Here is a 283825-nt window from a genome sequence, read left to right on the forward strand (position 1 = left end):
GTTGAGGTGGCGGAGGGATGGGACCCTTATATTGGTGGGTAAATAGCATCTAGAAGAAAGCCCTACGTCTTTCCAAGCCTGTGCCTTTCCTCTGGCGTAGACAATCGGGAGTCCAGTAAATTGCGAACCACCTACAGGACAAGTACCTTAGGCCCCTTCCCACTAGATGGCGGCCCCTAAATCCACACAGTAATTCTGAAACCTCCACTGTCTCCGTCTTCCAGGGTTCCGCTGCGGTCGAGGAATTGCAGGAGGCGAACCTCCCTCCCGTCCAAAGGGCCGCGGGCTCCTACCTCACCCCATCCGGGGGGTCGCGGGAAGTCCCCAGCCTGGAGGAGGGATGGGGAGGAGGCGGGGGTGGGCGGGGAGATGCGGCTCCCCAGGCTTCGGGCGCCCGGGGGAGGAGCTGGCGCGGAGCAGCCACTGCCGGGGCGCAGAGGCGGGGCGCTCCCGCACAGCCTGTGCCCACAGCGGAAGGGAAGGCCGGGACCTAGGGGCGCTGGAGCCGGCGGGGACCCCGAGGGCGGGGGCGGCGGCAGGTGCGCGGCGCGGACTACAAGTCCCAGCATGCCCAGCTGCTCTGACCCAGCCCCCGCTGCCACTTAAAGGCTCCGGGAGCCTCAGCCGTCGGGTCGCCGCGGCTTTCGCTTTGCCGCCGCGGCTGGGCGGGAGGGAGAGGCGGGCTCGGCGGCAGGCGGGCTTGCGTCCTGGCTCCGGCAGCGTCGAGGGGCGCTCCTCGGCCAGCCCTCCCGGCTAAGGGATTCCCTTCCGAGGCGCCCGCGCCCCCGGGCTCCCCGCCTCGGCCACCCCGCGGCCCCGATGCCGAGGCATGGATAGAGCGGCGCTGCGCGCGGCGGCGATGGGGGAGAAGAAGGAGGGCGGCGGCAGGGGGGACGCGGCGGCCCCAGATGGGGGCGCCGGGGCCGCGGCCAGCCGGGCGCTGCAGCAGTGCGGGCAGCTCCAGAAGCTCATCGACATCTCCATCGGTAGCCTGCGCGGGCTGCGCACGAAGTGCGCCGTGTCCAACGACCTCACCCAGCAGGAGATACGGACCCTGGAGGTAAGGGGCCGCGGCGCCGGAGAAACGGGGGCCCGCGCTGGGTTTGAGGAGGCAGGGGTCGGCAGCCCGGGAAGCGCCCCAGCGCCTCCCTCGCTGCTCTAGGTCACTCCTTCCTCAGTCGCATCCTTGAGCCCGGTCACCTCCTTTGCGTCGGCCGTAGGACCCGGGACCAGCCCCTCACCTTGGGCGGGATTTGGGGGGAGGGGCGTAGTGGGACCTGGGAGGGAGGCTGGAGGAGCCCGCGGGCGGGATGGGCGGCGCACGGACATCCCCTGCCGCCCCCCCTCCGCCCCCACCCCATTTCTAGCTCGCCCGGCCGCAGGACCCATTCTCCCACTGAGTCACGTGCTGGACCTTTCCGTGGGTGACTGAGCCCAGCAGCTGTGGGCTGGGGTGACTGGGCGGGAGGAGGTCCCCCTGAAGTGTGAGCGCAGGCCCGTCGTTCTCTGCCTTCCCCTCACGCCCCAGACTTTGTCTGTCTCTTCCTTTGCTCTTCTCCAGGTTCTTGTCTGCCGCTTATCAGTGTTTGATGAAACTGCATTTTTGCCTTTCAGACGTTGGGTGCTTCTCTTTCGCACTGCCACAGCATTTCACTGCTCTACCCACCGACACCCCCCGCCCCCCCACCCCCCCGCTATTGGACTTTGGTTTAGGAACAATTATGCTGAGGACCAAAGGCTTTGATGGGAAGATGACACTATTTAAGGGGTTTTCTGGTGGAGACAGCCTCCAGTGTGAAGAAGAAATAAGATGCAGGCCTTACTGTCTCAAATTATAGCTGGGAAGTGCAGTATTAAAAGGATTTGAAAGAATCAACCAAAAGGGTTGTTGGGTTCTCAGAAGGGGGAGTCTCCCCCTCCCGCATACATAATAGAGGGAAACTAGTGCATTCCCAACTTGCTTTTGTCCACAGGCTGGGAAGACTGTGAAATTCCAGGCACCACGTAGTAGCTGCTCTGCCTCTTTCCACCTTGCACTGACACATCTGGCCTGCTGCACATCTGGAGATGTTTTGTTTTATTAGAACCTGAACTCCTCATCCTACATCCTCCACACCCTCTTATTGCTGATTGCCTCTGCTAGCAATCATAGGGCCAGAGGGTGATTTGTGGCAGTCATTATAAGACCCAGTCCTCTGTGCACACCAGAAGCCTGAATCCCTGTTTGATCCAAAATGCTCGAGAGTGACTTCTTTTTTATTAATTAATTTATTTTTGGCTGTGTTGGGTCCTCATTGCTGCGCGCGGGCTTTCTCTAGTTGTGGCGAGCGGGGGCTACTCTTCGGGCTTCGCATTGCAGTAGCTTCTCTTGTTGGGGAGCACGGGCTCTAGGCGCACGGGCTTCAGTAGTTGTGACTTGTGGGCTCTAGAGCGTAGGCTCAGTAGTTCTGACACACGGGGTTTGTTACTCTGCCGGATGTGGGATCTTCCTGGACCAGGTCTCGAACCCATGTCCCCTGCATTGGCAGGTGGGTTCTTAGCCACTGCGCCATCAGGGAAGTCCCCTTGGGAGTGACTTCTGTCCTTCAGTTTTATTTTCTTAAAAGCTACAAAACCAGGGACATGGGAAGCATCTAATCAGCGCTGGTTATTATTATTTTTGTTACAGTCGCTATAGCCGTTTCGACCAGGGTTTTACTTAAAAAACAAACCAACCAGCAACCCCCCGTCCCCGCCCCCCCGCCCCAGTCCCTCCTGCATGCATGCTGCTGTTTTCCAAGCGGCGAGAGAAACTGGTTTCTTGAACATAGCCGGGTGTGTTTGCCCAGCTAAGTTCAGTTTTTAAACTGACACAATAGGGGGCCTGTGTGGCTTCGTTCTGGGAGGAGGGGTCGTTGTCCTGCAGCATGTGTCTTGTTGGATGCTATGTTGTTGGGATGAGAGGACGTTCTCTGTTGACCTCTCTTGGTTTGCAGATTGGACCCGGGAGAAAAAGTGCAGCTCTTTCTCTGGAAATGGTGCCTTGCCTTCTCTGTACCCTGCCTTCCAAAGTCTCTCATTTTTACCAAGGTGTGGCATCAGGACACTCCAGAGCATCCCCTTATTTAGGTCTCTGACCTGGTTTATTTGGTAGCCTCCCTTCTGAGTGTTTACTGGATGATCGGCTCTGGCCGCCAGAAACCCATCCAAAGGTCCAAAGGGGATTTGCAGGGGGAACTGGAACGAGTACCCAGCTCCCTGTCCTCTCCACTCTGCTGTAGGTTCAGGTCCACCCTACTCCCTGAAAAGGCAGGACCTGGGCTGTTTGGGGGAATGGGACTTTATACCCCAGGATCTAGTTCCCTAGGCCTCAGCCTCCTTATTTGAACAGGGGGGTTGGAGTGGGTCTCTGCGGGCTCTCGTGGCTCTAAACTCTGTGGTTTAGTGAAGGGGCCTCAGTTGGGTTGAATCAGATGTTTGTTATGCACGCCACTGTGTAAGAATATCCATGATTAAGAATTGTTCTAAAATCCAGATTTACCAGACTGATAAAATAGGGGGAAAGTTTATTACTCAAAGGATCCTGACCTTTGGGGCAGTGTGGCAGGCGGAAAGCCCATGGCTTGGAAATCTGGTCCTGGTTCTATCTGTCTGACCTTGGTCAAGTCCCATGACTTCTGAATCTCAGACTTTCTCATCTGTAAAATGGGCATGAGTCTACTTAAACCTGCAACCTTGTCGTGAGTCTGTAAGTCCGCATGCTTTCTACCAAGAGATTCTGCCCGTGAACTTTCCTCCTGAGGGTCCAATGCATTCATGCCACAGGCCACATTTAGGGGAAGGCACTTTGACACCTTGCTCTTATTTCCTAGAGGTGGGTAAGACAGGCCAGGAACCAATCCCAGCAGCCTGTGCTGAGGTCAGGCAGGGTAGTGGTGATGTCCATTCTGGCTTTGTTTCCTGTTCTGCAGGCTCCTCTCACATTCCAGGCCAGGGCCCCCAGAGACAGGACTTGCAACATTCAATTCCTGGCTTTTGAAGAAGGGGCTGACCAGAGGGCTTGGCTTACGCAAGCACGCCAGACTTACAGAATCTGAGGAACCCCAGCCCACCCTGGTCCTCATTGAGTAAGCACTCAGTGAGGTGCCTCGGGAAGTCCCAGACCTCCGGCCCCACTGCTGGTGCCTGATTGTAGGTCGGATGATGTCTGGGGGTCAGCGTGTCCGGCTGCCCCTCCCTCCTCCATGCAGTGGTCCAGCTTGCATCCAAAAGAGTGGAAGGAGCCAGGGTGTAATGTCTGCCTCCCACCTGCCGGTCAGTGTGCTGGACCCTTCTCAGTCTCCGAAGATTTTCTGGAAATCCACCAACCTTCACCACACGTGTATTTTTTTCTCTCGACATGAGAAGCGGAGGGGGATAAAATCTGAACCCAGGGTCTGAATCTGTAAACAGAAGTTGGGAGGCCACTGCATCCCAGCAGAACCTGCTGCCCTATCTCCATCAGGCCCTGAGAACTCCACCGAGGCACGGTGGAATGTTCTCGTTCCCCAGATGTGCTCACACAGGGAACCCGGCTGGCCTCACAGCTGGGCCTGGAGCCCCACGCCAGTTCATTCCCTCATTTGTGCATCCTCTTGGGGCCGAGTCTGTGCCGGGCAGTGGGGAGATAGTGGTGCCTCACGAAGATGCACGTTTTGTGGGCACTGTAACTTTGCCTTATCCTGCCAGCCTCCTGGTACTTTCCAGAGACAGGCCTTGGCACACCGAGTCTTCCCATCTGGTGCTCTTATGGAGAAAAGTCCCTCCTAAGCAAGCTGACCTAGAGAAAGGGGTCCCCAAAGGGCTTCGACCTTTGCTCAGCTCTGCTGTGGCAGAGGTCAGAGCCCTGTGGTGTGGAGGGCCTGAGCTCTCCCTGTGGTCCTCTCCCCTGCCCCTCGGAGCACCTGGATGGTGGAAGTGCTGGGAAAGGAGAGGGGTGCCATGGGTGCTCACAGAGCAAGTACTCGGGGCGTGTGTGGACGTGCATTCACTCAACAAACCTGCAGTTATTACTGATTTGCCTGATGAGCTGCTCACTGCCACCACCCTGGCAAGGATTCTGAGGTAGGTAGGATGCTTTCCTGGTGTTTGGGGATGCTTTCAGTCCAATGGGGGAGGCAGACAGGCAAACAGTAGTGACTCCAGTACCACGGCCTGCTGAGAGCGGTTTGGAATTGGGAATATGACCGGACGGTTGTCCAGTCCAACTCCTGCTTTTCTGGGAAATACTCCCAGAGTCTTGCTGGCGACTTGTCCCACGTCACACGCCCCTGGCAGAAATGAGAGTGGAGCCTGGGTTCCCTCTCCCCACCCAGCCCCTGCCTCAGAGTGGGGCTTTTCTCTGCTTTTGCTCTACCCCGTAGTTTTAACCTCCAGCTGAAGGCTTTCACTCCAGCTGTCCCCGGAGGGAGCCAGAGCTGGGGCACTGTTTCCCTTGGTGTCTGCTTTCGCCTTGGCGATTTTTTTCCTGGTGAAACTTGCCACCGGTGATCCTCGGAGGCAGTCTGGAGAGGGACCTGTAGTTCCCAAGACTGAGGAGGCCTGCGGGGCACTGGAGGGAGGCCTTATCAGATCTGCAGCCCAGGTTAGCCTGAGTGCCAGGAGGCCTCTGGTTTGCTGCCTGGGGACAGTGATGGGAATGCCTCCTTCCACGCCAGGTTAGCTCAAAATCCAGGAAAGCCGCATTCCCCACCGCAAGTATTCTGGACCTGCCTGGCCTCTGTGGTCCCGAGAGGGACGGCGAAGGCCCTGGTCCTTGGTGGCAGTGTCTGCAGTGGTTGTGCTGGTGGTGGGAAGTAACAATGCCTGTGACCAAGTCTCTCTCAGCTATGCTTTTTAAAAAGAACATCCTTTCAGAATAGGCTGATTGGAATCTTTTTCTACATTCAGTTCAAAGGGAAAGCTGAGTAGAGGTGCATTCGGGGTCATGGGAAGGCCCTTCGAGCATAGCGAGGGCAGACGTGGAACGAGGAACCGTCTTGGTCGCCTGTTCTGTGCTAGGCTTTTGGCATATGTTCCCCATTTAACCCTCACATGGACCCTGTGAGGTTTTCTCCCCATTCTGCGGTTAAGGACATTGCGGCTCAGAGGGATTGAGAGACTGAGTTAGTAGGTGGTGCAACCTGCATTGACTGGTCTTCGGTACTCATGTTCTGAACTTCGCAACAGCTTCTAGAGACCACAGTGGAGGGGACGGTTTCTGGTCAGGGTTGTGACGGCTGAGCCCAAGGAAGTGGCCGGTAACAAAAAGGGCTGGCCCAGGGCCACTTGGTGGCTCAGTTCCAGATGACCGGGCCTTCTGGTGGCCACGCCAGGCTGTGCAGCCTCTGAGCTCGGGCTGGGGGCCGCTTCCCTAAAGTGCAGGCCAGCACATCCTCAAAGATGGGTCCCTGTCGGCGAACTGTGATGCAATCGCTCTGTGTTGGTCTCATTCTGAGAAATGAGAAGCTGCCTAGAGATCATCTTACTCATAATTGTTTTAATGGATACCTGCCTTATCGTCTATGCGTAATTCCTCTGGTAAGCGCTACATTCTTTAACTTTCCAGTTGTATTAAAATATCTTAAAACACACATAATGATATGTGCTCACTATTAAAAAGAAAATTCAGTTGAATAAAAATAAAAACCACCCATAATGCCACCTCTCAGAGTTAATTCTTGTTAACATTTGGCTATATAAATTCTTCTAGTGTTTTTATCCTCTGCATTTGCATACAAATGTAGATGGATGGGGACTTCCCTGGTGGTCTAGTGGATAAGACTCCATGCTCCCAATGCAGGGGAACCAGGTTCCATCCCTGGTCAGGGAACTAGATCCCACATCTAGCTGCAGCTAAGACCTGGCACGGACAAATTAAAAAAAAAAAGTACATGAATGTATTCGTGGAGCTCACCGTGCTCATTGCCTTGTAAATGTCTTCTGTCTGCGCCAGTACCCACAGATATACACCATCGCCGGTCGTGGCTGCGTCGTGTGGTCATATCATAAATTCGTTGAACCTGTCCCCACTTGTCAGCCATTCAGGGTGTTTCCACGTCTTGCTGTTATAAACCGTGCTGCAGTTGAGTGCATGAGTGCATTCCTAGAAGTGGAATTTGCTGGGTCAAAGTGTATTAACACATTTAACAGCAGCCCTATTCTTTGAAGTCTTTAGGGCCTGATATGTTTCCCCTACCCCGCTCCCCAGCAGGAGTGCCAGGATTTTCAAAATGGCAGCCTTCATGCGTTTAGCCCTTTGCCACTGGATCTGTGTCCACCTCGAGGGCGAGGTGTGTGAACAGGAGACAGGACGTGGGCCCCGTGGCTGAGGTTCTGGGTTCTGGGTCAAGGATTATGGATTCTAGTTTTGTGGTTACCCGTAGCAAGAGGCGGGGTCGGGGGGGGCCTGGACTGACCATTTAGAAAAGGGATCTTTCCTTACTCCCATGCAGCAAAGCGGGGGCTGGATGTCAGGGCTCTGTGTCCAGGGACTGGTCACTTCTGGGCAGTGCACAGCCATATGGTGAAGTTTTCATCACCTGAGGCTCATGAAAGGCATCTCAGTGAACAGTAAGCTCGGTTTCATCACCGACCACAAATACTGATCAGAGCGCTATTTGGGGTGCCTTCGCTTTGGGGTTGATTTAATAGAGTCATGGGTTCCTAAGGTAAGTGGGCTACTAAGGTCTTGGAATTCTCATCTGGTCCAGCCCTCTCATCTGTAGGTGAGGAAACAGCGCCCAAAGGGGAAGTGACTTGCCAGGAACACATATTAGGTTATGAACCTGAACAAAACAAAGAGTGGAGGAGAGACAGGTGCTTATAAAGGAGCGCTGAGTGGGGAGTCAGACCTGAGAGCTCACGCCCTGGAGTGAGACATTATACCACCTTGACCAACGGCAAAACGGCAGGCTGCTATCCCACTCTCCTATGTTGGGGGCAGGGGGAGGGGGTCCTCAGCCTCAAGACGTTTCCTGCAGGAGGAAGCAAATGGGTTTGTTTTCCCAGCCCCATCTCAGTGTCTTAGGGACCCTGGGGACTGGAGAGATTCTTGGGGAGCAGGCTGGGGTGTCCAGTGGGTGGGGCCTTTTTTGAAAGCCAGCTTGCCCAGTGGGTGGTCTTTGAACCTGACCTGACTGTACTTACAAGGGCTTCTCATCCTTCCAGTGAAAGATCCTCTGGGACTTGGGTGGGTGAACATTTTCTCCTGTAAGGGTTGGGTTTATGTCCTAAATTTGTACAGATTTTACATTCGATACCATGATATTATACAGTGTTTACCATTTTGCTTCCAGAAGATACAGCCTTTTGATCCAATGTCTTTGTGTCCATATGACATTCTCCCGTGTTCCAGACCCCGGGTGGGGATGCAGAGCCATACCCTGGGGACAGATGTTGGGATCAAAAATGCTTTGTCATTTATTCCCAGTTAACGATTGTTTCTCATCTGCACTGAAGAAGTTTTAATTCAAACTGCCGCCACATACAAAACCTATATATTTATATATATCTGTATTTCTCTGTCATCCTGGCCTTGGTGGCCAACTGTGTGTTTTAACTGGGCGGGTTGCCTTTGAAAATAACGGAGCTGAAGTCATCCTGTTTGCTTGCCGTTTTTCTCCCCCCTTTCGTTTTTCCACCTTCAGAATAATTGCAAGAATGAATTAAGAGTTGTGCTTAAAATTTAAAACAGGGCCAAGGGAGAAAGCATAATGCATTATGTGGAATAGACCAGCCATGGTTAGGAAAAATAACTTTTCATACAGCATAAACTGTAGACATGACTGCAATGTATTGATCATGAGGGTTTTGCTTTCTGCAAAGCTGATGAGATAAGCTGCTTATAGAGTGGTGGAGCTTTTCTTTGACAAGGCACCTGGAGGTATTGAGTCCCAATTGAGCCAAATCATTTGGGTTGGGTTTTGTTATGGATTAGCAGAACCGGCTTCATTCATGGTATGCAGAGTTTTGCTGGCCAGAAAAAGAAAGTTACAGGTCTATTTAAAAAGTGACCTGAGTGTTCTCATGCATGGGGCACGATCCCCTCCTCCCAGTCTGGGACCCTTGAAAGGGCTTGCAGCCTTTCTTATACTGTATTCTGCAAGATGCTCTTGTGAAAGAAAGCTTCAAGTAGCTGCGTCAGCTATTTTCCTCCTGGTGATTCCTGAAGATGAAGATTAGTGTTTTAAAGGCTCTGAGAAGTCCTGCAGCAAGGATTCCCAAACTTACTTGTCCAGGGCATCTTCTCTCCTCTGAACACAGTTGGGAAAACATGAACGGGGAAGAGACAAGAAATGGTAGGTGTAGTTTCAACTACTGTTTTTTTTTTTTATTTATTTTTTTATTTTATTTTATTATTTTTTTATTTTTATTTTTTTTTCAACTACTGTTTTTTTTATGATACTGAGGTTCCATTTGAGGTTCCAGTTAAAATTGGGTAGGTTGAGGAGAGGCTAGTGACCCCATACACTTATCTAGCTGTGCAAAGTTGCCTTTTGTCAAGGGAGGTACTTTCCAAAGGGAGACAGATTGTGTTCTGGGTACCACACTACCCACTTCGAGACAGATTTCACTTAATCCTCCCAACAAGCTGAGGAAGACGTACCCAGAGAGGTTTATATGTCTGGAGTCCTCGAGTCCTACCTCTTCCTGGCCCCACTGGCCAGTTAGCCCGGTGCCAAGGGCACACTCACTCAGGGTCTGCCAGGAACCTCCTGACCCCAATGGTGGCAGCAAACAATCCAGGAGAAATGCAAATGTCTGTGGGTGTGTTTGAGCCTGGGGCTGTGGAGGGCAGGGGAAGGGCTGGGCTGCAGGCGAGGAATGCTTTTTGAAACAAAAAAGGAAATACTGGCTCAGAATGGAAAGGAAAGGAAGCAGCTTCCTGTTTCTGGTGCTGGCTTTTACAAGGAGGAGCTCTCTCTAGCTCCTTGGCCAGTGGAGGCCTGGGCTGGCTGGGACCACTCCGGGTACACTAGACAGACACACGGCTCCCACACTGCTGCCTGAGGGCTCAGAAATAGGGGCTGGGTCCACCCCTTTTCATTTTCCCCAGGTAACTGATCAAATGGATGTGTGGTTTTCAAAATGAATATTTATACATGTTATTAAATAGATGTGTCGCAATGCCTGGCATTTCCCGAGAGCTTACTCCATGCCTGGCCCCCTTCTTAGGAGTCTTATGTGACATTTACTCCTTGCAACGACCTTGTGAGGAAGGTTCTACTGTTATTCCCATTTTACAGATGAAGAAACTGAGGGTGCAGAGAGGTTGAGTGACTTGCCCAGAGTCATACAGCCAAGGAAAGACTAAGCTGTGACTTGAGCCCAGACCGTTTTAATTACCTGCTGGCATAGCCGGACTTGCATTTACAAACTCCTCATCCGCCTAGAAAATCTGTTTGCACAGAATAATTTTTTTTAAAGACCCGTGGCTTTTGTCTGGCTCCAGAGGGCAAGTCCCAAAGCCTGCGTCAGACCCTCGGTGATTCTTAGGTGAAATGCCTGGTCTGAGTTTACTCAGACTATGGAAACGTTCAAACATGTACATTGTTGAGCCACAACTACTAAGCCTGTGCTCTAGAACCCACGAGCCACGACTACTGAAGCCCGTGCACATAGAGCCCGTGCTCCGCAACAAGAGAAGCCACCGCAGTTAGAAGCCAGTGCACTGCAACGAAGAGTAGCCCCCGCTCGCCACAACTAGAGAGAAAGCCCGTGCGCAGCAACGAAGACTCAACGCAGACAAAAATAAATTAAAAAAATTAAAAACTAAAAAAATAAAATTTCCCCTGAAGCTTACTGGGGCGTCTGGCAGCCCACACATTACAGGAAGGTCATCTGGTTCTGTAAGCTGACACTCCTGCTGCACCGAAAGCTGTTCTCACGTGGCAGTCAGGGAATGTCCACGGCCTTGCTTATTCCCACAGCCCCGCCTGAGACCGACCCTACCGAGTCACATTGCGACAGGCCCGACTTCCAGGCCACTCTTCTCCATATTCTAGTATCTCCTCTTCTACTTTTCTTTCTTTTTTTTTTAATATAAATTTATTTATAATATTTGTTTATTTTTGGCTGCGTTGGGTCTTCGTTGCTGCGAGCAGGCCTTCTCTAGTTGTGGCGAACGGGAGCTACTCTTCGCTGTGGAGCACAGGCTCTAGGTGCGTGGGCTTCAGTAGTTGTGGCATGCAGGCTCAGTAGTTGTGGCTCATGGGCTCTAGAGCGCAGGCTCAGTAGTTGTGGCTCACTGGCTTAGTTGCTCCATGGCATGTGGGATTTTCCTGGACCAGGGCTTGAACCCATGTCCCCTGCATTGGCAGGCAGATTCTTAACCACTGCACCACCAGGGAAGCGCCTCCTCTTCTACTTTTCCTTGTTGCTTTATCCACACGTCATGAGATGAGTGTATTTCAGCTAACATTTACTGAGCACCATGGTGTGTGCGCCCTGGGAGGAGAGTTGGCGAGCACAGGCAGACCCTCTCTCCAAGGAGCTCCTGGCAAACCCTCATCTCTGCGATTCTGGCCTAAAAATGAGGTCCAGTACCCACGAAGGGGCTTCCTTGCCCTTCATGGTTCTTCTCATGGTTCTGTTCAGTCCTCCTGAAGCCTGGTCTTGCCCGCCACTCTTAACATTTCTTTCTTCTGTGGTCTCTTGCCCCCAGCAGACGTGGTTTTCTTTGTTGCTTTCTGTTTGTTTCATTTTGTTTTGTTTGGGCTGTATTCTCCCAAATGTTTCTCAGCGTGTTGCTTTTGGCCAGCTGCTTCAGATCTTTGAGTTCGGCCTCTCAAACACAGTCATGATGTCATTATGGGAAAGGATGGTCTTGGGCACTTAGTAGGACATTGAGGGCTGCATCAGGACTTCAGGGTGTGCCTGGGTTCTGGGGGGAGAAGGTCACAGTCACCTCCTGACTCCATTCCTTGCTAGCTCTGTGACCTGGGGCAAGTTCCGTAGCTCTCTGAACCTCAGTTTTCTTGTTCGTTTAAAGGGGATAAGAATAGGTGTATTTTAGACTCTTGTAGGAGTTACTGAGATACGGAAAGTGTGCTGCATGGTACTTAGAAGGGATTCAGTATTTTTTTTAACCTCCGCTCACTTACTATTATTCTAGAACACTTGTCCATGTTTCTCTGTTATCTTCCTTTTGGCCCTTTTAATCGCTGCATGATATCTCATCCAGTGGGTATGCTGTAATTTGCCAAAACATTTCCCCTGTTATCGGACATTTTGGTTGTTTCCAGATTTCTGCTGGTATAAACAACGTGACTGGAGTCATCTTTGTACAGGCACCTCTTTATTTTTGTTCCTATTCTGAATTCATTTCCTTGGGATAATTCCCAGGAATGGAATTACCGGGTCAGAGAGCATGGGTATTTTTTTGTGATGGGAGTTGCAAAACTGTCCTCCATTTTCTGTTTTTTTTTTTTTTTGCAGATGTTGGGGGTAGGAGTTAATTAATTAATTAATTAATGTTTGCTGTGTTGGGTCTTCATTTCTGTGCGAGGGCTTTCTCTAGTTGTGGCAAGCGGGGGCCACTCTTCATCCCGGTGCGCGGGCCTCTCGCTATCGCGGCCTCTCTTGTTGTGGAGCACGGGCTCCAGACGCGCAGGCTCAGTACTTGTGGCTCACGGGCCCAGCAGCTCCACGGCATGTGGGATCCTCCCAGACCAGGGCTCGAACCCGTGTCCCCTGCTTTAGCAGGCAGATTCTCAACCACTGCGCCAGCAGGGAAGCCCCATTTTCTGTTTTTTGAATGATAGCTCTCTTAAAATTTGTACTCCTGGTTGACTAGCTCATTTTTTTCTTTGTAATCCTTTTTGATCTCTGTGCCTTTCCTCTCCTACCTGGCCATTTTTGGGGGGCCTTGTTAAATCGTTTCCCATCTTCCTTTTTTTAAAAAACATCTTTATTGAGTTATAATTGCCAAATAAAATTGTAAGACATTTAATGTGTGCAAATCATTCTCCTTCTTGAATGTGCTATTTATTTCTATTTTCTGCCCATTCATTTATTGACTGTTTATTGAGCATGTACTGTGTGCCTGGTTTTAAGTACTGGGAAAAGAGCGGTGAAGAAGACCAAGCGGTTCCTTTAATGGAAAGAGAAAGATAAAAAAACAGCCAATAGATAGAGAAAAGTGGCCTGAGCAAAAGAACACTGCAAGTGGGTTAGTGCTGGGGTGGGGAGAAGGCTGCTGCTTTAGATTGGGTCGTCAGGAAAGCTTTCTTCCGAGAGAAGGTTTGAGCTGAGTCTTAAAAGATGAGAGGGCAGTAGTAGCCTTGTGAAAACCCGGGTGAAGAGTATTCCAGGCAGAGGCACCAGCATGTACAAGAGCCCTGAGGCAGAAATGAACTTGTTGAAAGGAGGCCAGTATGCCTGGAACACAGTGGGAAGTGGTGGTCCATGAAGGCTGTGGTCCTCCATGGCCTCAGGGAGGTTGCCTGGGGCTATGTCCCTCAAGTTGGGCCTCAAGAATTAACGCACTAATTCAACAGAGAGTTGTTGCACCCCCCAGTTATGTGCCAGGCACTGTTGTGGGATATGAGAGTGAATGAGAAAGTCAGCTCAGCGGGGGCGTTTGTAGATGAGTGAACTCATGGAAGGCGCCGGTGAGGTGTGAATGGAGGCCCACCGTGCCGCCCGGCCGGCTCAGCTCTGCATCCTGAGATGTGCGGGGACTCGGGAAATATTTCTTGATTTGAACCAAGCTGTGCTCTGCGCTGCTAGCCTTCACTGTGGCAACTGAAACTCAGTTGTCTGCTGTTAGGTCTGGCAGTCTCAGCCTGCCAGGGAAGGGGCCCCAAGGACTGAGGTTGCCAGCTCAGAAGTGGGGCTGCCGATATCAGGTATGAGTATCTAGGCACCCCTTATGGGAAATGAGCCTGCGAAGTAGACGTGGGAAAGCCCCTGTTTACCGTGCTGCCCTGCCCCGATCTTCCCTGAAGGGGGACTCTGATTTGTAACTCTCGTTGGAAATGTAGACTTGGGGACTTTGTGCTTGTCATCATTTTCTTCTCTTAGGGTGGGGCAAAGAGAGGGGTTCCCAAACTTTGGGACAGCCTATACACCTAGTGAGCTGTGACCATGTGGCAGTTCCAGGAAATGGACCTGGTGGAAGACGTTGGCTGCCATTTTGTTTGGAGGTGACTCATGAGGACAGGTCCTCTGATGCCATTGAATTGGGGCCAACTTTAACCAGGCTCAACCTGCTCCTTGGGCTCCTTGCATGTGAACTTGTGGCCAGATGGGGAGGGAAGGCTGGATCCTAGGAATATAATAACTCGGGCTCCCCACGCCCTCCTCTCCCAGTCACGGCGAATCTGAGATAGACTCGCCCAATGTTTACAGGAGATTTCTCAGTTGGCTGCTCGGTAACGGCAGCCTTATTCGCCCACTCCGGCTGGGGAAGTAAGGCCCGAGGTCACAGTAATCTGTGGAGCTGGGGTTCAGATCTAGACTCGTCTGATTTGACACTTGCGTTCATTTCATTGCATCCCCTCAGAAATCCGCTTGACCTTGAGTCTTGTCTGGAGCAGAGAGAGGTCAGCTTTGGTGACGCTCAGCATTTTGGAATAAATAACGCTATGTGGAAAAGGGTCTGAAAATCTCTCCATTTGCATGCCATTTGGACGGGATTACCTCAAAGTTGTAAAGAGGGCGAGATGACCACAGCATCAGCGTCCAGATTAGCAGGTGACCGTTTGCAGAGGTGGACGCTCCTGGTTGAGGAGGAAGATGGAGAGAAAAGCATCCTGGGTGGGGAGGAGGGGGAGGCAGGTTCAGAGCGAAGGCTCTTCCCCGATTCCATCTCAGAGAACTTGGCTTCCGTTTTGAAGCACTCTGGTTAGAAAGGATAACGTAGTTGTTAGCACTGGGCAGCACTGGGGCCTGAGGGACAGGACATGCAGGCACGGTTGTCTTTTAAATGTTGGCGAATCTTAGGAGAAAGAAGGTGATGAGTCCCCCGGGGAGATCCCCCCTGGTGGCCGTGACTCATCCTGGCCAGGGGGACTGAACAGAGCAAGGACGAATCCATCAGTGAATGGAAACTTGTCTTTTTAGGGGACTGGAAACCTTTTCTGTTGTGGTTGGCCTGGTGGTTTATGAGGAGAGGTGAGCATTTGAGACAGAGCGCTGGGCCACTCTTGCAGCTGCATCTTTGACAATTTGGAGAGTTTTAGGAAGTAGTTCTAAAAAAGAAAAAAGAAAAGAAAAGAAACCAAAAGCTAAAGACATCGTTACTTGCAATACCCGTGTGCAGACTGCCATGTGGGCTGTGAGTTGCCATGTGATTAATGGAAACTGGCTCATTGGCACAGTTCATTTGTACCCTCCCCCACCTTTTGTGGCCCCTGAGCTGGAGAGGGCTTCCGACTGTTCTCAGAAAAAGACTTAGGTGGCCTCAAATGACCAGACCTTGTCTTGGGCATCTAACAGCTAAAACTAAACTTCCCCTCTGGCCCTGTTTGGTTTAAGCAGTTTCCTGGCCTGGCAGGATTTGTTTTCTTAGCACCTGTCTCGTCAAAGTTCCCATCCCACTCGTCACAGCAGACCGACCCCTGCCATCCTGTGGCTGCCAGAGGAGGCAGTCAGACACGCTGTTCCCCTGGGGAAATGGAGCCAAAGTGGCCCACTGGGGTGCACTGTTTGGGCTCGCCGCTCCTGTCTTCTCTTCCCCATTTTGGTCACAGGATGCGTGCTTGGCCTTATTCTAGAAAGCTCCGCTGGTTCATGGGCTGCTTCTATTTGGAGGAAAGGCCAGGTGGGTGAGCTGCAGCCGGTAGTAGTAGGTAAGGGGACAGGTTCTGGTGCTTGATGACCTGGGTTCAAACTCTGCTTCCTTCCTGGCTAAGCTTGTGTGTCTTTGGGCAAATTGCTTACCCCGTCTGAGCAACAGTTTTCTCATCTGTAAAATGGAGATTATAATAGAATTGTTTCATAGTAAGTGAGATGAGCCATGTAAAGCACAATGCCTGGCACAGAGTAAACATCTTTTTATATATTATATTACTGGTTTTTTCTTTCAACAAGTATTTAATTAGCATCCACTCTGAGTTGGACACCCACTGTGGGGTGGCCACTCTTCTAAACGGGGAAGTAACTGAACGAGATTGACAAAAAGTTCAGCTCTGTGGAACTTGGGTTTTGGTGTTAGGAGGAGACGTTCAGACAATAAGTCAATGAGTGAAATATATTGTTTGTTAAATGGTGAATGTGCTATGGAAAAAAATGAAAGCAGGAAGAGGACCGAGGCGAGGAGTGGTTTAATTTTAAATGAGGGGTCAGGATGGCTTTGCAGAAAAGGTAATGTTTGAGTAAAGATCTCAGCAGGGTGAGAGGGACTCCCTGGGGATGCATTTGGGGAAGGGTTTTGGAAACTGAGGTCCAAAACGTGCAGAGGTGGAGGGAGTTGCCTGCGGTGCTGGGACCAGGTGAGGCCAAGAGGTGCCCCGGGTGAAACACCGAAGCGGTGCAGCCCTCAGGTGACCTTGAGCCAGGCATCTAGGAGCAACGGGGAAAGGGTGATGAGAACAGAAGGTTGTGAAAGGTACCAGGGCTACATGTGGGCTCCTCAACGGGCCCAGCCTCCGTCCAGTAGAATCCAAAGGGATTTTGAAACTCAACCCTCATTTCTTATTAAAAAATGGCATTCGGGGGTTGCTACTCACTCACCTGCTACCAAAAGCCCTGTCGCCGACTTACTGAAGGTGCACTGCTTCTGACCACATGGGCGGATGGCGGGGCCCTGGCTGGGGCCCCCTGGGGCCCTGCCACCCATTAAGGACATCATCACGCAGGCGAGCTGCTTTCATTCATTTCACAGCATTTGCTGAGCAGCCATGGTGGTGGATCACGCCCGTACGTCCTGGTATCACCTTGCTCATTTGTAACCCCAGGACGACAGCTACTCCTGGAGTCAGTCCATCCTTCAAGGGAGCTTTCTTAAGGCAATCATTCAGTAGAAGAGAACAGCAACATTTATGAGGGTATTTGCATTATCTGTAATACAGAAAAAAATGAAAATGAGGTAGATGTCCGGTGGCAAGGGGATGGTTAAACATACCGTGATGTACAGCACACGATGGGTTGTTTTACACACAGCCATTAATTATGAAGACTGGGTAGAAACATGACCATATTTATATTACGTTAAGTGAAAACATAAAGAGTGCAGAACTACAAATGCAGCCTTTGTAGTTATGTAAATATGTAAAACTATGTCTGCAGATGGAAAAAACTAGAAGAGAAAAGAGTTGTGTGTGTGTGGAACTGTTTTTGGAAAAATTCCATTATGATCGTTAATATTTTCTTTCTTTCTTTTTTTAAATATTTATTTATTTTATTTTATTTTTGGCCACATTGGGTCTTCGTTGCTGTGCGCGGGCTTCTCATTGTGGAGCACGGGCTCTAGGTGCGCAGGCTTCAGTAGTTGTGGCACACGGGCTTCAGTAGTTGTGGCTCGCAGGCTCTAGAGCGCAGGCTCAGTAGTTGTGGCTCACAGTCTTAGTCGCTCCGCGGCATGTGGGATTTTCCCGGACCAGGGCTCGAACCCATGTCCCCTGCATTGGCAGGCAGATTCTCAACCACGAGTGCCTGCCACACTGGAGGCACTGAGCTGCTGCTCAGATACTGGTGGACTTGACCAGAGACCCCTGTCCCCGAGGTCACAGTCTGATGGCTCGGCCCCCTCCCTTCTCAGTGGTCAGGATCAAAAGCTAGCCATGTGCTGTGATGCAAAACTCACACCTTCTGGAATAAAAATGAGACTCGGTCCTGCAGCTTCTCCCCCAGGGCCTTTGTACAGCTAGTGTTGGAGTTGGCTGAGAAGTAGAGAAGTTTCCAGAGCTGCCATGCCTCCTGAGGGAGGTGCTATTTCTAGCAAGCAGACCTTGTGGGAGCAGAGCCTGCCTGGTACCCGGAGGGCTCCTCACATCTTGGCTGCCTGACTTGATCCCAAGTCGAGATCCAGCCTTTGAGGGAGCACCCAGTCCTGGCCGCAAGGCCCTCTGGGTGAGGGGCCATCCCAGAAAGGAGAACCCCTGCTGTGGGCTTTACCTTCCGGGTGCCACACGCTCACAGCGCAAACACGGCACGTGATACTGCCCAGGAATCCGGTGGTTGGCTCAGAGAGACCCGGGTGGCAGTGCTGACAACCACTGACGACCTCACTGCCCGCACGCTGAGAAAAGTCCTCTGGGTGTCTGGAGGATCATGGTGGTGGTGAGGAGGACGTTTGTGACCGGAGCAAGCATTTACTGAGTGCTGTCCGTTCTGGGCTCTCGGACAGCACCGAGAATGCCGTATCCACCAGTCCTTGCAGGGCCCCCAGGGTTGGTGTAGGTCTCACCTCCGCTGCATGGGGGGGAACTGAGGCTCAGAGAGGTGGGTAGAGGTGGGTGAGCCTCCTGAGGTCACACCCATGGGTTCAGAGGTCTAGCTGGTTACAGAGCCCAGGCCTTGGCGTTTTCTGTGTCACCACACACTCATCCGGGGAGAAGTGCCAAATCTGACTACTCAGTGAAAAATGCCACCAGCGCAGTGGTTAAGAACCCGCCTGCCAGTGCAGAGGACACGGGTTCAGTCCCTGGTCCGGGAAGATCCCACATACCGCGGATCAGTTAAGCCTGTGTGCCGCAACTACTGAAGCCCGCGTGCCTAGAGCCCGTGCTCTGCAACAAGAGAAGCCACCGCAGTGAGAAGCCCGCGCACCGCAACGAAGAGTAGCCCGCGCTTGCCGCAACCAGAGAAAGCCCACGTGCAGCAACGAAGACCCAACGCAGCCAAAGATAAATAAATAAATAAATTTATATATAAAAAGACACCCCTCTGCCTCCCCCTCCCCCTCCCCACCCATCCCTCCTGGAAAGCCCTCGCCTCTCTGCTAGGCAGCCCCTCTGCTTGCCACACCAAATGCTCTGGGACAGCCTCCGGTTCTGCAAGAAGGGTGACTAGCGCGCTTTTGCTTTAAAGGAAGGATTTCCTGTCTCTTTAAGGACAAAGACTGCGTGACCTCTTTTTCCAGAAGCTTCGGGGCCTCACACAGTGCTTGGCACAGAGTAAGTGCTGAGGAATTAATGAGGGTGTATTGTGATCGGCGCTGCATTAACCTCACATTCCTAGAGAAATAATGTGAATCAATGGAAAAGGCCGTCTAGTGCAGGAGATGGGAATATGGCCTCTGGGGTCAGAGGCCCCAGGCCCTGGGTTTGAATCATGCCTGTGCCATGGACTGTTTCTAACTGTGGGCAAGTTATTTTGCTTTTCTGGGTGTCAGTGTCCCCACCCGTTCCGTGGGGAAAAGACCTGTGAGGGCTGCTGCGAGGATTAAATGGATCGTCACGTAAAGTGCATGGAACGGAGCTTTGCCCACAGTAAGCACTTGATAAAAGCGAGCGGTCGTTGTTGCCTGCTCTTATGTTATTGTCATGCATGAGAGTAAGGAGAGCCCCCCAGCTGGGTTCTTACCCTTCTCTGTGGCTTCAGGGTCCAGACTGAAGGCCACCAACCTCCCCGCCCTTCTCCACCCCGTCGTGGGGCTCTGCTGGTAGCGTGGATGGGGGTTATCTCTCCAGGGAGATTAGGTGCATGGGGGGGCGGGAGAATCTTGGGAGACCCAGATCCAAGTCCCGGCTGTGTTGTCACTCTGTGACCCTGGACGGGTCCCCTCACCTTCAGGGAGCCATTTCCTAATGTGGGAGATGAGAACGTAACGGAGTCATTCCCAGGGTGACAAGGAGAGTGAGATCAATGCCGTAAGACGCGGGGCACCGCAGGCGCTCAGCAGACGTCCCTCCCCCATCCTGCAGGGCAAGGGCCCCTCTCACACTGGCCTGAGTTCCCCAGAGCCTGGATCAGTGGGGACAGGATGAGTGGATGGCTGGTTTCTCTCTGCCCGGAGTGGAGCCGACCTCCACTCACCTCTCTCTGCTCTGTCTCCGCCCCTCCTGAGGCAGGTGTGGCGAGGTTGGAACAGGTCTCTCTGAGTGCAGGTGACAGAGATGGCTGCTCTGAGCCGCGCTGGTCCTCACCCGGCTTTCCCTGTTCAGACCCCCTCCTTTCCCTCACAAACACGCTGTCCTCAGGCTTCCCTTCAAACGGGGTTGCCCCAGGCCTCTGCTGGGGCTTCTCCTGCTGGGTTCCGCTCCGAAGGAGGAAGGACTTCAGGGGGATGTGAGCTGCAAGCCCAGGAGAGAATGGCAACCCTGGTTTCCGAGGCCTCTGCAAGCATAGGTGCGGTGAGAGCCCCGTGCAGTCGGGGTGTGAGGGTCACTGCCTGATGGAGGGGCAGCCGCACGGCGCAGCCAGCCGCCCGATGTGTGGGGTAACTGCCGGCGTTTGGGGTGAGCTGTGCCGCTGGGAGCATCAGGGTCCAGTGACTTCTCTATAGGACACTGGCCGTGCAGGCAGGCTTGGAGGGTGTTGTGGAGAGGCATCCAGAGACTGGGAGTCTCTTTGCCTTCCTTGGGCTGTGTGTGTGTGTGTGTGTGTGTGTGTATGCGTGTGTGCGTGCACACGTGTGCACCTGTGTGTGGGTAGGTCTCAACATAAATAAGACCTTGGTTGGAAGTTCAGGGAAAGATTTAATGATAAAAGATTCCTTTAAAAGATGTTTAAGTCAGCTCTTGTCAGCCCCCTGCTGAGAACCCTCCAGAGACTGTCTCATTCTACTTGGTGTAAAAGCCAAAGTCAAGGTCCTGGTTTCTATCCTTCTTCCCATCGCTCTCTCTGCCCCAGCCCTATTGGCCTCCCTTGTGTTCCTTGAGCACGCCAGGCACATCCAGCGTTGCCCTGCAGCCTTTGCTTCCCCCCGCACCACCCCCAGCCCGGGTGAGTGAGGTCTTCTCTGACCACCCTCCCATCTGTCTGTCCCCTGCCCAATTTCATTTTCCCCATCCACACACACTGTGTGGTTTTACCTGTTGATTGCTGCATCCCCTGTCTAGAACAGAAGTTCCAGAAGAGTAGGGATTTTAATCTGCTCTATTCACTGATGTATCTTAATACCTAAGTAAAGTAGCCTGGAATCATAGTATTCAAATGAATGAAAGAAAGAACAAACTAAGTTATAGAGAAAACTGCCAAGGCCTAGTGCAGTCTGGCCATCACAGCCCAGTAGGATCCCTTGAGTAATTTTCCAGTTTTGGAAAATTGGAGTCGTTGTACCACCAGTCAAGGACTCGAATCATCTCTTAGTGTGTGTGTGTTCTTCTGTGTCTTCCAGGTTAATGCTGGGTGTGCCCCAGGCTTCTGTGATTACATTTGTATTAATCCTCTGATGTTGATTTACAAAACAAAACAAGCTTTTTTTTTTTTTTTTTTAACAAAACAAGCTTTGAAACAGTTTTCATCACTTCTTTAGCTATTGTTGCGGACATTATATCTCTTGGCTTTTTTGTTTTGTTTTATTTTGGTCAAATATACCAGAGATATTGGACTGCATCCTTGACCAAAGTCCTGTAGAGTAGACACTCAGTTTTGTTTAAAATCCAAGTAGGTTTTTTCTTAAACTAGATATTTTCTTTTGAGGTCTTTAATGGAATTCTCACACATTTTGTGTTCAGTGTGCTGCTGTGAGTTACTTCTTGGACCACTGAGCTGGGAGGCTGGAGACCTGGGTCTGCCATTACTGGCTGTGTGATCTAGCATCCTTGAGACTCAGTTTCTTCATGTGTGCGACCGAGGGACTTGGTCTGGCTGATTTCCTCTGAGATCCCTCTCAACTCTAACGCTATGTCTTATGAACCAAACTAATAGAGATCATAACGTAAGTTCATAGCACATATGCAGCTTATGTTAGCCAATGAAAGCACGCTGCACTTGGTGTACATGATACTACTTATGTCCTGGGGCCCCTCCATCTTGGATCAGCCTCATGCTTTGCTGTCCACGTGGTTGGGGCCTCTGGAGCCACCATCCTCCTGCCTGGCTCCCTGGTAACCGGCAACATGATGTACTGAGGCCATGAGCATTTGCGAGGCTGGTGTATCCCATCCCACCCTAACTCACCCATGTGAGGGTTTACCTTCAGCCTCCCGTTTCAGCCAAACTGTAGATCGTATCGCCAAAGCTGATTTGGTTTGGATCCTGAGTGCTACCTGTGTGCATTGATTGAATTCCTTATGTTGCACCTCAGTTTTCTCATCTGTCAAATGGGGTCAGTAATTTCTCTCAGAATGGTTTTGAGGGTTCAACGTGACAATACAGGTCAACCGCGTAGTTGAAAGTGTAAATATTACTGATGCTGGTGATGATAAAGAAGAACTACTCTGATGTGGGGGTAAAGATTATCTCCAAAGGCTGAAAAGATAACAGAAGCTTGGGAACTCTGTAATCTACAAAACTAATTTTTTTGAGTCAGAACTGCGTTAATGCTACTTGGCTATAAAGCAGGTCAAAAGTCAGATGGGATGCCAAGGAAACCTGGGGAAAGCCAGGATTCATTTGCGTACGCAGGTGCCTCAGGGTACATGTGGGTAGCAGGCGGGGAGACACGGGCCTGGGGTGGTGTGGCCCCTCAGCCCCTCCTGGGTTTGCAGGAGCAGGTCCTGCTGCCATACACCAGCAAAGAGAAGGCCCATCTCTCTCTCTGGATGGCTGAGGCCGAGAGGGGGCCGGGCACTTCCTTCTGGGCTGGTTGCTCTAGGCTACAGGCACAAGGAGCCTGTTATTTAGGTTCCTCAGATGCAAGTTCAATAAAGTTCTGTGAGTGTAGGCACAGGGATTTGGGGTTAAGGACCAATGAGGACTTTAAAAGAATTTGGCCCCAAGGATGTTAATTGCAACATTATATATACTGATGAAGAACTGCAAATAACTTAAACGCCCATCATCCTAAACATACAACCTCGGGCTATTGTGTGAAACCAGAGTACATTTAGTTAGATCTGTTGGCCTTTAATAACACCGAAAACTTGCTGTGAGGAATTACTGCTTGAAAAAGCATTCACAATATACCGTTAACAGAAAAAAGCAGGTTACTAAACAATATGACTCAAATTAGTTATTAAGAATGAAATACGTGAAGGAAAGAGAAAGCTGTGCACGTGCTTGTTAATGGTGGGTGGCTTCCCTCCGAATAGTGGAATCATAATTAACCTAATTTCTTCCTGGTGCTTTTCTTTTCTTTCCCATTTTTTTTTTTTCCAGTAAACATGCATTTCTCATGTATGCGGGAGGGGAAGTCATGTTACAAATATAAAAATATTTTAGTTGGATTTTCATGTACTTTTAAATGTGACAAAGATTTCTCATGTTTTATTTTTTACGCCCACTGTAAAGTTTTAACCATTTGGTTACCCAGACCTTGTCCCCAACTTAATACAAATATCTGCTCAGATGATGTGGCTTGAGCCTACAGATCAAGAAATAGATTTTTTTTTTCAAATGTGTGAACTAGGAGCTTGAGAATGATGAGGGATAAATGGAAACGTTCACAGAGCAGCTCGTTGACGGGTTCTTTGAAGTGAAGCGATGGGTTCTTAAAAATAATCTAAAACCAGGAAAGAGAACGTTAGATCCTATCAGCTCACTTATGAGTGACATAAAAATAACAGACAGGTGCTTTTCCCCTGTGAGTTTACGTGTCATTTCATTCTGAAATCATTGGAATGATCTGGTTTAGGCGAAATTCTTCTTAAGGGAACCATTTTCGAAGGTTGAGATGCATCAGAAAGGCTGTGTTGCCCAAACCCCCCGCAGAGCTCACTCCCGCATCCCAGTGGTCATGAGTGATGGCTGCTGATGGCGTAGAGTCCAGTTCCTCCCCCAGGAATTGCCTTCAGCCGAAGGGAGCTTCCTCTCTCAAGGTACCGTCGCCCATCCAAAGATGGGCTACAGAGGCTGGCCCCTTGCCTCCATCTGGGACAATTCCGACGGTTCAGCTCCAGAGTTCCCGAGTTCCCCACGGGTCTGGCTGGGGCCTCTGTTGCGGCCGAGTCATGCAGAGCCCAACTGCCCCGGCCTGCTTCCCTGCAGGCAGACCAGAGTCTGCTTCTCGAGAAACCCTACCTCAGAGCCCCGATTTCACAGTGAGTAGGTCGTGGAGAAGGAAGTAGGATGGCCCTCCCAAGCACTCCTGGCCGGCATTGCCTCTCAGGACTGTAGTCTGGTATCTCCTTGCCCTCTTGTTTCGTTTAGAGCAAGTGGCTTAGATTCTCGGGGTCCCCAGTGAAAACTGAAGGCTGCAGACATGGGTGGGGGCCGGGGAATCTGCTCACCTCTCCCTGTGCGCCTCCCCTGACATCTACCTCCTGGGCCTGTGGACAGCGGCTGCTCCCAGAGGCTGGGACAAGCTGCCTGGCTCCCCCTCCAAGGGCTTGTGGGTCTGGACCTGAAGGGCGTCCACCTGTGCCCAGAGCAGATCTGTGCTTCTGCTGAGGCCAGAATCTTTGGCAGCTCCTTGCCTGGGGCTGTCCAAGCACCAACCTTTACTGCTGCATAGATCTCAAAAATGTTACCAAATCAAGTGGCCTTCTCTGGATAAGCAGACAGACAAAAGGAGGACTGTTGCTTCCTTAGCATTTGGTTGGGGGCCATGCCTCCTTCCTGCAGGACCCAGTTCCACCTCTTCAGCCTCTTGAGCCTCCTGTGTCCCCCCAGGAATCGTAGTGCACATTGACCTGGGATCTCCCTGAGTGCTTCACTGTTTCATGCCTTTCACCCTCTTCTCCCTGGAATGCCCGGAATTCCCCTTGTCTCTGACGGCCCCTCTCATCTGTTTCCTCTTTCCTGTCCTATCTTCCCCAACAGGGAATGTGCTGGGCCCTGAGCAGCTCCTTTTCGAGACTTGCCCTGTCTTTGTTGCTTCGTGGCCCCCTGCCCTAGGTCCGCTGGAAACTTCTCTCCTGCCCTTTTCTTGCTGTATTGGCATGGCCCATTTCCTGGCTGGATCTCTGGTCTCCAGACTTGCTCTGGCATACGGACCGGGAAAGAAATATTGATCATGGGTTCCCAACATAGGTATTTTCACGTACAAAGTATATACACATACTCTGTGCTATTATAGCATGTCTATTACAATAATACATCTACAAAAATAGACAATTGAAAGGATGAGATACAGAAGGTTCTATTTCCTTCATGCAGCCCCCTCTGGGGGCCTCTGGCCTGGAATTCTAGATTGAGAACTCCTTGGTTGGCGGAGGGAGGGTCAGGGATTGTGTCTCCCCTGCATCCTCCATGCCTGATACAGATGGGGCGCACTCTGCTTCACGGAGAGAAGGTAGTCTTTGGGTATGGGAAGGTGGGGAGCCACCGCCCCTTCCCCGCCCCTGAGGGTTCTAGCCTGTTCACAGATTCCAGAGGGTGATAATAGCAATACTGATACTTCTCATTTACTTGGTAAACATTTATTGAGCACCTAATGTACGCCAGACGGCGTAGTTGTTTCTCCTGCTCTGCTGGGAGTGGTTCCTCGCATGTGTAAACTATGTCTCGTGTTCTCAAGATTTTTCAAGAAGTTTATGTGACAAAGTCCCTTTAATAATACTCCCCTCCCTGTGGGATTTAGGGAGGGGACAGATGTGGAGACTTTGACAGATGTGGAGACATCCCAGCGAGGATAGAGAATTTCCCAAAGAGGGCTAGTGGCAGAGCCTAGATTAGAACCTGCTTTCCATGGCCAGCCCACTTTCCTAGCCCCATAGCACCGCCCCTGCCTGCTGGAAAGGCTGGCTTGGCCTCCACAGCAAGGTGAGTGGGGAGAGGGTCCACTGCTCCTGTGGGCCCTTGAGGAGCTGGCTCTCCATCAGTGGGGGTGAGTGTGCCGAGTCCCTTCTTATGTGAATCTTCCTGGCCCAGGCTGTCACCCTGGCTTGGTGTCAGCATGTGGGTCACCGGGGCCCTTGGTCTGGAGCTGAAGCAGAGAGGGAAACTTCTTGGGTGGATCCTGGGCCCTTGATTTATTTGAAGCTCCTGGGGAGATTCTCCCCCTTCTGAGGTGGAGAGGGAGCAGGAAGTAACAGGCCTGATTGCCCCCTTACAAGAAGAGGAGATTTAGAGGAAAAGCCCAGATACATACACCCCCATCCCTACCCCACCCCCACCTGCTCTAGGGGTCGCTCCTGTGGACAGGGCTGTGTCTCACTCAGTGCGTGGTGAATGGGCTTTGGAGCCTCCAGACCTCAGTTTGCCATTTGCTAGCTCTGAGACCTTGGACAAGTCACTCCCCACAAAGCCTTGAGTTCCTCCTCAGTAAAATGGGCTAACAACAGACTCTCCCACAGAACCTCTACGAGGGCTAAATGAGGTCCTGTGCGCCGAGAGTTAGCAGCCTGCCGGGTATGTACATTAAGCTATAGAGTAAACGTTCTCGGGTTGTTAGCTGTTCTAATCACCTTCCGTGCCCCCAGCATGCCTGGCTTGCAGTGGGGTGCTATTTGTAGAACAGAATATGTGAACTCAGGTTTCTTAGCGTTTGTTAAATAAGGAAGTATTAAAATTTGGTTGGAGTTGTTTCTGGCCTTCAGTAAGTGAGGCAGGCGTGGTGGATTTTAGGATCCAGTTTTCCTAACTCCCCCTGGCTCTGAGGTTTTATGATTCTTCTGCACAGCCCTTAAGATTTCCTGCAATGTAAACACACTGACAAGGGTGGTATTTTTACAACCGGTGTCTGGTTTGGCTCCTGGTGTCCACCGCTGGCTTGGGTCTGGGATCTAAGGCTGTTGAGCTGGTCGGTCTGGTGCCTGGTTGCTGGCGTGAAGACATCAGGGTAAGTGCTTTTTCCCCCCAGATGTGTTTATGACTGCAAAGTGGCCAGAATGTGGAACTCCCCCAGCGGGTTTGCTGGGGGCTGGTTTTCCAGGAGGTTAACTGCTGAAGACACAGGAGAGGCCATGCAACTCACAGTGCCTGGGGTGTCAGGACGGGAGATGGGAGCCTTGAAGCCCGCCCGTCCGTGTGCCCACAGGCTGCAGGCAGCGGCCTAGGGGACGCGGGGTCGGGAGGCTCCAGAGCTGGAGGCTCCAACCTTGACTGTGTCCATCACTCCCGTCCCGGGCCCCTCCCATGATTCTCCCTGCCCTGTATGTGACTGAGGTGGGGAAGGGGCTGCGGGAGGGTGTGACCAGGCCAGGCAGGTGGTCCTTGGGTTGGAGCAGCCTGGGAGCTCCAGGCTGAGAGAACAGGGGTGGAGAACACTGACCTGCACCTGGAGACTTGGCTTGGCTCCCTGAGTCTGCCACTCCCGTGGTGTGTGACCACGGCCCGGAGCTCTGAGCTTCTGAGGTGCAGCTTCTTCAGCTGTAAAATGGGGAAACTGGCCCCTTGGGTACTTTCCTGATCTGTGATGCTGAAACACCCTGGAGAATTGCCAGTGACTGGTATGGGTTTTTGTCTTTGTTTTTTTTGATAGGCAATTCGTGCATGTGGTAAAAGATACTGAAAAGTTATAAAAGGATAGAGAGTCAAAGTAAACCTCCCTTGTGCCCTACCCCACTGGCTCCCTCACCCCCAGTTTCCCTTCTCAGAGGCATTCACTTCGAAGTTTTTAGAGATTTTCTGTGCGTATGCACCCATAAGTGTACACACATGTTCCCACCTTTAAAATGTTTAGTTTTTAAACAGCGTACGTCGGAAAACATGTACACAACGTATGTACTGTCTCAAGAATGAACACCTGTGTACCCACCACTCAGGTTGAGAAATAGAGCACTCCCAGTGCCTTAGGTGGGAATCATTTACTGTGTTCCTCATCCCATTTACTCAAGTGAGCGTGCTATTTATTTTCTTCTGTACCTTTTTTTTACTTATTTTATCTGGGGTATTGCTGGACCACCAGGGAAGTCCCTATCTTCTTTTTAGTAGCTGTATAACATTCCTTCTCTATGGATGCGCCAGTATTTTATTTTATTTGTTCAACAATCCCTCTTGATGGATATTCAGGGTGTTTCCAATCTTTTGCCACTGCCAACAGTGCTGCAATAATTCTTCCGGCTTCCAGGAACTGACATATCAAAATATGTTGCTGTAAGAGGTCCAGTTGCATCAGCCTCCCTGACCTGTCACTCGTTTACAAAACAACATGGAAATACTCAAAGCAGGGAAGCCCTGCATGGATGGCTCTGGTCCCCTCACACCTGGATGGCCTGTGCCCCTCTCCCTGCGCCTTCCAGGAGCCACGTTGCCTGTCCGCTGCCATGCTCTCCCGGAAGCCGCTCGGGGCCGGGTCTCTGGGGGAGCGCGGGATCCCCCGCTGGCGTCTGCCGCGGGCGCTGGAGAAGGGTGCTGCTGAGAACTCATCTGCAGGCTTTCTCTCTTCTTTCCCGTTCTTCTCTCCCTTTTTGCTCTTTTTCCTTTCTTCTGCACCCCCACACCTCCCCCCTTTGGACCAAAATTCCTGGTAAGTGAGCTCGTGCTGCCATGCACACGTGCAAACTTTCTGGCTCTTCTTTCCTTTCTCTCCCAGTTCTGAATGTGGACGGGCCACAGCGTAGAAATTGAGGGGTAGTAGATGCTAAGGTCAGAGGTCACTGAATTGTGGGTAGCAGGCCTTGGTGCCTTTCTGCCGCTTGTCTCTCCTGTTGAGCGGATCTTCTGCCCCTGGTCTCTTTACTTCCCCCTCCTTCAGGGTGTGCGGCCATGAAACGGGGAGGGCTCACCTGCCCAGGAGGAGGCCCCAAAGAGTCAGGAATATGGATGATGATGGCCTTTGGGTTTGAGGGGCGAGGGGCTGGGAGGTGGCGGTGTCCTCAGGGAGAAGAGGAGGTGCAGGCACCTTCTCAGTGACACCGTTCCCTGGGTTCACCAGCCTGGGCAGAAAGGTGACGACCCAGAAGCTTCTCAAATAAAGTTGGTTCAAAGAGGCCAATAGGCCAAGTTCTGGAAGCACATTTGTATTTGTGGGTCCGTGTGCATCTGTGTGTTCAGTCCCCTCTCTGGAAGGTAGCAAAAGTGCTGATCAGGTGTGTGGATTCCAGAATCCGGTCACCTAGGTCTGTCCAGGCTCCACCTCTTGTCAGCACACTGGAGGGACCTTATAAAAATCTCTTCTACGCCTCAGTTTCCGCATCCATAAAATGGGGCTGTTGAAGCATCAAATGAGATTTTCCTTGTAAAGCATTCAGCACATAGTAAATGCTGCGTCCGTGTTAGCAATTAGGAATATCTTTTACGTGGTTTTCAAACGTTTCAGGCAAAGCAATCCTCCTTTCTTTCCCTAGTGAAATCTTCTGTGGAAAGCCAATTTATAAAGAAAATGGAACGGAGTGGTAGTGGTTGAACGGGTGGGATGGGGGTGGTGGAAGGTGGGCAGCAGAGGCCCCGGGGTCTTTCTTCTGGGTTCCTGAGCCTCTTTCCTGTGATCCAGGGAGCGGCTTGCAACTCTTGGACATAATCAAGTTGTGCAAATTGGTACTACCTTTTTGGATGGTACTTTGACAGGGCTTATTAAAACTGAAAATTCCTCAGGATTCAGCAATCCAAGCCCTGGGAATCTGACACCTATAGAAACCACGGCCTGTACACATACAGGTATATGCACAAGGCTGTTCAAAGTAGCACTGTGATTACAAGTAAAAGTTTAGAGACGCCGAAGTCTAGTAGTAAGGGAAACAGTGAATCAATTATGAAATCCTATATAACTGTAAAGTAGACTGTCTCGGAAAGAGTTTCATGACATATTAAGTAAAAAACGTCAGATGCAGAACGATATATCTGGTGTATTCCTATTTTTTAAAAGCATGTGTGTGTGTATTTATACCTCTAGCTGTAGATACACACAGGTGCACGAGAACCCCATCATTCACTGGTATAGGAACCAGCTGGGAAGGGTACCCACCGAACTGTGAACTTGACATTCAGGGGAGGAAGGGGAGGCTGGTATTTCTTACTTTATGGAGCTCTTCCCGGTCCCCCAGAAGACTAGTACTTTGGGTAAGTTTGCCTTGTAGTTGGTGTCTTCCTCAGAATTAAAAAGAGGTCACCTTGGAGGTAAGAAAACAGCTCCATGCTAGGTGGTGGGTTTGCCCAGCATCGCACAGGTCTTTGAAGGAGGAGCTGGGCTGCAGGTGCGGGCTCTGTTGCTAAGAAAGCTGGCCTGCTGAACGGGGGCCCCTGGCTCCTGCCTTGTTTTTCCCCTCGGCAGGTGGGCTCTGTGGGCTGCGTTCCTGATACACTCTGCTCGCCATCTGTTGAGGAAGCAGTTGTGAAGCTGCTGGCAGTGCCTCCCCACCATGTCTAATTTAACAAGCCACCCTTCTCTCAGTAGGCCTCACCCAAGCTAGGGGATCACCTTCAATTATTCCTAGGGGTCAGCCAACTGATGAAACTCCTTTGCTGGAGACAGATGGTACAGACAAGCAGATGCGTGGTAGTTGGGAGGAGAGGAGAGACTCCTTGCGTGCAACAGCAAGGAGGGGGTGGCCTCAGAAGAGAATTTCATGAAACATCTAGGAAGGTAATTTTAAACGCTGATAATCTTGAGGCCGTGGTTCAGAGGTGAACCAAGCTGAAGACAGCCGGCCCAGCACACGGCAGGCACGCTTTGCTTTCCCGTTAGTCTGAGGAGGGAGGGGTCAGTTTAGCTCACCTTTGCATTGCTCTGAGATCTGTTCAGAGCTACGCCTGCTTGTTTCTGGTGCCGGCTTACTCCCCTAGGAACCATCTGGCATCCATTGGCCAGCTCCTTCTCCAAAGTCACTGGACCTGAAGCCGAGCACTGGCCCTTCCTCTGACCCATCATGTAACCTTGGACAAGCCACTTCTCCTCCCTTGGGCTGAATTTCTAACACTCCTATGATCTCTCATAGCTCTAGAACATTCAGCGAGTTATGTGCTGTGCGTGTCGTTTGCAGGGAGAGTGTCATGAGCTGGACAAAAGGCCCTGAAGTTGAGGCACCGTGCTTTAGTGGATCTGCCAGGTGGATCCTGAGCGGCCACATCTGCACTGAGACTGGCCTGGAATCGGGAGGAGGTGGGACACGTTTTGAGCCTGAGTTCCCTACCTGAAAAATAGAACTAACAGTACTTGCCTTGCAGGATGATGAGGGTTTGTGAAAATACGGTTAAATTCCTGGCACGTGGTGGGTGCTCACTAAATGGTATTATACACTTAGTACTTGGCATTCTCAACCCTGCTTTTTCTCTTAGCTGGAAAATATATTCATTCCGTGGGGGGTGGGGGTGGGCATTGTCTTGCTTTATAGATGCCACTTTACAGAAAGCATTGGCCTCACTAACCTTTCCCAAAGCAATGTGTGTTCCTCCATCACGCTGATTATGGCTCACATTGGGCGTCTGCTGTGTACAATGCACATGACGACTCTGATCGCCTTTAATCTTCATGAAACCCTATGAAGTAATAGGGAATATTATCCCCATTTTATAAATAAACAAATCGACGCTCTGGGAAGTTAACTGATGCACCCAAGGTCACACAGTCAGTAAAATGGTGAGGCTGGGAATGCAGCCATATCGTTCAGATCTTAGAGTCCTCGTCCTTAACCATTACGTGTGCTTTTCAGAACAGGGCGTGCATTAGGGGATCAAGAAAAAGCTCTTGGACTGTCAGACGGGAAGTCATGCCGTTGAATCCCTTAAGGTGGTAGATTTTCTAATCACAGACACTTAAGATCAGCCCCACACAGTGCTCCTGGCTTGTCAGACCCTGAGGTGGTGGATCCCATGTCCCACATGGGCCAGATGATTCAGTTTTGTCTCGTTTATTTGCAAGTGACCTTGAATTCCCTAAACCCCAGAGAAATGTGTTCTTAATTTGCCCTGTTCTCAATGCTGACCTTTTCCCCCCTCGAACTCAGATTTAAATAACCCTTCTCCTTCTGTGTTGTCATGCACTTAAAAAGCAGCATCATAAAAAATCCCAACCCTCGGGCTTCCCTGGTGGCGCAGTGGTTGAGAGTCTGCCTGCCGAGGCAGGGGACACGGGTTCGTGCCCCAGTCCGGGAAGATCCCACATGCCGCGGAGCGGCTGGGCCCGTGAGCCATGGCCGCTGAGCCTGCGCTTCCGGAGCCTGTGCTCCGCAACGGGAGAGGCCACAGCGGTGAGAGGCCCGTGTACCGCCAAAAAAAAAAAATCGCAACCCTCAACTCTCTGTAATTATGGGGTACAGTGGTGAGGGAGGGGCACTGAATAGGAAATAATGGGATCTCCAGAGCATTGTAAGTTGCACTGGGTATATTCAGTAGCAGGGTTGAAGACTTTTGCCTGCTGCTGGGACAGTTAAAAAGCAAAGCTTCCCCTGCTTCAGCCAATATTGTTGCCTGTTGGATTTTCGCCCTTTAATTTGGGGCACCTGAGGGTCTCATTCTGGGTACCATGGACGGGGGCTCACATCGCCTCTTCCGCTGCCTGGCCAAGGCGAAACTTGGGGTTCTTGGGGAGGTTTGGTTTTGTCCCCACCATTCGAGGCGGCTGCCATCAGTCTCAGCCTTTGATGTCTGCCAGGGTTTGGAGCAGCGGCCCGGAAGCGCTCACGGGTCTCTGTGGAGTGGAAGCCACACTCCTTCTCCCCCTCCTCTGTCTGTGCGGTGGGGTACAAAGAGCTACCCCGAATAAGTAGGGATTTTTTTTTAAGGCCCCCAAACAAAGGCCTAAATTTTGAGAGTGAAATTGCCACGGGGGTTATGTGGGGAGTGTAGAGAATCATTCCTGAGGACGTGGGCTGGTGGGGATGAGGGATTTAGGAAGCACATTTGCCTGGCTGTCCAGGTACGTGGGCCTGTGGGAAGGGAGGAAGGGAAGGCACAGGCAGGTGGCAGTAGTTTGGACGCCTGCCTCTGAGTGAGGTTAACAGAATGCATCTATCCCAGGTGTTAAAAAAATGAGTGAAAGGGATGGGTTTCACTTGCCTGGGGTCGCTGTGCCTGGTCAGCAGCCTTAACTGGACCTGGGATTGCCACGTGTCCAGCCGGCCTCGACTCTACAGGGTTAATGTTTTCTTAGAGACCTGTTCAGGGATCAATAGATTAGATTCCAGAGTGCTTTTGATTTACATTTAAAAGCAATCAAGAGCGGGAAGGAGATTTCTGGCATTTGCGTGCTGTTTAAAAGCTGAATGGATGACAAATCCTGATGGAGCTGTTCCCTCTCGGAGTGGATGGCCTCGTTATGGAGACTGCTCTGTGAGCACCAGTGGGCGGTGTCCCTTCCAGGTTGTCCAGGAAGCCAGTTTTGGACTCTGACTGCTGACTCAGTGTGGCCTGCTGGGTGGCTCCCTGCTCCCGGGAGGCGGCCTTGGCAGTGTCCCTGGGCCCAGCCCATGAGCAGGTGCCCCAGGTGATCCTGCCCAGACACGGCAGCAGGAAGGACAGAGGGAAGGAGCTCCGGGCAGAGTGGACCGAGGAGGGCGCCACGGGTAAGTGGGTGGCCGGCGGGGAGTGAGCGGCGCAGTTGTGAGTTGTCTTCAAGTGGGGGAGGCCTGGTTGTTTCCTTTATCTGTGGGGCAGGGAAAGAAGTTGGAAAAGCTGAGCTTGGTTTTGGAGAAGGTGTGTGCTGGGAGCTTGGTCTCAGCAGAGCAGAAGTTTCTGGCCTTTTGAAAAGAATGCACAGCTTAGAGGCGGAGGGGATGGGGTGTAATCAGGAGCCGATCCTCTTACTTACCCCCGCCGACCTGCCCTCGCCCAGGTCTCTTACTCCCCTGGCCTTATCCAGTGTCTCGTTGGTAGAAAAACAGTCTGTATGTGTCTGTGTATCTGACTCAGGAGGCCAGGGAGCCCCTCACACAGAGTGGGTGAGGTGCAGCGGTCAGCCTGGACCAGGAGTTCGAGGACGTGGGGCTCCGTGTCTAGCCGGATGATGACTTAGGCCTGGTTCCTTGGTCTCCCTGGGACACAGCCCCCTTCTCTGCCCTCAAGGGTAGAGATAGGCAATGAGAGGGCGGCTTGGTGATTCTTTCTGTTTCGTTTTTTTATTAATAAATTTATTTAACGTTTGGCTGCGTTGGGTCTTCGTTGCTGCGCGCGGGCCTTCTCTAGTTGCAGAGGGTGGGGGCTACTCTTCGTCGCGGTGCACGGCTTCTCATTGTGGTGGCTTCTCTTGTTACGGAGCACCTGCTCTAGGTGTGCGAGCTTCAGTAGTTGTGGCTCGCGGGCTCTAGAGCGCAGGCTCACTCGTTGTGGTGCACGGGCTTAGTTGCTCCGCAGCATGTGGGATCTTTCGGGACCAGGGCTCGAACCCATGTCCCCTGCATTGGCAGGTGGATTCTTAACCACTGCGCCACCAGGGAAGTCCCTTGGTGATTATTTCTAACGACCCTTCTAGCTCTGAAATCCTATGAACAATGCTGTCTAGTTAGACTGCCTCCACCAGGTAACACGTGACTGCCAAGTGGGTATTTTAATCAGTGTGACTTCAGAATCACAGGGCCAGTTCTCGCGGAGGGTTCATTGCTTCGTCGATCGTGCAGTCCCCGTGGAACCTGAGTTGATGGCGGGGCTACAGTTGGTTCGGTTTTGTCTGACACTGATCAGGCACAGACATTCTCTTCAAAGCCTAGAAGCATCTTATTTATTTATTATACTTTTTTTGGCCGCCCCGCACGGCATGGGGGATCTTAGTTCCCCTACCAGGGACTGAATCGGCGCCCCTTGCATTGGAAACGTGGAGTCCTAACCACTGGACCGCCAGGGAAGTCCCTAGAATCATCTTATTTTTTCAGGTGGGCTTATATTTGCCCATTATGGTTGGTGAAATTTTGTTTCCCTGTGTTGCCCCTGGAAGCCCAGAGGGAAGGGTTTGGAAACATGTGTCCTTTTTGGAATGGGATACCGTTGCCTGTAAGGCTAATTTATGGCTGGGTCTTATGTGGGCAGATAGTGAATGTTTCTGGAACCTTCTGGGCTCTGCCCACTGTCCTGTGAGGAGCCCCAGGCTCTGGCTTATTGGGACCTCATGGGCCAGTGGTCAGGCTTTGCATTTTGCTCTCAGGATGGGCCTGTCTCTCCTTTAGGAACTGCAGCATGAAGAAGTCTTATTCTGAGCAACAGACTGAGGCGGAAGGGTGGTGTTTTAGGTTTGTCCGAGGGGATGCCTCATCTCTAACCACCCAGATATGACTGGAAAGAGACAGCCATGATGCTTCTGTTTGTCTCCAATTGTGTTTAATAAGATGTGGGGGGAGAAGGATACATATAAAAGATACTTCTGGTTAATGAAACCCCAATTTTTCCCCAAATAAGAAAACCTGATGCCTTCTTTCTCTGTTTTGTCGAGGCTTGTGGCTGATTCTGCTGGATTTAAATCTGTCACAGCCAGATTTCCTGGTTCTCCTTCCTTGTCCCCCTGGACGGAGGGGAGGGCCCCGGCATGGTTTGGGTGCTGCCCAGCTGGGCCTCTGTCTGACAGGGCCCGAGAGCAAGAATTCAGGTTGAGACCTTGTGGGTGCCATGGTAACCAGCACGCGAGGCTTGGGGGGCCTGAGATTAATGATTAAGCCCTTCATGCTATTTCAGATGAGTCAGTGGCCCTCAGCATTCCCAACCCCCAGCCAAACTTGTGTACCTTTTACCTTGAGAGCCTTTCCCACTGAGTGAAGATGAAAAATGTCTTAGAGGAATACTGAGGGGCTAGCAGGGTGGAGGTCGGGAGCGTGGCTGTCAATAGGGCAGGCGAGTGTGCTGGTGGCCGCAGGCACGCGGGGTCATCTTCTAAAGGCTGAGAACGCTGGACGTGGCCACCCAGGCCTGCCCTGAATTTCAGCTTCTGTTTAGAAAGTTTTTTTTTTTTTTTTTTTTTTTTTGCAGTACGCGGGCTTCTCACTGTTGTGGCCTCTCCCGTTGCGGAGCACAGGCTCCGGACGCGCAGGCTCAGCGGCCATGGCTCACGGGCCCAGCCGCTCCGCGGCATGTGGGGTCTTCCTGGACTGGGGCACGAACCCGTGTCCCCTGCATCGGCAGGCGGACTCTCAACCACTGTGCCACCAGGGAAGCCCCGTTTAGAAAGTTTTAAAAGCCCATGTGTGTTTTCATTTTTCTGTAAACGGGAAGCATCAGATTCTGACTGATCTGGTATTTTCTAGTGTGGCAGTAGTAAGTGGTCCTTTCTTCCCTCCCATTGGGAAAAGGGGATGAGCAGATACTTGGTCTTCTGCTCTTTTAGTCACACCTTTGTTTTGTTTTGGCCGTGCCGTGCGGTGTGCGGGATCCTAGTTTCCCAGCCAAGGATTGAACCCCGTACCCCCTGCAGTGGAAGCGTGGAGTCCTAACCACTAGACCGCCAGGGAATTCCCCGCACCTTTGTTTTATATGAGGACAGCAGACATTCATCCGGGACTTGCGGGGTGTGTTCCTGATAATTCCATTCCATCCCTTAATATCTCCATGGAGGCGAAGGACCAGCAGCCCCCTGCAAAACACTGAAGCAGGGAAAGGTTGAGTAACCAGTGTAGGGTTGGGCAGTGGGCAGCTCTGGCGTGTGGATGGGATTTGTCCTTTTGTCATTACAGGGCCAGCAATCCCAGTGCCTTTCAAGTCTCGGTATGGCTGTCCTTTCTAGAAAACTCAGCTAAGGACAAAGTGCAGGGTGGGCACCTCAGACGATTTCAGGGGATGCCCAGATGTGGCATTAACTACCTTAAATCCCATAACAAAGCAACTGTCTCCTTAGACCCCCCTTCCCGGCTTTCAGTGGGCTCCAGGCGAGGGTCTGAATGCCATCTCCGTTTTTAAAAAGCAAAGGGCCAGATCATGAGGAAACGGGCCTCTGGATCCCAGGCTTCCGCAGGCAACAGGGTCTGCTAGATTTAAGAATATTGTTTTGTTTCCATGAGACTTTTTTTGTGGAAATCTTCTCTGTCTGGCACAGATAATGGTGTCCCTTAATGATAATAATTTTTTAAAAAGTGAATAGATTTAATAAAAGAAAATCAAATAAATAATAGCACTGGTGGTATATGCCAGTAGTGAACAACATTTGAGAAAACCTGCTTGACTATAGCAGCATTTATGCCAGCGGGAAACTCAGTGACCGAGAGGGAAGTGCACCTTTCTGGAAAGTCAGGCACAGTCAACGCGTACATACACACAAGACTGTCAGGGTGACAGTTTCTCTCAGGGATGGGCAGACAAGTTTGTACAAGTTTTGCTGCAAGAAGAGGGGAGTGTGTGTGCATGTGTGTGTGCTGCTTTTTCATTCAGCAGTAGTATTACTTTGCCCTCAAAGATGCCTCCTGACCAGCAGGCTCTACTTACACGCAGCTTGGTGTGACAGTTCTGTCTGGGTGATTTTTAACCACAGGGAAGCAGCCCGGGAGTTTCCAAGGAAAAAGCCCAGTTGGCCAAACCCCATTTTTAAACTGTGTCTGATGTCCAATTTTCCAGACAGTCTGGTGGTTCTCAAATTTTAGTCATTACCAGTGTCACTTGGGGACCTTGGTGGGAGACAAAGGCTCCGGACCTGCCCTACCCACCCAGCGGGGCCTCTGTGTGCCCCAGGTGATCCCGATACACACCAGTGTCTGAGCTCGTGGTCCGCTCACAGGCTGCGGGTCCCAGCTCTGCCTGCCCGTGAGAGTCACCTGGAGAGCTCTTGAAGATTTGAGGCCTGGACCCCACCCCAGAGAAGCCCAACCAGAATCTGTGGGGCTGGGGCCTGGCATTAGGATTTTTTAAATGCTTCCTAGGTGCTTCTGCTGTGTGGACCGGTGGAGACCCACTGGCCTCGGTAGAGACTTTGGGGGCAACTTTTTTGTTTTTTATAATTAATTTATTTCTTTTTGGCTGCGTTGGGTCTTCGTTGCGGTGCGTGGGCTTCTCACTGCAGTGGCTTCTCTTACTGCGGAGCACGGGCTCTAGGCGCGTGGGCTTCAGCAGCTGTGGTGCGTGGGCTTCAGTAGTTGTGGCTCACGGGCTTAGTTGCTCCGCGGCATGTGGGATCTTCCTGGACCAGGGCTCGAACCCGTGTCCCCTGCATTGGCAGGCAGATTCTTAACTACTGTACCACCGGGGAAGTCCTGGGGGCCACTTTTTAACCACACCTGGGAATGCTCATGATGAGGAAGTAAAGGGCTGCATGAGGCCTTTACAGAAATTAGTGTGTCTGCAGAGAAAACCCACAGGTCTGAGTTCAGGGTTTGGAGGACTTCTGCGAAAAAATGGAGAAAGGAGGCCAGTAACCCAGGGTGAGAGGAAGCGCCATCAACCTGTTAGAACCGGGTCAGGGGGGCTAACAGCTTCAAAAAATGGGAAAGGCATCGAAAGAATTTGTTCAGAGCGAGAAGAGCAAGGGCATGGTAAGCCGCAGCTCGGCCAGAGCCCTGGGGGTGGAGGGGAGCAGGGCGGCGGCTCACGTGGCCTCTCTGTTCTGTTAGGTCCCTGGGCAGCAAGGGTGACCCAACCCGGAGTAAGAGAACTGAGGCAGAGAATGGAGTGGAGACGGCCAGAGAGCACCGGCTGCTTTCTTTTTCTTTTCTTTTGGCCACACCTTGCGGGCTGAGGGATCTTAATTCCTGGACCAGGGATCGAACTGTGAACCCGTGCCCCCTGCAGTGGAAGCCCAGAGTCCTAGCCGCTGGACAGCCAGGGGAGACACCCCTCTTTTTTTTTTCCCGGCTGATTTCAATGAGGCTACCCCGTCTCATCCTGGGCACTTGGGAACCTGGTCATCCATCACTGTTGGTCAATTTAAGGCGCTTTAAAGGGAGAGCCAGGCTTCTGAAGACTGGGCTGGGAGTTGGGGAGATTGTCCCTGCTTTTAAGAAGTTAGGAAAAAGTGAATTCTAGAAACCATAGTCCGGTGAGCTTGGGCTCCATTTCCAAGAAACTTCCCAAAAGCATGACTGAGCAGCTGTTTTGTGAGCAGGTTTGGAGCCCAGTCTGGGTCAAGGTGATGGCCACCTTTTTTTTTTTTTTCAGAACAAGTCATGCCAGGCTGGCCTTTCCTGTTCTGGTAGGTAGCTGGCTGCCAGGTTGGGGAGCGCCTGAGGCCTCTCGACAAAGCGTTTGGCCAAGCGCTGGTGATGTCTTCTTCGTGGGCTGCTGGAGTCTAACGCATCAGTGAAAATCCTCGTGGAGAGATGCGGAAATAGGAACTGGAGGGGATACAGCTGTATGTATCAGCCGCCCCTCAAAGCAGAGGGGGCCCCTGAAATTCGATGTAGAAGGGGTTTGGTGAGGCTTTCTCCTTGGAAGGGGGGGCAAGGGGGATTTGAGACTGTGACAAAGCATCCAGTTCATTTGAGTTACCTGTCATGTGAGGGGAGTCTGGGAGGGTTGGTGGAGGTGGAAGAGGCTGAAGTCATCTGTTGTGTCTGTACCACCTCTGCCCTCATCTTGCTGGTGGATCTGGGTCAGTCTGGAGGAAGGCACATCCTGCATCTTTGCAGCACTTGGATAAAGGCGTGATTCCTAAAGGCCCAAGGCGGGGAGCAATGAGCCAGCGTGGGTGACCATCCAGCTTTTAAGGAGAACAGTGGGCCCTCCGTAGATGTGGGTTCCATGTCGATGGATTCAACCAACCACAGATGGTGTACTGTGTTTTCCATCCCCGGTTGGTTGAATCCATGGATGGGGAGCCTGTGGATTCGGAGGGCTGAGTCTGGGACTTGAGCATCCATGGATTTTGGTACCCACAGTGGGCTCTGGAGCCAATCCCCCGTGGATACTGAGGGAGGACTGTATAGGGTCGGTAGGCTGACCTGCCTGAAGGAGGTTTCCCGTAGTGCTGTGGGTGTGAAGCTTTGCACTGTGTCAGAAGGCTCCTAGAAATGTTACCCTTGAAGCCTGCCCTTTAGCATGAGTCAGAAGTGGCCCTGGTGATCTTGGAGATGATGAAAGTTGAGGCTGGAGAGGTTAAGTGACATTCCCAAGGCCACCCAGCCAGTAAGTGACGGCTGTGCAAGTGCACATGGAACAGTCTAGGTTTGACTGTGTGAACAAGACGGATTTCAGCTGCCGTCGTGCTCCAGAGGCGAGGAGTGCCTGCCGGCCAGCAAAGCAAAGGTGGGGGCTTGGGCCACGCCCATCAAGGTTTGATGTTCAGACATCATCGAAGCTCCATCCACCTGGACCACCCAGGCCTCATCTGACATTCATGCTCTGTTTTGGGTACCACACTTTAACTTATTTGGTTCCAAGTTAGAAATTGTTTTTAAAAGAATATTGTGAAGTTCTAGTAGTAACATTGTAACAACTGAAAAGTTAGGAAAAATTGGGGGCTACATTTTGGAAGGATGTTGACAGACCGGATGATTAGGGTTATGGAGGTATGAGAAACGGGAAGAAAAGGTCTAGATTGTCCTTCTGCAAGGAGGAGGGGAAAGGGGGCTGCTGGGTCATGGTTCTGACCCTGCCAGGCCTTGGCACCAGCCTCTTCACGTGGCTTAACTCTGAATCCCTGACACAACCTTACTGAGAGATCACACTTAATGGACCTCCAGGATGCAGAATGCAAACCAGATCGCTGGCATTTCTTTGAGTCCTTCCTATGTGCCAGGCATTGTGCTAAGATTACAACTTGTGTGAGCTCCAAGCTGCAGAATTCAGACCAAAGGCTGCGCAAGTCTGTAATAATCACTGCTGTTGTTTGCAGAGCCATTCCTATTATGCTAAGCAACTCTTGTACGTTATCTCATTTAATCCTCATCGCAGCCCCACAAGACAGCATTTAGGTTTGTCCTGGTTGCTTCGGAGGCAGGGCATTGACCAAGGCTATAAAGTACATCACCGTCGTCATTGGGAGTTATTGTAATTTTCATGCAGTGATCACTGAGCGCTTTCTGTATGCCGGGCACTGCGAAACACTTTGCATCATTGTCATTAATCCGCATAACAACTCTGTGGAGATTAGGGGATTATTATCCCCATCTCGAAGCGGAGGAACTGAGGATCAGGTTGGCCCCTATGGCATATCCATGCTAATTTCATGCAGATTACTAAAAGGTGTCCCTCACGTGGACCAGGCCAGGGCGCCTGGTTTGGTGAGGATATGTGGGCTGGTTTCCTCCCACCGGCCTGCCTCCTGGTCTGGTGCCCTTAGCGCAGGGCTCAGACTGCACAGCTGTAGGCAAGGGCCCTGAGGATGAGCAAGGCTGAGGAGCTGGCTAAAGCCACATAGGAGGAAATGGCAGAGCTGGAATCCCAAGCCGGGTCTGCTGATTCTGGAGCTCGTGCTGCTAACCAGTGCCGAGGAGAGAGAACCTCGTGCTCATGAGAGACTTCCAGGTGGATGGGACCATCCTTGGGCTGGTCCTTGGAAGTGATCCCAAGAGAGACAACAGGTGGCCATCTGTCAGGATGGAGGATGGTGGCCTCAGTGACTACGAAGGGCCCCTCTGCCAATTCTGAGAGGCTGTGATCCAAGTAAGGCATTCGTGTCAGCTTAACGTCTTCAAATCTGCCATTTCTCCTCCATGTTCCCTTCTTTTCCTTTTGCTTAAAATCAACTCCATCCTCTCCTCCCCTCCGCCTCCCTCACCCCACCCTCCAGCCTGGGGTGAAAAGGCTACCTGACTCTCGTGGGGGCCGGGTTGGGGATGCTGGTGGGGGCGTGGTAGGTGGGGGGGTGGCTCGAGCTGTGTGCACCCTCACAGCTGGTCACTGTAGCCCACAGGTGACCGCGTCGCTGGCCGTAGCCCTTCTCCAGGAAGACCCTCATTTATCATCTCTCAGTGCTTGCCCACACTTGAGCGTCAGCACATTCTACCTACACCGTCTGGCATAATCATGACACAGATGTTGTTTGACTTCAGGCATTGGGGGCTGGAGTGCAAATGGCAGGAATTCTGCAGCAGCCTCCCAGCCTAGTCTTGGACTCCTGCCACCGGGGAGGCAGGAATGACCTTGGGCCGAGTGACTGAGTGACTCTCTGCTTTCTTGGGAAGAAATCTATGCCTGACCCTTCCCATGTCTTCTCTTGGGCGGTGACGCTGGCAGCAGCGCTTGGTGGTGACGGTAATACAGCGAGTCTCTTCTACTCGTAGGCAGCATTGCTGCCGGCTCACCCTTCCCATGTGCCAGGCCCCGTGCTGAGGGCTTCACGAGCACTTGCTGGTTTAATCCTCACAATGGGCCTTTGAGGTGAGTATAACGATTATCCCCAGCAATCAAGGAACCTGTCTCTTAAGTTAGTTCCGGGTAGTGTATCTTATGGGAAGAGGATGTCATTTTCTCTTGAAGAGAGAGAGAGTATGCTTCTTGTAAGTCTGAAGCAGAGGTTTTCAGCTGGGGGCCATCTGCCTCCTAGGGGACGTTTGGCAATATCTGGAGACATTTTTGGCTGTCAGTTTGGGAAAGGGTTTGGTATTGGCATCTCATGGGTAGAGGCCAGGGATGCTGCCAAGCACCCTTATAATGCACAGGACAGCCTCCCACGACAAAGAATTCTTCATCTCCAGTGTCACTAGTAGGAGGTTAAGAAATTCTGATCTAAAGAGAATAAGAGGGATTTCCCTGGCGGTCTAGTGGCTAAGACTCCATGCTTCCACTGCAGGAGGTGCGGGTTCCATCCCCGGTTGGGGAACTAAGATCCCACGTGCCATGTGGCGCGGCCAAAAAAAAAAGAAAAAAGAGAGTAAGAAACAGTATTCATGGTTTCAGCCAGTTTGTGATCATTAACTCCTGCTCAAACCCCAAACCCTGCTTGTGGTCATTGGTGCAGTTCCCCGCCTCTTTCTGGTTCTCCCACTGATCATGTGGGAGGGTTGCACTTTCCTACCATCTCTTAGGTGGAGATGCGACTTGCGTTGGCCAAAGAACTGTCAGCAGGAAATACGCTGGTACTTTGATGTTGAAACCTTCAAGAGCTCAGGTGCAGTTTGCCACATTTCTTTCCCCTTACGATGGCAACCATCAATGCTCCCAGCTTGTAGAGGCTCCATCAGCCTGTTTCCTGGAGTCGGGAGGCCCAGGGGAGAGCTCCTGGTCGACTCACATGGACGTGCAGGATGAATGAGAAACGATCTTTGTTATTTAAACCACTGAGATTTGGGGGTTGTTTTATTACCATGGCATAGCCTGTCTGATCCCGACTGATGTATTCTAAATAGAACCAAAATAAGGAGAAGTTAGGATTTGAATCAGGCAGGCGGTATGTGTTTTTGTTTCTATCTGGATACTGATGCTGGCTACTCAAGCATCAGGTGTTTATGGATTGCTTTACTCCAGTGAAGATACTGTGTTCAGCCCCGTGGGAGATTTAGAGATGCTGGCAGATTGATTGCTTCATAGAAGGGATGGAAGGGAGTTTAGAAGATCTGTGTGGCCCATCTAGACCTCTTTGATGTCTAAAGAGGTTAAGTGACTTACCCAATCATCTGAGTCTCCTACTGGAATCAGGAAACCCTACCCAGACTGCGGCTGTATGAAGCTGTGCTCACCTAACTCAGTGAGTGGTTTTCAATCAGTTACTGGTCTCTGAATGCTTGGAGGACAAAATCCATCTATACTTGCCTAGGGCCTCGTGAAGCATCTGGCACGGTGGTGTTTTTGAGTGAGTTGGGTCGGGTGGGGGGGGCGGTGGATAGGGTAGGACGTGAGCAGTGCCATGATGGGGCACAACTTGGAGGGCTCTGAGAGCTCTGGGGGAAGAGATGACCCGAAGTGGCCGGCAGGGACACAGAGCCTGCTTTCTGGGGCGGGTACCAAGTAGGATGGGGCCTGAGTAGAGAGGAGGGAAGAGCTGGGCGTTTCTCATTTTTCTCTGGGTTTCAGATATGCAGGAAGCACCCCAATCCTGGGGTCACCATGAAGAAGGAATACTTTAGGGTGGGGTGTCCTCCTCTAGCTGGTCCCGGAGAAGGCTTCTGGTCTCCCCGGCATTGCCTGGGCAGCTATCGCCTTACCTGCGCAGCACGTGTCCGGGGAGGGGGTGACACCTCCAGGAATTGCTCTGAAGGCTCAGGAGTTGTGCTCGTCTCCCTCAGAGGCTTGGGGAATGATCATTTAGTGCCAGGAGCCGGCTTACCCTGGCGCAGAGCCAGAGCCCTTCCCAGCAGCGCAAAACAAAGTCAGCTTGACTCCCGCTTCCAGGTACCTCAGCGTTCCCATCCACAAAAGGGGCATCGTCGGGAGAGCTCACCCGCTCTGCCTTTTGCGGAGGTTGTCACATTGGAGGGTTCTGCCCTGTCAAGCCGGTGAAGTGCCCTCACAGTGAGAAAGGGGGGAATTGCCACTCAATTCAGATCTTCCAGGCACTCGAGCCTGGAGGGGGATGGGACAGGAGCCTTGGGACAGCTCTGACAGCCCCTGCGGGCTGCGCTGACACTTGTCGGTGGGAGCGTCCATTTGTGGTTGCTCTGGGTGCTGGCCGGAGGGGTCTGGCGGCAGACCTAGCCTCTCCGCTCTGGGTGTTCCCGGCCTCACAGGTCGATCCTAACCCGTGTGGCTTCCACAGTGCAGCCCCCTTGCCTGGCAAGACTGCCTTTCTTACAGTACCTGCAGGCGCACGGGTGTGTTTCCTGTAAGTCTGTCCCCTCCCTCTTCCACTGCCCTCAGTAATCCAGGAGGGATTGGATCGTAATCTGTGAAGGTGCCAGCAGTCTCCACCTCAGCTGTGTGATTCACGCAGATTCAGGCAGCTAGGGGGTTATTATTATTGTTATAAGAGAGTCAGTACAGCATACAGGCTGAGAGTCCTGCTTGGAGCCAGACTGCCTGGGCTTGAATCCCAGCCTCGCCACTCCCTAGCTGTGCAGTCCCGAGCGAGTTATTAATCTCCCTGAGACTCAGCTGTCTTATCAGTATAACTGGGTGAGCACTGCACCTAGCTCAGCTGGGTTGTTGCGGGGTTCGGATGAGCAACTCTATTTAGTATATGTGCAAAATGCTCCCAACAGGGCCAGGACACCATAAACGTGCTAGCTGTTAATATTTTTGTGCCAGGTATTGGTGTCACCAAAGGGTTGCCATCAACCATGCCTCCACCCAGTTCTTTGATGTAAACCATTGTGTTTGCAGTCTTACTGGAAGCGCCATGCAAATGTGGTTCAAGCCTCAGCCCCACCTACCGCCGGGGTGTGGGACTTCAGAGCTGGGGGGGGGTGACCAGGACAGCCACCTGCATGGTTTTCTTGGTACTTCTCTCATTTTTTTCCCTCTTTCCCAGAAGATAGCTGCCTTTAAAAGAAAAAACGATGCATTGCACAAACAGCGTAATAATGTTAAAACACATAATTGCCTTACTGCCCCTGACCTAATTTGAACTGTTTGCGTATCTCCAGTTCTCCTCCTGTCCTTGTCTGTAGCAGATATGCATCTAGTGATAGTGAATGGACTTAAAGAGCAAAGACACTTTTTGATGATGTTACACCCCGCACCCCCCAAAATAAAACACTCCGGGAGGCAGTAGAATAGTAATACATTTGGGGCCTGGGGTCTGGTGGGCTTTGGCTAGTGTGGCCTTGGCCCTTGCTGACTGGGCCATCTCGGGCAAGTTAATTTGACTCTGGGGCGCCGTGCTCTCTCTGTCCTGTAGCAGGGGAGTAATTCTAACCCAGTGGACTTTGCCACAGTCACAGAAAGAAGCAGTATAGGTGAAAGTTCTAGCTTTGTGTGGTGGTTTAACAAACCATCCTTTTTGTTAGAAAAGCTGTGCATGTTTAGAGTTTTAATGGCTGCCTGACGTTTGGTTGTCTAGTTAGAGCCGAATTTGTCCCCTCTGGAGGCAGCAGTGTTGGGGGCTGGCAGCTGGGAGCCCCTGGAGTCAGACCTCCCCCTTTGTAGTCGGTAACTTGGTGTTTTTTTTTGTTTGTTTGTTTGTTTTTTTGCTGTACGTGGGCCTCTCACTGCTGTGGCCTCTCCCGTTGCGGAGCACAGGCTCCGGACACGCAGGCTCAGCGGCCATGGCTCACGGGCCCAGCCGCTCCGCGGCATGTGGGATCCTCCCGGACCAGGGCACGAACCCGCGTCCCCTGCATCGGCAGGCGGACTCTCAACCACTGCGCCACCAGGGAAGCCTGTTAACTTGGTGTTTGTTCAGCTAAGACACGGCCCAGAGCCCTGCTGAGGGTCAGCCTTTATCTGCTGTCTCCCCTCCACGCCCCCCAACCTCTAGGCTGGATCTTTCTCTTCTGTGGGTCTGGGTGTTGGTTCAGCTCCCTGGGGGATGGTGTTTTGGGTTCTGCAGGTGTCATGGAAACCCCCAAGCTCAGGAAGAAGGAGGGGAAAACTTTTTCATAGGCAGACAAACAGGTATTTCCTGTCAGCCCCCAGCTGAGAAATCAGCCCCCTCAGTAATTCAGAAAAAGGAGCCCCACCCAGGCCACTCCCCAGCCCTGAGGGCCTGCCACTCCCAGGATATAATGAAGGAGGACAGCTGCACTGTCCAGTAGAACTTTCTGCGATAATGGAAACGTTCATTCTGCTGCTTCCAATATGGCAGCCCTTAGCAACACATGACTGTTGAGCTCTAAAAATGGGGCTTAGTCCAAATTGGCATGTGTTCTAACTAAAAATACGTGGCAGACTTAGACGACAGCACACACAAAAGAACTGACAGCAGCTCATTCATTTTTAATATTGATTTTGTGCATGTTTATATTTTATGTGTTGAAGTGATGTGTTGGGTACGTTTGGTTAAATAAAATACTGTATCGTTAAAATTGATGCCGTCTTTCGCTTTTTTCATGTGGCTGCTAGAAAGTACAAGATTCCGTGGGAACTCGGGTTGTACTTCGGTTGGACAGTACCGTTCTAGAGTGTAGACTGGCAGCTGCCGTCCTGCCCGACGAAAGGCTGACTCGGCTTAGAGAGGGCAGAAGTGAAACCCACCTGGGCACCCACCTAGTCCCCCGTGTACCCAGTGCCTCCTGTTCCTGGACCTGCCAGGTGGGTGAGGAGGAGCAAGTACCCTGGGGCAGAGGGTCTACTGTGGCAGCCACCCTGGTAACGCCTCTGGGGTCTTGGGCGCAGGAAGTCAGGTCACTGAGGGAACTTCTCAGTGGGGCTGAGTGGCTGGCTTAGGGTGGACCTTGGGAGGTGTGGACGTGGGCTCCAGGGTGTCATACTGGACATGGCTTCATGAGCCCTGGTTGGAATCCTGGTTCTGGGCAGTTAGAATAATGGCTACCATTGACAGGTTACCTGTGATGTGCCAAGCCCTGTGCTGGGCACTCTACCATCCCACTGAATCCTCCCACCTGCTGGGAGGTGCCATGGTGCCCATTTTGCAGATGAGGATCACTGAGGGCCTAAGTAGTAACACCGGTCCAGAGTCCTGCTGTTTGCTAAGTGCCGGAGCTTACAGTGAAACCCCCATCTGACTCAGTGTCTTGCTCTTTGCCCCGCACCACTGCTCTCTGGACTCGGTCCCTCTGTTTCCTCTGACCCTCAGTTTCATGACGAAGACAGAGGGGCAGACGCTTCCTCACAGGAGGTGCAGGAAGGGCAGGGGTAGACTTTCAATTCAGGGTGCCCATCCTGGGAGAGGACACGTGTGCTTGTGTCCACTGGGCCCTTCTTTCCTGTGTTAACTGAGTTTGGGCCTGAACTTTGAACAGACCCGTCAGACAACCCAGGTTCCCAGAGGCTGGGCAGCCGGACCTGAGGCCCCAGCACATCTTCTTCAGAGCGAAGGGGGAAGGCCCAGGTTTCTGTGTTCCAGGCCCTTGAGTACAGCCCTGCTTCCTAGTTAAGTACCTTTTAAACACTGAATAAATATTGGTTTAAGAGGCCAGAGCCCTCTGTTAGGTGTGTGTTGGGGAGAAGGGGCAAACCCCAGCCTTGGCCTCCACCCCCTGGTCCAGGGGCTGAGAGTAGGGGTCATCATGTAATCTGAGCTTGGGGGCCTGAGGAGGCCAGCACCTCCCCCGTCTTCCTCCTGGCAGCCAGGGAATTGGGCAGTCTGTCTCCACAAAAGTCCACCTGGGCCACTTCCTCACTGCCTGCTCCACCCTGACCAGAGATAAGCTTTGTGGTTTTTCCTCTTTCCATGGGCTTACTGTCCTTCTGTCTGAGGGCCGTGAGTCGTGGCAGAACCAAAGGTCTGGGAAGACCACCCCTGAGTGCCCTGTGAAGGTGGCAGAGGCTGCCCACCTTGATCTCAGTGACCTTGTACAAATCACTTCACCTCCCTGAGCCTCACTTTCCTCATCTGTAAAATGGGAATGTTGGTGGCGATGAAACACACCCCAGAGAGTTGTAAGGATTAAGTGAGAACCTGTAAGAGGGCATGGTGAAGAATGCAAGAGCCATGTGAGGGGTCATTTTGTATAGTTTCATGGACATCTGCCAGACAAAATGGAATTGGAAAGAAAGAACATGGGAGCCTAGAGTAAATCTGAGCCCTAACACTGAATAGCTGAGTGGCCTTAGCTTAACATGACCTCCCCTCAGGCCTCAGTGTTCTGGTCTGTAATATGGGGTTGTTGAAGAGGGTTTGAATGTGACTCTGTGTGCCTGGCGTGTGCACGGTGGGTGCTCTGTAGCCTCTCCATTTTCCCAAATGCTTGAGCAGTGCTGTGATCTGCTTAGATGAAGGCTGTCGAGAGAATGCTTGCTTAGCTTCTTTTTATTTATTTATTTTTGGCTGTGATGGGTCTTCGTTTCTGTGTGAGGGCTTTCTCTAGTTGCGGCGAGCGGGCGCCACTCTTCATCGCTGTGCGCGGGCCCCTCACTATCGCGGCCTCTCTTGTTGCGGAGCACAGGCTCCAGACGCGCAGGCTCAGTAGTTGTGGCACACGGGCCCAGCCGCTCCGCGGCATGTGGGATCCTCCCGGACCGGGGCACGAACCCGTGTCCCCTGCATCGGCAGGTGGACTCCCAGCCACTGCGCCACCAGGGAAGCCCAGCTTCTTTTTAAAGTGTACAGATACTGTTTTCTGCCTGGCTCATTTCTTTGCAGCAGATGAGTTTTAATCCTTTGAGCATCCCGCAGCGCCTCCCCGGCACACTCCTGGACCAGTGTTACCTCTGTATTGACAGCTGTTCTGTGCCAGTAACAACATGGCATCTTCACGTCCCTGATCTTCACAGCTGTCCTGACAGTGGGCAGGACTGCCGTTGTCCCATCTTAGAAGACAGGGTCTCAGAAGGTGGGGGTGATCATACCCTGTGTACACACAGCCCTTGGAAGAACAATCTAGAAGCTCTTAAAAGAAACCAAAAACCTTGGGGCTTCCCTGGTGGCGCAGTGGTTGAGAGTCCGCCTGCCGATGCAGGGGACGCGGGTTCGTGCCCCGGTCCGGGAAGATCCCACATGCCGCGGAGCGGCTGGGCCCGTGTGCCATGGCCGCTGGGCCTGCGTGTCCGGAGCCTGTGCTCCGCAACGGGAGAGGCCACAACAGTGAGAGGCCTGTGAGAAAGGAGGGATAGAGATTTTAGTACATCTTGCCGGTGCAGAATGGTTGGCTGTGACGAGGTGGACAAGAAGCATGGTGCGGGGACGGCTGGCTGGGGCTGGAAACTTGTCATCAATAGACCACCTTTAGGGCAGGTACTTTAGGGCAGGTACTGTTGAGGGTACGTGCCGTCATGACGACTCAGCCCCAGGAAGGGTCTCTGCTTTTATTTCCCTCCCAGTCTGAGTGCTTTGAGGACTCTGGGGTGCTGACAGGTAAGCATGTGGGAGTGGCTTTGCTGCGGGAAGGGGGTGGGGTGCGGAGTGGGGGGTAGTGGAGGGTGTGTGGGGGACTGCAGGCTGCCTGTACTCTGCTGGGAAGAAGCTTAACACCCATCAACGGGTAGAGGTGTCAGGACGCACTTGGAGACTAGAACTCAGGAAGGAAAGTCAACAGCCTGCCCCCTGGAGCTCTCAGAGTCCACTCATCAGGGGCCTGTGGAGAGCTGGGCAAAGTTTCCAGCAGGACCCCACAGTGGGGTGGGGAGTAGTCCCTGGGCCAGCAGGGCTTGGCTGTGGCTTGGTTGAGGTATCTCAGTAGAGAGAATGTGTGATTTAAAGATGGCTTGGTCATCCATGGAAGCTTAAGAAAGGGGAGGGGTCCTGAGTCAACCTTGGCAGTGCCCAACAAAGTTGCCCAGGGGAGAGGGCACCCCGGCCTTTAGACTTCTGTGCGTTTCATCGCTGTGCTGCTTGGCTGCAAACATCCTTCACCCCCCCCCCCCCCACCCTTTTTTTTCCCCTCGATGCCACTAAATATGGCAGTTCTCAAGCTAGGTGCTAGGTAAGGACAATTCACCTAGGAGACATTCGCTTAAGTGTGTAAGCCTGCTCACCCAAGGGGAGAATACACTGATTTATGCAGACTTTCTAGGATAGTAGAACCCGAGGTGGTAATTTCTCACTATAAAACAATAAAGGGGCTCTATGCAGGGTATAACAATCTTGTGTGTATTCAGTTAGCTTGGGCCCCCTCTCAGGGCTGGGAGTGAGCCAGACCCTGGACCCCAGTCTCCTTGTTGAGGTGCCGACCATGGACTGGGCTCTAGCGTTTGATCTGATGACCCAGCCAAATGTCTATCTCCTCCTCCCACAGTGACTTTTCTAGTACTTCCTTGTTTAGATAGCCATCGCTAATCTGTGGAGTAAATATGTATCCCTAACTGTTTCCTTCCTCCAAGGAGCTTACGGTTTTGGTTTGGAGAGATAGAGATGAATATGCTGGAGACATCCAGGGAAGGATGAAATGCTGAATCTTTGTCACAGCACTGATATGGGCACCCCTCCGTCTCTGAAGGGAAGACTGGGTTTGTCGTCTAGACATCGTTCCTTTTCATTTATTTATTTATTTATTTTTTGCGGTACGCAGGCCTCTCACTGTTGTGGCCTCTCCCGTTGCGGAGCACAGGCTCCGGACGCGCAGGCCCAGCGGCCATGGCTCACGGGCCCAGCCGCTCCGCGGCATGTGGGATCTTCCCGGACCGGGGCACGAACCCGCGTCCCCTGCGTTGGCAGGCGGACTCTCACCCGCTGCGCCACCAGGGAAGCCCCCTTCTCGCTTTTTAAACTGTTTCTGTTGCACAGTATAACACAGATTCAGAAAAGTACACAAAACATAAACGCACAGCTCGATGAATTATCACGAGGGAACACCCTTGTAACCACTGTCCAAATCCTGAAAGGAAACCCTGGCAGTGTCCCAGAGGTCTCCTGACCCTAACCCCTTCCTTTACTACCAACTGTCACACTGGCCTGACTTTTTCTTTTTTCAAAACAAACAACATTTTATTGAAGTATAGTTGATTTACAACGTTGCATTAATTTTTACTGTACAGCAAAGTGATCCAGTTATACATATATATTCTTTTTCAGTTTCTTTTCCATTATAGATTATTACAAGATATTGAGTAGAGTTCCCTGTGCTATACAGTAGGTCCTTGTTGTTAATCTATTTTATATATAGTAGTGTGTAACTGTTAATCCCAAACTCCTAATTCATCCCCCCCGCCTTCCCCGTCGGTAACCGTAAGTTTGTTTTCTATGTCTGTGAGTCTATTTCTGTTTTGTAAATAACAATTTGTATCATATTTTAGACTCCACATGTAAGTGCGATCATATGATATTGGTCTTTCTCTGATTTAGTTCACTTAGTATGATAACCTCTAGGTCCATCCATGTTGCTGCAAATGGCATTTTTATTCTTTTTTATGGCTGAATAATATTCATATATATATATATATATATGCCACATCTTCTTTATCCATTCATCTGTCTATGGACATTTAGGCTGCTTCTGTGTCTTGCCTATTGTAAATAGTGCTGCTATGAACACAGGGCTGCATGTATATATTTTTTTGTTGTTAAAAATTTATTGATTTGGCTGTGTTGGGTCTTAGTTTCAGCATGCAGGATCTTCTTTGCGGCATGCGGGCTCTTCGTTGTGGCACACAGGCTTCTTTCTAGTTGTGGTGTGCAGGCTCCAGAGTGCGGGCTCAGTAGTTGTGGTGCGTGGACTTAGTTGCCCTGTGTCATGTGGGATCTTACTTCCCCGACTAGGGATAGGACCCGCGTCCCCTACATTGGAAGGCAGATTCTTAACCACTGGACTGCAAGGGGAAGTCCCCTGCATGTATATTTTCGAATTAGAGTTTTCGTCTTTTCTGGATATATGCCCAGGAGTGGGATTGCTGGATCATATGGTAGCTCTATTTTTAGTGTTTTAAGGAACCTCCGTACTCTTCTCCATAGTGGCTGTATCAGTTCACATTCCCACCAACAGTGCAAGAGGGTTCCCTTTTCTCCACACCCTCTCCAGCATTTGTTATTTGTAGACTTTCAGATGATGGCCCTTCTGACTGGTGTGAGTGGTACCTCACTGTAGTTTTGATTTGCATTTCTCTAATGATTAGCGATGTTGAGCATCTTTTCATGGGCCTGACTTTTATAGTAGTCACTTTCTTGCTTCTTAACATAATGACCTCAGCACTAAAACATACCCCTAAGCGCTGTGATTTAGTTTTGCCTGTTTTTTGAACTTTCAATGGGGAGAATCGTTTTGCAGTCTTTGGTACCTGGCTTCTTTTGCCCAGCACTATATGTTTGTGAAATTCATGCATTTTTGCATGTAGCTGTCATTTATTCACGTCCATTGCTATGATTTGAACAATTTTTTGATTTGCACAATTTTTGTATCCATTTTATGGATGCACATTTGGCTCGTTTACCGTTTGGTAATGTCACCCAAAAATGCTTCTGTGGTCACTGTTGGACGTGTCTCTTGGTAAGCCTGTGTGTGCGCACGTGTGCGTACCTACATGCTTTCTGGTGGTGGGATCGCAGCATCTTGTTCTGTCCGCACATCGGCCTTGTCAGTGTATGGGGAGGGCTGGCTGAGCGCAGCAGTATGGGAAGCTTTGTTCACTGTCCTGCCTCTGTACCCCTTGGATTGCCTCTGGGCTTCTACTGGGGCCACGTCACCTTTCCAGGCCTTGTAGGATCAGGGCACTAAAGCTCGTGTATGCTGCATGTGGGTAACTCCACAGGTGGCCTGTGTGAGTGGCGTGTAGCAGCCTGGTCAGGGGGGCATGCGGGCAGTGTTGTGGGCACAGCCTGTCCATCTCAGTCCTCCAGGTGGACCTGAATACCCTGCCCTGTCAGCTTTGGTGTCTGCAGGCCACATTTCCTCCTGAGTGGCTTGGGCGCCCTTCCAGCGTATTGAGTGGAGGACGGTCAGGGAGGCTGAGGCCTCAGCCGAAGCTCCTGGCTGCTGCTTGCAGCGCAGCTAAGCTCTTAATGTTTTTTCATAACCAAAGCAGAAAGGTCCCATTGTGGCACTAACCCCTTTGCCATAAAGCACTTTTTGTTTCCTAACAAAATTCCAAGTTGCAAAAGCAAGTCAGCTTAGCAAAGACACAATACCAATTAATGGCCATTTGCCACTTGGAGCAGCTAGGCAAGCTCCTAGTAAGTAATGGTCAGCCAGCTTGTGTTTTACTGGGGCACCCCAATGACACAAAAACACTTTTTGGGCTTCTTGGAGGAACACAGTAAAGTATTAGGGGTCATATTATCAACCTGGGATTATAATCTGATATTAATGTGTCATTTAGGGTTCACTTGGCTCCATGTTTAGAAAATCTAAATAACACTGGGTTGAACAGGGAAGGGAATTATTTTTCTCATGACACAAGAAATCCAGAGGCAGGCAGTCCTAGGGCTCCATGTTGACTCCTTACATCTTTTTGCTCTATCATCCTCAGCACATGACATTTTCCCTCATTGCCTCAAAATGGCTGTTGTATCTCTAGGCGTCACATCTGCATTCCAGGCAGGAAGAAAGGGAGAGGGAAGCTGACTCTTACCCATTTTAATGAGGGAAACTAACTTCCTGGAAGTACCAAGCAATAGGCTTCCCCTTACATTTCATTGGCTAGAACTGGGTCTCGTGGCAACCGCTGGTTGCAAGGGTGTCTGGGAGCTGAGCACATTGTTACTCTGAACAAAATCAGGGATCCCCACAGTTCAGGAAGAACGGGGAGAATGGACAGGGGAAGGCAGCTAACAGCAGGTGCCACAATTTCATAGATGCTGTAGGAAACAAGTGTCACATAAAGTAAAACTTTGGTTACAAACATTCCTGTGAGCACCAAAGTGTGTTTTCATCATTTTAAATGGTTCAAGAAGGCACACACATTTTCTTCAAAACAGTCTAATGACATTTTTTCCCCGTGTGGCTGGGAGTCTAAGCCCCTCTGTTGAGGTGTGGTTTGACAGGCTGCTTTGCCCCTCATATAATGGTCCCAGAAAATTATGCTTTTTAAATCTTGGGTCTGCTTTGTAGATTTTTTCCATTTCTTCTGTTATTGCTATCATGTCTTGTGGTCTCTGTGCATTTACCTCTAGATACCATGGTTCTCACCTTTACATTTTCTGCTTTCTATATTCTATGAATACACACCTGGTTACACCAGGTAACCAAACATGATAGAAGTACCCAGGCATGAAGGGAGGCAGCTCTGGGTGAGAGCATGAGGGACTCTAGGTTAGGTAGGCTATGGAGTCTACTTTATCAGCTCAGAGGCATTTGATCTCTTCTGGCCTACCAGAGAAGATCATTAATTTTTATTTATTTTCTTTTTTTACTTTTTTTTTGGCTACGTCGGGTCGTAGTTGAAGCACGCAGGGTCCTCATTGAGGCATGCGGGATCATTCATTGCGGCGCGGGCTCTTCGTTGTGGTGCTTGGGCTTCTCTCTAGTTGTGGTGCGTGGGCTCCAGGGTACGTGGGCTCTGTAGTTTGCAGCACGCGGGCTCTAGTTGAGGTGTGCGAGCTCAGTAGTTGTGGCGCATGGGCTTAGTTGTCCCGCAGCATGTGGGATCTTAGTTCTCTGACCAGGGCTCGAACCCAAGTCCTCTGCATTGGAAGGCAGGTTCTTTACCATTGGACCACCAGGGAAGTCCTGAGAATTAATTCTTATACTTAAAAAAACAACAACAAGAAAGAAGCATTTCCAATCGTATCCTCCAATCAAGGTGATATTGGACAGTTGGTTTTATGTGGCTGACTTAATGCTAATTTTCCCATCACTACTCAGAGTAACTCCCTGCTTGCCTTACCTGTCCCTGGGAATGTAAAGCCCCATTTTACAAGCACAACATCTATAAAACCTGGTTTTATCTAACGAAGAGACCTGTCACATCCAGGCAGAAACCAAAGGAGAAAATCAAGGAAAGGTGGCTGTGTGACTTTGGGTAAGTTACCTAAACTCTCTGTGTCTATTTTCTCATCTGTAAAAGGAGGATAATAATAACTGCCTTGGAGTCATTGTACGAGTCAATTAGAATGAGTGAAAAAATGGACTAGTGCCTAACACACAGTAAATGCTCAATAAAAAGTAGTATTGTTAATATTGTCATCATCATCATAGCTGGGTTATGTTCAGTATGGGGTTGGGCCACCTGGGAAAGTGTTTGGAAGGACACCAGTCTGAGCCACATTTACCTGATGACAGAGATAATTCTATTGTTTGGACAACACGGGGAACAGACATCCTGATGTGTCTTTCTGTTGTTCCCTTTCCACGACAGTGCAGAGTAGAGTTTCTTTCTTTTTCTTCCTTCCTTCCTTCCAATAATTATTATTTATATCTGATTATAAAACTACTATGTGTTCATTGTGGAAAATTTGAGAAACATAAAAGAAAAATTTTAAATCACTCTTACACATTTATGTGTGGGTGTGCCCATGTGTGTGTGTAGACAGAGAGAGAGGGACATTTTAAAAAGGTGGGGGACTTCCATGGTGGTGCAGTGGTTAAGAATCCGCCTGCCAATGCAGGGGATACGGGTTCGAGCCCTGGTCTGGGAAGATCCCACATGCCGCGCGGCAACTAAGCCCGTGCGCCATAACTACTGAGCCTGTGCTCTAGAGCCCGCGAGCCGCAACTGCTGAGCCCGCGCGCCACAGCTACTGAACTCTGCATGCCTAGAGCCCGTGCTTTGCAACGAGAGAAGCCACTGCAGTGAGAAACCTGTGCACCTCAACGAAGAGTAGCCCCCGCTCGCCACAACTAGAGAAAGCCCGTGCGCAGCAAGGAAAACCCAACACAACCAAAGATAAATAAATAAATTTATTAAAAAGAAAAGAAGTAAACAAGACAGGGCCTGGGGCCCTCGAGGAACTTCCAGTCTCAGAGTCAGACTAGTCTCTGGGGGAAGACTTAGAAAATCAGTTGTTAGGGGTGCTCTCAAGGATGGGGAGGGGAGGAGGTTAGTCTCGCTTAGGGGTGGGAGAGTGGGCTGGATATGGAGCCACAGAGGCTATGTAGGGGGAGGGGCATTCCAGGTGAGGGAGCCTTGGGAGCCGGGCCCTGGTGGTGTGAAACAGCTTGGCTGGATTACGTTAGCAGCAAGATGAAGGAATAGCTACACCTTTTCCTTTCTCAAGCCATTTAATGCTGGGTGGGGAAGTTCCACTTGTGAAATTTGGCATGAACTTTAATATTCTTAAAGTGAAAAGAAAAGGCCGAAGGTACTTATTTTGAAAGCGCCTGAAGGTTTTCTTTGTGTACTTTCTCTGGGAAGCATCGATGTTCCCCCAGAGCATCAGAGAAGCCGTGTCTAGTAATTCTGGTGTTTGCAGTCCAACCGCGCACCCATCCATCCATCACCCAAGCGCCTGGTCTCTACTAGGCCTTGTGCTAGGCACCCAGAGCCTGCCCTTGTTGGGCCCCCACGGTGTGTGGAGAGAGATGGATGTCTAGGTGAATAGTTGACGTTCTGGGCTAAGTTCTGTGGGAGAGTGGAGGTGGGGCAAGAATTCTGTCATCAGGAGTGGGGCAAGCTTCAAGGTGTGATGCTCAAGGGGGAGAAAAAGTGTATTGGGACCTCCTTTCCCCCCCAAAAAGCATAGTCTTAGCAGTGCCGGGGAGTTTCCACATCCCTCAGCTGTGCAGCCCTTTGAGGGAGCTGCTGTTCCTTGGAACCAGCCCTGGCTGGGGACTGTGGTGAGACACATGTATCATTCACCCTTCATAGCATTTTAGAGCCAGGACGTTGGGGCTCAGCTGTGGGTGGTCTGTTCAGAGTCACGTTGCCTAGAAGTGGCGGGACTGGCATTTCCCCCAGGCTTACTTGACCGTCAAGCCTTGGGCTGCAGATCTCGCTTCTGGGGCCTGCAAGCTGCTGCTGGGGGTGGGGATGGGGGTGATGAGAGTAATGGCCGACTAGAGGCCTCCCCCCACCAATAGTAGCCTGTGATGGTCAGCAAGTGGAAACCGGCCGGGGTTCCGCTGCCGAGGGCAGTCCTGATGACTTGGGCATGAGGTTTTTGTTTAATCAAAATCATAACTTACCTGGACAGACCCCCACCCCTTAACAATCCCCAGTATCCCCCCACCCTTCAGTCGCGGGAATCTGGAGCCTCGGCCCTCCTCTGTGCCCTGCTTTCCCACTCTCCAAACGCGGGTCCAGGCCTGCCCTGTGGCTCAAACGTGAGGCAACGCTCGGGTTGAATTAACCACATCCTTAGAGCTCCCAGAAGCAGGAAGACAGGAAATCCCTTCAAGGTGGTTTCGTTTAGCCCCCGTCCTCCCCACGCCCATCTCACAGCCGAGGAAACTGAGGCTCTTTTAACCCCAAGCGTTCGGCGCCTCTGTGGTGTCAGCACGATTTCCTCTCTGACTTCCTGGCCCAGGCAGGTGTGATGCCAAGAATGAGTAACTGGGATGGTGATAGTCTGGGCCACACGGAAGGTCACAAGACTCCAGCTGTCCCCAGCGTGAGAGCTCCCTTCTCCACACAGCCCTGCTTTGGACACCTGACCCAGGCAGGGACTGAGGTTCCTGCCCTGTGGGTCCCGCAGTGGGAGCGGCCAGGTTGTGGGGGAATTTTTGACATGGTTCGAACCAAACCAAACTGAACAAAAAAGCAGGAGTGCTACTGAGCTTTAGGATGGTTTAAACCCTAGGCCTGGGTGGGGGATGAGGACAGAGGGGAGGGACTCAGCGCAAGGGCCCCAGGATACAGGCTTTGAATCTGGGCTCCACTGCCTCGGGAGAAGTTCTTTCTCCAGGGCAGCCTCAGTTTCCCTATCTGGAAATGGGGATAGTAACTCAGCTTCACAGGGCTGCCGTGAGATAAAGGGAATGAGGTCCAGTGATGATGGCGGTGGTGCTTTGCAGGTGGGAGAAGGGAAGAACCCTCAGCTGATGTAAGGCCCTTTGCCGGGCTTGTCATATGCAGTTAATCCGTTTCACCCTCACACCTCCTCTGAGGTCGGCGGCACTGTTCCCACCGTGCAGACACGGAAGCGAGGTTCCGAGAAGTTACGATACTTGCCCGAGTTCACACAGCAAATGGAGTTTGACTCCCCAGTCCTTTCCACCTTGCCACGACACAATTTCCATTCCTGCGGAAGATGGCCCTGCACTATGGCGGCAGGGGAATTTAGGTCCCACCCTGGGACGCAGTCCTGGATCCAAGTGGTATCTGTATCTCGTCACAGGCCAGGCAGTCGCAGAATGCAGGAGGTAAATATTATCCTTGGAAGGTTCGTGTACCTGTGGAGGAGGGAGAATTAGATTTTTTCCCCCTCCCCTGCACATTGCGTTTGGAAAGCTTGGACCTCTGAATCTGTGGCCAACAGTGTGATCAGAAACTAAATAGGTTGATATTTGGAAGGGCTTTGGGCTGTGCCTGGCACATACTAAGTGTTTGTTAGATAAAATTAAGGTAAATAAATAAATAAGTAAAATGCTAATGCCACCTCCGTTGGCCCCAAAGTCTCCCTGTCTCGGCTGGCTTTTCCATCAGAATGTGCACAATGAAGCTTTGTCCTTTTGCCCCTTTGTCTGAAAGCAGCCTCTCTGTGGCTGACTCACAGGCAGGAGGCTGTGCTGTGCTGGCCCAAGTTTCCCAGGCTCTGGGCTGTCTCCAGCTCCTCCTCTTTCCCACCAGGGGCTCCCTGAGGGGGAGGTGACCCCCTGTTCAGTGGACGGGAGGGGATGCCGCCCGTGCCCTGTGAAGGCGACCTGTTTCTCCTAACCCGCCCCCGGGAGGGGGCATCGTTAGCTGGCTGAGAGCAGGTAGAGAGAGGGAGAGCTTTGGAGACAGTGGATTCCCCATTTGCCTGTCTTCTTAACTGGACTCTTAGAGAATTCTGCCTTAAATCATTACATCCCTGTGAGAAGAGAACAGGCACTTAGGGGCCATGTGGCCTCTGTCTGCTCCCTGACTTGGGCAAGTTCTGGGTCATACTGTGAAATGGGATACCCAGCCCCCAAGCACCACCACCAGAACAGCGTTGACCACAGTGGTTCTTAATCCTGTCTGCACATTTGAATCACCTAGGATGCTTTTAAAACTTATGGATGTTGGGGGCACGACCCCAGACCAGTTGACTTAATATCTCTGGGGTGGGTCCTGGGCATCTATGCCTGTTTTTCCTTCTGGCGAGGGAACCCACAGAGAGGGTTGAGAGCTTCGGCTTAGAACATGAGAACTGAGCGGACTGTTCCGAGTCACTCATCACCCACAAGAAGGATGATGAGTTGGCAAAGACAGCTCCGGTTGAGGTAGATTGGGTTAGAACCAGGTCTTCTGTTGTGGAACTCAGGACTTTCCTCAAACACTGACTGCTCTGTGGTTATTCCTCATGTTCATGGTTATGGGAAAGGAAGGCAGTGGTTGGGATTATGATAACTGATAATAAAATATCTGCTCATCACCCAAGCTGGTTGGGAGACCAAGCTTAACGTCACCCCTTCCAGGAGGGCTTGCCAGAGTTTCCCAGCTTGCGTTTTATCTTCCCCTTCTCCGTACTTCTTTTATCCCACACACTGCAGTCAGCCCTCCTTGTCCAGGGGTTCAGCATCCAACTGAACCACATCGTTTTATTTAAGGGGCTTGAGCATCCTCGGATTTTGGTATCTGGCGGTGGAGGGTGTCCTGGAACCAATCCTCCACAGGTACCGAGAGACGACTGTATTTACTCTCGCCATCTTTTCACATAAGATCACAATTATTTATTTGCTGGGCTGTGAGCTTCCTGGGGCAGGCTCTGCGTGATAGCCATCATTCTAAACCAGTGAATGGATAGAACAGGTGCCCAGTTGGCATTTGTGGAGCGGGAGGGTGGATTCCCACCTAGGAGCCTTTTGTCGCCTTTCGTGAGCCCCTGGGTTAAGTGAGTCGAGGCAACTGCTTTCTGTGTTTGAGGCAAGTCCAGATAAAAAATGCACGGCCAGGCAGAGTTGGGAAAAACAAGACTGGGAAGGGGCAGGGGCTGTGTACTTGATCCTGACTTAGCTAAAAATAAACAGCCATGGCTCATGCTGTGCAGCCCCAGTTCTCCCTCCCCACCGGCCCTCCCGCCCAGGTCCCTTTCGCAGTGGGCAGATCCAGTGTGTTTGTCACAGCTGGAATCTGGCTTGTGTTTGGAAATAAATAAGTTGGCCCCTCTCTCTGCCTGGAACTTTCCTTTATCAGGAGATACAAGCCACCACCCCAGAGATGAGAGGTTTCCTTCCAGCAGCTGGAGAACTCTGGGGAAAGAGGGAGGGCTCAGAGTGGGCCAGACACCTCTAAATTCTTCTCTTCTGTCTTCATGTTGGTATTTGGGGAAGGCTTGAGCGAGTGGGCTTGATATGAAATGGTTTTAGCGGGGAGGTGGTTGTGGAGGACTCCCCCTACCCCAAATGCTGCAGGAGGGAAGATGTGGGGAGATGTGGAGATGTGATACAGGGAGAGTGATGTATGCACCCACTCCGAATGTTGGCCGCCCAGCTAGATCCTTTTTGCAGGGTGACCCATCCTCACATAGCAGCCAGGAAGCCTTTTGGGAGGAGGAGCTCAGGCTGAGGGTCTTCCCGTGTTTCTGCTGTAACTCACTGAGAGTGTTAGGACACAGGCAGGCGAGGGCGAGGGGGTGGGCTGGGGGGATCGTTATGAATGAGAATGGGAATGAAAGTGTTTCCTGCCACGGTCCTGTAAGGTAGGAATCAGTGGTTCAGGAATAAATATGGCATGGCTGGGGGGAAAGACCCCACTCTCACACAGGGCCAGGGGGAGCATGAATTGGTACAGCTACTCTCAAAAGAAAGTTGACTATGTGGTAAAGTTAAGGATGCCCATGTCCTACAACCAGAAACTTTACTTCTAGTGTCTGTATTAGAAAAACGATCACACAGGTGCTCAAGAAGAAAAAGATAGGGATGTATACTTTAGCATTTTTTATTATGAAGAGCTGGGAGCCTCCTCAAGGTCTATCAGGAGGGAAATATATCAACAAATAATGGTGTATTTACATAATGTATAGCAATTCATAGGTTAAATCTAACACGAGTCAGCCTGGTTACATTTAAGAGAAGGATTGGTGGAAAGTCAAGTTACAGAATACGTGTAGTCATCATAACCATTTCTGTAAGTTAAAAACAATCAAAACGATGTACCAAAACTATAAAATACTAAACAGGAAGAATACCCACCAGCTTCACCATGGTGGCTGCCTGTAAGGGCAGGAGAGGAAGTTAAAAGGCTCTAGGAGGGAGTGTAAGGGGAATTTTAACCTCATTTATAATGTTTCGTTTCTGACTAAAAACGTCTGAAGCAAATGTGGTAAAATGTTAACATTTGTTAAATCTGGTAGTGAGTGTATATTATGTTGCACTCTAGATTTTTGGGTGTCTGAAATTCTTTATTTAAAAAGTGAGAGACACGTTCCTGTCATTTAGTTGCTTATGATCTAGTGGGGAAAGTTGACAAATAAGCAAATATGAATGTTGACATTATTGACCGAGCCTGCTTTGGAGGGAATATTAGTTAAAATTAAGTTCAGCTTCATTCACAGCAACGTCAGCAAAGTAAAATAATAATGACTCGAGCAAGTTTTTCTTATACACAAAAGAAGTCTGGAGGTAGGTAGCCCAGGGTTGGTGTTGTGGATCCATAAAGTCGTAAGGAAGTCAGACTCCTTCCAGCCTACCCCTCTGCCACCCCTCGTCCTCCTGTTCCAAGATAGCTGCTGGAGCTCCAGCTGTCATGTCAACTTTCCAGACAGTAGATTGGACTGAAGGGCTGGAGGAAGGATGTGTTCTTCAAATATTCTTTTTGAAATTACCACATGACTCTTTCACTTACATGTCATTGGCCAGACATTAGTCATACACCTACGCCTAGCTGTGAAGGAGGATGCAAATGGGCCAACTAAACCTCAGCATTAAGTTAGGAAGAATGGAGAATGGGAAGTGAGAGGCAACTAGATGATGAAAGGCAAGAGGGAATGAGGTTGGCTCAGACCTGCTGAGTTTGAGGTGCCTATGGGCCATGCAGTCAGGCCGTCCATTTGGGAGTTGGATAGATGGGTCTGGAGCTTGTGAGAGGGGCAGGGTTCAGAGTTTCTGGTTCGGGAGGCATCAGTATGTAGGTGGCGGTGGGAATCCTGGGAAGGAGGCTGTTGAGCCATCAGAGGTAGAGGGACACCTGGGAAGCCAGAGGCAGGTGTCTGGGAAGAGGAAGGCCTCCCTGTGCCAGATGCCCTCGTGAGGTCGAGCAGGGTAAGCATGAAAATAAGAAGGCTGAGTCTGAGGGCTTCCGCAAGAGCAGTTTCAGTGCAGTGGGGACACCGAGCCAGATGGAGGGGTGAGAGAACGTTTCAAGGCCTTTGGGCCTGAAGGGAAGTGTTTTCTTAAGACCAGAAAGACTTCAATGAAGTTTGGGGGCTGAAGGACAACAAGACCCCCATCCCCAAACCCACAGCTGCCTTCTTCAGGGGGAAGGAGGTGACCATGGGAGGTGATGAGTTCCAAGGAGGAGGAGAAGCAGGTTGAGGGAGTTCAGGTCGGGGCCCTCCACTGTCTCTGCGCAGCGGCTTGTAGCACATGAAACAAGTGAGACCCAAAGAGCAAGCAATTAGGCAGGAGTAAGAACAGGAATTCTAAGCCATAGGAAGGAGGTGAAAACCCCAAACTCTAGGGGGCTTCCCTGGTGGCGCAGTGGTTGGGAGTCCGCCTGCCGATGCAGGGGACACGGGTTCGTGCCCCGGTCCGGGAAGATCCCACATGCCGCGGAGCGGCTGGGCCCGTGAGCCATGGCCATTGAGCCTGTGTGTCCGGAGCCTGTGCTCCGCAACGGGAGAGGCCACAGCAGTGAGAGGCCCATGTACCACCAAAAAAAAAAAAAAAAAAAATCAAACTTTGAACGGCCTCAACTCCTTTGCACGTTCAGTTTTCTTCAGTAGTAGCTGTAGAAGCAGAGGAAGATGAATTACCCAGGATAGGGAGGCAAAGCCTGGGTCTCAGGAAAAGGCAGGAGGCTGGAGGGTCCCTGGGCAGGGAGTAGGGGTGATAGTGTGGAGTTCACTTGAGGTTAAATTATATTTGGGGCACTCCATCCTAAACAGCGGAGAAGCATGGGACACATTGTAGGAATATTCCCATTAGCAAAGGTGAAAACGCTAAAAAGCCTTGGCCCGTAAAGTTGTAAATGTAGCATTTCCCCACCATTGCTGACGAGCCGATCATCCAAGACACACAGAATTGGGTGCTCTCAGTCACCCAGATCTGTGCTTCTGAATATCTCGTTTTGCATTGATTGGCAGGCCCTTTATTTAATATCAAACAATACCCACTTGTAACTTGGGAGCCAGGGGAGCTGGGTTCAAATCTCAGCTCTGCCTCTCACTAGCTGCATGACTTTTGATGGGGCAACACAGAGTCACGCAGGCTGTGCACTGCGCAAGAAGATGAGACGATGCTGAAACCCACACTGTCCCCATCTGCCGGGCATGTACCCGGTGCAGGGCTGTGCTGTATCTCTCCAGAGGATGGGGCACCCTCTTCCAACTTGCACAAAGGCCCTGTATGGGCTAGTTCTGGCCCTGACCTTGGGCGAGTTACTTAACCTCTGTATGCATGTCTCTTCTTCCGTTGTGAGGATAAATGAGTTACTGCACGTAAGGTGCTTGGAACTGTGCCTGGCACATGGTAACCTCTGTGTAAGGATTAGCTGCTGTGGTTATACCTGATTGGGAAGTGAGCTGAGCCTCCTGGGTTTCTTCCTCTGAAGGCGTATCTTGCTGAGTTTGCCAAAGCCTGGCATTTGGGAGGGGTTGGGCTTCTGGACTGTTTATAGTTTTGTCACTGAGCTTACATTTCTTTCCAAAGGATTCTTTCCAAACCTTAAGCTTTTCCAGGCAGCTGACCTTGGCATTCCGGTGCCTTCTTCATCTGAAAGAATTTGAGGTATTCGGGGCCAGGGATACCCCAAGTAGGCTGACAAGAGAATTTTGCCTAAATTCTCTCCTTCATCGTTCAACTGGAGGACTATAGACGGGTTCCAGAGAGAACGAGAGCGGTGCTCTCCAATCCAGAACTGTTTCTATGGAAGGTGGGGTCCTTACACCTGCTGCACACAGGTCTGCTTTGGAACTAGAATCTGACTTTCTTGTCCGTTTCCTCATTTTGGACACAAATCAGACCATTTAAGCAGCCTGAGAACAACATTAATGCTTTAGCTATGACCAAAGTCTTCATCCTGGTCATCACCATCTTTAGAAGAGAGAAATTTTCATATTTTCTTGATTTTAGGACAGATATTTTTTCATAGTTTACTGTTTCTGAAATTGGGATGCATTATACACTGGCTTTAATATAACACTTGTTTGTATTCCCCAAATGCTTTTATTACATAGATGGCGTATCTTATAAATGAGCATTCCTATCTCACCTGTGTGCATACAAAATGGATTTTGTTTCCTAGTTGATAGAAAGGGTTGTAAATTTATAAACTTCTGAGAGAGAGTTGATGGGGGCCCCTGGCCAGGGTATTAAGTAGGTGCTTTGTATAAGTTAACTCAGTTCATCTTGGGACTTCCCTGGATGTCCAGTGGTTAAGACTTCATGCTCCTGATGCAGGGGGTACCAGGTTCAATCCCTGGTTGGGGAACTAAGATTCTGCATGCCGCACAGCATGGCCCAAAAGAAAAACAAACGAACAACAACAAAAACGGTTAACTCAGTTCGTCTTTGAAGGAGACTGAAGCTCAGAGGGGGTTCAGAACTTTGTTGAAAGTCACACAACTAGAAAATAATGGATCCAGGATTTAAACCGAGCTCTACCTCTAAAGTTCAGCTATTTTCCCTCCACAGACAGACCCGTATTTCTTTACTTTTGACTTCTGCTATTTTCTAAGTCTGTGATGCCCCCTTCTCCTCCCACTGAAATCCCACCTAACATATAATGTTATTCTTTCGTTTGGAGTAACATTATAAAAATGTCACATGTTCTTTGTAGCAAATACAAAAGAGTAAAAACATCAGAGTAAGAGCCTATATTTCCAGTGTTAAAGTTTTGATATACTTATTTTGCTACAAAATATAAATTGACCTCAGTAAAGCTGAAAAAGCAACTTCCTTGGTGGTCCAGTGGTTAGGACTCTGTGCTTCCAAGGTAGGGGGCACGGGTTTGATCCGTGGTTGGGGAAGTTCCACGTGCTGCGGGGGTACAGCCAACCCCCCCGACCCGCCAAAAATGAAAAACAGTAAAGCTGAAAAAAGGTAAATAATGCTTTAAAATTAAAAAAAGATAAATTGGGGTGTGATACTGAAAATAGGTTTTCTTGAGTTGTTAACTTGCTATATCATGGCCATTGCCCATGTCATTAAATGTTCTTTGAAAATGGGATTTTTTTTTTTTAGTTGCTGCATAGTATTTTTGCTATCTAAACATATCAGAATTTAGTTTCCCACTTCCCCATGGTTGGCTCTTTTAAGTTACACTTCCCTGAATAGCCTTCTGCTCACGCTTAATTGTTTCTTTAGGATAAATTCCTAGAAGTGGCCTTGCTGGCTCCAAGCATGTATGCCTGTTTACAAAGCTGCTTCTGCAGTGTCGTATTTCTCCACCGCCCTCCAGGAAGGCTGTACCGCTCAGAGCTCCCACTGCAGCCCAGCCAGGGACCTTCGGGAGTCACTCTGCCGGCATCGCCAAAACCCTGTTTGTTTTCATTTTGTACTTCCTTGCTTATTATTAAGGTGGAGAGGTTTGTTATGATTGCCTGCATCTGTAACTTGCTTTTGAGATAAGCGTATATATTCCCTTGGCTTATCTTCCCGACCCTTTTCTGGACTCCCACTCATTCTCCAATATCCAATTCAAAGCCCACTTTGGCCATGAACCCTTGCCTGCTACCTGTCATTTCTCTGAAGCTCGGAATTACTTTTATTTTCTCACCCTCAAATTCTCACAGCAGCTCGTATCTTAGAACAACTTGTCAAATACGCCTTTGCGTTGTAACTTGGTATCTTTGGCCCCTATTAGAATCTAGTCTTTAGGGTGGGAAATGGGTCTTACTCATTTCTGCATTACCTGTAGGGCTTGTTGGCGTAGTGCTGGATAACCAGTGGGTACTCAGTATTCTTAAATGGATGGACGGATACACACTGTGTTTGTTTTTTTTTTTAATTCTTATTGGAGTATAGTTGACTTACAATGTTGTGTTAGTTTCAGGTGTACAGCAAAGTGAATCAGTTATACTGTACATATACATATATCCACTCTTTTTTTTTTAGATTCTTTTCCCATATAGGCCATTACAGAGTATTGAGTAGAGTTCCCCGTGCTATACAGCAGGTTCTTATTAGTTATCTATTTTATATAGAGTAATGTGTATATGTCAATCCCAATCTCCCAGTTTATCCCTCCCCCTGCCATGCCCTGGTGACCATAAGTTTGTTTTCTACGTTTGTGACTCTACTTCTGTTTTGTAAATAAGTTCATTTGTACCCTTTTTTTTTTAGATTCTACATACAAGTGATATCATATGATATATGTCTGTGTCTGACTTACTTCATTTAGTATGACAATCTCTAGGTCCATCCATGTTGCTGCACATGGCATTATTTTGTTCTTTTTTATGGTTGCGTAATATTCCATTGTATATATGTACACATCGTCTTTATCCATTCCTCTGTTGATGGACATTTCGGTTGCTTCCACGTCCTGCACACATTGTTCTTAAAAATTAAATTAGAAATTTCGGTGAAATGAATTTAATGCCATCTCATCCAATTGCTTTCTTCCCTTCCTCCCCTTTCCCTTTGGAATCAGTGAGCTTTTGCTCCATCTGAGACCCATCAGGGCAGGTGGAGTAACCAGCCATGCCAGCCTTTGTGGGAAGGCTGGGTGTGGCAGCCCTGAGCAGGGTTCTGTTTCGGGTAGGATATCAACATTGGCTACCTACCCAGACCTTTTCCTTTCGCTGGAAGAGAATCACCACCCGCCCCCTCCATTTTCCTCTTTTGACAATTTAAAATGTATTATTATTATCAATCGCCTTATAAAATCAGTACCTGGTCATTATAAAGAACATTTGGAAAACAGAAAAGTAGGAGAAAACGATTCCCTGCAACCTCCCCACTCACACTCAACACATTTGGTGGTTGACGTTTCTTTTAGATGCGTTTTCTAGGCAAAGATGTTTTGTTTGTATTTTTCCCCCTACATCTATCATGCAGTTCTTTTTGTCCTGCCTTTGTCACTCAACAGAATAACACAAAAAACTTCCTGTGTTTCTTGTAAACTTGTTCGATGGTTTTGTAATACTTTAAGTGGTTTTACCATAACCTACTCAGCCATGCTTCTGTTGTTAGGTCTTTGGGTTGTTCCCCTCGTGTCACTCTTGTGAACAGGGCTGGACAAGGTCAGCCACAGTGTCTCCTCGTGTTTCCTTAGGGCGCCCCCAGGCTCGCTGCCCTATACCAGCCCCTCCCCCTTAGTCTCCTCCCTTTGGGGCTAGTGCCCCGTTCGCCTCTTGGTTTGTTTCTCAGTATCCGTGTGTAGCAACCTAATTGAGAAATGGCTTCCTTTTTCAGGAAGAAAACTCAAGTGCTGGAGCCTCAGGGAGACCACATAAGAGTGCCGAGTCATGCCCAGTGGGGGTCAGGGCCGGGGCGCTGCACGGCAGCCCTTCCTCTCCTCCTAGGCCCGGGGGTGCAGAGGGTACAGGGGAGGGGGTGCTGAACCTTTCGAGGAGCCACTTGCCTCAGACCTGGCCAAGCTGCTATCCCTGACTGTTAAGTTCTGGTCCCCGCTCTCCAGGCCCCCTAGGAGTTTATAGTAAACAACTGGGTCCGTTCTCGGGCTGGTCCCAGATCTGCACCCTGCATTCCCTGGGCCAGTCCAGGGGGGCTGCCGGGATGGGAACAGTCTTGGAGTCATCTGTGGGGCCCTGCTCCTCTGAAGAGCAACTGTCCTAAAGCCAACTGTCCCTGCAAGGGGCCGCAGTCACAAAGGTAGCATGGGCCAACGGTCCGGGGAGTAACACTGCCCGGGTTCACATTCTGCCCCTGACAAAGTTACTTTATCTCTGTGTATTACTTTCATCCCCACGTGGGGATAGTAATAACATCTCCCTCCTCCCATGAGATGAATTAGCATGTATAAATTTCTTTAAATAGTCCCTGATTTGCTAAATAAAGATAGAGAACTGGAGGCCCAGCCAAGCTCGCTCATACAGCAGGTTGAACCTAGGCCTTCTATTGTCCAGTAGGCGGGAAGGAGCCCTGGACAGGAGCCCGGGGGCCTGGGTTCTGTCCTGGCGCTGCCTTCTAACTTTCTATGTGACTTTCACCAAGTCACTGCCTGTACCTAGACCTCATTTTTTGGTCAGGTATCCATCTGTGTGTGTGAGATGATCTTGAAGGGCCCTCCTCATCGTGGAACATTCTTGGATTTTGTGGTTTAAAAGGATTTGCAGTATCTCAAGAAGGGTCCGGTCCTGCCAGTAGCCCCTCCTGCTTGCTTCTCAGCCGGGGCTGCCACAAAGACTGGTGGGCAGAAGACCCAGAGCCCTTTAGCATTTTCCCAGATTTTTCTCTGTGCAGGTGAGCTCTGCTCCATCTGGACGGGGAATGAGAATATCTGGGTCACCTGGAAACGGGCCATGGGAGAACCAGCCTCCTCGGGAACGTGAGCCGTGTGCTGTCCTACCTGGCGCTGTGGCTGCCGCTGCCTCTGCTCTGTCGGGCTCCAGCACACCCTGGCCCTCAGGGCTCACCCCTTGCCCCCCAGCTCTGTGTGTGAACAAAATCGAGCCTTATGCAAGTCTGTGTGTATGTCTCTGCCTTGAGTGGTTACATCAGAAGGCCAGATGCTCAGAGCTCCTGCGATCAGGGACCCAGCAGTAGTCTCTTGCTCTGGTTCTTTCTGTGGACGGGTAGGAAGGAATAGGATGTGGTGGGCTGGGCCCCTGAGGAGGGAACTGTGTGCTGAGGAAGGGGGTTGAGGCTGTTGGATTCTCTCCTGGGTTCTTCTGGTTCCCCAGGCCCGCTGGCCAGGTGGCAGAGCCTCGCCTGGGTTTGTGTGCGCCGTGTGTGATGTGTCTCTTTGCACAGTGGGAAGGGTCCTTGTCTGAACTGTGGGTTTGGGCTGGGGTGTTCTACTGTAAAGTCAAGCCCAGCGTGGGGCATCGGGCCCCCCTCCCGGGTTTAAGTTGGCTCTGGCATGACCAGCTCGGTGTCTTTGGGTTGGCTCCCTGAGCATCTGGGTCCTTGTGTAAATGAGAATCCTCCCACCAGGATGGCCAGCATTGGCCTGGCTCACAGTAGGTGCCCCAAACACCTCAGTCACTCGTGGAGGTAACGTAGCCAGGGGGCAGAGTGTGGACTCAGTAGTTGAAGTACCTGGGTTCAAACCCTCGCTCTGCCACTTGCTAATTGTGTGACCTGGGACTTCTCCTTGTCCTCAGTTTACCTGCCTGTAAGATGGAGACAGTGTTAGGGCCTCTCTCATCAGTTATTTGTTGTTGTTAATGTATTGAAGTATAGTTGATTTACAGTGTTGTGTTAACGTCTGCTGTACAGCAAACTGATTCAGTTACACACGTATATATACCCTTTTTCACATTCTTTTCCATTCTGGTTTATCACAGGATATTGAATATAGTTCCCTGTGCTCTACAGTAGGACTTCGTTGTTCATCCATCCTATATCTCACCAATTTTTTAATGAGGATTAAGTGGCTTAATGTATGTGTAAAGCACTTAAAGCAATCCCTGGCACGTGATAAACACCTCGTCAGTGTTAGCTGTTATTATCTGATTTCTTCAATAAGTTGTGGTCAGTTGATTTCTTGGGCGGTTGGCAGCCCACCTGCTCTGTTTATTTTGAAACGGGGCCCCTCTTTGTTCAGCCATAGCTTGTCCAGGGTGGCAGGTATGCATGTGTGTGTGTCTTTGATCTGTGTCACCCCTGCCCCTGGCCTGGAGGACAGCTCCCGTGGCTGCCATGCCTGCCCCTTCCAGGTCCTCCTGGGCTTGCTTCCGCGGGTTGCATCTTAATAGTTGTCCTGGTTTGCTTGGTCTCCTCACTGGGGTTCCTGTCACACGGGCCCGCTTGTGTGTTACCTGCTCAGCCTCTGGGGTGAGTGTGTTCCAGCCTCACCTGACCTTGTCTGCATTTGCCCCTTTTTGGGGAACACATGAGTGTAGCTTGGGATTTGCCATGTAAATGGACTCACTCGGAAACAGGAGCAAGAATCTTAAAGGAATCAACAAGTCAGAATTTAACCACTTTCAAAGATAACAGGATACATTTTGTGATAAAAATGGCTGACCCCGAGTATTAACAATCCACCAGGCCTCGTGCCAAGCACTTTGCATCTCCCACCCATGAAGGTAGTACTGTTATCCCCCCATTTTACAGATAAGGAGACTAAAGCGTAGAGTGGCTGAGTAACTTAAGGCAACTGGACAGCAATAGATCTGGGATCTGAACCCAGGTCTGACCATCCCTCTCCCTACCGCCTCTGGCCAGCATTCCTGGGATAGCTCAACAGTGACGTTCTGCTCTCTGAGCCCTTTCTCACTCTCCACCAACGATAGTGTGGGTGATGTCAGCCCAGTTACAGCTGAGAGGACTGCACTGGGCTTAGGGGCAGAGATCCTGTATCTTTGAGCCTTGGTGCGCTGGAGAGGGTAGTCCCAGAGCTGCCGTCACCTCAACCCCACTGCAATTCCATTCCCGGCTTCCAGGTCTGATTTCTTTCTTATGTCATCTAAACCCCACATTTCCTTATCTTCCTCTGCCCAGATAAAATGGTCTCTTAAGAAGAGTGCTGGGAAGATTTTATAACAGAGAAGGCTGTGGGTAGTCGAATGGCCTTGGCAGATCCCTGGTAAAAAGAGGCATGAATGCCCTTGCCAAGCGCCTCCCAGCCTTCCTTTCCTGAGAGGCATCTGAGGGGTCCCAGCTAGGAGTGGCCCCAGTGGGACTCAGTGTTTCAGGAGTGCTTGGTTTTAATCTATTAACTTAAAACAATTTTGTCGCCTCTGGGGGGTTGGGGGAGGGGTGAGAGCACTGACAGTCGGACTCGAAAAGCCTGGGTGTGAGGCTGGTGCCTAGTACCCTGTGGCCTGAGGCATGTCCCTTCACCTCTGAGCCTTGCTTTCTCATCTCTGTAAATGGAGATGAGGATGGTCCTCATGGCTCTGTGGGGAGGGTCGGATGGGATGATGTCTGTAAACTGTGACGTGCCGTGACCAGGTGTGAGGCGTCCGCACAAGTACCCATAAGCTACCAGGTCATCTCACTGGTGCCCTTCAAGCTAGAACGGGCAGTCATGTCACTGGTGGGGCATCCTGGTCTCACCTGAAACTCAGCTTGGTAATTCGGTGTCAGAGGTGTTGCTCAGGCCTTGATAGTACAGAATGGATTGTAAAAGCGGGGGTAGTGCTGACCCGCCCTCTTGTTCAGAGCTGTTGGTTTCTACAGTCGGTTCTTAGCCCTGTTCCGTGGGAAGCCTGCAGACACATCAGCAGATCAGTAATCAACCCCTGCCTTTGGACACTCGCTTTTTGAGGTCTCCCCCAACCCCCTGTCCCGGGCTCCCTGTCAGCCGTCAAAGCCACGGCCTTACCCACGATTAAGGCCCCAGAGAAAGGAGATGGGAACAGATACCGGCTGGGTGCCTGCGGCAGGCCAGCTGCTGAGTATGTCTTATCGTTTTGTCTTGACAGTGATCTTTGGAGGCCAATCTTCCCCCTCATTTACAATAGAGGAAATAAAGGCTCAGAGATATTGTCAATGGCCCACAGTCCCTTAGCTGGTAGGAGGTGGGGGTGAGATTTGAACTTCAGTCTATCTGACTCTCCATCCCCATGATCTTTCCAAGGAAGATAGGGGAGAACTCGCTCTTTCTCTTGCAGGAACATCTGCTCTCCTTCAAGGGGTGGCAGCTTCCCGCTCTGCACGCGGGCCGGAGGGGGCCGGGTGGACAAGCTCCTCCAGGGCCTGGCCGCTCTGACTAGCGCTGCCTCTTTCTATCTGACCCCCTTCTGGGGGCTTTGGGAGGAGCTGGAGCTGGAGCAGCTGGGGCAGTGACTTTTGCTCCTGATGGGTGCAGGGCACCCCTCTGCCTGGGAGGTGGGGAAGGGGCAGAGCTCAAGCCGGGGGACACCTGGGCTGAGGTGCCTTTTCCAAGTCGGACCTTCGGGCCCGAAGGCTTCTGACAGGTAGCTGGCCCCTCCCCCACGAAGCACCGAGTTCTACTAAGTTAAACACACGTTGACTCATTTGCTGGAGAAACTCAGCTCTCAGGCTTCCTGCATTCCAGGGTGCTGGTATGCCAGAAATTCCCCCAGACAAGCCAGCAGGGAAGTCTTGTCTTTATAGTAAAAATGCTAATAAAACATCTCTAGAGTCTGCTCCTTCCTTTCCACCCACACTGCCACTGACTAAATTACCTTTTGTTCCCATTTGCTGAATTGCACTGGCTCCTTAATTGACTTTCCTGTCTCTGGTTTCTCCACACCCGCTTCAATCTGTCCTGTACATGGTTTCCAGAATGATCATTCAGAAACCCAAATCTGACTACGTTTCTTCCTTTGCATTCCTCCCCACGCCTGCAAGATTGATTGCTGGTGCCTTAGTGTGGCCTTCCAGGACCTTCCAGAATCTTCTGGGACCTGCATGAGCTGGCCCTGCCCCCTGGCTGACTTTGCCCTCCCACCCTTCCCCATCCCCTCTAGTCTCTAGCTAATTGCTGTATAGATCCGTTTTTTTTTTTTTTTGCGGTACGCGGGGCTCTCACCGTTGCGGCCTCTCCCGTTGCGGAGCACAGGCTCCGGACGCGCAGGCTCAGCGGCCACGGCTCACGGGCCCAGCCGCTCCGCGGCATGTGGGGTCCTCCCGGACCGGGGCACGAACCCGCGTCCCCTGCACCGGCCGGCGGACTCTCAACCGCTGCGCCACCAGGGAAGCCCAGATCCGTTTTTTACAAGGTTCTCTTGTGACTCTGGCCCTTGCTCATGCTATGTCCCCCACCTGGGTGCCATTCCTGCCCCTTACCCTCTGTCCGTGTGCCACACCCATGCTCCACCCTGACCTGTTGAACTCATCTCAAGGATTATTTCCTCTTTGATGCTGCCCCACCCCACCAACCCAGCCCCCTTGGGGTCCCACAAACTTCTGTGGCAGTACCCAGTGGCTGTCCTGGTCTGGAGGGCCTGAGGAAGCCCCGCCTGCACACCTGGACCTTGGTGAGGTTGGCTGGGCTCCGTCGGCACACCCTCCCTCTCCATGCGGGCTTGGGGCCTCTCCAGCCTCTCCACAGGGTCTCTCCATCAGAGTGGTCAGGGCTGCAGGAGACCCGTCCTCTGTTCTGTCTGTCAGAGCACCACAGTCCTGCCCAGATTCAAGGGGAGAGGACGCAGATCTTAGAGGGGAGGAACAGGAACTTCTTGGCCATCTTTAATCCACTGTGGTGGTCTGCACTTGCCTCCTGGCCTCAAGTGATCCTGTGCCTGTCAAACGGGGAGGAACAGCTCTCACCACGCCCTGCCAGGAGCAGGGCTCCTCCAGCCATTCTTTTTCTCTACAAATGCAAGACACTGCACATCCTGCTTCACCCCACCCCCACTGTGTGCACCCCTGGAATCTGGATCGTCTTGTATCTTCTAGGAGCGGGGGGTGCAGCTGGGGGATGTATTCCCAGGCACTCAGCATCCGCTACATCAGGCAGGTGACTAGAACAAGGATTCCTCATCTCTCTGCCTCTCCTGTCAGGTTAACTGTCCATCGTTACTCCGGGTCCTGTGTAATGGATGTGAAGTTACTATAAGGTATCACATCTGGGGGTATAGTACACTAGGTTCCTTTTTCAAGTGTATGTAACTGTCTAAGCCTCAGTTTTCTCATTTGTAAAATGAGGTTAATAGTAACAGAGGATTAAAGTGGCTATTAGATGAGACAGGACCCATGAGGTGCATGGCACAGTTCCTCACACATAGGAATATCCAGTTAAAAACACTGGTAGACAGTTGTGGTGAAAACGGTCCTGGAATACAAAAGTTACCTCAAAGTCGTTCATAGGCCTAAACCAAAAAAAAAAAAAAAAAAAAGAAAGGGTAAAACATAGAAGAACATCTTTGTGAAAGTGGGCTTGGCAAGGATTTTTTAGCTAGGAAGTAAAAAGTACAAACCAAAAAAGAAAAAAAATTGGACTTCAATAAATTGGACTTCATAAAAATGTAGCTGCTCTTTAAAATTTGGAAAGACTTTTTTTTGTAATTTTATAAATTTATTAATTTATTTTTATTTTTGGCTGCGTTAGGTCTTCGTTGCTGCGTGTGGGCTTTTCTCTAGTTGCGGCGAGTGGGGGCTGCTCTTCGTTGCGGTGTGTGGGCTTCTCACTGGGTGGCTTCACTTGTTGCAGAGCACGGGCTCTAGGCACGCGGGCTTCAGTAGTTGTAGCACGTGGGCTTCAGTAGTTGTGACTCGCGGGCTCTAGAGCGCAGGCTCAGTAGTTGTGGCACACGGGCTTAGTTGCTCCACGGCATGCGGGATCTTCCCGGACCAGGGCTTGAACCCGTGTCCCCTGCATTGGCAAGCGGATTCTTAACCGCTGCACCACCAGGGAAGCCCTGGAAAGACTTTTGGAGGAATGCTTTTGGATGGCACATGGTCCCAAGAAGAATGGCGAGATACCTTCTTTTTCTTTTTGTAGATTTTCCGGAAGCAGACAGGAAGCCTTAGAAGGTTTAGAAGGAGGTTTGAGACGGTGCAGCCTTAATAAACGTTAGCAGGAAGGACTGCTTTCGGTGGCAAGTAACAGAAGATGTGACTTCCACAAACAGGCCCTTATGTCTCTCCTACTATGAGAAGTTTGGAGTAAGGTGGCTCATGTGTTTATCAGCTGAACAGTGGTGTCTGTGTGGTTCTCTGGATAACTCTTGGCAGTTCTAATCTTCAAAGCAGGAAGGGGGGCTATGGGAAGCCCCGGAGACCGTCCCACTTGTGAGGAAAGCAAACACTTCCCCAGCATTTCCAGCAGACACGCCCTCGTGTCTCATTGACCAGAACTGTCATACATAGCTAATTTCAAAGGAAGCTGGAAGTGGGGCCCAGATCATCACAAGAGCCGTGCTGGGACCCCATCCTAGGTCGATTACATGGACGTAAAGTGAGGGTTGAGAACCGCTGACTCAGACCAGTTCATCACCGGGCACAGTGCTGCCCCAAACAGAGTGGGCATGGATATCAGATAGGTAATGAGCTGCAGCACCCATCATGCCAGGGGAGTTCGCCATCACGTTAGTCTACCCCTGGTATTCGAGGAGCTCACCTGTCCTCGCCCCTTACCCCCTGCGTAGTCCTCTATCCTTTTCCGTGATGGTCTCAGTTGCTAGGCAAACAGTCATGTTCCTGGAAAAGAAGACCTATCTCCCCAGTATATGGCACGACCTCCTACTCATAGCAGGTGCTTTCAGATCAGAGTTTGAAGTGTCTCACCTTGCCCCATCCCTCCCTTCTAGTGGCTTCCAGGCGCCAGGTCTTCAGGGTAGGTAAGGGAGTAGACCCATGGGCAGAAACCTACCTTTGTCGTTAGGTGCAGCCTCTGCCTTTTTTCCAGGCCTCTGCTTGATAATTCACACCCAGGCCCCCTACGGTGTGCGGTGTCAGGAATTCTCCGGGATTACGTCTTATCATTGAGGGGTTGAGAGTGAAGCCATGCGCTGTGGGCTGCTCAACTTCAGACAGGCACGTGGACTGTTTGAACTGGGACAAAGGCTGTGTCGATTAAGGGTCTAGTTTGTGGGGGACACCACCCCTGTGGCTCCTGACACCTGCTCTCCCCCCGGTTTCCCAGCAGACACACCGAGCGTTGGGACCATCAGGGATGCTCAGAGGGTGGGCATACTTGCTCCCCTTCGTTACCTCCCTCGGTCCGGTCAGATCTCTCTGTGGACACATCTATCACCCCCACTCGTGTGAGTTCCTCAAGCTTATGCACTAGGTTGCTTATGGCCACGTCACAGCGCCTCTCGTTGCCAGGCGACGGGAACAGCTTTCCCAAGGACTTGTTGAATGAGTGGATGACGCACTGAGGCTCTCCTTCCATCCCTCGTGCCATCGCTCCAGGCCCAGGGCAGTTAAGGGTTTAGAGCGGGTGTCTGGCTTTCTAGTGATTTAGTCCAGTTTGTCCCCGTGGCCCCTAAGGACCACTAGTTCTAAAAAACCCATGTGGGTACTGGGGGCTCATAGGGTTGAACTGAGGCAGGAAGCAAACCTGCAAAGGCAGCCCTGAGACGGTTCCTTTACTGACTTTTGAAAGCCAAGGTTGCTTTCTGAAGAGCACATTCATTTGGCCCACCCTTGGCTTCTCAGGTGGGAGCTGTCTTAGGATATTTAGGTCAGGGGAATGCCTTCCTCTTGAAAACCTTTCCCGCTGAGTCTCAAGACCTCAGTGGAGCATGAGACGGGATGGCAGGTGTTGCCGAGGAAACTCGGGGCCTTGGCTGTCCGCCCTGGCTGGGCTCAAGCTCCATCTTTCCCCAGAAGCCTGTTGAGTGCTTCAGGGCCACATCAGTCCCTCCTTTCCTGCCTACCCATAGTTAGCCCCAGAGCAATTGGAACGGGAGATGCTATCTAATGGGGATGCTAACTGCACAGAAGAAATTAACAAACTCATCAGTGCCTCTGGGCAGGGTCTCCCGCACCCACTGCCATGCTGGCCCCTGGTACTGACACCCACCAGTGAGGCCAAAGTCTGATTCTGTTTTGTCTCAGCCTGGGTTTGAAGCTCGCATCTACAGCTGGTTGTCAGGCTCCAGAGTCTGCAGCCCCAGTGGAGCCGACGAAGGGGGCGGGAGGCCCTGAGTTCCCAGCTGTGGCCGTCTCACCCCCGGCCTCCGTGGGAATGGCTCCACTTGTGGTCTGGGGCGGACTTGTTTGTTTGTGTTTGAAGTTCCCCAACTCTGAGTTTAACGTCAGGGCAGGGTTGCTGGGCGGGGAGATTGTCTCTGCACAGATGCACGCGTGTGGCGGCTTCCCTGGGAGGGCATGGGTGTGGGACAGAGGGCGTGAAGGATGGCTGGTTGCGAAATACCCGGCTTGGGAATTGTCACTTTCTCCTCTGCTCGCCCCACTTCCCCTGGCGTGCTCGCTCGCTCTGCCCCTTGCCCACTAATGGCAGCCCCACTGGGTACCCTCGAGACCTCTGCGAGGCTCGGCGGTGCCAGGGCCAAGGGCTGCCGCTGACACTCTTGGAGCTGAGTGCCTGGCCTGGCCTGTGCGGGGAGCCATGAGCTGCGTCATGACCTCCAGAGGCCTCCTTACAACCTCACAAATCATTTTGCAACATGTTGGCCGTGGCAGCCAGACCAGACTGCTTAGCTGGCTGGGTTGGCAGGAGGTCCCCAGAAGCTCACTGCAGCTTTGAGGAGGAGGTAAGAGAAGTAAGGGGAACAGCCCGAGGCCTGGGCAGAGCTGGCCGGTGCCAGGGAAGGAGCAGCGGCTTCAGGGACCGAACAGGGAAGGCTGGAGTAAGTCCCAAGAGCTTTGGCGACTTCCTGAAGTTTGGGATGGGTTAGACAGGGACCTGGCCCTAGCAAGGACTGCTGTGGACGTCCTCTTAAGAATATATAGTGTGGGGCTTCCCTGGTGGTGCAGTGGTTGAGAGTCCGCCTGCCGATGTAGGGGATGCGGGTTCATGCCCCGGTCCGGGAAGATCCCACATGCCGCGGAGTGGCTGGGCCCGTGAGCCATGGCCGCTGAGCCTGCGCGTCCGGAGCCTGTGCTCCACAGCGGGAGAGGCCACAACAGTGAGAGGCCCGCGTACCGCAAAAAAAAAAAAAAAAAAAAAGAATATATAGTGTGGCCCACCTGGAAAAGGGATCAGGTCCCATAGGTGTAGGTGAGCTGGAAGCTGGTCCAGAAACTGTGCCTGCTGCCTGGAGGGCTGAGTGAGCCGAGGGGAAGAGGGTGGACGTGTGGAGGCCCATCCAGGTGCATCTCCTCATTCTGCAAAGCATGCCAGGGTCTCCTCGAAAGGGGCAGCCCCTGATAGCAGTCAGGGCGGTGGCTAGTTTTAATGAATTTAGAGCTGGTTTGGAGCCAGGGATTGGGTGTAGCCCAAAGGGTGGATACTTGCACAACAGGACCGGATGTGGTGGCCCATGATGGCCGAATACCTTTGGAGAGCGTAGGGCAGTCTGTGACTTTTATTCAGAGGACTCATTGCCTGGAACAGTCGGGACGTGGCTGGATCTGGGGCTTGGGGCCACAGGAGAGGCAGACCCTGCCCACTGCCATCCTGCTTGTGCCTGTCAGGACAGCTTAGATGAGCAACGGGGCCAGGGAGTCGTTATTTGGGGAGATGGTGTGGAATATAGAAACAGGGCGTTGGGTTGAGGTCTGAGTCCCTTCATGATTCAGAACAGTTACAGAGTTCTCAGAGCCTCGGTTTCCGCACCTGTAAGATGGGAATAATAAAATACACCTTTAAGTCTCATGGGTTCATTAGCACGTGTGGTTTGACTATTGGTGAGTGACCCTGAGTGACAAGCTGCCCTTGTTATCGTGCTGAGGCTGGACTCAGAATTGCCTGCCGCTGTTTGTAGGCTGGGTGGGCGGGTGTCCCTCCGCCAGTGAGTGAGCCAGGCAGGTTGCCCAGCACCCACATCTCGACATAGTTCTTTTCTCCCATCAAGAGTCTGGAAAGATCTGTGACTTGTTTGGTAATACAAAACTATCTTGTGGGAAAAATGATATGCTTAGGAGCTTTGGGGTTGTGTGAAGGTTGGGACACCACTCTTGTACTGCAGTGCTTATGTCCTGGAATTTTCATTGAGAATCCAGGGAGAGGAGGGGATAAGGTATTACATAAATAGAAGAGATTATCATCACTACCAGGGTTGATAATGAAGTGTTGACATGGTTTCCATAATTGAGAGAGCCCACTGCTATACCTGGGAGTCTGGTGTCCATCTCCGCCTGTGCCTGGGATTCATTGCCCATTTATATTTCACCGTCTGCCACCTCTGACCTGCTTGCCCTGCTTGAGATGGGAAGTCCTGGAACCCTGAGAAGGCAGTGATCTGCTCAGGGTCCTGCAGCAGCCAGCAGGGTTAGGGTGACAACTGTCTTGGCATCTGGTCACTTGTATAGCCTGGATCACAGATCATCCAGAGAAGAGATCTCCCCCTCCCAGGCCCTGTGTTTTAGGGTATAGCTGACTTTGTTTGCAAAACCAGTTGTCTGGAAAGACGTGTTTTCTGCAAAGCTGCAAAACCCTGGGTGAGAAATCATCCAGGCACACAGCCGTTGCCTGAGGCCTCTCCTGTTCCTACGCCCTTACAGCTCTGGGAGCTGCTTCCTTTTCCCGGGGAAGTTTTTCTCTTTCAGTGGCATGTACTTCGGGAGATCTGACTGGTGTCTGCTCTTCAGGGGTGTCTGACTGGCCTCATCTCCATGGAAGGGATGCTTAGGGCAGCCTCCGTTTGGGAGGCCTGTTTGGGAGTCACGCCAGCGCAGCCAGGGCTGACAAAGGATATTTGAAGTTGATCAGGGTGCCAGGCTGGGGTGCAGGTGCTTGTCTGGGCAGGCAGCATCCCCAGAGTCGGCGCAGCTCCTCTCTGGCCACGTCATCTGGTGCTAATGGTGGAGGTGTGAGCGCTCCAAGGAGAAGGGGTGCTCAGGTTTCTTGGAGTCAACCTGGGAGCGGGGTCTTGGCCCTTAGACCTGAAAATAAACATCCCGGCTCTGTGAATATCACCAGCATTGTCCTGAAGGCCATCGCCAGCATCTGGGTCTTCTTTAGTCCCATCTCTGAAACCGGCATGACCTCACCTGCGTTCTCCCTGTTACCCAAGGAGGTTGTAAGAGAACCTGAAGACTTAGCTGGATGAGGACACCACCCACCCAGGCTTCCACTGAGCACATGTTTCCTTGTGCTGGGCATTTTCTGAACATTTTAAATCCATGTTTTCTCATGTAAGTCTTCACAATAGCCCTTGGTAGGGGATCATCCCCATTTTAGAGGTGGGGAAACTGAGGCTGACAGGTTAAATCTGTGTTCACCTGCTGAGGGAGGGTGGTGGTGGGGGGCTTTGAGGCCAGGTCCCTCTGTCCCGAGAGCTGGAGTTTTTCCTCAGAGCTACACTGAGTCTTGGATGTGCTTGGTGTAACCAAGGGTAATGTTCTGGGCCTGTATTTTTGTCAGTGTTGTTCCAAGCACTTTCATATATATTTGGACCCCAACTTCCATAAAATGTTACCCTTTTTATAGTGAGATTGAAGCTGAGCTAAGGGGGGATTTCCCCAAAAGCCTTGACCATAGGTGTCAGAGCTGGGACCAGAGCCTAGATCTTTCAGTCTTGGACACTTAGTGAGCGCCTGCTGTGTACCGTGTCTCGGTGATACCCACCGACTGTTTGCAGGCTGACATGATGCTCTTCTGCTCCTTCTTTAAATCAGGCTGAGTGTCAGGGCGGGGACGGGATGCACAGCCATGAAGCAAAAGGGTATCAGGGGTGGAGGAAGACTTTTATTCTACCCCAGGTCCTCGCCTGGGGCCAGGGTGCTGATGACTCTTTCCCACTTGCTGCTGGTCCCGTCGCTGAAACCCCCAGGTGCTCTTCTTTCTGAAGAATTTATATCTTGCGGTTTTGTGGTTAAGAGAAAATGACGCTACCCATGAAAAGCCCTCACGGAGGTCCCTGGTGCTGGGCCGGCAGGCCCTGCTACGGCTTGTCTGGGAAAGTAGCCCCTGGGTGTTTCTGCGACTGCAACCAACTTTCTAAAAAGTGAGAGCAGCTTTATTTTTGCTCAGGTGGGAGCTGCTCCATGCCGGGCACCTCCTTAAGCAGAACCCAGATCTGCAGGTGTTGTTTCTTCTTTACGATCTCTAGTACACCGGTCCCGTGTCGGGGTCGCAGTGCACCCCGACTCATCCCCTTTCCTGGTCCCCGCACAGGTGGCCAGGCTTATGGGTTGTCAACTGCGTGCAGTGAGGAATCCCTTTAAATTCTGCATGGTCCTACCTATGGGCCCCCTCTGGGCTGCCTAGTGGGGATCCCTAACAGCCTTTAAAAAAGAAACCGCTCGCTCTGCTTTGGGGGAACTCGCCCTGGATTTTGAGACTCTCGAGCTCCTGAGCCATCACTTGCCTGATTTGGCATTTGTTTTCCACTGGCATTTTAATAAACATGTGTGCCTGTCGGGGCTCCAGAACGTATTGTGTGTTCATTTGTCCATTCATTCAGCTAAGGTTTTACAGTAGCAGACCACACGCCAGGTGCTGTGCTGGCCCCTGGGGATCTAGTGGTGATCAGGTGATCAAGAACACAGACCAGGCCCCTGGCTTCAGGGAGTTTCCTGTCTAAAGAAGGAAGCAGACAAGTAAGATATTAGAACCGCGCTGAGTGATCTGATGGAGGAGAAGGGCTGGGGCTGTGAGGAACAGGGCTGAAGGGCTTGGTGAAGTCTTCCTGGAGGAATGGATATCTAAGCTGAGTTGTGGAGGCTGAGAGGTCGTTGGGATGAGCCTTCCTGGTAGAGTGCCAAGGGCTGCGGGCCTTGAGGCTGAAAAGGGCGGGACACGTTGGCGGGGCTGAATGCGATAAAGCCCCCAGATACTGGCTCGTTGTCAAGGCCAGGTTGGCTGATCTCGATGTTGACCTGTGATGGCCAAAGTCTTAGCAGAATGGATGGGTTATTAATTTGCTCCTAGGGGTGCAGCCCTTGAAACACTCGGGCTGGTGACGGTCCGCCCTCTTTGCTGCTGCTATTAGCGCCAGCAGCCTGAGCTCTTTGGTTCACGCAGAAAAGAATGGTTTTGACTTTGCACAGTTAATTGACTTATTTATTGCCTTGTCTTTGGTCAGCAATCTGGCACTGTGGTTTGAGAGCAGTTTGGAGTGGAAGGAAGCCCTGGCTGTGAGAAACCTTTCAATGTGGGGATAAGGCTCCTGTGTTTTCTTCCCTCCTTCCTTCCTCGGGCATATTTGAGCACATGTTATGTGCCGGATGCAGTAATAGGCGTGTGGGGACAGTCAAATGAGGTGGGCACGGTCCCTGCCCTGCTGTAAAATAATGGGGGACTAACCTAGTCTTTGGGGGTGGTTTCCATACTATAATTCAATCCTCCCAACCAACTGCAAGCTGGTATCATCCTTGCTGTTGTACAGATGACAGAACCAAGACTCAGAGATGTTAATGCACTTCCCCGAGGTCACACAGCTGTTAAATGGCAGAAGCTAGATTTGAACCCAGATTCTGTTCAACTCTGAAGCCTGTGCTGTGTCCACTGCCCTGGGAGCTCACATCTATTGGGGGAGACCTAGTCAGAAGCTCGAACATGAACTCCTCTGTGATAGGCGCTACCAGAGAGGTGTAGACAGTGCACCCGGAAGGGGAGATGAGGGATTCTGATTAGCCCGGGAGGTCTTGCCCAGGCCAAGGACATTGTGGCTGGAGGAGGGAAGGATTTCCTGCCAAAACAGTTTGAGCAGAGGCCTGGGAGTAGGGAAGTACAGAAGGTATTTGTGGAATCCCCGTAGCACCCAGGTTAGGTGGAGAGGAGATGAGCCTGGAAAAGAAAGTTGAAGCCCTGAACTTGGAATTGGCCTCTGGTCACAATTGGGAGAGATGGGTCAGAGTGGGACACGAGTGCCTCTACTTAGCCCCGTAGAATGAAAGCAGCACTTGTGTCCTCACATTCGTTAGCTTTATGCTCTAAAGATGCTCCCAGGGGCCTAGGTTCCATAATAGGACAGCACATAGTACACTTCTTGTGTGGCAACCCGGAGTTGCCCACCCCAGCAGAGAGCGTTCCATTAGCAATGTCTGCTCTGGGTACCTGAAGGGCATGTGCTGCAGGAATGCCATTGGGTTTGCCTTTGTCTAGGTTTCACTAAACATCAAAACTGTACAATGAATGGAATTATTTTTGTTCTGACTCAGTGTTTCCTCTCTAGCAATTGTCCCCACTTGCCGCTGAGCTCTCTAGATAGCAGGACTTAGCAGAGCTCAGGGCTGCAGGAGAGGGCCCGTGCCCCTGAGTGTAGCAGATTGTGAGCCTGGGACCAGATACATTTCTGGGGGAAACTTCGGAAAGACTGATGTAGAAGCAATGGTTTTGTTGTCATTATGGGTCTCATTTCACACCTCATATCCCTCTAGCCATAAGGGTTCTTTAACGGGTCTGTGGATAGAATTCAGGGGGTCCATGAATTTGGAGGGGAAAAGAATTGTACCTTCTTTTTTTTTCATTAACCTCATCTGAAATTTAGTATGTTGTTCAATTTGGATGGAGGCAACAAGGCACAGCCATCTGAGCAAATATGTGCGGCTCAGTCACCAGTAGAAATCACAGCTGTTTTCATATCACATGACAGTTGTGGGGCTATCTGAAAAAGCAGTTTGTACTTGTCACAACTTCAAAGGTATGAGACCCGTTGCTAGATATTGTTTGATGCTTTAATAAAGAAGCTTATAGTACTCTATAACAATTTTAAGTAATACTTGGATAAGTATATTTAAATATAATTGATTTCATTTGTAAACCTAATGTTCTGTTTTATGGATTTAAAAGCATTGTTCTTAGAAAGGGATCAGGGACCTCCCCAGACTGCCAAAGGGGTCCATGGTCCAAAAATGGTCAAGAGCTCCTGTTTGGAAATTGGGAGGCTTTCTAAGTATTTGAAATTTTAAATTATTAAATGTCAGTAATTATTTTTTAGCATTGCAACTGTGCTAACAAAAAGAATCCTTACTCTTTAGAGAAAATATACCGAGGTATTTACAGATGAAAGAAAAAGGAATGAATGAACAAGGGCAAAAACCCTGAAGGGGGCAGCAGGTCTTGGGAAGTGGCTCCAGTGGCGGGGTTCCTTTGTCCAAGACTTTGAAGGTGGTGCCTGCCTTTGGGGGAAGCTCTCAACGGATGCCTGGGTCGCTGGGTGTCAGCCGAGCCTGGTCCTCTTTGTGTTGTGCGCTCATTTCCATGTTTTCAAGTCCACTCCACCTTCTCAATCAGCCCCCGCTGCGCCCGCGCTGCAGGTCTTGCCCCTCTGCATCCGTCAGAACCCGGTTGGTCGGGGCCCAGCGTTTGTCAAAGAGAATACTTGTCTGACTTTAATTTACCCTTAGTTTTTTGAAGTTTTAGCCTTTTGAGAGTCTTTTGAAAGCTGTGGACACGCTTCCCTGGAAAGTGCACAGATTCACATGTCTGAAATTTGCATACATTTCAGGGATGGGTCTTGGTGGACCCAAGTCAGGGACCTTTGCCAGCCACGCCACAGCCCACAGGCCTGGCCAGCACTCACGGTGTGTGTGCTATGTGCCAGGCACACACTGAGTGCTTCATTTCTTCTCTGCCCCCCAGAGAGGGAGGTTCTATTATTACCCCCATTTTCTGGAGAAGGAAACTGAGACTTTCCTGGGGGCGGGGTGTTAAGTAGCGTGTCCAAGGTCACAGGGCTAGGGTGTGTCTGAGCCTTCGGATCCCAGCCCAATCTGATTCTAGGCTGGAAGCAGCCTAAGTGGAAGGCCACTCATCTTCCTCAAACCCCCCTGTCTTCCGCATCGTCAATCACTGATGCGCCCCTCCTCCCCTTCCCCCAAGCAGGAAGCCCTTCTTCCATTTAACCTGGTTCTGTCTTCTGCCCAGTCTTGACAGTTACTCTCCGAAGAGCGTGGTCCTGAGGGGGAGGCCGTGCCAGCCAGCCTTGGGTGGGGTAACGGGTGATGGGTGGTTCTCTAGGATTTCCTGCTTCACCCCGTTTGAATGGCAGCAGAGGGGGCACCTGGCAGGCCCCTGTCCTTATCACACGGCCCGTGTTTGCCAGAGCTCCCCATATCATGCTCGGGGCTGCCATGTACACGTGCCCGGAATGAACCCACTTTTCTTTCCTGGACTTCCCACAGGCAAAGCTGGTCCGGTACATCTGCAAGCAGCGGCAGTGCAAGCTGAGCGTGGCTCCCAGCGAGAGGACCCCGGAGCTCAACAGCTACCCTCGCTTCAGCGACTGGCTGTACACCTTTAACGTGAGGCCGGAGGTGGTACAGGTACGTGGGCCGGGCTGTGGGGATTGGGGTCTGGGGGTGGGGCATGGGGGGGTAGTCAAGCAAAGGGACCACGCACAAACCCGAGGACCAGCTCCACTGTGGCTAGTGCTCTATACTCAGGAAAGGAATGTGGGGGGATGGCAGCAACAGGAGGGACTCAGGGTACATGTGGCTCTAGTATGTGTCCTGGGTGCCATCGCTTTATGAGCCAGACAGCCTGACCACACCACTCATAGGTTCGCCGTGAGGACAGCAGCCGACGTTTCTGGAAACGTCGGCTGTGCAACAGACACTGTGTTAAACACTGTGCAGAGAATCTCACTTCATTCTCACAAAACCCTGTGAAGGAGTTACTGTCATTATTGCCATTTTATACTTGAGAAAATTAAAGCACAGAAGGGTCAAATAACTTGTTTAAAAGCATACAGCTAGTAAATGATAGCTTTGGAATTTGGAAGCAAGGGTCTGAGTTTAGTTTTCTCCTGTAACTGCAGTAATATATTATTTTCTTTCCTTTGTTCTCTCTTGTCATCCATCCAACCTACCCACCCACCTACCCACTAACTAATCAACCGGTTTGCATGGAGAGGGTCAGGGGTCCAGGACAGCTCTCACGGGGCATCAATAAATCAATGCTTGGCAGGTGTGATTCACCCAGCCAGGTCTTTTAAATCCTTTATTTCTCTTCTAAAATCAAAAAGATGGACTCTTGCTATTGTTTTAAAAGTAATATGAGTTCATTTTATACTTTATTCATTTACACTTTGGAAAACAGAAAAGGGAGGGGAAAAATCACATACATATTCCCACTACTCAGAGAAAAATCTGTGATCATTAAGATTCTGATTTTTCCTTCTAGTCTTTTTTTCTTTTTGCCCTAATAGTTAAGTCTTTAAAAAATCTCTAGTGGGTTAGACCTGTGCTGTCTAGTAAGGTAGCTAATATTGTGACTTGGAATGTGGCAAGTCCACACTGAGATGTGTTACGGTTTCAAAGATATAAATTCAAAGATGTGCTGAATCAAGACTTGATACAGAAAAAAGGAAAAGAAATATTAACAACTTTAAGATTTTAATCTGGTGAGGTGACACTTTTGGATATATTAAGCTAAATAAAATGTGATTCAAATTAACTTCATAGATATTTACTTTTTAAAATGTGGCTGCTCAAAAATTAAAATTTAAGTGCGTGGCTTGCATTATTTTTCTCTAGGGCAACACTGGTTTAAACCATCCTGAATAAGCAATTTTATATTTTGCGCTTATCATTTGACCTGCTAAGTAGCCTGTTTTCCCCGTATCTTCGCACTTGGTAACCCCCAGCCTTTTTTTAAGTGGATGCATGATGTTGAAGTGTATGTGCTGTGGTTTACTAGGCAGGGGTTAATTCCAGTTGTTGACTATTATATATAACATGGTGGTTAATATTATTTAGGAAGCTATTTGTGTATTTAAGAATTTTCCCTAGGAGAGATTCCAGCACAGGAGGTGACGTGAGCATTAAAGGTTTGGGGAAGGGGGTAGAAGAAGATGGGAATGAATGGGGGAGACCCACAGGGCTGCTCTCAGCACCTTACATGCTCCCGGCCCTGGCCCCGGCCCCATATTTGTGGCATATGCCAGCTTTTAAGAAACTGGCAGAGGGACTTCCCTGGTGGCGCAGTGGTTAAGAATCCGCCTGCCAATGCAGGAGACACGGGTTCAAGCCCTGATCTGGGAAGATCCCACATGCCGCAGAGCAACTAAGCCCGTGTGCCACAACTACTGAGCCTGTGCTCTAGAGCCCGCGAGCCACAACTACTGAGCCCACGTGCCACAACTGCTGAAGCCTGTGCACCTAGAGCCTGTGCTCCGCAGCAAGAGAAGCCACTGCAGTGAGGAGCCCACGCACCGCAAGGAAGGGTAGCCCCTGCTCGCCGCAACTAGAGAAAGCCCACTCGTGGCAACGAAGACCAGCGCAGCCAAAAATAAATGAATTAATTAATTAAAAAAAAAAAAGAAAGAAACTGGCAGAAAAGAGTTGTTCCATGTGAAGGTTGAGGGAAACTGTTTTGTGAGCTGGAGGTATCTTGGGCGTTATTAACAGTTCCGCGTACGTGTAACACATAATATGTATAATGTATACGTATAATAACACATAATACGTATAATGAACTTCACCTCTCTACATCTCTCCATCTGTCTCCCCACTCACCCATCCCCACCTGCCTAACAGTTTTCTGCCATACAGGAAGGATATCCAAACATATGATGGTTAATCCATGGTGACAGATTTAAAATCATGGGCTTGGAGACTAGGAAGAACTGAATGGTCCCTCCAGCTCCCCAGGCCAACCCCTAAAATTTCTCTAGGGGCTCCCCACCCCTCCTTAAAATCTCAGGATGAAGCCGTTTCCCCTCACACTCATGTCTGTAGCTTAAGTTGGAGATACTGGAGCTCCACGAGGGCAGTGACTTGCCCAGCATCTCATCAATGTTATCCCTACTTGGCCGTGAGAGTTCAGAGTGGCCGAGGGGCTCTTTGAGGGTCCCAGAGCTAGTAACAGGGACAGACTTGAGGTTCAGACCTGGGCCTGCTGGACTCCAAACTGTGCCTTCTAACTTCCTGTCTCGGGCCTGAGACATCGCTGGCAGATGGCTTTGCTCCTCAAGGGGTTTCCCTCAGATCTCCAGAGATGCGAAGTGCAGGAGACCCAGCCCCACCCATGTCAGTCTTTGAGACAGGAGCCAGCTGTGCCCAGGGCAGAAGCCAGTACCACGAAGGCCGGCTACAGAGGCTTGTTTGGCCTCTGGGGAGCACTCTGGTGGCAGCCGGTACAGGGGTCTCCCAGCCGGGCGCAGAGGTGAAGCAGATCCCGAGTCAGGTGATGTTTGAATCACAAAGTCATGCGTGATAGTCAGAGCTGGGTGGTAAATGAGGGACGAGCTCCTTTGTGCTCAGTGGTCAGACAGGCAGGAGAGCCCAAGAGCCAGGTGTATTTGGGAGCCAGGATGCTACCTGGCGTGGAGCAGTGGGGCAGAGTCTGAGCAGAGAGCTGTGTGGGGACGGCGGGCTCAGGGTGAGACAGCACGAGTGTTTCCAGTTGCTCAGTGACTCTTGCCCCAAGACGTACTGCAGACCCGCCCACCTCCCTCCATGTCTCCCTTCCCCCGCCACCATGGTCCAGGCCCCCATCCTCTCTCACCCAAACTCCTGCAGCAGCTCTGGAACTGTCTCCCTGCTTTATCATTCACCTGCTTCATTGCATTTTCCACACAGCAGCCAGAGTGCCCGTGAAGAAACATAAATTGGATCACATCACTTTCCATTGCTTCCCACTTCTTTCCGAATAAACACCAGATGCCTCACACACTTTGACCTCTGCCCGCCTCTCTCTGGCCTCATCTCGCTCACTCTCCCCTTCGCTCCCTCCGGTTTGACCTTTGCGCCCACTCTTCCGCTCTCTGGAGTGCTCTTTCCTAGGCTGATTCTGTGGGCATCATTCTAGTGTCAGGTCTATTGTCACTTCCTCCAGGCAGTCTTCCCTGATGACGTGACCTAAAGGTCACTCCTATCTTTCATTTTCTACCAATGCACCTTGGCTGATTTTCTCAAGGGCACCAGTCCCTTTCTGGAGTTTACGTAACTTATTTGTTGCTCGTGGTCTGTCTCCTCTCTCCCGCTGGAGTACAAGCTCCGGGAGACAGGGACCTGCCTGCTCTGGTTGTTGGTCACAGAATCCCCTTTGAGTATTGGGCCTGATGCGATGACTGTTTGAGAAGAGGGAGGAAGGGTGGATCTCATCATGACATGGCGGATGTCCCCTGAGTCAAGGGTTTGGTCCTGAGTGGGTGGTGACACAGGTTATTCCAGGGTCTGGCTTTCCAAGCCTGTAAGATAGGCCACCGTTGGGACTATAGCCCCAAAGATCCATCTTCCCAGTCATGCCCGGCTGCCCATGAGTCAGCCTCTGGAAAGACCCCTGGGAGAGTTGGTGCTCCCAGGGGAGGGGCCTTCTCCAGGAAGGCCGGAGCCCCAGGGAGCCCTTCTGACATAACGGACCACCTTTCATTTATTAAGGGGTTGTGCTTTCAAATGCCTGACCAGTCTCTTGCTGGGAGGCCTCTGTGTCTGATTATGAGTCTGGACCATGACTAAGGGGCTCCTGGGACCCCTGAGGGTCTCATTTTGCCTCAAAGCTGACATATAGAGAGCACACCTGGCGTGTAGTCCAAGTGCTGTGTATGCACTGAGTCCTCGCTCTCTGCCACGTCTCTCTCCTGCCTCTTAGAAATGCCTGGGTTCTTGGCCTGGCTCTGGGAACCTGACCAAACCCTTAACCTCCCTAAGCCTCAGTCTCCTTCTCTGTAAAATGGGGGAGTAACCCATGTGCCATGTGTTCGCTGAGGCAGTTGTGAGGGTCGAGCACTTCGAGGCACTGTGGTGTTTGCTGGGGTGGAAGAGGGAAAATTAAGGCGGTTTCCTCACCTCATCCTCAGCTGCCATTATTCCTGAGTGAGAGTCAGACCCAACAGAGGCTGTCGGAGGCTTGTACACCAGGCAGCTGTAAATAGCCATCAGGGGAGTGGATGGAAACAGGGGCTGGCTGGGGGGCGCTTTTCTGAATCAAGAGGCAGTGGGAGTTGGCTGAGGGCTTAAGACAGAAGGCAGCACATGGGACCAACTGGAGGCAGGCCCAGTGTCCGCCTCCCACGTGCTGCTGGTCCCAAGGGCCACACATGGTCATCCTTACCAGCATTGGCCTCCTCACCGCCATCGTCACCCTCACCGGTGGGCTGGAGGAAATGAGGCCAGAGTGGCTGGGGAACAGGAGGAGGGCAGGCTAGGCTGCCTGGGTTTTAAGAACCACAAGGAAACACTGGCCGGGTGTCACTCCATCTTCCCCCAGACTCCCCAGACCCTTCTTCTCAAGATTAGTCTTTTTCTTCACCCCCAGATCTCATGTCAGTTCGGGCCAGAGTGTCCTGAATGTTGGAAAGAAGGCTGTTTCCTTTAGAAATCCCAGCCCCTTCTGACCCGGGAGGAGCTGCCCTCACTCGCTGTGTTCCTTAGAGATTCTCCTTGCCATGGGGGGGCGGGGGCAGAGTTAGAGTAGCTCCGCACCTGGCTTCAAGGCCAGCCCTGGGGCGTTGGCCTGTCTTGTTCTGTTTCTTAACCCCGGCAGTTGTGTGGACTCTGTTTTTGTTTTTGTGTTTTTGCGGTACGCGGGCCTCTCACTGCTGTGGCCTCTCCCGTTGCGGAGCACAGGCTCCAGACGCGCAGGCTCAGTGGCCATGGCTCACGGGCCCAGCCGCTCCCGCGGCATGTGGGATCTTCCCGGACCGGGGCACGAACCCGTCTAGGGGACGTGGAAGTGGCCTCAGGGCAGTGTGGCACTTCTGGGTTTCTGGTGTGGACGAAGGGACTCTGCACTCTTCCTCCTTTTGCCACCGGGGACACATCTCAGCCCTCTGCGGCTTCAGAGCCTGCTGCAGGCACTCTGACCTGTGTGCCCACTGACTCCTCTTCTCCCTCCTCTGTGGGTGCTGGCGACGGGCAGCTCTGGAGATGCCTTCCTGTATTCACCCACCCGTCAGTCCTTTGTCCAGAGTGACACTGTGCAATAGGACTTTGTGATGCTAGAAACATTCTCTTCTGCCCTTTGCAGGGTGGTAGCCACCGGCCACATGTGGCCCGGCGGGGGACACTTGAAATGTGTGTAGTGCGACGGAGAAAGTGAAATTAACGTTTGTTTCCATCATACTGAATTTTAATTTAAATAGCCACTTGGCGGCTGCTGTGATGGGGCAGCACAGGTCTGGAGCCCGTGCCGGTGGGGCCGTGTGCTGAGAGCCGGGATGCTAAACACGCTCTCCCCGGTGCCAGGAGCTCTCAGGCTTGGGGGAGATGCATGATCAACAGCTGGCACCGAGTGCCCGGATGGAAGCCAGCCTGGGGTCCGGAAGCAAGCGGGCACACTCACCGTGGGTGCTGGCCGGGGGCTAGCCTGGCGGGAAGGGGAAGGACACGCTAGACGGAGGGAGGGAACAGTAACTGCAAAGACCCCGGGGTCTGGGTCTCAGACAGCTGGTGCCGTCCTCACAGGAAGTGCTTGCAGAGGGCTGGTCCGGGAGGAGATCGGTGAGGAAACAGGGTTGGTTCGTGGATCTCTCCATGAGTGGAGCGTAGGGGTTGGGGTTTTATCTGGGAGATCATGGAAGAGTGTGTGCATGAGAGAGGAAGACAGAAAACATTAGGATTGTTTGAAGGAAAGTAGAACTCCTCCTAGTGAGAAGGCTGGGCTCATCAGGGCTGGCAGGGTGGGGGGGCAGGGGTGGAAGGTGAGCCAGTGCCCCTGGCTGGTGAGGAGTGGGGAGCAGGTCTGGAGGGTTGGGGGGCCTTCGGGACGAGGGAGTGAGCAGGAGACTGAGTTAGAGGCAGGGCGCCTTCCCCGGGCATCTAGAGTCACACGCTGTGACTGTTTCCGCCCCCTTCCGCATCTATAGGTTAAAAACGAAAAGTCACAGCTTCATGTTCTGGCTGCAGCTGGGGAAATGATTTCAGAGCCTGCTGGCTTGGAGCCATTTTTGTTTCTTCAGCAATTTCCCTGTTGGTAGTTGTTAAAGGAAGTGGCAAGCGTTGGCTGGGATCAGTGCTAGCCGGGAGCGTGGATGATGCGGAGGCTGGATTCCATGGGCCACAGACTCCCCGAATAAGGTCTCGCTGGTGGCGTGGTTTTTTTTTTTTTTTTTTTTTTGTGGAACGTGGGCCTCTCACTGCTGTGGCCTCTCCCGTTGCGGAGCACAGGCTCCGGACGCGCAGGCTCAGCGGCCATGGCTCACGGGCCCAGCCGCTCCGCGGCATGTGGGATCTTCCCGGACCGGGGCACGAACCCGCGTCCCCTGCATCGGCAGGCGGACTCTCAACCACTGCGCCACCAGGAAAGCCCTGGTGGCATGTTTTGAACTGAAGATGCAGGCGGGTCCGGTAAGGGGTTTTTGTGGTGGCCCCGACTAGGCAGGTTTCTCTTTCCCCTTTCCTCTGTCCGTGCATTCCCATGTGTAAAGTCAGGCCTTCTCCTGGGGATGGGCAAGAAAGCTGCCTGACCTCTGCCACCATATTGGTTTCCCATTAGCTGGGAGTGGCTCTAGCTCTGTGGGCCCCGGGATGTAGCGGGAGACTGTGTAAGATTAGACCAGAAGAGTGAACAGGTATTTGGCTCCCGGGTTCAGCTTTAATAGACGTGAATCCTGCCACCCTCGCTCCTAGCATCTCCTCACATCCCTCTTCCCATCCCCACCCTCTCCCTTTGGGAGCCAGAGGCCCCGCCATCCTGACAGCCTTGCTCTTTGGCATCTGGGAGCCTCCTCGGAATGCAGCACACACCCTCACCCAGCCACGTGCAGGGATCCAGGCCAACAATCAGCCCCACCGGCCTGGGGCTGCCGCCATGCTGAGGAATTGAGATCTTGGGCGCTGACCTCAGTACCAGCCCAGAGCGGCTGGGAGGTGGAGGCCTGTGTGGTGGACTGGCATGTGGGCATCACCCAGCCAGTCGGAGGAAGACCTAAAGTTGGGATATGGGAGGAAGAGGGCAAACTACAAGGCAGCATTTTATAGATACCATCCTCTTTAATCCTGATACCTTGGGTGGGGGGTGGGGGCCGCGGGAGAAACACTATGATCCCCACTTTATAGCTGAGCAAACCAAGGCTCAGAGATGTTGAGCGACATGTTAGTGTCACACAGCGAGCCAACAGGCAGGTCAGGATTCAAACTCAAGTTCTTGTGACTCCAGATCCAGGCTTCCTTCCCCTGACAGATTTTGTTCTGACGTCTTACCCAGAATAGCTCAGCCTGGGGCTATTGTATGTAGCTGTGTAATTGAATTGAGCTTTATTTCTTTCAGTCTTCCTCCCTCTCCCCTCCCCCTCCCTCTCTCTCAATCTCTTTCTTTCTTTTCTTTTCTCCTGCCTTTCTCCCCTTCCCCATTTTTCCTTTCTCTTCCTCCCTCCCTCTATCCTTCCTCCTTTCCTCAGTCCCCTCCTTCTTTCTTTCCTTTCCATCCATTTATTCTACATCCAATGATCACTTACCTTGTGCCAGGTACCCAGATTAATTACCACAGGGGATTCATTGATGAGTGCAGTCTGCCCTGGAGAGCTTACAGGGTGGTGGGATGTACACAGCTCCAAATAACCACGGGGCAAAGCAGACTGACGGGTCCCCAGGGAAGACAGGATGAAACATGGGGGTGACGCAGAGCTGAGGGCGTGCTCACGTTTTCTCCTATTTGTCCAATCATGCGTTCGCCCAGTGAACGTGCACTTACCTCCTGTTGTGTGCCAGGTGCGTTCCTGTCCTCACAGGACTTGCAGACGTCACTCTTTCCCATTGATGAAGTGATTTATTTTTCTGATCATGAACCAAAGTGCCCTCTTTTAAGCTCTGAGTGAGGAGGTGCGCCTGATTCCTAGAAATCTGAAAAATCATGAGATGACTGCTCTGCTTAGCCCGTACTGGTTGGCATTTTTGAATGGTGAGCCCATCTCCTCAATCCTTTAGGTTTCTGGGCTGCCAAGCCCAGCGAAAACTGACGAGACCGAAAGTCCCATGTGGGCAGGGACCTGGCTGTCTTGTTCACTGCTCTATCGCCAGTGCCTGGCGTGTAATAGGTGTTCTTGTTGAATGACTGAATCTAAATAAGATTATCCAAAGAGTTTTGGTCTCTTAGGTCTCAGGAACTCTCTTATCTGAGCTAGTGAAGGTTGAATTGCAAGGGTCTCTGGGGAGGACTTTAGGGGCTGCCGATGGCCTGCTGTGGCCTAGGGCTCCTGAGCTGCCTCTGGTTTCCACTGGCAACGGGTTGGACTTGAGCAAGACTGTGTGCCTGTAGCCTCCTCTGGGGCCACTGGCTCCTGGGCTGTCAGCTGTCCACCTTCTCCAGGGACTGCCTCAAAGGCAAAATTGCTCTAGAACAGATCTGCCCAGCTAGATATTGGGAAATTCTTGTGTCAACACCACACTGTTTTAATTACCTTAAAGCAAAAAGTCTCTTCTCTCATTATTCTTTTTTTTTTTTTTTTAAATCAGCATATAAATTTCAGTGGTCCTTGCTTCCAGCTATATGTCTTTGGGCAGGCAGCAAGATTAGAAAGAAAGATCGCTTAAGAGCGTGACCTCTGGAATTAGCCCAGACCCTGCTGTTGGGAGGCGGACATAAGCTTAACTCTGCCACTTGCCAGTGGTGTGACCTTGAATAAGTCCCTTACCTCTCTGAGCCTGTTAACTCATCTGTCAGCTGCTCTAGCTAGAAACTGAGGAGTCATTTCTGATTCCTTCTGCTTCCTCCACCTCGACATTCAATTGACTAGCAAATCCCACCAGCTCTATTTCCAAATATATATCCCCAATCCATCTATGTTTCTTTTTCACCGCTGCCACCTCCCTAGTCCTAGCTACTGCATGGACTTGTGCAGTAGCACCTACATCCCTCTTTGTATCACTCTTGCCCTTCCCTCTGTTTCATTGTTCATGAGCCAAGAGTGATTCTTCTTAAAACCCCAGTCCAGCCACCTCACTTTCCTGAGTACAGTCCTTCGCTGGTGTCTTGTTGCGCTCAGCATACAATCCAGACTCCTCACCATTACCTTCAAGGCTCTGGAATATCCGGTATCTGCCTCCTTCTATTGGGCCTCCTGCCCCTCCTCACTCTTCCCCTCATGTTAGGACAGGTCAGGTTGTTTCCTGTCATAGCCCAGGGCCTTTGTGTGTTCTGTTTCCTCTGCCTGGAAATTTCTATACTCTCATGGCTAGCACCTTCTCGTCCTCTGACAGGAGCTTAACAGTCAGCTCTTCAGAGAAACCGTCCTGTCTAAAATTAGATGCCCCGCCCCGCCGCCACCCAGCCATACCCACCACTTTGTCTCAGTATGCTGTTTCCTTTTAGCACTTATTCACAAATCTCAATTACGTATTTTAGTTACTTTTGAATTTGCTTTTTATTGTTTCCTAATAGGATATAAGCTCCCTAAGGAAAGAGACTATATTTTTTGTTCACTGCTGTACCCCTTGTACTGAGTAAGGTGCCTGGCCCACCCTTGCTATTCAGTAGCTATCTATTGATTGGATGGATGGATGGATGGATGGATGGGTGGATAAATAGGTGGAGGATGACATGGTACCAGGGCACTTAGTAAGCACTTACTAAGTAAAAGCTATTATGTTCTCCTACTTCTAGTTAGAACTCTTCTGTAGCAAGTTCTAATATAAACCGGCTTAAAGAAAACAGGCTTTTATCAGCTTAGGTAATAAAAGTCCAGGGAAGTCTGGATGCAGGGGCTCAGATGATGCTATTAGAGCTCACTTCTTGGACAGGCCCACTCCACATGGCAGTCATGAAGGGCACAAGCAGCTAAGCTTCACTTTCTTTCAGCACAGTAGTGGTGTTTCCTATTGAGAGCTTCTTACCCTAGAACTGTAGCTGAAAAATCCCAGGGAAGGCTCTGATTGGCTTAGCTTTGGTCATGTGCTCATGTCAGAACCAGTCACAGAGCTAACAAGACAGAGAACTCCAGTTGGCCCAAACTAGGTCATAGGTTCAGCCCTTTGGCAGAAAGGTGGCGAGCCTGAAGGGTCAGGGCCACCTATACTTGGGAATTGGGTCTTGGAGGAAAGAGAGCCCCACTGACAGAAGAAGAATGCACAGACACACACTCTCACTCCCTTAGATAACAATAACTGTTGCTACTGTAGCTCCCCATCCCTCACCCTCACCAGGGGCTCTCCATGGGGATGGGTCACCTGGCTTTCCCCTGGGGGGGACCTTGCGGTGACTGTTGTGCCCGCCTTTCCCAACAGTGAGCAGAACTCCTCTGTCTGTGTAGGAGGCAAAGGGCCTCAGGCTCAGAGGTGGTTCGTCAAAGGCCCAGACCCTGGCAGGGGTTCTGCAGAGATCATGTTTCTGGGATATAATAGGTGAGTCTATTCTTCAGTTTTTGTTTTTAATAACACTTCTCATTTTCTTCACTAAGATAGTAATAAATATTTATTTTAGAAAGTATAGAAAAGCAAAGAAAATAGGTCATCTGTAGTCCTGCACAGAGGTAATGATTGCTTCTTGGCTTTTCAGGGTGTTTTTTTTTTTTCTTAATATCCAGTAACTTATGTGTATGTTCCTTTTCAAAATGTGAAAAGCGTAGAAATTAAAGAAAACAATACTGCTGTTTATTGATGGCTTACCTCATAATCTTACTACTAAGAGGAAATGATGGAAACATTGTGGTGCATTTCCTTCCAGTTGGCCTTTGTTGGTTGATTTTTCTTTTCTTTTTCTTCTTTATAAATGTCATTTATTCGTGGATTTATGCTGTGACTCTTTAGTGAGTGTTCCCAATGTGCCTGGGACTGAGCTGTGAGCTTTACATGGGGCATCTCGTTCAGTCCTCCTGATAACCTTCTGGGGAGATGTCTTACTCCAGTCCATTATGGCTGCTGTAACAGAAATACCGTAGAATGGGCTAGGTAGCTTAAAAACAACAGAAATTTATTTCTCACCGTTCTGGCAACTGAGAAAGAAGTCCAAGGTCAGGGTGCCAGCAGATTCAGTGTCTGGTGAAGATCCACGTCCTGGTTCATAGATGACCGTCTATCTGCTGTCTCTTCACATGGCGGAAGGGACCGGGCAGCCCTCTGGTGTCTCTCTTATAATCAGGGCACTGATCCCATCCTAAGGGCTCCACACTCATGACATCCCAAAGGCCCCACTAATATCATCACATTAGGATTAGGTTTCAATGTACAAATTTTGGGGAGAACACAAGTGTTTAGTCTGTAGCAGGAGGCAAAGCTTTTATCCCCAGTATAGGATAGAGATAGAGAAACTGACAGTGTCACTTACCCGAGGTCACCTAGATGGTAAGTGGGGGAGCCAGGATTCATACCCAGGAAGTCTGGCTCCAAAGTTGGGGTCACAACACACACACTTTAAATTCTCATGGATGAGACCATGTTGTATATTCCTTCTGTGATGCCTGAGCATCTTTTTAAAAATTTCACCGAAAGTAACATTTTCTAAAGCTAATTACAAGTGTTCATTGTAGGAAAATTTAAAAATATAAAAAAGCTCAAAAAAGAAAATAACCCCCCCAACAACCCCACCAGCCACTGCTAGCCAGCCATATCACTTTGTACATTTCTTTTTTCCAACTACACATAGTCAAGGTCACTGTTTTTGGTGTACAGTTCTATGAGTTTTTGTTTTTTAAGTATATATATTTTAATTAATTTATTTTATTTTTGGCTGCTCTCATTTTATCGTTGCTGTGCGCAGGCGTTCTCTAGTCACGGAGAGCGGGGGCTACTCTTTGTTGCGGTGCGCGGACCTCTCATTGCGGTGGCTTCTCTTGTTGCAGAGCACGGGCTCTAGGCACGCGGGCTCAGTAGTTGTGGCTCGCAGGCTTCAGCAGTTGTGGCTCGCGGGCTCAGTAGTTGTGGCTCGCGGGCTCTAGAGCTCAGGCTCAGTAGTTGTGGCACACGGGCTTAGTTGCTCCGCGTCATGTGGGATCTTCCCGGACCAGGGCATGAGCCCGTGTCCCCTGCGTTGGCAGACAGGTTTCCAACCACTGTGCAGCCAGTGAAGTCCCTTCTATGTGTTTTGATAGCTGGTAGTTTGTACGGCTCTTCCTTTGGGTGTCTAAACCAACCAGCCCCAAATCTGTGAGAGCAGCAGGGGCATTGGAAGCAATTGGAGTTCATGCGGGGGTGGCATTTCCCCAGATGATTCACCGGGAGGAGGGAGACGATCGTGCCCCTCGTTGACTCAGGCCAGACCCTTTGGAGGGGGGCAGTGCGGCAGGGAACACCTCTCTGTCTGCAGCCTGGTACCCCAGATACCCTGGGTGCCCGGCCCCCTGCAGCGAGACCCGCTGGAGCCTCTGTGTCTTACGCCCAGCACCTGCTCCGGGAGGTATGTGTTGACTCCCCAGCTCCCCAGCACAGACTATTTTTGGCTGCAGTGACTGTTCACTACAGTCATGAAAACAGAAACTCCTCTCCCTACCTCCTTCCCTGGGACACCACACCAGGGACCGGGGCAGCCAGGGACCCTGGGCTCGGGCCCCTTGTCATGCATTGCCTGTGGAGCTGGGTGATGGCCAAGGCTACAAGGAGCACAGGGACCCCACCACCCGTGGTGCTGTGCGAAGCACAAAGCCTGGACCAGCGCGGGCTGGAGGGTTGCGAGGTAGGCACTGGGGGCTGGGATCAGGTGGCCTTTGCGTGAGAGCCTGGAAGGAGTGTGTTTGGCTGGGCTCCGGGTCCTTGCTTTGCTGTCTATAGAACACATCTGGAGAAATCAGCATATTGGGGTAGCACATGCCTTCCACTTCATTATTTTATTCCCTTTCTTTTTGGCCGTTAGGTGGCTGGTGGGGACCCGTCGGAATCTTACTGAAATAGATCTTCCCCTTCTAGTGAATGGTTTGGGGCCCGTTCGTGCTTTTGGTTTGAACAGGGCACACACTTGTTGTGAGCCTACTTCTTCTGCCAGGAGCTTAAGAAACCAGCGTTGTATGGGCAGGCCCAGCCCTGTCTCAGTGCTTCTGGTCAACCAGATAAGGGGGGCCAAGCCCTATAGAGGCTGTGAGTGCTAGCTTTGGAGGTACCTGGACCAGGGTCCAATCTAGGCTCCATCACTCACTTGCTGTGTCTTAGGTGAGTAACCTAATCTCTCTGAATCTCACTTCCCTTAGCAATTAAGCAGTTGTGCCCAGGCCACTTCACAAATGGCTGTAGTACCAGGAGTTGTTAATTTATGATTAGATTGGTTGTGAAAAGAGGAAGCATGTCAGGAAGCTGAGTGAGAATCGATGTGCCACAGCCCCGGGCGGGTCTTAGCACTCAGCTCAGAACCTGCGTGTTTGGGTGTAGCTGGTGATGTGCGATTTGCTTCTTCTTTACAAAAAGAAGAAAGATGTGTCACTGAAGTGGGCATGGGTGGGGGTGGGCAGGAACATGGAGCTGAGGATTTCTGCCCACTCACCACCTTTTGAGTCACCAAGACATTAGGGACTTGCCAGGCTCCAGGTGAGGCCATGAGTCCAGAACCCCACTGCTTCCAGATTCCAGAGGGCTCTGGACCCATGAGGTGAACACATGGCATGGTGTCCCTTAGGCCAGCACCTTTGGCAAAGATCCTCAGGGCAGACCTCAGGGAAGTCTTCCTTTTGGCTCACCTCTTAGAGCAGCTCAGAAAACCTCTAAAGGAATGACACCTTTACATCTGGGTAAGGAATGCCCACCGTGGAAAATGGTGAGCTCTCCCAGGGGTCGGTACATCCTGGTGTTGGTCCCCGGTGTTGGTCAAGGTCACCAGGGCCTTGGTCCTGGTGCTGTTGTTCTGGGTGACCCAGGCAGGTCCCCTCCCCTCTCTGGGCCTCGGTTTCCTCCTTTGTAGAATGAGTGTTGGACTAGAATGTCTCTAAGGGTCCTTTGAATTCTGCCATTGACCTTGGCAGAGAAAGGATTTTGCTCCTTTCTTCACCAGCCTCATGAATACCCATTGGTCCCCTTCATGCCCTCAGCCCCTGGTGGCTCTGGCGGTGGCCTCCTTGGCTTGAGTCCTGGCTCCGTTGCTGCTATGGGGCAGGAGTTGTTTACAGGGTTTCTGGAAAACTACGGAGAGGGGCTGCCTCCCTCCAGGGTCTCCCGAGAGATCTCAGTCTCCCGCTTGGCCATTGTGGGACAGCTTTGAAACAATGGGCCCCTGTCCTCAGCCAAGTAGCCTCTGCCTCTCAGGTCTCCAGCTCTGGGCTCATGTCCCGCAGCCTGGCTCACCCCCCTCCCTGCCCTGGACAGACAGACTGATAAACAGCCCCAAAGGACAGACAGTGCGCTGAACACTGGGACGTGCCCCTCTGGTTGAGGGGTCTGTGATTTGTCTCCTGGCCCTGCGGGAGGGCCCACCAGACCAGCGCTGGGGCCAGGCGTGTGCCAGGGCCCCGAGTGAAGTCGCCGCGCCCTGAGGCCCGTTTGCCGGTCCGGGTGCCCTGCCGTGGGGCCGGGCGGGGGGCCTGGCTGGCTGCACTCAGAGCCCTCATGCTGCAGATGTCGAGGAGACAGAGTAGACTTTCTGGGAATCCTCATTTGACTGCTATGTTTGTCCAGGGGAGAACTGGAAGTGGGAGAGAGCGACAAAGCCGGCCGCAGACATGGTCACACCTGAGAGCCCCTGTTTATTTCTGTCGGTGCCTTTACCCCCAGGAGAGCTGGGGAGGTGCGTTTCAAACCAGGCCCTGCTCCCTGCACCCTCTGTGGAGGATCACTGGGCATATCCCAGTTCGCCAGGGCTGTCATCCTGGGCAGTTCCTCACAGTTCTCCCGCTTCCCGTCTCAAAAGTGTCCCTGTTGGGATGGTCCATTGCACGCTCACCACCCCCCTCCGGAGGCCCTCCTCTTCACCCAGCTGCCGGCCCACTGCCACCCTGCTCGTCCATCTGCTGTATCAACAAGGGACGCCACGAGGGCCTGTAGGTCTGGGGAAGCTGCTGCCCTGGAGCAGGGCTGACGTGGTGACAGGCCCCTGACCCCTCCAGCTTCCCCAGCTCTGGCCCCTCCACACTGCCCTCTCGTACAGGGAGGGACTCCCCACCTGCCTGTTTCCTAGAAGCCAAGTGTCACCCAAGGGCTAGTGTAGCTCTCTGGCTGCCGTCAAACCCTCCCCCTTCCTACCTGGACCCCAGTCTTCCGTTTGAGTGTTCTCTTGTTTGTTTGTCTTAGAGTATTCCATTTTGGGTTTGAGTTTTACTGTGGAGTCTAGTGGAGAGTCTAGTGGGTTCTTTCCCACAGAGAGCAAGCATCCTGGGGGTAGAGAACCCCCTGCTACAGAAGCCCACCCATCTCCTCTGTCCATTTTGGGAGTAGCGTGTATTGGGGGAAGCACACAGTCCCAAACCTAGGGGGCGGTGTCTGGTATGTATATGTTTCTCTAATCATGGTCATCTGGCCATTTTCAAACAGCATCCAGGAGGAGCAGTTTTGGAAATGTGTGTTGATGACACATAGAAAGGTGACAAAATGTAGGCTGCCGAGATGGCAGATGTGGGCCTGCCTTGCCTCTCCGTTGTGTTCCCCTTCTGCTGATTGTGTGCTGGGATTGGATGGGGAGAAGACACGTCAGCACAGGGAGAGGCAGGCAGGAAGGAGCAGTGAGACCCAGGGCCACCAGGGGATGGAGCCCAACATAGTTAACGTGTGTTTATTGAGTGGCTGAATGACCCACGAGGTCAGGGGTTGCTAAATTACAGCCTATGGGCCAAATCCAGCCCACCACTGGTTTTTACACAGCCTTTCGAACTAAAAAATGGTTTTCACATTTTCAACTGGTAGGAAAAACAAAACAAAGCAAAACAAGGCTCTTTCGTGACATGTGAAAATGATACGAAATTCAAGGTTCTGCGTGCACACTTAAGGTTTTATTGGCACATAGCCACGACCATTTGTTTCCATGTTGTCTGTGGTGGTTTTGGTGCCCTGATGGCAGAATTGAGTAGTTGTGACAGAGACCATATGGCCTGCAAAGCTGAAAATACTCACTCTCTGGCCTTGTTCAGAAAAAGTGTGCCAATTCCTGCACTAGGTAGCTCGGGATTTATGGGAGGAAGAATGGGACCTGGGAGGCAGCCACAAGACAGGCTTTCCCGGAGGGTGGGCTCAGCCCCCTGGGGTGATGGTGGTGGCTGTGGTGAGAGCAGATGCCGCCAGAAGCTGGAGACCTGGTCCCAGGCAGAGTTAGAGAGCACCCACCTCCTCCAGAGGACAGGAGGGGGTCTGAGGGGGCCTGGCAGGCCCGCTGAGGGGATTGAAAAGGAATGTAGAGAGAAGACCCACTGGGAGGCCTCCTGCAGCTGCTTTTAACCCCGCAGCTGGAGCGTACCCCCCAGCTGGGCATAGGAATAGGGCACAGCGTGGAGTCTGGAAAGCCAGATGTGACCTGTGATGCCAGGTAGACTCTGGCCTGGGAAAAAGATCTCACTTTATAGAGCAAAGAAGTGGGCATCAGTACAGGCAGAGCCAGCTGGCTGTGAAGAGGCAGAGGTGGCCCGTGCCTCAGCCTCATCTATCAGGCTGTGTGGCCTTGAGCAAGTTACCCACCGTCTCTGAGCCTTATCATCCATCTCAGGCTGTTATGAGGACTGCATGTGCTGACCTCTATAGTTCATCTAACAGAGTGCCTGGCACCCAGGAGATGAGTAATAAATGCTCATCACTCACCCTTTCTTGATCCCTTTCTCCTGCATCCCTCCGGCTCCACACCACTTTCTAAGGCTTTTAAGCCCAGACATACTAATGCGTAGGCCAGAGACAGCCACTCCCTGAAGGGTCCACCAGGCTTCCCGCTCTGTGAGCCCCTACCCTGCCTAGGAGGGAGGGAGGCAGCAGTGTACAGGAGAGCATATCTCCTGGGACATCTATGAGCTTGAGCTAGGCTAGGGTTGGGTTGAAGGAGTGTGGGCTCATGAGAGGACAGATCTGCCTTCTCAGACCCTTTCTGCCCTGGGCTACTTTAGCCAGACTTAAAGCCCTGCAGCCTTTGTGCCTGCATGGTCCTTACCCCCAGAAATTTTGATTTGATTGGTCTGAGGCGGGGCCTGGGCATCAGGATCTTTTTTTTTTTTTTTGCGGTACGCGGGCCTCTCACTGCTGTGGCCTCTCCTGTTGCAGAGCACAGGCTCCGGACGCGCAGGCTCAGCGGCCATGGCTCATGGGCCTAGCTGCTCCGCAGCATGTGGGATCTTCCCAGACCGGGTCACGAATCCGTGTCCCCTGCATCGGCAGGCGGACACTCAACCACTGCGCCACCAGGGAAGCCCCAGGATCATTTTTTAAAGCCTCCCAGGTAATTCCAGGGTGCCACCAGGGTCAAGAGCTACTGATCTGATCTATCCAAACCCACTCATTTTATAAATGATGAAACTGAAGCCCAGTGAAGGGGCAGGAACTGGCCCAAGGTCAAGAGGGTTCCAAGGACCAAGTCTGATCCTTCTTTTGCTGTACTGGTCAGCTAGCTGGGAGGTGGTAGAGAGAAGCCCTCCCGGAAGGGGCTGACTTCTCCCAGGAGGGGCTTTTTCTCATTTTCTAGGGCTGGGATAGTGACTAGGTCCAAGACTGGTCCACAGACAAAGCCAGTATCCCCAAGCTGTCCGCTGATCTCCATGGAAACCCCAGGAGGCGCCTGACCCAGGCCCCTACTGCCTTAGCCCCTCCTGTGCCTACCAGAATATCCAACTATTATTATCCAAGTTTCACCCCCTCTCCTTCAGCGCCAGCAGTGGTGAGAAGGCAGGAAGGAACCTCCGTCAGGCTCTCCCTTGCCAGCTGGAGGCATGGGGGCTCCCGGCCTGGGCTGCCATAGGAACCCCTAGCTCCTCTGCCTCTTCTGTCCTAGCCCTCCCACTGAGCCCTGGCCACAGAGGGGTGCCAAGGTCCCACGTCACCATCCACACGGTTCTGGGGTCCACCTCTGGTCTCTCTGGTGGGACCAGTTCCCAGGCAAGCATCTGTGGGGAAGGATCCTGGCCCTTGAGTTAAGCCCCAGCCAGGGAAGCTGGTGGACACCTCTGCTCATGCGCCAGAAATCCAGGTTCGGCCTATGGACCTTGCGCGCCTGCCGCACTGATTGAGACAGTTGCTGCCGTGACTGATCCATGCTGTGCTCTAGGACTAGACAGAATGCTAGACGGAGACACCAAGTATGGGCTTGCGTCTCTGTCTTCCTTCAGCCCAGGCCTTCACCCGAGTTCCGTCCTGAGCTGCCACAGGTTCTTGCGGCACGCGGTCCACACACAGGCTGTGAAGCCCATGGCATCTCCACGGCCCGCCTGACCGGCCACGGCTAGGGGGACGGCCTTCAGTGTCAGCCAGTACAGGTTGCTAAGTATAGACTCCAGGCAGCCCCGTGGCTGCTGGTAAGTCCTGGGACACCATTTGATACCCAGCCTGGCCTGGGACACCAGTTGCCGTCAGCAGCTGGGATGGGTGGGGAAGGGCGCAGCGTGTTTGGCCCAGCCCGTCCCCACCTTTTGCTGCAGAGAACAGAAGCAGCCGTTTCGTGATCACAGATTGGGAGTCATCTCCACGCTCCACTGGTCCTGCCCTCTAATTATTATCAGAAAGAGTAACATAATGTCACCTGCCGGAGACATAAGTCGTGGCTTGAGGGAACGGGCAGAGGCGGGGAGCCAGTGTGCCCTGTCCTGTGGCCCCTCTGCCCACCCCTGCGCTCACATGCTGACCCGAGGCTGGGTGGACCCAGAGCATCTCCCGTAGCAGGCTGGGAAGCCATGTCTTCCCTTCCTGGTTTCCAGTTCACATTTTCTTCTTTAGACAGAAGCTGTGGTGGGGTGGGCAGTAATTCTCCTTGAAGCAGTGTGGACACTCAGCCTTGGTCCCTTCTCCAGAATGCCAGGGTCTGGACGCCTGGCTTTGAGACAACTTGGCATCTTCGTGTGACTCCAGGCAGGCAGAGGCCCTCCACAGCCTCGGGGCCTCTCAGACCTGAGAGCATTTCAGGGCGCCTTTGCCTGCTGGGTTGTCAACAGGCCCGTGAGTTCACCGTCAGCAGGCGGTGAGGCTCATTCCCTAATTTGCTTTCTTTTCAAAAAAAAAAAATCTGTTTATTTGGCTGCGTCGGATCTTCCTTGCGGCATGTGGGATCTTTATTGCAGCACTCATTGGGGTGCATGGGCTTCTCTCTAGTGGCAGACAGGTTTTCTCTGCTCTAGGTGTGGCCCGTGGGCTCCAGGGCGCATGGGCTCTGTAGTTTGCGGCACCTGGGCTCTCTCGTCGAGGTGCTCGGGCTTAGTAGTTGTGGCGCGTGGGCTTAGTTGCCCCGAGGCATGTGGGATCTTAGTTCCTGACCAGGGATCGAACCCGCGTACCCTACATTGGAAGGTGGATTCTTTACCACTGGACTACCAGGGAAGTCCCCCTCACTTGCTTTCGGTTTAGAGATTATCCAGAACAATTGTACCTGAATTACTCTGGTCTGAAATAACTTCCTAACTGCGACTTGGCTGTGCCTGTGGCTGTGAGGGGGAGAATCGCATCCACGTGTGAGGTTTGGTGGAGTACACAGGAGGGAAGGGAAAGCAGCCCCTGCTGCCTTATCCCCATGGGGTGGACTGAGCCCTGAAGTCTCAGGGGAGTGAGAGAAACTTTCCAGCTCATTCGAAGCTGTAAGGAAATACCTTTTTTTCCCCTTTTTTAAAAAAGGGAATGGATTTGAACATATTTTCTCTCTTTGCTTGCTAAAGACAAAGGACTTCCAATTTACAGTATATGTATATGTATATATATTTTTTTTTCCAGAAAGCAGGTAGAAATTAATTCCTTTACTTTGAAAAAAATCATTTTCCCCAAGATAGCTGCTGCGTCCCAAGGCTTTGCCCGAGTTCACGAGTGACAGTGGGGAATGGTTGAAGGAGCTTTGGGACCCAGCACACTGGGGTTTCAGTTGTGGCCTCGCCATTTATTAAGTTGCACTGCGTGAGGTCACTGAACCTCAATAAAATGGGCTTAACAGCATCTCCTTGCTGCATTGTTTTGAGTGGAGACAGTATACAAAGCCCTGAACGTATTGTAAAGCACTAGCAAATAGTTTGTAATAATAAATGTAGTTATTATGCTTGAGAAACTGAAACTTGGTGTGGGCAGGGAGGAAAGGAATAATAAAAGAAAAAAAAAGCTGAATTTGCATTGTAGTTAGATTGGGGATTGGGTTCCTAGGCTTGTCTTTGTCGTCATCAATCCACCTCCATCCCCAAATCAAGCAGATACTGGAATCTCCACTTTCCGTAGAACTGCTGAGCCATCACAGCCTTGGGGAAACGCGCATGTGTGGGTGAGCACGGAGGGCACCCTGGGGAAAGGTGGAGGGTTGTCTTGTGCAGGTCAACATCACTTCCATTTGCTCTCCCCTGACAATATTGCCAAATAGCTTTTCACAGTGAAATGAGGGCAGAAGATGTCAAAATTGCATTTCAGTGAAGAGTGTTATTGAAGACAATAGAGGAAGACACATTGATTTAACAAAAGCTTCTGCCCTGGGACCATTATCTAATCAGCCTGCTCTGTGTGCTGTTCTTATCCACGGTTTCCCGTTCTCATTTTATCGTCTGGAAGGACTTCTGACAACCAGGGGTCTGTCCAAACCAATGATGCGCTTCGTGGTGCTTTGGGGTATCTGTTTATTTCTAATTTTTGGTGTGAGTCATTCTAAACAGCCATGAGATTCTTTCCCACAACCCTGGAGACTGAAGAATATACATACAGGACACAACGGTGGGGAGAGGGGACACGGCCAGACACCAGGGGCCACATGCCAGGCCTCAGATGTGGCCCCACCCCCCAGGCGTCACAGAGCCCCCAAACCATTGCCCTAATGACTCATAGCCGGTATCTTCATCAGGTTGTTTTGACACTTGAGTTTAAGATTTATAGCACCATGGATTGACTGACCATAACATTGCTCTCGTAAAATTAGGTACAGCTTGCTAATAAAATCAATGCAAATCAGCCTAGATCAAAAACTGCAAGCTTATATGAATCATTTGTTGTGGGATGTTGTGGGATGTTTGGCCTTCCCTGTTATAGAAAATCTGGAAACTCCAGAAAGGGGACAACACCCCCCGCAGCCCCCCAAGCTCACCACTGATCCCATAGCTCTTTGAGCTTTCCCTCTGCTGGGCCCTATCTTATTGCATTGCGATAACTTATTTTCACGTCAGTCACTCCACAAGCCACTTGAGGCCAGGGACGTGCCCCATTGTTCTGAGCTCCAGGCTCCGTATCACATGTGGCTCAAAGTAATCAGAGCCGGGGGGGTTTCCCCACTCCTTGATGAGAGGAAAGAGCATAAGCTTTGGAGTTAGGCCTTGATTCAAATACTCGCTCTCTGTACTCATTTTCTTTGCTGTGTAACAAATTACCACGAACTTAGCTGCTTAAACCATCCCTCATATGTTAGCTCACAGTCCTGCAGGAAGAAGACTGGATGGAGAGGTCCCCACGGGCTCGTCCAGCTTCCCTGCCCGGCCAAAGTCGGGGTGTCAGCCAGGCTGGCCTCTTACCTGGAAGCTTTGGGAAGAACTCACATCCAAGTGCGTTCAGGTCTTTGGCAGAATCCACTTCCTTGTGGCCTCGGGCCTGAGGTTCCCTTCTTGCTGGTCCGCCAGGGGCCACTCTGTTTCCTCGAGGCTACCTCGTTCCTTCTGTGTGGCCCCTGCATCCTCAAGGTCTGTACCAGTCTTTCCATCCTTCGGGCATCTCACTTATGTCCGCTACCTTGAAACCTTGGAAGGGTGCGACTGAGAATCAGATAAAGCCGGGTAGTAAGGACCTACACAGTGCTTGGCGAGGGTTAATTCTTTGTAATCCTTCTCTCCATAAGTCAATTTTATTTGAAACCTATTTTTGTCTGATTCAGAGACAGCAAAATTGTAAAGGGCTATCTTTATCTGAAGTACTTGTCATTCTAAAAAGTCGTGGTGGTTCATCATTCTCCTGTGTGGAAGGATAAATAAAAAGAGACGAGAAGGGAACACGCTCTTATCAGAACTTTTCTGGTATTTTCCTTCCTTTCCCCCCAACCCCAAGTTTTGGCATCTCTGCTTCAGCTGCTGTCTCAGAGCGCTGGGGGCGGGGGCCGGGGTTGACTGCTGGTGTCCTCAGACAAGTGGTGGCTCCGGGTCAGAGGCCAGCCCGCCAGCAGCTGGCCCCTGCCACTCAGCGGGAGGCTGGCCCCGGCTGGGAGGAGGGTGACCGCTCAGCCGGCTCTCCGCCTGTCCTGTGCCTCCTCAGGAGATCCTCTGCGAGCTCACGCTGGATGCCCTGCTGGACATGAACGAGGCTAAGGTGAAGGAGACGCTGCGGCGCTGCGGGGCCAGTGCCGAGGAGTGTGGCCGCCTGCAGTACGCCCTCACCTGCCTGCGGAAGGTGACAGGCCTGGGTAGGTAGGACCAGCCCCATCGTTTCCCTCTCCCTCTCCCTTGGCCTGGACACTGGACTTCTCTCCCAGGCTTGGCCTGGTTCCCTGGGCGCCAGGGCTTTTGCTGGGATGGATGATGGGGTGGGGCCAGTGTGATCAGGGTCTCTGGGCCAGCTTGGAACGGCCAGGGTCCACCCTCAGAAAGCGTGTGATGGACCTGACCCGAGGCAGAGGGCTCTCCCTGAGACAGAAGGTTCCCAGATCCCAACTGGGCTGGCCAGTATGAAGCTTGAGCCATTGTTAGGAGCCCCGGGCTGGTCTGCTGGGCAGGGCTGCGTGATTTGCTCCCTGTGGAGCACCTCTGTGGGGCTCTGTGACTCTTCTGTAGTTTCCTGCAGTCCAGCCCCCTCCCTCCCCTCTCCCTGCCCTCTCCCTCCCCTCCCCCTCCCCTCTCCATCCCCATCGCCAGGTGGCTGGGCTGTGTGCTCAGAAGAGCACACGCTGGTGTGGGCTCAGCCTGAACCAAGCCTGAGGAGAGAAACTGTACCTCGTTTCAGCTGTGAGTGTGGACATGGCTGCCTCAGGCGAAGTGTATAATCCTGGCATTATGAATAATGTTCCTCGGGAATTATTTGCAGGCTTTCTAAATCTTGCCCTGGAAACAGCTTCAAATGCCCTGACTTAACGCTCCCATGACCACCCAGATAAGCCTTTAAAATGAGCCTAATGAATGGGATTTGCTCCATTTTTTAATTCGCTGAGCCACTTGTCTTATCTCTGGCTGCCTGAAGCTTAAGGAAGGCTCTGAGGTTTATATTCTACTTGATTTTTTTTTTCCCAGAGGGGACTGTGCTTAATTTCTTCCCTGGCCCCATTGTACCAAGTCTTCCTCTGAACACGGAGCCCAGAGCTTCACTCAGTTCGGAAAACCTCAACACATCTGGCCTCTGGCAAGTGCCATGGAGTAAACAGGACAGGGACATGGTTAGCAGTCTTGTCCCCACATTTTACAGAGAAGGAGACTGAGCCCAGAGAGGGTAACCAAGGACACACAGCAGTGGGTGGCAGAACTGTGATTTGAGCCTCAGCCTTTGCCACCTGTGCACATTTCACTGTCTTTTTTCTTTATGTCAAGAGAAAAGATATTTCTGATGGATTAATTTAGCCATTGCTGTCAGTCACCTTCAGACAACAGTCAGGAAAAAAAAAAGAAAAAAAAGTACTTGCCACCCAAGCTGGGAATCTGGGGGACCTTGTCAGCCCTCCCGCTCTATGCCTGCATTATAAACAGTTGTAGAGGAGCCAGCCATTGGGTGGTGGTGACCCCCGTGTGTTAAGGCTGCTGTCTGTCCATCCTGGGTGCCAAGATAGGAAGATCACTAATTTACGAAGCACTTCTTATGTGCCAGGCACTTGACACACATGTGGCAACATCCTTTTTTTTTTTTTTTTTTTTTTTGCGGTACACGGGCGTCTCGCCGTTGTGGCCTCTCCCGTTGTGGAGCACAGGCTCCGGACGCACAGGCTCAGCGGCCATGGCTCACGGGCCCAGCCGCTCTGCTGCATGTGGGATCTTCCCGGACCGGGGCACGAACCCATGTCCCCTGCATCAGCAGGCGGACTCCCAACCACTGCGCCACCAGGGAAGCCCGGCAACATCCTTTTAAGAGGTGGTGGTGAGCTCCTTTTGTAGCTAAAGCATCCGAGCACTGGAGGCCCTGGATGAGTTGTCTTGGGTCCTGCACCTGACACGTGGCAGAGCTGGGCTTTGCACCCAGTTTTCTTCCTCAGAGGGTGCTTTTTCCACTATGTCCCCGAGGAGGTCCTGGGCAGAGAGTTTCTTCCAGGTGCTTCTTTCTCATTCCATCTCGGCTTGTGATACCCCTACATCCCCAAGAGGGACCTGCCGCACCCCAGTCCAGGACACGGGCAGGCAGACGGGTCTGCCCAGTAGTGGCTGCACTTCGAGTGTACCTGCTGGGGGCTGGGTGGGTAACTGTGATCACCCTGTCTCTCAGGTCATGCAGTCAGAGTCTTCATGGCACCAGACAGGGCCAGGTGAGAGCAGTCAGGCTGCAGTAAAGATAGACTGTGGAATTAGACTGCCTAGGCCTAGGACTCTGCTAAGCCACTTAGAACCCACGGGACCCTGGCCCGTTATTTAACCTCACTGTGCCTCATCTTCCTTATGAGTAAAATGGACACAACAACACTTCCTCTCATAGAACTGTTGTGAGGATTAAATGAGTTAAGGATAAGTACTTAGTCTAGAGCCTGGTGCATATTAGGTGCTCTTTTCAGTATTAGGCCTGTGGGGTCATGGAAAATGTGGATGTCTCTGGTCTTAAGAAACGTAATGAAGGATGTTTCTTTATGCCAGTGGCTGGTGAACAGGAGAAGATCATGCTTGCTGATACTCCCTGTCCTTCATCCATGGCAGACATCACTAATCAATCCCTGAGATCTTCTTACTTAGTGACTCCAGAGTCATTCTCAAGCAGCCACTGCCAGTTGACTGGTGTTGGCATGCACAACAAGAGCCATTTGCCATCCATGAGCTGGCTCAAAGCAGTGGTGATTAAATAGACAATTTGAAGAATTGAGGGCTTGTTTCCTTTGGTGGCAGACTTGCCCGTGGATCCGTGGAACTCATTCTTTCATCCCCTCAACAAGAGTGTGTTCAGTGCCTCCTATAGGCCAGTTTATAAATTAAAGTGTAGGTCTTGGCCACAGTTCTAAAGGAGCAAGCATAAAGGAATACACAGATGAATAACTCATTCTCCAAGTTGATCCGTGAATAGAAAGTCACCATGCAGTGAGGTAGGAGGAAGGGCGTTCGAGGAGGGGATGGGATGGACAAACCCTAAGAACTGTGAAGGATGATCCCTCCCCACCGTCTCTAATAGATGGCTCTGTGGGCTAGGCTTGACCACCGCTGATGGCAGAGAGCTCATTACCTCCGAAGGCTGTGCCGTTATAGGTAGTTCAGCATTGGTAGCCTTGGGGGAGGAGGCCCAGTGCTGTGGTTGAGATCGAGAGCTCAGTTCCCATCCCACTGCTTACTTAGTTGTGTGACCTTGGCAGTGTACACAGCCTCTCTGAATCTCAGCAACCTCACCATGCTGGGCGGATTTAGGAAGACAGGGTACAACTCGCAAAGTAGAAGGATTACCGGGTGAAAGTTCATTTTGCCTTGAGTCAAAATCTGCCCTCCTGTACTTTCCAGTCATCGATAAATACGAGGAGGAAGGTGTCTTCTTCCCCACAACAGAGTCTCTGTGGATGGGGGTCCTTTCTTCCTGCCCCTACCCCTTCACTATCTCCCCATTTCTGTAAGGTCAAACCTCAAGCCCTTGGCAAGACATCCAAGGCCCCTCCGGAGCTGGCCCCAGGTGGGCTGACCCTCCAACTTCATCTCTTGCCTCTCCCTGGTTTGTCCTGACCTCTCAAGTCATGTGGGACGCGGAGTCATTGCCCGAAAGTGCTGTGTGCTCCCTGCCTTTGCATGCACTGTTCTCTCTGCCTGGTACACCTTCTCCACTTCTTCCCCAGCTGGCCCAGCCCTGATGCCACCTCCGCTGGGAAGCCCCCTGACCCCCAAGCTGTTTAGGGTCCTCCTCCTCTGTACCCTCTCAGTCCCCATGCGTCTCTGCGTCAGCACACAGCACGCCATGTTAAGTGTGCGTCACTCTTATTGGACTCCTCAGGCACCACGAATGTGTGTTTTTTTTATGCCTTGACACCCGGCATATACTCGAATGAATGGACAGGCCGTGTCATTGAGTTGGAACCCCTGGAGCCTCAAGGCCTCAGGGGCCTCAGGCAGAGTCACCACGAGGACAGCCAAAAGTCACTCACAGGCTCCCCTCAAAAGGAAGTGGCTGTTGATCTCTTTCTAGCTGGATCTCTTTTCTAGTAAATTCCCAGGGCAATTTGCTGTCGGAAGGTCGGCGCAGCCTCTTTTCCCGATGATTGAGTTTTCTTGGAGGGGAATTATCCCTTCACACAGCCCAGCTTCCCTTCCCTAACTCTTAGAGGTCAGTCACTACTTCCCTCTCTGAGGTCTCCCACTTTGGGGGTGGGTTTCCTCGCCCGCTCCCCACAGACCTGCCAGCAGGAGCCCTGCGCATTCCCTCTCTGGTCCTCAATTTCCTCTCTGTAAATTGGGGACAGTGACATCTCTACGCTGGTGCCCCCGCAGTCAGCCCGATAGTGTATGTGCACCAGTGGCCTTAAACAGGTGAAGGCTGGCAGTTAGAGCCTCCGCTAAGGAACTGTGCTCCTGGGTCCTGGCCACCTCACCTGTGAATCCCTCCAGCCCCAAGCATCTGTGACTCGACCTCTTGGCCCGCAGGCGGAGACCACAAAGAAGACTCGGGCTGGAGTTCGTCGGATGCCCGACGGGAAAGTGGTTCCGGGCCTCCCGCGGACAGCCTCTCGTCAGCCAGCCTGCCCTGGCCCCCAGGAAGTTCCCAGCTGGGCAGAGTGGGCAGCGGTGCCCAGGGCCCACGCTCCGTCTCCGTGTCCGCTCTGCCCACCTCGGACTCCCCAAACCCCGGCCCCGGCGAGGGCCTCGCGGACCCCTGTATCTCCCTGCACACCAGCGGCCGGCTGACGCCCCGTGCGCTGCCCAGCTTCATCACTCCGCCGACCACGCCCCAGCTCCGCCGGCACACCAAGCTGAAACCGCCCAGAACGCCGCCCCCTCCCAGCCGCAAGGTCTTCCAGCTGCTGCCCAGCTTCCCCACGCTCACCCGGAGCAAGTCCCACGAGTCTCAGCTGGGGAACCGCATCGACGAGGTCTCCCCGATGAGGTAAGTGTTCCCGCCAGGCAGGTGCTGAGTTTGCCGTCTACTGAAAGTTCGGACTATGGTTTTCTCATTGTAAAGGTAACACAGGCTCGATTGAAAACGGACCAAATCAGCCAACATAGAAGCTGCAAAGTGAAAAGTGAAAGATGCTCCCATCTCTCAGTCCGTTCCCCAGACTACCTTATCAGTTTGGGCCAAATCCTACTAGATTTCTTTCTGAACACACACACACACACACACACACGCGCGCGCGAAATGATACCATGTGTCAGCCAGGTTAGATTGGGTTGTGCTGCGATAACAAATACCCCCGGATCTTTGGGTCTTAAAATAACAAAGATTTATCTCTTGGTCGTGCTACCTGTCCGTCACGGTCAGCCTCATTTCAGATTCCAGGCTGGAACATTGTCTAGAACATCCCACCGTGGCAGAGGAAAAAAGAACTTTAGATGTTACAACCGAGTAATTAAATGCTTTTTCCTGAAAGTTCCACTCACCATTTACGGCCCTACCCAAACAATGGAACCAAGGAATGTCATCCTCCCATGTGTGCAGAAGGGGGAATTAGAATATCGTGCTGAAACTACTAATGATTATCAATTACTATGTACTCTGTTCTATACCCTGTTTTTTTCAACCTACCTTTATTTCTGAGAACTTCATGTCAGTACCTCTTGAAGCACCTTACTCTCTTATTTATTTATAAAAAATTTTTAATCTGTTTATTTTATAGGTAGTAACAGTCACATAGTCCAGTGTCCAAAAGCTTTGTAGCTTGCGTAGAGCTTTGTAGAGTATAAAGTCACCCCCTACCATTTTTCCTTTTCCTTTCAGGAGCCAACCAGGTTATCAGTTTTGTATATATCTATAATTATTCAAACTACCTCATCTTTTTAACTTTTTTTTTTTTTTAACCTCTTTCCAGGGTATAGTTTAACTAATTCCTCCCCTCTTGATGGACATTTAGGTCCTTTTGCTATTACAAAAATCGCCCTTGTCAATATACCCTTGTGGACAGGGCAGAAGGGAAGGAGGGAGTTTTCTTTGGGTGCCTCTTACCTTCTTGTACTTCTGAGGGTTGGAGACCTGGCCCCTCTCCTGACATGGTCTTTTTTGGTCTCACGTGGGCTTGTTCCCCCATCCCAGTGCAGGCTATCTTGGGTCCCTTATGGGATGAACCCTGGACATCTCTGATGGTTTTGAGTGTGTGTCACCCAAGGAGAGAAATCTACCTGTGACCTACCTGCCACTCTCGATCAGGCTGTCCTGCTGGGGCCTGGATCCTCCCTCCTCCCCCCACCCCGCAAAAGGGCTGAGCCTTCCTCCCCCTCTGGATCGTCTCTCAGGAAGCACAGTGATAATGACCATGTGGAAACATGGACACGGGTCCATCAGAGGGCATCTCAGTGGGCAAAACCCAGTGCATCTCTTTCCTCATTTTTTTTCCTTAAAAGAGTTTTAGGAGGGCTCTGGTCTCATCCCCAGCTCTGGGTGGAGAACAGAGCCTCGGGCAGATGACACCACTTCCTCAGATCCCACCGTTGGTGAGCTGGGGCCTTGGGCCCTGAGACTCTGAGTCAGGTCCCCACAAAGCCACCAAAACTGGCACTGACATGGGTGCTCAGGCCACCCTGCTGCCCTCAATGACCCCTGATGGTGGACTGAGTGGCCTGGGTTCCTAGCTCTCTTCGTCCTTGGGACAGCGGCACCCCCGGGAGGCATCGCTCAGGGCACGTCCTGGCCTGGCCCTGCTTGGGGGCTGCCTCTCTGCTCTTACAATTGTCCTCCTCACCTCCTGCCCCAGCCACTTCCTCCCTGGCTGCCTGAGCCCCCCTCCTGCCTGGGCCGAGCACCTCTCCTCCCAGGGCTCTGGGCAGGGCTCCCACACCTACAGGCACATGACCTTGGGAGACTGTGAGCCTGTTTCCTCAGCTGTGAAATGGAGTGAACTCTAATTACCATGCAGGTGGCTGGCGAGGCTTAGAAAAGCTAATGTATTAAAGTGCAGGGTGTAGCTCCATTGTCCACTGGTGGGGGGCCAGGGGAGCTACCTCTGGCCCTTCTCATTGAGGAAACGTTCCCCGGTCACTCAGCCAGCCTGGCCCCATGCCCCAGGGGCTCAAAGTCCTCATCCGAGTACCCTGCCTGCTCCCACCCAAGGGCTGATGTTCTGGGAAACACCAGGCCAGTGCGGTGACATAATCCTACTTTCTGTCTTTTTTGTCTCCTGCAGGTTCGGTAAGAGTGATTCATTTTCATCCCCTCTGCCACCCAGGAGTCCTGTTTGTGTCGCTGTCCCCATCAAGGGTGGATTTCTTCGACCCTCTCTTAGTCTGCTGGCCTTTCCATGGTCCAGAAGCAGAGATGCTGGGCAGGAAAATAGCTCTAGGACAGGGAACCTTCAGATGACGAGGTGGTCCAGCCCAGCCAGCAGCCGCTCTGAGAAGCTGAGACCTTGACAGCGTCACAGTCCACGGACAGCCCTACGGGGGTGCCCCACTTGCACCTTGCTGCCCCCCCAGGTGACCTCTGGCAGGGAGTGTTTACCGGCTGGGCTGCCACGGTGACGCCTCGCTCCCGGGAGAGAGGCACTGTCTGTCCAGTGTAGGTGGACGGTAGCCATACGTAGAGCCTAGCTGACGTCTTGGGACCCCTCTGTTCAGGAGAGGAACTTCCCTGGAGGCAGGAACGTGGTCGGCTCTGAATGAGGCCCTGAGAGATCGGAGGGTGCGACTATCCCCTTGGGAGGGGATGAGGATGCCTAGGCAACCTCTGAGTCCCTTGTCTACCTCTGGGTCGAGAGCTGGTTCTTGCACGTGGCTGTGCTGTGGGGCATCCCTCTCCAGAGTCAAAGTAGAGGGAAGTGACCTCTGGGGGTCTGCTTTTGATGGTCTCAGTGGAAATGCAGAGACTTCTGGCTTTTGCGTGAGCAAAATAGCTTAATTTTGTACTGTCCCGAGCTGGCTAAGCAGAGTGATGAGGCTGTCAGCGGGGTCTTAGACATGCGGAGGGGCAGTGACTTTGCCAGAACGGATCTGACTGCAGGACCACCGGGGTGAGAGAGGAGGGAGGGGGCACTTCCTTGTCCCCAGGGCACAGGCAGAAACTCCCAGGGCCCTTCACAGAGGCTTGGAGGAGAATCCAGCACTTGCATGCCTAGGACAGCCTGGCCCTGCCATCTTCCCAGTTGCTATAGTAATTCAGGGACCATAGCAGTGAGGCTGCTTCCCCAGTTTTCCAGGAAGGCAGGACGAGGCCTTCAGGACCAGTGTTTCATCTCCGTCAGGGACAGCCTCATCTCACCTCCCTCCTATCTATCCCAGGCCTGTGGCAGACATTACAAATCAATCGTAGGTTGCATTCAGAGATAGATGGTTAAAATCTCATTTTCCCATAGTCTGTTTCTCCTAGACTGGCAACCTAACCCCTTTTAGACCCACGTGCTTTGATGGCTTTGGCTACTGACTGGGGTAGGGTGGCCCCCACCCCCAGGACGGAGTTGGGAAGAGGCAGCTCCATGGCAGACGTGCTGGCGAGATTGTGGGTTCAACTATCAGGGGGTGGCAGAGGGCTTTTGGTTCCAATCAGACTCCCCCCTTGGTGTAGGAGGAAAAGTCAGTACCTCCATCACTCCCTTCTGTGGCTGGGTGTGTGGTACTTGGCCTTGAGTGGACCATCACTTACTGAGCGCCAGCTGTGTGCCAGGCCAGCATGGGGTGGAAGGCTGACTCAGAGGGTATGAGTTGGCCACAGATCACTGGAGTGTTCCTGACCTTTCTGGGTCACAGATCTATTTGATAATTGGATAAAAGTGTAGACTCTCTTTCTAAGGGAAAGCACACATCATTCCGCTTACCAGTCCAGAGGGTTCCCAGAGCCCCTGAGGGTTCCCATCCGTGGGCTCAGTTAAGAACCCCTGCTCTAGGAGGAGATAGGCAGTGTTGAGTATGGGCAGAAGGGAGGGTGGGGGGAGGGGGGTGCCCTGGTGGAGGAGGGGAGATGGGGTTAGACATGTGGGCTGCTGGTGGATGGACAGATTGCTTTCAGCTGCTCCCCTACTGCTTGACCTATTATACCACGAACACCAGGGATGCCTGTTCTTATGAGGAAGCCAGGATTGGAGAGAGGGGCCAGGGTGCCCTCTAGGAAGGCAGGCAAAGCTCGTGGCCTGAGACTTCCCCAAAGGCTCAGACTGAGTGCCCGGCTGGGGCTGTACTACGTGGGAACAGGTAAAGCTTCACCTCGTCTTCCCTCTACCTCCTGGGCTCTGGCATTGGTGGCTCTCAGAGCAAAATTCCCAAGGTGCTTGTGACTGGAAAGCTAGGTATGCCACGTGGCCGACCAGCCTCAAGCCCTCTGCCAAGGGTCAGGCAGATTCTGCTCGCTTACCAAGAAGCAGCCAGAATTGGTGGCCTGTGGGTGCATCCACAAGGAAGTGCAAGAGACGGGGGGGGAGCGGAGCTGCTGTCCTCACCTTGGCTTTGCCTCCCGCCAATGCTAGAAACCTCACAGGGACCATTTCTGAACCGTCTGCGGAGGCTAAGTGGTACCATTTGTTTGCGGGGGGGCCCAAGCATGAGGGTGACCACACTGGCCCCCTTTGGTCTCGCCTGGCCGTCTCTGTCTTGATTAGATGCAGGTTCAGGGAACTGTCCCTCTGCCATATGGCAGTCCCTCCGTACCGCCCTAGCCTGTTATATCTGAGACAGAAGGTCACAAGCACACGCCGTCCCCAGCAGGGCCCCCTCAGCCTGCCTGACCTGGCCCTTTTCCCCACAGATCTCCTGCACGGATCCCCACAGATGGTACGAAGGGACATCGGGCTCTCGGTGACACACAGGTAGGCCCAGCTGGGCTGGGGCGGGGAGGGGGCACAGAGCTGGGCTGGGACCCATATAAGCCGAGCCTCTACCAGGGGGTCGCTCTTCAGCACATGGGGAGGGGCTGTCCTGACCCCCGTCTCTCAGGGCTCTTTGCCTCCGGTCTGTCTGTCCATGCCTCTGTGGACACGGCCCGACACCCACCTGGAGCCCCTGCCTGTCACCAGCAGCCTTTGGGACTTGCTGGGCCCTTTCCTGCCCCTCCTTGGGTCTCTTCCTCAGTCTGCTGGGGAAAAACAGGTTCCAGGAGAAACAGGGTCAAAGGCCCAGGGAGGAGGGGCCGAGAGCGTCCTCTGGGTCCAGCACGACATCAGTTACGTGGACATAACTGGCCACACATCAGAGCCCCGTGGAACGTGCTGAAACTCCAGACCCCATCCCTAAGGTTCTCGGGTTGCCAGTCTGGATTCCAGCAACTTCCGGTGACTCTGGCACTCGCGCAGCTGGCGTGGCTGATGTGGACCCATGACGTGGACAGCCCAGACCTCGGCCTCAGCGCTCGTGAGGCTGACGTGTGCTGCCAACAGCAGCTCCGGGCGGCGCCTCGTTCCGCCCCCCGCCGTCCCCCCCGCGCCGATGGCCAGCAGGATGGTCCCTTGGAATGCGTGGTGCTCTGGCTGCCCCATTAAAGGATGCTGTGAACACAGCAGGGCCCACTCATTCCCCCCCGGAGCGTGAGCTGTACTCCAGCCTGTGCGGGAGGCCAGCCTCGGATCCTCACCCAGCGGTGCAGACTCGGCTCGCGGGGCTTGAGTCATTTGCCCGAGGTCACGTGGCCACCGAGACGCTGCTTGAGCCCCGTGGCTGGTGCCCAGGCACCTCTGTTGAGAGCCTTGGCAGGGCCGGGATGCCTGTACCCCAGAGCCTCGGGGAGGAGAGTCTCCGGCACCAGGGGAAGCTGTCTGAGTGAAGGTCTGAGAGCCTCCCTCTCCACCCGGTGTCCAGTGCGATATTCCCAGCAGTGAGAGAGCAGGACCTCTCCTGTTCCCTCTCCGGTGGGGACCCCCCCATCGCCCGTCGGCAGGAATCCCTCCCAACCTCAGTTTCCCCCTCTGCGGTTGGGACTTGCTCTCAGTCCTGTCGTGAGGATAAAATGGGGTGAAGTGCATGTGAGGCTCACGCGTCCAGCCCTGGGGAGCGCTGGGTATTTAACCTCTACCTCTAGCCGGAGAGAGGCCGACTTATCCAAGGGACACCAGGATCAGTTTTGTTTCATTTTTGCCTTGGCTGCACCTGGTCGCACAGAGGATTTGCCAGCTGGACCCCGAGTGCTTCCCAGGCTGCCGCTCCCTTCCACCCGGGCAGCAGTACCCCTCTTGTCTGGCATGGCCAGGCCGCCCTGCCTGCCTGGGTTCCGGGCGTGGGTATGGGACATCACGGTCATACCCTCTTGGTTTTTCTAAATTCGTGATCTGGGCCTCTCTCGACAAGAAGCTCTGAAGGTTTTTGGTCCAATCGTGAGGGGAGAAAACTGTCCCATGACGCTCACCCCGCCCCTTCCACCTCCCTGGCACCTGCCTCTTCTCCGGCCGAGCCCCGACTCTCATTTCAACCTGCTTTCAGGACTTCCTGGTGGAGGTCATCTCACGTACCACCAAGCTGCTCCCCTTCCCCCCATGTTGACATGAGAGGAGACTAAAGACCAGAGAGAAGGAGAGTGTGATCCCAGGGTGGCCAGATCGGGGCTCCTTAAAAAGCGTTCCAAGGGGGTGGGCGTCTTTGTCCTTTTGCCCCACAAGCTCCCATCTTGGCTGAGTAGAAGCAGTGACGTCCACGCCCACAGTCCATGCTCTGCACATTTATACAGCACGCGAGCGATCCCCCCCAGATCCCTGTGAGGGGAGAGTGCTGGCCTCATTTGCAAAGGCTTTGACCCATCCCACAGCCAGTAGTTGGCAGGATTCAAAGCCAGTGTGGTCGGGCCCCAATGCCCACGCTTTTCCCCTCATTTTCTGGCCCAGGGGTCTCTTATAGAGCCGTGCTCTGGTTCAGAGACCTGGGGTCCCGGGTCACACAGGGACTGTGTGACCTCGGGAAAGTCACCTAACCTCTCTGAGCTGGTTTCCTTGCTTGTGTACTAAGAATCGCAGACCTGCCTAACTCCCAGGGGTGGTCGCTCCCAGGAGTAAGCTAATGTTCATGGATGCATCACAAACTGTTCCCCAAACACTGTTGCTGTTTGTTCTGTTGTTACTATGATATACAACGCTTAAAAAAATCTAGTCCTCCAAAAATGTGAGTTCTTTCTGCCCTCAGGCCTCCCCACCCTATGAATGGACCTTGGACCTTTTCTCTGGAAGATACCACCCACTCTATCCCCATCCTCCTTTCCAGTATATCTTTTGTGGTTTTTTTAAAACTTTATTTAGTTTGGATTGAAATACATTTATAATTCAAACCTCAAGAGGTCTGAAAGGGTATATATATGACAAAAGTCCTGCTGCTGCTGTCACCAGGCCCCAGTTCCCCCTATAGGCAGATCTTGGCTGTTTCTTGTGTGTCCTTCTGGAGATACTTTTATATAAGCAAAGACATATGTATATTCTTCCGCCTCCTTTTTTGTTTTCACACAAATATTGCATATATTATACACACTGTTCTATCCTTTGCTTTTTTTCTTGTTAAAATCGAGGCATAATTTATATAGAGCTAAGTACACAAATAAATTCTTACATATGTATACACCCACGTATACCACCCAGAGGAAGATTCAGAGCCTCCACATCCCAGAAAGTTTTCTTTGGCTCTTCTCAGTCCGTAGTGCTACCACCCAGAGGTACTTTTCACTTCTGTCATCATAGGTTAGTTTTTCCTGTACTTGAACTTCATATAAGTGGAGTTGTGTTGCACTGTACCTTGCTTTTTTCACCGACAGCATGATTTAATGGCCATTGCCTATTTGTGCAAAAAGAGCTTCCTTATTTTACTTTCCGGCTGCGTGGTATTTGGTGGTGTGCACGGATCATACTTTATGCAGTCAGTCACCTGTACACCTAAACGACACAGCTTGTTTCTCGTCTTTTCTGCCACAAACATGCTACAGTGAGTAACCTTTTCAGTGCATCGTTTGACACCCGTGGGAGCATCTGTTGGATGAATTCCTGGCACTGGAATCGCTCTGTGTGCGCACTTATGATTTTGATTGCTTTTGCCAAATTGCCTGCCAGAGAGCTGGCGTCGGTGACCACACCAGCTTTGGGACTCTGGCAATGAAGACTCTGTGACTAAGACATCTGAATGCCTGGGGGAAGCAGTGGCCTCTGGGTGTCCCTGCCCTGCATGCGAGAGGGTGCCCGGGGCTCTGGGATGGAACCAAGTCTCCTGGTCTCTCTGCCGCTTTGTGGACCCTTCTCCATCCTGGCCTCCCTGAGCATTTCTGTGTGTCCACCCCGTACAGGTTCTCCACCAAGTCCTGGCTGTCGCAGGTCTGCCACGTGTGCCAGAAGAGCATGATGTTCGGAGTGAAGTGCAAGCATTGCAGGTGATGGGCGGGGCGTGACAGGGGAGGCAGACTCCGTGCTTTTACTTTAGTAATAGTCTTGCTATCTGATTCTTGGCCTTAGGTCAAGTCGGAGTTCAAAGGAACTCCTTTGAGAGTTCCTAAACCTATTCATAATCTCAGCACACCAGGGAGTGATCAGCCCTCTCTAGGAAGATTAAGGGAGCATCAGGCACAGCACTCTTAGAAGAAGGGAATATTTGAGGTGGGCTCTGAAGGATGAATAGAAGTTTACCAGGTAGACTAAGGAGGAAAGAGAATTCCAGGCCAAGAGAGCGTCTTGTACAAAGGCAGAGAGGAATGGCAGGACTGTTCTGGAAACTGTAAGGAGTTCTGAAGTTTAGCCTTACGTGTTAGCACACAAGGAATGGGGAAATGGGGACAGGGAATGGTAGAAACAGAGAAGTGGCTTATGGTACTTCCAGAAGAGAGTGAGGGGAGAATGTAGATTCTATACAAATTCAACCGTTTTCCCTACTGTTGTGGTTTCTGGTAGGAAAGAAAGGCAAGGATAGTGAACAATGTAGGGTGAGCAGAGTCTGTGCCCTGCTGTCTGGCTGCCCTCACCTTATAAAGGATGGATGTGGAGTCTGCTCCCAGTCTACTTCGCCCCTGTGTTGCTGTGTGACCTGGGGCAAGGTGCTTGCCCTTTCTGGGCCTCATTTTTGTCAGGTGTACATTTGGGAAGATGATGCCAGGTCTCTCTGTCCATCAGGATTGCTCCAAGAATCTGAGCTAGTGTGTATAGTTAAAGCATTTGGGCTCCTGCCAGACCGTAGGTGATGGGTCTCATGTGTGTCAATTGGATAAACTGTGGTTAGGAAAGTCATCAGGAAAACGCAAAGGAGAAGCCAGACCTTTCTCACCAGTCTAGGTCTTTTGTGGCTCCTGGTCATTTGGCTTTAAATTGGGGACCTCCAGCTCCCTCTCAAGTAATACCTTTCATGCGGAGAGCACAGGATAACCTCTGAGCCCCAGGCTCTCCTGCAATTGCAGTGAAGTTGGTAGAGCCCCAGCCATCAGCCCGTTTGATCAACGAGAACCCCAAGAGGGGGTTCAGCCGGCAGAACCAAACCAAGAATCCAGCTCTTTCCACTTCTGCCATTCTGGTCCTCAGACCACGTAGCCTGTGTAGGAATGTAGCAGGAGGGGCTGCCCCTTGCTTCCCTGGGACCCTTTGGTAATGGAAACATTTTCCTTCTAATTCATCTCTTTTAAGTTCAGACTTGTCTCAAGCTTTCTGAACACGGATAGAGGGTCTCCTTTTGTTTAGAAGAGAGAAATCGCTGTGTGACCCACAGCAAGTTAAAGTGGGTGTGATCAAACGTGCTTTGACGTGAAGACTGGGCAGGTGATAGCAGGAACATGGTCGTACGCAACAGATAGTAGCTGCTAGTACTATTAACATCAGATGTTCTACACGCTTAAGCTAATGTTTGTTGAGACATTTGTGGGAGTTGAGGCAGTCATGGTTGAGTGTTGCACAAAACTTCCAGGCAGTGCTTCCGAGCCCCTGCGTGTGTCCCGGGGTCCCGTGTGGCTTTTCGTGCACTGACCCTGCCTTCGTTACCAGGTTGAAGTGTCATAACAAGTGCACAAAAGAAGCCCCCGCCTGTAGAATATCCTTCCTTCCACGTGAGTGTTCTACCCTTCCCCCTTCTGGCTTTGGGGTGCATCTTTCTTGAACCTGTTTCCTGCTGATGGTTACCACGCCCCTCTTTTTAAACAGTACCCAGGCTTCGGAGGACAGAATCTGTCCCCTCGGACATCAACAATCCGGTGGACAGAGCAGCCGAACCCCATTTCGGAACCCTCCCCAAAGCACTGACCAAAAAGGTATAATGTGAGGCGAACCCTCACCCAGGGTTCCTTTCTGTGAAGCACCCCCAATGTGGAGGTCCAGCAGGGGACAATGATACTGCAACCCGGGGTGTGTGGCCAGAGGGAGGCCTTTAGGGATCCCATATTTAGCCATTTCGTAGATTTCGCATTTGTGTCCAAATCTCAGTTATGTGCCCATACCCCCCCTCCTCTGTTTTGAGCCACCATTTCCTGAGTACTTACACTGAGTCGGGAACTTTTTCCACTGATCCTCGTTTGATCCCCACCGTAGTTCTAAAGGTCACGTGCTGGTATCACCTCCATTATTTTTCTTTCTTCGGCCGCGCCACACGGCTTATGGGATCTTAGTTCCCTGACCAGGGATTGAACCTGCGCCCTCGACGGTGAAAGCGCAGAGCCCTAACCACCGGACCGCCAGGGAATTTGGTATCACCTCCACTTTACAGATGAGGAAATTGAGCACGGGGTCCCCCGTGAATGAGAGGCAGGCCCAGGGTGCATGGGTGCTGTGGGGGGCAGGCCCGTGGGGTTGTGCTCCCGTCGGGCCCCTGATGCCTGCCTTGGTGGTTGGCACACAACAGGCAGCGAGGGAACGTGTGTACTGAATGCTGAGCGAATAACCGACCCCCTGAGGCAGCAGCTGATGCCCCTGCTGTGTAGACAGTGCGCCGTGTGGCTCAGAAGGGTGGGGTGATTCATCCAAGGTCATACAGCAGCTGAGTCGGGGCTGGGATTCAACCTGCCTCGAGCTAGCCCCCTGCCCTGGCTGGCCTGGCCTGACCGGGATGGAGGGTCTGGCCTTGACATGTGAGCGGACAGAGTGAGGGCCAGTGGTTGCAGCCCCCTCCCCCCTTTAGCTTGGCAATAGGCAGTGTGGGTGGCCGCTGGACAGCGAAGCCCACTGCATGGCTTTGGTGGATTCCAGAGTCTACCGTGCATCCCAGAGCCTTGAGGGCCTGTAGAGGAGAGACCGGTTGAGTGTAGCATTTAACCCAACTTGGCCCCAACTTTTTTGACCAGGAATCCCTCCCCAACCCCCCGAGGAATTGGCGTGTGGTCTGGGAAACACTGATCAGGCCCAGGGTCCCCCCTTGATGTAGACTCAGTCCCCCCAGTAGCCCTCCCTCAGGTGGCCCTCTGGCCTTGCTAGGGCCCACGCCACTGAATGTCCTAGCCGGCAGGTCCCCCTGCTGAGTGGAGGGAGCACTTATGAGGCACCCACTGTTACCACCCACTAAATAGCGGCTTGTCAGAGGCTGACTTTAATTCGTGAAAAGAGCCTACTCTGTAGCCAGAGCAGAGCCAGGCCCTGGGTGTATGACGAGCAGGTGTGGTCCTCGCTCTCGGGGGACACACACAGCGTGGTGGAGAGAGAGTCTTCAGAAAACCGCCCAAGACGCCTGCAGCTGACAAACCGTAGTTCAAGTGCCCTGATGGAGAGTGCTGGGAACCAGGGGGGATAAAGGGGAGGAGCACGCCCCGGCCAGGACTGGGGAAGGACTTCGGGGAGGAAAGGACGCTTGAGCTGAAATAGGAAAGATGAGAGGAGCCCTCCAGGGGATGAACGTTGAGGTGCGCGTCTCCCTATCCCGTTCTCCCCTCAAATATCAGACCCATAAAACGCCAGGACGCCCTGGCTGACCTCCGTTTTAGGCGGGGAGGGGTGGGGGGCAGGCGGGGCTGGGCGGTCCCTGCCACTGCCTGTGTCTCTGGTCCCGCAGGAGCATCCTCTGGCCATGAACCACCTGGACTCCAGCAGCAACCCGTCCTCCACCACGTCTTCCACGCCCTCCTCGCCAGCGCCCTTCCCGACGTCGTCCAACCCACCCAGTGCCACCACGCCCCCCAACCCCTCGCCCGGCCAGAGGGACGGCAGGTTCAACTTCCCAGGTACCACACCTCGGGGCTTTCTCGGGCCTCAGGGGTGGGGTTGCATGTCCCTTCTCTGCACACCCCGGCAGGCTCAAGGTCAGACACTGCCACCACTAAGAGCACTTGCTGGGAGCCAGGCTCTGTGCCGAGCCCAAGAGCATCCCCGTACTTAAACTTGCTGTGATTGCACCCATTTTACAGATGGGGACGCAGGTTCGGAGGGAGCAAGCAGCTTGCCCTGAGCTGTACAGCATACAAGCTGCAGAGGTGGGATCAAAGCCAAGTCTGATGGAAAGCCTGGGTTTTTTTCTTTTTTTAATATATTTAACCTATTTATTTTTGGCTGCGTTGGGTCTTCGTTGCTGCGCGCGGGTTTTCTCTAGTTGCGGCGCTACTCTTCGTTGCGGTGCGCCGGCTCCTCATTGCGGTGGCTTCTCTTGGTGCAGAGCACGGGCTCCAGGCGCGCCAGTTCAGTAGTTGTGGCTCATGGGCGGGCTCTAGAGCTCAGGCTCAGTAGTTGTGACGCACGGGCTTAGTTGCTCCGCGGCATGTGGGATCTTCCCGGACCAGGGATCAAACCCGTGACCCCTGCACTGGCAGGCGGATTCTTAACCACTGAGCCACCAGGGAAGCCCCAAGCCTGGGTCCTTGACCTGATCCCAATGCTGCCCTCCCATGCACGGGGTGGCTTCTCCTGGGCGTTGTTCGCTCACTCGGGGCTTCTGAGCTCCCAGGAAGCAGGACAAGCAGGACAGGGCTGGGGCGGGCTCAGAAGGCTGGGGCGAGGGAATCCGGGGCTCTGTGGCTTACCTGCTCTGTGGTCTGGACAAGCTGCTTAAAGGGGTGCTTTGGTTCCCTTTTCCATAAAACAAGAGACCGTGTGAGGCTGGAGTTAGGCTATCCCCTTGTATGGATGAGGCCACGGAGTCCACCGGGGAGTGCGTGCCAGAGCAGAGCTGACCTCTGACCATGGTCCCGGCTGCCCCGGCTCTATAGGGACAGGGACCCCGCCGCTCGGCCAGGCCTGGGGTGTCCCACCTCCCCCAGGAGCAGAGCAAAGCCCACTCATCCGTCCGGGATTGAACTCCGACCCTGGCCTCCCAGGAGGCCCCTTGCAGTTGGTCTTGGCCCTCGGTGTGTTTCAGGTGGCAGCTCAGGGGAGGAGGGTGGCTGGGATATTCTAGTTTGCTCCGGACCCAGCCAGGCCCACTGCCAGCTTCAGCCCATGGAGTGCCAGGCCAGGCCCCACCTGTCACTGGCCCCTGGGGCTCCAGGCTGGGGAGGACAGAGGCACAGCTCTCCCTGTGCCAGGGGAGCCCTGGCTGGGGTTGCTTGCAGCTGGCAGGAGGCCAGGCAGCCTCTCTGGGCCCATCTCCGCAGGGTCCCAGGGACTTCTTTTGGGGGATGGTGAGACTTTTAAGAATCCTTCTTCTTTTTTGCCTGCCCCTTCACCTTAACACGCATGTGGCTGGACATCTCCCGACATTAGTGTGTCGTCCCGAGCCCACCTCTCCCTCCCCAGAGACCCAGCGACGGCCCCGCGTGATCACCCTCCTCTCGTGTTCTGCTCTGTCATTGTTATGCTCTGAAACCCAGTCTTCTGCTGAACGTCCTAGTTTGGGTTTTTCTGAAAGGAAGGGCCTGTTTGAAAAACAACAGCCAGTGAAAAAGTCCTTTGTGTGATGTCTGCCAGAGCTTCTCAGCTTTCCCTGATGTCCCCAGGCTGGCCTCACATTGTCCCCTGCACAGAGCCCTCACTCTCCAGGATCTGCTCTCTCTCTGGTCACGGGCTGGGCTGGTCCGGCTGTTAAGGTGGGATGGGACCTCCTCCTACCGTCCACCCACTCTGTCGTGGGGAGCATTTCTGTGTATCTCCGAGGCTAACCCTGGAGCAAGGTTATTGTTTTGGATGGTGACTTCTAGTGACCGAAGCCTCAGCACTTGGCAGGTGTGAATGCGGGCCGGGGGATTTTTCCCTCCTGCACACAGCACTGTTCAGTGTTTCCAGAATCTCCCGTTGTATTTTGCCCTCCTGGGCTCATGCTCAGTTCACAGAGGAGAAGGGGGCCTGGGAGGTGGATGGAATCGGCCAGGGCTCTGCAGCAGGCTGTTCCCTGGGACTGGGTCTCCAAGCCCCAGCCCTCCGGTGCAAGTGCCTTTACTCCTGGGGGCTCCTGCTAATAACCGCTTCCTCCCAGCTCTTTTCCTCCTTCCTCCGTGGAAGCTGGGGCAGGGCAGGTGGGGAAGGGCTGCCCCAGCCCTATAAGCAGCCCCTCTCCCCCGAGCCCGTGCCTCCGTCCCCTCTCCTGCTGCTGCATTTGCTGTTGTGTGTGTGACTTACCTGCTCTTCTGTTTAAAGCTGCCTACTATATGCATCATAGACAGCAGTTTATCTTCCCGGGTGAGTCCTTTGCATGGTTCCACCAACTGCCCCTTGACGTGGCCCGCCTCTGTCCAGCCCTCTCCCTGGGCGCCTTGGAGGTACCTGAGTCTCACACCCACCTATTTTGAGAGCTGACTGTCTGTTGAGGCTGGGCAAGGGGCCAGAGGGAGTAGCCTTGAGGCTGGCCCTTCACAGGAGCAGTGCCTTCCTGGGAGGACCCTTGGCATCCATCCAGTCCTTCGTCTTGCACAGACACTTCAAGCAACTTGTCCAGGGTCACACAGCTAGGAGGTGGCAGAAACCCAGTCTGCAGAATAAGGGGAGAGGATCTCTTGCTGATGTCTTATGAGCATCTGACAAGATATCTTCCTCTATATAATGGCGGGGAAACTACTACCCGATCTTAAAGAAGGGGATGTCAGTTTGGGAAGGTCAGCAGCCTTCGCTTACTCGGCGGGCCTCACCTTCCAGAGCCTTGTCACACAGCGCCATCTGCTGGCAGTTGTTGGAAATGCCTCCAGTGCAGAAAGTTTATAAAGAAGAAAACTTTCAATAAGACATTCTCGTCGATTCCCTTCCACAGAAATTGTTTTGTACACCTTCTGTGTGCCAGCCTTTGCATTTGACCATATTCCTGCCCCTAAGGAGTTTATACAATTAGTACTTATTTCTCTAGCTGGAGGTGACAAGCGATAGTACACGTAATCTGCAACTTTAATTCTGAACTCGGCCATATGAAGGTTCTGTGTGTTTTAGACAAAGACTGTAGCTAATTTTGTTTTTCCTGGATTAAACAGGTCTGTCTTGAAGTCCTGGTATTTTGGTTATTCCAGGCTTTTCTGTTCCCCAGCCCAGCTCCATGAGGGGAGTGACTGGGAGCCCCTGTTAGTTCTTACAGGCCCACCCCAGTGGTTTTGCAGGCTGTGCAGGCTGGCTGGGCTCAGGGCCAGGCTCCCTGCGCTGCTCTGTGGCTTCACACCCATTTTTCCCGTGGTTCCCCTCCAAGAGCCTCCCTGGTTACTGCTCTAGGGTGACGTACAGGGGAGCACCCTTGAAAGCGTGGGGAAAACGTGCGGTTCTTCTTCCAGAAGGGTCCATCTTGCTCTGAAGATATGTCAGGGGGGAGAGAAGGGAAATATAGTTCTATTAAAACAAGTGTGGACATATCTGGAGCAGAATGCAAAATGCACTCTTAACGTTTAAGGAAAAGTATGAAGATTCAGAGACATTTTGCCTCCCCCACAACTTGGGGTGCGGTTTCTCCCCAGACCCCCACCTCCCCATGTCCCCCTGTCCCCGTGCATGTGTTTATCTTCTGTGGAAACATGTGAGCAGCGTTGGGTGGGTGGAAACACCAGGCCGCCCTTGACAGTCTGCAGACACAGTGTAGTGGTGTCTGGAAGAGCCTTAGAAGAGGCTTCCGGGTCTAGGATTCCCCAGAAATTGTACACAGATGTTGGGTACATGTGTGCATTTCCCTAATAAGAAGGCCCACGACCTCTATCAGACTCTCCAAGTATGATAGAGATGTTGAGAAAGCTACAGGGGTAGCCTTGGAGAAAGCCCAGAGGGAGGTTTGCTGGCTGATGGGGGCGCTATTTGTCCTAGAGGACAGGGAGAGGCCCTGATTAGCTCAAGCCACTGCCACCTCCAGTCTCTTCTTTTGCTGAAAAGGGGAGCAAGGGGCCCACCCAGGCCTGGGGCTGCCAGCCTTCCCGTGTGCGATTAGAAGGGACCAGAGAGGACAGAAAGAAGCCAGCGGCAGAAGCAGCCGTGGGGCATTTGGCCTGTAACGTGTTGGCCCCTCACTGCGGTGACCATCTGTCCTGTGTCCCCTGGATGTGGGGCTTTCAGTGCTGAAGCTGGGAAGGCCCCAGGCTCAGGGGTCAGTGCCAGCTGCCCAATCCTGGGGCCCCCGGCGTGTGGACCGTGCATTGCTCTCTGCCCAGAGGCTGCCCCACCAGCCACCCAAACCCTTAAGCTGAGGGGATGGGGCCCCTGGTCCCCACCAGCAGTCCCCGGCGGCTGTGCCAGGCACCACGTGACACTAGTGAGCCACCTGCGAGTCCGGCCTTGGGCCTCTGCTGGCCCGAGAGTCTCCCCACTCTCAAGGGGTGTGAAACCAGCCCCTGCCTCGGAGCCGTGGAGGGGGGTCTGGCCCACACACCCGGTAAAGAGCAGCCCTGTCGCTCTCGCCACTTGCTTGTCTGGGGCGGTTTGGCCACGGGGCGATGGTGGTGACTGAGAAGTCTCAGCCTCCTCCCCCACTGGAGTCCCTTCCCACGGCAGAGCTGTGTGGGCAAAACCGAGGGCTGTGGAGGCTGCGTCCGTGTTCTGTTTTAGGAAAAGCCCAGGGGAAGTGGCCCCGGAGCACGTGTGCGGCCCAGCGAGGGGCTGCTGGCGGAGCACGCTCGGCCCTGCGGGTGCTGGCTTTGCAAACACTGTCTCTTCCGGGGGAGTGGAAGGGGGTCTCACGCCTCATGTTTGTTTTCTGTTTCCTCCAGACATTTCGGCATTTCCTCAGGCAGTCCCATTCGCCGAAGCGGACAGTTCCCGGTAGGCAGCCCTGCGCTCTCTCCTCCTTGGGGACTTGTTAAAGCTGGACGCACATCCCTGACCGCCTCCCACCTCCACCTTTAAATCTCTGACCCTCCCATTCCAGACCTTGCCATGTACCTGGGCAGCCAGATGGGACACCGCTTGGGCTAGTTCACCCTGTGATCCAGTGAACTCAGCCATAGGGTTTCAGTTGCCTCCTGTTGGTGCAGTCAGCATTGGGTGGGGCAGTCGTCTGTGACCCAGGAAGGCCCGGCGAAGGGCACTCAGCGTTAGAGAAACCTAATTATATGGCTCCTGTTTATGGAGCCCTTTCTGTGTCAGGCCGTGCTGAGTACTTGTCTCACATTTTTTTGTATATTTCTCAGCCAGGTGTAAAGTAGGTGTCATCCTCAACATACAGACGAGGAAGCCAGCTCAGAGAGGTTAAGAAATTGCATCCAGTCGCACAGCTTAGGGAGCAACAGAGCCAGTTCTCAAGTAGAATTCCAAGTCCTGTGCATGTGCTCAGAGCCCCATACTGGTTGTCAGATTCGAAAGGGCCCTGATGGTCACTGCCCACCCGTCGGCCCCTACCACCCTCAGATTAAGTCTGGAGAAGGCCAAGGCCAGAGAAGGGAAACGGGGTCTGGTCCTCGGCCTCCTGTGTGTTTCCACAGCATCCTGACTGCCTTTCCCACGGCCAAGTGGGTCAAAGTAGGGATCCAGGCCTGGTGCCCCTTTCTCAGACCTCACATGGGGAGTCCCCTGCCCAGCTGGGAGCAGAATGGCCCGGCCTCGGGGTCTCTTGGACAAACGCTGTTTTACTCTTAGGCTTGAGAACCCGCCAAAAGCAGATGCGTCCGAGGATCACGAAGTGGAGGTGAGTGATGGCGACACGCAAGCCGTCGACGGTGCAGCTCTCTCCTCTCTCCCCGGCTCAGCACGTGCAGGGGTCTGGGAGCATATGGGCACCGGGCCCTGTCGAGGGCCATCTCAGGTGCCCACCGCCACCCGCCGCAGCAGACTCGAGCAGTGCACGTGGCAGGGAGAGCAACGAGGGATGCCACGAAGCAAGCTTCCTTCTGCTTTTCTGTTTTTTTGAGGCTAAAGTAAACTCTTCATTCCCATGGTTTTCACCCCCAGCCAGAAGGCCTGGGCCCCAGCCCAGAAGACTCTCCTTTGGTCTGTCCGGGGTGGGGCCGGGTGTGTGGACTTATCAAAGATCCCCAGGTGATTCTGACTGTAGCTGGGGCCAAGAATTGCTACCTTGACCCTTGAACCAGTGTCAGCCGAGCAGTGCGGTGGCTTAAAGATCTTGAGCAGATAGCAGACTTATTTATTCTTACACAGTGGAGAGTCAGAAACTGTGTGTTTAAACAAAAGCATAGCCAGAAAGGGCGAATGCGGTCCAGTTCTTCATGCCAGGGGATGTTAATGCTCTTCCCCAGCGATTAGATGTCACTCATAGGTGGGTCTTGGAACATTAGCGGGAAAAAGGGCCAAGTGCCGTAGTCTGTGGATTGGGACATTGAGGCTGTGTGGTGCGGTGACCTGCCTGCTGTCCACAGCAAGCCCCGCAGAGCTGCGACTAGAGCCCAGGCTTCCTGAACCCAGGCCCCTCTGCTCCCCGCCTGCCCCCAGGTCCCCTGCCCCCCTCTATCCCCTCCTCCTCTCCTTCCAGGCTGAGGAGCCCGAGGCCGGCAGGTCGGAGGTCGAAGACGACGAGGATGAGTTGGATGACCTGCCGAGCTCCCGCCGGCCCTGGCGAGGCCCCATCTCTCGCAAGGCCAGCCAGACCAGCGTGTACCTGCAGGAGTGGGACATCCCCTTCGAGCAGGTGGAGCTGGGCGAGCCCATCGGGCAGGGCCGCTGGGGCCGGGTGCACCGCGGCCGCTGGCACGGCGAGGTGGCCATCCGCCTGCTGGAGATGGACGGCCACAACCAGGACCACCTGAAGCTGTTCAAAAAGGAGGTGATGAACTACCGGCAGACGCGGCACGAGAACGTGGTGCTCTTCATGGGGGCCTGCATGAACCCACCGCACCTGGCCATCATCACCAGGTAACTCGGTCCCACTCTCCCTGGGGTGGCCGCCTCCTCTTCCCCTTTCCCTGGGGGCCCTGTTATTTGTGTGGACACCCCGGAGGGCATGGAAGATTTCATTTAGAGAGGTATGGAGAAGAAAACCAAAAATGAGGTGTAATTTCTCCATCATATAACCCCATTGACATTAAATAAATAAAACAGTACCTAAGGATAGAGAAAATTCAAATGTTCCAGAAAAGTATAAAGTGAAAACCAGTCTCTTCCCACCCCACCCGGGTGCTTCTCCCCAAAGGTGGATACTATAAACAGTTCCTTATCACGCCTTCCATTAAAATAAAAAAAATTTGTATACGCTCCTGTTTTTAAACTGTTTATCTATTTGGTTTGTAACTATTTATGTGTTTGTGAAAATACACACCGAAGAGCCTACTGGTTACTTTGCCTTCTTGGCTGGAGTGCAGGTCTGAGGTCTAATCTGAATACCTGTATAGTGTTCCCATCACGTCACGTAGCAGAACCTCCAGTGGTGTGCTGGTAAATGTTTAACAACCAGCTCTTGGGTGGTGGTGAGGGAAGCTCTAGTATTGATACATGGCATCTGTCAATTCCTGTGGTGTAAACACTCTCACCGCAGTTGATTTCAAGTTACCAATATGGTGTCACTGAAAGTGGAGTGGAATTGGGTCGAGTCCCACAGCTGGGCTCTGGGTTCTCTCTGGAACCCGATCGCTGGTCCTCCCCTAATTTATTTAACCAGCCCTCTTTGGCTGGACACTTTGTCGTCACGAGCATCTCTGTTTCTGTATCTTGGTGAACTTCTGGCAGTACGTGTGCGGGGCTGGGTCAGAGTGCACGTATGTCACGTTTTGATGTACGCTGTCCGTTTCTACTCCAGAAAGTGTCCACCAGTTTCCCCTCCCACCATCAGTGGATGAGTGCCCATTACCCCCCTGAGCACGAGAGGGGTGTGAAACTGAAACATTTTTGCCCATGGCATTGAAAAAGTTGTTATTGGGTCTTTACTTCTAAAATCAGGAAAAACAGTATGAGGTTAGTGACGAATCTTTGGAATAGACGTGGTGTCAAGAAAAAAACTAAAAACCACTTGAATCCCATCAGCCAAAAGAATAGTCTGATGACATTCTCTATAGTTGGACCCTGTGCTTCGAAAAAACACCTTCTCCTCAAACAAACCGTATTTGTTTACTAAGTAAAAAATGATTTCCATCTTGCTTGCATATCCGAGGTAAATACCCACTAGAACTCCCAAGCAGTGTGAGGTCATCAGGTCACCACGTGGACCTGGTGGGGTGGGGACCAAATTCCAGCCCAAGCATGACACCGTGACGCTTCAGGGAGCGTGTGGTTACCCCAGCTCAGCATCCCCCGGATCCCAGCCTCAGTGCCGTCCGTCATTCATCCTCCCATCTCTCCCTCATCCACCCAGTCCCATGAGAGGTCTGAGTTTCCTTAAAGGGAATACATATAGCAAAAGAATGAAAGGACATTAACCAAAAAAAGTTAACGTGTTTTAGAATCTGCTGAGGGGACTGGAACACAGAAAAGCAACCATCAGCCGATATTCCAGACCTTGAGGGTCCAAGAACCTTATCTCCTTGGAGATGATTCCTAAAAACTAGCCCCTTCCTCAGATGGCTTAAGTCAGCTTCTCCCTGGAGCAGGGGAATGAAGCTACACATTCTGTCTGGGTCCTTCCTCGCTCCGGGTTTTAGGAGTCGGTACAGGTGGGGACCACAACATACAAGCCCCTTATCTAATAATCACTCTGACATGCCTGACAGCCACCCCTCCCCTCCAGCACACGCCGCATTGTAATAAAATCCCTGTGATCAGAAAATAACACGATCATGAAAATCGTTATGGTGAGCCCAGAGCCCTGATGCTGCCTGGTTATGGCCCGAGAAGGCCAAAGATTCTTCCCTGGCTGCTGAGTTTGCCTGGGCGTGTTCCTGCCTCGAACTTCCACAAAGGTGGGCTGCTCTGAATTGCCAGGAGGCTTGGTGAACTGAGTTTCCTGTCCTATGGTGGGCAGGCCCTAGGCCTCGGGGAACCGGCGTTCTTGCCCACTCAGGCCAGGCCCCAGCAGGAATGGGCATCAGGCTGGTCAAGAACGAGGATTCAGGCACCCAGGGTCTAGGGGACAGAGAGAGCCCTCCCGAGGCCGGTGGGCACAGCTCTGCCCCTGCTTCTCCCCGGCTCCAGAGGGGCTCCCAGATCTCTGCCTGACCCACCACTCCTCACAGCTTCTGCAAGGGACGGACGTTGCACTCGTTTGTGAGGGACCCCAAGACATCTGTGGACATCAACAAGACCAGGCAGATCGCCCAGGAGATCATTAAGGTGAAGGGGCATCCAGCTGGTTCCAGAGTTCCTGGCTGTCCCCCAGTCTGTCTGACCATGTCAGGGTAGTGGTGGTGGCTGCTCTGTTTTTCCCTTTAGGTGGGGCACCTCAGGGGTGGGACCCCCATCTCCTTCCCTCTGTCCCTGTCTTGTCTGCTGGGAGCTGGACACCCTGGAGAAACTCAGTGGGTTTTAAAGACAGATGGCTTGAGTTTGAATCTTGGTCACACCAGCTGTGTGACTTCGGGCAGGTCGATTAGCCTCTCTGAGCCTTGGCTTCCTCCCCTGTGAAATGGAGATGCCAGTGTCGCCTCCCTCATTGGATTGGTGCAAAGGTAAACTGGGATAATCCATGGAGAGAGCGTTGGGTCCAGGGCCAGCGCTTGGTGAGAGTCTGTTAGAATTGATTAAGGTTCGGGACAGAGGTTCTGCCTTAAAGTTTCCAAATCCAAGTTTCATGAGGACAGGGCTTCAGGCTCAACTCAGGCAGCCTTTTTTAAAAAATAATTAAGTAATTAATTTTGGGCTACGTTGGGGCTTCCTTGCTGCGCACGGGCTTTCTCTAGTTGCGGTGAGCGGGGGCTACTCTTTGTTGCAGTGCGCGGGCTTCTCACTGCGGTGGCTTCTCTTGTTGCGGAGCACGGGCTCTAGGAGTGCGGGCTTCAGTAGTTGTGGCACGCAGGCTCAGTAGTTGTGGCTCACGGGCTCTAGAGTGCAGGCTCAGTAGTTGTGGTGCACAGGCTTAGTTGCTCCGCGGCATGTGGGATCTTCCCGGACCAGGGCTCGAACCTGTGTCCCCTGCACTGGCAGGTGGACTCTCAACCACTGTGCCACCAGGGAAGCCCCTCCTTTCATCTTTTTAAAGTAATTAAACAAAAATGAAAGTAAAGCTTATTTGTTGCTTTATTTAGCGACAGACAGGCCCAGAGAAAAACTAGATTAGTGCTGGATAGGGCTTCCTCTTTCCAGGTTCTCGTTTTTGTGGGAAAGCTTTCTCTTACCAGCTCCCACCAAGTTTTTGTCCCTTTCCTGTCGTTAGTTAGTCTTGCCTTCTGTTCTTTTTTCTCCCTCCCTCCTTGCATCCATTGTGTGTGTGTGTGTGTGCGCGCGTCGTTGGAAAGGAAAAGATAAAAATCTCAGTGACATTTATGAACACCAAGATTTCCACGTGACATTTCCACGTGGCTACACTAATGCATTAAACTTTTGCAGCCCCCAAACCCAAATATCACACTTACGCCTTCCTTTGTAGTCTGTCTCATTGCAGAGAAGTTGGAGGGACCTGCAGAGCGTCACACCTACTCTGTGATGGCCCCAAACCTGCTGGGCCCTGCTCCACACTCTGCCCGACTCAGCCCTCCTCCCCCAAACTGTTCTCCCTCCTTATCGTCAGGACACTGTGGGAGTCTGGTTGCTGAGTTAGGTTCAGTGAGCCATCTGGAAGATTCCAGGGCAGAAGAGAAAGGTTGTGCAAAGGTTTTAGAGCTGCAGAGCCAGAAGCTTCCTCTCTGCTGGCTGATTTATTTTCCCCATCCCCCTTCTTCTGAGAACTTCTAAGCCACTTCCTTTTGTACTCATCTCTGATATTTTGAGGCTCAAAATATAATGACGGGGGCTTGACCTTTGGTTAGAGGGCTTGGGGGCCACTCTAGAGGCATTGTGAAATTATGGGAAGGAAGGAGGGTTTGTGTTCCAGACCTGGGCACTTTCTGTCTACTCTCTGGCCATTTGAGGCTGTGACACCTATTTTATAAACAAGGCTCAGAGAGGTACAGGCACTTATCCTCAGTCACACAGCTGGTCCCTGTTCAACCCAAGATGGGGGTCTTGGCTCTCTTTGGTCACTGGGGAAGGCTTGTGCCTTGGTTTGGTTTGGGAAATGGGCAGATATTTTAAGGAGGATCGTTTTACATTCAGGATGGTGTTTTGGGAAAGAGCAAGTTACTCTTTCCTGGAACTCTCGGCTTCCGTGGCAGGATGACAGCTCTCAGCAGGCCTGAGGGAAGTGGCCGCAGTGCACCCCGAGCCCTCCCATCTCTTGCAGAAGAGCATCCGCCTTGTGTACATTCTTCTCTGACACGCTCCAGCCCCTCTCGGTCTGCGCTCTGCGCTCCGCTGAGTTCTGTCTGCTTCCGCCTCACAGCTCATTCTTCTGTTTCCTAAATGTGGCTTTTGCCGGTTTTACTTCTCCCCGTCTCACCCCAAGATACCTTTAAAGTCAGGCGGGGTTCTCACACGTGAAGCACCCTTGATGTGGGAGGTTGGGGGATGGGTTTACACGTGCCTCTTTCTGACCCAGCAGGGATGCCCATTTCAGTCATGCATCTCGTACAGCACCCCCTTCTCCCTCCCCGCTCCCCGTTCCCAAGAGCATCAGAGCAGCAGGGGACCTGGGAATCCTGGCTTTGGCCTTGGATGAGATCATGCCTGCGTCGGGTCTCCCATATCCCATGCACCTGGCAGTGTTCAGTCCCAATAGAGCGTTGGTTAGAAATCACCCAGCCCCGACCTTGTCACTTGGCAGGTTGAGGAAACTGAGGCTTAGAAGTCAAGTCCAAGGCCCCACAGTGAGTTAGAATCTGGGCTGGATTTCAGCTTTAGTCCAGGACTTCTACCACAGCACAGGCAGTGGGACCACTTGAGCTCAGGGGCTCCCTCTATGGGAATTCCTCTCTGTTCCCCAGCCCTAGCCCTTGCCCAGCCTGAGGGGAGAGGCCAGCGAAGCCTGAGAGAGACCCCAGATCACTCGGGTCTCTTAAAACTTGACACAGAGAGTAGCATCACGGTGAACCTTTATGTACTTCCTGACCCCCAGCCCCTCACCCCTCACCCTTTCCACGCCTCATCTGAGTAGAAGGCGGGTGTTGGGCAGCGCGCTGACACAGCAGGAGTGCCTACTGGCCTGGCGCCAGAGCTCAGCAATGCCCCTGAGCTGCAGTGTGGCCTGGGGCCGGTGACTTCCCATCTCTGAGGCTGGCTTTCCTCCCCTGTAAAAAGGAGACAGGGTGGTGAAGATTAAATGAGGGGGTGGGGTAGGGCGTCCCGTCCCGCCCAGGGCCCGGCCCAGAGTAGGAGCTAAGTCATTCGTCGTTCACCTTCCCTCCGCTCCTGACGTGAGGCTCGCTATCTTCCAGGGAATGGGATATCTCCATGCCAAGGGCATCGTGCACAAAGATCTCAAATCCAAGAATGTCTTCTACGACAACGGCAAAGTGGTCATCACAGACTTCGGGCTGTTCGGGATCTCAGGCGTGGTCCGAGAGGGACGGTCAGTTGGCCTTGGGCATCCGGACAGACTAGGGAGGAACTGGGCGGTGCTGGTGGGCCTGAGGTCCAGCCGAGGTCTGGGCACTCGCCGTCTGTCACTGAGGGGCAGCCCTCCCTGTAGGAGAGGCCAGGTCTGCTCTGGTCCTGCTCTTGTGTTTCTGGTCCAGAATCAGGTTTGGGTGACACTTAGGTCACTCGTAGTGCTTCATTCTCAGGCTGGCCCCCGTGGTGGTTGGGTCCCCTCACTCACATGTTCCCTGTACGCTCACCGACTTGGGCAGGGGACCAGGGTTCACGTCCCCATTATGAGGAAGAACGTCAGGTTCTAGTTCCGCAAGTCTTGAAGGGGGCGTGGGGATGGGGAGAAAGTCTCCTTCCCAAGCGTCTGGACCCCAGGAGGGAGGGCGGCAGCCGGGCTGGAGAGCCAGACCCAGGCCGGGTTGTAAGGCCCACAGGCAGATCTGATCCCCTGCTTGGAGATGCCCTTCACACTCCCAGGGTAGAGAATCGGCACCCTCCAGTGCAACTCCCTGCCGATGCCTGTTCTTGGCCTGCTTTCTAGAAAAGCCTGGTTATCACTCCTTGGTAACATTCCCCCAGAGCAAGTGCATGATGGGTGTGCTGCTTTTCTGGGCCATGGTGGGTGGTGCACCAGCCCTGGGGCGGGTGTTTGCCCTGCGGGCCTCTTTGCTGCTGACTGAAGGCCATGTCCTTGCCCTGACCTCTTGGCCTCCAGGCGTGAGAACCAGCTGAAGCTGTCACATGACTGGCTGTGCTACCTGGCCCCCGAGATCGTGAGGGAGATGACCCCTGGGAAGGACGAGGACCAGCTGCCCTTCTCCAAAGCGGCTGACGTCTATGCATTCGGGTGAGAAGGCCCCTGGCACCCCTCCGCCTGAGGCTCTGAGGCCAAGTGTGGCTCAAAGAGAGGGTCCTACTGGCCACGGGGGTGGGGCAGGGGGAGGTGTGCTTTGAGTCGGGATCAGCCACTTGTTTGGGCCAGTGACCACGTCCTTGACCTTCTGTTTCCCCACCTGTAAAATGGGAAGAATAAAGTACCTCCCTGGTAGAGCTGTTAAATGAGGACTAAATTAGCTGATTGTATAGAATCCTTAACTCTGGGTGTCATTCCCACCTGTTGCCCCATGAGGACGCTCACCAGAGCTCATCAAGGACTGTCCCTCTGGGAGAACAGGGAGTCCTGCCAGCTGTGCCCCACAAAGGGCTGGGGTGCTGACCGATAGAAACATAGAAACATAGAAACATAATTGAGCCAGATGTGTAGAGTTTTCTCTTCGCCACATTAAAAAAGAAAAAGAGGGAATTCCCTGGCAGTCCAGTGGTTAGGACTCCGCGCTTCCACTGCAGGGGGCGTGGTTAGATCCCTGGTCGGGGAACTAAGATTCTGCATGCAGTGTGGCACGGCCAAAAAAAAAAAGGAAACCGGTGAAATCCGTTTCAATAGATATTTAACTCAGTATAGCCAAAGTATTATCATTTCAGCATGTAATCAAAATAAGAAATTAAAATTCTACCCCACAAAGCTTTCAAAAACTGGTGTGTGTTTTACACCTCAGTTCCCCTCCCCACATTTCAGGTACTCAGTAGCCCCACGTGGCCCCCAGGTTGGACAGGGTGGGTCTAACGGAGAAGGCCCCATCCAGATAAGTCGAGAAGGGCAAGGGGACTGGGAGGGTCTGAGTGACGGCCTCAGCCCGTAATCTCTCGGGGGATCCTTCCCTCGCGGGTGGTCTCTTCCTGGCCTGACCTTTAACTATCATTTCCTGAGCACCTGCGTGTGCCAGGCCCAGGGCTGGGCATTCTTGTCACTCCTCAGACAACCTTGGCCCTGGGCAGCCACCCCACGGAGGTTGAACGGTTGTACCGGGATCTCTGTCCAGAGCCCGTGCTGTCTGAGTCTTCCTGCCACAGTGGGAGCGCAGGGCCCCGGGAGGGAGTCAAGGCATTCCCGGAAGCCTGGCGGGTGAGGAAGGTAGGAGGGGGATGCTGGGTCCTCCAGCCGGGCTCCTGGCGTCAGGGCAGCAGGCACCTCCGGGGTGTGAGCTGAGCTGAGCCGAGCCGTGCCGCCAGGGAGCTCAGGCCACGTGGGTGGCTGGTCTCCACAGGACCGTTTGGTATGAGCTGCAAGCCAGAGACTGGCCCTTGAAGAACCAAGCGGCGGAGGCCCTGATCTGGCAGATTGGAAGCGGAGAGGGAATGAAGCGAGTCCTGGCCTCCATCAGCCTGGGGAAGGAAGTCACCGTAAGTAGCCCCCCAGGCCCCTGCACTGGGAGAGGAAGGTGGGGTAGAGGGCAGGCGGCTGGCTGCCCTTCACTCACCTGAGACGTGGGACCCAGAGGCGGATGGGTGGCGGGCAGGCCTCTTTGCTGCCGGCTGGGAGGTCTGTGTCCTTCACCACCCCACTGCTAACCTTTAAAAAGAAAAATTATCTTTAAAAAAAAAGGACAGGAAGGAAATAAAGATAATGGTTTTGACTGAACTATGAGGTAAGACAATAAAGCCTGTATGTTACTTACTAGAAAGAGGATAATAACAAATTTCACTGTATAAAGTACAAACAGTGGGGTTGTTGCCGTGTCAGATCTTTTCTCAACGTTGTTCCCGACCGTTCGAGAACAATTCAAGGTTTCCACAGCAAATCTGTTTTCAAGATGCCAAATCATAATACGGTCGCTGCCCTCACATGACTGAATATCATTAATGGCGTCTCTGCATTGTAGTTTGTAAGTTCCCCCGCCTGGCACAGTGATACATGAACGAGCCCGGGGGGCGGTGTTCTCAGCGCCGTCAGGGTTTACCACGCGCTCATGAGTCAGATAGGCCCGGAGCAGACAGATGCCAGCCAGGATGTTGATAAGTAGCCCCAGTAGGTACCTGGGCAGCATAGCAATGGAAACGTCTGGGAGGACCACCCGGCACTCATCCAGGTGAAGCGCTAAGTAGGCTGTGAGTTTCCCGGCAGGGTCACCATCGGCCCTGTTGCACGAGCACCTTCTGCCTGGCCGTGCGTGCCGGCCTGTCTTCTCCCAGGGACTTCTTCTGAATCGAAAGGCCGAGGGGTGTGCTGTGTGCACACGTGGATCCGGAGAGTAGGCAGCAGAAGGCCAAAGAGAGAAGGGCTTTGTCCCGACTCGGGACTGTCGGGACAGCTGTTCTGTCGACTCTCACTGCTGCCCTGTACTCAGTCCTCTTGTCCCTGCCACCAGCCCTGCACACCTTCCGAGCAATCTTGTGTTTCACCTGTCAACACGCTGCCTTCCGCTTTCCATTCCGAACGTCCGTGACCCCATTTCTGATCTCTTTCCTATGACCTTTCATTCGTCTTTGTAGCTGTTATTCCAGGGAGGTCGAGGAAGGAAGGAGGGGAGGAAGGCCCGTGCCCTTCATTTTCACTGGAAGTGTGAGGGCTCTTCTCAAATTCAGTTATTTCACGGCCCTACTCCAGCCAGGGCCAGTCACCTCGGTGTCGGCAGGAGAGTGAGGCGACCACCAGCAGGGGGCGCTCGGGAACACGGAAGGGACCCTGGGCAGAGTGCCCCGGCCGCGACCCCCTCGCTCCCGGCCAGCTCTCACGTCCTCCAATGCCGGCTCGCTTTGCAGGAGATCCTGTCCGCCTGCTGGGCCTTCGACCTGCAGGAGAGGCCCAGCTTCCCCCTGCTGATGGACATGCTGGAGAAGCTGCCCAAGCTGAACCGGAGGCTCTCGCACCCCGGGCACTTCTGGAAGTCTGCCGAGTAAGTACCCCTCGGAGCCAAACCTGCAGCCAGGCGTCTTGAAGGGCGCTCTCTGCTCTGTCTGCCCGAGACTTTGATCTAGGGAACCCCCAGAGCTGGTTAGCCAGAGGTGACTAGTCCCCTCGCCCAAGGGATGTCGGGATTCCGCTCATCGCATTTATTTAGGAGACTCTTTCATAGGCCAGCGTCTCCCGTTCTCCTCTGTGGAAACCTCCACATCACTGTTATCAGCCCAGTGCTGACGCTGGGCCCAGGCTGGGCCCTGACAAGAAGGTTCTGCCTGCTCTCCAGCCCAGCGTTAGCCTGGGTTCATAACAGCTGATTCACTTTGCTGTACAGTAGAAACTAACACAACATTGTAAAGCAACTATACTCCAATAAAAATTAATTAAAAAAAAAAAAGAAATAAAATTTCTGGGTTAAAAGGTTAAAAAAAAGAAGGTTCTGCCTGAGAGGGGGCCAGACAGAGCTTTACCGAAACCAGCCGAGCAGCTGTTGCTTAAAATGGCACAGAGCTTTCTAGCCCCCAGATTAGCCACCTGTCACGGGGACCGCACCACCTGGGTTTATGTGCGGCTTTGACACTGGGAGCCCATCTGCTTTCTGTGTAATCACATGATCCTTTGCAGCCCTCCGTGCTGGGGTGGTCTCCACTCCTGTCTTCTGCCTCATTCCCTTTTTTCTTTGTCCCTCTGGCTCTGTCTTCCAGAACATTCAAAAACAGACCTCTGCCCTGCCTCTGCGGGAATCTGGGCAAGTCCTTCCTTGTTCCCAGCCCCAGCTTCCACAGCTTTATAGGAGCGGGAGGGTAGGCAAAATTGTCAAGGGCCACGTGGGAAATAGTTTAGCTTGGCAGGCCGAGAGGGAACCTCGAGTGATGGCTCCTTGTCACTGGGATTTGCAGGGTGCCCAGTGGCGTGCAGAGCGACGACACCACCACGTACAGTCTCTGTCACAATGACCCAGCTCTGCTATTTGGTTCAGGATCAGCCACAGACCCACAAACTTGTGGGCTGGCTGGTTCTAGTAAAACATTACTTACGGATGCTGAAACTTGAATTTCATGTAATTTTCACAGGTCATGAAATAGTCTTCTTTTGATTCCCACCCCCCACCCCCCGATCATTTAGAAAGGTAAAAAACATTCTTAGTTTGTGGATTGTACAGAAACAAGAAGCAGGTCACACGTGGCTGGCCTCCTGGACGAGATGCATGGCTTTGAACTTTAAGGGGTAATGCACTTTCTAGAAATGTCATCTCCCACAGGCCCAGGACATAGAACAGACAAAGTGGGGCTTCTCTTGGTGGGAGTCAGGCAGTGGCAGGGGGCGAGAGCCTGTCTAACCCCTACACCCAGCGTAGCCCCCGGAGCAGCTACACCCGGATCTCACACCTGCCCAAGTGTGTGGTGGCAGTGGCACTCCTCTTGTTCTAGAAAGAGCCAGATAGTAAGTATTTTAGGCTTGCAGGTCATGTGGTCTCTGTCACACGTTCTCTGTTTTGGTTTTTAATTTTTTTTGACAGCTCTAAAATGGTCATGACTTTTTTGTAGCCAGATTTGACTTACACCTAGTTTGCCAGCTCGTTTTGAAAGTAAACCAAACCAGGCTTCGAGCTGCAGGTGAGGAGAGGCCCAGGCTGGGTCAGCCCAGCAGAGGGTGCAAGGAGGAGAACTTGAAGAAACACAGCAAAGTTGGCAACTTAGGCCAGTTGGAGGGACAGTCTGAGGAATGACGATTTGGGGTGAGGGAATGCTGTACCTTAGAATGTGAGATTAGATTCAGTATTTTGCACTTAAGATGGGTCAGAGTCTAATACAAATAGGGGGTAACAGATGTTGCCATCAGAGGTGTGGGTTTTACCCAACCGTTGCTGACAGCTGTGCCACACCTGAGGCGACAGGCCAGGGCCGGGCCTCCACCCGCACGGAGTTGATAGTTTAATTAGGATAAAGACAAGCAGACGTACGCTGTAAGCCCTCGGAGCAGGACGCTGCCTTATCACCTCTGTATTCTCAGCTCTAAGCACACTCCCAGGATGTAGTAATTGCTCAATGAATATTTGATGGGTGATGGGGATGATGACAATGTGCTGAGTGCCGGGCAGAAACTCAGCTTCTGTGGGCACACTGCCCACCGGGGAGCTTGAGGAAGGGTGTCCAGAAGAGAGGGGTCATGGGAGCTGGGTTTTGGGTGGGAGCCTGGGCGTCTCCTGGACTCTCAAGAAGTACAAGGATCTGGTTTGTCAGACCTTGGGCAACTCGTTTAGCGCACCGGGCCCTGGTTTTCTCCTGCACAAAAGCGAAGGCTGCGCTGGGGACGGGGCGTGGAGTAGGGGCTGAGGAGTGGTACGGGTATTCAGGAGAAGGTGATTCCGGATTCCCGAAAGGCCACAGAGCCCCACCTTCCCATTCCACATGTGGGACACTGAGTCACAAATGGGGGTTGTTTCCTGCCCAAAGGGATCAGTTTTAGCCCCTTCTAGGAAGGAATGCCAGCATACCTCAGTGAGTCTGTATCAAAGCTTCCTGTTCATGATTTTTACTTCTACACACTCAAGCCTCTAATTCTCACTTTCTCTTTTCTTTTCCATCCGTCTTGTTGCTTTTCTTTTTTTATTTTCGGGGGGGCGGTGGCGGATCCGCTGGCCTGGCCTGTCATCTCCCGCTCTCCCGCCACCCTGATTCCTGTGGCCCTTCCTCCACCCGTCCACACTGGGTGCCCATCTCCATCACCTGCCGGACCACGCTCCTCCCACGCCTGGTAAAATGGTTGCGGGTGCTCCCAGGCGCTGGCGGAGCCGCTACTACGGGAAAGGACGTTACGGTCACCCTGACTTTAAGAACAACTGTCCAGTCCTGGAGGAATAGTGTGTTTTCTGCTGTTTCCGTGATTCTCTGCCTGTTTGCAGTTAACCCTTTGCACATCCTGCCTCCTGTTCTGTCTCTGCTTCCAGCTTCCCCTTCTTGGCATGTTGTATTCCCATAAACGAAAGTGACACTCTGGCAGCTCACATGGCCACCGGCAAGGGCCCTGCAAGCTCGTGTTTCTCTCGCTGGGCTGAGAGCAGACCGATGGCATGTGGCAGGGCCTCTGTCCACACGCTGGCAGACGATGGCTTATCCGTGGTGGGGAGAGAACTCAGATCACTGGTCTGAGTCCCCAGGATCCCCTCTGGCCAGACTCTAAAGAAGAGAATGCAGGGAGCAGAAATAGTAAAAACTCCGAGACGTTGATTTTGATGGTCAGGGGCTGAGGGACAGTGGGCCTGCTGGTCGACCTCTACAGAATTCTGTGGCCATGTCCTAGGCGCGAGCTTGGGGGAGGTTCTTTGTGCCAGGCTCCCTTCCAAGCTTGCTCTGCTGCCAAAGCCTGGAATGGAGTGGGGATGTCCCTTTCTTTGTCTGCAGGGAAAGAGGGGTCCCTGCCCCATGCCCTGGCCAGGCCTCGGCCGCTCCCCTGCCCGCTCCCCGAGGGCTTGGGTTCTGACGCTGCTCTCCCCTCTTCTCTTTCCTTCTGTAGGTTGTAGGCCTGGCTGCCTTGCATGTACCGGGGCTTTCTTCCTCCTAATCCACGCTCGGCACCGTGACTTCTACTCGAGCTCAAACAGCGATGCGGGCACTAACCCAGGGGATGCGATCGCCGCCACTCCGGCCTTCTCTGCTAAGACTTGTCTCTTGCTTTGTTTGTTAAAACTGGCCCTCGCCCCGCTCCGCGGCCTGCGTGTGCTTGAGTAACTGCTCTCCATGGAGGGTCCCCCTAACAGCACCCCCAGAACCGCCTTCCTGGACACAACTTCATCTCTCTCTAGCGCTTCTTCTGTGGGGTGGCCCTGTCTCCCTACTAACAGCTCAGCGAGAGAGATCCCCCGTCTCCCTGGTCCCCCAGCACACCGGCCCCCCGTGGGGTGTGTCCGCAGGACAGGGGTCGGGGTTTTGCTTGGCTTTTAACCCGCGGGGATCTTGTCCAACACGGAGTGGAATGGTTTCAGAGCTGCCGGGTGGTCCCCTCTGGAGGGCTAGGGTTGTGACACCACGGGTTCTGTTGCCGTGAAAGACACCAGCTCGGAAGAGCTGTGTCCTCGGCCACACACCGGGGAAAGCTGTCCTGAAGCAAGGGGGTGGGACCTGTCTCCAAACGGTTTCACTAGTGAAAACGTTTCTGCCCTCTCCCCCCCTGCAGCATTACTCCCCTTCCGTCTGCCCAGTGCAGACGGAAGGTACCAGACCCCGAGCCAGCATTCGGCAAGAGTGTGGCTGACAGGTCACCCACAGGTCCTCCACTGCTTACCAAACGCAGATGCCTGGGCCTCCCCAAGACCCGAATCCGGGTGTCTGGAGGCAGATGCTGAGAACCCGCATCTCAGCCTGCTTCCCAGATGGCCCTGACGCACCCCAGCATTTGGGGACTGTTTCTAGGAAGGAGCACGCAATGCCACTCTTAGTACCGGCGGCTGGGTTTCTCTTCCCTCCCAGTTCCACTCGGCGCGCTGGGGCTTCCAAGACGAACAGGCCCCTGCCCTCCAGGAGGGACTGCAGCTGAGGCTCAGCCCCCGGCCAAGTGGAACCAGGAACAGCTCTGCCAAGGCCGTTGGCCTGTATCATCATTCCCACTTCTTGGTGGGGCTGGGTCCTCTGCTGAGCTTCTGGAACTGGCCCACTCGTTAGCTAATGCTGCCCCAATTCTGATCAAGACCAGCGGGGCTATAACCCTTGTTTTTGTTCCTCTTTGCAGTATTAACAGCAGCAAAGTTGTATCCCGGTTTGAAAGGTTTGGCTTGGGCGTCCTGGAGTCCAGTAATCCAAAGATGTAGCCAGCTCTGCCGTTTTTCTGACATTGTATTTCTTTCTCAAATGGGTTTCTAAAACATCCAAACAACCGCCACGACAAAAAAACAACTCTTCAAAACGCCAGCCATCGTCCTAAGTGCTGCGGATCCGGAGCACGAGGCCTCGGTTTAGACTGTTCGTCCGTAAAGACACTGGGGTCCCGGAGATGGAGCCGCGCCTGCTGTGTCTTAAAATGACATCACCAACAAGCAGACCTGTCCCGACAGACAGCAAATGTTTACATGTATGTTTCTGCAGAGTTGGACTCGTTGTACAATAGGTGATAATAAAAACCGTCTGTGCAGAGGTCACTGGCACCGAGGGCAGAAGTGGCCGTCCCCTCTGGAGGAGCCTGTAGGCGTGAGGCACCCACACGGGTTCAGAGGAAGAGAAGCATCGTGTCTGTGGCTGCTCCCCAAGCGGGATGGTGGGGGGACCACAAGGTTTGACCCGGCCTCTGCGTTGGCCCTAAATCCCGTCTCCCCTCGTCCTACCGAAGGGCTGCTGTCCCTTCCTCCTCTTGCAGAGGACACCCTGACCAGGAGCCGAGCTGGATTATGAGGGTCGGGAGTTCACAGAGAGCTTGGGTTCACCTTTGACCCTTGTAATCCAGTCCATACCTGCTGGAAAAAGCAGAGACATAAAATCCAAATAACATCTGGACTGATCCGGTGGTTCCCAGCCAGGGTTTCCAGTGCCTGGGAAGATGCCTCTTCCATGAAGCCCGCGGGGGAGGCACCAAGAAGATGGGACTAAGGGCTTTGGCTGTTTAGATACATCCCAGTCCCTGACTGACATTTGACCCCAGAGCTAAGGCCTAGCCCAGCAGCTGCGTACACCATGAAGGCTTGATCCGTGAGAACAGGGACAGTAGGGGGAGGGAGGAGTGGCAAGCAGAGGGTCCCTGAGCCCACCCTCCTAGCCACAGGGTGCCCTGGCCCATCACCAGTCTTGCCGAGGTTCCGGAACTGCCCACCTCTTCCAGCCCTCAGTCCTGTTGGAACCCCTCAGCCCACTGCTGGCTCCTCCACTGCCCGTGTTCAGAGCTCTGAGCCGTGGTGGGGGCCACGTGTCCTTCCCCGCTTTCACTCGGACCCAGCTAGCAAGCCCCCGACCTTCAGAGTCTTCCCAAGCACCAAGTCAGGCCTCCTACTTGTGTCCCTTTGGACGAGAGGAGGGGCCGGGTTGGGAGAGTCCAGGATATGACAGTGTCCTGCCTGTCCTCGTTAGAAGCTGACACCTAAATAGAAAAGTTCCAAATGGCAAAGAAGCCCTTCGGTGAAGGTTACGTCATCGTATCAAGCTCCAAAACCAGAAATGATCAAGGGCGACGAAAGTGGAGAGGAGGTTGTCTTCAGACCCAGAACCCGCGTCCACGCTTAGAGCCGCCGAGACGGGGAGGCACGTGGCCCTCCTACCCTGTTTACGTAGACCCGTCGAGCCAGGCTCCCACCCTGGAGTCTGGCGAAACATCATAGGAGATGGGCCGCTTTGCCTGGAGGCTGCGGGGCTGCCTTCTTGGCTCTGGGCCAGGCAGCCGTACAGGGTACCCGGGCCTCCATGGCCATCAGCACCTCAACCCTTCCCGCTCGGGGTGTGGGAAGGAAGACGAAGGGGCTGTAAACCGACTGGACTCAGCTCTGTGGGTCTTTTCTCCTCTGTGGGACTCTTCGCGTCTCCCCATCATTCCTCTGGCCTCTGGGTCAGCCGCTCCTGTGATTTCCCCACCCAGAGCCACGTGGGATGTGACTCCGCCGCTGGTTGTCAGGCCCCTCCCCCCACCCCGACATCGGCGCCTTCCCGGAGGTCACAGTTCATGCCTCTCACCTTTCCCCTCTGAACCCTTGGACGGTGCAGTTGGGCCGAGGGGCTGGGACAGCAGCTAAGCAGGTCACGCTCACCTCACGGCCCACAGAAAGTCAGTCTGGGTTTTGTTTTTCTTCTTCGGGGCTCTCACACTCTTGGGTCAGTTTAGAAAGCTTTCATGGAGCACCTACTATGTGTAAGTGCAGGGGGCCAGGGATGGGGGCAGTCACAGTGCCTGCCCTAGGGGACTCAAGATCTGCCAGGAACCCTGAGGGTGGGACTGGGGCCACCCGCTTCCTCTCCAGGGCCCCGATGCCTTCCCACGCTCGGCCTGAGCCTCTGCACTGCCTGTCAGTTAAGAGAAGCACCTGAGGAACCCCCCCGGGTGGCCCCCCCCCGTCTCTACTTAATTGACTGTGAATTGAGGTTAGGAAGACATGCCGCCCTTCCGTGTGCTGCCCCCCATGCCCGTCAGCCTTGGAAACACATGAAGGACAGCAGATACTGTGAATTCAGCCCTCACAGCCAACTGTGAAAGGGATGGAGAAAGCCGGGAGGCCTCCTGGGCGAGAGCTCGGGGGCTGTGGAGGTCCCCGCGGGGTCTGAGAGTGGAGCCCAAGCTTCAACCCTTCAGCTCCCCCACCCGCCACTTCCCACCCTCACCTCCAAAACCCTGGGATCTGTCCCTGCTGCCTTTAAACACGAGAGCCACAACCCCTGCGTCTCCATGCAACTCGAGGTCCTGAACCCCAAGTGCCCCACCAGTTGTGAGTGGCGTGTAGCTGACCGCTCCATGTCACCAAATTGAAGATGTGTGCAGGGCCTGGAATCCCTCTGCCCTCTCATGGCATTTCTTTCTGTGATCGCCGAGGGGCGTGGCATGCCCTGTAAGCCCCTGGTGGTGGTGGCCTTTGTTGATCTGGGTGCCAGGTGGAGACATAAATGTGAAGCTGGTTTGAGAGCTTGTGCGACGCTGCCTGGTCAGCTAGGATTTCATCCGTGTGTGCAAACCCAGCATCTTCTGTGGCCACGAGGCACATACTTGCTTTTTTGAATGTGATGTAAAATTTGTACAGTAAAAGTTTTTATATTTTCTATCAACTGCATTTGTCTTCCAGAAATGCTATTAATTTAAATTAAAACGGTTAGTATTAACGGACGTGCGCTGTCAGTTTTTTTGCCACTGGCAGGAATGCTGTGCCAGGCCCAGCCTGGGTGTCTGGAGTCTACAAATAAAACTGTACCAAGGTGGGGCTTCCCTGGTGGCGCAGTGGTTAAGAATCCGCCTGCCCATCTAGGAGATACGGGTTCGAGCCCTGGTCCAGGAAGATCCCACATGCTGCGGAGCAACTAAGCCCGTGCGCCGCAACTACTGAGCCTGCACGCCTAGAGCCCACGAGCCACAACTCCTGAAGCCCACGCACCTAGAGCCCGTGCTCCGCAACAAGAGAAGCCACCGTGATGAGAAGCCCGCGCACCGCAACAAAGAGTAGCCCCCGCTCGCCGCAACCAGAGAAAAGCCCGCGTGCAGCGACAAAGACCCAACACGGCCAAAAATTAATTAATTAATTAAAAAAAAATACTTGTACCAAGGTATCTGGGGCTTGTGTCTGCTTGGGTCGGTTCCAGATGACCGTGTGGGGCGGGGTGTGTGTGGGGGGAACCGCTCAGATGGATGGCGTGGGAAAGCAGGAGGGGAGGGGGCAGGGTGTTTGACCCCCCTCTGGGAGCTCCTTGCAAGGAGAGAAGTTTTGCCTGCACCTCAAAGGCAGATACTTGTAAACAGATGGAGGAGCGGAGACAGAAGAGCATCAAAGCCTATGTCGCAAGGAGGAAGGTCATCCAGCCCCCAACAGTGACAGCCCACGAGCACACTCAGACCAGTCACTGTCTCCTCTGCTCGAAGGGCCTTTGCATTATGCAAGCCTTGGGGGGTGGGGAGTGGTCATTTATCTAAATCTTATTTCTAGGAGCCTCTCCTTGCCAGTTATAAAGAGAGACAGGTAAGCAGGAGGTCAGGGTAAGCAAAACAGATGGAGACAAAGGGGGACCGGCATCCTCTGAGCCAGAGAGGTGCTTTCTACACATCATCTGACCTTAATCCTGTCCTCACAGCAGCACCGTGGGGTAGGAACTGTTGTGACGTTTCAGCTGAGGAGGGTGAGGCACAGAAAAGTTAAGATATTTACCCAAGTTGACACAACTGGTGGGGGGCTAGTCCAGGGCTTGGGTCACGGCTTGACTCCAGAACTTCCTTCTCATAAGAAGTTGGGGAACTTATTGGCCAGACATTTATCGCGCACCTACTGTGTTCAAAAGATGGTGCAGTAAAGCAATTATACCCCAATAAAGATGTTTAAAAAAAAAAAAAGATGGTGCAAAGTGCTGGGGGACAGATAAAAAGTAGAGACCTTGCCTTCAGCCAGTGAGTGGCTCAAGGAAGGGGTCCCTCAGTCTGCCTGGCAGGCTTCACGGAGGAGGTGACCTTGGAGCTGACTTGAAGGGTAACATGCCTGGTGCATACAAGTAGGAGGAGACCATTTTACTTTGAGCAAAGGAGAGCGGAGACCTCCCAGGGCAACTTGGGAAGCCACGTGTTAGTGGATGGCAGCATCCCAGCAGTCTGGGTGTTTGCACGACTATGGAAGAGGCCACCTGCCACCTGCCATACCTGCCCGGGACTGGAATGTGAACAAGAAGAAAACGACTGGGGTTGAGCCACAGTACATTTTGGGGTCTGTTGTAGGTGGGTTACACTAAAATTATATTCTTTGGTAAAAGTAATTGCAAGCAAGTACTGAGACAATTCTGGACATTGTGCTCGTCATATGACATGTATCTGATTTAATCCTCATAATAACTCTAGGAGGTAGGTACTCTTATTAACCCATTTTATAGTTGAAGGGACAGGCCCATAGAGGTTATATCGCAAGCCCAAGTTAGTAAGTGGCAGAGGCAGGATTCAAACCCAGACTTACCTGATTAATACCTGGAATCTTAAAAACAAAGTGTATTTTTTAGATGTCTTTATATTAGAAAAGTCACTCAGACCCATTGCAATGTCAAACATTACTGAAATGACAGGAAAAGTGTTAAACCTTCATTCCCTACCACCTCCCGCCACCCCCCAACACCTCATTCTAATCCCTGTCCTGAGATGAGCCGTGTTAAACTTGGAGACTTTTCTTCCTCTCTGCTGCATATAAACATGGTTTGGGGTTTGTGGTGGTTTTATTAAACAATGACATCACATACATGATACATAGGACATATATGTATTGGGTTGGCCAAAAAGTTCCTTCGGTTTTTAAGTAAAAATAAACGACACATTTTTCATTTTCACCAAGAACTTTATTGAACAACATATTCACCCTTTTGTTCTACTACCTTCTGCCATTTTTCAGGCCACCTCATAATTCCATCTTCCCAAAACTTTTTATCTTTTTGAGCAAAGAACTATTCCAGGTGCCTTTTACAGTCTTCCAGGGAATTGAGATTTTTTTCCATTAAGGGAATTTTGTAAAGACCTAAATAAATGGAAATCCGAAGGTGCCGTGTCTGGTGAATACGGCGGATGAATCAGAACTTTCCAGCCAAGCTGTAATAGTTTTTGTCTGGTCATCAAAGAAACGTTTGGTCTCGCGTTATCCTGATGGAAGATTTTGTGTTTTCTGTTGACTGGTTCCGGCCACTTTTCGACGAGTGCCGCTTTCAGCTGGTCTAACTGGGAGCAGTACTTGTTGGAATTAATCGTTTGGTTTTCCAGAAGGAGCTCATAATACAGGACTCCCTTCCAATCCCACCATATATACAACATCACCTTCTTTGGATAAAGTCCAGGCTTTGGTGTGGTTGGTGGTATTTCATTTCACTCGCCCCACGATCTCTTCTGTTCCACATTATTGTACAGTATCCACTTTTCATCGCCCATCACAATTTGTTTTAAAAACAGAACGTTTTCATTACGTTTAAGTAGAGAATCGCATGCGGAAATACGGTCAACAAGGTTTTTTTTCGCTTAACTTACTTGGATCCCAAACATCAAAGCAATGAACATAACCAAGCTGGTGCAAATGATTTTCAGCACTTGATCTGGATATTCTGAGTATGTCGGCTGTCTCCCAAATGGTATCACATTGATTGTTCTCAATTAATGTCTCAGTTTGATCGCTATCAACTTCAACTGGCCTACCCAACTGTGGAGCATCGTCCAGCGAGAAATCTCCAGCACGAAACTTCGCAAACCACTTTTGACACGTTCTATCAGTCACAGCACCTTCTCCATACACTGCACAAATCTTTTTTGTGTGTTTCAGTTGCATTTTTACCTTTCTTGAAATAAAGCGTATGTGCCAAAAACGTTGCTTTTTTCCTTCCATCTTCAATATTAAAATGGCTACACAAAAATTCACCAGCTGTCCATGCAATCTAACAAAATTGTTTTGAAGGAAGTTAAGGACAACTAAGCGCTACTAGAGCCATCTTATGGAAAAAACTGAACGAACTCCTTGGCCAACGCAATACATAAATCTCATGTGATATACACTGTCACATAAATATATTTTTCCCTGAAACTTATTTGTGAATAGATCAGGGGCAGCCCTCCCAGTTCACGCATGTAGATCTACCTTAGTCTTTTAATAGCTGCATGATAGCCCACAGTACACATAGTCCATGGTTTATGTAACTAGTCCCCTCTGAGAACCACTTTTCATTGAGATCATCTACTTAACTGTTGTTCCCATCAACCTGGTGTCCTCCCCGTGCCTCTAGCCTGCCTTCTCTCTCTTTGGTACACATATAGCCAATATACCCAGGCCCAGGAAGGCTGAGGGCGGGCAATTGGAGGTTCCATCCTGGCTGCCCCACCTGGTTAGACTCTGCCCTCTGGCTTCATGAGGTTTCATCATAAAGTTTCTGGAGCCCAAGCATACCCTAGGTACAGTGGCTTCACAAATTTTAACTATTTCATGGACATTCTCAAGAGACCCAAACCTTGCCTGGGTTCCAAGGAGTCATCCCAGGAGGTAGGAGGGTTGAGGGACAGGAGACCCATGGGGGGCAGAAGCCCTGAGGCACAGAGGATATGGGGGGTGGCGGTGCTCCCGGAGGCCTTCCCTTCCCCCCTACCTAGAAAAGCTCCCTCCCCCCACACCCTCTCCCTCCCCTGCTCAGCAACCTGCCCAAAGTCTCTGGGAAACATGGCAAAGGGGACAGTGTCAACCAGCATTTACGTGGCACTTTGATGCACACTATTTCATCCTATCCATTCAAGAGCCCCATGACTTGAGAATTGTCCTCTGTTTCCAGATGAGAGGACTGAACTTGGAAGGTGTTAGGACATTTCAGCCTTCACTTCTCACAACTCAGAGGACTCCACCTGAAGGTGTATTTTGTTTGACCTGCAGAGCTTAAGAAATCTGGTTCTAAATCAGTCGCTAGCATTTAAAAACAGGAAACATTCACAGAAAAATCTGAAGTTCTGGCTTCTTTGGGCGATACTGGGCTGGTCTTCCCAGAGGCAGCATCAGCTGTGGCTGAGCACAGCTGCCCCCACGGGGCTGGACAGCCTCGGTCCGGCTGAGTCCCTGCCCCTGCCGATTGCTGGGGCCTGTGTTTCATTGCCTAGAGCAAAGAGGGCAGGGACATGTTTCCTATACCTATCAAAAGTGAGAAGGTGACATGCTAGACTGAGGGGCCCAGGCATTTCATCCAGCCCAGGTATACCCATTACTTCCCTGGTCCCTGTAGGCAAATGAGATATTCAAAATATGTAGACCCGGGGCTTCCCTGGTGGCACAGTGGTTGAGAGTCCGCCTGCCGATGCAGGGGACACGGGTTCGTGCCCCGGTCCGGGAAGATCCCACATGCCGTGGAGCGGCTGGGCCCGTGAGCCGTGGCCGCTGAGCCTGCGCGTACGGAGCCTGTGCTCCGCGACGGGAGAGGCCACAGCAGTGAGAGGCCCGCGTACCGCAAAAAAAAAAAAAAAAAAAAAAAAATTGTAGACACCCACCAGTCAGAGGCGACGCTGGTCGAAAATGACCAGGAAGTCCACAGGAAGTCCACCAGGAAGTCCACAGGTGCGAACTGGCAGAATAGCAGCCCTTTTCTGAAGGCCGGCGGTCCTCCAGGTGGGGTCTTAGGACCAGCAGCATAGCATCCCTTGGGAACTTGCTTGAAAGAGAAATTCTCTGCACTCAACCAGCTATACAGCATCAGGAACTTCGGGGGTGGAGCCCAGCGATGCGGGTGTTTTTTGGTTTTTTTTTTTTTTTTTTTGCGGTACGCGGACCTCTCACTGTTGCGGCCTCTCCCGTTGCGGAACACAGGCTCCGGACGCGCAGGCTCAGCGGCCACGGCTCACGGGACCCTGCCGCTCCGCGGCATGTGGGATCTTCCCGGACCGGGGCACGAATTCGTGTCCCCTGCATCGGCAGGCGGACTCTCAACCACTGCGCCACCAGGGAAGCCCCCTCAGCGATGCATTTTAAGCGTTTGTGACCCAGATCCTGGTCTGAGTGCAAGAGAGGGGTTTTGGTTGATTTTGTTTTGCTTTGTTCATTTTAATATAAACTTCTGTTAAGTCAGGCTGGAGATACACCTCCACCTTCTCTTTGTTCTTTTATACTCCCAGGGACACAGATGCTAAAATGGCAGGAGGGCAGGGGACAGACTTTGGTGTAGGGGAGGAATATCTTTACCCTTCTAGGCTCTTTTGGCTGGTCTAATAACTAAATCAATGTAAGACAAATTAACAGGAGAAAAGTTTAATCTCGTACGTATGGAAGCCTCACTTAGACACAAGAGGCTCAAAGACAGTTGGTCGGTTGGGGCTTATACGCGTCCTGAGGTGGGAGAAGTGGGTAGGGGTCTGGGGCATCAAAGGGAATGAATTCACTGGAAGATGGGAAGAATGTTTACCGTGCCTCGCAGAGACAATGGGATCCCACCCAGTTCCCCAGCTTCCCACACCCAGCCCATCCTCTGCAGTTCTCTCTGTTGAGGGCTCTCTTCGTGGACCGGGCTCTCTGTCTAAATTCTTTTAGGCAGTTAAGCAGGAGGTGAAAAGCTCTTCCTGAGTCTTTTTAGGTCTTGATTATCTTCAGCTCAAAATAATCCATATGCCAAAGTGGCTGCCTGCCCTGAACCCCGTCAGTACCTCTAGCAGCTTGGGGGGGAAACGCAGAGCTGGACACAAATAAGCTAGGTCAGGCCAGGACTGGGGCAGGAGGGCCAGCCAGATGCCATGGCCCCCATGACAGCCTTGAACCTGCTGGGTCATGCTCAGCCTGGGTCCTTGGATACTGTCTCCTTCTTTTTTCTTTTTTTTTTTTTCGGTCACACCATGCTGCTTGTGGGATCCTAGTTCCCCAACCAGGGATTGAACCCGGGCCCTCGGTAGTGAAAGCGCGGAGTCCCAAACACCGGGCTGCCAGGGAATTCCTGGATACCGTCTTCTTTTCAAGTAAATTTCTGAGTTATTTTATCCAAAATGCTACTTAAGGCCTGTTTTGGGGTAGAGCTGGGAGGTGTTAAGACCCTGACTCTCTTATGCAGAGCCATGAGCACAAAGGGGGAAGGGGAAGGTAATCCAGTGGTTACCATGGTTACCATGATTACCAAGAGCACAGCCAGTGTGGGAGAGGAGAGACACACTTGCTCTCCTGGCAGCAGTGGAGGGCTGTGTGGGGGAACAGGGAGAGATTTGTGAGAGGCAGAGGGGCTGGGAGGAAGGACAGAGGAGAGAGGGTGAGTGAGGCTGGGTTGGGTGGGGAGAAAGAGGCTACAGGGTAAAGGGCAAAGGCAAAGGACAGGGTCTAAGGCCTGGTCCCCTGCTTCCCCACCCCCACCCCCAGCCCAGTGAGGACTGCCCACCTTAAGCAGAGAGAGGATGCTGTGGTCAGCCTCCACGTGCCCGGCGATGCTCCGTGAGGCTGAACAAGCAGAAACATCAGAGTTTGGAACGGGAAAATGTTCATTGCGGGACCAAGCAAGGAGGACAGGTGGCTTGTGCTCAAAACCCCCAACCTCCGGGTGGCTTTTAAGGAAGAGTTTTTAAAGGCAACATTGGGGGTGAGGGCTGCAGGGGGCATGACTTTCTCCTGATTAGTTGGTGGTGAGGTAATGGTAGTGTGCCGGGAATCTCATTCATCAACCTTCTGGTTCCAGCCAGTCTGGGGTCTGAGCAGGTTACCATCCCCCTCCTGGGTAGGGGTCTTAATTCCTGCAGGACAGCTCAAAGATGGTACCAGATTGTTATGTCATCCCTTGGGGAGGAGCTAGAATGCTGTATTATTGCTGAACTGTTGCAGGAAGGGGGACCCCTTCCAGGGCCTAAGAGTGGGCTCTTGTCTAACACTTGGAAATGAATTTTCCGAGGAGACACGTGTGCTGACAGAGCAAGAGACTTTATTGGGAAGGGGAGCCCTGGCAGAGAGCAGCAGGGTGAGGGAAGCCAGGAGGATTGCTCTGCCACGTGGTTCGCAGTTTCGGGTTTTACGGTGATGGGATTAGTTTCCGGGTTGTCTCTGGCCCATCCTTCTGACTCAGGGCCCTTCCTGGTGGCGAGCGCATTGCTCAGTCAAGATGGATTCCAGGGAGGAGGATTCTGGGAGGTTGGTAGGGTCTATGGACTGGCGTCCGGTCTCCCCTTTTGACATTGCCCGAATTCTTCCTGTTGGTGGTGGCTTGTGAGTTCTGCATTCTTTATCAGGACTTCCTGTCTCAAGATAACTCACACGGATAGTTACTGGGGTGCCTGACCAGCGTGGGTGGTTTCAGTCAGTGGCTCCCCTAACAGGACTATTGTTTCTTTTGGCCGTGCCACGCAGCTTGCAGGATCTTAGTTCCCAGACTAGGGATCAAACCCATGCCCCTGCAATGGAAGTGCAGGGTCCTAACCGTTGGATTGCCAGGGAATTCCATGAACTATTGTTTTTTGATTGCTTTCCCTTTGTTTCTGCATTCCCTCACTTCCCTACTTAGTAACTGTTAAGTCTGCTCTTTGGAACCAAGGGAAAGCCTAGGAGACTAAAGTCTTTTTTTACAAACAAGAAACGGGATCAGTCTTTATGATGTAAATAAAATCAAGTGGTTGTTTAGAAAATAAAAAAAATTAAAAAAAAAAAAAGAAAGAAAGAAACAGGAGTCACAGAGGGGCTTTTGTAACCAGGAGGGCCCCACAGAGTCCTGAACAGTTTCAGCAGGAGGTACAGCCAGCTCAGGTGACACTGCCATGAGAAGCTGCCCCCAGGTAGAGCCAGAACGGCAGGTTTCCAAAGTTTTCACCGGTAACAAAGATGTGAAAGGCTTGTTATCAATTTATCTTTCAAATTTGTTAAAGGTTTCCACCTGCAAGATTTAGAATATCTCACAGGGAAGGAGTGGCTTATCTGGATGTGTTTGCTGCATTTCTCACTTGCCAGGTAGGAAGTGAAACTCAGGCCAGGGAAGCTGTCATCACCACCCAGGCAGGTGGAAAAGAAACTGGCCAGGAGGCGCAAACGTGAGGAAGAGGGGCATGTCCCCACCCCAGATGGAGCTGTATCGCTCAGCTGTGAAGGTCAGTGGCGGTCTGTGCCCCAGGGCCAGGATCATCTGCGTGCGGAGGCTAGTGAGTTGGTAAGCATTGCCTGGCTGCACACCTTCACGGTGTGTTTGCTCTAGAAATGAATGAGCGAGGCTGGGAACTAGGAAATGTAATCATCAACACCGGACACGCGAATCGCGCTTTGATTCCATTCTCACAGGACACATTCCTCCACGCGGATGAAGGCTGGATTTGGCAAACTGAACTCAGATGAGAAGCAAGTATTGCTGGATCTAATCATTTTGTGGGACTTAAAATGTTTAGGGGTTACTGTGGACAGATGTAGCGTTTGCCAAGATTTGTACGTTTTCCCTTAAGCTGCAGTGGGATGAACTAAGGTGAATCATTACCTTTTCACTGTAGTCTGTGCTTTCTGCTTCTGTGTCCGTGGTTTTGTGTCCTCCAGGTTCCCCAGTTGTGGGGACATGGGGTGGGGAGGCTTGTTTATAACTGTGACATTCAGGATATTTTCCCTAATGATTTTTTTTTTTTTTTTTTTTTGGTGGTACGCAGGCCTCTCACCGTTGTGGTCTCTCCTGTTGCGGAGCACAGGCTCCAGACGCGCAGGCTCAGCGGCCATGGCTCACGGGCCCAGCCGCTCCACGGCATGTGGGATCCTCCCGGACCGGGGCACGAACCCGTGTCCCCTGCATCGGCAGGTGGACTCTCAACCACTGCGCCACCAGGGAAGCCCTCCCTAACGATTTTTGATATGACATCTGGCTGCAGGACTTTTTTCCTTTCTTGATAGGCCATTTTTATCTTTTGAGGAAGTGCTAACCAGAGGCAATGGAAATCTGTTTACTCAGGGCCTGAGTGAAGCGGGGGGGGGGGGGGGGGGGGGGGGGGGGAGTGGAAGATTAACCAGGGCAAACAGAGATCCTGGTGGGAGTCTCTCTGTCCTCCTGCTCATCGCTCATGGAAGCTTCCACGCTGACTTGAAAGCAGGAGGGGGAAGGAGCATTTGGCAAACAATGGCTGTGTCTTCAGCCCACTGTTTCATATCTGAAATCTCCTAATTATCTCTGTGCCCTGATACCGCGTCTTTAAATGCTGCTCCATTCAAGCAGGTGCGTGGCCTCTGCAGGAGTAGATGGTTCCAGAGCTGGACACCAGAGAGAGGACTTCCCTGGGGTATCCTAGCAAGTGCTGGCAGGTGCTATAGGCTGGTTTACGGAGAAGAAGGGAGACAAGGAACCGTGAGCTGCCAAGATGAAAATGACAGCTGTTAGAAAACCGAAATCCCACTGAGTAAAATTGAAGATCTAATTGGCTTTATTCAATGATTCATGAATCAGGCAGCATCCTCTGTTGTAAATAGAAAGAAACCGATGGGTTGTTAAAATAAATAAATAAATAAAGGAAGGAAGGTTTTTATAGGCAGAAGGAGTGTGGGGCAAGGGAGCTATTAACAAAAGCTAAGAAAAGACTGTTTCACGCCCAGTCACCTTCTTTTGGGAGCAGGGCAAGGGTCACTCATGTGGACTGCTTCCTCCTCCCCGATGGAGAGGGCCCAGGAGACAGATTACCTCCTGGGTACTGACCAGAAAATTCCACACTGGCTGATTAAGACCACATTCCTGGGGAAGGTCAAAATTACAGGTAGGTCAGGTATTACATCTAGGTTTGGTATCATGGGCTTTGGCAAAAGTGATGCCATTTTGAGCCTGTAGTTTTCTCTTTAACTATTCACCACTTTTTTTTTAATTTTTTTTTTTTTTTTTTTTTGCGGTGCGTGGGCCTCTCACTGTTGTGGCCTCTCCCGTTGCAGAGCACAGGCTCCAGAAGTGCAGGCTCCGGACGCGCAGGCTCAGCGGCCGTGGCTCACGGGCCCAGCCGCTCCACGGCATGTGGGATCTTCCCGGACTGGGGCACGAACCCGTGTCCCCTGCATCGGCAGGCGGACTCTCAACCACTGCGCCACCAGGGAAGCCCTATTCACCACTTTTGAGCTAACTCTCAGCCTAACCAAGAGATGACATCAGAATTTAAGACATTATCATCACCCTCGGCTTCTGATCTATAGTCCCCACAGCTTCGTTGACCTGGGTGGTATCCAGAGGTCATGACGTTTTTGCTTAATTCTCACGACATTTGTAACTGAAGAGGACCCTATGGGGGTTTCTGGGGACAGCTGCAACCACCCCATGTCTGTAGCAAAACTTTAGCCTCCTAGGCCTTCCCCAAGTTCCAAGGAATAAATTTAATCAGAGAAATGAGAAAAGGCAGAAGCAAAGGAAAACAGTCAAGCAAGACAAAATAAAAATAGTTTAGCCACTAAACACAGTCAAGGACCTTTAATTCCTTCTCAAGGGCTAGAGATAATATTCTGAGCCACATCCTTTGAGCTGTTTTGCAGCTATTGAAACCTGCACGAGGTGGAAGAAGTTCACTGTCTGCTGTCCACAAGCACGTAGACGCCAGACTGGTTGGAACCACAAGGTTGATGGTGCTGACTCCCGATTACCTCGCCACCAGCCAATCAGAAGATGTCCGTGAGCTGATCACACACCCTCCAACCCTCTCCCTTATCCCGTCTTTAAAATCCTTTCCCTGAAAGCCATTGGGGAGTTCGGGTTTTTTAAGCACCCAGCTGCCTGGTCTCCGTGCTTGGTGCCCTGCAGTAAACACTTTCTTTCACCACAACCCGGTGTCAGTAGATGGGCTTTACTGCACGTAGACAAGCTCTTAGTGAAGGCAAATCCGATCTAGATAGTTATAGATAGATTGGAAACTTTGGTGATAAATTCAATTGAAAGATTACCTTCCTTAGCAGTGGCTTGGGGGATACAGATGAGGGCATTATCTTTCCAGGTCAATGCCAGAGGAAAGGAGAGGAAAAGAAGGAGAAAGGGTTTCATGTTTAGTTAAAGTATGAAGTCTTGATCGATCGTCTCGGGCAGAAGCTGTCTTCCTGAATGTCAGCGACTTCTCTTCCTCATCAGTTTGATTCGGAGGTCTCCAGCCCTTGTACAGGACCAGGTGTTAGGTGGGTCTTCTTCTGTTCTGAGAGGCATATCCAAGGTTCGAGTCCCTGGGGCTTGACTGCTATAAGCATAGTTGGGAGGACCTGGTACAGTCCCTTCCTAGGAGATTTAAGGGCAGTCTTTGCTCTTAGTGATTCCATATCAGATGGTGGAAGACCACTGGGAATGTTAATTTGTTGAGTCATAGCCAGATGTTTGAAGAAACTAGAAGAATTCAGGACCCAGTCCAGTTTACAGGTATATGACAAAACCTCAAAGACAGGTAACAGCACTAGAATCTAATGTCTACAAAGGTGCAAATAAAATTATTCCATGAATAATCCAGTTTTTCCCAGCGGTCCCAGCTTAGAAGTGGCTTCTGGAACACTCTTTCCCATTGTGCCCACTCACCTGGGTCCAGTACAAAGAGGCAGGGCCTGAGGTCTGTCACAAAGGAATTTGTCCTGCGTTGCCTGGGACCCAAAGTGGAGGAGAGCAGGTCATTGGAAAGACAGAATGATCTTTCTACATTCTCTGTAGAAAACATGTCAAATCCTCATCGCATGAAGAAGCAAAGAGTATGAGGGTATGTGGCCCAAAAGTCAGAAAGTATTATGGTGCCAGGATATTAATTAACAAAAATATTATTTTCCTGGATTTTGTGATATTTGGGGTATTTGTTGACTTCTACGTTTTGAATATGGTGTCCCCCACCAAATTCACATGACCACTGTCACCCATTTCGGCCACCAGTAGTTTTTATTTATGGAAGTGGTAATGGTTTTCATTTATGATCATAAGTTAAAGTTTGCTTTTTAAATAAATGCATATAAGTTTGTTTAAGGGAAATCGGGAAGTAAGGCTGGTCCCAGGCTAGTCACACAAACACTGAAGGCAAAAGCAGCTGTGTGTTTGGGCAATCAGCTGATACGACACTGATCCTTTGCCCGTCTGGTGCTACATGTTTGCTCACATGGCTTCCCCAAGGAGGAAGTGTGACCAAACGGTGACGTTGAGTGTGCTGCATTCCATGGGGCTGCAAGTTCTTCTATTCCTTACCCCTGCCACCCATGGAAGGGATACAACCGACCCTTCACAACCCCGCGCAAGAGCCACCTCCTCTCTGAATTCTCTCAGGGCCTCACCACATACAGGCCAGATACGCGAGGACACAGATGGAGTCTGTGGAGCGCTCACTGTGCGCCAGGCATGGACTAAGTGCCTCACAAGCCTTAGCTCATTCAATGCTCACAACAACCATGTAAAATAAGTTCTCTTATCAGCCGCACCTCACAGATGAGGAAACACTGAAGCTTAGAGAGCGCTGAGGAACAATATTTGCCACCCCAAATGTGTCATTTTGGCATGAGGATTCGTTTAGGCTGATTCTTTTTAAGAAACATAAGATGCGAAGTTTTTGTTACCACCCCTCAGCTGCCGCAAAGTTTGTAGAAAAAGGGCCTGTTCCAGGCAAAGAGCCGTGACCAGTGATATTTGCAGGAGAACATGGACTAGGTGTGGTGAGGGACACCCGGCAGGGCCTAGAGATCAGAGTCCGCTCTATGCCCAGCAAGCATTTATTTGCCAAACAATTACCCTCAACACCCTCTTCTGTCTTTAGCTGAAGGTGGTATTTAAGGTGAGGGCTTTGACCATTATGGTGAGTTAGCTCTCCTGGGTCTCTCCCATGTACACGTGTTGTTAAACTCTTGTTAGATTTTTCTCCTGTTAGTCTGTCTCATGGCAATTGAATTCTTAGACCAGCCAGAAGAACCTAGAAGGGTAGAGGAAAATTTCTTCCTTCCTCAACATCCATGTTGTAACCTGTTTCAGAATTCCCTTCCTCTTTAAGGCTCAATAATATTGCATTGTATGTAGAGATCACATACTCTTTACCTAGTCGTGGATCGATGGACACTTGGGTTGCTTCTATCTCTTGGCTATTTTAAATAATACCATGACCACGGGTGTACAAATATCTCTTCAAGTCCCTGCTTTCAATTCTTTAGGATATATACCCAGAAGTGGAATTGCTGGATCATACGGTAATTCTATGTTTAGTTTTTGAAGGAACCTCCATACTGTTTTGCGGTGTCAGTCTCAGCCGACGTAGTGATGCTGTTTGGGAACACCTGTGGGCACCCATGTGGGCCTTTACCTTTCATGGAAGCCCCACAGGCCTTTCCCCAGCTGGAGCCAATGCTGTGGCTGCACACGCCCTTCTGCTTCTTTTTTTTCTTTTTTTTTGTGGTACGCGGGCCTCTCGCTGCTGTGGCCTCTCCCATCGCGGAGCACAGGCTCCGGATGCGCAGGCTCAGCGGCCATGGCTCACGGGCCCAGCCACTCCGCGGCATGTGGGATCCTCCCGGACCAGGGCACGAACCCACGTCCCCTGCATCGGCAGGCGGACTCCCAACCGCTGCGCCACCAGGTAAGCCCCTGACATTGGATTTTATGTAATCAGAATGCTCCCAGCCTGTGCTCACTTGCGTCTGGCTCTGCTCAAATGTGAGGCACACTGATGACCTTGCCTGTGTCTGTGGCTCACTGATGACCTTGCCTGTGTCTGTGGCTCACTGATGACCTTGCCTGTGTCTGTGGCTCACTGATGACCTTGCCTGTGTCTGTGGCGCACTGATGACCTTGCCTGTGTCCCTTTGTATCGCCGAGGTCTTGTCCATTGTGGGCATATCACCATTCGTCTTTCCTTTCTCCTGCTGGTGAACAGTTGTGTTTCTTCCAGTGCGGGGTTATGATGGGTAAAGCTGCTGTGTACACGTGCACATATTCTCACATCTCTTGGGTAAATATCTAGGAGCAGAAAAGCTGGGACACAGGAGGGATAGATGTTTGACTTTACTATGTACGATCCACTGTTTCCAACGCTGTAGTATTTTACACTCCCACCTGCAATGAATGAGAGTTCCAGTTGCTCCCTATCCCAGTTAATGAGGAAACGGTCCCCATGTCCCTGGTGTCAAAGAGGATTGCAAAGAATTTCCCCTTCTTTTCCTCCTTTCTGCCCCAACTGTGCCATCTGTCCCTTAAATCTGGTCAAATTCCAGGCATCTAGTGGGGATGGAGGGTAGACGGAGGAGGCATGTGGCCTCAGTCTATGGGAACATCTCAAAGAAGTCAGTCTTTGCAAATTCTGGGGCACTCAGGCAAGCACAAGAAGGGAGAGAGGTGCAGACATGTGCACGGCCCCAGGGTACCTGCTACCCACGCGGTGCCTGTAGGACCCTTAGCTGATCATCCAGGCTTGACTGCGGGGCCCTGTCTCTAGCACATGTTGAGAACCTGCTTGACTTCAGCTAAGTATATTGTCACTATGTCTTTCCTCCCTGCGCCCCCCCCCCGACCCAGCTGATCCTGAGTCTCTGTTTCAGTCAATCATTTCCTTTAATAAGGTGCTGGAGCCAATTAAAGACAGTTTATTCAATATATTGCCCCCACCTCCAGGTCACTTGGAATGTTCTGTTACGTCCAAGACTTCTCCACTCCCCATTCTAAAGCCCAGAATCAAGGGAGAGAAGAGAAGGGGGAAATTCATAGAGAGGAGGGATCAGAAGCTCCCAGGGCATCATTATACACAAGGATAAGGTAACTCTGTTACGAAGTTTTCTGTTTGCAAAACATTTCTTTCTACGTGATTATGATTATTTTTTAAAGATTTATTTATTTATTTATTTGCTGCACTGTTTCTTAGTTGCGGTACACAGGATTTTTTAGTTGCAGCATGCAAACTCTTAGTTGTGGCATGCATGCAGGATCTAGTTCCCTGACCAGGGATTGAACCCAGGCCCCCTGCTTTAGGAGCATAGAGTCTTACCCACTGGACCGCCAGGGAAGTCCTGATTTTTTTTTTTTTTCTTTTTTTGCCGTGCCGGCGGCATGCAGGATCTTCATTCCCCAGCCAGGGATAGAACCCATGCCCCCTGCAGTGGAAGAGCAGAGTCCTAACCACTGGACCACCAGGGAAGTCCCTACGTGATTATGTTTTTATATGAGGAATAGAATTTTAAAGGGGAAGAATGCCTTTTTGAGAACCTAAGTAGCCTCATATGGCTCGGGATACCACTAGTGAGCTGTGTGACCTTGGGCATGACCCTCAAGACTCTCTGAGCCTCAGTTTCTCTGTCTGGAAAATGGGTATAACCAGGCTTTCCCAGCTCCACCACCAACCCGTGCACAGGCAGCACCGTTGTTCTCTGGACACTCGTGACACAGCCACACGTTCACAGATAGTGTCGTCTGGTAGCTCGCGGCAGTGTGAATGTGGTCAGGATCTCTGAGCCTACACGAACCTCTGTGGGAAAGGGCACGGGGTGAGGATCACCCACTTCCCTCTCCCAAGTATTATCCTCCACTCTCCTCCCTCGGCAACCTACCTTTCTCCCTTTCTCTAAACCCACTTCCTCTTGCTCCTGGCTCCTCCCCATTGAATAAGTGCCAAATTGCTTTGGTTTCTATTTCTTTGTTAAGTCCTCCCCAGTGCAGAGGACTGCCCTGTCAGTGTGCAAAGTGGCAGCGGCCACGGAGACGGTGGAGAGATGGCCTTCGGCGGCGCCCAGCCTCCCTACCTGAGCCCAGTGAGTTCCGGGGCCGTGGGTAGCCTCAGCCAGGGGGAAACAGCTGTGGGGCTCTGAGGAAGCAGCTCGTGCAGGTGGAAGTGGGTGGCATCCCAAAGAGAACACCACAAGGGCAGAAATGCCAGCTGGGGCAACCCTGACACAACTTCTGCTCCGCACCCGTCTCCCTGGTGCCGTTCAGGGCTGGAGGGGGTGAGCATCACCGGGATGTGTGCGTCCGACAAACGCTTACTGAGCTCTCTCCGGGTGCCTCTCCTGTTCTAGGTGTTCATTGGGGCAAAGAAGGGCCTAAGTAACAGCTAGAAAAGTGATGGCTTTTTTTGCATGAAGGGAGAAGTAAACAGGGCTTCTGGGGAGATTAACAACCCAGCACGGCAGTGAAGGGCATTTACTTTGAAGGTGGCCTCTCTGGGGTCAGCCATTTACTAGCTGGGTGACCTCAAGCAAGTTATTTTGCCTCTCTGAGCCTCCGTTTCTGCATCTGTATAATGGGGATAATCCTTAAGTCACTGCCCAGGGCTGAGGTAAGGATTAAGTGGGGCAGCACGTCGAGAGAGCTTGAATGGTGTCTGGCCCACTGTGGGTGCTCTGGAAGTGTTTAGAATTGTTACGAGTCTGGGGGCAGCAGGGAAGGCCTCCCAAGGAGGTGTCTGCTCCCTGAGGGGTGAGTGAACAAGGCAGGGCAGGTCAAGGGTGTCTGAGAGGGACCATCTCTGGAGTTAGGGGGGGAGCGGGGCTGCCCCTGCACTGTGGGGTGCAAAGGGCTGCTTCTCTGCCTTTTTGCTTTCTCTGGGGAGCCCCTGTAGCAGGCGGCCTTTTTAAACCCTCATCATCCCCGTGTCGCACATGGAAAACTGAGGCTCAGAGAGGCGGCGGCCATTTGTCAAATGTCCCCAGATGGTAAGTGGCCGAGGAGGGAAGTGTCTTGATTCCCCCACCACCCGCCCCGCCCCAGAGGAAGGAGGTGCCCCAGAGAGAGCACTGAGGGTTGACGTGGGCCTGCAGGAGGCAGCCGAGGCCCAGGAGGATTCTGTGGTCACTGTGTCCTGGGCCGGACCCTGCAGTAGGAGCCTCTCCCGGCCTCTGCTTCCCAAGAGGCCGGCAGGTGGGCTGACGGAGCCCTTCGTGGGGAGCGGGGGTGGGCGGAAATAGGTGCTGGGGAGCTGCTGGGGGGCAAACAGGCCAAGCCCGCCTCTGCAGGGGCCCCGGCGTGGCCTGTTTGCTCTGGGCAGTGTCCAAGTGCCACTCCGTCCATCTCGTGAGGGCTCCCAGGGTGGGGCTGGAGGAAGCTGGGCCACCCAGTAGGTGCCTCCACCATGGCCTCGGGGTCAGAACGTGTCACCTGGGCCTCTTGCTCCATCAGATGGGCAACCCGCAGTCCCTTCCAGGGCCTGACGTTTTATTATTCTGGTGACATGTTTTTACTTTCTAACCCTTGGACTCAAAAGCCAAAGGTTTTAAATCAGAAGGAAACTCCTTCTATGGGAGCAGAGAGTCAAAACAGGGCCTTGGAAGAGTCCAGGCCAGAAAGAGGCTGGGTGCAGGCCTCACAGGCACCCGGAGCACCGTCCAGCCCACGTAGCCACCCTCTCCCAGGCCAGCCATTGACCTGAGTACCTGGGACCTCACTTCCTCCAAAATACAGTGGGAAGGTCCTCTGCCCTGCCTGTCTGCTGAGGAGGGCATGCCCCCAGGACCTGCCTCTGGAGCCCCCCCCATTCCTCGCCCACGCCCTGCCGGCCTCATCTGGTCCAGCCCCCAGAGGGCCAGGAGGGCAGCTGGTGTCACAGTCAGGACAGGACTCGCTGTTTGGTCCAGGGGAACACTCGGTGAGCCAGGAGCGAGGATGTTCTGGGCTTCATCGTGAGAAGCAGACCGTGTGGTGGTTAAAAGCATGGGTTAAAAGCATGTGTGGCTTTGGGCAAGTTATGCAACCTTCCTGTGCCTATCTCTGCATCTGTAAATGTGGCACTAATAATGGCCAGGGTCGTTGTGAGGATAACAAGATAACACAGACGGGGAAGGTTGGCCACCAGAAGGGCGGCAGTCCCTTTGGCTAAAAGCTGCCCCCTCTGGGTGAGCCCCCTGTGTCAGCTGTGGTTGGGTGGCCTCTGTGACACTGGGCCTCCAGAAGGGGGCTGCCCACCCTCTGGCCTGTAGGGCCTGACTCTGCTTTCTGGACCGGATAGGAAGAGGAGGAAAAAATCCGCAGCCTCCAGGCACAGCCCAGAGCTGAGAGCAAGTTCTGACCCAGCAGAAAGATTAAGTCATCCTTATGCAGACAGCTGCTATTGTCAAGGCCTTCCAGCCAAGGGCTTTCCACTTAGCTTTTCACCTAATCCTCCTAAGCACACTGCCAGGCTGGCAATGCTATTGTCTCACTGTTCCGGAGAGGGAATTGGGGTGCAGGCAGGTCAAGTGACTTGTTCAACATCAGAGCTGCCAGCACAGGGAGCTGGAAGGTGAGCCCAAGCTGTGGGACCATAAATCCAGCATAAAAATCCATCCTCCTAAGTCATACAAAGCAAAAGCATGTGCTGCTGTTTCCTGCTGAGATCACACGCACACATACACACGCACACGCACATACACGCACATGTGCGCACACGCACACACACGCACACATACACACACACACACGCACACGCACACATACACGCACGGAGGGGTCCTTGGCCAGCCAGGCTTAAAACAATACCAATTTATTCTCTTACGGTTCTGGAGGTCAGAACTCTAAAATCCAAGTGTCAGCAAGGCTATTTCCTTTTGGAGGCTTCAGGGGAGAATGTTTCCTTTTTTTTTTTTTCTGCAACTGTTGAATCTCAAATGTTTTCATCCTTTTTTTTTTTAAGTGGTTGTTCCATTTTATTTTTAATTTTTTTGGCTGCATTGGGTCTTTGTTGCTGCGCGTGGGCTTTCTCTAGTTGCTGTGAGCCGGGGGCTACTTTTCGTTGCGGTGCGTAGGCTTCTGGGTGCACGGGCTTCTCACTGCGGTGGCTTCTCTTGTTGTGGAGCACGGGCCCTAGAGCACGCAGGCTTTAGTAGTTGTGGCATGTGGGCTCAGTAGTTGCGGCGCACGGGCTTAGTTGCTCCGCAGCATGTGGGATCTTCCCGGACCAGGGCTCAAACCCGTGTCCCCTGCATTGGCAGGCGGATTCTTAGCCACTGTGCCACCAGGGAAGTCCGAGAATGTTTCCTTGCCTTTTCCAGCTTCCAGAGGCTGCCTGCTTGCGTTGGCTTGTGGCCCCTTCCTCCTCCTTTAAAGCCAGCAGCTTCTTGCTTCTGTTGTCACATCTCCTACTACCAATTCTCCTCTTCTGCCTCCCTCTTTGGGGACCCTGTGACTACACTGGGCCCACCTGGATAATCCAGGATAACCTCTACATCTCAAGATCCTCAACCTAATTACATATGCAAAATCCCTTTTGCCGTGTAAAGCAACATATTCACAACTTCCAGGGATTAGAATGTAGACATTTTTGGTGGGACAGAGGGGAGGGTGGTAATCATTTAGTCTACCATACCCTCCTTGGAGCCAACCAATGTTAGCAGTTTCTTTGAATCCTTCCAGAAATGTTTTATTCATGATAAGTAAATATATGTATATAGCCTCCCCAACCCATTTTTTAAATAATACACGTGGCATCATTCTGTATCAGTTCTCAAAGTCCCCTTCTTCCTCTTCTCTTCATGTTCAGCCTCCATAGAATCCATTGTATGGAAATACCGTAATTAATTTCACCATTTTCTTCTTGGTGGACTTTTGGACTCTTTCCAATGTTTTGCAATTATAATGTGGCAGTGAATAATCTTGCCTTTAGGATTATACTCAATATGAAGTAATCTTGTGTTTCAGAATTTGAGGGCACCATTTAAGACAACAAAATCTCACAAAGATTTTCTTGGGGGAAATCCTTCCTTAAGATTAACCTGTACTGCCCGCCCCCATTATCCACACATGGCTTCCTCCATTCTGCCTCCTTCTGTGCTCTGATGACCCCATCCCAACACACTCTGCTTTCAGTTCTTCATACGTTAGTGTGAATATGCTTAAGGGAAGGGCCCACACTTGCCAGGAGTATGCATTTTAAGCCCTGTCATGATGGTGTGAAAGGCTCTTAAGAGAACTTCAGGCTTCAACAAACAAATGACGGGGTTCTTTTTCCAGGAAGTACGGCATGCTGGTCTATAACTGTGTCAGGCTGATTCTACTTCTTCAAAATCACTGGCATGGACAGAGACAACAGAAAGAACTCAGAGATGTGGAGAAGCCGTGATTTGCTTAAGGTCACCAAAGTATTTAATGGCAGAGTTCAGACCTAACCTGAGGTGCCACAAGAGACACCTTTCCCAAAGGTCCATGGAGAGCAGAGTCTGTCTGAATGGGATCCTGGTGTTACAGGTTATCTCCCAGGGCGAGCTGTGCACATGAGTTAGGAGGGGTTTCTCTGGATCCTGAGTGGTTGTACAACTCAAGGACATAGGCTAGGACTGAACTGGGCTGGTGGGTGTTTTTTGTTTGCCTGCACAGTGTTTATTTTAACTCATTGCTAAAGCAAATTTAGAGAGAATAGTATCATAAACAACACATACCCGTCATTCAGTTTCAACTCATGACCTATCTTGCTTCATCTCTACCCAACCCTACTTCCCTTTCCACTTCTGGATTATTTTGAAGCAAATCTAGATATATCATTTCACTGCAAATATTTCATTATATGTCTCTATAACAAAGGAACTCTTCTACAATCCTTTTTAAGGGATTTTCCCCCCAGAAATTAGAAAGTTTTACTGAAAAAAATTTCCAGATTTTGGTCTTCTCCTAAAGACTTGGAAGCTCTGCCAACACTGGACCTGGATGGTAATCACTGGTTACAGCTGAGTGGACACTGCCTCTTTAGATAAGGAACATGATGTCTACTTTGCCTCAGTCCCTACCACTCCCTATTGTACCCTACCTGGCCAGCTCACCTATATACCTCACCTGCCTGGCTCCTGTACTCATTTAATTTTTTTTAACATCTTTATTGGAGTATAATTACCTTACAATGGTGTGTTCGTTTCTGCTTTATAACAACGTGAATCAGTTATACATATGTCCCCATATCTCTTCCCACACATTTAATTTTTGTAAGGAATTCACTTAAAGGAGAAGGTAGAAAAGACTTGAACAACTTGAAAAATGTGAAAATTGACTAGGAGCTAGGACTGTGTTTAAGGCAGTTTGTAGAACCACATTAGGTAAAAGGCATTCAGGAAGGAAGCTTTGAAACTTGAGACATAAACAATTTAGGAATTTTGATTAGAGAGACCAAGGTGGAAGGAAGCAGAGGGGCAGTATAGAGATAACCTACTATGTACCAGTCTCTTCCACAGGCTTTTTGTCACTCAATCATCAATCTCACTCAGAAGGTGGGATTCATCTCTATTTCACAGATGAGGAAATTGAGGCAAAGAGAAGTTAAATAAACTTCCCAAGGCCGCTAAGTTAACAAGGAGCTAAATTAGGGTTTAAATCTGGAGTATGCCTGGCTCTAAAACGAGGCATCCCTCACAGTAACCATGGATCCTTTATAGAGGCTCAGGAAAGAGGATGTGACAAAGTCACAGGGCCTAGGAGGGGTGGAGATGTCACATTAGGATTCTGGAGGATGCCAAGGGCCTGGGGGAAGGAATGGGAGCCCGGGAGCAGGAACAGAAGAGGGGGCTGCCCCGTGGTTGCAGAGAGCACCCGGGAAGAGGCACTTTCTGAGGAGGTGGAGGGCAAAGGTCACGGTCACCACTGTTCTCAGGGTGGGATGGGCAGGAGAGGGGAGGATGCCTTCTTCTTGGCCTGCTCAGGTGAGCAAAAGGTTTATCCTCGGGAACAGGTTGGTGGGTCTCTTTGGTCCCTTGGGCCCCCTGAGTCCCCAGCCAGGGGACTTTGCTAGGAACCTGGCCTGGGGTCCAGCAGCTCCCTCCTCACTCCCCTGGTTCCTTCCCATCTAAGGGCTGTGCACATGCCACTTCTTCCTCTTAGCAGCCGTCACACTGTCCCTGTCACATCCTCTCAGAGCCGGAGGGATCTCCTTCTCACAACCTCAGAACGTCTGTGTGACTTCCTCGGTGCAGGCCTGGAAGGTCCGTGGAGCAGAGCCTCAATCTGTCCTGCTCACAGCTGCACCTGGCCCCTAGCCCAGGGCCCGACACCCAGGCCAGCCCCCAGCAAGTGCTGAAGGGGATGGAGAGAAGCAGGCCGGCCCGCTGACCACTGTCTCCTCCCGCAGGTCATCCCCTTCACTGGGGTAATCCAAGGGGGTCTCCAGGACGGACTTCAGATCACCATCAATGGGACCGTTATATATTCCAACGGAAACAGGTACCTGGAATTGTTGTTTCTCGCAGCCTTGCCCCTGAGCGAACCAAGGCGCTCTCAGCTCAGGTTGGTCCACCCAGCATCCTCTGAGCTGCCCGCACCTGGCTCAAGGGCTGAGCAGGGCCCGGCCCCTGCCAACAGTGCACGGCACTCCTGCCATCTGCCAGTAGCGCCCAGGGCACCATTAACCAGACTCCCCAAAGACGGGGGAGGGGCCAATGAGAGCTCCCAGTCTAAGGAGGGAAGCAGGCCAGCCCAGAGGCAGAAGTTCTAGGACTGAGCATTGTATGCTATGACCCAGAGTTGCAAAAACAACACCTTCCTTCATTTCCTATAGCTGCCCTCATCTACTTCGGAACCCTCACTTGGTCTGACGTGGAAATAGTTAAACTTGCCATCAAAGTTGTGATTTGGTCTCTTTCAGTTTCAAGCTCTTTTCTGGAAAATGCTAAGTCAATTCAAAAAATAAATATCTTAGCGCTGTTTCCAGCGCTCCTCCTAGCTCCCAAGGGGGCTTCCCAAGAGAAGAGCTTGCACGTATTCTCAGAGGCAGGAGGGTCCTCGGATGCTCACGGAGCCCTGGCTGACCTCTGCTGAGGTCCGGGTGGCTCGGGGGCCTGGGGACCTCCTGGATCCTTTCAGGCCCCTCCCAGGCCCAGCCCTACCCCTGCATCTAGATTCTAGATGACTTCCTCTGCCATTGTTTCCCCTCCAGGTGGACATGGCCACACTGACCATGGGACTTTGAGAGCCCTGAGTGCCCCCAGGGCACTCGGAGGGAAGTGAGGCACCCAGATCCCCTAAAACTCTGCCAGCATGGGAGTCCCAGACCTCGACTCTGAACTTCCATTGCTTTCTCTCTCCCCCTTCCTCTGCCTACCCTTTCTCCCAATGCAGGAGGGCTTTCTACTCCCACCCTGTCTAATAGAATCTCTCCCTACCTCCGAGGGTCCCCCTTCCAATGGGAGCTTATGCTCTCTCCCTTCCCTGGGGCAGGAATTTTCAAAGGAACACAGGAATGAAGCCGGAGGACCGCAAAGAGAAAACTACACCCAGAGATATTTCAGAAACACTATTCTCCACTTTAAGAGGAATAGGGACTTAGATTTTCTCATTCCAGAGTCACTTGGAGCTTCCTTTCCCTTTGGTATTCCCAGAGGGAGGGCGGTTGGGCTCAGGGCCAGGCCAGTTTCCCGCAGGCCCCGCTGGCTGAGGGTTCACGGCGTGCTCCGGTGTTGAGGACGGCATCCAGGACACAACTCCCGTAACCGAGAAAGAGAACGGGCTCTGGGGACTTCCCTGGCGGTCCAGTGGTCGGAACTCCACACTTCCACTGCAGGGGGCACAGGCTTGATCCCTGGTTGGGGAACTAAGATGCTGCAAACTATGCGGCCAAAAAAAAAAAAAAAAAAAAGTGGAGGGGCTATGCAGGTAGGGGCTCTGTCCATCGAGGGCCACCCTTGGGTGCAGGGCAGTGCCTGGCTCTGTGGGGCATGACATGGGAGCGAGGCGTGCTCTCTGACTGCTGTGTGTTTGTTGGGGAGACCAAAGTGACCCCGAGAGGCAGGCTGCGGACCACACTGGTGCTGAGTTCAGGGAAGGCGGTTAGAGACAGGCTCCTCGCTGGAGACCCTCAGAACCTCAGACTGGAACTTGGTTTGGGGACGCGAGTGAGCTCCGTCTGGGAAGAGGCGGAACAAACATTTATTGCGCCCACTTTGTGAGCCAGGTCCCTGGGAAGATTCTTTTGTTTCAGTCCTCACCTTAGAGTCAAGGCTGTACCCAAAGGAAGCTGGGATGGTGAGGAGCTTCCTCCGAGGAGAGATGGGAACAAAGAGTTGCTTGCTTGGGGATTTCCCCTGGCCGCCTTGTTCCTCATCCTCCAAGGAAGGCAGCCCCTCCCTTTCCAGGGTGCGGCAGCTTGAGGGTAGCGAGGTGTGGGTTCGTTGCAAATGACAAACAGTGAAGAGCTGGGGTCTGGGTCCGGGCTTGCTGACCTCACTCAGGTCAGGTGGACACACGCTAACCTCTACAGGGGGACAGACGCACACACTGAGGTCCCCACGCCCGGAGAGCTAGTGTTTATTCTATGCCTCCCCTTTAGACACCATCTCTATAGGCGTCCCATCAATGTCACGTGTTCTTCCCACTTGTCCTCTTCTCTCTCAACTGAGCAGACGTGGGCTGGCCTCCAGTGAGCGACCACTTGGTGCAAAAGGTTCTCACTCCTAGGCACATTTCTCGACTTCCATCTTGGATAAATTTCTTTACCCATTTTCTACTTATTTTTAGAAAATCACACTGTAAGGGCAAAATGTGGTAACTGCTCGAAAACATACTAAGTGCAAATCAGGTGAGCAAAAAAGATGGCAACAACTAAGGATGGGTACAAACCAGCCACGCAGGTTGTAGGCAGGATGCCAGATGGATGTCAGTCGAAGGCGTGAGACCCTCCTGTTCCCACCCTTGGCAGTAAACCAGGATACCGAGAGCACTGTCTGATTTCCCTTGGCCTAGGTTTGCTGTGAACTTTCAGACCGGCCACAATGACAATGACATTGCCTTCCACTTCAACCCTCGGTTTGAAGAAGGCGGATATGTGGTCTGCAACACGAAGCAGAAAGGAAGCTGGGGGGCTGAGGAAAGGAAGATGCAAATGCCCTTCCAGAGGGGGTGTCCCTTTGAGCTCTGCTTCCTGGTACAGAGCTCGGAGTTCAAGGTGAGCAGGAACTCTCCTCTCTTCCCTTCAGCTGCCTGTCCCCCAGCCTTATCAGGCGCAGTGAATAGCGTTTAAAGTCACGTGAACAACACCTTTGTTGCTTGCAAGGATGCAGTCTCCTTACGCACCTCCACCTGCACCTACACGTGCACCTGTTGCTTCTTTTACTACGGAAATAAGCACTAGATAAGTCACCATGGTGCCTTTTGGCCTCCTGGGTCTTTAAAGTCCAAATTATTTCCGTTCCTCTGCCCTTCCTCCACGCCAGGACCCTGGTAACATTTGTTTTCGTTACATTGTTGCAGCCTTTATCCAGGTGTTATTAATGACTTAGTTTTGCAGGGCATTGCAAACTGCTTTTGCAAGCAGCGCAGTGTCTCTGGGCTTGGGGAGACAGGAGAAGGGGTGAGTACATCTGTGTCTATGCCTCTCTGTGTGAACACGGATGTTCCCAACCCCTCAACATGCAACCTGACGTCACCTCTCCTCTGCTCCCCAGGAACATTTGTATGCATATTTCAGTAACACCCCAGGTGACCTAAGATTAGAAAGACAAACCTACTGCAATAAACAAACAATCATAAGAACTAAAAAGCCAACAACCAGAGCCACGTAGGGATGGTGTTTGGATGCACTTTGGATCACAAGCATGTTCCTGTAGCTGGCGCAGCTCTGAAGGCTGATGCCCCCGACCTACAGGGGATGGATGTGAAAACTAGACACAGGTCTAAACTTCTAGAAGCAGGGGTCCCAGAAGCTTGGGTGAGTTCCCACCTGGCCAGGGACCCCCTCCTGGAACATGCACTCATCTCGGCAGGTGATGGTGAACAAGAACCTCTTCATGCAGTACGCACACCGCGTGCCCTTCCACCGCGTCAACACCATCTGCGTCACGGGCGCCGTGCAGCTGTCCTACATCAGCTTTCAGGTCAGACTGTCCACCCGGCACCCGCCCCCAGGGGCTGGGTGCAGGGCCCGGTCCACTGTGCCCAGGCCCTGCTGCGTGGGCCCCAAAGTGCCAGCCAGTCTCCTTTCCAGGTGGCTCTGGGGACACACCTGTGGCTCCCCCGTCCTGTCCTTCTTGTGTCGCTCTCTCTGTCTGGGACACCTGCTTCAGTCTCCCGGGCTCCTAGGCCACTCATCTCTGTCATTCCCACCCTGGTTAGGAGGCTGTGTGGTTCTAGAAAGACCCGAGGTTTGGGAATCAAACTGAATCCAGCTCAAATCTCCAGCTCTGCCATTCTCATGGGCTGGGGGATCTTAGACAAGTGACTTCGCCTCTCCCAGCCTCAGTTTCCTCACCTGTGGAAGGAGCAGTGTCTCTGCCACCCCATAGGTCCTTGTGTGAGTTCAATGAGGCGATACACATCAGAGGTCACAGAACAGCCTGCGTGGGCCACACTTGGGTCTATTTGACCCTCTCTGTGCTTTAAAATTTTTGAATGTGTTACCAGCATCTAAAAGGTCAGCAGAAGCTTTTTGTTTTGTTTTGTTTTAATTAATTAATTAATTTACTTATTTATGGCTGCGTTGGGTCTCTGTTGCTGCACGTGGGCCTTCTCTAATTGCATTGAGCGGGGCTCTAGGCGCGCGGGCTTCAGTAGTTGTGGAACGTGGGCTTCAGTAGTTGTGGCACATGGGCTCTAGAGCGCAGGCTCAGTAGTTGTGGCGCATGGGCTTGGTTGCTCCGCGGCATGTGGGATCTTCCTGGACCAGGGCTCGAAGCCCTGTCCCCTGCATTGGCAGGTGGATTCTCAACCACTGCACCACCAGTGAAGTCTCTCAGCAGAAGTTTTGCAAGGTGAAAAAGTTCTGGAGCTGGATGGTGGTGATGGTTGCCCAACTATGGGAGTCGACTTAATGTCACTGAACTATACACTTCAAAATAGTTAAGATGGTCAATTTTATGTGCATTTCACCGCAGTTTAGAAAAAAAAAAAGGTCAGGCGATAGCACATGGTAATCTGGATTTCTGGTTTTTTGTGAAAACTGGAAAGATTGGGGTATGCTGGGCCCACATTCTGCAGGGCCCCAGGCTGCTGGTTGGGAGCCATCAGCACCACTTTGGTATTTGAGTGTGTACCCTGAGATGGGAAGGCACATAGCAGGCCCTTGACAGATATGAGGCCCTTTCTCTTTGGTCCTCATCTCTCATATTCCTTCCCTCCCTAACTCCCCCTGTGGGGTTGGGGAGAGAGGAGAGAGAGACGGAGGTGGAGAGAGAGACAGCCAGCCTGCCGTCACTCCCTGGAGCCTAACCTTCCCTCTGCCCGTCCTGGACACCCCCGCTCCCCCTGCTTGCCTGTCTGTCTCCCTCTTGCCTGTGGCCTCTGCTTTTCCCCTCTTCCGTTAGTGCTTCTCTTCAGCCCATGGGACCTTTTGTTTTAACAGAACACCGGCGCAGCTCTCATCCCGCCCGCCTTCTCCACGGTGCAGTTCTCCCAGGCTGCCTGTTTCCCACCCAAGCCCAAGGGGCGCAAACCGAAAGTGAGTTCAGTGGAGGCCTGGGGAGGCTGAGCTGTCAGCAGGAAGGACAGAGCACTCGAGACGCTGGGCCAGCCAGCACGCCAGCCAGGGTCTCCAGGGCCTGTCATGCCCAAAGGTTCCCTGCCTCCATCCATAGCCCCGGGCCCAGAGCTGGGGACCTGGGAGCTGTCCTTGGCTCTTCCTTTCTCTCCTTATCTCTCCAGGGCACCAGTACCTCTCTTCCCAAAGCCACTGCCTTGGTCCAGGCCACCTGCCCCCTCAACACTCCGACCACGGCCTGGTTCCCCACACCCCACTCACCCACCACAGTGACCTTCCTATGCACAAATCTGATCACGTCCTCCCCTTGCTTTAAAGTCCTAAAGGCCCCAAGTCCCTCTAGATAAAGTCCAGATAGCAGGACCTGCAGAATCCTCCCCAATCTTGCTCCAGCCTCCCTCCCGGCTTCATCCCTCACCCAGGAAGCTCACGCAGCCTCCACTGCTCACTTGGGGCTCTCTCAGGCCACCGTGCTTTCTGCACATGCTGTCCCAGTGCTGAAAGCACCCTTTGCCACCCACATCCAGCCACTCCCAAATGGCCCTTCACAGCTCTCCTTAAGTGTCACTCCTCTGGAGCACCGTCCCTGGAGCAGATCGCTGGATGCCCTCCTGAGTCACCACAGACTTTGGATATCTCTGTGCTATTCCAGTCACCACGTCCTGCTATCATTGTGTCTATGTGTGTCTCCTCACCACTCTCCTCCCTCCTTCCCTACACCCACCAGGCCCTTTGTGGGCTGGGATTGTAGCTGGTTCATTTGTGTATCCCTAGCATTTTGCACAGTGCCCGGCATGCAGTAGGGACTCTGTTAGTGAATGTGGAATAGGTTTGCGAGAGGAACAGTCTGCCGGGTGAAGGCTGGGGCCCGGACAGGAAGGGGAGCAGGCCTGGCCCTTTCTTTGGCCACTTGAGCAGCAGGGACTGGGAGGAAGGCCGTCTCTTTACCCAGCCTCCCCGGGCCCAGCACGGCGCAGCTGGGGCACCTGCCTTCTGCCATGCGGACGCAGGACTGGTGGGGCCGCAGGCAGCCTTTGCAGGGCAGCCCGACTTTGGCCCTGGCCTGGGGAGGACAGGGTGTGGTGGATACAATCAGCAGAACTGGGTACCAGCTGGATTTTCTCTCTTGTTACCTGGGTGAGCTCGGGCAAGTTGCCTAACCTTTCTGAGACTAGTTGCCTCACCGGCAAAATAGGAGGCAAGGATGCCTCCCTCATTGTAAAGTCTTGAAGCCAGAGCCTGGCAGACAGCAGGCCTTCAGCCAATGTAAGTTTTCACCTTATGGGTGAAATGTGGCATCCGGAGTAATGGCTTGGCCTCCGGGAGCTAAATGGTCTGCATCAGACACACCCTCCTCTCCTTCTGAAGGAGCCAATGGGAATGTTCCCCCTCCCCAACACCCCTGCATAACCACAGTGTACCCGGGATGCTGGGTGAGAATCTGGGCGCCCAGAAGGCTCAGGAGGGAGGCCGCGTGTGGGGAGGCATTTCTTACCACAGCTTCTTACCACCGCCGTGTTACCCTCGTGTGGCACCAGCGTTAACCACCACTGTGGTTTCTCATCCCCTTCAGCCTCCAAGGATCTGGCCGGCCGGCTCGGCTCCCATTGTAAGTGTCTTGCTCTCTCTTCGGAATCTCTTCACTTCGGCTTTTCCTGTGGGTTAAAAGGAGGAGGCGGAGTCAAGCATGGAGCCTCTCCCATTGGAGGGAAGGGCCGCCAAGGCCAGACCCTTGGGCCATCTGCCCGGCTGGGGTGATGGTGGGAGGGAGTTCGGGGTGCGGGGAGGGGTGGCTGGCCCTGATGAATCGGGAAGGAGCCCCAGTGGCCGCTGGTTTGCTCAAGGCCCTGCCACTCTGTGGGCAGCCACGGGACACCAAGGCCCCACGTTCACTTCTTCCTTCTGCAAAGCGAGGCTGTGCTAGAGAGATTCCCCTGAGAAAGATGCAGGCCACAGGCCACAAATGCAGCCATGTTTCTTCTCCAGAGAAGAAACACCTCTACCTGCCAATTTTGGGGCGTCTGGTCAGGCTGATGGGGCTGGTTACTAGCTCAAGATGACCTCACCTAAGAGGAGTGTGTTAAGTGGTGCCCTCTGGTGGCAGGTGGCAGTCTTCACACCGGTGAGAGCCGGTTAATAATGGCGCTTCTTTCTTCCAGACTCAGACCGTCATCCACACGGTGCAGAGCACCCCTGGACAGATGTTCCCTGTAAGTCTGAACGCTCTGGTCAGCTCACAGCCCCACCACGTGCCCCTTTCCCAAGGAGTGAATTCTCTAGGCCCAGAGTCAGGAAGAAAGCAGTTTAGCAAGGAAGATGGGGACATTTGGGGCTGGGCCCTCTGCTTAGGAGAAACGCACGTAAAACTCTCCTTGGGACAGTAGAGATTCTGGATCAGGCTGGATTTACCCAACGACCCAAGAAATAGGACCCTAGGGACCAACAGGAAAACCGGTCCTTCTGTCCCTGAGAGGGGAGTGCAGTGGTCCCAGTATCTGGATATGAGACCCTCCATCCTGAGGACAAGCCCCCAGGATGTCACTGCTGAGTGCTGCTTCTCCTCCTCCTGCACCAGTGCAAAGCACACGGGGGGCCTGGAGTCAGTGGGGCTGCCCTTGGAGGGGGTGAGGGGCAGGTGACCATGATGGGATCCAGGAACACAGCAGGAGTCCTGCCAAGGCTGACATGGGGAGGAAGGTGACCGGGAGAATCCAACGCCTGAAGCCTCACGACCTCAGTCTCCCATTGGAGCATCGCCTCTAGAACGTGCAAGGGCGTGTGCGTGTGTGTGTGCGTGCGCGTGTGCGTGCGCGTGTGCGTGCGTGTGTGCGCACACTCCCGTACTGAATTTCCCGATCTCTCTTCAGCAGAATCCCATGATCCCACCCATGGCATATCCCAACCCAACCTATGTAAGTGGTTTCTCTGGGAGGGGTGGAGTTCTGGTTTGTGTTGTGCAGGGTTGGGTTAGGGGAAGAGGGGAGGGCAGCTTACAAAATGAAAAGCAGTCCCTTAGTAAACTGAAGTTCTGGAAACTTCCAGGTAACTTAGAAGACTCAGGAAAGGGGCTTTCACCTTGAAAATCGTCCCTTCACCATGAGCATACTACACGGTCTTCCCTTCTCAGCCCAAGCATCCTTTGTGTCCAACCAAAGCTCTTTTCATGATAGTAAATGCCCGTTAATTTGAGGAATGCTGGAAAGTTTTCCTTTGCCATTTACTGAGCCAAGTAAAGATACCATGGAGTTCTTTCTTGAAGATACAGCACAGTTAAGTTGTCGACTGACAGTCCAAATGCACAGAAGTTGTCATGAAGTTTCTCTTGCAGCGGCGGCTGCTCTGGCCGCTGCCGTCTGACCTGCCCCCTCCTCCCCACAGCCGATACCTTTCTTCACCTCTATCCCCGGTGGGCTGTACCCCTCCAAGAGCATCATGGTGTCGGGTACCGTCCTGCCCAGTGCTCAGAGGTAAGACAGGGTTCCTGGGGAGAAGAGACACCCCAAGGTCATTCGGGCCATTCCCCAGCTCGGGGCAGAGAGTCCATGGGAGCGGCCCATCCCCAGGTTCTACATCAACCTGTGTTCCGGGAGAGACATCGCCTTCCACCTGAACCCCCGCTTCGATGAGAATGCCGTGGTCCGCAACACGCAAATCAACAGCTGCTGGGGGTCTGAGGAGCGAAGCCTGCCCCGACAGATGCCCTTCTTCCGAGGCCAGAGCTTCTCGGTGAGATGCTGCAGCCCCAAGCTGGGAGGGGCTCTCGAGGGGCAGTGGAGTAGCGGGTGGAGGTCATCTGGGGGCACCTTGATCGAGACAGGAGCTGACGCCTCTGGGGTGAGGACAGGGCCCAGAAGAGGGGAAAGTGTTCCCCAAATTACTGCTACTATCATTTTACTGTCACTGTCCCACATAAGGCAGGTGGCAGGTACCACCTGCTGTTACAGATGAGACTAACTCACATGTGCAGGTTACTTGCGAAGGTCACACAGCCAATCAGTGCCAAATCGAACTCAAGAATGAGGTGTCATCCATTCACTCACTCACTCACTCATTCATTCAACAGTCATTTATCAGCTATTTCATCCAGGCCCACTTTGAGCAGCAAGCACCCCAGGTACTGGGGGGCAATGAGGAAACAGTCCAGGTCCTGCCCCCATGGAGTTTACAATCAAGGTCGGGGAGGAACAAGGAAACAAATGTACGGAGAGATCGCTGCAGAACAGCAACGGGTACTACGTGGAGGGCAAAGTAGAATAAGAAATAAGTGAGCCCTGGGCAGGGGCCATGCTTCCTTAGGTGGGGGCAGACCTTGGAGGAGGCCCCAGCGCAGGCGGGACCTCAGTGGTAGGAGGAGCCCACCTTGCAAAAACTCTAAGGGGCAGCAGAGGGAGCTGATATTATCGCCGAGGCAGAGGGTCATGGTCGTGGCCTGTCTAGGAAGCAGGAGGCCCCGGGGCTTCTGGGAGAGCGAGGATGGGGAGGTGGCGGGTGGCACTGCTGGAGGCCCGGACGACACAGAGCTGGGTTCTCGGACCTGACTACGTACTCAAATCACCTGAGAGCTTGAAAAAGAAAAAGCAATGCCTGGTCCCACCCCAGGCCCACGAGAGGGTGAGCCTGGACACCCGTATTTTTAAATGTGCCCTAATACTCCTCACCCAGGGTTGAAAATGACCGATGTAGGGCCTTGTGGGTCATGGATTTTGGATTTTAGCCCAGGGTGTTGGTGTGTTTCAAGCCAGAGAGCAATATACTTTGATAGCTGTGTGACCTTGAGCAAGTGTCTTAACAGCTCTGTGCCTCCGTTCCCTTATCTAAAATATGGGACTGCTAGTAACAGTGATCTCACAGAGATGGAAGAAGGAAATGAAATCGAGTCTGTGACACGCTTAGGACAGTGCCCGGTGCGCCGTGACTCTGCTGCTGCTGTTAGCTGTGTGATGGGGACGATGGTATTTTAACAGCTGTGCTGCCACCGCCTCTGGGAGAATGTCGGGGTGGAAGAGACAAGTTAGGAGGCTGATGCAGCAGGAGTGCAGAGGCTCAGCACTCCTGTGTGCAGGGTCCTAGGGGCATGGATGACACAGGCCAGCATTTGTGTCCCTAGAGGCTCAGGGTCCAGCCAGAGGGTAAGGATAGGGGTGCGGGACACAGCCTGAGGGCAGCGCCTGACTCAGCTAGGAGGGGCTCAGGAGTTGGGGAAAGGCCGGGAAGGCTGGCTGCAGGAGGGTGAGTCCTGAAGAGGGAGTAGCAGTGATCCACGCGGACAAGGTGTGCAGAGCGTGGTGCCCGGGGGGACTGGTATTCTGGGGGGAGGAACAGAATATGTAAAAGCACAGGGAAGGAGAGCATGAGGCGTGTTCGGGGAAGAGTGAATCCTTCGGTGTGTCTCGAACGCAGGTGTGGGTCTTGCTTAACTAACGTTTGGGGAAGGTGGGAAGGAGGGAGGCAGACGTGAGGCTGCCTTTGGCTTTGAGGACAGTCCAGGCGGGGTACAGATGCCGGGGCCTCTCGTCCAGGTGTGGATCATGTGTGAAGGCTCCTGCCTCAAGTTGGCTGTGGATGGCCAGCACCTGTGTGAATACTACCACCGCCTGAAGAACCTGCCCGCCATCAACAGCCTGGAGGTGGGGGGCGACATCCAGCTGACCCACGTGCAGACATAGGCCAGCCCTGCCCTGGGCTGCTGTCTGGCTCTGCTCATCACCCCCACCTGCCCCGGATCCTGAGCTTTGCTGGAGAGACCACGTCCTTGGCTGGCTCTGCTTCTGGCCAAGTCCACCTCGTCCCACGCCGCTAGCTGTCACTCACGCAGGAGGCTGTATCCTCGGCCCCTCCCCTTCCTCCAATCTTTAACCTCTCCTCCTCCCAGAAAGCTACCCTGATGACACCCCACTGGTCCCCACCAACGGACAGGAGCCTTCTCAGCAGGGGGCTCTCCCCTTTCCCAGTGTCCTTCGAATAAAGAAAGAAAGAACAATGCTTGTCGGCACGTGTGCCTGGGATGGCCATGGTTTGGTAACTGAGTTTGGAGACCTTCTGGAGTCTCTGGAATCGGGGAGGTCCAGGCTGAGGGAAGAAGGGGGCGAGAGCACGGGCTCACTTGGATCAGCGGGGGGTTCCTGACCTCCGGGCCTGCTCCCAGCGGGTCCTCCACAAACCCCACAAGGGTGTGGGAGAAAGCTCAGGCCTCTTGGACAGGCATCGCTGACTCAGGAAGCTTGGCGATGGAGGTGAACCCAGGAAATGGCCCCATGCTTCTGAGATGGGCCAAGGGCTGGGCTGGGCTCCCGAGAAGCCGACTCGGAAGAGAGGCCTGTTTGTGTGCTTCTGCTGTGGGTCCCCTGGTGTCAGGGGTCAGGGTGTGCGTGGGAGAAAGAGATTCAGCGTGCGGGGTTCTGCCAGTCACTGAGCCAGGGCGTGGGGACCGGCTCTGTGTCCCCATGATGCCAACGCATCCTGCTAGCGCCAAGAATCCTGTCCTCGGGAACCAGGGTGGGGCTCAGAGCGTCCTCAGACCAGCAGTACCAGCAGCACCTGGGGGCGTGAATCCCCGGCCCTGCCTCGGACCTCCTCAGCGCCTGTGACGTGACAAGATCCCAGGCGGTCTGCTGCATGTTGAGGTCGCATGCCCCTTTCTCCCCCACTACCGGACCCGAGCAGGAGTGGTGGAGGGGAGAAGTGGGCCGGGGAGCCAGTGAGACAGAGGCCCAACCCAAGCCGGGAGCCACATTTTGCCAAACCCTCGCTTAGCCCCTGGCTGAGTTCTTTCCTTGCTGTCACCGGGCTCAGTCCCTTGAGAAGCCTTCCCCGTGAAAGATGTGTGTCCTTCCCTCACTGCCAAGTCCTTGACACGCAGCCCAGCCTCGCCTGTGTTGTCACCCAGGGCCCAAATCATTACTGGCCAAACTTTCACGAAACGGGCAGCCCCAGAGCAAAAGGCGGTGACTGCGTAAGACCGGGCTGTGGCCTAGGCCTTCGCTAAAGACCTGGCGGCCTCGCACCCCTGCCACACCCCATGTGAGACGCCTCCTGAGATGCAGCTCATGCCCGCAGGCCGGGCTGTGCTTCCTTACCCCCATCACGGGTCTTCAGATGTGCACAGAACTCCGTGTGCTGTCCCCATACCCGGTGGGCATTTCAGAGGAGCAATGGGGCCACGCTGATATGTCCCTTTGTGGGGGAGTTTTGTCCAGGCTGTGGCACCCCTCAGTCCCCAACTCTATACAGCTTAAGGCTGCTTTCCCTCCAAAACACCCACACGCACATACAATGTGGTTAAAATAAAATGCATCTCGTATAAATATTTCCATCAAGAAATCATACAAGGAAGGCTCAAGAGGCAGACTTGGGTTTGTTTTTTTTACATACAGAGGCATAAATAACTGTACACAGGCCGCTAAATACAGAGTGACGTGACAGCGCCTCCTGGTGGTCACCCAAGTGGTGCAATCAAGGAAGTTCCATCCTTCTCACCCACTGGCCAGGCCTGGCACTGCAGATCTAGTCTCCAAGGGACCGGGGAGGCCCATCTCTCCATCACCCCGGCAAGGGGCTCACTCAGTCCAGGCTGCTACTGGGTAGCAGGTCAAGTAAAGCATTTGAGAGGGAAGGATATGGGGAAATAAGATGTGAGGCTTGGGGATATATAATCTCCCTCCAATATATCCCCAGTCCTGTGACCTCAGAAAATCGAGAGTTGGCGCCATCCTTAAATTCTACAGTGGCAGCTTTAACTTCTCCTGTGGGTGCTTGGAGCTCTGGTATTGCTGGGCAGCCCCGCTGCCCCATCCTTTTTCACCTCATAGGGAAATACAGCACCAAAGATATCTTCATGATAGCGCTTCTGGCTCTTTAAGGGAAAACAGAGACCAAGGTGTCAGCTCTGTTGGTGCAGCCACCTCTCACTCATCAGGTCCAAGCTGGGCCAAGCCCCAAGGGTCCCCCTGCTTCCCCATCACACCTACACTCATGAGCCATTTGCCTTCCCAACTGTCATGCTTAGATTATACTCGAATCTCACTTAGACTATGTAACCCTCATGAACACCTGCTCTGGCGTGGACCACCAATGCATCTCTCCAAGCTTTCTGATGGACGCTAAAGCCTGTCCAGTGCTTGTCTCACAAGGGGCTCCAGGAAATGTGGGCTCTGAGATAAATACGGTTGGGAAATGCCGTGTACTCTCTCCCAGTCTTGAAGCGCCACGACGCACAGCAGCCTGTCAGGGGCTCTGAGAGTCTTGTAGAGAAATCAACATGTTTGCCTTTGTTTAAGTGAGCAGCCAGACCAGGATGTACAGTTAGGCCTTCTAACAGCCCGACCAGCTCTGACCTCCCGCCACCTCTAGGATTCCTTTGAGCCCAGACTGTTGTGAGCCTGACTCCCCGGCCCTGGCTCCCTGGCCCATGTCCTTGGCCTGCACCCCGAGCCCACACGCCAGCGGCCCTACCTTAAGCTGGAAGAAATAGTCCTCCACCTGCTCCTCAGTTAGGCTCAGCGCGGTGGCCACCAGCTGCTTCAGGGTGCGGGCCACATCCCGGGCTGCGCGCACGTCCCCGCAGACGTAGAGGTGGCCCTGGTCCTCGTGGAGCACGTGCAGCACCTCGTCCGCCAGCTGTTGCCGCAGGATGTCTTGAACGTAGACCTGAAGCCAGAGGAGACGGTGGGTCCAGGCCCCCAGTGCTGGGGGCGAAGGCTGCGGTCACGGGGAGATGAATAGGAGGTGGGAGGGGTGGCGGGGTGAGCACCCTCCTGGCCAGGGCCTTGCACGGGGACCAGGCTTGAGATGAGGAGGTGCACGGGTGCCCTGCCCGGCCCAGGCCCAGGCTGGGGCTGGAGAGGTGAATACTGGCCACAGCCATGCCCTTGAGGAGCTGACTCTCTAGTGGGGCTCCCTGATCTGCTCTGAATTCGCCGTGCTTCAAAGAGGCATCCATCAAGCCACTTACCCTGCCCAGAGCTCTGAGGCCCACCTGCCTACACCCCACAAAAGGGAATCTCTGTCCTCGAGATCCCCCGTGTAATTCAGAGCAGGGCTCCCCAGTTACACAGAAGTCCTGGAGTCAATGGGGGACTCTCTCCTCTTTCTCTACACAAGATGCCCAGTGACCCTGGCACTGGGCATGGAGTGCCAGGTCTGGGAGGAGCCCAATGGGATCAGTTCACAAAGGCTGAGCCAACAGTCTTTTCCAACCCCCCAGGCTCATGGGGCAAAGTACTACCCGGCACACACGGTCCGCGGGCCGTGCTGGGAGCACCGGCTGCCCCCCCAGCCATGCTGTGCTGGAGCGCGAAGCCGACCTGGACCACCTCCCCCCCACCGACAGCCGTACATGCCGGCCGAGGACCTTCAGCAGGCTGGGCACTGGGGATTGGCTCACGTGTGACTCTGACTTAGCCCTGAACGTCTCAGGGCCCATCTCTTCTCCTGGAAGAGTGAACATAATCGCTTCACAGCGCCACTCTGGTGACTGTATAATCGCCTCCATTTTAGAGCTGAGGAGGTGAAGGCTCAGAGAAGTGAGGGGCTTGTGGGGAGCCAGGCACCCACCATAGTCTGTGCTTTTAATGCTCCACCCACTGCGCGGGCAGCTGCAGCATTTACCTTGGGCTGGTCAGGCAGGCGAGAATAGGCTGTGTGCACCTCATGCAGCACCCCCTTCCGGGTCATCTCCAACATCTCTTCCCGGTAGAGGTGGTCCTCATCTGGGCGGCGGCACCCAAACACCAGGGTCATGCGGCCACTCTGGAGACCTGCAAGACCCAGTAGGCTGCAGTTACCAGGATGACCACCAGAGGGCGGGTGGGCCCTGCTTCAAGGCCTGCCGAGCTGCGCACCCAACTAGAATTCCATTTCATCCTCCCGTTCTATCTAGCACTGTCCCCACTTTACAGGTGAGGAAACTGAGGCCCAGGGCATTCACATCCTTTGTCCATACAGGCTGAGGTAAACTTGGGAGAGGGGCCAGGAAACATCTGCGGGGTGGCTACAGCTTCAGTTCTACTCCCAGGCAGGTGCTGGGCACCGCCTGGTACCCCCTCCGCACCCCCAAAAACCCTCCAGCTGTACCTTTGTGCTCGGCATCATGAAGCCGCTGCTGCCAGAAGCTGCGGAAGGGGGCGATGCCCGTGCCAGGCCCGATGAGGATGCAAGGGTGGGAGGGGTCCTCGGGGAGCTGGAAGCCGCTGGCACTGAAGGGGACAGGAGGAAAGAGGCCCCGTCCTCAGACACCCTGGGTCGGATGCACACGCAGGACAGGGGCTGGGGAGCTGGGGGGGGCGGTGGCCGGGGGCGGTAGTGTTGCGGGGTAGAAAAGACAACGAGCTAAAAGTTGATTTCCCAAGTCCCGCGGGCTGCTTCATGTCCCCTGTCCAGGCGCACCATCACCTTGCCCTGGGGTCCCTCTGAGAAAGGCTGAGCCTCATTGTACTCTGGGCCCCAACATCGCTGCCACCTCTGTCCCTGCTAGAGACTTGGCCATGCTCTACCACTGGGGGTTAGAATGGAGAGGCCCAGCGTGACCCTAGTGCCTTCTTTACGGGCCAAGGGGCCCAGAGTGGCATCTAAACCCCGGATTCCTCCCTTTCAACCCAGTACTCCCCGCGGCCAGTGGTCCCGTGATGGACACAGTGGAGGGGGTGTTTACCTTCGCACAAAGCAGGGCACCGGGTCTTGGGGCTTCAGGTTGCTGAGCCATGTGCTGCAGACGCCGTGGTGCAGGGGACCCTGGCCGTCTGTAAGGACAGCACACACCTGAAGAGCATCGTCCCTCCCACCCCTGCGTGAACCTTCTCAGTGGCTCCTCCCACACTGACGCACCTCCCTGAACTGCCCGCTCAGGCACTCTGCAGGCTTTAATCAAAGGAATGTTTTTCTCCTGGTTCTGAGTTCCACCCTCTATTCGCCCAGAGCTAGCAAAAGCTGAAAGGGACTCAGAGAGTGTGCAAGGCTCTCCTTGTGCCACTGCAGAAACTGAGTCTCAGAGAGGGAAGGTGACTTGTACAAGGTCACTCGGGTAGAAGTAGAGTCAGGTCACAGCTCAGCTTCCCTAACTCCTACTCCGATGCTCCTTCCAAGAGTTTCTCCAGGGACCCTCCCAGCCCATCACTCAACTCCGATGACAGTAGCACAAAGTGGCCCCTCAGGGTGACCACAGTCACTTCCTCGCAGTGTCTTCAGGAGTACAGCCCTTGCTGGTAGGAACCCTGGGTGGGTGATGGACAAGCTGCTGAGCCTTCCAGTCTGCTCTTCCATCTCTGTCTCCCCCAGTGGCCCCTCCTGGGCTTGTGGAAGCCCCAGGTTCCCTTCCCAATGGCCCAGCATTTAAGGGGAACTTCAACCAACTCGAGAAGTCCCGCTGGCTTTCCTCTGGATGGAACCTTGCTCTCACAGGATGTGCCTGCCTCTCCGCTCCTGGTCTGAGGGTTGAGACTTGGCCTCTGCAGATGTTCTCTAGCAGAGCAAAGAGAGTCTCTGCCCAGTTCTCAGGAACCGTGTGACTGTGCTTCTCAGAGCACAAAGGGCTCTGAGGTGTGAGCCAGCGCCCCAGCTTTGCCAACCCAGGCAATGCTCAGTTACGGAGAGAAGGCAGGGGCATGGTTCATCCAGCTGGACAAGGTGGGGGACCTCCCAGTGTATGTCAGCCCATCCCCCGTCCTCTGCCCTCACAGCACCCTGCACCTTCCTTCTTAGCACCTACACAATGACAGCTGTCTGTTTCTATGATCTCTCTTCATTGTTCCCTCTAGATGGGAAGCTCCATGAGGGCAGGGTCTACGTGTGCTGTATTTCCACACCCACCGTGGTGCCAGGCATAAAGAGGTATGAAATAGATCATCGCTGAATGAGTGAGTGAATGAATGAACCATCAAGGCAGAATCACCCCTGTATTTAGGCTGGACTATCAGGAAGACTAAGAATCGCTGGGCGCCCACTAAGTACTGGGTACTTTCCACATCTGACCTCATTAAATTGTCCCAACGGGAGCTGGACAGTAGAGAGGAGTATGGTGGTTAAGAACTTGGACTCAGCAGTCAGACTACCTGGGTTTGCATCTCCATTCTCTACCTGCTACCAGGGTGACTCTGAACCTGTGGCTTAACCTCTTTGTGCCTCAGTTTCCTCACCCGTGAAATGGACACAGCTCCCGTCTCACATGGTTACCGATCACACATACACAAAGACGTTAGCTCAGTGCCTGGTTCATGGTAGTCTCTCCCATACTCCTCCTATCGCTGTTAACAGCTCAGGAAGGTGGGTGTTTAATGATGATGAGACCAAAGCTGAGATGTTGAACAGCTGCCCAGAAAGTAGCAGACTTGGGCCGCTCCACAGCCTCTGCCCCAGCCTTACCTCGGGTGCGGTACGTGAGCACGGCCACAGTGAGGTGGATCTCCGTGGGTGCGTGGTCCCTGGAGGAGCTGATGGAGTAATACCGGGGCTTCAGGACAGGCAGCTGGGAGAGCAGGAAGCTGGCGGACACCCGCAGGGACGGGAATTCCTCCAGCACCTCCAGGAAGGTGGGGCTATTGGTGAACTTCCACTTGTTGTAATCAGACGGCTGAAAGCCAAGGGCAATATGAGTGTCTCAGGGCGCCTGCCCCACACAGAGGGAAGAGGCTGTCACAATCCAGTATTCATTCATCCACTTGCACGACACACACTTCAAAGAACCAGGTGCTGTCCACGGTGCTGAGAACACCGAGCTAGAGAGGAAAAAGTTTCTGTCCTGGAGGAGCTCAGGCCAATGAGTAGCATTTCCCTAACTTGTGTGCTTAGAACTTAACTGTCAGCAACTTGCAGGCAGGAGTCAAATCTTTATTCTAATCTAATTTGGGGAAGGGCTTCAGAATCATACAGACCTGGGTTCAAATCTTGGCCGAACGCTCTTACTACCTGTGGGATCTCGTCCTCATTACTTAACCTTTGTGGAATGAGGATAGCATCCCCTACCTCATGGGGATGTTGTGAGAATTAAGTGAGAAAATGTGTGCCGGGTTAGTGCAGTGCAGTCAGAGGATAAGGGCAGTGGAGGTGGCTGGAATCAAGATAATTGGCGATAATGGTGACGGTAATAATGATATTCAGTGCCTTTTGCAAAGACGTGGGTCTAGAAAGTTGCAGGTGAGTTAAGGCATTCTCTCATTCATTTATGAATTCAACTACCCATCTGTTACTGTGTCCATTATCCATTCATCCACACCATCCATCCTCCATCACTTCCTAAATTCCAGGCTTGTTCCAGGTGTGGGGAATAAAAGACAGAGTGGCTCTCCTTTTCTAGCTCATTTCTGAGGAAGTGCACTTTGGTTTCATCCTGCAGACATTCAAAACAATTCAGTTCACTTGACACAACTACGTCCTAGAGATGGGACAGGAGAGGATGCCTGGCTTCCTCCCAGCCTTTGACAAATCGCACTTTGGGAAGCTGGGGTGGATTCCCCTTGGAGGTTAAAGACCAGCACTAGGCTCAGAATGTCCCCGACTCTGGGGCCCTGCTCCTGCCTCACCCACCAGCCCCGACCTTCACCTGGCACAGGGTCTCCAGCCTCTGCCTCTCAGCCTCGTCCGTGGCCAGCTGGGCCAGCTTTCGGAGCAGCAGCTGGGTTGGTGGGGTGGTGATGTCCAGGAAATAGGTGAGAGCCTGGCTGAGTGAGCAGGTGGGCAGTCGCTTGTCCCTGACCCAGTAGCTGCCTGGATAGGGAAGAAAGGAGTCAGGATGGGAAAAAGGCCCCATTTAGGTTTCCCAAAGAGTGATGAGGCATCTGGGATAGACACCCTCTACCCTCCAGCTGCAGGGGAGAGAAGACACTGGAGTTCTGGTTCCAGGAACAGCAAAAGAGTTCATGTGCCCAACTCAAGTGCAGGAAGATGGTGCCCAGCGATAGGGCTGCCAGGAAAGGCTGGTCAACAGCCCTCCAAAGGGCACCCAAGTTGACACAGTCCTGCAAAACTAACTATGTACCAGAGTCCAGTCGCTCTCTGGCCCAGACCTGAACTTCAGCAGGACACACACAGCTGAACTACAGACTCACCATGACTAAATTCACCAAAGACTGATGTACACCCCAGAGGCCAGTTCTTCATTTAGAGAAAAGCCCATAACTGCAGTCTCCAGGGGTGACTGCGTGAGCAGCCCTCAGCCCAAAGTGAGGTGGCAAGTCTCAAGGAGTGCCAAGAGGCCGTATGCAGGGCGGTCACAGCATGGACGCTGGAGCCAGTAGACATGGGTTCAAACTCTGGCTCCCCACTTACTAGTAGGCTGACTGAACCCTCTGAACTTGGGTTCGGTCTCTGTGAAATGGACGTGATAATAAAACCTGTCCTGCTGAGTTTGCATGAGGACTGAATGAAACAGTACACGTATTAGGTAAAAATATTAGTATTACATTATTTCCTCTAGACCCCAGGCAGGCCTAAGGAGCCACATCTGTCCCCCTACAGTCACAAGGATGTCTCTGCCCCCTTATCCCCGAGTTGCAGGCTCTCTCACACACTCCTGGACAGTGGGCAACAATGCCAGACTTTGCTTCTCAGGCTCCTGCTGTCCTATTTTGGCCACTCTCTTTAGGGGGACACATTTTTTGGAGGTATCATGATTGCAGAGAATGCTAAGGCCAGGGAGCTAGTCCAAAGGGCTGGAAGGCCCGTGATTACTGATTTCGTTAGTTTTCCTCTCCTAGTGCCTGTCACCCAGTGCTGTGCTCACCACATAGGCTGAGAGCCTCGCCTTAGCACACCACGGGGACTCTGACCCCACCCCAGGACAGCCTCATCTCTCCAGTTAGGATGGCCAGGAGGAGCCAAGCTCTCCTGGTCACCCATGGTCTGGCCCTGCCCATTGCCCACAGAAGGTGGGCATAAATGAGACCCTCGATGGGGAAGCAGTATGAAATTAGAATGCCATGAAAATGCAATATAAATTCCAAAACATAAAATTCGGGATCCAAAGAGACTTTCAGGGTGTATTAAACTACCTTCCTCTGACCTTCCGGACAAATGTCGATTAGCCCATGGAAAATGGATATTCCTCCATTCCTGCATTTGTTTGGTGCCAGGAATTGTGGTGAAGGTTGTACACACACGTATCTACTCATCTGTTCTTCACCACAGCCCTGCGAGGAAGGCTCTATTATCTCTATTTTAGAGACAAAGAAACAAAGCCTCGGGGGGTTAACTCCTATGCCCAAGGTCACATTGCTAGTAAGTGATGGATCAGGGACCTGAATCTTCAAAGCTCACCATTTTCATAGTTTCCACATTTCTCTATCATGTCACCAAGCAAGCTGCACATGCGTGTTTGTTGTGGGACTAAAGAGACAATGCATGTATTGATAAAATGCTGGCATCAAGTAACTACCCCCAAAATGGTGGCTGCTACTGTTATTATTATAATAATAATTATGACTATTTTTGCATATCTGCATCCTGTACTAGGTAGTGAGCTTTCTGAGGGCAGACACGGAGTCTCATTCATTTTTGTAGCCCAGGGCCTGCCTGGCATATAAGATGTGAGTAGTTAAAATTTTGATGGAAAAATGAATCAGTCAACCAACAAAAGTGGCCGGGTAAGCAAAGAATGAAGGGGAAAGATAGCCCAGCCTCTGGTGCTGGGCAGAGAGTCCCAAAGAAGCAGCCCTTCCTGCTGGCCCGGCGGCCGGTCGAGGACTATGTACGAGGCTGCTCTGGCGCGGGCTTCAGAGGCCCACCACTCAGCAGGAAGGACAGGGTTAGCTGCCCGTTTGCAGCACAGGTCTGGGCCCAGCCCATCCGTGGGGCTGGGGCTTGGTGGGAGGATGCTGGGGGCGGCCTCAGCTGAGGCTTTTGTGCAGAAGGCTCACCGTTCTCGCAGAGGGTCTCCAGGCGCATGGGTTGGTGGGGGGCAGGGCCATCCACCACTCGCTCCAGGATGCCTTGGACCAGGGCTGGCTGGTTGCCTGGGAAAACTCCGAGGTGCTCTCCCGGCAGGTAGCTTGGACCTTGGCTGCCCTCACAGGAGAGTTCCACCAGGAGGGTGGTACGGCTGCAGAAGGAAAAAGAAGCCTCTGGTTACGCCACCAGGATTTCCTCCAGCACTCCCTGATGGGTGGGCCAGTTTCCCCAGGAAACGTGCCCTATTTTCATTTTCCTGCCCGGTTCCATGAGCACGGGTTGCCGGCCTCCTGAGGCTGGGGTGCTCAAGAGGGCCCGGGGCTGACCCGGCCTGCGGCTTCTCCGTGGGGAGAGGGTGGACAGGAATCCTCCCATGCAGCCCTCCCAAGCCCTCAAGAGCTTGACCACAGACTCCGCCTAAAGAGAGCATCGCACTAGGAGGTATGTGGGCATTGAGACAGACCTTTCCTAGTGTCTAGCACAAATCTGGTTCTTATTAGAACACAGCCCACTTTCGCTAATGAATGTAAGGACAGCACAGAAAAACAAAACCTACAGAGAATCCACACTGCTGGCTGACCTGGCGGGGAAAGGTCCTTCCCTGCCAAAACTTTTCCTGAAAGTTCTTAAGAAAGTCAAATAGTTTGAGTTTTTCTTGCCCTCCCCTTTTGGTGAAATAGTTAAGTCACAAAGGACAGGAAGTGAAGCAGGTGCCTCGTTCCCAAGCTGGAAAACTGGCCCACGGTTAATGGAGACCCAATGTAAAGGTGCTGGTGGCCACAGGGGTTAACAATCAAGCTGACCCTACCAGTGGCATCTTAGCTAATGCCAGTGGACACTTCCCTCCTCTCCTTTCTAAGACTGACTTGCTCTGGTCTTTCCTGGATTAAAATAAAATCTGTGGAACGTCACCCAAGAAGCCCTCTCCTTTGCCCTACCTGGATTTTGGACTCTGTAGATTCCGCTGCGATTTCAGCCTCATGGTGAACACATGCTTGGCGTGCATACTGCTGAGGGCTGTGGGACAGAGAGACAGTGAAGCGGCAATGCGGCTCTTAAGTGTTGGTGGGGCAGCCTCCACGTGCCGAGTCAATTACACCCAGACGTTACCCTGGGGCGTCTCACTGTGGTGGTGCTGGGGTTTTCCTTCCCTTCTTTTTTTCCCACTGTGTTTCTGAATCACAGATAAAGACCCTTGGTCTGACGGAGGTTGCTTGTGCCGCTGCTAGGTATTGGGAAATGCAATGCAAATGCCCCAATATGGGAATTTCTAGGACATCCCATGGCTTGGGATCCACAGGAGAGCGTAGTTGAAGCTGGGGATATCCTAAGCATGAGGGAACGTGTAGGACCTCTGTGGTCCTGGTATAGGAAAAGAGGAAGCACAGCATCCAGATGGGCCGTTCAGAGTTCCCAGACTGCAGCCTGGAATTGCCTCTGAGAAATGTTCTTCATAATACCTGGCTGCCATTAGAGCGGGAAGGCTGGGGCCCAGATCCCAACTGGGCCATCTGCTAGCAACTTGCTGTACCTCCCTGAACTTCAGTTTCTCTGTCTGTGCCTTTCTCACAGGATGAGTGTCAGGGGTCACTTAGAGCAGGTGCACAAAGAGTCCAGCACAGTGCCTGGCACATAGGAGCGTCCTTCTCTCTCCACTGCCCTCCCAGGGTTTCCTCCTAAACCGCCTCTCTCAGAGACGAAGCACGCCTGCAAGTCTTGCATCCCAGCAGGCTCTTGGACCCAACAAGAGAGAGATGCCTGGTAGCCCCAGACTAGCTGCCTCTGTTCAGAGGGTCTTAGTGGTCTCCTTGACCCTAGGCTCAGGACTCAGAGACACCCACCCCGGCAGGAAGGGCAAGCAAGCTCCGCGTGGTGCGGGGAAGCAGGTATACCTTTGTTGAGGTCCAAAGGCTGTGAGTCTTGCACGAGCCGGTAGTGGTGCAGGTCCCAGGTCACATTGGCAGTGTAGAGCTTGGGGATCTGAATGTGGTGTTTGCCTCGGACCTCGAACGTCTCACAGGCTGCCTGGACAAAGATGGAGCCGACTGGTGTTAGCCATCATCCCTGTCATCAGCAGTAGCTACCATTTTTTAAGTCCTTGCAGCTGAGCTAAGAGCCTTGTGTAATTACTAAGCACACTCATCTGGTTGGGCTGTTACGAGAACCCAAAACATGGCTGGTCCCAGCACACAGTAGCTATTGCTGTTATCATGAATATTAATAATGACAGCACCTCGCTTTATCCGCATGCCCACACTATGACACAGGTGTGACTACTCCCAGTTTCCTGACGTGGAATCGTGTGGAGGAGACGTGGGCTTGGGAACCATGTCGGACCCACTCAAGGTGGTGTTCGTAAGCCCCACTGCTGGGTGAAACGCTTTGCTTCAGGGAGTTCTCTCAGTCAGTGGGGTCAAGCCACAGGTGATAAAGACCTACTGAGATATCCCTGTCCCCAAGTTCTCTGTGGCTGGGACACTGAAACAAGACAAGGATGTCAGGAGGTGACCTGGATAATCAGAGGGGGAAAGATCTTAAACCACAGCTTCCCGAGGGCAGGGACGTGTCAAGTGGAGCTCTTCTGGGGGCTGTGGGAAAGCAGCAGGGACTTGAGCTCTCAGGCCTGCGATCCCGGCCCACACCCGGGACCATGCCTACAGGAGCCAGCAGGGGTCATGCCACCCAGGATGCCCAGCACAGGTGTCCTGGGCACGAGTGCACCGCAGCCTCCCTCCCGGTGCTGTGCGGCAGCTCCGGCTGTGAACTGACCTTGAAGGTTTGCACGGCCCAGTCACGGAAGGCCTCCTCCTGCCCGCTGAGCTCGTCCCCTTCCCCTGTTGGGGCGATCTGAGAAGCCCCCAGCTGGGACAACTTCTGGTCGATGTCATGAGCAAAGGCGCAGAACTGAGGGTACATGCTGGAGCCGAGGCCAAACACGGCATACCTGCCCGAGGAGGACACGCACGGAGGCTGGGTGAGCTGACCCCGCCCACAGGCCAGCCTCTGACCCTCGCGCCCCAGCCGGGCAAGGACTGCCAGTGCACAGCCCCTTCCTGTCCTCCCTGGTTCCCGAGCCTCGTCTCCAACTCCCACGACCAACCCCATGCCTGGCCTGCAGAACTGTGAACGGGACTTGGTGTCCCTGCTTTGACCCACAACACCTCTGAGAACAGGCTGTCTCTGGGCCTGGACATCCCAGGAAGTTCCCACTTATACACACCCAGCTCCGTCCCTGGAACCCAGCCTCTGGGAGTGGGGAAGAGATTCACCTGAACTTGTTGGTGAGTTCTTTCAGCATGAAGAGGGACTTCTTCAGTTTCTAGAAAGAGAGAGAACCACAGAGTTCCCAGGACAGGATTAATAAAAGCACCACTTTTCCCTTTCTTCTGGTGGCTCATTTAAAAACTGGACATATCTGGCAGGAGAAAGTTCAAGGTGCTCGCAGGGAAGTTGGTTTAGGTGGGGCTGCCTGGCTGGGACTCAGGGACAAGTTCAGCCTTAGCAACTCATGTGGGCCTGACCTTTGGTGGGGGGCGAGGACAGCCCAACCCCCAGCCCATCCAGCCCTGGCAGAGGGGGGCCTGCCTTATAGCAGGGCATCTCCAGAGGGACTCCTGATGGGACATGAGCCTCTCTTCTTGTCAGAGTGACAACTGGTCCCGTATTCTCTGAAATAACCCTGATTTCCCAGGAACTCAAGATAACTTTAGGTGGAAAATAGTGTCAGATCACATGGTAAGAGAGTATTCTTTTCTTCTTTAATTTTTTATAGTTATTCCTGTTTCAATTATTTCATTCTTTTGTCCTGAACACTAGGGAGAAAATCTCAGACTGCTGCTAGTGGAGACTTAACACTTCTCTCATACTTGCTTATTACTCTTTTTAAAAAACAAAGCAAGCCATGGTTAGGCAACAGTATCCAGCTAGAATTCAGTAACTGCTTGGCTTTCATTGGATTTACCTGGGACCAATTTCTGCTGGCTTTCCATTTGTGCGAGTGATAGAAAGTTTCCTTTAAACATGAATTTTTGAATTTAAAAAGGCAGGTCAATTTACTGAAATACATTAAGCTCGTCACAGGAAAGGCAGCTCACGCACACAGAGGAAATTATGAAGGAGGCAGCCGATGGCTGACCTTAGGGCGACCCAGAGTGATACGAGCTCTCACTCCCGAGTGCCCTCCTTAGGACATGCTGAGTCCCCAAATCCTTTCCTTGGTTCTCTTGGGCTCTACCAGACCCCAGACCCCTGGGACTCAGGCCACCCACCTCTCCGTTGCCGGGGGAGTCTCCGTTCCCAAACGTGCTGGTCACCACCAGCAGTAGCTGTTCCTCCTCCAGATGGCTCAGCCTGTATTCGTCCATGCAGAGAACCTGCACGGCACCCAGGGTGGACATCAGCCCTTGCTTCCCAGGCTGGCGCCCTCCCCAGACTCCCAGCGCTCTCCTCACCCTACTCAGGCCGGGAGTCCCCTTCATCATCTCGGTCCCCTGGTGCCCGGCACAGAGGAGGTGAGTACTTAACAAATCCCTGTCTACTGAACCTATTTGAACACAGCATCCTCGATTCTTTGATTCTCCCACGCGAACACATCAGCAAGCCCTGGAGGGTTTGCCTCCAAAATACTGCATGTCCCAAATCAGAGCACGTCTCACCGCTTCCATTGCTATCTTGAATTCTGAGCGCGTGGACATATTTTCCACAAAAACGGGATGAGCAGTTTACAAAAACGACAACTCCTCTGGCACCTCGGGGACCCAAATGCTTTGCCTGAAGCTAATCTCAGGTGACATGTGTCACGGCCTCGCGGTTCTACCCAGGCCTACCTGACCCAGGAGGCCTTCAGTGATGGAGGATCAACTCCAACACTGGTGGAAGGAATTTGTCACCCTCGGGAGTTTTGTTTTATTTCTCTGCATCGTATTCATCCTCCGCTCCCTTCACATTTAGCACTGCACCCTGTATAGGAGGTGTTCTGTAAATGCGGATAAAATCCATCTAGAACACCTCATGGATATTGAGACTTGGCATCATTAAGAAGGTGTTTCTCAAACTGTGTTCCCTGGAACACTATGAAAAGCTTATTTACTAGGTAAATTTGGGAATCCCTGGCCACACCTCTCTCCTTCTACCACAGATTTTCAATGTACATCAGCATTCCCAAGGCTCGGGGACATGCAGGAGCAGAGCAGTCATTGTAACTTGCCCCAGACTTCTCCATGCACAGGCTGAGTCGGCTACCTTAGGGTTGAAGGCACAGCTGAACAAGGCCCCTAGGTCCCGGGCCAGTGTCTCTGATCTTCCTGTCTCTGTTGCAAAGAGGATCGTGGCTCTGACCCGGGAAGCCATTGTCTCACGCATCAGCACTGACGCAAAGAGCACGGCTCTGTGGGGACAGACATACTCTGTGTGCTGAGTCTTCCTTCCAGAGGAAGACGGGGTCCCAGCATGTAAAGTGCAGCAGATTGAGGGAAAAGAGCCCAGGTTTCCCACCAGCTGTCAGCCCCGACTCACCGCCCTTCTCCTCCTCTCCCCCACTCCACCCACCACTCAGCCCCTTTGGGAAAAGGGAGGAGAGAGAAGGCTGGGACAGAGGTGGCAGGTGACCCTGGGAATTGTTGTCTGGATTTCTGGGGGCCAAACCCTTTCTCTCTCTCTTTCTTGTAGCTTTAATATACCTTGTAATTAATTTATTTATTTGGCCGCACTGTGCAGCATGCAGGACCTTAGTTCCCCAACGGGGGATCGAACCCATGCCCCCTGCAGTGGAAGTGCAGAGTCCTAGCCACTGGACCACCAGGGAAGTCCCTCCAAACCCTTTCTCATTGTTCCCTGCCCTTCAAGGCCTAGAAGGAAGGGCTGAGGGTCAGATGTCAACACTGGCTGCTCCCACTTACTTGACCAAGACTTTGAATCGAATCTCTCTTCTCCGGGGTCTCCGCCTCTCATCCTGCCAGACGTGGGTTTTCCAGGCCTCCACCTTCAGGAAAGAGGGCAGATATGTGGGCAAGGTGGGCCCCGGCTTGGCTTGGGCTTGGAGAGACAGAAGGCCCTTCATGCCCTTCGTGAGTTGGGGGGGTGAGCAGGCCCTGTCCCCACCCTTTCACTGAAAGCCCCAAGGGGAAGGGCTGCATCTGTCTGTCTCCCTCCAAGTTGTAGCTCACGTCCGGCACAGAACTTGCACACGAACAGTTGACTCACTCGTTAGTGTCCCCCTGGAAGGAAGAGGCTGCACATCTCTTTCCTTTTGGTGTCTGATCACTAGGAAGGCTATACAGATTGTATATAATGCATAGTCTGCCCTGGGATACCCCTGAGAGTAGACGAAGGTGCTATGACCACAGGCACAAACTATCCCAGGCAGTCAGTCACACTACTTCTCGCTTTTAGAGTAAGGAAGCTCTTCCCCAAATCTAACCAAAGAGGTTTTGACAAAAAATGAGATCATTTCACTGGGTAACGGTTCCTGAGTGCACTCTGGGTTGGACACTGGGCTGAGCTGTTACGTACACCAGCTCATGTGATCCACACAACCTCCTCCATCGTGGAGTTGATGACCATCCTTTTAGAGATGAGAAAATCAGGGCTTAGATGGGTGAAATGACCCACCCAAGATCATACAGCTAGGAAGTGGGAGAATCACCCCCAGATGTATCTGACCCGGGAGCCAAGCTCTTCACCATTATGCCATGTGACTGTCTATAGCCCTCCCGTGCAGGCGGGCACAATGGTGGTCACCCTCAGGAGCTTAAACTCCATCAGAGCAACGGGCTACTAAAGGTACCATAAAAGGTATTCCCTTCAGTCTCACTTCTGTAGAAATGGACAAAAGCATCCTTGAGTGAAGCCTGAAAAGCATTAAAAATATGCCTCTGTGTCCCCGATCCTTCCTCGTATATCCTGCATTAGTGAGCACACGTGTGCACAGGCACATGCAAACACACACGCACGCACACGTGTGTACACACATGCACACACATGCAGACACACACACTCTCTCCACCCCCGAGCTCCCAAGACAGAAAGGAGAGGAAGGCCCCTCTCTTACCTGGTAGTAGTAGAAAGGGGACAGGACGTAATTTAACATCTCCTGGTGGAACACGGGGGTGATGCTTCCAGAAATTGGGGGGACCAACCAAATCCAGTCAGCTGGGCAGCCCCCTCGGGACCGGTACTCATTCTGCATGTACTTCATGAAGGACTCTGCAGCTGCGTGGTGGTCCATGATGGTCACATTATGCTTCTAAATCAGAAGGAGGCCAAGAGGGGAGTTGAGGAGAGTGTTCGGTTGGCTGCAAGGCTCCCAGATGGACTATGGAAGGGCCTGGCAATCTGTAAAATGGGACCACAATCTCCTCTGGCCCCCTTCTCGCTGCTGAAAATAAATACTAAGAGCCTCTAAGGAACCCAAGCAGTCACCATAGCCATGGTCAGCCCACAGGCCACACGCTGCCCCCGCTTGGCCCTCTGCGGGCAGTGTCCAGCTTCCCAGGCCCACAAGTCTCCCTGGACTCTCACAAATTGCTCTCTGGATGCCAATGAATCAAACCACAGTGGCTTTTTGTCACTTGTTGGTAAAGAGTTCCAGGAGTCACCTTCCCAAGGATGTGGCTGTCTCAGCCAAGGAGGAACTAGGTTCTTTGGAAGAGGACTGAAGCACTGGGGGGAACCACAGTGCATGGAAGACAAATCACCACAATGTCCCACATCCTAAAATTAGAAGCCAAGGGGTCTGAGCCTTCCTGGAATGATCCAACAAGGGCAGCCACATCATCTGGAGCAACTCATGTAGTCAAGAGACATTGGTTTCATGGAGTGGTTCAAACCTTGGCCTCTTATTAGCCATGTTACTTTGAGCTATTAGTTCCTTAACCTCAGTTTCCTCATCTGTAAAATGGGGATGGTAATAGTTCCTACATCATGACGTTGTTGAAAGAATGCAATAAAATAATACAAGTAAAGCATAAAACGTGCTCAATGAACGTTAGCCGCTATTATTATTTCTATCTACCAGGTATTGCATACTGAGGTGAAAGACGTGACCTCTTCTCTGCATTGGATCATACTCTAACTGCGGGAGGCAGAAGGACGTCAGTCATTTCACATGGTCTGATAGAAGCTATGATGGAGGTGAGTGCAGGTGCTGACGGAGGGCCAAGGGAGGGCTTAGCTCACACAGGGCCCCAGAGGAGAGATGCGGGATTTTAGAGACAGTTTCTAAGAGGAAGTGAGTTTTGAGAGATGGGTACCAGTTAGGCAGCAGACGGGCAGTCCCGGAGCAGGACACTGCATGAGTCAAGGCCGGGAGGCAGGAGAGGAGCCAGTGGGCTCCAGTAGGATCAGCTATGCCTTCTAAAATTCTATACATACGCACACCGCCACTACTGGGTGCCAGACCGGTTTTAGGCGCAGGAGCTGATGAATGATGAGAGCTGTGAGAATAGTTGTAACAGTAATAAATAATAATAACAACAAAACTAATGTTTTTTTGAGTGATCACTATGGGTCAGGCAATGCCGCTAAATATTTTGCATTCATTTTCATTTCATCCTTACAGTAACCTAGCGAGGGAGGTACCATTATTATCTCCATTTTACAGATGAGGAAATGAGGCCAAGTCTTTTGAAGCTGACCCTGAAGGAGGGTCATGAGGAAGTCCTGGAGACTCTCAAGCAGTGGAGGGACGTGGTCAGCAATGGTCAGGAGACAGTTGAGGGTCAGCAGTTTCCTGGGACATATCCGCATCCTGCCAATATCAGAGCTGATGCTGGGAGCCTGCAGGAGTCAGGATGTGTGATCCACAGCCAGTGGGGCCTTCCCGAGCTGGGTCAGCCCCAGGAGGCTCTTCCTGTCCTGTCTCGGAGCTGCCCCGTTCCCCCCCACTCCCCAAAATCAGGCACAAGCTTGACATGCCTACAGCGTGACAAGCTCTGGGGAACAGTGTGTGATAATATGTATTTACTGGGTGTTTAATGTCAGCTCCCACTACATTCCACAAGGCCAGGGTTTCTGTCTATTTTATTCACCGCTCACACTCCTGGCCTGGCCTAGGGCCTGACACATGGAAAATGCACAATAAAACTTTGCTGAATGAATGAATGACCCTCTGCCCTGCGGTCTGGCCTCCAGGGCATCTGCCAACTTTGTGGACATGGTCCCAGCTTCTAAAGTAATAGCTTCACACGTCCATGGCTCCTTCCTCAAAGGAAGGGGAGTGTTTACAGGAGAGCAGCAGATGGACCGGAGGGCTCAGTCCCACACAGGAGCCAACCTGCTGTGTCTGGTGGCTGTCATTGCTCAGATAGGGAAGCAACAGCAACAACTGCTCAGCTGGGCGTGGCCTCTCATTCATTCATCCAATACATATATTTTTTTAGCATCTGCCACGTGCCAGACACTCTTCTAGGCTCCAGGGGTAGAGCAGTGAACAAGAGAGACAAGGTCCCTGCCCCATGGAGCTTACATGCTAATGGGGGAAACAAAGAAAGAAGCAGATAGACTCCATAATGTCAGGAGCTAATCAGGATTATGAAGGAAAAGAAAGAAAAGGTTAAAGGAATAAGAAAGACAGGAAGGAGGTGGGTGAGGATGCCTTTGTTTATTGTGTCGTCAGGGAGGGCTACTCTGAAGAGGTGACAGTTGAGACCTGGATGAAGGGAAGGAGCCGGTCACGGGATGATTTGTGGCAAGAGTGTTCTAGGCAGAGGAAAAAGCAAGTGCAAAGGCCCTTAGGGGGGAAGCATCTTGGTGAGTTTGAACAACAGCCTGAATCCCACTGGCAGAGCTGTGGAGGATAAAAGCCTGACTGGGGCGGCTGGGGGATGAGGACGTGCAATGAGGTCTTTCAATGGTTTTGCCGTTAAAGGGAAGCAGAGAAACAAGGTAGTAGCTGGGTACGGGGAGTATTTGGTTAGCTAGCCATTTATCTCTTTGAGATGGGAATCATTACAGCTTACTGATCATTGATGGGAATGATCCAGTGGATAAGGAGGTATCAATGTTACGGGGCAGAGGGCATGGAGGATTTTCAGGAGTAAAGTCCTTGAAAATTGAGAGAGGACAGGATTCAGTGCTCAAGCGCAGGGATTGACCAGCCTTGGGAGGTAAGGAGTTGCCTGTTGCTAGAAGCGTTCAGGTTTACACTAGCAGACTTGAGAGGGCTGGTCTCTCTATCCCCAGCACCTAGCACTGTGCCTGGCAAAAACAGGGTGTTCAACATTGTTTGATGCGTGGATAAATGAGCAATGCCGTAAGGGGAAAATCAAGCATGACATGGGCAGCTGGACCAGATGACCTTCTAACCAGAAAGCCTTCAGACCCGCAAACACCAGACATACCTGGAAACTGTGGAGCACAGCGACATTGATCTCAATGACAGCCCGGTCTTTCCAGAGTGAAGCCACCTTGTGTGTTTCCAGGCCCATCCTCCTGCCCACTTCCTGCAAAGGCAGAGAAATGGGGGTGAGTCAGTCTCTTGGATCCCAGCTGCAGGCCCGCACCTCCAGCCGGCCCAGCTGGACGGTCTTCGTTACCTCCAGGATGTTGTAGCGCTGGACGTCACAGAAGTCCCGGACTCCGATCTCCGTGCCCATATACCAGCCGTTGAAGGGGCACCCTGGGAACTCAAGGCCACCCACCTCGAGCAGCATGTTGGCTACAGCCGGCAGGGCATACCACTTCAGCTCCAGCTCCCGGAACCACTCATACCTGGTAGGGAGGCAGAGCTGGTGGCAGTGGGGCCTTCACTTTGGCCCACACTCATCCCCCCCAAAAAAAACCTTCAAAGAAAGAGTGCACCAAGAAAACTCCTTTCCAAGTGCTGATCTCTTAAGTTCATTCCACCTGGAGAGGTGAATTGACATACCACATGTCATTTGCTAATTATACATTCATTCCAAGTTCATTCACGCAAACATATTAAGCATCAAGTATTTGACAGGCCCTGTGCTAAATGCTGAGAACCCAACATAACACAGCACGTAAGGATTCCAGTGTCAGAAAGCCTGGGTTCAAGTTCTGCCTTACTGATTACTAGCTGTGTAATCTTGGGATATTATTTAGCCTCTCTGAGCCCTAGCATCCCCACCAACAAAATAGAGATAAGAGCATCAAACTCATGGGATTATTGTGAAAATAATAGTATCCTTTATTTGTATATTCATTCATTCCAGAAATATTTATAACTGAGCACTTACTATGAGCCAGGCACCCTGCTACGTGTTGGGATATATTGCCGAACAAGAAAGACAAGATCCCTAATTCTCAAGTACCTTACAGACTATAAGTAAGTAAACAAATAAATAAATAGGAAAATAAAGACAAGGTGATGTGTCAGATGAAGGGTGAGGGTGCCTACTCTAGATTAGGTGTTCAGAAGAGGCTTCTCAGAACGGGTAACATTCAGGAAATACCTCATTGACAAGAAGAAATGAAGTCTGCAAAATTCTGGAGAAAGGGCATGTCAGGCAGAGGGAAGAGCAAGTGCAAAGGCCCTGAGGTAGAAGTAAGTTCAGTATATTCAAGGGACAAAAAGAAGAGCCCAGCCTAATGCCTGCTACACAGTGAGTGTCAATGTATGCAGGTAGTTTTGTAATTATTAGAGCTGCCTGGAGGAGGGGCTGAACCAGATGAGCTCTTGAAGTACTGTCATCAGTCAGGAGAGGGATGGCTAAGAGAGTTGGCAGGAAGGTCAAAGAGGCTTGGGCTGCACAGTGTGAGAATCTCAGAGCCTTTCAAGGATTCCTTTCCTGAGGTCACATCTTCCCAAGCTGCTAGAGCCTGGTCTGTCTAAGCCATTGCTTTCCTGTCACCATCAGCATCTCATTATGAGTCTGAGGCCCGACACGCAAGTGCAGAGTTGCTGTACAAGGGCGACAAGGCAGGCCTTGAAAGTTGGCCCTTCTGGGTATCACCTGCTGCTGGCTGGGTTTGGGGGGAGGTGCAGGGAGGGTCCTGAGGTCTGAGGTCTCACTTAGGAAAAGAGGGGGCATGCATGTGAACTCACACCCCCGGCACCCACAGCCTGCTTACTTGGGATGTTCCATGGGCACCTCAAACACAAGGTCGGGAGGGATTTCGAAGAGCTCAGGGTCACGGCCATCAGCCTGCAGGACCAGAGGCATCACATCGAAGCGGCCGTACTTGGGCTTCCAGCCCAGGTCGATGCACAGCTGAAAACAAGACAGGCCAAGTGAGTCTGGAGATCCAAGTCCCTTGACCCCTCTGGGCTCCACTGTCACCCACCAGAGCCGGATCTAGTACCTGGGTGAGCTCCACGCTGGCAGGGTCCCCTCTGATGGTGCCATCAGGCATCTGGTAGCCGGCATACCGGATGAGCTGGGCGTTCCAGACCCGGAAGTCATGTTTCCCGTCGCTCCGCTGGGGGAACACGGTGATGGCCGACCTTCCCCAAGGTGAGGACAGTGCTGTTTACCACCCAGCTTCGGTGTGCGCTTCCAGACATCCCCAACAGGTCCCCTGCCCCCTCCTATCTTCCCACTCCCCAGCCCTCTGCACCTGAGCTAACTGAACCAAACCCCTGCAGCTCTGAGACATGCCAAGCTCTCGCTGGCCTCTGTATAACCCGTCCACTTCCTGACATACCCTCTCCTTCCTTCTTCTTCTTGCAGCTCCTACCTTCCAGACCAGCCCAGGGACCACGTCCTCCAGGGAACCCTCCCCACCCCTCGGGCGCGGTTAGCTGCCCAACCCTTTCCCTAGCTGCACCATAGTTCTCTTTGCCATTGAGTTAGTTGGACGCTTGTCTAGTGCAAGGTATAGGTTCATAGTGGGCTGGAGCCTCGTCTTAGGGTCCTAGTCACTTCCCACCCCCATGCCTAGCCCTGTGCTAGGTCCTCATCAGGTGGGCACTGAGTGTTTGCTGAAAGGAAAAATGAATGAAGGACCAGATGAGTTGACCTTGACCTCCTTGGCTAGGGGAAGGGGAAGGTAAGGCAGGAGTGGTTCTGATGGGCAGCCACTCCCCCACCTCTAAGAAAATCACCACATTGGCTGCAAAAACAACTTCTCATCTCCTCTAAAGTGGGGAGCCTTAACCTCAAAGAGTGGAGAAGTTGCTTCTTAAGGATCCCCCCCATCACCTCCAAATGGCTACAAGTCAGAAAGAAACAAAGGAAATGGGCCACTGACGAGGCACTAAGCTCACGGAGGCCGGCTCACTGCGAGGGCTCCCTGAAGAAGCCGAGTCTTTCTCCTTTCTTTCTCCCTAGTCTCTCCTGGAGCCCAGATGCCTCCCCTAAACTCATCTGCATCTCTTGGCTAAGACTTGGGGACAGGGCGGGCCCCAGCATAGCCTCGTAGCCTCGGGAAAAGCACACCCACCTGATGTTGCCGTTGTTGGTGGCATAACGCAGGTGTCTGCAGATGTGCTCGAACATCTCCCGGGCCGTGGAACAGCTCCGCGCATCGAAGACCTGCGTGCACGCAGCCCACCCAGACCATGCCCGTCAAGGACCATGAGGACAGAGGCCTTGGAGCTGATCTTAAAAGCTAAGCCAGGGGGACTGAGGGAGTGGCCCCAAACCCCACGACCCGAACGCCTCGCTGAGGAGCGCATCCTCCTCTCTGCCCCTTCATCCTTCCTCTGCTCTCCTAGGGGAGCCCAGGAGCCCTCAATTGGAAGACCGTATCAAAACCCAACCCCCAAGAAAACCTGATTCTCAAGCACCATGAGTCAGGATTCCCACAGCCTAGTTGCTTTATATATGTTACACATGGCCTCCAGAACATTTTATTACAGCCAGAGCTGGTTGCATTGGCATTTCTTATCTCTTTATCTGTCCAAGTACTTTCACTATTATCCAGCAATAAAACGTAAAGACAGCTTAGGAGGCTAGGATAAAGGAAATGTTTTCTAAAAGCCAAGAATTCAGTCGAGGTAAACAACCAGGGCCTCAGCTGTTATAATAGCAAGGTCGTTTGGTTTCACGTTGGCGTTTAGTCTCTGAAATTTAACGCAAGAGAGAAAGATCGGCTAGAAATCCTGGTGCTGAGATCGGATTCTAGACTCTGGGGCGGTGGGGGTGGGTGGCCGTGAGCCCCCATCTCAAGCTCAGGGCCGGGGAGAGAGAACGCAGGGAGCCCCGGACACAGCTCGGCGGGCTGCTGGGAGCCACTGCTCAGGGCCCGCCGGGCTCCCAGCTTCCTCTCCTGCTAAGGGAGTCCACCTGCAGGTTGGACCACTGGATCCTCCCGATGCAGCGGGGGGCGTTGCGCCAGGCCTGCTTGGTGGCGAAGATGAGCTCATCTCCCGTCAGCTGGTAGGTTCCTGTTGTTTCTATCTCCTTTGTTACCGCTTCCACCCTGGCCAGATGTTCCTCTATTTTTGCCCTGGGGGACAGGAAGGCATCAGGAAGATCAACAATGAGATGACCTTAAATGGAGACCGATTCAATCCACAGAAGCAGGAACTGAACTAGGACACCAGGAGGGCAAGATGTCTCTCAGGGAGACCGTCCCCTCCAGAGCCAGCTTCATGGGCATGTGACCAGGGCCTTGAGCTCAGAAGGGCTCCATGCTGGGTTTAATGCTCTGCTGTCTTGAATTCTTAATCATCTGTGAACAGGAAGCCACGTTTTTATTTCCACACTGGGTCCTGCACGTTACACAGCTGGTCCTGATCCCACCAGCACCCTTGTCGTTTCTAGGAGTGTTTTCTCAAAGCATATTCATCTCAGCACGGAGTGCAGCGCTTCTCAGACACTTGCGAGAGCCGGAGCGGCATCCAGCAAGCCGCAGCCCCGTCCTGCCTCTCAGCCAGGGGAGCACCCGTCCACCTTCCCTTGGTTAAGAGATGAATCAGTCCCTCCCACAGCAGATCCTGTGTACTGAGTACTCATTGTGAGCCAGGTACTGGGCGAAGCCACCCACAGTCAGGGTCCCACTGAGACTGTGAGGGAGGCATTTTTGTGTCCTTTTTATAGTCGGTGTATCTGGAAGGTTAAGTACTGGCCCAGGAACAGAAGTGTGGTAAAGAGGAAACTCAGGACTCAGACTCAGGTTGTCCTGATGCCAAGCCCAGGCTCTTAACCTTCTACCTTCCACACTGGGTGGGAGGGATTGCAAGCCCAGAGATATGCAGGGACTGCCCACGCTTCCCTGGTCAGGCCCAGACGGGGACCTGCCCTCAGGACTCAGCCTGCAGGGCCCCAGGGCCGCTCAAGGAGGAGCCCTCCACAGTGTGGTCCAGCGTCACAGGCTGTCTACAGCGAGCTTTCTCAACCCCCGCGCCGCTCAGCCAGCTGTCCCTTGTGAGATTTCCAAACTGGCTTCTCCCCTCCCCTCCCAGCTTCAAAAATATCCCATAGCCAGGAAGGTTTTGAGACACACACACACACACACACACACACACACACACACACACACACACAGCAACCTTGAGATTTCCAATGGGCACCAAAGACATTTCAAGTTGCAACAAACAAAACTATTTAAGGAATGAACTCCTGATTAAGGAGATTGGACAACTCAAGACAAAATGGCCTTTCTGTTGATGAAGAGTGTCTTGACAACTCTTCCCTGATTAAAGAAAAAAGCTCAAAGACAAAACACTCGGTGCTATTTATCTTCAAGGACACTCCTGGCATACAGGCCTGCTGGGTGAGGTTGAGGCTGCCCCACCGGCAGCCCTCCTTCCCCAAACAAAGCTTCTAGCAACATTCCCTGCTCTGCATCTGAGCGTGAAAACAGTAGCGACCACCAGAACGCAGATGCTTCCAACATACTTGGTGTTAACGTGGGACTATGTAAGAAAAGATTACTTTATGTTCTCACCCAATTCCTTTAGCGTTTTACATTTTACCACTGGTTTCAAATAGTCACATTTCTGAGGCACTAAAATGCTATGATGCCTATTAGTTCGGAAAAGAGGGAGTGGCTTTTGGCATCGGTGCACTGACTTTGGACAGAACATTCGGCAAGTTACAATTTCTAACTATACAATCCTTCACTCACGAAAGACTGAACCGGCCCAGCTGTCCATGCCTTTGGCTGCTAGTGTAATTGTAGGGATGGGCTGCCACCTGTCACTCACACCCCCAGGACCTCTTGGGGGATCCAAGCCACGGATCTGTGATTGTGAAGAGTGGAACTTTTTCCCTCTGTGAAAAGTAAATGGGTTTTCAACAGCCAGCCAGAGCAGCCCTGTAGCTTCCTGGGGCTATAACACCCACCCAACTCCCTTCCATACAGCAGCAGGAACCCCCAGGTCCAGCATGGAGTCAGAACCTTCAAAGTCAAAGAGCTGGATGCTAGAACATTGAGGTTTAAAGCAGGGGCTCTGGCCCAAACTGCTTGGGCTCAAATCCCAGCTCTGGAACTTCAGAACGTGTGACTTTGAGCAAGTTACATCTCCTCCACAGGCTTTGGTTTCCTTATCTGTACAGTGTGGGGAGGATAATAATGGTACCAGTCCCATAGAGTCATGGTGAGCCTTACATAAGGCAGAGCCCAGAACATACCTAGCGCTCAGTAAATGTCAGCTTCAATACAGTGGTCCAGTGAAGCCCATCAAGAAAATTCCTTGACCCTGAAAACCTCATAAGTCAACAACCAAGTTGAAAGCTTAAGGACCTTGGACCTCCTAGTGACAAAGCACTTCTGCAGAGGTTCTATTTATACAGCACACAGAGCAGCAAACCCCTGACAGGGTTCTCGGTCCCGCTGTACATTAGAATTGCCTTGGGAGCTTTTAAAGAACATGGGTATCCGCTCCCTCCACACTTCCCGAGAAGCTGGTGCCCCCAGCCCAGGGGACTCTGGCACCAGTATTTTGCAAAGTCCTTAATGGCGACCACTGTGCAGCCAGGGTAGAGGATCACAGCCCCAGAAGTTAAGGGTCTCTTTCATAGACTCAAGGCCCCTTCCAGCTCAGACACTGCAGGTCAGAGCAGAGGGGATGTGGCATCACCAGGAGCCACTCTTTCTGCCATGGGGAGGGGGTGTCCCAGGTTACTTCTGTGGCTCACTTCGTGCAGTAAAGTGCCACATGGGGCGGCACCATAAAAGCCACACTCCCCTCCCAGCCCATAAAACAGTAAATCCATTCCCTTGGCCATTCTGCCTTACAATCCCTTTGTGCATTTTTATTTTAAAGATATAAAAGGACCTAAATTAATAGCCATATATTTTATGAAACTCAGCAATAGAGATCCCCACAGAGTGCAGTGCAAAGAGCTCTCTCCAAGTCAGGTGGCCTAAATTCTAGCTGGGACTGAACTCTAGCTGTCGCTGGGCTTCCCGGCTCACACTTGCAGGTGGAGGGCTTGGCTAGGTGGTCTCTGAGGTCCTTTCTATCTCAAACATTTCATAGTAAAAGGTTTTGTATATCAGCTCATTACTTTGTGCCAGGACGCCGTTCCAAACTTATTTAATCCTCGCAACAATCTTATGAGCCAGGTTTTATCACGACCCTGCTTTGACCTGTGAGGAAGTTGAGGCACACAGAGGGTAAACAGATTTCCCAAGGATACAGGACCAGTTACTGGTGGAGAAGGATTCAAACTCAAACGTTTAGATACCCGACCCACACTTTCAACCATTACTGCCACGCCTCTTTGTCTTATGGTTTTGAGAACGTGTCCAGGGTCTTTCCCCTGAAAAACTACGTTTTAGCCCTCGGTCCATTGCAAACCTGGGAAGGAAAGGGGTCTGGGGTCCGAGGGAAAGGGCAGGAGACAGGAGAGCTCAGGGGAGGGGGAGGCAGCGATGTTGCAGGAAGCGAGACTTACTCTTTGAAGGAGCCATAATACTGGTTGACAAATTCAATAGCTTGAGGTAGAAGCTCGTCTGGGAGGGTAGGCTTGTCCCTGGGTCCTATGGTCAAACTTTTGGGGTTCATGATGGCTCCCAGGCAAGACCTGGACTTGCAAGCGAGATCCTGGAAACAGAGAGGTGACGGTGAGGCTGGCTGCCTGGCCCCTCAGCACAGGCGTTGATGGCCATCCTCCTCCAGAGCCAGCTGTCCTGGCCACCTCCTTCCACTCTGGCTGCTCCAGTTCCCTGCCACCCCTCTCCACCTCTGTGGCACCTCCTCCTTGGGGTCTACCAGGCTTTCCCCCGACTCATATCTCCTCTCCTCTACTGGCTGAACCCCAGTGGCTATGGGCTGGGGCTGCTCCCACCACCCTGGGCTCAGTCTCTGGCCCTGCCCCTGAGCCAGCCCCACACCCAAAGTCAACAGCTCGATCCCTGGGAAGATCTCAACTACCTTCTCATTTAAAGAGGCTGATATGACTCCTGGGGACAAACTATTGCTTTTCAGCCAAAATGAATTGAGAAGGTGCAAATCCCAAAGCCAGGGGATGGCACAGAAAAAATGCTGAAAGAAAATACACCCAAAGGTTAACAGTGGTCATTTCTGGAAGGTGTGGGAAATGACCCGGCTTTCATGGCCTTGACATTTTCAATTCTTTCCCACTTAACAATCACAGAATACATTCTAAAGTTAGAATAAGAAACTTAGAAGATAATAAGTAGTCCAACTACTCACTGGAGGCTTGAACCCCTTTCCCACCTCCCTATCAAATAGCACTTGAATCCTTCTAGTGATAGGGAGCTCACTACGGGACTGGACTGGATAGTTCAGTTCAGCTTTGGACAGTTCTGGTAGAAAATTCTCCCTAATACAATGCTGAAATCTGTCTCTCTGAGAAAGAATTCATTTGTTCCTGTAATTGCTTATCTCACCTTCTGGATTATCCGTCATCCATCGGGGAGTTAACAGGGAGTTAGCATCATATACTTCCCACTGTAATTTGTGAGAAACAAGCATCTCTGTTCCCAGTACCCTTTGCCCAAGCTGATGCGTGTCTGGTTTGCCCAAGGGGACATCTGTTTGATCCATTAAGGGCCTTGATGGCTTCGCTGACTTGGGACAAAAGTGGTTCTCCCAGAAGCCCCAGACTTCTCACCCCTTTGGCCTTGTGGTGAAGTGTGTCTTGGAAAGTCATCCCGCTGCCCCAGTTTTTGATCCTCAGGTGCCGTGGGCAGGCTGATGGGGGTGCAGCCGGCTTGACCAGGGATTCTGGAGACTGCTAAGAGGGAGCAAAACAATAGGGATTTCCAAACGCCTCCAACCCCAGGACTTCATGGGTCTTTCCCAGGCCCTAGGCCCTGCTTGGGCTCTGGGTGGCTGAGGAGCTGTGGGTGGGCACACAGGTCCCAGTGTCGGTCCACATCCCTCCTCCCTTTCCGGCAGCCTGGCCACCTGGGCCAGCGACTGCTAAGAGCTCCAGGTGCCGGGCCACTGGCCAGGCTTCTCTCCTCATCCAAGAGCCTGCCAAATGCTCCCTCGGGGGAACTGCAACAGGAGGGACTAAGGTTAGAAGTGACAGAGATTACTGTCACAGCCACTGTTCCTGAGAACAGAAATCAGGACAGGGAAAATGTATCACTGCCTTCCATGAAGGCATTTAAGAATATGAAAGCCAGTTCTCTGCCCACCTCTCTGGAACACTGAGGGCCAAAGCACTTAGGGAAGGTGGAACCAGTGGGCTAGGGGCTGGGGCTGGGGCTGGGGCTGGGGCTGGGGCTGGGGCTGGGGCTGGGGCTGGGGCTGGAGGCTCAGATGCTGAGTTCGGGATTATTTCTGAGCATCTTACTCTGGCTCCATGAGTGGTCTGCCCTCTCCCAGGCCTGCCAACTCACACAGGCAAGTCACCGCGGTGCCTGCGCACCTTGGGGGCCACCACTCCTGGTCACCATGGTTCATCCCGCTCTCCCAAAGCTCTTCCTCGTCCCCACCTGTGTCCCCAGGTCTCTACTCACTGCCCCAGACCTCAGCTTCCACCAGGCTGCTGTACCTGGGCGAGCAGGGAAGGGGCTTCCCACACCCGAGTGACTCACTGACCTTTGCTGTCCCCGTGAGGGGCTGGGGAGACTCATTCCGGTGCTTGCCGAGGTTGTGACATTTGGGGTCATCCTGTGTCACTGGACTGCAAAAGGAAACAGCTATCATGAGATGGGGTATCTGAAGGCAGAGACGGATCTCAGAGTTCCCTCTGCCAGCCGCTCATTGGGTGGGGGGGGGGGTGAGGTCTAGAGGGTGGGAGTGAACGTCAGCGTTTCCAGTCAACGTGGTGAGGGAGGCAGCTGGCCCATCCAGTCTCTGCACCATCACCACCCTCCCTCCTCCTTTTCTTCCCTTGCCTGCCCCCTACAAAGCCAAAAAGTCAGGAGGGGAGCTGAACCAAAGTGAACAGCCCAAAGGGTGACCCACAGAAACTCTGCGAAGATGCCCCCTTCCAAAGCCGAGTACAAACATGGTATAGGGCTAAGCTGGCAGAGAATGGCTCCTTCAACCCTGTCCTCCCAGGCCAGCAGTACTGTCCACCAGCCTCTCCCTCTTTGGGACTTAACACTTTTTTATTTAAAGCACTTGATTTATCTTGGTTTGTCTATTTATTCTAAATTTTTATTATGGAAAATGTTAAACATACACAATTAGAGACAAGAGTGTAATAAACCCCCATGAGCCTTTCACCCAGATTCAACCCAATCGAACAATTATCAACCCACGGTCACTTTTATTTCAACGTTACTCTCCCAGCCCCCACTCTCATTTTAAAGCAAGTCTGAGACCTCACGTCATGCCTAAATATCTCAGTATTTCTGGAAGAGAAGAATGCTTTTTAAAAATATATGGGTCTATTTGCTTGACGACAACAGATTTAAAAGAACCCAGCCTATCCTTTGAAGAAGAAGCCCTAATAGTCTGAAGTCATTCAGAAACCATTGGTTCTGGTTTGGGATTTCAGGTTCGCTCTCCCAGTAAATGCTACAGAGAACAGAAGACACGTGAGCATCCATCCAAGAGTCACACCCCACACATGCCTCCTCCTGGGGCATCTCAGTAAGAAAGCTTCTTGGGTCCCATGTTCTTTGCAGTATTTTCTGGGGCGCGTACACATCCAAAGGGAAAGGCGGTTAGAGAGTCCTACAAAGGTCGCTCATTTTCCACCTTACACACACCTGTGATGTCGGAAAATAACAAATAAGCGTGTGTTGCTTTTGTCATTGGAAAAAGTAATGACCATTTATATTCGTATTATATAATTAACTATATACGTTATATAGTTGCATTATATGATTTATAACTATAAAGAGATAGTGTCTCTTTAAGAGAAAGTAACTATGTATCAGAAAGCAACTTCTATCTGAATCAGGTGATTCAGCGGCCCTGTAAAGCACCCTCCATGTGACTGGCCGTCATCACCCCTCTGGTCTGGTGTGCCCCACCAGAAAAAAGCCAATATAGGGTCATCTGGACATTCAGAACAGGTAAGCCATGGCTGAGCAGTCATCATGGGGCTGCCTAAGGGGGAAGATGCTTTGAGGCTGGGGTCCTCAGGGAGGCAATGCTTTACTGCCTTTCTCAATCTTTTACCATCACCCTTCACCCCCAAGCCCCACCATTCTTATTCATGTTTCCTCTCATTTACTTCTGGCCATAGAACTGGAGAATTTGAGAAGCTTACCAGTCCACAGTAACTTTTAGATTGAGAAACAATGTCTTTGTTCACTTAGCGTAACTATTGCTCCCAGATATTAAAAAGCTACCTAAAAATTCACTCTACAGATGGGCCATAGTGAGCCTGACCCCACCGCTTAGGGCTGGATATTTAGATTGTGTCCAGTTTCTCCACTATTATAAATAATGCCTCAAACCGTATACATGGTCTGATGCCGGCTCCGTGCGTGCGTGCGTGCGTGCGTGCGTGCGTGTGTGTGTGTGTGTACAAAAGCATAGAAAAACACCTGGGGGAAATGCTAGCATATATCAACAGTGACTAGCATTAATTGATAAGATCACAGATGATTTGAATTTTCTTTATCTTTGTCTGCATTTTCCAACTTTTTTTCAGTGACCATGAATTCCTTTCATAATTGGGAAATTTTTTTCAATTTGAAAAAATGAACGCAAAGCTATGCACACAGTCCTCTCTCCCCTAGTGATTTCTTTGGGTTAGCTGCTGGAAGATAGGGTGCCCAGAAGCCCGGTGAGCATATTAAGGTTCTGGCCAAATTATTGCATTGCCAAATTATTACATCATCCATCCAGACACGTGCAATTTGGCTAAACCCACAGTTGTGCTTGGTCCTGCTTGGCCCTCCACTGCAACAGGGACGCTTAAGGACCTGCCATCAAAAGGAGAGCTGGAGCGTGGCTCTTGCTGAGACCCAGCACTGTCCACAAGCGCTTGAGGGAGAGGACGCTGAGGTCAGAGCTGCAGTCCGTGGCTCGTTTGGGGACTGATTCCCCTGCTGTTCGCACTCCGCTACATGCTCCCACCTCTCCATACACCACGGGTCGGGGGCAAGGAGGCGCTCTGGAAAATGGATCTTATCTGTAAATCAAGAACCTCTTTGCTCTCTTAACCCTATCTATCCTAAAGGGTGTAGCAGCCCCAGGGCTGAAAAATCCAGAAAGCTCCCAAGTGCTGAAACTTCCACAGTTCCTACTCCAGCCCGTACAGACGCCTCTGAGGGGCGCATGTGGGGCTTCTCTGGGTCTTTGTGGCTACTGAGTTGCAACCCCTTAAGCGTTCTAAACCAGGAAAACCCTTTAAGTAAATCCTCATCGGAATCCTACAGAGCGAACATTCCAATCCTCATATTTTCCCCGGAAACCCGAGGCTCAGAGAGGGGCAGTGCGCGCCGGGGTTCGAGCCGGGGCCCCGCGCGGTGCCGCCCGCCTCCCTCCCAGGGCGGATCCCGGCCCGGCGCAGTACCTGGCTCGGCGGGGGCCGCAGGCTCGCTGCGGCCGGAGGATCCTGCGAAGGAGCCGGCAGAGTCGGGGCCGGGCAGCCTCGCACGCCGCGCCCAGCCCCTCGCGCATGGCCCCGGCGTGGGCGCAGCTCGGAGGGCGCCCTGCGCCCTGCCGCGCGGCCCCTTTATCGCCGCCGGACCAAGCAGCCCCCTCCCCGGGGCGGAGCGAGCCGGAGAAGCGGCCCAACTCGGCTTCACCCCGAGGCTGGACCCCGGCCAGAGTGTCAGCTCCGCAGGCGGCCGCCGCGTCCCGCGCCTCCGCTCCAGCTGGCGTCCGCAGGGAAGTCTGTCTTCTGGATGCCACTGGACTTTCTCTGGGCTGAGACCCCGGGGCAGGTATGGCCGGCCTTGGGTTTGTCATTCCCCATGAAAAAACAGTAATGTTCATAATAATAACTCCTCCTGTACAGTGCTTTATAGTTTACGAAGCAAGCTCTCCTGTCATTTCATCTATCCCTTACTAAATCCAGTCAAGAAGGCACTTCGATATTGTTATCCCCACTTGACCGAGAAGGAAGCCAGACAGAGGTCCAGAGAAGTCAAGGATCTTGCTTGAGACCACACAGCAGCCCCAGGGCCACAGCCCAAGCTCTCTCACCTGACAGGGATGCCCTAGGAAGTGCTATTTCTTTCCTGCATGTTCAGTGCAATTCCAGGAAAGAAGGCCCAAGAAAGGTCGCAGCTGGGGGGTGACTTTCAGTGGGAGACGGGGTGGCTGGGCAGTTGGACCAGGAGCCCCCTCAGGTCCCTTCAGGCTCCTGAGACATATTACTTGGAAGGCACAGGGCCACTGACCTTGCTCCATCTGTACGCTGCTTCTCACACTGGGATCAGGGTAACTCCTAGGGTCCAGACGGGGACAGGGCAGCAGCCCTGACCCCAGAGCACAAGGAGCCCTCCTGCACATACTCCAGCATATTTAATCCTAAACCCAAATTAACGTGGAATGAAAGAGGGTACATATTTATTCTGAGCCAACTGCAAGCCAGCTTGACTTTGTCCCAAATTCCATTTACCTTCACCTAGCTGTTCCCAACATTTCCCTTTGTCTGTAAAACACAGACACATGCCCCACGTTCACTTCCTAATCATTTGTTTACACAAAATATGGAACCATTACTCCCATATAAAGTTCTTGGTCTTATTATACCTGAATGGATTTTAAAATTACTTTTCAAGATCAAAATATATTAATTGGCTCCCACTGCTTTCAGGATAAAATCCCCTTTGTGCTGCTGCTTCCTCTTCCAGTAACATCCTCCCCCCCCCACCCCATCCCACTGTGGGTGCAGTCCAGCTGGGCCTACCTCCTCTCTAAAGCCCTCTCCCCACCCCTGCTCCCCCCCTACACACACTACAGCCAGGCCAGGCCCCCTGCAGCATCCCCAGAATAGATCCCAGTGCCCCCAAATTCTCCTGTAAACTCTTGTCTACCTCTCTGTACCACCCCAACCTCACTCCCAATTTTTGTGTATTCCTCCCCAAACCAGTGAGGAAGGTATCGTTTCCCCATTCCCTCCCTGACAGGGGGACCTGGATCTCTTTTCTCTGAACCTTTCTCAGCCCAGCACACAGCAGGCCCTCAGAGAGAGTCCATAGAGTGTAGAGTTTATGAGTTTAGACTTGGTTCAAACCTCAGCTCTACCACTTTCAGATGTTGACCTCGAAAGTCACTCAACCTTGTAAAATAAGGCTAATCACAGTTCCTGCCTCATTACTGACACAGTAATAAGAACTTTATAAACATTACCTGTTCTTTATAGCTGCTGTTTATGCAATGAATAAGTGGATCAATTTATTATTTACTTAATTGATAGATAGAAGGGCTTCACCGACAGCCCCATGACCCCCAGCACAGTGCCAGAGGAGTGGCCCTCAGCAAATCATTGTTAATGGGCTGGAACATGCCTAGGACTAAAAGCAGGGCAGCCAGTGTAGTGGTCATCAGTCAGGCTGCCCGGGTTTGACTCCTGGCTCTGTCATTTGCTAACTGTGAGATCTCAAAAATTACTTAAACTTTCTAGCCTTCGGCATCCTCATTGCTACAGTAGGTGGATAACAAAAGTTCCTTCCTCACTGATTGCTGGGACGACTGTTAAATAAATTGACGTGTGATATTTTCTCTCAGTCACCTCTCATATCTGATTTGAGCACTTCTGCCAGCCCAGCCCAGCTTAAAAATTTGGGGTAAGTCAGCTGGTTTGCCTCAGGTCAACCTACAGCTCAGATGTCCTGAATGGTCCCAAAGCACAAGACAGTGCTAGTAAAGGGTCTGGAATTCAAAGCTGAAGGCTGTAGGCCACCCTGTAAGGGTTAGGGGAGGAGGGGGATTCAGGATGGTCTTGAAAGATAGGGGATGGATTGGGTCTGGATGAATCAAAGGAGGAATGGGCCGTGTACAGGCACTGGGAAACAGAGGAAGGCTGGGCTGGGCAGGTGGGACGGACCTTCTGTCTGGGAAGGGTGATCGTGCAGAACCCTGCAGTCAAGCCTCAGTGTGGTGACGGGCAATGGGGAGCCACTGCAGACTCTAGAGCAGGAGCATGACCTGCTAGAAGTCAAGTTGGGGTGAGAGAGGTCAGAACCAGTGTGGGGGCCGCAGTTGGGGGAGGCCAGTCGGCCGGGGCTGCAGTCATGAGGCGAAGAGAAGGAAGGGATGACCAAGAAGAGTCAAAGCAGATTCCTGGGGTTCAGGCCCTCCAGAGACCCCAGGAGGAACGATGAAACTGCTGTCAGTCTGCAGCATTTGAGTCTGCAGTGCCGGGAGGGCATCTAGAGGCCATCCAACCCCGCGTTCTCATCTGTTGGTCTCTTGGCCACCTTGGCCACCACAGCCCAGACCGCCTGGTTTCAAACGTTCTCTCCTCTCGTTCAACCCACACGCTATACCTTGACAAGCTTGCTAAAGAATCTACAATGGCTCCCCGTGGCCAAGCAGAGAAAATCCAAATCCCCTGCTCTGCATTCAATCCCCCGGGCTCTGGCCTGGCCTCTCCTATCCCAGCCCCCAAGTCCCACCCCAGGCCCCAGCACAGTCATGCTTGCTTCTGTCTCTGAGACTTTGCCCACCCTGCCCCCTTCCTGGAACGTCTTCGCTACTTCTCTTCACCTCCCCACATTCTACCCACCCTTCCAAGTCCACACGGAGCCGCTCACTCCTGTGAAGCTCCTAGAGGCCGCTCTGTTTGATGTTGACGTTGCTCAACCTCGTCCTACTGCCAATAGCAATAACAACACTGATGACTGCAACAAGTACCATTTATGGGGCGCCGACTCCCAGGGCTATTAAGTAGTAAAGCCTCCTGCTTATCCCCAAGCCCATGCGCTTACGTGCGCTGCTTTTCTGGGTTGCCCGGCTGCCCGCCTGCAAGGGGCACCCTGCCCACTGTAGTCCAGGGGAAAGGCTCCTCTGGGGCCGTGGGGCTGGGAGGCTGTGTGGTGGCCCTGTGTGGCCTGGGGCTTTGGTTTGATTCTTCTTGTGGTGTTATCACAGGTGGACTTGTCTTTCCACTGGAGTAAGCCTCAACCTCGAGACCAAGGCCATGAGCTCTCCTAGCTCTGGAAGCCTGTCCACTGATTGGCAGGCTGGCCAGGTAATTCTCTCGGTTCTACCGCAGGCTTGCTTCTCCTACAAAGTGCAAGGGGGTGGAAGAAATTCTAACTCTGTAATTACCAGTCAGGTAACTTTGGGGGAAGTCACACCACTCTTACTTAAAGCTTCTGTTTCCTTAACTGTAAAATGAGACAATAACTTGTACTTCACAGAGCCCCAGTGAAGGTCAGTTGAGCAGCAAAACCTGTGAAGTGCCCTAGATGGCCCTGGCCCAAAGTGAGTGTTTGGTTACAATAAACCTTGCATTTATTGAGCACCTGCTCTGCATGGGCACACTGCTAATTGCTCTACGTGCCCACTCTCATTTCATCCTCAAAATGCTACAAGATGGGTTACATTGGTTCCCCAGACTGCAGATGAGAACCTCTGAGGCTCAGAGAGGTTCCCCTGCCCTAGGTCACAGAGCCAGCGAGAGATAGCTCAGAGCCAATGAGTGAGGCCCAGCACAGGGTTTGGGTACAGTTTATCTAAATTCCTGGCACCCTTCACCAGGTTGATGTTCAGAATATCTAACCACCAGTGAGGCATGTGCACTGGTGAATCAGAAGGGACGCTGAGGGACTCCCCTGATGATCCAATGTGCAGGTTTGATCTCTGGTCGGGGAGTTAAGATCCCACATGCCTCACGGCCAAAAAACCAAAACGTAAAACAGAAGCAATAAGCAAATTCAATAAAGACTTTTTTAAAAAAATCGTCCACATCAAAAAAAAAAATATTAAAAAAAAAAAAAGGGACGTTGGCCAGGATGCCACCTTGGTCCTAACCACTGGGCTCTACTGCCTTCCATTCTCAAGTCAGGTATTCCATATCCCCTTCCTGTATTCTCCCCACAGGACTGTGCCATGGCCCTTCCTTCTTCACATAGTGTCAGGTGCAATGAGGTGCCCCATAAACAGTGGCTGCATCCAATTCCAATAGGGACATCCAAGAAGCATCTGGCGAGAACAGACCTCTGGTGAGAAGCCAGGAGCAGAGAGGAATTCTGAGTTGGCAGAGCGGGGAATGGAAACCCAGAGGAGACCAGCAGGAAGTGGCGGCAGGGCAAAGCTTACCTGGAGGGAGGCTGACGGGCTTTGTCTACATTGTTGTTGATATCCATTTCCTCAGTCAAATCAAACTTATAGGCTTTGGCCTTGAACAGAAACCGCCAGGGACAGGCCATCTCTGCGGTTTTGCAAAGCACGTCACTTCTCTGGATTTAAACTCAGAGGTTCTTCTCCGTGGACTGAGGAAAGAGGAGGAGACCGAGGTGGGAGGTTGAGGAAGAGTTTACAGAACTGGGCCTTCTCAATGTGGTTAGTTTGCTGAAGAATCAGTACAGAGGCTAATGTAAGTCTTGAACAGCCACTTCATCAGGGCTTTGAAACCTCTGCTCCTATTTCGGTGTGGCATGTGGGGATCCTATGGACTTTAATTCTACAGAGCCACATAACTCCCTAAAGGAAAACCACGTAGCTTCATGAGGACAAAGTACAAACCCTGTGAGCCTTCTGAATGGGACCTGACTGGGCAAACTTCATTGCTGACCCGAGGCAAGGTGGGGAGGAGTCTGCTGGTCATTGAAATATGGGCACCTCTGCCGGTCCCTGCAGGATCTAACTAGCACCTGTCACTGGGGAAAGCATTCAAGTCATAGCTGCCTTAAATCTTTTCAGATTTTGCAGTTGTTGTCAATGCTGTCATCTGCTCCTTTTTTATTATGGGGGAGGCATAATTATTTATGGGGAAAAATGTGCTTAATTCTCAATATTTGAGATCATCTCCTTTAAAAAAAAAAAAAAAAGACCAAAAAAGAAGACATAAGTGCAGGCCCAGGACTGGTCTGGGCTTGTCCCCAGCATGCCTCCTCCATGGAAAAAGGCTTTGTGTTGGGGGGCAGTGTGGTAATGATGTGGCCCATGTAAGAATCTTAGGACCTCCCAAATCTGGGTTCAAATCCTAGCTTTACTAGTTACATGACCTGGGTCAAGTTATTTAAAAGCTGCATTTCTTCTTCCATAAAAGGGGCTTAATGACAGTTATCTTAACAAAATTTATTTGGGAGGGAAAAGGTACATGTTATAAGGTACATGTTATAAGGACCGGATCATCGATATAAAAAAGAATTCTCAGTAGATTACTCCCCACTCTCCAAAAAGTTTTGCCTTGAAACGTAGCAACTACAGCAAATTTTGCAGAAAAAAAAAATCTGAACAAGATGCCCTGTTCAAATGGCCAAACCTCATGTTGGCGTTTCTTAGATTTTCTACCAATTTATCTCTGTAGGCAGAAAAGTCCCCCAGTTTTCTGAGCCTTCCCAAACAGGAAGAAGCAAAACCCTCTCAAAACAGCAGCTTCCCCAGAAATGAAGACAACTCACCTTGCAGCTGGCTGTGCTGCCTCTGCAGGGTACTGACAAGCAAACTTGGGGGGACCTCCACCTTGAGAACTTCAGAACCGTCTGTAACTGCCCAGTTCCCTCACCAAGGGTGGCTGAGAGGCTTTAAACCAGCAATGCTGAATTCCCTGGGGCCAGAGAGCCTCAGTCTTCAACTCACTGCAAAGTTATGATTATACCGCAGCTAAGAAGTATTTATACCCAGCCCATGGCATCCAGGGAGCCGTTTTTGCATAGAAGTCTCTTTTTTTTTTGTTTTCGAAGGGAGTGTCCCCAGCTGGGTGTACAGTTAGCTAATTTATGACTGGGAATCCTGGCCTATGAGTGACTTCATGCTGCTGTTACATCACTCCGTGTGGTGCATCCTCAGTAAATGCACCTCTTCCTGGTCCAGGGTCCAAGGCAGCGGCTCACCAGCAGGGTGGTGGGTCCAATCAAGGAGTCACCGTGGAGCCAGGTTTTATTTAGCTAAACCATGTTTTCTCACTTTCAGACTCTGGGGGATTTTTTTTGTTTTTTTTTCCTCAGTAGGGAGTGCTCTGGTTAATTTCTGTCCAGACTCTCAATTTTCCAGTTCACGGCAGAAGTCCATGAAGCTGAGAAATACTGATAATATGGAACACACTGGAAAATGCCCAGGTTACAGAAGGCCAGTGATGCTGGGTCATGTAGTGTTCCCAACAGGTCCCTGAATCATTCAGCTTGAGGTTTGTGGAAGGGAAGGAAAGCCCTTGGCACAGAGAGACCTCTCAGATGTTGGTGTCACTAATGTCTCACGCTTCAGCTCTGAGTAAACTAGGGGAGCATGGCAGGTAGAGTTATTTTCTACAGGGGAAAAAAATCCTTTCTTATAACAGAAATTGCATTTTGACTTCTTTAGCCTTTCTTATAATTCCATTTATTATAGTACCTCGAATACAGTATTCCTATATGGGATGAATTGTTCCATTATAAAAGTAAAACACAACTATGTTAGGTAAGAGTCAAAAATGGAGGGAAAAAACCCACCCTTGATCTCATCATCCTAACACATCGCTGTCACAATCCATTCATTTCCTTCCCTCATTTTCCAAATTAAATGCAGAATTATAATAAATTGAATTTGCCTAAGATAGAAAAAACCAAATAGAGACATGAAGAAGAGCTCAAAGATCTCTCTTGAGTGAATGAATGAATGAAAAATAGGAGTAGACTGCGATGAGTTGCAATATATCAAAGCCATTCTTCATTTAGGCTTTAGCCAGTTCAGTTCAGGGAAACTAATACTGCTTGAGGAGAGATGCAGAGTCCTGGTTCAGGAAGTACAAAGCTTAGAGAAAAGAATGGATAATTATTGTATCAAGTGGCACATGCAGTGTTGGAGGGGTGGCATCCTGAAGAAGCTGAAACTGCATTGCTCAGGGAAGGTTCACAGGGGAGAGGACACCAGGGCAGGGTTTTGAGGGATGACTAGGAGTTTGCCTCACTCTAACCCTATTCCCTGTAACTGCTTCCACATATTCTGACTATACCTGCAGCAAATACATGTATTAACTCCTTTAACTCCTCCACCAATCCTGTGAGATGGGTACTACTACTTGGCATTCATGGACTCCTCTAGAACCCCATCTGCTTGGCCTCAGAACACCTGGTTGGTTTTACTTCAGAAAATGCAGTTATTCAGTTATTTAATCAATCAGACATATGACAGTTGGGCTTTGGATGCATGGGCAGTGGAATCCCAGGACGTGTCTTGCCCTTCATTTGAGGATGGTGCCCTGGCTTACTCTCTTAGATGTTCCCACCCTGATGAAGAGGACCGCTCGCAAATGCAGTCCCTGGAGAGTGTCCCTATGTACTCATTATCTTGTTGTCAGCTTACCTCTGCAAAGGGCCTCCCTTTACATGACCCCCTGAAGTATGTCATGCTTATAACCAGCCAGCTGCCTGTGTGTCCACTGTCTTCTTTGATTCCTCCCTCTCTGGACAGATATGGAAACCAAGGCATCTGGAGTCTCAGGTGAATCTGTGGCAGAGCCAGGCAGGAACCCAGATCTCCTGACTGTCTCCCTACTAAATCACAAGCCCTTGGGAGTAAGGGACCGTGCTGTCCCCATCACGCAATATCCCCAACACCTACTGACCAGCACAGTGTGGGCACTGGAGAAGCATAAGCTGAATGAATCATGAGTGGCGCCAGTCAAGGGCCCCCAGAGTAGCTGGCCCAGAGTTAGGGCTCCGTAACCATTTGTTTCCTTTTCCGGTTCCTTTGCATTCTGCTCAGGTTACTAGCCTGAGCTTCAAGGCTGCTATCTCACCTCTAATCCAGCATCTACCAAGCATGATGTTCTTGGCTCATGGCAGGGTTTGGGTCAGCAGTGACTGTCCAACCTGAGTAAAAGGCTTTGACAATGTGGCTGCAATTTAGCCTGAGAGGTCCTGGGTTCTAGTGACAGCTCTGATACTGAGCTGCCGTGTGACCTCAGAAAAGTCACCTCTCCTCCCTGGGCCTGACTTTTCACATAATGGACACCAAGGGGGGAGAGCGGGGTGGGGGGCGGTGGTGGTGGGACGAATTGGGAGATTGGGATTGACATATATACACTAATATGTATAAAATAGATAACTAATAAGAACCTGCTGTATAAAAATAAAATAAAATTCAAAAAAAGAAAAAAAGAAACAGTGGCCAAGATAAAGTGAGTAAATGTGATACAAGAACATGCTTTGAGCTATGGAGCAAAATGGCGGCCACACAAGAATTTTGGTCCCTGCTATGGGTCAGAGAGGAACAGTTTACTTTTTGACAAAGAGCAAGCAGGTGACATGACCTGACTTCCAAAGTTCCCTTCTTCACACGGGTCAGCACTCTACTACAAACATTTGCTTTTAAATTCCCAATTCTCTTTCTCTCTGTAACATTACACTCATTTATGTATTTTCTTATTAGGATAAAACGGATATAACATAAAATTCACCATTTTAACTATTTTAAAGTGTACACTTCAGTGGTTTTTATTATATTCACAATGTTGTGTGTAACCATCACCACCATCCCAATACTCTCTTAATTAGCAAATAGCAAAGAGGGGAGTAAAAATAGCAGTAAGGATGGTGACACACAGAGAGGTTAAGAGATTACCCACAGTCACACAGCAGGCAGTCTCTGATCTGGCACAAACAGTGATGCTCACCCCAGAGCTCTAGTCTGCGGGATCTAGGGCTGGTCCCCATCCTGGAGGTTGTCAGGGATTTCCATCTCTCCTTGTCCTGTGCTTTCTGGGTCTGCCTCACCTTTGGCCCAGCTTACCCAACAGGCCACATTCCTGGGCCTCTGTTGATGACAGATGTGGCAGGTGAATACTGCAGAGGAGAAATCAAAGAGCACCTTGAAGGGCAGTCAGAGGACACGTGGGCCCCCAGGAGGGTGCAGATGGAGGTTCCAAGGCTGCTGTGGAGAAATATCCTCCCCCCTACCTTTCCGGCGCATCATGGGCACCACGCCGATAGCAAGCAGCACTGGAATTTCTCAGCCTCATCATCCTGGGACTGATTTTCCATCAAATAAAGTTGATCTGTCTCTACACCAGGTTGTAGACATGGTTCAGTCCAGTTGGCCAGTAGGAATTAGCAACTTTGAAGCTCTTTCTACAGAAACAATGATCAGAGAGAACACTTACTAAGCAAGGCGCTTGTATATATCGACTGTTTCATCCACACAACAGGCTGTGAGGTGAATATTATCACCAGCCCCATTTTATAGGTGGGAAATTGAGGTTCAGCGCCAAGTTAAATGGCTTGTCCTAGATCACGTAGTCAGGTGGTGTTCAGGCTAAAACCCTGGAGTCCCCCTTTCTACCCCCTCCATCCTGCCACCCCCTGTGAGGGACAGAGCCAGGACACAGCCCTGGGGGAGCAAGGGTCCTGCACCATATCCCACTGCCTTCCTTGAAATATTTTCTTCCCCACCCTCCTGTAATAATAATTCTCCGTGATAAGAATAATTGCAACTACCGTGGATGAAGCACTTGCTCATAACTATAGCTGGCCCGAGCTTTTCCAGTCGTCATCTCAGCCCATCCTCCAGCAGCCCTCTGCCATGGTTCTGTTCTTATGCTGACTTCACGAGTAAGGAAACGAGACACAGAAAGGCTGAGAAACCAGTTCCTTGTCACTCAGCTCGTAAGGGGCAGGGCTGAGGCTTGGCCTGGGGTCAGCACTGGGTTCCAGATGACCCCCCCCACCTTGTGTGCCCCTGTGCGCATGCCCGTTTTGCTGCAGGCGAGCACACCCCAGGAACAAGGCAAAAAAGTAGCAGGAAGGAGGTGGGAAACAGGCCAAGGTAAGAGCTGAGGGTCACCTGGGGTTGAATGTTCTTCGCCCCACAGCCGCCAGCCTCTGGTGCCAGCTCTGTGCAGTACAAGGCTGGCACAGAGTCCCCAGGAAGGAGGAGTCCCTGCCATGTGCCTCTGCTTCACAGAAGCCCCCCTAGAATCCTCTCACCAGCTCTTTGAGGGAGTTACTGTAATCTGTAATTTGCACCCAGAACTGTCAGACCCCAAAAGTGGGTTCTCCCTATGCCATGTGTTTATGGGGTGCCTGTTAGGCAGGATTCAGCATGCTGGTGGCAAAGGAGTGATCCTCAAGACACAGCCCTTGTCCTCCTCACTCCCACAATAAGGGAAGGAGGGCCACCCTACAGCATACCCTAGATTCCATAAGGACAGGAGGGCTCTGTCACATTTATTGCTCTATTACCTTGGTACACAGTAGGTGCTCAAACATCGATTGCATGGAGGATTTGTGCACGGCACTGTACCCTACCTCTTGACAGCCCTGCAATGAAAGTGTCATTGTTCCCATTTTGCAGCAGGGGCACTGAGGCTCAGAGAGGCGGCCCACTGGCTCGAGGACCCATGGATCAAAACTGGACAGCCAGAAATGCAGACTTGCCTTTCCCAGCTCTGAGGACAGGGAGCTCTCCCCTGAGGGGCTTTGTGCTGACTCCAGTACTCTGCATAGTGCTTGGCTGTGCTGCTTAGGTGCCGAGGGCACCAGGCCTTCAGGGATAGGGGCTCAAGGAGGCTAAAATTCTTCAGGCGAGGGGGTCACTTGAAGGACAGAAGGACTAGGTGGGGTGAAGGGACAGAGGAGGGCATCTTAGGCCAGGGGAAAAGCCTAAACCTCCACTGATGCTAAATGTCCGTTCTCCACAGTGGAGATGCCCTATGTCTCTGGATCCAGGGAACTCCCTTTCTCGTCCAGGAAGCTCCAGCTCAGCATCCTTGGCACCTGGCATGTGCTGCCTGCCCTCAGGGTGGCCTGGAGGATTTAGGAGCAGCCCCCCGGCTTCAGCTGGGCCGGGCAGCCTCGGGCAAGCACTGCAACGGTTGATTTGCAAGGCTTGCGACAATCAGGCTTATCTTGACCCCCTGTACACGTGGGTCTGTGAGGTCACAACCCAGATCCCTTAACCCCACCCCCAACCTCAGTTCCTTTAGCGGCAAAAAGAGACCAGTAAGAACTTCTCTGTAGGATTTTCCTGAGGATAAAATGAGATCCTGTCTTCAAAGTGCCAGGCACTCAGTGGATACTAGGAGTTCCTGTCCTGGCAGATGGGGAAACCGAGGCCAAGAGTAGCTCATTCCCAGGTCTCACAGCAATTCGTGCTGGACTGCTTCTTCTAGGCCAGCAGGCCCCTGACCTCCCTTATGCCCAGCAGGCCCTTCTCCTCCTCCTCCAGGTTCCCTGGTACCACCCGCCGCCTTTGAGATAGTGACGTGGTTTCTCTCCCCCCACATATAACCTCAGTGCTCTGCACACTGTAGGCGCTCAGTAGATGCCCTTGCTGATGATGCTAAAGGTCCATATATGTGTGACCTGGGGTCTCTTTTCAGTCAAATGACAGGGCTCCCAAAGTGTGGTCAATCCAGAGGGGCTTTGGGGGCGGTACCCGGAATAACATTTTTTAATTTTAATAATTGAAGTACTTATTAATGTGGTTACTGTCTGTGGCCATTTACTGATGTTCCACTTGTGGGAAATGATAAAAATTGGTTTTAGAATTACATTTATTTAAGTTAAAAAAGAGTCAATTTAAGGGGAAAATAAGCAAATAATAATGTAGGTGGTATGCAGGTGTGACAAAAATTATGAAAGTAGGATGCAAATAACTACGAGTGTACACTAGAAGACATGCGAGTCTGGCTCTTTCTCTACACTTGTGCCTGTGTGTGACCTGTGATGTCACTTGCCCTATCTAGGCTTCATGCCCCTCACCTGTCACAGGAAGGCGTTGGGAAGAGGATTTCTAAGGATCCTCCAGTTCTTAGACGCTACGTCTCACACAGGACCCCTGTCCCTTAGCCCCATGTCATTTGTTGAGTAACCACTGGAGGGCATGAGTCACACAGCTTCCAGCAGCTCAGTAGCTGAGGTCACCTGGGTTTGTCCCACCTTGAATGACTTGGAGGTGACAGAGCAGAGGGACTTTTGCTGGAAATGCCCCAGTTGTCACCTGAGGTGGACAGACCTACAGTGGACCAGGATATAGACGGCTTTGATGGCTGAGTCCCTGGAACATGATTTACGCTGGCTGGCGCAGGCCTGGCACTTCACTGGCAGGGTGGGCACAGTGAGTGAGGACCTGACCAGCTCTCGGGGGCAGGCCAGCCAGGAATTTTCTTTAAGGGCCCAATTTCTTGTCAGCGCCTCCCAGAACATCCTCCCCTTTCTGCCCTTCCACACTACTTCCTGGGTTCAGGATTAATACTTGGCAGGTCCTGAGGTGTGGTACTTCAAAGGTCAAGGATTCTGGTGCAAGTAGTGTCTTGGGACTGTGCAGGAGACATCAGTAGGGGAGTGAGGAAGGTCAGGAAGCCATGACGTGTGCGCTATTAAGCCAGTTACCACAACAGGCAACTGGAATTCAACCCCACAGAGAAATCTAGGAAACAGTGTAGAACCCAGACCTCACCTTCTTGGATCCTTCCCTAAATAGTTCTGCATCTTTGGTTGGGCCATGTGAGCCCTTTGGGTCTCTGTTTTCTCAATTAAGGTTCTCTGGAGCCTTTTCAGCTCTGATATCTGGGCTTTCTGAGTCTCTCCTGCTCATGCATGTCTTGTCTCTGGTGCTCTTGGGAGAGTCGTCTTGTTGGCCAGAGTGCCCGCCAAAAAAGCAGAATGCAGCAATAACCAGGCACGTGTGACTCCAGGCTCTGGCCACAAAGATGTTCGAGGCATCATGGTGTGTAAGGCTCAGAAACAACCTAAATGATCGTCATTCAAGAAAGGCATGCTGGTCCAGCTTTAGGCTCCAAGGTTATGGTGGACCATTACACAGTCAAAGAAATGAAGCATTTTAAGAATTTTTTTAAAGACAAGGAATAATGTTTATGTATCAGTAAAAACATCAGGTTATAGTGCAGAATAATCCCCATCATGTAAAGTCATAAAAAACTGTGAGAAAAAATATTAAAATATTAAGAGTGGTGAAAATAAGGGTGATCATTGCTTTCTTGTTTACCCTTCTTCGTATTTTCCTTGTGGGAATTACAGGCGCGGCACGGGCCTGGGGAGTTTGTTTGCTGTGTGTGTAAATCAGACCTGGAGGGGTGCCCTCAGAGGAGGTTGATGCTTTATTTCTTCTTGCCTTGCCACGCTACTGTAGGAGGGAAACTTGGCCTTTGGCATCTGACACCTCTGCCTCTCCTGCCTCATCCCAGTCCCAACCTCAAGGTTCTCCCCTTCTCTGGGAGCTCCCCAGCAAGCCACACCTTTTGCGCACATTGTTCTCTCTGCTTGGAATACCCTTCCCAGCAGCTCCCCGTCCCCAGCCCTCTAATCCCTCTCTGCTCCACTTCATGATACCGTCGTCTCTAAAATGTTCCCCCGACCCTTTATCCCCAGGCTTCCCTGGGTTCCCCTCCAGCTCAACACTGATCCTACTCTTTTCATTGTGGGCTCACTCTTCTGTCTCTTTTACTAGATGCAAGCTCCCCAAGGCCAAGGCCACACCTCACACATCTCTGTAGCACCAGCACTCTCTGGCAAATAGTAGATGCTCAATAAAATTTTTAATTGAGATAAAACTCACATACCATAAAATCCACCCCGGAAAAGTGTACAGTTCCGTGGGTTTTATATTCACAAGGCTGTGCGACCATCACCAGAATCTAATTCCAGAATATTTCCATTCCTCCCAAAAGAAACCCCACACCCATTAGCAGTCACGCCCCATTTCCTCCTCCCCCTAGCCCTAGGAAACTGCTAATCTGCCCTTTGTCCCTATGGACTTGCCTATTATAGAATATTTTATATAAATATTTTATATAAATGGAATCATGAAGTATGTGCCCTTTGTGTCTGGCTTCCTTCACTTAGCATGTTTTCAAGGTTTTCTCATGTGGTAGCATGTATTAGTACTTCATTCCTTTTTATGACCAAATAATATTCTGTTGTATGGACATAGCACATTTTGTTTATCCATTCATCAGTTGATGGGCATTTGACTTGCCTTCACCATTTGGATATTATGAATAATGCTGCTATGAACATCTGAGTACAGGTTTTGTATGGAAAGATATTTTCAATTCTTATAAAGAGGAGTGAATCGCTGGGTCATAGGATAACTTTATGTTTAACTTTTTGAGGAACTGACCTAATGTTTTCCAAAGTGACTGTTCCATTTTACATTCCACCCAGCAGTGCATGAGGGTTCCGATTTGTCTACATCCTTGTCAACCCTTGCTACTGCCTGTCTTTTTCATTATACAGTAGCTTCCTAATGGGTATGCAGTAGTCAATGGACTTTTTTTTTGTTTTTAACATCTTTATTAGAGTATAATTGCTTTACAATATTGTGTTAGTTTCTGCTGTATAACAAAGTGAATCAGCTATATGTATACATATATCCCCATATCCCCTCCCTTTTGCATCTCCCTCCCACCCTCCCTATCCCACCCCTCTAGGTGGTCACAAAGCAACAAGCTGATCTCCCTGTGCTGTGCGGCTGCTTCCCACTAGCTGTCTATTTTACACTTGGTAGTGTATATATGTCAATGCGACTCTCTCACTTCGTCCCAGCATACCCTTCCCCCTCCCCATGTCCTCAACTCCATTCTCTACGTCTGTGTCTTTATTCCTGTCCTGGCCCTAGGTTCTTCAGACCACTTCTTTTTTTTAGATTTCATATATATGTGTTAGCATATGGTATTTGTTTTTCTCTTTCTGACTTACTTCACTCTGTATGACAGACTCTAGGTCCATCCACCTCACTACAAATAACTCAATTTTGTTTCTTTTTATGGCTGAGTAATATTCCATTGTATATATGTGCCACATCTTCTTTATCCATTCATCTGTCAATGGACACTTAGGTTGCTTCCATCTCCTGGCTATTGTAAATAGAGCTGCAATGAACACTGTGGTACATGACTCTTTTTTAATTATGGTTTTCTCAGGGTATATGCCCAATAGTGGGATTGCTGGGTCATATGGTAGTTTTATTTTTAGTTTTTTAAGGAACCTCCATACTGTTTTCCATAGTGGCTGTATCAATTTACATTCCCACCAACAGTGCAAGAGGGTTCCCTTTTCTCCACACCCTCTCCAGCATTTATTGTTTCTAGATTTTTTGATGATGGCCGTTCTGACTGGTGTGAGGTGATACCTCATTGTAGTTTTGATTTGTATTTCTCTAATGGTTAGTGATGCTGAGCAACCTTTCATGTGTTTGTTGGCAATCTGTATATGTTCTTTGGAGAAATGTCTATTTAGGTCTTCTGCCCATTTTTGGATTGGGTTGTTTGTTTTTTTCATATTGAGCTGCATGAGCTGCTTGTATATTTTGGAGATTAATGCTTTGTCAGTTACTTCGTTTGCAAATATTTTCTCCCATTCTGAGGGTTGTCTTTTCATCTTGTTTATGGTTTCCTTTGCTGTGCAAAAGCTTTCAAGTTTCATTAAGTCCCATTTCTTTATTTTTGTTTTTATTTCCATTCCTCTAGGAGGTGGGTCAGAAAAGATCTCGCTGTGATCTATGTCATAGAGTGTTCTGCCTATGTTTTCCTCTAAGAGTTTTATAGTGTCTGGCCTCACATTTAGGTCTTTAATCCATTTTAAGTGTATTTTTGTATATGGTGTTAGGGAGTGTTTTATTTCATTATTTTACATGTAGCTGTCCAGTTTTCCCAGCACCATGTATTGAAGAGGCTGTCTTTTCTCCATTGTATATTCTTGTCTCCTTTATCAAAGATAAGGTGACCATGTGCATGGGTTTATCTCTGGGCTTTCTATCCTGTTCCATTGATCTATATTTCTATTTTTGTGCCAGTACCATACTGTCTTGATTACTGTAGCTTTGTAGTATAGTCTAAAGTCAAGGAGCCTGATTCCTCCAGCTCTGTTTTTCTTTTTCAAGATTGCTTTGGCAATTCGGGGTCTTTTGTGTCTCCATACAAATTGTGAAATTTTTAGTTCTAGTTCTGTGAAAAATGTCACTGGTAGTTTGATAGGGATTGCATTGAATCTATAGATTTCTTTGGGTAGTATAGTCGTTTTCACAATGTTGATTCTTCCAATCCAAGAACATGGTATATCTCTCCATCTGTTTGCATCATCTTTAATTTCTTTCATCAGTGTCTTACAGTTTTCTGCATAGAAAAGGTCTTTTGTCTCTTTACGTAGGTTTATTCCTAGGTATTTTATTCTTTTTTTTGCAATGGTAAATGCAAGTGTTTCCTTAATTTCTCTTTCAGATTTTTCATCATTAGTATAGGAATGCAAGAGATTTCTGTGCATTCATTTTGTATTCTGCTACTTTACAAAATTCATTGATTAGCTCTAGTAGTTTTCTGGTAGCATCTTTAGGATTCCCTAGGTATAGTATCATGTCATCTGCAAACAGTGACAGTTTTACGTCTTCTTTTCTGATTTGGATTCCTTTTATCTCTTTTTTTTCTCTGATTGCTGTGGCTAAAACTTCCAAAACTATCTTGAATAATAGCAGTGAGAGTGGGAAACCTTTTCTTGTTCCTGATCTTAAAGGAAATGGTTTCAGTTTTTCACCATTGAGGACAATGTTGGCTGTGGGTCTGTAATATATGGCCTTTATTATGTTGAGGTAGGTTCCCTCTATGCCTACTTTCTGGAGAGTTTTTATCATAAATCGGTGTTGAATTTTGTCAAAAGATTTTTCTGCATCTATTGAGATTATCATATGGCTTTTATCGTTCAATTTGTTAATATGGTGTATCACATTGTTAATTTGCATATATTGAAGAATCCTTGCATTCCTGGGATAAACCCCATTTGATCACGGTATATGATCCTTTTAATGTGCTGTTGGATTCTGTTTGCTAGTATTTTGTTGAGGATTTTTGCATCTATGTTTATCAGTGATATCGGTCTGTAGTTTTCTTTTCTTGTAACATCTTTGTCTGGTTTTGGTATCAGGGTGATGGTGGCCTCGTAGAATGAGTTTGGGAGTGTTCCTCCCTCTGCTATATTTTGGAAGAGTTTGAGAAGGATAGGTGTTAGCTCTTCTCTAAGTGTTTAATAGAATTCACCTGTAAAGCCATCTGGTCCTGGGCTTTTGTTTGTTGGAAGATTTTTAATCACAGTTTCAATTTCAGTGCTTGTGATTGGTCTGTTTATATTTTCTATTTCTTCCTGGTTCAGTCTCAGAAGGTTGTGCTTCTCTAAGAATCGGTCCATTTTTTCCAAGTTGTCCATTTTATTGGCATACAGTTGCTTGTAGTAATCTCTCATGATCCTTTGTATTTCCGCAGTGTCAGTTGTTACTTCTCCTTTTTCATTTCTAATTCTGTTGATTTGAGTCTTCTCCCATTTTTTCTTGATGAGTCTGGCTAATGGTTTATCAATTTTGTTTATCTTCTCAAAGAACCAGCTTTTAGTTTTATTGATCTTTGCTACGGTTTCCTTCATTTATTTTTCATTTATTTCTGATCTGATCTTTATGATTTCTTTCCTTCTGCTAACTTTGGGGGCTTTTTGTTCTTCTTTCCCTAATTGCTTTAGGTGTAAGTTTAGGTTGTTAATTTGAGATGTTTCTTGTTTCTTGAGGTAGGACTGTATTGCTATAAACTTCCCTCTTAGAACTGCTTTTGCTGCATCACATAGGTTTTGGGTCATTGTGTTTTCATTGTCATTTGTTTCTAGGTATTTTTTGATTTCCTCTTTGATTTCTTCAGTGATCTTTTGGTTATTTAGTAGCGTATTGTTTATCCTCCATGTGTTTGTATTTTTTCAGTTTTTTTCCTGTAGTTGATATCTAGTCTCATAGCATTGTGGTTGGAAAAGATACTTGATATGATTTCAATTTTCCTAAATTTACCAAGGCTTGATTTGTGACCCAAGATATGGTCTATCCTGGAGAATGTTCCATGAGCACTTGAGAATAAAGTGTATTCTGTTGTTTTTGGATGGAATGTCCTATAAATGTCAATTAAGTCCATCTTGTTTAATGTGTCATTTAAAGCTTGTGTTTCCTTATTTATTTTCATTTTGGATGATCTGTCCATTGGTGAAAGTGGGGTGTTAAAGTCCTCCACTATTATTGTGTTACTGTTGATTTCCCCTTTTATGGCTGTTAGCATTTGCTTTATGTATTGAGGTACTCCTATGTTGGGTGCATAAATATTTACAATTGTTACATCTTCTTCTTGGTTTGATCCCTTGATCATTATGTAGTGTCCTTCTTTGTCTCTTGTAATAGTCTTTATTTTAAAGTCTATTTTGTCTGATATGAGAATTGCTACTCCAGGTTTCTTTTGATTTCCATTTGCATAGGATATCTTTTTCCATCCCCTCACTTTCAGTCTGTATGTGTCCCTAGATCTGAAGTGGGTCTCTTGTAGACAGCATATATATGGGTCTTGTTTCTGTATCTATTCACCCAGTCTATGTCTTTTGGTTGGAGCACTTAATCCATTTACATTTAAGGTAATTATTGATATGTATGTTCCTATTACCATTTTCTTAATTGTTTTGGGTTTGTTATTGTAGGTCTTTTCCTTCTCTTGTGTTTCCTGCCTAGAGAAGTTCCTTTAGCATTTGTTGTAAAGCTGGTTTGGTGGTGCTGAATTTTCTTAGCTTTTGCTTCTCTGTAAAGGTTTTAATTTCTCCATCGAACCTGAATGAGCTCCTTGCTAGGTACAGTAATCTTGGTTGTAGGTTTTTCCCTTTCATCACTTTAAATATGTTCTGCCATTCCCTTCTGGCTTGCAGAATTTCTGCTGAAAGATCAGCTGTTAAGGACTTCCTTGGTGGCGCAGTGGTTAGGAATCTGCCTGCCATTGCAGGGGACATGGGTTTGAGCCCTGGTCTGGGAAGATCCCACGTGCTGCGGAGCAACTAAGCCTGTGTGCCACAACTACTGAGCCTGTACTCTAGAGCCTGCAAGCCACAACCACTGAGCCTATGTGCCACAACTACTGAAACCTGCATGCCTGGAGCCTGTGCTCCACAGCAAGAGAAGTCACTGCAATAAGAAGCCCGCACACCACAACAAAGAGTAGCTCCCGCTTGTCGCAGCTAGAGAAAGCCCACGCGCAGCAACAAAGACCCAATGCAGCCAAAAATAAATAAATAAGTTAATTAATTTTTAAAAAATCCTTAAGAAAAAAAAAGATCAGCTGTTAATCTTATGGGGATTCCCTTGTACGTTATTTGTTGCTTTTCCCTTGGTGCTTTTAATATTTTTTCTTTGTATTTAATTTTTGATAGTTTGATTAATATGTGTCTTGGTGCGTTTCTCCTTGGATTTATCCTGTATGGGACTCTCTGCGCTTCCTGGACTTGATTGACTAGTTCCTTTCCCATGTTAGGGAAGTTTTCAACTATAGTCTCTTCAAATATTTTCTCAGACCCTTTCTTTTTCTCTTCTTATTCTGGGACCCCTATAATTCGAATGTTGGTGCATTTAATGTTGTCCCAGAGGTCTCTGAGACTGTCCTCAATTTTTTTCATTCTTTTTTCTTTATTCTGCTCTGCAGTAGTTATTTCCACTATTTTATCTTCCAGGTCACTTATCCATTCTTCTGCCTCAATTATTCTGCTACTGATTTCTTCTAGGCATTTTAAATTTCATTTATTGTGTTGTTCATCATTGTTTGTTTGCTCGTTAGTTCTTCTAGGTCCTTGTTTAACGTTTCTTGTATTTTCTCCATTCTATTTCCAAGATTTGGGATCATCTTTACTATCATTACTTTGAATGCTTTTTCAGGTAGACTGCCTATTTCCTCTTCATTTGTTTGGTCTGGTGGGTTTTTACACTGCTCCTTCATCTGCATATTTCTCTGTCTTCTCATTTTGTTTAACTTACTGTGTTTGGGGTCTCTTTTTTGCAGGCTGCAAGTTCATAGTTCCCCTTGTTTTTTGTGTCTGCCCCCAGTGGGTGAGGTTGGTTCAGTGGGTTGTGTAGGCTTCCTGGTGGAGGGGACTGGTGCCTGTGTTCTGGTGGGTGGGGCTGGATCTTGTCTTTCTTGTGGGCAGGGCTGCATCCTGTGGTGTGTTTTGGTCTGCACTGAGTGGAGACCCAGCAGTCTGCAGCCTGCCCCCAACTGTGGTTCCAGACACCAAATCTGCCTCAGTCCTGGGTGGCTTAAAGCATGCAAGTGGCCTGGACTTCCCTAGGCCCATGTTTCTGGATGGGGCTAGCTCTGTAACCCCTCTGGGCCTCAGTTTCCTCTTCTGTGAAATGGAAATAATAAAGCCCGCCTGTGGGATGACTGCAGGATGAGGGGATGCACATAAATTGTCTGCACAGGGCACAGCACATAATGGGTGTTGCCTTTTTCCAGTCTGTTTTCTCAGAGGTCTGCCCAGTATGTGCATAAATGTCACTTCACTAATTAACTACTGGAAAAGATCTTGAGAAGAGGGGGACAGTGGAAAGGGTGGGGGAAAGGGAGAAAGGCAAGCGGTTTACAGATGGCAGGAAGCTACAGCGAGGGCAGCCGCCAGTCACGGAGTAGGTGGGTGGCGCAGACAATCCTGGGAGGATTATCACAGGCTTCCAAAGAGCATTTCCCCGCAGTCATTTGTATCCTCAAGAACTCTGACTCTTCAGATCCCTGAGCTTTCTATTTCGGCCCTTGAAAGGCAGTGGCGCGGGGTGGGGCGGGGTGGGGGCGGGAGGGGAGCTTGAGGCGGGGAGCATCTGAGCAGTGCTGATTCAAACCCAACTGCAAGTCTACAGGCAAACCTCACGTAAGGGCAATCCAGATGCCGAGATCAAAGATGGCAAATGGGTTTTATCTGTTGTGCCAAAGTTAAGAGATAAGTAATGATTACTCAGAGCCTCACAGCAAGGAGTTTAAGGTTCTGTACTTTAAGCCTCAGTAGGAAGAAGTAGCTGTATCTGCCCCCGGCACAGGTGTGGGGCGTGGTGAGAGTAATGACCCATGTTTACTGTTCTAGACCAATATAAGGTGAACTCTGTGTTGGACAGTTTCCATGTCACCTAAGTAATTTGTTGGTTGGGGCACTTAAAAGTCAGGAGAGAAACAGGAGAGATTCAAATAAATTGATGAAGTGTCAAAGGTGGTATCAGCTACTGCTTCTGACTCATGGCTCTAGCTGCCCTCCAGAGGCTCTAGCACGTCTCAGAATGGTGTGTCTGGCTTACGGGAAACTCGGGCAGAGGCTGTCGCTACCACACAGAGAGGCCATGAGTGCCTTTAGAGCCAGGCGTGTATCTGGGAGATTCTTGACCCATCTGAGTGACTCCCAGTGAAGCTGGTTCCCTGGTTCCATGTAACGTGGGATCACGCACCTCACAAGGCTGCTGGTTAAGTTGCCAGATGATCTGACGGACCCTGATCAAGAACATAAAGGTGCATATGGGGGAAATATATGTTCTCAGTTTTACCAGAAGAGAAAACTGAAGCATGCAATGGGTGGGAAGAGGTGGAGAAAATGCACAGAAACAGGGGCAGCTTTGTGACTGCAACCTGTCCCAGGTCCTTGTTTTGTCTGTAATTCTGTATTAATTATTTTGTCATTAATACTTAATTCCCAGTTGGAGAGACTCCTAGAAGCATCAGGACATCTGCCCTGGCCCAGCCACTTCTGAGGAACTTCCGGGGCCTGTTTCCCTGCTCTGTATCATTTGCCCCTCCCAGTCGATTGGACAAGGGTGGGCCCATCACCCTGGGGCAGCCAGTGGCCTCGGAGGTGGACTCTCTGTCTCCAAGGGTTTGAACTGGAGACATAGGAGCAGCAGTTGATAGCAGGGTAGACCTCCAAAAGACCCCCAGAGAGAAAGTAGAGGGTGTGAACCAGAGGGCAGAGGAAGCCACGAGTAAGCAGGTGCCTGAGGTGGGGAGTGGAGGGCAGATTGCCGGGGGAGGAGCAGGATACCCTGGCCGGGCAGTGGGGAGAAACTCCAGGTACTGGACACAACTGTCTTCCGGGTCCCGAACTCTCCCCAGGCCATGTGGCCCAGCTTTCCAACTTCCTTATTGCCCAAAATATTCTCCAATAAACTCTTTATTCCCCAAAGGAGCCTGTGTGAAGGGCTTGCACTTTTGCAGCTCCCTAACAGAACCTAACATGGGTACTACTGCTTAATTGAGGAAGTCTCCTATTTCACAGTAAAAATGAAAACAAATTGTTTACCAGGGATTGAGAAAGGAGAGGAGCTAAACATTGATAAGGTGCAACGCTGGAAAGTACCCGGATACTGCTTCATCTGAGGCTCTGGGGTGCAGAGAGCTTTGCCGAAGTTCCTGTTGGAAAGCAATCAACCTTGCACAGCCTACTAGTGACTTTAATGAAGGCCAGTTTTATAATTGCCTGGTGCACCCATCTGTCCCCCCTGGAGAATATGGAGGCTCGGACTTTCTCGCCGTGAAGTTGAAGTCAAATGCTTGCCTGAAGTTACACGGCATTTACCACCTGACTTGTTGAAACAGTAAAAAGTTAATGAACAGAAACCTCAGTTAAACAGAGTCGGGGGACCAGATGGGGAACTCCCATGCCTTGTGCAGCTAGCAGAGACCAACAGGAAGAAGAAAGACTCCTCTTCTTTCCTGGTAAGAACTCAGCCAATGAAAAGCCATGGACGCTTAGTTTACACAGCCCTCCCAACTTCCTTTCCCCTCTATAAAAGTGGTCTCTTTCCCTTGCCTTGCAGAGATTTGCACATGGCTCTTGGACCCCGAATTGCAATTCTCTGCTGATCCTGAATAAACCCATCTTTGCTGGAGAAATATCTGGCAGCCTGTTGATTTCAAGTCAATAAAACCTACAGTGAGCTTCTCAGCTTCCACTCCACTTTCCACACACTAGATCTGCAGTCTGTCTGAAGATGCTTCTCCTATTGTAACGCAGTGTGATGAATCCAAGTGTCAGGAGAATAAGGGAGGATTCCCAGGACAGGTAATTCCTGAACAGAGCTTTGTGTTTTAATTAACATTGACTTTTTAAATTCTTTTGATGCACAGGTATATGAGTTTTGACACTTGCGTAAATTCCTATAACCACCACCATACTCAGGATACAGAACAGTTCCATCGCCTCCCTCCCCCAAACTCTCTCCTGCTGCCCCTTTGTGGTCACACCCCACTCCCAACCCTAACCCCTGAGAACTGTTAAGTTCTCCGTCCCTGTAGTCTTGTCTTTTCTAAACTGTCAAATAATGGAATCGTAAAGTGTGTAACATTTTGAGACTGATTTCTTTCTTTCACCCAGCATAATGCCTTTGAGCACCATCCATGTTGTTGGGTTTTGAAAGTTTGTTCTGTTTTGTTGCTGAAGAGGAGTCCACTGTATGGATGAACCACAGTTTAACTATTCACCCACTGAAAGATATTGGGTGGTTTCCAGTTTTGGACAATTATGAGGAGAGCTGCTATAAGCCTTTGCGTGTAGCTTCGTATGTGAACATAAGTTTCATTTCTCTAGGTTACACACCTAGAAGTGGGACCACTGGGTCATGTGGTAAGTGTATGAGAAACCACCAACCTGTTTTCCAGAATGGCTATACTGGGAATTCTCTGGCGGTCCAGCAGTTAGGACTCCATGCTTCCACCGCAGGGGACATGTGTTCGACCCCTGGTCAGGGAACTAAGGTCCCACATGCCTCGACATGGCCTAAATAAATAGATAAATGTAAACAGCTTGTCATCTCTTTCTTAAAACAACAAACAAACAAAAAAACAGAATGGCTGTACCATATCACATTTTCACCAACAATTATGAGAGTTCCAGTTGCTCCGCACACTAGCCGGGATTTGGTATTGTCAGGCTTTTGTTTGTTTGGCCATTCTAACAGGTGTGAGGGAATATCTCACTGTGGTTTTGCATTTCCCTAATGACGAATGATGCTGAGCATCTTTTCATGTGCTTATCTGTCATTTGTATATCTTCTTTGGGGAAGTGTCTGTTCAAGTCTTTTGCTCTTTTTAAAAATTTGTTGTTTATTTTCTTCCTGTTGAGTTTTGTGAGTTCTTTATAGCCTCTGGGTACAAATTATTTGTCAGATATGTAGCTTGCAAATATGTTCTCCCAGTCTTTTCAATTTCTGAAAAGGGCCCTTGCAAAGCAAAAGTGTTATTGATTTTGTTTTTTATGGATCATTAAGCAGGGTTTTGATGAACATATCCAATGGACTGATAAGAGGAGAAAGGATTCTAGGCAAAGGGAATAGGGTGTGCAAAGTCATGGAGGCCTGAAAAAGTAGGCTAGGGTTGGGAATTCTAAGCAGTTCGATATGCTGGAGAGGAGCATGTAGGGTATGGGGTGGGCAGGAGGGAGTGACTGGCTCATAGAAGGACCAGATCCCAAGTCTCTTGGATGCTACGCCAAGGAGTGTAGACTACTCATCTTATAGGTGAGGGAACTACCAAAGGACATGGCGACTGCTTACTTTTATTCTGGCTAACTTTTAAAAATGAGTTATTTATAATTTCCTATAGAGGGACTTCCCTGGTGGCGCAGTGGTTAAGGATCTGCCTGCCAATGCAGGGGACACGGGTTTGAGCCTTGGTCCGGGAAGATCCCACATCCCACAGAGCAACTAAACCCGCAAGCCACAACTACTGAGCCCGCATGCCACAACTACTGAAGCCCACACGCCTAGAGCCCGTGCTCCACAATAAGAGAAGCCACCTCAATGAGAAGTCCACGCGCCACAACGAAGAGTAGCCCCCGCTCGCCGCAACTAGAGGAAGCCCACGTGCAGCAACGAAGACCCAATAAATAAATTAATTAATTAATTTAAAAAAATTTCTTGTAGAAAAACACAGAGCAACAAAAAAACAGCTAAAACCCTATGTAATACTATCACCCAGAGGGTGGTTACACTAATTAACATTTGGGCTGGTTCTTCTATCCATACACACATATACACATAATTTTCTTTTTTACAAAAATGAGATCATGTCATACATACTGTTTTATAACATGCTATTTGTTTTTGCTTAACAATAATATCTGTGAACACTTTTCCATATCATTATTCTTTTACTGTATCATTTCTTCAGTTAAGATTAACTTTTTTCCTTTGTTATATTTTAATGTAATATTTCATGCATTCAAATTAAAACATGTAGCATTAAAGCATGATAATATTATGAACTACCATCTGGCTAAAGGATAAGAACATAACCAACAGCATCACCTCTGTTGGCTAAATGTATCTAGTTCTTACTACGTCCCAGATGCTGTTCTTTATATGTATTAACTCCTGTTCTCTCCAAACAATCCCCTGAGGTAGTGATATTATCTCCATGTTACAATGGGGAAAGGCACAGAGAGGTTAACCCGCTTACTCAAGGCCACACAGGTAGTGAGTGGCAGAGGTAGGACTGAAACTTTTGACGATGGAAACAACAGATCTCGCTGACTGAGGGACATGGAGGATGAGGGAGCACAGGTGTCAGGCGTGACTCCCAGGTTTCTAGCTGCTGTGACTGAGGGGCAGAGATGGCACTTACTGAGACAGGAAAACAGGAGGAGGAGCTGGTCTAGGGGTGGGATAAGGTCAGGAACTCAAGGTTGAAATGCCTATGGAACAGGAAGGTAGAAATGAATGAATGACTGCAAAATGGAAAAAAATGCATGAATGAATGGATGAAGGACCCACCCCAGGCAAGAACATTCAGAGCAGAGCAGCAGAAAGCTCTGGCCAGTCATATCAGGAAAGCCATAAAGCTGAAGTGTCAAGTTGAAGAGAGTCACAACTGCTTATAATAGGCCAGAGCAGGGAGACACATAGACACACAGGGTTTGAGGGGCAGGTTGTTTTCAACAGCGTTTAATCAAGTACCCAGGATCCGGCAACTGCTCCAACCACGAGTTACTGCCACTATCTCTACTCTGAACCTGAGAGTGGGGTCCAGGTGGAGACTGCATCCACAAGTGGGTCCTGCCATCCCAACACCCTGCTGGGAACAAGGCACATTCCTCAGCAGTCAGGGTGGGAGGGAGGTGGGTGGGGGATTTAATCGTCCTTCTCAGGAGACAAAGGGCTCTTCATGATTTAATTAAAATGCCCATCAAAGGCCTCAGAAGATAGGGGTTAGTTGGAATGAAATAAAAATTGTTGGAGTGAACATATTACAAATTTAATTTCATTCTGGGCGCTTCTATGAGGTTCCAATATTAGAGAGACAATCCATCATTAAATTCCCATCTGTCCTGCCATATTGGGGCCATTTCTGAAGATGTCCAAGTTCTGTTTAAAGAGGCCTGGGGAGCTCTCAGCAACTGAGCACATCTATCCTTTGTTTCTCAGTGAGAGGAGAGCTATAGGGACTGAGAGAGTATCCGGAATACAGCAGGCACTCAATTAATGTGTGCGGAAGGGAGGAAGGGAGGAAGGGAGGGAGGGAGGAAGCCTTGGATTTAGAATTTACCTAATCTGGGGGTGAGTCAAAGCCTTGCACGGACAACTTTTCCTCCAGATAACCCCATAACTCCCTTCCTCCCCTCCTTCAATTCTTTGTTCATATGTCGCTTTTCATTGAGGCCAACCCTGCCACCCCTATTTAAAATTACAGTCCTTCCCCAACCTTGACCTTCGTGATCTCCCTTTTCCTGCTTTATCCATCTCCCCCAGAACTTAACTTCACATCCTATATAATTTACTTATTTGTTTGTTCATTGTCTGCTTTTCCCCGCTAGAATGAAGGCCACACGAGAGCAAGAATTTGCCTGTTTTGTTCATTGATGTATATACCCAGTGCCTAGCCTCATGCCTGCCTCGAGAAATATTTGTTGGGTGAATGCATCGATTAACATGGCAGAGAATAAGTTATTTGTTAATTGCCATCACTATCACCTTCCAAGGAGAGTGGAGCCCAAGAACAATCCTGGGTTGGTGGAGCCTACTGATCCAAAGGTGCCTTATCCCCAGGTGCAGCTGTACCTGCAGACTCCAGGTTCTCACGTATAAACCATGAGTCAGGGAATGAAGTACTCTTCCAGCATCAACTCAGGGATCAAAGCCCTCAGCCCCATGTCCACTCCCTGGCTCCGTGCTCACCAGCCAGATCCGAATCCCATACACTCTGAAAATGGTGAGAAATAACAAGCACCCTTGTGCCCCTGGCTCAGGGTGTCAGAGTGAAGTATACAACAGAAGATTTCTTGTCCCTTGCAGATGGCAGAGTGGCTGCTGGGGCTCACGTAGCCAGGGAGAAGGCCCTGGGGAGTGGCCCAGGAAAGCTCTGGACAGTAGTCATCCATCTGGAAAATATTAGTCCTCAGTCTGATGTCTGCAGAAACTTAGCCCGGGACACTCTTTCACTTACAGAAATAAACAGTCTTGGGTCTCAAAATGTTCAGGACTTTCCCTGATTACTGCTGCTGCCAGTACTGGTTTACTTAGTCTTTCACAGTTTAGAGCCTGTTCTCCGCTGGAAGCAAAAATTTGGCCTGGGCAATATGAAGACTAATGAAAATATTTAAAAATGCAGAGCCGGCTTCTTTTTTCCGAGGGTAATTTCTTGGAAATCCTGTTTGCCAGCAACACCTAAAAAAATCCTGGCCTGGTGCAACAACCTTCTAAGCATTATGGAGACAGAATTTCACAAGTGGAAATGACTAACGTTTTTTCCCTGTATGTCCTGTCCATTTTAGAGTTGATGGCTCCATACTATTCCAGCACAGAGCATCTAGACTCCCCGCCCCTTCATCTCTTTCTTCTGAGGCATAGGTCAGAGACCCTCCTCTGATCTGAACATTCTACAGGTGCCCAGATCCCTTTTAAAGACTAGATCTCCAGATTAAGTGCAAGTCTCCTACTCTGGGTGGAAAGTATGGTCTTTTCACTAACTGGTACTGGAACAGTTGGGTTTCCACATGGAATATAATGAACATTGACTCCTACCTCACATCAAACACAAAAATTAATTCAAAATGGATTGCAGGCCTATAGGTGAAAAGGTAAAACAATAAAGCTTCTAGAAGAAAACACAGGATCATATCTTCATGACCTTGGGGCAGGCAAAGATTTCTGAGGCAGAACACAAAAAGCACTAACTGTAAAAGGAAAAAGTTGATAAATTGGACCTCATTAAAATTAAAAACTTCTGTTCATCAAAAGACATTATTAAGAAAGTAAAAAAGCTAGCCATAAACTAAAAGAAGATAGCTGCCATACTTATAACAAAGGAGTTGTATCCAAAATATATAACAAACTTCTATAAATCAACAAGACAAATAATTCAATTATTAGAAACAGCAGAAAATTTTTACTTCACAAAAAAGAATATTCACATGGCCAAAAATACCATTTTAAAAGGTGCTCAACATCATTAGTCACCAAGGAAATGTAAATTAAAATCCACAAGGAGATACCACGACATACCCACCCAAATGGCTGTAACTAAAAAAACCTGACAATATCAAGTGTTCCTGAGGATGTAAAGAAACTCTACTGACCAAGTGCAAATTGGTACAACAATGTTGGAATACTGTTTGGCGATATCCACCAAAGCTACACAGATGCCAATCTTATGACCTAACAATTCCACTCCTTCCACTCCACAAAATGAGTGCATATGTTCACCAAACGGCAGTGCTAATCATTGTATCCCAAAGTAACCTAAATGCCCATAACAGGAGAATGAATAACGAAATAAACTGTGATATATTCATATAATGAAAGTTCACACAGCAAGGCTGGGCAGACTGTGACCCACAGGCCAACCTGTAGCCTGGTGTGTGTGTGTGTGTGTGTGTGTGTGTGTGTGTGTGTGTGTGTGTGTGTGTGTGTGTGTGTGTGTTGTCTATGACTGCATTTGAGTCACAATGCTGGAGCTGAGTAGTTGTAAAAGAGACTGTATGGTCTGCATAGCTGAAAATGCTTACTATCTGACCCTTTATTGAAACAGTTTGCTGACCCCTAGTACACAGCAATGAAAAAGACTACTACACGCAAAAACATGAATGAATCTCACAGACAAGATGTTGAGTAAAAGAAGCCAAACACAAGAGTGCACCCTGTATGATTCTGTTTAAAGCTCAAAAACAGGCAAAATTAATCTCTGGTGATGGAGGTCAATATAGTGGCTACCTCTGGGCAGAGGCGTACAAGGAAGGAAGCAGGAGGGAGCCTGTGCTCTATCTCTTGATGGGGTGGAGGTCCACAGGTGTGTCATGATGCAAAAACCCATCAATCTGCACCATTCGATTTTGTGCACTTTACTACATGTAACTTCTCTTCAATTTTCAAAGGGGAAAAAATGCTGGCCTCTAAGCAGGGTCTACTATGTGCAAAGCACATTGAGGGGGATTTCCTCCTTCATCCCAGAGACTGAATTAAGTATTAGTGCGGCCACACCATGGCCCCTTGCTGACTGGAGCATGCCAGGATAGTGGCATTTATATCCACAGGCCACGATGCTTAGTACCACTGGATCTCATCAGCCTGGCTCCAACTACCTGGATCCAACTGATGGTGCCAAAGGCAAGCTTCCACATCTAGTCCTCAAACTTTAGGACAACTATAAATGAACTGGGAGCTTGCTAGTGATGCCGATTCCTGGCCCTTCCTCCCCCAGTTTCTAGTTCTTTCAGGTCCTGGGTGGCATTGTCAACAAACCCTGCAGGTGAATCTGATACAGAAGATCTGGAGACCACACTTTGAGAAACTCTGCTGTGCAGGCTGAGGTAGGGGGTGTGAAGGTGTAAAGGGAAAGAGACAAATTGCTCTAGGAAGGGAAGAAAGAGAGCCTGAGAGAAAGAGGCAGTGGAAGAGGAAGTGGGTGAGATTGTGCAGGAACATGGGGATGAGTGTCGGAAATGGGGTTGGGGACCATTATGAAGCTGGCTGTGTGGCGTGTAGTGGAACACCTGTTCTCCATCTCGCCACCTAAGTGTTGTAAAGAACCCAGTTCTTATTACTAGGCTGTGATGTGCCCACCTCCGAGGTGTGTTAAAGCGCTGAGCCCAGCTTTCCAGGATGAGAAAAGAGGCTGTCTACAGAGATTCGGTCCCATCCAGATTTGATAACCACCCAGGAAAATAGGTATCATCCTCCTTCCAGCACTTGGGGTCAGTCATTCCCCTCAGACCCTCTGGTGTCCTTCAAAAGGTGCAGGTTTGAAGCTGCCTCCCTCCACATTCAGGCAGGTATCTGTGAAGGTGAGCATGCAGACACCTGTGTAGACCCCTACCTGACTACCATGCACAAGGCCAAATAAGCCAGACAATGTGGCCAGACAAGTCTACAGTAAATAGATTACATTAAGTAAACTGATGGAGTCCTCAGCAGCTGTTACAAAGAGCAAAAAAAGCAAGATGTAATAGTATCATATGACTTGTGAAAAAACAACAGGGGAGCAACATCTATACTTTCATGCATTACATATTTTGGGAAGAAGCTGGCACAGTGGTTGCCTCTGGGAAGGGAAACTGGGTGTGAGGGAGAATCAGGGTTGGGAGTAAGACTTAATTATTATTCTATATTCTTTGATACTGTTGGGTTTTTTTATCCTGCATAAATTGTGTCTAAAATTTTAAAAAATTAAATTAAGAAAGGAAGAGAGGGAGGGAAGGATGGAGGGAACAGGGTAATAGACGGGCATTGGTTCTTGAAAAGCCAGTTCAGAGTTCAGAGCTGTTCCAGAGCAAGAAGCAAGCACAGGCTCTAGAGGGTTCCTGCTGGCCAGACTGGTGCCCACAGGCAGCAAGCCAAGTCTGTTCACTGCTCCCTCCTCCATCACTTCTTCCACAGGCTGTGGTGAGAATGTGTTGTCTTGAGGTCGTGCCCACACCCTGGGTGGAAATGCCGTGGTGTACCAACATGGGATTTCCAGCAGCTCTTCCAGTACAGTGTAGGAGTTCAGAGAACGAACTCCAAGGCAGAAGCAATACGTGCAGAAGGGGCAGAAGGTTAGAAAATACACTAAGAGCTGTCAAAGGGCCTCCTGGTCACTGTCAGAGCATAAGAGATGAGAGGCAGGATGGGTCCGTGGTTACCGGTCTGGGCCCAGGCTATCTGGGATCAAATCCTGGTTTTTCCACTTAGAGACTGTGAGACCCTCTAGAGCATCAATTCCCCCATGTACAATGACAGAATCTACCATATAGGATATAGTGAGAATTAAATGAATTAAGGTATTATTGTTTAAGCACAGAACAAACACATAGCAGATGCTAGCTATTATGGCTCCTGTATCTTATTTGAATTCTAATAGTACTGTGCAAGACAGGATGTGACTATTGGCCTATTTTAATTTGATACAGTGAAGTTTAGATAAATAGACTTCGTAAGGGTTAGACAATGGATTCTCTGATACCAGGCTTAGGGTTTGGTCCATTACATCAGCATTTCCCAAACTCTGTTCCAATGAACAGTTAACGTCTCACCAAAATTTTAATAAATGTTCCTCCAACACAGGGTTTTGTGACCAATAAGTTTGAGAAATGCTGATTAAGTGAAATTAAGCAGGTTATTTGCTGCAGGCTTCATCAGAGCCTTTAAAGTGCTAATTCACCCATGACTCTTAAGATGGAGTAGCATTTCCCAAGTCATTTGACCATTAAACAATTTTGTTTTTCATGGCATACATATTAACACCTAGAGAAATATTAGGGTTCCATGGAAAATAGCTCTGGACATGCTATGCTACATTAAAGAACAGGCATGATTAGAAGAAAGTAGAACTATTCAACATCTGTTTTCATGCCAGTCTCCATCAAAGAGAATGTCTTCAAATCACAAAGTGTAGAACATATTTGGGCATGGTGGTGAAGAGGGAGATAATGAGTTGTGGAAAGAACATGAGCACTGAGGTGAGACTGGGATCCGAATTCAAATCTTGACTCCGCTGGTTCAACAGGTCATCTGCTCTCTCAGAACCTCAGCTTCCTCATCTATAAGTTGGCAGAGTAGCATCTACTTCATTTGGCTGTTTTAAGAGTTAAATTTCAGTGGGTAATATCTCAGGGTTAGTTTCTTAATCAGTTAGAATGTTTTGAGTTGCAAACAGCAGATAGACAAACTTAAACTGGCTTAAGCAAAAAAGGGGAATTTGCCAAAGAAAGTAAAAATCCAGATAAGGTTTTATTAGAGTTTATGATGTAATTAGAGCAGGTGGTAATTCTCACCACCAGGAAGCTTAATGCCCAACCCTGGAAAAATTCTAAACTGGATATTGAATAGATGATCTATTAGTGCCTTGACCTCTTGGGACCAATGCAAATTCACTAAGAACAAGTCATTGGAAGAAAGTCCTTTTATTTTTTTCAAAAAAATTATCCCATCAGGGGACCAATGATTCTCAAGCTGTGTGGGCAGGCACCCCTCAGAGTTTCCAGAGGGAATTTCCACCAAATCCCCTTGTCTGGTAGAGCGATTTTAAAAACTGGAATAAATAATCATTGCACAGGGCATGGACAAAGAAAAAAAAATGTTTGAGAAGCACTATCACAGACATAGAGTGATGGGATCTCCCAAAGGATGTCTGATAATACCCCTATCAAGGGCTTCATAGATAAATAAGCTGGGGGAGTGTGGGACAGCTGATAACAATAGCTTCTATTGATGGAAACACGATGTAGTTTTGTGCAAAACACATAGAATCTTGAATTTTCTATTTAAGCAGAAATTAAAATTTTTTATTAAAAATGCATTAGTTATAGATGTTTTTTAAAAATGCATTAGTTATATGTATACTGCTCAATTAATTTTTACATATATATACCTAGGTACCTACCACTCAAATCAAGATATAACACATTTCCAGCTCCCCAGAAGGATCCTTCATGTCCCTTCCTTGTCAATCCCCTGCTTCAGGAACCACTATTCTGATTAGTTTCACCTGTTCTTGAACTTTATGGAAGTGGAATGATACAGAATATACTCTTGTTTCTGGTGTTCTTGGCTCATTGTTTTATCTATGTGATTCACTGTATTGTTAAATGTAGCAGTAATTCGTTCTTTTTCATCACTATGTAAATTTATTTGATGGGCATTTGGGTTTTGTAGGTATTTTGCTGATATCCTTTACCATAATAGCAACAAAATACTTATTGCTAACATCCAATTTAGTGGTAGAATATTGAACACTTTTCTCCTGAGTTTGAGAACAAGACAGAGATGTTGACTATCACCACTTATATTCAACTCTTTACCAGAGGTCCTAGCCAATGCAATAATTCAAGAAAAAGAAATAAGATTAGAAAGGAAGCCATAAAACTGTCATTTTTCACAGATGGCATATCTTTATACGTAGAGAAGTCAAAAAATTCATTACTAAAATTAACAAGTGAATTTAGCAAAGTCACTAGCTAAGATCAGTATAAAACATCAGTTTTGGGGCATCCCTGGTGGCGCAGTGGTTGAGAGTCTGCCTGCCGATGCAGGGGACACGGGTTCGTGCCCCGGTCCGGGAAGATCCCACATGCCACGGAGCGGCTAGGCCCGTGAGCCATGGCCACTGAGCCTGCGCGTCCGGAACCTGTGCTCCGCAACAGGAGAGGCCACAACAGTGAGAGGCCCGCGTACCGCAAAAAAAAAAAAACACAAAAAAAACATCAGTTTTATTTCTACATATTAGCAACATTGAAAAATAAGATTTTAAAATTACCATCTACCAATAATGTGTCTCTGTGTGTGTCAGTGTGTGTGAGAGAGAAAGAGGAGAGGGAATAGTAAAGCAAATGTAGCAAAATGTTAGCATTTAGGGAATCTGGGTGAAGGGTATATAGAATTATTTGTAGTAATTTTTCAACATTTCTTTAGGTCTGAAATTATTTTAAAATAAAAAGTTTTAAAATGCCATTTATAATGGTATCAAAAAACATCAGATAACTAGGGATAAATCTATTAAAAGATGCACAAGAGCTACACTAAAACCTAAAACATTGCTGAGAGGAATTAAAGAAGACATAAATAACTGGAGAGAGCCATAATATTCATGTATTGGCAAACCCAGTATTGCAAGATGATACTGACCTAAAGAGTCGGTGCAATCTCAATCAAAGTCCCAGCAGGATTTTTAAAATATTGATATGCAAAGGACCTAGAATAGCCAGGAGTAGGGGTTGGAAAACTTCTTCTGTAAAGGGCCAGATAGTACATATTTTAGACTTACAGGTCATTCGGTCTTTGTCACAACTTTTCAATTCTACGTAAAGTAACCAAAGACAATACATAGACAAATGGGCGTGGCTGGGTTCCAATAAACTTTTATTTACAAAACAGGCAGTGGGCTAAATTTGCCCTGTGGGCCATAGTTTGCTGACCTCTGGCCAAGATAATCATGAGGAGGAAAAGAAAAATTAAAGACTAATATTACCAGATATCGCCTTATTAAGACTAATTATAAAGCTAAATGTGGCATATGACTAAAGTGGGCTTTGACTCCAGTCAGACTTGAGTTTGTGTGCTATAACCTCTCTCTCTCTCTCTCTCTTTTGCATATAATTCCCATTTTTATTCCAAATTCTTATTGACTTAATTTTGTTGTTTGTTTTTTGATGTGTTTTTTATTGAGGTATAGTTGATTTATAATATTATATTAGTTTCAGGTGTACAACATAGCAATTCACAATTTTTAAAGATTATACTTTAAAGTTTATAATTATTGTTAAATATTGGCTATATTCTCAGTGCTGCAAAACTTATCCTTGTAGTTTATTTATTTTATACATAGTAGTTTGTATCTCTTAATCTCCTACCCCTATCTTGCCCTCTCCCTTTCCCTCTCCCCACTGATAACCACTAGTTTGCTCTCTATATCTGAGTCTGTTTCTTTTTTATGTTCATTAGTTTGTTTTATTTTTTAGATTCCACATATAAGTGATAACATATAGTATTTGTCTCTCTCTGTCTGACTTATTTCACTAAGCATAATACCCTCCAAGTCCATCCATGTTGTTGCAAATAGCAAAATTTCATTATTTTTTTTATAGCTGAGCAGTATTCCATTGTGTATACATATACCACATCCTCTTTATCTGTTCACATGTTGATGGACATTTAAGTTGCCTCCATATTTTGGCTATTGTAAATAATGCTGCTAAGAGATATAACCTCGCTTAATGTCAGTTTCTAAAAATGTCAAAATGTAATAATAATAAAATGTAGCTCCCCTTCCCCTTAAGTGGTTAATGTCAACAGAGGGAAAGTTCTCTCTAATGGGAAGCTACACAACTCTGTATATGGCCTTGCCCTCTTCAATATTTTTAGTAAAGTCTCAAGTGAAGATCTAACACCTGCTTATATTGACTCAAACCTGAGAAGAATGTCTAATATATTAAGAGAGAAAATTGAGGTTCATAGAGATTTTGACAAACATGAAAAAATCAAGTAAAACCAGCCAAAAATGAGTTGAAGGCTGGGAGACAGTAAAATCTGGTGGATAAATCGTGAAGTCCAATTTATATTCAGAGAGATTAAAAAAGAGTTATGTACCAAGATGTTCACCATGGCATTATTTATAACAGATAGTGAAAACAACTGAAATGTCCAACAATAGAGAAATGGTTCATAAATCATATAATAGAATATTAAGGTAAATACACACTAAATGAAGGAATTTTATATAGTCATTATGATCTTATATAGCTTTCTTATAAAGTGAGGTTCTGAAGAATAGGCAATGACATAAAATATATGATCTGAATTTTTTTTAAAAAGTTAAACAAACACAAATAGATAAGAAGGTAGAATGAACAATAAACAGGTTAATGATTGATTTCTTTTTCTTCTTTTTACCTTTCTACATTTCCCCAGTCCCACTCTTTTATAATCAAGTGGGGAAAATAGCAATAACCATTCTTTTAATATATCGTTGGGTGCTTTTGCAGATCATAAGCCTCGTATGAGTCAACAGTGGACAGACACATCTGCCAAAAATACTAACACAACTCTTAGCTTCATGAAGAGAAGCAGAAGGTCCTGAAATTAGGAGGTGACAACCTTTGGCCTACAGATGACTCATCCTCATATTAAACCTTGTGTCCAGTTCAGGAAACCACATTTTTAAGGACATTGGGACACCGGGGCATGTCCAAAGAAGGATGACCAAGATCATTAGGAAAGTTGATACCATGTCATATTTATTCATTAATGAATTCATCAATTCAACCTAAAAAACACCACTTAGGCACTGTGGGTGAAATGGAAGAATTTTATCAAAAGATGGTTGAAGCATCCGTGGACTCTTCTGGGGGTCACAATAGCTGTCTACAATATTTTAAGATCTATTGTGTGGAAAATGGACCAGGGGGTATGAAGGTTCAAGACAGCCCACAGAGGCATATATGGTCAAATGATTTTCAACAAGGATGCCAAGACCATTCAATGGTTAAAGGACAGTCTCTTCATCGAATGGTGTTGGTAAAACTGGATATCCTCATGCAAAAAGAATGAAGTTGGGCCCTTATCTTATACCTTATTTAAAAAATAACTCTAAATGGATCAAATACCTAAATGTAAGAGCTAAATTTACAAGATTCTTAGGTGAAAACATAGAGGGAAAGCTTCATGACATTGCATTTGGCAATGATTTCTTGGATATGACAGCAAAAGCACAAGCAACAAAAGAAAAAGTAGATAAATTGGAATTCATCAAAGGTTAAAACTTTTGTGTGTCAAAGGACACTATCAACAGAGTGAAAGGAAATCCATGGAATGGGAGAAAATAATTGCAGCAAATCCTATTTCTGATCCTTATGGAATATATAAATATATATAGATAGATAGATCTTCCTCGACTTACAAGGGGTTACATCCTGATAAACCAACTGTAATTTGAAAATATCACAAGTTGAAAATGCATTTAACACACCTAACCTACTGAACATCATAGCTTAGCCCACCTTAAATGTGTCCAGAACACTTACGTTAACCTACCATCAGGCAAAATCACCTAACACAAAGCTTATTTTATAATAAAATGTTGACTATCTCATGTTATTGATTGAATGCTGTACTGAAAGCAAACAGTGTGGTTGTCTGGGTACAGAGTGGTTGTAAGTGTTATCGGTTGTTTGCCTCCGTGATCGCGTGGCTGACCGGGACCTGTGGCTTGTTGCTGCTGCTGCCAGCGTCATGAGAAAGTATTGTCCTACATATTGCTATCCTGGAAAAGATCAAAATTCAAAATTCGAGGTATAGTTTCTACTGAATGTGTATTGCTTTCACACCATCGCAAGTCGAAAAATTAAGTCAAACCATCGTAAGTTGGAGACCATCTGACTGTGTGTGTGTGTGTGTGTGTGTGTGTGTGTGTGTGTTATGTGGTTACCTGCATTTCTAATCTTTTCTGACTAATGATAAGGGACTAATATATCTTCCATAGCTTAACAACACAACACAATTTAAAAATGGGCAAACGACTTGAATATACATTTCTCCAAAGAAGATTTACAGTGGCCAATAAGAACATGAAAAGATGAGCAATGTCACTAATTATTAGAGAAATGCAAATCAAAACCACAGTGAAATACCACTTCACACCCATTAGGATGATGGCTATTATTAAAAAATAAAATAGAATAAAACAAACAGATAATAACAAGGGTTGGTGAAGATGTGGAAAAATCACAATCCTTGTATATTGCTGGTGGGAATGTAAAAAGGCGCAGCCACTGTGGAAAAAAGCATGGCAGTTCTTCAAAAAGTTAAACAGAATTACCATGCGATCTAGCAATTCTACTTCTGGGTATATACCCAAAAGAATTGAAAGCAGGGTCTCAAACGGATATTGTAGACCCATGTTCGTAGCAGCATTATTCACAATTATCCATTGACAGATGGATAAACAAATGGAGTATGTACTTACAAGGGAATATTATTCAGCCTTTGAAACGAATTCTGACACATGCTACAACATGGATGAACCTTGAAGACATTATGCTAAGTGAAATAAGCCAGCCGCAAAAGGACAAAAACTGTATGAGTTCACTTACGTGAGGCACCCAGAAGTAGTCAAATTCATAGAAACAGATAGTAGAATGGTGGTTGCTGAGGCTCGGGGGAGGGAGGAATGAGGAGTTACTGTTTAATGGGCACAGAATTTCAGTCTGGGAAAATGAAAAGTTCAGTAGATGGATTGCGGTGATGGTGTGGAAATACGTAAAAGGAGGGTCATACCCACAAGAATAGCTAAAACAAAAGACTAAGAATACCAAGTGTTAGCAAGGACATGGAACGACAAAGTCTCATACATTGCTGGAGGGAATGTAAATTGGTACAACTTTGGGAAACTGCCTGGCAGTATCTATAAAGCTAAAAATATGGCCCAGAACTTCTATTCCTATATATTAACCCAAAGAAATAAGTTCAAGTGTGAACAAAAATACACAATACAAAACTGTTTATAGGAGCTTTAATTCATAGTAGTCAAACACTAGAAACAAGCCAAATGCCCATAAACAGATTCCATTTATATGAAGTTCAAGAACAGGAAAAACTAATTGTTGATGATAGAAGTCAGAATAGTGGTTGCCTCTGTGGGAGGGGATAGACAGGAAAAGGACACAAATGAATCTTATGTTTTATCTTTCCTTTTGGAAATATTATATGTCTTGATCTGAGTGGTGGTTACATAGCTTTGTCCATATATAAAGAATCATTACATAATATATTTAAGATTAGAGTACTTTATGTACTCTGCTGTTACCATTTTGACAGAATTTTTTTAAAGAAAGAAAGATTTTAGAAATCCAATTTAGGATCTCACATTGCATTTGGTTGTGATATCTCTTTATATTTTTCCAATGTGATTCAGTTCCTCTGTTTTTTGTGACCTTGACACTTTTGAAGGGTACTGGTCAGTTATTTTGTAGAATGTTCTACAATTTTGATTTCTCTGATATTTTCTCATGATTAGATTAAGGTCATGCATTTGAGGCAAGAATAACACAGACATGGAACATATGTATATGTATAACTGATTCACTTTGTTATAAAGCAGAAACTAACACACCATTGTAAAGCAATTATACCCCAATAAAGATGTTAAAAAAAAAAAAAGGTCTGACAATACTCAACATTAGCGAGAATATTAAACAAGCAGAAATTGTGATATTGCTTAGGAATGTAAATTGGCACAGGCATTTTGAACATTTTTGCACCGTCTTCTAAATTAAACATATTTATGCTCTAGGAAGCAGAAATTCTTCAAGCAAGATAGATGAGTGCTGATATCTACCAAAAGACATATACAAAAATATCCATAGCAGTGTTATGTTTAAGAGCCAGAAAAAAAAAAAAAAAAGAATAACACAGACATGATACTGTGCTCTTCTGTGTCTTTTACCCTCTCCCATTTATACCCTCTCCCATTACAATTAGTTAAGTAATTGTCTTAAATAATCCTTCTATATATATTGAGAACCACATCAGACAGTGTTAACGATTTTTGATTCAACAATCAAATATAATTTAGAAAACTTAAAAGAAGAAGGAAGCGCTATTGTATTTACCCATAGTTTTACTCCTTCCTTTGTTCTTTCTTCCTTTCTGATGTTCAGAGATTCCTTCTTTAATCATTTCCTTTCTGTTTCTAGAACTTCCATTAGCCATTTCTTAGGGTAGACAAATTCTGGAGACAAATCCTCTTAGTTTTTCCTTCATCTACAAATGTCTTCATTTATGTTTATCAGTCCTGAAGGATATTTTCTATAACACTGGTTACAGAATTCTGGGTTGACAGTTCTTTTCTTTCAGCATTTGAAAAATGTTATATCACTTCCTTCAGGCGTCCATGGTTTCTGTTGAGAAATATACTATCATTTGAATTGTTTTCCTCCTATAGGTAAGGTATCATTTCTATTTTGATACTTGCAAGATTTTCTTTTCTTTAATTTTTAATTTTTTAGAAGCTTGATTATGTGTCTTGGCATGGATTTCTTTAGGATTATCCTGTCTGGGATTTTCTCAGCTTCTTGAATCAGTGTCTTTTGCCAAGTTTGAGAAGTTTTCATCCATTGTTACTTCAAACACATTTTAAGCTTCAGTCTCTTTCTCCTTTCCTGGGACTCCAATGACACCAATGATCCTTTGTTATAGTCCTGTAGGTCTCTGTGGCTCTATTTTTTTCAGTCTATTTCTCTTTATTGTTCAGATTTGGGAATTTCTATTTTTTTACCTTCAAGTTCACTAATTCTTTCATCTGTCCTCTCTACTCTTCTCTTAAGCCCATTAACTGAGTTTTAAATTTTTGCTTACTGTATTTTTCAGTTCTAAAAATTCTTCTTGATTCTTCTTTATAACTTCTGTTTCTCTGCTGAGGTCTTCTAGTTTTTTATTTGTCTCATTGCTTGTTGAAGCATTTTCATGATGACTACTTTAAAATCCTTGCCAGGTAATTCTAACATCTGTGTCATCTTGGCATTGGTCTGAGAATCCCCTGAAATTTTATACAACTACAGTATGGTGGCCTGAGATGCTGAGAGAAATTGTTTCTGATTTCCCAAAACTGTGACTGGAACTGAGAACCAAAGGAACTGGATATATTGTGTTGACCAAAAAGTTCATTTGGGTTTTTCCATAAGATATTTCAGAAAAACCCGAGCGAACTTTTTGGCCAACCCAATACCACGTGGCAAAGTCCATGAGCTACCAGCTTGGAAGCAAGCCACCTTCCCACCAGGCCTGACAAGAGGTAACACTTGGGAGAACCAAGGACACACCCCCTTCTCTCCACCACCCTGGTCAATATAAAGCTGATGGTTTAGGGTGAGTGGGGAGATGCTTCTTGGGGGAGGAGAGTGTTTGTGAAAAGAAGTTATTCTATCCTTCCTCTCCCTGGGGATGGAGGGGAAAGAGTGGGACTTTGACTAGTTCGAACAGGGATGAGAGTGGATAAAAATCTGTTGGGGTCTGCACAATGGGGAGATTGACACTTCATTGCCTATTTGATGCCCACAGAGCCACCGGACTGCCCTGATGCTACTGGAGTGGTATAGTCAAGAGAGGGCAAGAATACTCCCTCCAACCCCAAGTTCCCGCCAGCAACCAGGACCTGCAGGTGCCAGAGTTGGGGCTGTGGAGAGTAAGATGAACTGGGAGGCTGCAGGTTTGCTGGAGATGAGGAGGCAAGCTGGGCACAGAGGCATGAGCAGTAGGTGCTTCTGGCTGGGAGTCAGCCTGAGGATACCGGTCTCAAGGGACTGCCAAGGCCTGGCAAAGTCACCTGACATCATGGCATACCAAGGGAGTTGGTCCGCTTAGGCGGGAAGAAGTATTTGGTCACTTATGTTGTTTAGTATTTTCTGGGCATAGTGAGGATAAACGTAGACTGGCTTTTGTCAGTTTTATGATTGCATTTAAATTCTGTATGGACAGTGCCCCCAACACACACATCCCTCAATATGCCACTTGACAGTGATGTTGACATTGAGGTTCTTGAGGCTAGGCCCTTAGCAGGTGCCTCCTCTGACCTGAACCCAATCAAAGATCAGTGAGGGAGTAACCAAGAAGGATGGAGGGGTTGAGTGAGAGCAGACACACCTCACCCAACACACACACACACACACACCCCTTAGGCGGAAAGGAGCCTCATGGGCCTGGGAGGAGGAGGGAAGTTTGGAAGTGAATACAAGATCCAAGTTTTTAAATGGAGAAAACTTAAATAACATTGTTAATATTAAGGCTTAACAACTTAAATGAGACCGTTTCCTCCCCCACCTCACCCCGCCCAGGTTTTATTGAGGTATAATTGGCAAATAAAACTGTACATATGTAAAGTGTACAAAAGACTGTTTTATAAATGCAAATGACTAATGTTATGGGGACAGACCGAGAAGTCCTGCTCGTTGCTCATCAACAGAAGCTTACCTGCAGAAAAGAGGGTGGCACCAATGGCAGCAAATATCAGGAAAAGTGATACTATTCCTTGTTAAACAGTCACTGAGCTGCAATTTCTCAAGTAAAGCAGCTACATTGGAATTTTTTCTATGATAATGCATATGTACGTATTTCTAGGAAGAAGGTGTATGCTTTCAACTTATTCTCAGAGGGCTCCTGGATCCAAAGAAGATTCAAGAGCCTCAGGCCTCACCAGGCTGGCTACAGACTACCCAGACCATTACCTCAAAACACTCTTTCTCATGACACTTTCTTAGTATCCTGTGTTCAGCAGACATCGTCTCACCACTGTGTGACCTTGGATGAGTTACTATACCTCTCTGTTTCCAAAGTTGCTCACCTGTAAATGAGGATAACAACACCACCAAACTCACAGGGCTCTTAAGAGCATCAAATGAGTAAATGTAAGGGACGTGCTTACAACAGAAGCTGGTATATAGTAAGTGCTATATAAGCAATGGCTGTTATTATTATTTTTACTACTGTTACTTTCTAGACCTCTTGGGGACCCTAGAGGATTTCTTCATGGATGTCTGGCTCAGCTAAGTGATGCCTATTTCTGAGAAGTGTTTTTTCTACTGCAAATTCAAGAATTAGAGCCAAGAGCCGAGAAAGGGAATTAGCCGAAGAGCTGAATCACTTGTCTCACCCAGACAGGGAAAACCCCACGGCTGCCATGCTCAGAACTAAACTGGGTGCCTCAGAATGCACTAGTTTAATAAACTGGGGAAGTTGGGAAGCTCTCTTCCTGTCCTTTGACTTGACATTGGCTTAATGTCCCTCCCATAAGGGGACAGCCCCAGCCCCTTGCTTCCCACTGCTTACTCATGCCCTCTGTTGCCCATAAAACAGCTCACCGTGCTAGAGAGAAGACTGTTACTCATCACTCCTGCCATTCACTTGGCACCCTGGAAGAAACCTGTGTCTTCCAAAGGGTGCACAGCCAGAAAGAATCCATCCCTGGGCCGTCCCCAAGTGGAAACTTCCTCATTTAGAGGGTTGGAACCAGGAGATGGAATGGCTCCATTCACCTCTGTACCTACTCCCTGGTGAGGCACGTTGCTCACTGATCCAGAGAAGCTGGAAGCCCCACCACCACCACCGCCCTGAAATGGCTTACAGGAGCGATAGGGGTCACTCTGGTGCTAATCACTTACACTTGCAATGCAGATATTTGCAGATGGTTCCAAAGAACCAGATGAGAGAAGGCAAGAAAACAAGCTAATTGAATCTCCTGCAAATGTGTATCAGAAAAGCTGCCTTTGTATATAAAGTCAAACATTGGAGCTGGGCCAGTTTGGGAAAGCTAATGACCAGGATACTTGCCCTTGGGCAGGGACACTCTTACTACAGAGTGCAGGGTGGGCTTTCTTCCACTGTCCCAGGAAGTCCACACTCTAGGTGGAAATGCCAAAATGTGCTCACTGGGAATTTCCAACAGCTGAAACTCCTCTCAGCGCATGATCTCAGTGCTCTTCGTTGTGTCTCCTTCGCCCGAAGACTCTCCTGGTTATTTCATTCTCTCTCTTGACAGCATCACACAGGGGTAAATACAGTATAGAGCAACCAGTGGAAAAAGAAGACGTGAGGGTTTTCTGGTGGTTTGTTCAAGCTGACTTGTTTGTATTACCTGTGTTGGCTGTGTCTCTAGAATCCATCTTTCTGGAAGTCAATTCTTTATGAGCAACCACCTCGCATCCCTGCACCAAAGTTAAAAATAAATGTGACACAGAATTAGGCATAGATGTGGAGCTTAAGTATGAGATGACTGCTCTCCTCGGAAGAACCATCATTGATTTATGCTTTCATGGTAAAACAGGGTCCATTTCTGCTCCTGTGAAACTACAGCCGAAGACATCTCTGAGCAAGTATCTCAAGTGCCTTACATGAGAATCTACAAAATTTAATTTTCCAACAATGTAATGCCAGGTGAATGCTTGCTTCTTCAAACAAAACTAAATGCAGCTGCTCAGCTGTTTTCCTTCTCCATCTCCTTCAGATAATGATGATGAAACTCACACGGCCCACCATTTCTGTTTTTGCCTTGGGGGCTAGGAAGCTCAGTGTTAACTTTCATGCTCAAACTATTTTATCCACATTACTGAGAATATTTCCTACTTTGCCATAACCAGCTTCCAGTCCCTTTTAAAATTCTCCATTTTCACTGTATTTAAAATTATAAAACCCCTCATGTCCTTTCTTTATAAAAAGGCAGAATAAAATTAACTAAACCTGACTTTGGGGTTAAGCACCCATGCGACTTAAAATAGTTGATCACCTAATGCTCAGTGAGGCGTTGGTTACAGCTATTGTTCACAAAGGATTGGCTCTGGGTGGGGTTTGGGTTACTGATTTGAATCTGTTTTCTTGGAGCCGATTTGAGTTCATTGGTGAGGCTGAATGACTTGTCACTTCCTACATTCTTTTGTTTGAAAGGATTGTGTTTTGCATCACAGCCCAGGGAGACAGGCAGGTGCAGTGACTCAAAACAACTTTTTCTCCTCTCTGCAAGGCACAGCTACCCTCATCCATGTTCTTATCTTTGAGCCAAACCTTGCTACATCAAATAGCAGCCCTGCAACATTCTCAATAGAACGGAAGTTTCCTAAGCCCTGGGAACTAAAAGAGGTCCACTTATTAGAACAGTTGTCAACTAGTAAAGTAGCAGAACAGTTACAATATTTGGACTGAGCTCAGGGTTGGTTACAGTGAGGTGTGACTGTTTCTGGTTTATAGGATGAGTAAACACAAAGTTGCCTTAGGGTTCCATTATTTACAAAATCAATCAACTACAATTCATTAATTAGTGCCCTCAGTTAACTGGAATCTTTATCCATCCAGTTCCTAAGTGTAGGTGCTCCACCTTTAACATAAAAGGCCAAATTACAAGAAGTTACATGTATGTCTGAGAGGTAGCAAAAGTACTAATAGCCAAGGAACATCCTCGACTTAGTCCAAGTTCTTACACAGCTGTCTGTACACAAACTGCAAGCAACCTTGCTATACGGAGCCCATACGCGCTATAGCATCCTTAGCCACTGAAGGCAAAAGCACTCTTTCAATATAATTTTTAAAAAGGACACAAAGGTGTGTCAATCAAGATAGCATGCGTTTCTGTTCAGTTAAACCAGGAAGAGCAAGATATCATAGCAGTCTCTTCCATGAGCACCTTAGCAAAACAAGCTTTGCCCAAATGCATCTCTTCCAAATGCTTCTTCTTGAGACATTAAAAAATCCCGACCCCACCACCCACCCCGTGTGGCCTGAAGGGCTCAAGTCAATTCCTTAAGGAAGTAATTCTGTCCTCAAGCCAACAAAAAGTTACTGAGTGTCTATTCTGTGCTTGGAGGAAGGCAGACTGCATGCATGTGACCCATCTCCCCACCCTGTGCAAGTCAGACGCGTGTGATGGTCATGGGGCTCCTTGCTCGGCACCAGCAGCCATCAGTCCATGGAGCCTGGAAGACACAGCAGCTCCAACCTCCTACACTCATGTTCACTGGGTACCTACCATGTGCCATGCCAGGCTGGGAAGATAAACATGAATAAGGCACTGTCCTAGCAGAACTCACAAGCTACAGGGAGAGGCAGACATACAGACCGACGCCTAGAAGAGCTCTGACTGAGATGGTGCCTGGTGCTGTGTGAGTACCAACGATGTGGGCCAGTCATCAGGCCCAGCCTGCGCTGGGGGTCAGGAAGGGCCCCTGGAGGCAGAGGCTCCACATTGAGGCTTAAATACACTGCAGCAAAGAGGTCAGGCACCCAGGCTCTGGAGGCTTAGCTAGGTGGGTTCAAACCCTACCTCTATCACTTTCTAACCATGTCACCTCAGGCAACTTAGCCTGAATTTTCATTTCCTAATCTATAAAATAATAATAGTGTCTACCTCTCAGTGTTGCTAGAGGATGAAATTATAGACTCCAGGAAGGCAGTTAGCACAGGGTCTGGTACAAAGTAAGAACTTGTTAAATGTCAGGCAGTCATGCATTTGACAAATATTTGTTCAGGGTTAACTGTGTGCCAGGCACTGTGCTGGGTGCTTGGGATGAATGGTGGGCAGAACACATAAACCCCCTGCCTTCCTACTGCTTATATCAGAGCGGAGGATGCAGGTGAAAATGAAACAAAGAAGGAACCACATACTCTATTAGGAGATGGTAGGTCCGTGGAAGAACACAAAGCAGGAAGAGGCTGGGGAGTGTGGAAGGCTGCAGTTTTAAATATGGTGGTCAGGGGAGCTTCCACTGAACAGGAGACAGGCGAACAAGAAATTGAAGGAGGCGAGTGGGGAAATCGTGCCGCCATCTGGGGCAAGGGGGAGGAGGTAGGCGGGGAGGGTAGAGGACCATGGAAGAGCAGAAGGAAGAGCAAGTGCAAAGGCCCTGTGCGGGGTGGGCCTGGCAATGGCAGGAAAGAGCAAGGAGGCCAAAAGAGGGGCAGGGAGAGGACTGTCTAGTACCGGTACTAAGAGACGCTGTGAGAGGTCACAGGGCTTTTGGGCCATTTTAAGAACATCAGCTTTTCTCTGAGACACACAGTCAGCCACGGGAGGGCTCTGAGTGGAGGAGCGGCGTGATCTGACTTACACTTGAGAAGAATGAACCTGGCCATTGTGGTCAAGAACAATTTACTAGGGGCGGGGGGGTGGGGGACAGGGATCGAGGTGGGGAGACCAGTTAGGAGGCTATTAAAATAATCCAGGCGGGCTTCCCTGGTGGCACAGTGGTTGAGAGTCCGCCTGCCGATGCAGGGGACACGGGTTCGTGCCCCGGTCCGGGAGGGTCCCACGTGCCGCGGAGCGACTGGGCCCGTGAGCCATGGCCGCTGAGCCTGCGCGTCTGGAGCCTGTGCTCCGCAACGGGAGAGGCCACAGCAGTGAGAGGCCCGCGGACTGCAAAAAAAACCAAAAACCAAAACAAAAATAATAATCCAGGCAAGAGATGATGGTGGCTTGGACCAGGGTGGTGGCAGCAGAGGTGATGAGAAGTGGTCAGATTCTGGGTATATTTTAAGGTCGAGCTAACAAGATTTGCTAATGGACTTGATGCGGGGTGTGAAGGAAAGAGGGGAATAAAGTGTGACTGCAAGGGCTCTGGCCTGAGCAGCTGGAAGGGTGAAGGTGCTTTTAGCTGAGAAGGAGTAGATGGCAGGTGGGTCAAGAGTGGGAGGAGGTCAGATGGTGGATTCCTCCCTAGAGGTGAGGAGGAAACTACAAACCAGGAGAGTGTGGTGTCTTTGAAGCCAAGTGAAGAAAGTGTCTGAGGGAGAAGGCAGAGAGGGATAACTCTGCAAATGCCACTGGTGGGTCAGCTAAGATGGGGACTGAGAGCTGAGCATTGGATTTAGCAACGTGACAGCCATTGGTGACCTTGACAAGTGCACCACTAATTACTGAAGTTCTCAGGCACTGCACCAAGCACGGAACTTCAGGTTCTGGGATGTGGAAGGTGCTGGAGGAAAACTGAGCTCTTAACTCCAGCTTCTGCTGCTGTCTAGGGAGTCACAGCAGCAAGTCACACCCATACCTGCAACACCGTAGATATTGAGACCAGAAGGCATCATCTTATTGATATCGGCAAGTGCATTTGTGTGAAAACAGACAGGGAGCTGCTGGGAGTTCAAAAGTAGGATTCCAAGTTCCCAGCCAATTCATTGGCTCCTAGAACATACTGAAAACCAACCAACCAACCAACTCGGAAGTAAAGCAAAGCAGTATTGAAAAGGCGGCAGCAGCAGTAGCATTACAAAAGTATCAGAGATTTAATCCTTGCCACCTCCAAAAAGAAGCAATGAAAATGATCATGCAAGTTCCTTTAGGGCAGGGACTCTGCTTCACTGTTATACCCCATGGCTGGCACAGAGTAGATGCTCAATAAACGTTTGCTTGTTGACTGGCTGATTGCTATGCCTCTTACATGTTATCTCATTTAATATCCACAACACTCTGCAATATATATTCAATAGGTGCCAACAGGAGACGTACCGAGAAGACAATTCAAACAAATGGTCAGAAAAAGTCTCAGTTAGTGTGGCTAACGCAAGAGGAGAAGGAGAAGAACACATCATCTGATTCGTTCTGAAATTAGTGACGATGGCAAGCAAGGGAAGCGAGAGGTCATTGAGTGATTACAACAGCCATCAAGTGCTGTGCACCTAACGTCTGCCAAGTGGTTTATGCAGACTTTTAATTCCACCGCGATGCTCTAAGGTGGGTAATATGATTCCCCATTTTATAGATGAGAAAAAAAGAGGCTGAAAAAGCCAAATAATTTGTTCTAGACTAGTGGACTGGACTCTGGCTGTACATCAGAATACCTAGAAAAAAGACAATAAGACAAAGTAGAAGACAAACTATCATGTAGGAGGAAGTAGAATAAAATTAAACCCCTAAGCTAATGCAATTGCCATGGCCAAACACTGTGGGTAGGCAGCAAGGTGCAACAAATAGAATATAGATTTTGGAGCTGGACAAAAGTATTTGAATCCCAGATTCACCAGGTCCTCATTTTAAAGTTCTGGGCAAGTCATTTAACTTTTTTGAGCTTCAGTTTCCTTATCCATAAACTGATAATAATAATTACTTTGAGGGTGTTGTGAGTATTAAATAAAATGAGATGACTTGCATAATTGTACATACGCAATAAATGCTATTTCCCCTTTCCTTAACTATCAGTCAAGGGAACAGGGGAGACAAAGAATTATGCAACTGTTATCATTTCTCTGCTTTGTTTCAACGGTGCTCAGAGTGTTATCCTGGCCAGCAGCATCCCCTGGGAACTTGTTAGGAATGCCAATTCTCAGGCCTCGCCTATACCTACTGCCTCAGAGCCTCTGCGGGTAGGGCCCAGCAATCTGTGTTGCCCCAGGTGATTGTATGTGCTCTCAGGTTTGAGAACCACAGCTCTATTTCATTATCGACCCAGTCTGCAGCACAGCAGTGGAGGAAACTTGAGTAGCCAGGTAACTTGGCAAGATCACAAAGTTATTCACTGGAGACACCATTCAAATAAGGATCTCAGGCAGAATAATGCTCTTACTGGGAACAATAATTACCAATGGAACACAGACTTTCGTCATTATACAACTGGAAATATGGGACTCTTTCTGCATCTGTGAGCCTTATCGATGGCATTTAAAGACTTTCTTATAAGGCAGTTTCTCTGTTCATGTTTCTTTTCCCTACCTGATACTACGCCTGACGATAAGTACTTTATATATCTTCTGTTCACTCACGGTGAGGAAAAGTAAGTTAACATGTATAAACACGTTACATAACCGGGCTCAAAGTAAACAGGCGTACATGTTGTCGAGGAAGTGCTCCTAACGGACCCACAGGGTGTCATTCTAGGACTAGGGGGAGTTGGCACAGCACAGCTGTGGGAGGAGAGGGATGCTTGCGCCTCTGCCACGTGGTCCTGCAGCAGGCTCAGTGTCATGGCCATAAAGTCATAGCTGGGTGTGTACCCAGGCAAAGCACTGGGGGTTGGGGGAACAGCTTTTCAAAATATGATAGTCCTAGGTAAAATCACAAATACTGTCCTAGACAGCGGGTGCTGGTAAACTGGCTCTTGGGGGTGCCCTGATCTTCACGGTGAAGTACTCTCACTATGGATGATTTCAAGCTACCAATGGTTGAACAGCCTGCTCGCGAAGTTCCTGAATATTCAACCATCAGCACTAAGTGGGCAGTGCAGCTGGCCCCAGCACACCAGTGTGACATCTCCTGTTGGTGGGCCCATTTTGACATGGCAGGCGGCATGGTGCTTTATTTATAGTGCTTGTAAGTACCTTTAGAATGCTTTAAGATAAATCTCCTAAGGAGGTAATCACACTGAAGTAGATTTTACGAACCCTGCCTGATTCTCAGGAGACCAAATTCACATGTTGAATTCTTTCAGTAGAAACAATTCTTTTGACTTTGCACCTATTTTGACTGGCACTTGTGAAAACAGAATCACCAAAATTGTACTGAATTATTATTTTGAATTGAACAGAATGTTGATAATATAAAATAGATTATAAGGTAGAGATAAACTTCACTGATAATCTCTTCAAAAAAATAATTATATATAATACATAAATGTATATTATATAGAAGAGTTATGTAAGTATTAAAAAACAATCTTTGGCATAATTTTAAACAGCTAGATTTTCAGGAAAGTTTATTTGTTCTGATATTTCTATTTATTGATGAAAAGAAGAATGGAGTGAATTATAGTATTTTGAAGTGAGGTGGTTGACCTCAATTACACAAAGGATAGGAAGTTTTTAGGAAGAAGATCATGGTTTCATTTTTTGCCTGTGGTCTCAGGATAAAATATCATTTTCACTGTCAAATTCTTTTTTCTTTTCGGTCTTAAATTATCTCAGGATTCTTGTAACCTCATAAATAAGACAACAGACTAAATCAAGTGCAAGCATTTTAACATTATATAAATTCTAATCTTAAAAATATCTACCTGCATATTCATAAAATTTATTTTTGAGTTATATCTAGTACAGTACTTTTTTTAGCACAGTATTTTATATTGAAAGCAGTTTCCTGTTAGAAATATAGCACTAAAAGGATAAGAATCCCACCTTTGAATATTTACAAAGCTGTTTAAAAATTCTGAATGTTCTTCAATCTGCCTCTGTTTGTGCCCTGTTTAAAATGTATTGTCTTAATTATTTGGAAAATGCTAACAAAAATATGAAGGGAAAAAAGTCACTCGGGAGCTCTTTTTTTCTAATTCACATAACATTTATTCATATTACTTTTTTTTTGCCACACCGCGTGGCATGCGGGATCTTAGTTCTCCGACCAGAGTTCGAACCTGTGCCCCCGGCACTGGAAGAACAGAATCTCAACCACTGCGTGGCCAGGGAAGCCCCACTCGGGAGCTTTTAAAACATATCAGTGCCAGGGCTCTACCCACAGATTCTGATTGAATTGGTCTTGACATCAGAGTTTTCAAGCCCCTCCCTCCTGGTGATTCTAGTGGGTAGCCAGGGATAAAAACAGCTGCAAGTAATATGGGTTAGCAAGCAACTCCCAAACCTAGAGTCTGTTGCCATAGTACCCTGTGTGAGAACAAGTATATTATTATACTATAATTATTCTAAAGTTGTTTCATGTGTGTGTGACCTCTCCCAGAAAAGGAACTCCCCAGGGACAGGACTGGTGCCTCCCACTGAAACATAGTGGGGTTCTGTCCATGGTGTGTGCTCAGTAGATGCTAAATGGGTGTCTGGTGGCCAGATTTCTATTAATGAAGACCTCCTTTGGGCTTATTCTCAAATACCTGGCCACACTAGAGGGATCACAACCTTCTGTAGACATTACATGACAATCATCAGAAGGAAAGGTAGCAGAGAAGTAGGGAGAAGATCCTACCAGCCTGTGGACACAAAGGGTGTCCCATTAACAGTAACAACTCATAATTCCCTGACCCTTGTGCCACATACTCATGTACTTCTGGGAGTTGCCCAAAGGTGTTTCACGTGCGCTGATGGTTGAGTCCTCTCCTGCTGAGCCTTGGCTTCTCCACAGTGCTGTCACAGGGCACCACCATGGCCACCAGGCACCACCATCTCTCGTCACAGCCAAGACCCAGGAGCCCTTGAAATGTGAAAGTTGCAGGGGGTTCTGGTGCAAAGAGGAAGATAGCCGTTCTTTGAATTATGCTCCTTTGAGTTGCCGGGGGGTGGGGGGAGGTCCCTGAACAGTCCATGGGAGGCTGGGCAGATGTACAAATCTGGGTGAGAGATCATCAGTCATTGGCCTCTTTCCCTGCCTCAGTCATTCTTTTATTTACTTATTTTTTAAACATCTATTTATTTATTTGGCTGCATCGGGTCTTAGTTGAGGCAAGTGGGATCTTTCATTGCGGCGTGCGGGCTTCTCTCTAGTTGTGGTGCTTGGGCTCTAGAGCTCATGGGCTTAGCTGCCTCATGGCATGTGGGATCTTAGTTCCCCAACCAGGGATCGAACTGCGACCCCTGCACTGGAAGGCGGATTCTTAACCACTGGACCACCAGGGATGTCCCCTCAGTTATTCTTTTTAAAATTTATTTATTTATTTATTTTTGGCTGCGTTGGGTCTTCATTGCTGCGCACTGGCTTTCTCTCATTGCGGTGCACGGGCTTCTCATTGCCGTGGCTTCTCTTGTTGCAGAGAACAGGCTTTAGGCGCGTGGGCTTCAGTAGTTGTGGCTCGCGGGCTCTAGAGCACAGGCTCAGCAGTTGTGGCGCATGGGCTTAGTTGCTCTGCAGCATGTGGGATCTTCCCGGACCAGGGCTCGAACCCGTGTCCCCTGCATTGGCAGGCGGATTCTTAATCACTGCGCCACCAGGTAAGTACCCCCCCCCTCAGTTATTCTTAAAGGTTCCTTCTTACCCATGGTTGTATCACCTTCTTTACTTAGAACAAGCTTTTGGGGTTTTTCCATTCTTCATGCAAATAGGGTTCTGGAAAGCCATCCCACTGGGTCTTCAGACATGTCTGAACCCGAGGGTGCATTCAAGCTGGTATCACCACTCAAGTCACAGTCCATATACCCAGTGGCAGCAATCGGTACTAGAGGGCAAGCAAGGCACCTCCAGAATATAAAGATAAGGGGTCCCTCTAAGAGGTAAACCAGTCAAATCAATACTTAATATATGAGACTAGCCACCTGAAATAGATCTGCCCCAAGTAGAAGAAAGGAAAGGGGAGACAAGGAACATTTCCTGATCACAGATAGTTTTCTAGATATTACATCTATTTTACAAACACCTTTAGGAGGTGGGTATAGTTACCCCCATTTTATAGATGAAGAAACAGAAGCTCAGAGAGACCATGTGGCTCACATTTTGATCTCAGAGATGTTTGCCCTCAGTGATCTACTTTCTGTCCCTACAGTTTTGCCTTTTCCAAAACGTCAAATAAATGGAATCATACAGTATGCAGCCTTGTGAGCCTGGCTTCTTTCGCTAGCACAAGGCAGTTGACATTATATTATATGTTATGTGTTATTATGTGTTTCTTTTTATTGTAAAGTAGTATTTCATTGTATGGATGTGCCACAGTTTGTTTTTACTTCTTCAATGAAAGGACATTTACACTGTTTCCAGTTTTTGGCAATCACTAATTATACACCTATAAACATTCACATACACGTTTTGTGAGTATTCATTTTTCCAGGAGTGGGATTCCTAGGACATATGACAGATGTATGTTAACTTTACAAGAAACTGCCAAGGTGTTTTCCAAGATGGCTGTAGCATTTCTGCATTCCCACCAGCCACGTGTAAGAGCTCCAGTTACTCTGCATTTCCAGAGTTCCAGTTAGTCAGCATTTGATATTGTCATTACTTTTTATTTTAGGCATAGCATTGTGGTTTTAATTTGCATTTTATTAATTACTGATGATGTTGAGCATCTTTTCATGTGCTTACCATATATCTTGCCATCCATATTTTTGCTATCCATGTATCTTCTTTGGTGAAACATCTGTTGAAATCTTACGCCCTTTTAAAATTACGTTGTTTGCTTTCTTATTGTTGAATTTTGAAAGTTCTTTATATATGTCATTTATCAGTTATGTAATTTGCTATTATTTTTTCTGAGTCTATGACTTGTCTCTATTCTCTTAACAGTGTCTTCTGAAGAAGTCCAATTTATCATTTTTTTCTTTTACAGATCATACTTTTGGTGTTGTATCTAAGAAATCTTTGCCTAACTCAAGATCACAAAGATATTCTCTTATTTTCTTTTCTAGAAGTTTTATAGTTCTAGGCTTTCCATTTTGGTATATGATCCATTTCAATTTAATTTTTGTAGATGATGAGAGATGTAGATCAAGATTCAATTATTTGTATGCAGATATCCACCTGTCCCAGCACCATTTGTTGAACACCCTTGTCAATTTTGCCCATCTACCATCATCCACTTCTTCTTGCTTACTTTCTTCTAGCCATACTGGTCCTCTTGCTGTTCCTCTAACATGCCTATTAGGGACCTGCTGGGTCTTTGCACTTGCCATTCCCTCAGTCTGGAATATTCTTCTTCCAAATATCCACAAAGCTCACTCCATTTCATTCAGGTCTCTGCTCAAATATCACCTTATTTAAGAGACTTTCTTAAGGTCTGAAGACTCTGTTTAAAATGGCTCTCCCAACCCTATCTTGTGCTACTGCTTCACTTTATTTCTTTTCGTAGCATGCCTCACAATCTGACATTCTTTCTATCCATCCATCCATCCATCTATCTGTCTATTCACCTGTCTGTCTTTATTTGCTTACTGACTATATACTCCTTCCCCCAATGCTATCAGAAGATTAAGCACCATGGGAGCAGGAATGTTTTCTGTTCTATTCATTATTGTATCCCTGATGTCTAGAACAATTCCTGTACACAGTGCATACTTAATAAAAAGTTGTTGATCTTACCGAATAAATTCAAACAAGAAATATTTACTGAGTGCCTATTAGGCACCAGGCACAGTGCTAGGCTCTGGAGATATAACGGGGAGAAAAACAAACATGGTCCCCACCCTTATGGAGCTCAAAGACCAGCAGGAAAGACCAACGTTAACTAAATAATCACAGAAATGAAATGGATAGTAGCTTCTGGGCCTTGAAGGAGAAATACATGGTGCTGGGGAGCTTTAACCTAGTCATAGGGAATTAGTCATGGAGGTGAGGGAAGGGTTCCCAAGAGGCAGCTGTGACCAACCTGAGAAATAAGGATTAAAGGTGGTTCACTAGGTGAGAAGGGAGAAAGGGCCTTCCAGGTACCTGGCACTTCCTGTACAAAGACCCTGAGAGGTTAGGGAGCTTGGCATGTTTGAGGAGCTAAAGAAAAGATGGGTGTGCCTGGTGGCAGTGAGTCAGGCAAGGGGAGAGGCTGGCAGTGAGGCTGGGGTGCGAGCAGGGAGCTCACAGACTAGGTCACGCCAGCCAAGTAGGGGACTGCTCTTTACTTTAAGAGCAAAGAGAAGCCATTGAAGGTTGGTTCCACCTTTTTAACCACCCAGTGTACATGGAACATAATAAACACTCAATAAAACACGCTTGCATGTTGAAAACTTCCACACTGGTGGAAGTGTACATTGATCCAACTTCTATGTAGGGCAACTTCACCACACCGTTCAAAATTACAAATATAAAATATATATGCCTTTTCACCCAGTAATTCCCTTCTCAGAACTTATTCCACTGATATACTTGCCCATGTATGAAATGACATTTGCTCAGGGTTATTCACTTCAGTGTTGTTTCTAACAGCAGAAGAATGGAGACAAACCAGATGTCTCTCAATAGGAGATTACTGAAAAAGTTGTGATGCCTCCATACAGTGGACTAAAATGAACCATAAAAAAGGGATAAGGAAGCCTTTAATGCATTTCTAAAAAAGAATTCCAAGACACATTATTAAGTTTTAAAAAATCAAGGTCAGAGCAGAGTTTGTAAATGACTACCATTTGTGTGGGTTAAAAGCAAAAAACAAACAAACAAAACCCCGAAACAACAACAACAACAAAACAGGCACAGGGAAAAGAAATACGTACAGCTTTTCTGTGCTTAGCATATCTCCAGAAGGAGACCTAAGAAACTGGCAATGTTGCTTGCCTCTGGAGAGGGAAACCGGATGGCCGGGGAGTGGGTTGGAGGGAGACTTTTACAGTGAACCTTCTGAATTTTGAACCATGTGAATATCTTACCTATTCTAAAACTAATAAATTCACATAACAAGCACTCATTGGTTAAAAGAACTAATGAACTAGAAAACTAATTTATTAAACAAATGGCTTCCATCCAGTACTCCTCTCTGCTATTTAGAGGAAAAGGTTTCAGGGATTCCTAGCTTCTGCCCCTTCCCTAATTCCTGGCACAGTCCCCATGGGGAATCCACCAACAGAGGATCGCTTGCAGCCTTTGGAAAGGCGGGTGGGAGGAAAATATTCCGGTCAATTGGCATAATTTCCAGGAAGGGCCTCCCTCTTTCACCTTGAAACCACGCTTGTCATGCGGTCCCACAGAGACACATCAGTTGGAGGCCTTTGCCAAGCTTGTTTAATTAGGTTCCTTGCTGAAAAGCTGCGCCATTGGTCTCCGAGGTGCCAAGTGGCCCCAAAAGATGGAATCACTTCTCCACAGGGAACTCTTGTCAGAAAGGCTGATATTTAACGCCTTCCTGCATAAAAACAAGCACCTAAAAGTTATTTGCAATACTGAGAAAAGCAAAGTGGTCATTCCAGAATGTCTTGAGCTCCCGAATTGCAACGACCCAGAGAGCTGGTCTGTGAGTTCTGATTAAATTCCAGTGGAAAGGCCAGTGAACAGCACGAGTTGGTGTCTTGGGCGGCTCGGTGTCATCACCCGGGCTTGATAAGGAGGATTAAAGGGAGAGCAACAGGCTCACCTTCAGAAGGAGTTCCCTGTTCCTCTGGGACCAGGAGGGGCTCCAGCTACTAATGAAGGAAAGCAGCTGGGCTCTGCCCTGGAGTCCCTGCCGGAAGGCCTGAGGCTTAGGCAGGCATGCCGGTCTAGGAGGGGCCCAACAACAAAAGGAGCAACAGAAAAGAATGAGAAGGAGGTGAGGGGTGGGGATCTTCAACCCTTCGTCTCCCTTTGTGCTATAATGTGATCATTTCTATAGCAACCCTATGGAGAAAAGGATTACCGCCCCCTGCCTACCTCATTCTACAGATGAGGAAACAGGCTCAGAAAAATGCAGTAACTTGCCCAAGTTCTCACAACTAGCAAGCATCCGGCTCAGGGCATGAGCCCAGGGCTCTCTGATACCAGAGCCCATTCACTTTTTTTTTTTTTTGGCCATGCTGCAGTATGTGGGATCTTAGCTCCCTGACTAGGGATCGAACCTGCACCCCCTGCGGTGGAAGCGCAGAGTCTTTACCACTGGACCACCAGGGAAGTCCCTGTTCACTTTTAAGTCAGAAATAAACATTTAGCTTTTAAGAACCTGTGCCATTTTTCTCTTAAATATTGCATCTCAATGTGCTACTTGACATCTGTACATTATTTCTATTCCAAAGACAAAGAAGATGAATTCTTTCTTTCTTCTTTCCTTCTCACCTTGAGTTCATCCATATGAGCTGAACAGGGGATTCTCAAATCCTTTTATCAGTCAAGAAGACAAAGAGAAAATACCCAGGAGGCCCAGGGCAGCCAGAGCCCCTTTCCCGAGGCAGGATCTGGCTGCTCCAGTCACTTGGGTATTCTAGGTGCAAAAAGCTTCCCACAGGGACAAGACCAGCATACTTTCCATGCTGGGACTTTCCATAAACTGTGTCTTTTGCCTCTTCTGAAGACAAAACCAGGAAAAGCAACCTTATGTTAGCAATGTGGACTTGAGTGAGACATAAGGAAGAACTTCCTGACAAATGAACAAGGGATGCTGGATCATAAAATGAGTGACCCAGAAAGGACAGTCTTGAAATAAACTGGTTGGCAGGTGCCATGCATATAATCCAGATTCAGGGGACTGTGGTCGATTTGATTATCTCACTACCTTCTGAGACACCCTGCCATCTAGTCTGCGTCTTATCACAGCCCCACATATATTTATACCTCTGAGCCTTTGCTCTTGCTGTTCCCTCCATCTGAAATGCCGTTCCCTCTCCCTGACTGCCCCAATTCTATCTATCAAGGTCTAGCTCAAGTCCCTGGGTCTGCTCAAAGCTTTCTCTGCCCACTCCAGCCCATGTGAATCTCTTCCTCTTGGAATTCTCCATAGTCTGGAACTCAGTCATGATCTTCTTGTTCCTGCAAAGTCAGGTGGCCAGGTTATTATCAGAGAGATGGGGAAAGGACGCTGGGAAGCAGAAGCAGCAACCGTCACAGCTGTCTACTCTGCTGGGAACCTGCCACACCAAACACATGTCCCCTCTGCCGAGAACCTGCCACATGCAACCATCTGACCCTCATTTGCATTCTGCGGGCCCCTCTTCTGGGAAGAGAATGCCATGAAGGCACACACAGATATCTGCCAACTGTATTTCCCAAATGACACCATATTATGAAGCTGGCATTCTGGAACACGCCAGTTTTTGTTGGTTTGGAGCACAGTTTCCTCAGCATCCAATCATCCCTGATAAAGTGACATGTTATCATTTGAAAGGTGCTCTTACACATAAGAATTTATTTTATCCTCATAACAATTCCATAAATCCCATTTTATAGATGAGAAAACTGAGACTGGGGCAGGGCAAGTGGTTTGCACCAGCTCACATGGCTAGAAGATAGCAAAACTAGCACTAGAGGCCAACCTCTTCAGACAAGGTCCAGGGTACTTTTCATCATACCATACATGGTTTGAAAAATGTCTGTCCTCTGCTGCATAGCACAGGGAGATCAGCTCGATGCTTTGTGATGACCTAGAGGGGTGGGATAGGGAGGGTGGGAGGGAGGCTCAAGAGGGAGGGGATATGGGGATATATGTATACATATAGCTGATTCACTTTGTTGTACGGCAAAAACTAACACAACATTGTAAAGCAATTATACTCCAATAAAGATGAAAAAGAAGAAAAAAAGAAAAATGCCTGTCCCTAAACCCAAGCCCACTCCAAACTGCTGAAACGTACACATAGTGGACATTACCCATACTGTCATTGACAGGTGACAAGCCTGTCAGTGTTCGTACCAGTTAAAATTCAGACTTTGACCTTAGCATAGAAATACTCCTACTTATTAATGTCTTGGTCTGGCATTTGGATTCTGTTGTCCACCTACATAACCTATACAGGAGCATCTGGGTCACCTCCATTATTTCCTGCAGTTCACACCAAAGGCCGGGGATAGACCAGCCTGGCATACCGGGCTCTGAGTGCGATGCAACTTCTGCCATTTGAGCTGAGTCGAGAAACCCCAAAGCGGTCTGTGCCAGTCACCTGGCTCTCTTGCATTATTCCCAACCTGCCTCTCTTCAGGCTCATTTCTGCCAGACACTGAGAACTTGACTACAGACCACTCTGCACGATTTACCTCTGTTTTCTGGTTTGACTCTTGACTTTCCCAGATAGACTTTGCCCTCCTGGTACCAGAAAACAGAGGTAGATTATAATGGGTCTTTATGTAAATTAATTAATGTCTGTAAGGTGCTTAGAACAATGACTGGCACATAGTAAGCACAAAGTAAGTGTCTGCTATCATTGTTATCATTATTATCCCCACCATGATCATATCACCATCATCTACCACCTGCCTGGTATAATACAGCTCAAATACTTAATCCAGCCTTCCCAATCCCTTGGTGTAAAGTCCCAGATCCATAGCATAGCTCTGCCTGGGCTCTTCTAGATCATCTCCTATGACTCTCCTCCTTGTGCTCCGAAACACCTGGACTTCCTTTAAGCCCACGGATGTGCCAAGCTCTCTAGATCTTTGCCCTGCTGTATTCTCCATTGAAATGCTCTTCATGTCCTGTCTCCCTCACCACCAAACCCCCCCAACCCCACAAATTTCATCCTTCAATTCTCAGCTGGAATCTTACTGCCCCCAGGACATCTCCTCTGTGTCAATTCCCCACCCAACACATCAAGATTAGGTTAGGTCTTCCTGCTACACTTTCTTATAGCATCCTTTAGTGACTATTCTAAATAGGTGTATAATTATGTCTTTAATGTCTGTCTTCCCACTACACTGTAAGCCTCATAAGAACAGGAGCCGCACTTAAAGATTCATTGCTGTATCCTCAGTGCCTAACAGGATTTTTAGAAGGAGAAGGAGCTTAAAAACACGCTGAATTGCACTGAACTGGATCGAGATAAATTGAAAAATGATGTTGGCATTGACGCCAATGAAACAATGACCTTCAAGCTTAATGTGCTATTATTTATTGACTGTATTTGCCATGACCTATTCAAAACCAGAACCTAGAATCTAATCTAGAATAAAAGGATGAAGAATGGAAGAAACAGATAATAGAATCAATGTTTCTTTGCGCATCTATAACTATTGCTACCCTGAAAGGAGACATTAACTAAAGCTGAAAGGAAAAGATGAAGGTCATGGGTATCAGGGATCAAACATCAATGACCAAGTTACTCATCTCTGATTGGTCAACCCAGAGGATGCTGAACTTTCCCTTGTGCACAAGGATACTGCCCAGGACTATTGGTGATGTCTTTTGAAGACCACTGAAAATGCCTTCACCAACCCAAACAAAGCTGAAATGACCAACAAGGAAAGTAAAGGGCACCACAGCTCACCTGCCTTTTCATAGTGATGGTTTCTGTCTACCAGGACCTAAGGTTCAATTCACTTCCAGGCAACAAGGACCTGCCCAATCCCTCTCTCTGCCCACAACAGCTCACTGAGTAAGTTCTAATTTCTATGATGAGCACTGGAGGGCTTGCCCCACAAGATCCATCAGGCTCTGATCTATCACTGAGAACTTTTGTTTTTTCCTGTGGATTAAGAGTAAGAAGTTCTCCTGACAGCTCACTTAATGGAAGTGAGAACTAAATGAGATAATGATATGTGATAGCTTTTTGAAAAAGGTGAAAGTTTTATATTCAAATGTCATGATTTTATTGCTGTTAACAACAGCGATTGTTTCTTGCGTTGCCCAGTTAATTTTTTCTTTCCTGTTCTTAAAAAAAAAAAGAAAATAATAATTGCGGCATCCTTCTCAGGGGCATGGGAATGCTGTTTAATGAGAGCTTTCTAAACGGCTGTTTATTAATGCCCATAGAATCTCCTCTTTTACACATCTCTGTTGGAATGGAGAGTCCTCTAGAGAACGGATGGTATCATCTACCCTTTATGAAACGCCTCTTGGGTCTGCCTCAGCGTGGATGATAAAGTTGGGTGATTGATATGAACGCATGACTTTCCCCAGCTTCATTTCTGCCTTCTGCTTCCCTGACCCAGCCCTCTACCCCCAAATTTTCCTTGACTCCATCCGCAGTGCTTGTGAAGCGGTTTTAGCCCCTCCATAATTTCTATCAAGCCACTCTAAAGTTGCCTTACATAAACATGCAGTCCATAAAAACCAGTACGATGGTTGCCCAAATGCAGCTTCAGACCATCCCTTAGCTGCTTCCCTTCCAATCAGACTGTCACTCCAAGCCCCTCCTGTCAGGGGACTGTTGAGAATGCACAGCGACTACCCACAGCAGCAGCCACCACCTGGCTGAGTAATCCAATTCAACCCGGCAAAACCTGACTGCATGTTGGAGTCACACAGACCCAGCATCAATCCTGGTTCTACCATTAGTGTCTGTGAGAGCCTGGGCCAGTCCTTCACTTCTCTGAGCCCGTGTCCTCATCAGTGGAAGCATGAATGCTTCCTCACGTGGTTGCTGCCAGAATTCGAGGTAACATACACCAAGCACCTAGCTCCATATCAAGTGCCCACTAAATACACACAGAAAGGGTGGATATTGAGTAAGTGCGAGAAACATTCTAGAGACGGTAGAATTCTTAGGGACAGATCAGAGTTGCCTGTGGACAGAGGTCAAGAAAGACTTTGCAGAGGAGCCTTGTAAAAGCCTTGAAAGAAGGGTGAGGAGTTTGGCAGATGGGCTGAGGGGAGGGCACACCGGGCAGGGGAACAGCACGAACAAAGCTGGGACTAGAGCCCAAAGCACTGGGCCCGCTGGGGCACGTAACAGGATGCAGCTGGAGCAGAGTAGGATTGGGGAGGGAGCCCTGGGAGAGAAGGCAGAGCCAGGAAGAAGCTAGATCAGAAGCGCCTTTCAGGGTCATTGTTAAGTTGTAGGGGACATGGTTTGGCCCACAATATAGCGAGACTCTTGTCAGCAAGGGCCATGTACACAATACATTAATAGCAATTGGATAATGAAAATTGAATGTCGTATATTAAAACCCCCAAAATGTAAGGGTCTCTGCACGATGGAGACGTTTGTCTTCTCTAATCAGAGAAGATGGCAGAATAATGAGAAGATGGGGAATAACGATGAGACTGGTTTAGGAGAACTGAGTCCTTTGGATGCTTCTCGTATTGGTGCATTAATCATGCTGTGAAATCTAGCTCCTGTCTAGTCCCAGAGGCTTGGATGGCAAGTCAGGTCTCCAAGTCAAAGCACAAGTCCTAAAAAAACAACCTTGGAGAGTCTTTCTATTTCAGCTCTTATTGTGTTCTTACCACACACAGGGCATTGCTTTTGGCTTTGGGGGCACAAAGATGAATAGGACCCAATCTGTCCCATAGGAACTTACAGCACAGCTGGGGAGACACAGACAGGCCTCAGGGCCCACCGCAGACTGGTACCCACAGTGAATGTTCAAAGATGGTCAGAAGCTGGCTGAGGCTGGGTCTGAGTGGTTTTCCTCTGTTATTATATTAGACCCATGCTTCATTTTATCCATGTTGGAGTGGCCATCTTTTAAAAATATATATATGGGAGTTTTTTTCCATTAAGGAAAATGTGACAAATTCAGAAAGCTAGAAAGCTACCCATAATTTCACTACCACTCTTCACATTTTGGTGGATCTCTCTCCAATTTCCTTCTCTCTACATAGGCAAGTTTGTCTGACGGTGTGTTTGTTAAACGATCTCACTGTACATACACTTTTGTGTACTACTTTTTCTCAGGAGCTTCATATCATAGGCATTTTTCTTTTCACTAAAGATTATTTTTAATGATCATCTTTTAAAAACCTCATGACATTTGATCACGTGACTATGTGAGAGTCTACTTGGTCGTGTCCCTTATTGCACTGCAGGCTGTGTGGTATCCAGTGGTGGGCACAGGCTTTGGAGTCAGGCAGACCCGCGTCCGCTCCAAATCGCATTCTGACACTTAGCTGTGTGGCTTTGGACAAGTTACTTAATCTCTCTGAGCCTCAGTTTTGTCATCTGTAAAATGAAGATAATCAACCACTTTGCGTGGTTTATGAGGATCAGAGCTAACACACGTAAAGCACTAAAAAAGCAAGTTAGAGTCCTAGAAATGAAAGATGTTCATCTTAAATTGGAAGATCTCAGAGGCCAGGACCTAAATCTAAGCATTTATGTATAGAGCCTAACACAGCCACCAGCACACACAGGCACTTTTGCAGAGAGAGCCCCCAAAACGACCAATAGGACACCCCCTACAGCCGCAGCTATCCAAGGGTAGTGGTACAGAGGAAGAACACGGGCTTTGGAGCTCGACTGTGCTGGGTTTGAATCCCATGTCTACCACTGTGTGCCTCCGCAACTCACGTCACCTCCCGGAGCCTCATTTTTCTCATCAATGGGAATCATAAAGCAGGACTTTGTGAAATTTCAATCAAATGAACTATTGCATGGAAAGCGCTTAACACTGTGAACGTAATAGGTGCTTAATACATCTTCCCGCCTCATCCTCACCTCCCCTAGAATCTTTCTGGTTTTCTGGTGATGAGATGATGAACCTGGAGACAGAGCACAGAGATGCTCTCCCTGGATCTGCCATACACTACCCCATTTCAGGCCTCTTTGTGCCTCAGTTTCCCTCACTATACACTGGGAATAATAACTCCTGCTGCTTCCTTCACACAAGCAATGGGCAGTCAAGAACCAGAGAAAAGGAAAACGTGTTTGGAATAGAATCACCTGGTTGGGAGGTCTCCCTCTGGTCAATTTCTTCCTCTCCCCGAGGCCAGGCCCCTCAGTCACTGCCGGTAGTCACCCAACCAACTCCAAGGAAGGACATCCCAGAGACACCTACCATGGGGTCTCCGTCCCAAGTCCACTTCCTCATTTTCCAGAATTGTATTTCATAAGGAATAAATCCTTTAAAAGGTTTTCCTGAGGGGATAGAGCCCCCAGGCTCTGCTTCATCCAGGGTTTTGGTAAGGAGAACGGAAACCACGCTAGGCACCTCAAGAAGGGACTCACTACAGGAAATGAAGTGCTGCAAATCCATCTGGAAGCTGGAGAAGAAAGGTCAGGGAGGCTGCCACCAGCTTTCCGAGAGCAGGAAGCTGCTCCTGCTGTCCAGGCCGGGGACTGCAGGAAAGTGTGCCCAGGCATCATGGCTGCCTGCATCACAAGGCAGGAGACCCGCAGGGGAGACCAAGAGAAATCTCCTGTCTGCCAAGGCCCACACCTCTGCCTGCTGCTGCTGTCGCCTCCCGTAACTCTTCCAAATCACACAAGGGCCTGCTGAGAGGCCGGTCCAGGAGGGATATATCAGCAAGAGACGGGGATGGAAGAAAACATGGAGAGCACATCCAATACCGAATCCTGAGGTTCAGGAGAAAGGGAAAACAAATATAAACCTTAAGCCCAGGGAGCAAGGAACTCAAAGGTATGGGGCTGAAATGACATGAACTGGGAGGGAGGATTAATGGCATGGGGATCACGGGCACTGGTTTTGAATTCAATCCTAGCCCCACCATCCACCAGCTGTGTGTGACCCTGGGCAAATTCCTTTACTTCTCTGGGCCTTAATTCCCTCATCTGCAAAGTGAGGCTAACAGTAGCACCTACCTCTCAGAGAAAATTTAAGTAAAGCACTTACAGCTTTACTGCCCGACAGGTAATAAGTATTAAAAATACATTAACTCATAAAAGTCATTCCAGAACACCTCTCCCAGCCCCTCTTTCCCCTCTACCATTTTCCCCTCTGCCTTCTTTCGTTTTCCCTGCAAAACCTAAAAAGGTGGCATTTTCAAAAATCCCTGCCTGCGGCAATGCCTCGTCTTTCTTCCTTTTGTTCCTGAGGACAGAGAATAAGTTGGGAGACCACCCTCTCTTGACCACGGAGGAAGCTAAAACATAAAGGACCCCAAATCCTATTAACGATGGTTGGGCCATTTAAAGAAAAATCATACAGTGAAATTGACTTCTGGGGGCAGAGTACAGGTCTATGAATTTTAACACATGTATCGATTCATGTGACTGTTACCACAATAGGATACAAAACAGCCATTTCACCCCCAAAATGGCCCTCATGCTACCCCTTGATAGTCACATGCTCCCTCCACCTCGAACCTCTGGTAACCACTGATCTGTCCTCCATTGCTGTAGTTTTGTCTTTTTGAGACTGTCATATAAATGGAATCATAACCTATGTACCTTGGTTACACGTCATCTATGCTTCTCTCGCTTGGCGTAACGCCTTTGAGATTCACCCAAGTTGGTTCATGCATCAACAGTTAGTTCCTTTTGATTGCTGAGTAGTATTCCATGTTTGGGCCCTTTGAAGAGAATACTCAAGACATCCTTGGTGCTATTTCTTTGTGAAGGTTGCCTTAGTGAAATTCAAAGCAATTGGTTCCAAGTAATAAATGATGTATTTTTAAATAATTTCTTCAGCCATGTGCTTCATTCTTAGCTAATTTTTACCCTGTGGGAGGGTGATCCCCAAAAACATATAATCTAAATGTATGTGCTTCATTGAGGGAGGAGTACAGTAGCTATCACTGGCGTCCAGCCTCCTCACGTACTTCTCCTGCCTCCAGCCAGGTTCCAGGCTGCCCACGTGGTCTCACAGGCAGCCATACTGTGGATATTCTGTGACAGCCTCCAAAGCCATCTCTATGCCTACATCTGGTGGCCTTGGTTTCAGCTGTCTGATGCCTTACTACTGCTCCCCATGAAGAGAGCCAGTCATGTCTTTGGGGGTTCTTCACTGCTATGTTCACATCACTATCCTTTTTTTTTTTTTTGGCCACACCGCACAGCTTGCAGGATCTTAGTTCCCTGACCAGGGATCGAACTGGGGTGCTCGGCAGTGAAAGCACAGAGTCCTAACCACTGGACTGCCAGGGAATTCCCCACATCACCCTCCTTGATTTCACTCCTGTGAGCCCATTCATTCCTGTGGCTCGTTTCTCCCGTCATGATTCCATTGCTCTCACTGAGAAGACACTCTCCTGACCAGAGGTTTGGGTTTTTTTCGCTTCACTGAGATATAATTGACATGCAACATTGTGTAAAAGTTTAAGGTGTACGACATGTTGATTTGATGCACTTATATGTTGCAAAGTGATTACCACCATAGCATTAGCTAAGACCTCTATCACCTCATAAAATTACCATTTCTTTTTTTGTGTTGAGAACATTTAAGATATATTCTCTTAGCAACTTTCAAGTTTATAATACCGTATTAGTAGCTATAATCACCATGCTGTACATTAGACCCCACAGAACACATTCATCTTACAATTGGAAGTCTGTCCAGCATACCTCCTTTTACCCCACACTCCAGCCCCTGGTAACCACCACTCTACTCTCTGTCTATGAATTCAGTGTTTTAGATTCCTCAGATAAGTGGTATCATATAGTATTTGTCCTTCTCTGTCTGGCTTAACTTCACTTAGCATAATGCCCTCAAGGTCCACCCATGCTGTTGCAAATGGCAGGACTTCCTTCTTTCTCGTGACTGAATAATATTCCATTGTATATTTACATATATCACATCTTCTTTATCCATTCATCCATTGACAGATACTTAGGTCATTTCCATATCTTGGCTATTGGGAATAATGCTGCAGTGAACATGGGAGTACAGGTATGTCTTCTAGATCCTGATTTCAATTCCTTTGGCGATACACCCAGAAGTGGGATTGCTGGATCATATGATAACTCTATTTTTAGACCCCATGCAATTAACAAGCATAGGAGCTACATTTATTTAGTGCTAGCTGTGTACCAGGCTCCAGCTAAGTATGTTAGGTGCGGCATCTCACTGAATCCTCAGAACTACACTGGGAGACAGCTATTATTTATATCTCCATTGTACAAATGAGAAAAGTGAGGCTTAGTAAGATTAAGTAGCTTTCCCTAAGTCACATAGCTATTAGCCCATCTTTTAACAAGATCAGATGTCTTTTTCTGGGTTGTGGTAGCCATATACACATCAGAGAGACACCTCAGTTCAGTGTTTTCAGCCACAGAAAATGCCAAGGAGAAGACCCGAGAGCTTTCCAACCCTTTTCATTCCCTGACACACATAAAAAGTGACAATGTAAGTAGGGCACACTGGGATAATGGGTTAAGGTTGCTTCAGGTAGAGGTGACAAGCCTAGGGCACTCCAGTTGGGAAACTCAAAATTTTTGTAATCCAAAGTCACTTCATTTCCCCAAGTCCTTTGTACCTCTTAGACTTCTAAGAGGGGATGAGGATAAAAAACTTTCTTTAAATATAACTTAAAGTAGATAGGTTATCATCTCAGAGCCTTTGGAAGAGCAGCCTTCAACCTCTAGAAAGGGCCCAACCTCGGAGATGTGTGTTTTCTTTTTTTTTTTTTTTTAATAAATTTATTTTGGGCTGCATTGGGTCTTCGTTGCTGCACACGGGCTTTCTCTAGTTGCGGCAAGCGGGGCTACTCTTTGTCGCTGTGCGCGGGCTTCTCACTGTGGTGGCTTCTCTTGTTGCGGAGCATGGGCTCTAGATGCACGGGCTTCAGCAGTTGCAGCACACAGGCTCAGTAGTTGTGGCTTGCGGGCTCTAGAGCACAGGCTCAGTAGCTGTGGCACACAGGTTTAGTTGCTCCGCGGCATGTGGGATCTGCCCAGACCAGGGATCAAACCCGTGTCCCCTGCACTGGCAGGCAGATTCTCAACCACCGTGCCACCAGGGAAGCCCAAGATGTGTGTTCTTGAGATGTGACCTTGGACAAATGTCTTAGCCTCTCTCGGCTTGTTTCTCTCTGAAGAAAAGTGAGAACTGCCCCAAAGGATTACAAAGTGAGCACAGTGGGTAAAGAAGGCATGAGGATTGGCCCTCATTCCCAGTAGAAAAATTCAGCCTTGGACACCACTGGAGAGAGAAGACAATTGTTCCCTTCAAAAGAAACTAATCAAGAAGGAGAGAATTTTCTAGAAATTAATGATAGTATGGGTATTACCTTCCAGATGCTTTCGGATTTATTCAGTTTTCTCCTGGCATTTTGTTTTATTTTTAGGAGTTTTATTGATGTAACTCACATACCACACAATTCACCCATTTAAAGTATACAATTCAGTGGTTTTTAACATATTCACAGAGATGTACAACCTTCACCATAATCTAATTTTAAAATATTTTCATCACTCCATAAGGAAACCCCACTCTTCCCAACACCTACCCCTCCCAGCCCCTAGGTTAATCTACTTTATGTTTCCATAGATCTGCCTATTATGGATATTTCACATAAATGGAATCATACAATATATCTTTGTATTTTACGACTGGCTTCTTTCACTTAACATAGTGTTTGCAAGGTTCATCCGCGTTGCAGGGTGTATCGGTACTTCATTCCTTTTTATTACTGAATTACATACTATTGTATAACTACGCTGCATCTATTTATCTATTCATCAGTTGA

At 50.3% G+C, this 283825-nt stretch overlaps 3 protein-coding genes across 11 annotated transcripts; 2 read left to right on the top strand and 1 right to left on the bottom strand.

Annotated features, from left to right (window-relative positions):
• Positions 1-829: 829 nt before the first annotated feature.
• KSR1 (kinase suppressor of ras 1) lies at positions 830-146090 on the top strand. 3 transcript variants are annotated; one of them, XM_065896956.1, is made up of 21 exons: positions 830-1060; positions 84921-85061; positions 107898-108045; positions 112379-112838; positions 115069-115073; positions 117615-117675; positions 121113-121196; positions 122788-122849; positions 122944-123050; positions 124778-124946; positions 127288-127329; positions 129816-129867; positions 130681-130729; positions 131531-131910; positions 134160-134256; positions 137391-137524; positions 138260-138391; positions 139650-139785; positions 141145-141278; positions 144066-144146; positions 146012-146090. In XM_065896956.1, exons 1-21 carry the CDS (start codon positions 830-832, stop codon positions 146088-146090), a joined length of 2784 nt encoding a protein of 927 aa, XP_065753028.1. The 3 variants fall into 3 exon arrangements, with proteins under 3 accessions (XP_065753028.1, XP_065753029.1, XP_065753030.1); XM_065896957.1 differs by lacking the exon at positions 144066-144146; XM_065896958.1 differs by lacking the exons at positions 830-1060; positions 84921-85061; positions 144066-144146; positions 146012-146090 and adding an exon at positions 127798-127863 and having other exon boundaries at positions 107916-108045; positions 141145-141282.
• An 18909-nt stretch (positions 146091-164999) lies between these two features.
• LGALS9 (galectin 9) lies at positions 165000-182432 on the top strand. Of its 5 annotated transcripts, none has more exons than XM_065897431.1 (11): positions 165000-165059; positions 171326-171417; positions 173932-174133; positions 174951-175061; positions 176525-176620; positions 178233-178268; positions 178819-178869; positions 179530-179571; positions 180038-180126; positions 180223-180385; positions 182179-182432. In XM_065897431.1, the coding sequence occupies exons 1-11, from the start codon at positions 165021-165023 to the stop codon at positions 182323-182325; spliced, it is 1068 nt and encodes a 355-aa protein (XP_065753503.1). In that variant the 5' UTR covers positions 165000-165020; the 3' UTR covers positions 182326-182432. The 5 variants fall into 5 exon arrangements, with proteins under 5 accessions (XP_065753503.1, XP_065753505.1, XP_065753504.1 ...); XM_065897430.1 differs by having other exon boundaries at positions 165021-165059; positions 179527-179571; positions 182179-182325; XM_065897432.1 differs by lacking the exon at positions 176525-176620 and having other exon boundaries at positions 165017-165059; positions 182179-182332.
• Positions 182433-183932: 1500 nt separating this feature from the next.
• NOS2 (nitric oxide synthase 2) lies at positions 183933-221477 on the bottom strand. 3 transcript variants are annotated; one of them, XM_065896588.1, is made up of 27 exons: positions 221291-221477; positions 219984-220156; positions 212400-212484; positions 211462-211584; positions 210280-210428; positions 206719-206881; positions 205874-205965; positions 204794-204935; positions 204563-204702; positions 203065-203239; positions 202870-202971; positions 199581-199775; positions 198430-198512; positions 197774-197918; positions 196801-196905; positions 195802-195851; positions 195302-195476; positions 194425-194557; positions 193471-193549; positions 192502-192683; positions 190191-190354; positions 189014-189221; positions 187308-187395; positions 186731-186852; positions 186266-186414; positions 185111-185305; positions 183938-184511 (listed from the first exon to the last, which is right to left on the bottom strand). In XM_065896588.1, the coding sequence occupies exons 2-27, from the start codon at positions 220091-220093 to the stop codon at positions 184392-184394; spliced, it is 3474 nt and encodes a 1157-aa protein (XP_065752660.1). In that variant the 5' UTR covers positions 220094-220156; positions 221291-221477; the 3' UTR covers positions 183938-184391. The 3 variants fall into 3 exon arrangements, with proteins under 3 accessions (XP_065752662.1, XP_065752660.1, XP_065752659.1); XM_065896590.1 differs by lacking the exons at positions 219984-220156; positions 221291-221477 and adding an exon at positions 212989-213065 and having other exon boundaries at positions 183933-184511; XM_065896587.1 differs by lacking the exon at positions 221291-221477 and having other exon boundaries at positions 184392-184511; positions 212400-212500; positions 220000-220093.
• Positions 221478-283825: the final 62348 nt, after the last annotated feature.

Source organism: Phocoena phocoena, chromosome 19 (genome assembly GCF_963924675.1).
Source record: "Phocoena phocoena chromosome 19, mPhoPho1.1, whole genome shotgun sequence".
Classification (NCBI taxonomy): Eukaryota; Metazoa; Chordata; class Mammalia; order Artiodactyla; family Phocoenidae; genus Phocoena; species Phocoena phocoena.

Bases quoted from the DNA above. Each gene is read 5' to 3' on its own strand.
- KSR1 (XM_065896956.1), top strand. From the start codon at position 830: ATGGATAGAGCGGCGCTGCGCGCGGCGGCGATGGGGGAGAAGAAGGAG. The intron at 130,730-131,530 runs GTGAGTGATGGC...CTCTCCTTCCAG, and splicing joins CCGAGGATCACGAAGTGGAG to GCTGAGGAGCCCGAGGCCGG. The intron at 134,257-137,390 runs GTGAAGGGGCAT...GCTATCTTCCAG, and splicing joins TCGCCCAGGAGATCATTAAG to GGAATGGGATATCTCCATGC.
- LGALS9 (XM_065897430.1), top strand. From the start codon at position 165,021: ATGGCCTTCGGCGGCGCCCAGCCTCCCTACCTGAGCCCA. The intron at 165,060-171,325 runs GTGAGTTCCGGG...CTCCTCCCGCAG, and splicing joins AGCCTCCCTACCTGAGCCCA to GTCATCCCCTTCACTGGGGT. The intron at 176,621-178,232 runs GTGAGTTCAGTG...CATCCCCTTCAG, and splicing joins CCAAGGGGCGCAAACCGAAA to CCTCCAAGGATCTGGCCGGC.
- NOS2 (XM_065896588.1), bottom strand. From the start codon at position 220,093: ATGGCCTGTCCCTGGCGGTTTCTGTTCAAGGCCAAAGCCTATAAGTTT. The intron at 202,972-203,064 runs GTAACGAAGACC...CTGCCTTTGCAG, and splicing joins AGCGCTACAACATCCTGGAG to GAAGTGGGCAGGAGGATGGG. The intron at 186,415-186,730 runs GTACAGCTGGAG...TGGGTCTTGCAG, and splicing joins TCATGATGCCGAGCACAAAG to GTCTCCAGAGTGGCCGCATG.